A 288,358-nucleotide genomic window follows, 5' to 3' on the forward strand; every position below is an offset into this window, starting at 1 on the left:
CTGGTTGCAAAGAATTGCCTCCATGTTGTCGCGTACCAAGCTGTTATTCCGGTCTGTCTGCCTGTGTAACGAACTCTGCTTGTCCCCTAGACCTTGTTTCCTGCCTGATCCCTGGATACTTCCCGGACTCTGCCCTCGCCTCTCGACCCTGGACCATTCTGACTACCACTTCTACGCTACAGCCCTGCACCTGCCCGACACTACTGTGCGCACTGTGTGGCTCGCTGTACAGAGTTGTTTCAATAAAAATCGCTCTATTCCGCATCAGGATCTCTCTCAGCGTGTTCCGTTCGTTACAGGAAGATACTGGTGTGTCTTCCATCGATGTTAAAAGGAGATAAAAGCTAGGTCTGAAATGCAAGCTAAGAAGTAATAATAATAATGAGACTATGTTCAAATGTCTTTATGTTCAAACATTAGTCCTGATAGCACACTGTAGAATTGTATAGTTAGGGGGTAGGGGTGGGCGATATGTGAAAAAAATAGTATCACAATTTTTTTCATAAAATCACGATTTCGATTTTTTATCACGATCTTCCATCCAAAAAACACACACAAAAAAATGGGGCTACAAAGCTTTCTTTTTAAGCAGATTTAAATGAATGATATTGCAATTTTCCATGTGCAAACATTGTAAACAAAAAATGTAAACAACACACGTGACACTGTCACGTAGGGCTACGCCCCCCTCTCCTAGCTGTCACTCCGGTTTCCCTGTTCCTCGTGTCTGTTGTTCCCTGCTGCTTGAACCCGCCTTGTTGTGTGTTTCTATGGTTTCCCCACGTCTGCCACGCCCATGTCGTTATTGTCTTCACCTGTTTCCATAGTTGCCAGGTTTGTGGTTTTCACGCCAAATTGGGCTTGTTTGAAAATCCTGCCGCGGGTTAAAATTCTGGGGTCGCGGGGTGCGGTTGGGACACCACGGGGGTTACAAGTCAAGACAAAGAATCGATCGCGATATAACACTTAATTTGTCTCCATTTTAAACACTTTGGGCTAGTTTATGCTGCTGAAGGGCGGGTTTTACACTGACTTTGTGCGGGATATTTTTGTAGGACCTGGCAACCCTGCCTGTTTCTAGTCTAGTTCAATGTATTTATAGTCCCCGTGTCTCCCATGTCGGTATCGGTTATTTTGTGCTACTTACCTGTTTATTCTATTGCCTCGTTCGTGCTCTAGTGGATTTAATCTGTTTCGTCTTCATCGTAAGTACGTTCAGCCTAGTCTTTGTTTCCCCTGCCTTTTGTTTTTTGTGCCACCATGCCCGTTTTTATTTCATGTTCGTGCCTTGTTTTGTTCTTTGTGCCACCATGCCCGTTTATATTTCATGTTCGGACTGCCTACCCGTTATGACCCCTGCCCGGTATTACGACACTACCTTTGGAGTTCCATTCAATAAATCTCACTCTCCTCAGCGTTTGTGTCCGCCTCCCTGCTCTGTGTCACGCAGTTCCTTACACTGTTAAAGTGCACTATTGCACTAAATATTTCCCAGAACTTTAAACTTAAAAGTTAAATATTTATACATATAGTCGAAATGATTTGATATAATTCGCTTTTTTATTCACATTATTTAATGGTGGTTTATTTTCAAAACGCCCAATCTTAACGTCTTCACGTTCTCTCATGTTTTGTCCTGGAATTACAAGAGGCTTGTATTTGTTAACGTAAAGAGAACTGATCAGTCAGACAGATATTTGTTGTGAAACGAAGTAGTTACAATTTCAAGCATTTTCAAGTAGGCTACTTAGCCTAAATTCCAGCACTTTTCAAACCTGAAACACAAAGCAACATTAAAATTCCTCAAGTAAATGTTCCTTCCCGTTTTTGAGGGGTGTTTCTTTATACTACCACATATCGTTCGCGCGAGGTGTGGCGGAGGTCACTTGTGAGACGGCTGCCCGCATTGTTTCACTTTCGGCATATTACTTGGGATGTCTACGTCTCAAGTGATTGAATAAATTTGTTGTACTGGCATCGGACGTTTTCACGTGTTCTTTGCACACTTTACATATCGCTGTAGTTTGGTCTTGGTCAGTGGAAGAAATCAATTTCAGATCATAGAGGTGGATTTCCTCTTCTTTACCAGCTCCTCGGTTTGGCTTTCAGCCATCGTTGTCCACTTTTAGTTTTTACAAACACAACATGGAGGGGTGGAAGACGCACAGTTAGCTGTGATTGGTAAGTCCTACGTATGACGCATCGGTGGTAACCAGCATAAAAAAGTAATTGCGCTGATTGGCAAAGGCGATCTATACAATTTCTCTAATATGGTAGATCGCCTGCGATTCTCCACTCATTATCGCCATTCACGATTTTATATCGTCATATCGTGCACCCCTATTAGGGGGCATTGTCCATGATCAGATAATCCTGTATTCCTTAGCTATAATTGATCATTTTCTTTATTAGAATAATTCCAAGTTTGATGTCTTTGCAATGGTCTTGAAGAGCTGCTTCCTCCAACAGGGTGTAACGTCTATTCCACCCCAACTCATGTGAGGTCTTGATGTTTTCCTTTTTTTTTTGTGGCCCACCTCATCCTCCCCCCCACCTCTCATCTTTGGAGGACAACTTTGTTTTTCTGTACAGATCAAATGATAATAATTCTGTATAATACAGTGCAATAGTGATAACAATGATTGGGGTTAGGTGGACCATAAGAAGATAGAATATAGAAAAAAGGGGAAAGGAAAAGAGGGGGAGAGAAAATAAAAAGGAAAAAATACAGAAGGGCAAGAAAATTGGCGTACGGACAAATCCAGAAAACGTTTTTTTTGTGTAAGCAAAAAAAAATCCGGATGTATCAAAATGTGCGTACGCCGGAATCCACGCACTCTTTTGTACATCCCAATCAAGAGAGTGGCTGACTCCTCCTGTGACATGCCCCCCTATAAATATGCAAATTCATTTAAATTTGCCCTGCACCAGAGGAGTTTCCTCTCTGATCTATCATAAATCATGTCTAAACAGGGAAAGAAGAGGAACTTCACCAAATGGGAAGTGGAGAGGTAGAGGCGCAGAAAAATGTTTGTTTGGCATGTTGTGGCATTACGGAAAAGCGCAAAAGGTCTGAGTGGGACAGCATGTGTGAAGCTTTAAATGTTGTGGGGTCAGAACAATGCACACTGGCAGAATTATATAATGCACCAAAAAAATATGTGATGTGCCAAATATGTGATGCAGTGATGCGCTCACTAGCATCAGCAAATCAATAAAATAATTGGTTAAAATTTGAATGCTGTCTCTTACCTTTTTATATTGTAGCTATGATTTGTTTCCTTGCTTGTATGGCACCTGGGTTACGCTGCGCATTCATTTGTCCACTGGTTGCTCCACCACCTCTAACATTGGCATGGCATATCTGTGCGCAACATTGTACAGGACCCCACATGTCCTCACAATACGACTCACCTTCTCTGGCCGATACAGGAGCATTCCCCCGGTCCTGTCCAGCCAGCGCCACCGGCTTTTCAGCTGCCCATTTGCCCTTTCCACGGGTGCGAGAATGGAGAGAATTATATCTCCGCTCCCGGTCAGTCTGTGGATTACAAAGTGTCATCAGCCACGTCTTGATCACGTAGCCGCTGCTTCCTAAGTAATTTAACAATTACCCATGTTTTAAATTAATTATTCTAAGCTGGAAATGTCAATTGCTTTTATTTAAATGCTTTAAATTTGTTGCTTACCAAGAAGCCACCCATCACACACACTGCTAGCTTGTAATCTTATCCCAACCATGCTGTTTGTAAGGATGTACGAATCATGGGTTGATCCAGCAAATTGCGCTTTATATACCTAGCTGACATGCAGATGATCCCATCCAAAACAGCTGGTGTGGCCCGTAGTAATACAGCAAACCCGACTACGCCAACTGGGGAATTTCACCCCAGGACATCTATTAATCTAAGCCAATAAAGGCACCTAGGCACACAGGTAAACCTGAATAAATGTCCAGAGATGTGGATTGAGGTAATCAAAGGTTTATTCACAACCCATCCATAAAATCACTTCATTTATTAATATTACTTAAAAGCAAAATTAACAAAACAATGCAGAAAAAAATAGTAAAGAAATATACAGGAGCTCCAACGAACTGGCCTACTGTCCATGGGTGTCCAAGTACTAGCGGTCTAGCCCTGTCTATATTCTAAAGTCTCCAATACACACACACACATGCGCAAAAGTGCAATGCACATGAACTCACACCACAGCAAGTAAGGTGCCAAACCACGAGTGAACGGACATCTTGATGTCCTACAAAAAGAAGAGACACAATTAGGATATACAATTGCTCTAACCACTAGACCCATGGAACAAGCCACAGTCAATATTTTTTTCTAGAAAACAATTAAATAAAAATGCTTTAAAAACAATCCCACTCTAAACCAATAACTGCTGCCAAAGTAAATAAAACAATAAATCAGTTAAACATAAAAAAACATCAAACCACCAGTTAATAATCAAATGAAAAATATTAATCACGTCAACTAGAACAAAACAACTAAGAAACGAATGACACAAAATAGATAAAAATAAGTAAAGTAGAAAACAAAAATAGGAAAACAGGAAACCTAACTAATGCCGTATCCAACGCAGCAAAACAACCAAGAAACGAATTACACAAAATGTATGAAAATGAGTAAATTACAAAACCAAATGGAAATGCAAGAAACCCAACCAACGGCGTATCAAACACAGCAAAACAAAACAGCAGCGACTACAATTTCACTATGTAGGTATTAAAATATTTCTCTTTAAAACACGAATTGACGAATAGCTGCTTCCAGACACGCCCATTCCAATCGCAACCCGGACCTCACACAGGACCTTTGGCCGCTGCTATACACAACTCACACCCTGTTAGCTGTTGCACCGATCCACGTTACACCTACAATAAACAGGCATTAGCTGCATGAACCACCAATAACCACTAAACTGCGAAATACCGCATACCTACCTCCGGATAGGTGCTGCTCCAGCACAACCGGGTTAAAGTAATAAGCTGCAGTGAAGCCACAACAAACGGCTACAATGAATAAGCAGTTTTAGAGAGCTTTGCGCTAACGCACCGTCAACACAGGGTGGAGGAGAGAAGCTTGCATAGGCCAGCACACCTGCACAGGGACATTACCTATTAATGTAAAACCCAACCCCAAAGTAACGCCACCTTTAGAAGCAACCTACCCATTCAATGACCAGTCACAACAGACCACAACAGAGTGAGGATATGCCTAACCCCAGCACAACCGTATGTATATATATGCTAAAGCGAATGCCCACTCTTAATTGTATCCACCTGGCGCTTACGTAAAGGGAAGGGGGAAGGGAAACATTACATTGACCACGGTTGCTGTCAAGACTCGCAACCCACTCGTAGTCAGTCACGGGCTTCACCTGTTACACTGGCATGGCACGGCTCAAAGATGACTGGAATATCCCCGAAACGATATCTCTTTGAAACGAGCCAGTCGCCAGGAAGCCGAGCGTTGTCAGCACCTGTAAAGAAACTGACAATGCGAGACTCCTCGCGTTTCTCTCTCCAAAACTGGACCCAACTCAGCACAAGAGAACAGTTCTTGGAAATCTGAAATGGCTTATAAGCCACTCATCATCATGGGACAAAAAATCATAATGGTCGTGGAAAACGCGCTCTTGGTGAATTCGGCCATTAGCAAACTCCAGCGCAACATTTAATGCATGTTTATATAATCTAGGCTAAGTGGAAACACATGGAATGATTATTTCAGTAAGACAATGAAATTGTCTGATTAATTTACTTTATTTTACTCAATAAGGGCTTACTACAATATGTGCGAAAGTTACATTTTAATCTCAATGCATCATCTCTAATTGACGAAAACACATTGGGAACATGCGTACGCCTGAAATGAAAGTGTCGTGAGGGTACGCACTTTCTCACATTCAAATCACATTTAGTACATCTGACCGTGAAACATAGCGTATGCAATATTTTTGTACGTACATGAGGCCCCAGGTGACTCTGATAAGAAGGTGATAAGAAAACCTTTCATAGCATTTTTTCACTTAATGCTGCAGGAACCTTAAAGAACCAGAGATGGTTAGTTTCAAACTTTATGAAGGGATGCGCTTATTGTGATTCTGACAGTAGACCCTCAGAGCAAGAGAATGAAAGATCTTCTGCTTTCTCATGCTACACTCTAGTTTCTCCGCAAACATATCAGCAAAATTGCAGACATCAGCAACTACTGGACTTAGGATTTCTTTGCATTATTACAGGTCCGTCTTGTGACCGGAGGGTCGTGGGTTCGATCCCCAGGCCTGATGCCATGACTGAGGTGCCCCTGAGCAAGGCCCTTAACCCTCAATTGCTCACTTGTATAAAAAAATGAGATAAAAATGTAAGTCGCTCTGGATAAGGGCGTCTGCCAAATGCCATAAATGTAAATGTAAATGTCCATTGTTCTGGCCAGTCCAGTAAAGTGCTTAAAGGGCCATGAAGTGCTTTCATCTAAAAGCAGAGAGGAGGAGCATGTGGATCTGTGCATGGACAGCCAATGCAATCCGCACTTACTGCTTGTTCACGAGGCATTCCCTGTGAGTATTAGTATTGATATATGATTTAAGACCTTATGTTAATGTGACACATTTGTTTTTGCTTGTGGTTGTAGTTTTACGAAGGATTTTGATCACCACATCATGGTTTCGAGAATCATTGAGTGAGGGTGTTTAGCTAGCTGGATAGTTGGATGTGACATTCAGCAAGGCCAACATATAATCCAGGACTGTTAGGCTGTTAGGGGACTGTCTTTCTTATTTCGTTGTGTGAGTGTACAAGTGCAATGTGTAATGACAATAAAGCATTCATTTATGAGCCAGGAGCAGGCGTCTGGGCCACAGTGGGGCCCTCAGGCCAGCAGTGGGGCCCCCAAGCCAGCTCCAGCTCCACGCTGGGGTGGCATTCATGCTGCTGTCCGTCTGTTCTGTGTGTGGCTGTTTAGGCCACTGCGTTCCGGTATGCTGGGTGTGTTGGTCGCTCCATATCTGATACTTTTAATGTGTACAAATGTAAGAAAGACACAAATAGCTGGAGAAAAAATGGGAAAAGACTGAAGAATTAAAATGAAATAACCATGATGATGATGATGATGATTTTTGGGTTTTTGTATCGCTGATCTTGTATTGCTCTTGCAATGCTATTTTTGTTATTTATTGTCTCCTCTGCCAATAAATGCTTCTATCACAGTGTTTAGGTGACAATATTGAATTTACCTTCTTCTGCAGTGATATCCATTATCTAAGTCCCATAAGCTGCCTGTTAAAGTATGCCCATTTTTTTCTGGTCATCATTCACAAGCTTGTCAGATAAACGAACACGCCCTGCATGGTGAGCCGGAGCAGATCAATTATGAAGCTCATCAGAGAGCTGCAGCGTGAAGCTTTATGAGAGAAATCATTTATGAATAGAATAGAATAGAATAGAATAGTCTTTTATTGTCGCTGAGGAAACAAAGTTAGGAACAGTGTTGCAGCAGTGAAATTGGGTTGGCATCCTCTTTCCAAGGCAGCAGTTTACAAAAACTTACAAAATACAAATAAGTTAGCAAGTAAACACTAAAATAGATAAAATATACATATGTACATTTACATTTTGAATTATTTATAAAGTGATATGTGCTCTTGGGGGGGGGGGGGTGCATCTTTGGTCAACAGTGAATGAGTCTTTGTTTATTGCAGGGGACTGATGGCTTTAACAGCCTGGGGGTAGAAACTGTGTCTCAGTCTGTTTGTTTTTGTTTTTAATTGTCTAAACCTTTTCTTGGAGGGGAGGACGGAGAACAAGGAATGTCCGGGGTGACTGGAGTCTTTTGAGATGCAGATGGCTTTTTTCTGCAGACGGCACCTATAAAGGTCACTGAGGGGGTTGAGTGAGGTGCCCAAGATCTTTTCTGCCTCTTTGACCACTCGCTGCATGTCTTTCTTGTCCTGTGATGTGCAGCTGGTGAACCAAACTGTGCAGCAGTATGTCAGAAGGCTTTCAATGGTGGCCTTGTAGAAATTGATCCGCAGCTGTAAAGGGAGGTGCGCTTGTTGAAGCTTCCTGAGAAAGTAAAGTCTCTGTTGTGCTTTTCCCACTAGGTGTCTGGTGTTGGTAGCCCAGGTGAGGTCTGCAGAGATGTGCACCCCCAGAAACTTAAAGCTCTCCACTCTCTCCACCTCTACTCCGTTGAGGTAGAGAGGTGTTGTCTCGATGCGTGTGGATCTTCTGAAATCTATGACCATCTCCTTGGTCTTTGTTGGATTCAGGTCCAGATTATTTTTGTTGCACCATGCTGTCAGATGCTGGACCTCCTCTCTGTAGGCTGACTCATTGTTATCCAAGATCAGTCCTACTATGGTGGTGTCATCAGCAAACTTTATGATGGAGTTGGAGGAGTGAATGGGGGAGCAGTCATGGGTGAAAAGAGAATAGAGGAGGGGGCTGAGAACGCATCCCTGTGGTGTGCCTGTGTTCAGGATGATGGTTGAGGATGTGTGTTCTTCCATCCTGACAGTTTGGGGTCTGTTGCTCAGGAAGTCCAGTATCCATGAACACAGCGAAGCACTCAGGCCCAGACTTTTCAGTTTTTTTGCAAGTTTATAGGGGATAACCGTATTAAAGGCGGAGCTGAAGTTTACAAACAACAGCCTTACATATGAGTTTTTGTTTTCTAGGTGTGTGAGGGCTGTATGGATAGCTGTGATCACAGCATCCTCTGTTGACCTGTTTGGCCTATATGCGAACTGATGTTGGTCAAGGTTGGCTGGGATAGCAGATCTGATGTGAGGGATGAGAAGTCGCTCAAAGCATTTGGAGATGATAGGAGTTAAAGCGACTGGGCGGAAGTCATTTAAGCAGCTCACTGTGTTTTTCTTTGCCACTGGAATGATAGTGGCTGATTTGAGGCAGGTGGGAACTATGGATTGTTGCAGTGATAAGTTGAAGATTGTGGTGAACACTTCTGCCAGCTGATCTGCGCAGGTCTTAAGAACGCGTCCAGCAACACCGTCTGGGCCAGTAGCTTTCCTGGTGTTTATCTTCCGTAAAGCAGACCGTACCTGGTTTGGGTGTAGCTGGATGGTGATGTCCTTGTCTGTCTTCTTAGACTGGGTGGAGGAGGTGTCCTGGTTTATGTTTGTGAGGTCAAAACGGGCAAAGAACTGATTTAGTGTGTCTGGATGGGTATCGGCTGTGGCAGTTGTGGGCGAGTCTCTGTATCCTGTGAGAGATTTGATACCTCTCCACACACTTCTGGTATCGTTCTGGTTGAAGTGCTCCTGAATGCGCAGTTGGTGTTTGCGCTTGGCCATTACGATGCCTCTATTCAGGTTGGACCTTGCTTCCTTGTAGGCCAGTTGATCCCCCTGTCTAAACGCAGAGTTTTTGGCTTTGAGCAGCATCCTCAGTTCTCCGTTGAACCATGGTTTCTGGTTTGGAAACACTTTGAATGTGATGGTCTTTGTCACATTCTCAGCACAGAAATTAACATAGTCCAGTACAGATGATGTGTGGTCATTTAAGTCCGACCCAGCAGAAAAAACTTCCCAGTCTGTGACCTCAAAGCAGTCCTGCAGGGCTGAAGTGGCTTCTTCAGTCCATACTTTAACTGTCTTTATGGTTGGTTTTTGTCTGCAGATTAGTGGTTTGTATGCTGGTGTTAGGGACAGGGACACATGATCCGAGAGGCCAAGATGTGGCCGGGGTCTGGCTCTGTAGGCATGAGGAATATTACAGTAGACCTGGTCTAAGATGTTCCTCTCTCGTGTGGGAAAATTGATATATTTGTGGAATTTTGGCAGGACAGACTTAAGGTTGGCATGATTAAAGTCCCCTGCCACGATGATAATGCTGTCTGGTTGAGCTGCTAGCTGTATGCTAATGGAGGAGTGTAGTTGTTCCATGGCAAATTTAGCATTAGCTTGTGGTGGTACATAGACTGCAATAATTGTTACAGATGTGAACTCTCTGCATAAATAAAATGGTCTACACTGTAGTGTCAGAAATTCGATGTCCGGAGAGCAGTAAGAAGCTTTAATGGTAGTATTGGAACACCAGCGATTAGCAATATAGATGCAAAGTCCCCCTCCTTTGCCCTTACCGGAGTCCGCTGTTCTGTCCACTCTAAACACGGCACGTCCAGCTAGCGTGATGCAAGCATCAGGTGTGTTTTTATCCAGCCAAGACTCCGTGAATATGAGTGCACAGTAATCCAATTTCGAGAGAAAGCTACACTGTTCTCACATCAGCAGGTGTAGTTTATTTCCAGTAATTCTGCTTGTTGTGTATGACTGCACTTGTACTGGTCTGTCTGCATTCCTGTCCATACATAAAACATAAAACAGCCTTACCTGTGACTCACTCTGTTCTTGTTGTTTTATTAATGTCTGTAAAAATATGAAGATAAACTTGAATCTGAGTCTCCACCTCCAACAGAATCATAAGAGAAACTGAACAGGACAGATTCAGATCAGAGTGAGAGAGACTGAGCAGGATCATCATTTTAGGAGAGACACACAAATATATTTCAGAGGAACATAGTGAGTATGTCAGTCTGTACTGTAGATACAGAATGATCAGAATTTAGACAAATTTCAGTAGATGGTGTTAATGAAAGACATCAAAAATAGATCTCTTTACTATACTTTCACTTTCTGTCTTGTTAACCAGATCATTTAACCTCAGTTGTTGTTATAGTTCATTCATGTTGTGTTGTTTTTGTGGTTTGTGTTGAAGATCAACATGGACTGTAAGGTCATTATAGTTATCTGCTTATAACACTTTAAATGGAAAAGGGCTGATTTCAGGGTCTGTAGTTTGATGTTCTTGGCTGTGAATAAACTAGGGTTCAACTTAGGAGTAACTTAGTCTCACCAGTTAGCCTACAATGCTAACATAATAGCTTAAATTCATAGGCTGGTAAGCACTCAAGATCATGACAGGGTTGTAGACCTCATTCTCCCTCACTGACATGAAAATATCTGCTTGTGTTTTGACACATGCAGCTCTCTCCGCATCATAGAATTCATTGGTAATGTATTTATTCAATTTAAATCCACAAGATGTCAAATGGTGAACCCATGTTGTCATGTCTAGTCATGCCGCCCTCCTGTCAATCATGTCTGTTGATTCCTTATTCCATTTGTTGTGTTTATCTGTAACCACGCCCCTTATTATTGCTGTCACCTGTTTCTAGGCTAGTCCCATTTTAATCGCTGCTGTAAGCCCTGTGTGTTTGGTGATCTTTGTGCATAACGTCCTTAAAATATCCACTGTGCAGCAAGGCTATAATAGTTTTGGATTTTTCATTATAGTTTTGTTTTTATTTAAATTATTGAATTTTTCTAATATGTTTAGTTTTAATTCGGTTTTAGTTTTTATTAGTTTTAGTTTTTTTAAAAAGCTTAGTTTTAGTTTAGTTTTCATTAGTTCTAGAATTAGTTTTAGTTTTTTCATACTTTGGATTATTTGTCAGATGCAGGATTCAAAAAGAGTAAATATTGTGTAATAAAAACTCATCCAAAGATACCATAAAAAATGCATTCAATTACTGTTGAACTGTAATGATTGTGAATCAGGAGACGGACACAATTGCTGGAGAGAGGCTGATTTATTGACGGAACTAGCTCGCAGTTTAACTGCGCCAATGCGAACGGTGCGAGACCGGCGAGGCATAACGACTCACATTACTTTTAACACACAAAGATGATATAATGAATACAACAACTCGTAGCGTTTGCACTGAAGTAATAACTCGTAGCGTTTGCACTGAAGTAAAAACTCGTAGCGTTTGCACTGAAGTAACAACTCGTAGCGTTAACATACAGCAATCATACGCAGAATGGAAGCCGTGAAAGGCTATTTTACATAACCTGTCAATACAATGAAAATTAAATAAACATCACACACACTCTTTGAATATTCAAATACCCAGACACAAAATATTGACAAAACATTAAAAACACGAGCAACCAATCCCAGAGAACACTCGACTAAAGAAACACCAAATGTGGAAAAGAATCAACAAACGAGAACTACACACTACAATCGACGATGACACACACTAAACTAGAAGGACACAAATCACGCTAACCAAGGAACAACTAACTGTTCCGACACATACGCCGAGGAGATTAAATCAGTTAGAGACCGGGACATAAACAAACGATACCGCTGATATCCATACTTAAATTACCAAACTCTGACCATGTAGATACTCAGTTAACATGACTAGGAAAAACAGATACTTAATCAGACGCGGAGAACTCCGACCTAACAGGGTTACGTGGCGTGAAACAAGAGCCTGATGGTTACACAAACAACGACCTCCAACGAAGGAATGAGAACACAGGGAATAAAACCCCAACTCATTACACAAACAAACCCGAAACAGCTGATGAGACTAACACTGGGCGGGGGAAACAAAACAGGGCGTAACCACGGATGATTAAACAAAACAAAATAACTAACAGCACGATCTAGGAGGAGGGTCGAGTCAGACATTACATGAACAACCAACTGTCCACAACTACTGTAACAGGCCACAAGATAGCAGTACAAAATGTGAAATATTGCTGCTGAAAATTGCCAGACTAAGGACCTTTGGTTCAAGTGAAAAGCTAAACTTTTTGAAGGCAATTGAGTTGCACAGTTGTGTTGACATCCAATCTTAAAACATTAACCAGTTCATCCTCCCGCTTGCGGTTTTCCTGCATATTAACTAACGAGCAGCTATTTGATCACTGATGAAAACGGTCCATTATGGTTGTCTCCAGGGGTGGAAAGTAACTAATTACATTTACTCAAATTACTGTAATTGAGTACTTTTTATGAGTAATTTGTAACTTTCTGAGTAGTTTTTGAAATATGTAATTTTTACTTTTACAAAATTTTGACCCAAGTAGTTTTACTTCACTACATTTGAACACCCTCACATTACTGAGTAAAAAAATATTGATGGTGAAAAATTAAACGCGGGCAGAAATGTAAACGTCCGAGTCTCAGAACTGAAGGCCAATTGTGTGGCCTTGCCTTGTGCACGCCCTGTCCATTGTCTCATAATCAGGTCGTAATCTGGTGCACTTTTTTCCAAAAGAATGAGACTGTTCTATCTTTAAATCTTCTATCTATCAGGTTCTGTGGGATCCTGTGGATATTTTATTGGGAAAAGTGGAATCCTATGGGCACTGTATTTTGAATAGTTGGATCCTGTGAGCGTTTTAAATAGTGGAATCCTGTGCGCATTTTGTTTTATTTTGAGATGTGGGATACTGTGGTCATTTTATATTTTATTTTGAGTTGTGGCAACTTGTGGGCATTTTATTGTGAATAGTGGGATCCGGTGGGCACTGTATTTTGAATAGTTGGATCCTGTGAGCACTTACTTTTAAATTGTGGGATCCTATGAGCATTTTTAAATTTTTGATGTGGGATCCTGTGGGCATTTTATTGTGAGTAGTGGAATCCTGTTGCATTTTAGTTTGATTTGTGGCATCTTGTGGGTACTTAATTTTGTGTGCATTTTGTTTTTTGGATAATTTGTAATTTAAATTTCTTTATTCTTATCATAGTGTTGTCCGTTGGACAATAGGACTGAAAATTGTTTGCACTTTATGGTACAGGTTGTGACTGTCCTTGTGCTGTGAGGAAGTATGTTCCTGAGCCCAGCTGATCTTTTTGCTGTGGATGTGCACTAAAAACAACTTGTGCTGAATTTGGTTCATGATTCATCCATGCATTAAATAACTGAAAGTAACTAAGTAACTTTTACTCAAATTACATTTTAAATGAAGTAATTTAGTACTTTTACTCGAGTAAATTTTGAGATGGGTAATTTTACTTTTACTCTGAGTAGATTTTAGGCAAAGTAATGATACTTTTACTCAATTACAATTTTTCAGTACTCTTTCCACCTCTGGTTGTCTCCTTCCCGGTGCTATCTAGCCGGGATGTTGCTTCTCTTTCAGCAGAGCTACTCAGAGGCTAGCTTGTCAAGGTACTAGCAGTTAGCCCTATTGTGTGAGCTTCATGGGGTTTTTCCTCTTGAGACCTACTGCATATATTTTATCACCTGTTTCCACTACAACACATGTCGTCTTTCTCGTAGTCATATTTAAAAAAGAATCCCATACAGGACTCTGCCGTTTTTTGCCAAATTTGTCGTAATTTTGCAGGTCAGCATGGCGAGCAGGAGCTGTAAACAATAAATGACGTGACGGACCATGAGGTGCCATACGGTTCTGCAAGCTAATGTAAAACCTCTAGTGAAAAAAATCGATTTCATGTCAGTCCACAAGACTTATAAATAAATTGTTAAACACGAAAATGAAGGGTATCCTATCTATAATTTATATAAGTTTTAGTTAGTTTTCTAAACTTGTAATACAGTTACAGTTAGTTATTGTTTTTTCTTTTCTTTTAATTACCGTTATTATTTATTTCAGTTAACAAAAATGTTTTTTCAATATTAGCTTTTGTTTTTTGTTTGTTTTCGTTAACGATTATAACCTTGTTGTGCAGGTCAAAACTGTATATTTCTATTTTAATGAAATCCCCAGTGTGTTATTGTCTGACTTGCCACCATAGCAACAGAAAAAAGCAACAAGCTCTGCTATTCATTCTGCGCTGTTCAGTTGAGGCATGAATCCCATGTGACATTTTTCTGTATGACTGTGATAAGGGTTTTTGTGGCAGTAAATTTGTTAGGGCCTATCGTTGAAATTTGAACCTTAGTAGTGAGCAAGAACAGTCAGAGGCATGGGTAAGATATGAAAGTAAAATAAAGTTAAGGACATCTGGTTCTGAGTGGTATGGCGTAGGTTGCAGAGCACGCGGGCTCCAGAGAGCAAACTCAAAATTATTATTTAACTCATGTCAAAATCGACTAGTTTCATATGAAACGCTGTACTAAATATAATTTCATCTTTTGTGACGTTTGTTTTTGCCGATATGCCGCCGAAACTAAATAAAACGGCAACTTCTTCACAACCGCTCATCGGCTCGGCGTTGGGCGTGGCCTCCTTGGCCTCACCTGATACAGCTGCACCGCACAGCGGTTCAACAACTCTTGATATTTCTAAAGAACTCGCTGCCCTAAAAACAGAACTCATCAAGGAGTTTCACACAATTTCGAAAGAATATCATTCCAAGATTCAAGTGGAACTCCAGGAGATGAGAACGGAGCTGCTCCGAGACAACGCTAAGCTGAATGCCAAGATTGGTTCAGTTCGGAGCACCGTTTCTGAGGTGGAGACTTCGCTGTCGGGACTTTCGGATAAAGTGGGGGATCTCTGAGCCATCTCACGGGAGGTCTTATAAAAATGGAGGCGAGATGTGAGGACCTGGAGGCTCGCTCACGCCGACAAAATATTAGACTTATTGGAGTTTCGGAAAATGACTCGCGATTCATTTTATCCAATTCCAGCATGTCTGAACTGTTAAAAGAGGCATTTTCTCTGGATAAGGCTCCACATGTGGATCGGGCACATCGTACATTAGCACCCCGTCCAAAACCGAATGAGCCACCACGTCCTATAATAGTAAAACTACACTATTATGAAGACTATGCTCGGATTCTCAAGGAAGCTCGCAGTCGCCAGCGAGTCTCCGCTTCGGGGATGCGGTTCTTTGTTTTTCCGGATTTTACACCTAAAGTGGCCAGAGCAAGAGCTGCTTTCACTGAAGTCCGCAAAAGATTACGTGCAATAAACGGGGTGAAGTATGGCATTTTTTATCCTGCTAAACTCAAAATAACTTTTGAAGGACAGTGGCACGAGTTTACTTCGGCGGAAGAAGCGGAACGTTTCGTTAATACAATGTCCGGGTGAATTTCATTTGTTTTATTTTATACTTTAAATGTTTACTAGACATTGATAAGCTTTAGCCGATTGTTTATTTGTTTACATGTGTCGCACTATTAAGTTTCAGTTATTAGTTTCATTTATATACTCGATGGCAGTAAAAATTCAGTTCTCATTCAGTTCAGAGAATGATTCTCTTGTGCACGTTTACGTGTAATTATTGTATAACAGTTGTTAAATAGCAAAAATATTTGTTTAATTTAGTTAAGTATGTTTATATCATATGCATATATGTGAGTTCGGATGTTTCTTTTGTGAATTTTTGCTCATGTGGAGCTCAGACATTTAGTCTCACACTGCTCTATCGGAGGTGGTTCTCGAGTGCTTTTGACTCCATTTGGAGTTCATTACTTTGTTATGCGGTGTCTGTGTCTAAGTTGTTATTATGTGTCTATGTGTGTTTAAATGTGTTTGTGTGTGCGTACAAGCACTGGTCTATGTTTACAAGTGTACATACATGTGAAAGCTTGATTTCGTTGTTCTTTGTTTATCTCTCTCTTTCTTTATTTCTTTATTATTTTAATTTTACTTTATTTTATGCTTTTTAAATTTATTTACTTTTTAATTCCCTATCAACTATCACCGGTTTGGTCTTACATTTGCAATATCCAATTAAATGGCAAACTCTAATTTAAGTACATTGGTTGGTGGGTACCCAATTCGTTTTTTGACTTGGAATGTTAGAGGACTAAATAATCCGATTAAACGTTTGAAAGTTTCTAATCATCTGATACATTTTAACACAGATGTGGCCTTTCTGCAGGAGACACACCTTACCAATGCAGATCATCATAAACTGAACTTTCCCTGGGTTGGTGAGTCTTTTCATTCCAAGCTAAATTCTAAAGTTACAGGAGTCGCAATCTTGATTTAAAAAGGAATCCAGTTTTATTTGGGTAACATTTTTGCAGACACAGATGGCAGATATTTAATCGTGCAGGGCAGTTTTTTTAACATTCCAGTGTTACTTGTAAGTGCCTACGCCCCCAACTCTGACAATCCTAACTTTATGCATAAATTGTTCAAAACAATACCTTCATTAAACAATCATCTATTATTTTTGGGTGGAGATTTCAACTGTGTAGTCAACCCAACTTTGGACCATTCGTCCCTTCACACTAGACCCTGTTCAGCAATGTCTCAGGCTCTTTCAGACTTTTTAAGGGCTAACTCTATGGTAGACCCTTGGAGACTTAACAATCCAGGTGCCAAGGTGTTCTCTTTTTACTCAAACCCCCATAAAAGTTACTCTCGACTTGATTACATTTTTATGGACAGCTCACTTGCCCAAAAGGTTACTTCCTCTAATTATCATTCGATTGTTATCTCAGACCATGCTCCTCTAACAGTTGATGTGAAATTGCCCGATTGTTTTCGTGTTTTGCCACAATGGAGATTTGACCCGCTATTGTTATCAGATTCTACTTTTAATTCATTTATTCAATCATCTATAGATGATTTTGTTATAAACAACAAAAATGACTCTACCTCGGCTTCTCTTTTATGGGAATCCATCAAGGCGTTCTTACGAGGACAAATAATTTCTTTCACCACTTACTGTAATAAAAGACAAAAACTCGAAATTGAGAATCTTTAAACTTGATAAACTTTACGTTATAAACCCGACCCCAGGTCTACAGAAACGCCATATAGATCTTCAGATTAAATTTGATTTGATCTCGGCGTCTAATGCGGAGCGGCTTCTTTTACACTCACACAGTAACTATTATGATGCTTTTTTTGCTATTATGTCAATTGCTTTAAAAACTCTTGCATCCTTTAGGGGTGTCATCCGCACTGGAGTCGAATTAAAATTGTCATTATACGCTGATGACTTACTGCTATATGTAACTGATCCAATGACTTCTCTAAAATCTATACTGTCCGTTTTGAATGAATTCAGTTCCATCTCAGGCTACAAGGTGAATTTGCAGAAGAGTGAATGTTATCCAGTCAATAAATTGGCATTGTCACTGGATCATTCTAATATACCCTTCAAATTTGTCCCAGCAGGTTTTGAGTATTTGGGAATACAAATCTCATGTACATTACCCTCCCTCTTCCACAGTAATTTCATTCCATTACTGAATAAGGTTAAATTGGATTTGCAGAGGTGGAAATCTCTTCCTTTGTCATTATTAGGCTGAATTAATACCTTAAAAATGAATGTACTGCCTAAATTTTTGTTTTTGTTTCAATCAATTCCACTCTACTTACCCAAATCATATTTTAAAGAATTAGATCAGCGCTTTAGCACATTTATTTGGGATGGTAGGTGTCCAAGGATAAGTAAATCGGCTTTACAAATGTTTAGAACTGATGGTGGTTTGTCTTTGCCCAATTTCCTATTTTACTATTGGTCAGCCCATATACAAAAAATATTACATTGGCTTCAGCCTTCAAAACTCTTGTGGTGCAAATTAGAAGCAGAATCTCTACTTCTCTCCTCCCCACTTGCAGTACTCACTTCACCTCTTCCACTTAGACCCTCAAAATGATCCAAAAACCCATTAGTAGTATCTACTATTCGTATCTGGTCTCAGTTCAGACAGCATTTTAAATTTACTGCTCCCTCTATGTTGATGCCCATTTTGAACAATCACATATTTATTTCATCATCACGAGATGCCGCATTTTTTATTTGGCATGAGAGGGGTATCAAATCCTTTAATGATCTTTTTAAAGATGGCATTTTCAGAACTTTTGCGGATATATCTGCAGTGTTTCATCTACCCTCTTCACATCTGTTTAGATACTTTCAGATCAGGCACTGCGCTCGTTCCCTCTTCCCAGATGTTTTAAATCCTCCATCGACCCAAACATGGGAGGCTCTGTTGTCTCTCAATCCTTCCTTGAAATCCTTTATATCCAAGATATATTTACACCCGATGGACTGGGAAGGTTCACATGATAATAAATCGAAAACAGCCTGGGAGGGTGAATTAGGTCTTTCTGTCTCGGATCTATGGTGGGACAGGGCATGCCGTATGGGGCGTACTTGTACACCCTGTGCAAGATTTCAATTAATCCAAATCAAGGTATTACACAGACTTCACAGATCAAAATCCCAGCTGTCAAAATTTTACCCCAATACAGTCCACGATCAATGTAACATGTTTTTTCACTGTCCCTCGTTGCAGAGGTTTTGGTCGAACTATTTTGATATCATATCAAATGCTCTGCGTGTGATGTTGGATGTTTGTCCTCTGCTGGCCATTTTGGGCCTTCCGGCCCAATCATCCACCTACACCAGAAGTCAGTTAGAGATTCTAGCTTTTACATCCTTAATGGCTAGACGTCGTATTTTACTTTTGTGGAAATCTTCTAAACCACCTTCGACTTTATCATGGGTCCAAGATGTTATGTCTTCTCTCAAATTGGAAAAAATTGCTTGTACTCTAAAAGGTAATACTAACTCCTTTTTCTCCAAGTGGAATTTGTTTATGGCGTATGTGGATTCTCTACCAACACTACCCACCAACTAAATATGAATGCAATCCCCCTTTTTTTTATCGTTACAACGTTACATTTTATTCTGTGATTAGCGCAACCCATTGTTGCCTTTTGTCCTCCAGGTGCCAGTGTGTGTTTCTGTGATGTTCCCAGTCCTGCTGTTTGTCCCGTCTTTGTGTCTCCATGTTCTCAGGGAGGTTGTCGTAGATCGCTCCATTGGCGAACCCTCCTTTGGAGGGGGCCAAATCCCAGGGTCTCCTGGTTCCAGCAGTGCTCTGGTCCCATCTTTCATGATGGGTCTGGGACCAAACTACTGGGGCTGGGTGCTCCAGAAGGAGCTGCCCTTGGTGGGGGGATCTGTCACAGTACAGACCTGGACTCCTCCCTTGGGGATGTTCTTGGGAGCATGTTATTTTGTTTATGTAAGCCCTTGTAAGTGTGTGTGCCTTGTGTTGCGAATGTCTAGACGTTCATCTCTGTAAGTCATCTCACCTGTTCCTTTTTCCTTGCCTCAGGCCTGTTATGTGTTATAATTTCTGTAATAAAGTGTACGTTCATTGTCAGTTGTTGAGTCTTTGTAGTAAGTGTTATTAGTTTTAACGCTAAGCACTATTATATGTTTAAAATAAAGAATGTTATATGAACACTATGAGCACTTTTGCATTTATTGCATGTACACTCACCGGCCACTTTATTAGGTTCACCTAGTACCAGGTTTGATCCCCTTTGCCTTTAGAACTGCCTTAATCCTTCGTGGAATACAAACCGGATTCCAAAAAAGTTGGGACACTAAACAAATTGTGAATAAAAACTGAATGCAATGATGTGGAGATGGCAAATGTCAATATTTTATTCATAATAGAACATAGATGACAGATCAAAAGTTTAATCTGAGTAAATGTAACATTTAAAAAATATGTTGATAAAAAATTTCACAGTGTCAACAAATCCCAAAAAAGTAGGACAAGGCCATTTTTACCACTGTGTGGCATTCCCCCTTGTTGTTGCCATGTGTGGCTGATTCAACATTTGTGTTAATGGGCAGTTGGACAGGTGTAGCTAATAAAGTGACCGGTGAGTGTAAATGCAGTTGTTCTATTTCAAATCCAACATGCTGGAGTACAGAGCCAATTCCACTAAAACTGTGTAACTGTAAATGTACTTACAGATGGCCCTGAACTACATGTTAAAACTGTATAAGAGGATCTGCTGGAATTGAATACTGTAGGGGATGTGAACACTCAGATTGGGTAATATCAGATTGTGTGGGGAGGGACATAAAGGGACATATTGTCTGAGCTGCAGTGTATTCATGAATATTCATATTATATAACAATGTTTTTTAACTGAATTTGACCTAAACGAATGGACTTTCTAATCATGTGACTCCTATTTTGTAAGCATGCTCCTTGAAATTTCTTTCAGCTATTCCTTGTTGAGTTTTCGTACTGAGTGTATTTAGTCTCTTTGTTTTGAGCAGGTCGGTGTGGGTCAAAGTTTGTATCTTTTCAAATGTGTCTGATGGTGTTTCAATGTGTTAATGTGAATGTGTTAATATGCGATCTTATATATAAGATATGCATATGACCATGAACACACACACACACACATATATATATATATATATATATATATATATATATATATATATATATATATATATATTATATATTAGGGGTGGGACGCGATCAAAAATATTAATCGAATTAATCGGAAGCTATGTAATTAATTAATCGAAATTAATCGCATTTTAATCGCATTTCAGTATTTAACATGAGAAATATTAATTTAAGGTTGAATGATGAATGAATCAATGAACATAATCATAAACTTCGACATCTTGTTTATTTTTCCACCAGTCTACTACACAGACCAATAGATGAGTGCAGAAAACAGTTCAGTTCAACACTGGAAATTCTGACCAAAAATGTTTAATTTCGCGAGTTTTGCTCAGGATATTGGAAGAATTGAAGTAAATCAGAAGATGTTTTTTAATACCATTTTAGATGGTATATTTTTCTTTAATTTCCCAGGCCTCTGCCACAGAGATCTCCATAGTGCCTAGAAGTGGTCTTCTGCATGCTCAAAGCAAATGACTGGATCTTCATCATCTATAGATTCATCATCTATAATATGAGCTGTCACACCAAGATAATTCTTGTTGCTAACAGAGGTCCAGTGATCCCCAGTCAGAGCCACATTTGTGGCGCTCTTCACAATAACCTGTTTTACTTCCCTTTCCTCATCATACAGCTGCTGTATTTTCTTCGACATTGTCTTTCTGGACGGTAGTTCATAACTTGCATCAGTTGACGCAATGTGCAGCGCTTCTTGTAAGCCTTTATCCTCGACCACAGAGAGCGGACAACACTGCAAATAATGTGACGCGTCATGTATAAACGCGTGCGGAGTCGCGCGCTACGGTCACTCGCGAAAGTTTAATCCAGTCTTAATGGTTCAATGAAGGTCATTTAAAATCCAGGGTGAGTTTCCCAAAACGTTCTTAGCAGATAAGTTATTATTACTGACCTGCGCGTTAGCCCCAACATGTTTTGCGTTGAGGTGGTAACGAAGGGTGAAAGTGCTCCTGTGATAAGCGAACTCCTTCCTACATAAAGTGCAAATAACACTATTTTTGTTTGTACTTCCATCTGGAAGTTTCTTATATTTAAATTTCCCATCCACCAGCGTAGCCTTTTCAGTCATCTCCATCATGCTCATTTTATTGTGCGTCCATATAATATATAATCTGTACGTCTAGAACTCGTGCACTGAGAAACATTCCACGGTGTAAAAGTGTCTCATGCGTTAAAATGCGTTAATATTTTTAGTGCGTAAATTTTCCTGTAATTAATTAATCGAAATTAACGCGTTAAAGTCCCACCACTAATATATATATATATATATATATATATATATATATATATATATATATATATATATATATATATATATATATATATACACAAACAAAGGACAGAGGAGTTTGGCATGCAAAGGTGAGCAACCATCAACACTTTTGATGGTTGTCACATCAGGGGTTGATTGCATATTGTCAGACAGCAGACGAAGAATCTCTATATAGAGACAAAGGGGTGAGATCTGAAAGAAGCATCTTTTCTCTCAGCCCTCATTATCCCTCCCTCCTCTCTGGACCTGTGTGTGTGTGTGTGTGTATGTATGTGTGTGTTTCATCCAATCATGGGGACATGATGCTATAAATGCTAAAAATGCTATAAAAGATGGCAAAGCGATTCTCAGTTCAGACTGCCTTACAGCTGATATTGGAAGAGACAGAGGATTTTGATGGTGATTCAGAAGAAGAAATCTTTCAGGATCACATTTCTGAAATATCAGAGTCTGATACTGATAATGAAAAGGAGGATGAGCAGCTAGCCATAGGACCAGCCTGTCAGCCAGCATGATTTATGATTCATTTCCTTATTGTGTTACATTTTAATAAAAAAGTAACTAATAAATAAATGAGAGCAAACTAATTTAACATATGTATTGTTTATTTTACTTGCAATTGGGCTAAATCTGCTGATTATTTTAACAAAAAATGCAATGGGTCCACCACACCCAGCTGGACCCCAAGAATGTAGACCACGCCCGGATCTCATCAGGGATATATATATATATATATATATATATATATATATATATATATATATATATATATATATATATATATATATATATATATATATAAAATGAAACATATACAGTATATTATATATGAAATAAGTATTGATCATGTAGTCCATGTTTCTGATGTTTAGTTGCCTTCCCAAATTGTAACTGATACTGTGTCCTGCATAATGTGTCTACTGTACATGTGTATGTTTGCAGGTTTATAGCTGTAACCTGTAGGAGACGTGACCTCCAGAATGAGTGGGGAAGAACACACACAGAAAGGAGAGAGGTGAAAATAACACACACACACACACACACAGAAAGGAGAGAGGTTAAAATAACACACACACACACACACACACACACACAGAAAGGAGAGAGGTGAAAATAACACACACACACACACACACAGAAAGGAGAGAGGTTAAAATAACACACACACACACAGAAAGGAGAGAGGTGAAAATAACACACACACACAAACAGAAAGGAGAGAGGTGAGAATAACACACACACACACACACAGAAAGGAGAGAGGTTAGAATAACACACACACACACACAGAAAGGAGAGAGGTTAGAATAACACACACACACAGAAAGGAGAGAGGTGAAAATAACACACACACACACACAAACAGAAAGGAGAGAGGTGAAAATAACACACACACACACACACAGAAAGGAGAGAGGTGAAAATAACACACATACACACACAGAAAGGAGAGAGGTTAAAATAACACACACACACACAGAAAGGAGAGAGGTGAAAATAACACACACACACACACACAGAAAGGAGAGAGGTTAGAATAACACACACACACAGAAAGGAGAGAGGTGAAAATAACACACACACACACACAAACAGAAAGGAGAGAGGTGAAAATAACACACACACACACACACAGAAAGGAGAGAGGTTAGAATAACACACACACACACACACAGAAAGGAGAGAGGTTAGAATAACACACCCACACACAGAAAGGGAAGAGGTGAAAATAACACACACACACACACACAAACAGAAAGGAGAGAGGTGAAAATAACACACACACAATCACACACACACAGAAAGGAGAGAGGTGAGAATAACACACACACACACACACACACACACACACACACAGAAAGGAGAGAGGTGAAAGAACAGTGGGACTGTGTGTAAATCATGAATGCTGTTGTGTGTAAGTGGGTGTTTCTGTGGAGCTGCAGATGTCAGGATGGAACCATCAGTGAAGGAAACTGGTGAAGATGCATTACAGTTTCATCAAGTACACTAATCTGAAACATTAAGATGTGATTTTGTTGTAGTCTGATTCAGGGTAAGAGATCAGACTCACCAGAACCCAGCTGTGTGTCCATGAAGAATGACCAGTCACTGGGACCTCAAGAACACTTCAGAGAGGGAGACAGTTCTACTGAGTTCTGGTAAGGATGATGTAGGGACTTTGATTATCTATAAAACTATAATTTAGGGTATGATGTAGGGTATGTGAGAGTTCTGTGACTATTGAAAACAAGAAAAAGTAACATTCTCATTCTAAGCTTTACAAAAGAGGAAGAAGTAAGGAGAAGAGGGATACATGAGTTTAAGGGAACACACAGATGGAGATAGTAGAGTTAAAGAAGACACGAGTGCACAAGTGTAAGAGAGAACAAAGAGATGGAGGTTTTAATAACATCTTTCCTCAAATGTTTTTAGTCTGATTCAGAGAAAGAAATCAGACTCACCAGAACCCAGCTGTGTGTCCATGAAGAGTGACTTCTCAATGGACATTCCTTATGAATTCAAAGAAGGAGGGTGTGGTGGTGAGGAGAGGTAAGGATGACCACCTGGTTTAGGACAGTGGTCTTCACTCCCAGTTCATCCAGCACTGGGGTGAGGAACACTGATTTAGGGGATTAAATCAGTTCATCCAGCACTGGGGTGAGGAACACTGATTTAGGGGATTAAATCAGTTCATCCAGCACTGGGGTGAGGAACACTGATTTAGGGGATTAAATCAGTTCATCCAGCACTGGGGTGAGGAACACTGATTTAGGGGATTAAATCAGTTCATCCAGCCTGCACTGTACACTATCTGTTGCTGTCTTTAATGGGTTGTGTTGTTGGTGATTGAATGTGCTACATGTTTGCCATTAAAACATAATGTTCTGTTTGTTCACAGTGTACAAAAGGAGTCAGCGCTCTCCTACAGAAGCCATGTGGAATCCATATTCAAGGTACACCTGTGTGTGCATGTGTTGCCAATTATTTGCTAAGTGTTATAAATTATATAATAAAACCATAATACAATCTCAGTCTGTAAGATTGTGTTTTTTTCTGATTGTCTGTTGGTATTTATTCATTACCAGGAGTTGGAGCACAAAGTCATCTCTCTGGTGAAGAAGGAGCTGAAAAGGTTTAAGAAGATATTGAGTCCAGATTACCCAGCATGCTCTGGGGGAGAGGTGGAGGATGAGGAGGATCACAGCAGTGTCAAAGAGGGGGCGCTGAAGATCACACTGCACGTCCTGAGGAACATGAACCAGACAGACCTCGCTAACACATTACAGAACAGTAAGAGATCTGGGTCATGAACCAGACAGACCTTGCTAACACACTACAGACCAGTAAGAGCTCTGGGTCATGAACCAGACAGACCTCACTAACACACTACAGACCAGTAAGAGATCGGAGTCATGGTCTAATGACTCAAAGTAGACAAACACAGATTGACAAACACAGAGCAGAACATGAGCAACTTTGTATGCAGGCTATGAGGTCAGTTTGCATTGAACGAAAGTGACTACTGCCTTAAGCCTGGTTTATACTTTCGCGAATGACCGTAGCGCGTGACTCCGCCCACCTTGCCCACCCTGCGCGAACGGTGGAAGCGTTTATACTTTCCGCGTGCAGTGTTCTCCGAAACGATATGTGGTAGTATAAAGAAACACCCCTCAAAAACAGATGAAGGAACATTTATGACGAATTTTAATGTTGCTTTGTGTTTCAGTTTTGAAAGTGCTGGAATTTAGGCTAAAGTACTTTAAAATGCTTGAAATTGTAACTACTTCATTTCACAACAAATATCTGTCTGACTGAACAGTTCTCTTGTATTACGTTAACAAATACGAGCCTCTTGTAATTCCAGGACGAAACATGAGAGAACGTGAAGAAGTTAAGATTGGGTGAAAATAAACCACCATTAAATAATGTGATTAAAAGCAAATTATTTCGAATAATTTCGAGTATATGTATAAATATTTAACTTAATTAAGTTTAACGTGCTGGGAAATATTGAACTGGACCTTGAAGGTGACGTACAAGTGCTTTAATTCCAACTTTTAAAGGTGTATGAACCCTGCAAACATGACTTTGTTCATTGCACTGAGGCGTGGCACGTGTGAAGTTACAAAATTCGAGAGGTGCACAACCTCGCGAATCGACAGCGCGCGAGGCCCTCGCGCACGTGCGGAGCCACAGCGATTACGTCATTTTCGCCGCACGGACCCTCGCACCGCTCACGACGCGTCAAGTATAAACCAGGCTTCAAACAGAAGGACTACTCGTGTGATAAGACAAAGGTGAACAAGTAGTTGGTGACAGGGAGCTGGTGACATCAAGAGACAGGGACCTCTGGTGGAGATGTGGAGAAGTGGACATACTGATATATGGCTTTATGACAGCACTTGCAACCTACATTTCATCCTCTTGTTCAGGCAGCGTATTTTAAAATATTGACTGATATCAAAGATAATAACTAAAGTTTTATTAACTAAAGTAAAGACTAATTATTCTGTTTATTCCACATTCTGATTTTAGAGGTCATCTCTGTAAATCAGCAAAAGTTAAAAAACAAGCTGATGAAGAAATTTAAAATTGTTGATGAAGGAATCTCACATCATAGAAGCTCAGTCCTTCTGAATGAGATCTACACAGAGCTCTACATCACAGAAGGAGGGAGTGGAGAGGTCAATAATGAACATGAGGTGAGACAGATTGAGACAGCATGCAGGAGACCAGCAACACAGGACACACCCATCAACTGTAATGACCTCTTTAAAGACAAACACATCAGAACAGTGCTGACTAAAGGAGTTGCTGGAATTGGGAAAACAGTCTCTGTGCAGAAGTTCGTTCTGGACTGGGCTGAAGGAAGATCCAATCAGGGTGTCCTCCTTATATTTCCACTTGCTTTTAGGGAGCTGAATTTAATAAAGGAGAAAAAGTTCAGTCTGATGGATCTGATTCATCACTTTTTCCCAGAAACAAAACAATTACAGATAATAGACTGTGATGCTTCCAAAGTCATTTTCATCTTTGATGGTTTGGATGAGTGTCGACTTCCTCTTGATTTTCACAACAATGGGAGTTTGTGGGATGTAAAAGAGTCGACCTCAGTGGATGTGCTGCTGACAAACCTCATCAAGGGGAATCTGCTTCCCTCTGCTCTCCTCTGGATAACCTCTCGACCAGCAGCAGCCAATCAGATCCCTCCTGAGTGTGTTCAGCTGGTAACAGAGGTACGAGGATTTGATAACTCTCAGAAAGAGGAGTACTTCAGGAAGAGAATCAGTGACCAGCGTCTGGCTAATGAAATCATCTCACACCTGAAGTCATCGAGAAGCCTCTACATCATGTGCCACATTCCAGTCTTTTGTTGGATTGCAGCCACTGTTCTAGAGAGACAGTTGGGTGAAACAGAGAGTGGAGAGATCCCCAAGACTCTGACTCAGATGTTCACACACTTCCTGATCTATCAGATCAAACACAAGGGCAAAAAGTACCATGGTAAATCTGACCCTGATCCTGACCAGACTAGAAAGACAATTCTGGCACTGGGAAAACTGGCTTTCCAACAGTTGGAAAAGGGCAACCTGATCTTCTATGAGGAAGACCTGAGAGAGTGTGGCATTGATGACAAAGAAGTGTCGGTGTACTCAGGAGTGTGTACCCAGATCTTCACAGAGGAGTCTGTGCTGCACTTAGGGAAGGTGTTCAGCTTTGTGCATCTGAGTGTTCAGGAATTTCTGGCTGCTTTATATGCATTTATCTCCTTCATCTGCAACAACACAGATGTCCTAGGACCTCAATCATCTAGATTCTTTGGATTTTTCACGAGAAGTTCAACCAGGTCTGACTTCCTTAAGAATGCAGTGGACAAGGCCTTACAGAGTAAGAATGGACACCTGGACCTTTTCCTCCGCTTTCTTCTGGGTCTCTCACTGAAGTCCAATCAGACTCTTTTACGAGGTCTACTGACACAGACAGGAAGCAGCTCTCTCAGCAAAGAGGAAACAGTCAAGTACATCAAGGACAAGATCAATGAGAATCTCTCTCCAGAGAAATCCATCAATCTGTTCCACTGTCTGAATGAACTGAACGATCATTCTCTAGTGCAGGAAGTTCAAACATACCTGAGAAGAGGAGTTAACAGTTGTCTTCATGGAGCCAGTCTCTCTCCTGTTCATTGGTCAGCTCTGGTGTTTGTGTTGCTGGACTCAGAAGATGAGCTGGATGAGTTTGATCTGAGTAAATATGACCCATCAGAGAAATGTCTACTGAGACTGCTGCCAGTGATCACAGAATCCAGAAAAGCTGTGTGAGTATTTTTATCCATAAACATTTTACTGCACTGGGGGAGCTTCCCAAAATAATTATCACTATAATCATATATATTGTATTTAGTTTAGTTTTATCTGAGCAACAAAGCATAAACAATGAATTATTTAACAGAGAATTTGAAATTTTCAGCCAGGTACAACTGTGAGTAATGACCAGAAGCATTTGTGTCTAAGTCAATTTGTGTAAAACACATTTTGTTTTGAAGCATACGTGAAGTGTTTTGAGAGAGGGACCTTTTGCTGATGATCCATGATGTTGTGCTGCATTATCCAGGTCATTTTGCCAAATGTACATATAGTTTGCAAAACATACAATCTGTTTCAAGAAATATGTAAAAGTTTTTCTAAAAAAAAATTGTAATGTTTTTCTTTTAAAAAAGATAAGTGGGTTCAAAATGACAGTTCTGAAAAAATAACCAAATTGTGTTGATCCACCTCAAAAAAAGACTAAGCTGCTCCTGAGTGTGTCTGCTCATCCCCCAGCTGCACTCACATACCCAGTCCCAGTCATCCACCCAGTCTGCTACTCCCTCATTTGAGGAGAAAGCTAAAGTATTGTGGCTGTTCCCCACTTTAGTGACCCCATTTTGTTTCTCTTTCACTCAGACAATAAAATATTCAAATAGAGGACATGCATCTAAGATGAAAATTTCAGACCCCTCCATGATTTCTAAGTGGGAGAACAAAAATAAAGAGAAACAAAATCGGGTCACTAAATTGGGCAATAGCCGCAATAGTGTAGTTTTCTCCCCAAATGAGGGGGTGGCATCTAGAGTGGATGTATGTGAGTGCTCTGGTGAGAACATTTCAATTTTATTGTATATATTTCTAAACTTACATCATGTCCTCTGTAGCTGCTGCTCTCAGCCAGGCCCTCTGACTGCCTCTCTCACCTTATACATGTCCCCTGCACAACAATGCAGCTGGGGGATGGGCAGACACACTCAGGACCAGCTTACACTTTTTTGCTTACACTCAGCCCTTTCAATTCATTTCAAAAATGCATAATGAAATGCATGTTCCAGTGGGTTCAGCCTTCTGTATATGACCCATAATGGCCCATAAGGTCAAACCTCCTAGTGACAAGTTAAATATAACTAGTTATTATAATTAAAGTAGTTATATTCATCTTGGTCCATACACGTTCAATTATGTCTTTAACTCATCATGCTTTCTGAATCTGAATTTGAATGAAGCTGCATGATTAACAGGTCAATTTCCCAGTTGTTGAAATGCAGTGTTTGTTCCTGTGAACAACTAGTGAGTCAGTTGGCAGTGTTCCAAGTTTTTTCAGAGCCGTTGATCAAAATAAATTCCTTTTACAAACGGCAATAGCACCATATCTTGGTGCATGCAGTGTTAGTCAGTTACATGGGTGTGGAATTATGGGTAATAAGACTGCATAATGTGAAGTGGCACCATAGAGTAGACAGTCGGTTATAGCAGTTATTTATTTCTTATTTGAGGTTTTTCTGCAGTTAATTTTCTTGTTGTTAATATTTTCTTTCAATATTAATTTTATCTTCCTTGAGTGAGAATTAAAATTTATTTGATATATTTCAAGCAGTATGTAGATGTTACGTCCAGCTCCGCCCTCCTCCCTGGTCCCGCCTAGTTCCCCGGTTCTGTGCTGTCTGTTCCGCCCCCGTCTTTAGTGCCCACACCTGAACCTCGTTTCACTCCCCTGTTCAGTGTATATCTTCCCTTCTGTTTCAGTCCTCCGTGTCGGTCATTGTTAGTAAGTGCATCCCTCTGTCTTCCTTGCCCTCACTCTGATTTACCTCACCGTATGTGTTTTCTGTGTCCGTTAAATGTCTCAGTTGTACTCTGTGTCTGTTTTCAGCTTCCCGTTTGGTCTCGTTGTATTTGATAGTTTTCCTCTCTGTGTTGTTGTTCAGTTTTTTGCCGTCTTGTTGTTTGATGTTTCTGTTAAGCTAATGTTAGTGTACCTGATAGTTTTGTCTGTCTAGTCTGTTTCTTGTTTCTTTATTAAACTAGTCCAATCTTGCACTTGCGTCACTCCTGCTATCTCCCCGCCCCGTGAATCGTTACAGTAGAACAATGGAGAAAGTGGGTCATCTCACCTATAAACACATACAGCTTCTGCATTTACATAAATCTGCAGGTTTGCTTTGAGACAACTAACTGGGGATTGTTAGGTGAATCAGCTGGTGAGGACGTAATCAAAATGACAATGTCAGGGCCCCAGGGCGGGTCCTTCTGTAGCCACTAGGAGGAGCCCACGAGCCAGACCTCAGGCCAATCAGCGGTGAGGGCCTGCACCCTTGTCCTGGGTTTATTAGTGAGACAGATGCAGTGTCTCACCGCTGAGATGTCTGCCTTCTTTGTTGCCAATCTCCAGCCCTGCTCTCTCTGTTGTCACGACAAGGTGTCTCGCCACCTTGCCTCATTCTTGTATGAGGTTTTTTGTTTTTGTTATACTGTCTCTTTGAGTACTTACCTCCTGCGCCGCTCCCTGTCCTCTCTCAAGTTTTCCTCCCACTGTAATTTTTCCCTTCCCAAAATGGTTTTGGTTTTTGGGAAGGGTTTTTTGTTCTTTGTGGCATTTGCCAGCCAGCCATTTCCTTCCCCTGGCGTCCTTTGTTTCTCTTTGGTTTTGTTTGGTTTTCGCGTTAATTTCATTCTGCGAATATTTCTGTTCTCCTGTGTTTTCCGCATTGATTATTTCTGTGATTGCTTTCTGTTCTCCCCTGTTATATGCGCTGATTATTTCCGCGATTGCTTTCTGTTCTCCCTGTTAACCGTGCTGAATATTCTCCGCGAGTAGTTTGGTTTTCTCACACTTGTAGTGTTGCTTATTGCACGGACAAGGCTTTTGGGTCCACTAACATAAATCCGCAGGGTTTCCTAAATCCCCCGTTCTGACAGACAAACTGCATTACTGACTAAGTAAATTCAGATTAAGATTCTTTATTTGTCACATGTATAAATTGTTGCGATACAAGATACAAAGTGAAATTAATATGTGACTGTTCCTAGACTATTCATCAGTAAAAATAAAATAAAATGTAATAAAATATTACAGTATTTATAAGATACTAAATATAAACTATAGAAGTGAAAAGAGAATAAATAAATCTACCATGTACATATAAATGAATCTATAAGTGACTGTGTGACTGATAAGGTGGTTGTGTGTCTGATGAAGAACAGAATAGAATGGAATGGAGTATGTGTGTTATGTGTATCTGGTGTGTTTAGTGTCCGAATGATCTGAGGGTAAAGGCTCCTCCTCAGCCTCTCAGTTCTGGCCCTGATGGAGCGTAGACGTTTCCCTGAGGGTAACCATTCAAACAGACTATGGTTTGGGTGGTGAATGTCCTTACTGATGCGTTTGCCAGATACTCTGCACCGCCTGGAGTAAATGTCCTGAGGTTTTGGTACAGTCCTGGTGATGCGCTCAGAGCAGCGCATCACTCTTTGGAGGTCTTTCTTGTCCTGGGCGTTGCAGTTACCAAACCAGGTAGTGATGTTACCAAAAAGAACAGACCCAATGGTGGCAGAAAAGAAGAGTTTTAGCAGTGCTGTGGAGATCTTGAATTTCTTTAGCCTCCTGAGATGGTACAAGCGTTGCCTCGTCTTCTTTATCTGGGTGGAGATGTGTGTGGACCATGTCAGGTCCTCAGAGATGTGGACTCTGAGGTACTTGTAGCTACTCACTTTCTCAACTGGAGTGTCATTGATCTGGAGAGGTGTGTATGAAGTCCTCCTCTTCTCCCTTCTAAAGTCAACTACCATCTCCTTGGTCTTGGATACATTCATCTCCAGGTTGTTGACTCCACACCATGATGACAGTTTTTCCACCTCACACAGGTAGGCCTTCTCATCATTGTTGGAGATTAGCACCACTGTATCATCTGCAAATTGTACATCCTTCCCCTTGGACACATATTGCATCGCTATAATCTGGACTTTCATTTTTATGCAGATGACACCCAGATTTACCTCAGTACCAAGTCACTTCAAAATCCACCCATTATATTCTTAGGATCACACCATTTGTTGTTGGTCATGAAACACACACCTCCAGACCTTTAGATTTTCCAGAATCCGCTGTTCTGTCCATGCAAAACAAGGATAAATTTTCAGCAGGTAGTATATCATGGTCTGGAATGGTAGGAGTGAGCCATGTCTCCGTGAAACAAAGAATGTTAGTCGTGTATGTCCCTTTAGAAGCTGACTCGAGCCCTGATGTCGTCCAGCTTGTTATCCAACGATTGTACATTGGCGAGCAGAATACTGGGCAGAGGAGGATGATGTGCACTCTCTCGTAGTCTGTTTCGAACACCGGCGTGTCTCCCTCTGTGTTTCTTCCTGCGCTTTCTATGAGGCGGTTCGTCTTCGTCTCCATTGTTGTTCGAGTCCTCACTCCGGAGGATATCTTTTGGATGTCTTAGAGTCCTGTCTCTCTGAAATCAAGAACTGGATGAAACATAACTTTCTTATGCTCAACAGTGATAAAACTGAACTCATTCTTATTGGATCCAAATCAACCCTCAATAAAACTCCTCCTTTCACCCTCCACATTGATGATGTTTCTATCTCCCCGTCCCCTCTGATCTGAAATCTGGGTGTCATCTTTGACTCCACCCTATCTTTCACTGCTCACATTAACTCTGTCGTTAGAATTTCATTTTTTCACCTCCGTAATATTGCTAAAATCAGATCATCTCTTTCTCAGTTTGCTGCTGAGGCTCTTATTCACGCTTTCATTTCCAGTCGTCTTGACTACTGTAATTCACTCCTAGCCGGTATCAGTTCTTCCTCCATCCATAAACTCCAGATAGTTCAGAACTCTGCTCCTCACCCACACTTGTGCACGTCACCACATCACCCCCGTCCTTCAAAGTCTCCACTGGCTCTCTGTCAAATACCGTATTCAGTTCAAAGTCCTTCTTCTGACCTACAAAGCCCTAAACCATCTTGCACCTTCTTACTTATCTGATCTTCTTATTCCCTACGAACCATCTCGCTCTCTCAGGTCTTCCTCTGCTGGACTACTAACAACCCCTACATTCCACCTCCAAGGTTTTGGTCACCGAGCTTTCTCTCGAATGGCACCTTGACTCTGGAACTCCCTCCCTTCTCCAGTTAAACATTTTGCTTCTCTTTCCACTTTCAAAACAAACTTAAAAACATATCTCTTTGCACTGGCCTATAACACTCCCCTTACCTTCAATACCTGACTCTAAACCCCTACACTACCGTCGACTCCACATATACTGGTCTACTTTACTTTACTCTATCATCAGCTCCAAATATGTTACCATACTTCATGACCTCTTCCCATTTTCAGCTTTATTCTCATTGTCTGTTGCTTGTGCTTTTTTTGTTTCCATTTGTCTGTTCTGCTACTCTTAAATGTAAGCGTCTTTGGGTTCCTGAAAAGTGCTATACAAAAATAAAGAATTATTATTATTATTATTAGTCTTCGTTTATATTCCAGCATGAGGAAAATGGCAGCCTGGTCTGATTTTCCAAAAGCCGAGTGAGAGATGGCTTTATAGGCATTCTTGAATGGGGTGTAACAGTGGTCCAGTGTACTTGATCCTCTCGTTGCACAAGCTACATGCTGATGCAAGTTGGGCATAACTCTCTTAAGGTTTGCTTTGTTAAAATCACCAGCTACAATGAGCGCAGTGTCCGGGTGTTTAGCGTAGTGGGCACTTACGACATCATGTAGTGAGGCTAGAGCAATGTCCGTGTCCGCCTGTGGTGGAGTATAAACGGCTATAGTGATGAATGAGGTAAACTCGCGAGGCAGGTAGAAAGGGCGACTGAGAATAGCCAAGTGCTCCATATTTGGTGAGCAGGAGCATGACAAAACCGATATATTCTTAGGATCACACCATTTGTTGTTGGTCATGAAACACACACCTCCAGACCTTTAGATTTTCCAGAATCCGCTGTTCTGTCCATGCAAAACAAGGATAAATTTTCAGCAGGTAGTATATCATGGTCTGGAATGGTAGGAGTGAGCCATGTCTCCGTGAAACAAAGAATGTTAGTCGTGTATGTCCCTTTGGAAGCTGACTCGAGCCCTGATGTCGTCCAGCTTGTTATCCAACGATTGTACATTGGCGAGCAGAATACTGGGCAGAGGAGGATGATGTGCACTCTCTCGTAGTCTGTTTCGAACACCGGCGTGTCTCCCTCTGTGTTTCTTCCTGCGCTTTCTATGAGGCGGTTCGTCTTCGTCTCCATTGTTGTTCGAGTCCTCACTCCGGAGGATATCTTTTGGCCAAGTCGAGCTATCGCGCAAGTCCTCAGAGAAAAGGTAAATTGACCTGGTTTTTATTTCCAAAAGTGTACTGAAGTCGTATGTGATCAGTGCCAGTGACGGAGTGGTAAAATTACTAAGAAAAACTAAATAAACAGCTATTATAAAGCATAGTCTGAGCGGAGCAGTCACGACGGCGTCTGGTCTCACCTGTGCCATACAATGTCTATACCAGGAGTGGCCAACTTTGCCTGGTTTCATGCAGCTCCCCAGCCGGTCCGCGCGCTCACCTGCACAAACTGTCTGTGCTGTGGCCCGGTTACATCTTCGTGGTGTGCTGTTTGTTTACAGGCCTAGCGAGCTGCTAATACTTTTAAAACCGGCGTAGTGGAAAACACGCATTTGACTGTCTTCACACGAATTACTAATTCGCCATCTACTGGCGATCGATCGTTCGCGATATAATACTTATTCCCCCCCCCCCCCCCCCCCCACAATTATTGTTCCTGTCAGGGAGGTTTATTGTTTTCCAACAACAAACCATGAAATCACCAAAGACCCAGTGGAACTATTAAACAAGAAAATATAACTTTTCATAATGAAGAACATAGAGCTTCTGAGGAGTATCCAGAAGGAGGCGAGACTGAATGTGAAGGTGAGAATGAAGACAAACATCCAGTAGAAGGAGACTTCAAGATGGAAGAAGAAGGAGAACAATGCAAAGAAGGTGTGAGCTTGCATGAAGCAGATCACCGACCTCAAGACAAAACAGCAAACAAATGGGTTTGGACAGAGCCAGTGAGCTGAAATGAGCTCCATCTCTCCATCTCTCAACAAAGTCATCTCCCCTGCTGTCTCACCATCTCCATTACTCAAACTCTTCCACACACACCCCTCACCTCAACTCACATCATCCAGGAACTCACACCAATCACCTAGATCAGGCGTACTCAACTAAATTTGTCCGCGGTCCAATTTTGGCAGATACCTGTGACCTGAGGTCCGGTGCGGCGGGGGTGGGCGAACGCAAGTTGTTGAGCGGGGGGGGGGGTGAACGTAAGTTGTTGAGCAGGGGTGGCAAATGTAACACACATGATGGAGTGTTTTTTCAATAGCCCTGAAATAAATGCTCTGGGTTTTTTTTGGTCCGTATCCTGTTAATCAGGAATGAGATTGGGTCCGGACAGGACTGCGTTCCGCCAGTTGAGTACCCCTGACCTAGATGTAACTACATGATAGAGCTCATTATGTCTGACTCAACTGACTCAAACACTGAGCATCAGCTTGTGTTTCCCATTAACATTTTGTAGTGCCACCAAAGAATTATATGATACCGTTTACAATACACAGCCACTATAGCTCACTGTTTAGCTTGCAAGCCTGCAAGTACTAAATGCTTATTCTCAGCTAACCGCCTCATTCCCACGCAGTCATTCAGTAGGTTCCTCTATAAACCTGAACACATCTTTACACAACCAGCTGTATCGGTTATGCAACTTAATGCAGTAATGTCTTATTTCTGATCCTATTGTTTTTTATAACTATACTTGCACAATATCTATGCAAATTACTAAAAGGTGGCATTTTGTTAAATTATTATTTAATGTACTTATTGTCATTGCACTATTATTTTTATTGCAGTTGATTTTGCCACAGCTAAAACCCTTGTAACATGTAGTCTGTTTATGTAACCCTTGTACTTACATATTCTGTCTTTCTCTACTGTTTCACTGTTTAAATGGAATTGCTGATTTTCATGATATTCATATTTAATCACCAGCACCTGTATATTGATCATCTGAATAAGCCATGATGCAATTGTTCTTTAACTAAAGCGTGTCAATAATCTGCCTTATGAGGATGGATGTCGGTTAAAGTGCCGTCTACTTAAACAGTTGCCTACATTAACAGTGGCTATTTAGACAGTTCACTAGGTTATTGGAAATACCCGCTGTGTGTGCACATGTACTGTATGTGTGCTGAGCTGCAAGTGTGAGGAGTTTTTCTTTCTCTCTACAGTCTGTCTGACTGCAATATTACAGAGGAAGGCTGTGCGGCTCTGGCTTCAGCTCTAAGGTCAAACCCCTCATCACACCTGAGAGATCTCTATCTGAACAAAAATAAACCAGGAGACTCAGGAGTGAAGCAGCTCTCTGCTCTACTGGAGGATACACACTGTACACTGGAGAAACTACAGTGAGTTACTGACTTACTAGCTCTTCATACACATACATTTATTGCATACAGACATACACAATTTGATTATCACAATTTCTAGTTACATCCTCATCTATATATCTATCACTCACATTACCACTATATTCTCTCTCTGTCTCTCTCTCTCGCTCACTCTCTCTCTCTCTCTCTCACACACACACACACACACACACACACACACACTCCTCTTTTTTCTCTTAAGTGTGTCTGTACATTCATGTGTGTTTGTATTGAGCCGTCAGTGTGAGTTTTTCTCCTTCACTCTGCAGGCTGTCTGACTGCAGTATTAGAGAGGAAGGCTGTGCTGCTCTGTGTTCAGCTCTGAGGTCAAACTCCTCATCACACCTGAGAGAGCTCAATCTGAATTACAGTAATCCAGGAGACTCAGGAGTGAAGCAGCTCTCTGCTCTACTGGAGGATCCACACTGTACACTGGAGATACTATAGTGAGTTGCTGATTAATCAGCCTTGGTGGCAGTCATGGCCTGGCGGTTAGGGAACTTGTCTTGTGACCGGAAGGTCGTGGGTTAGATTCTCAGACCTAAGGCCATGACTGAGGTGCCCTTGAGCAAGGCACCTAACCCCAACTGCTCCCCGGGCGCCGGGCTAGGGCTGCCCACCGCTCTGGGCACGTGTGATCCACAGCCCCCTAGTAATTACTAGTGTGTGTGTGTGTGTGTTCTGACTGCACAGATGGGTTAAAAGCAGAGGACAAATTTCGATTGGGGTATAAAAATCACAATTGACAAAATATGTCACATTCATTGATTCTCTTACTCTTCCAGGCGAGACAACCCTCCGATTCACACAGAGAACAAGAAACAGTTCTGGCATAAAAGTAACGTCGATAAATATATATAGATAAATATTAATACATTACTATTACTGTTGCTCACGAGGCCATAGCCACACCAGAGTGAGGAAATGAAGTAATGTCGTCTCCTTACTCAGCCCAGCCTACACTCTTTACCTGTGGTGGCACTATATCACACCATGAAATGTTTCTTAAAATACAAAGTAGAATCACTCACTACAAGCTTACAAATCCCTTCACTCAATCATTCTACGCAATGATTCACTCCACAAAACACCCCCATTCAAAGACATGCAGCCTGTAAAGTTTCAACTGGGTAGGCGTGACACAAATGCAGGTGGCGATTGCAGGTTGTCTGAAAGAGGCAGACAACGGACGAAACAAAAGAAAACAACCAAGTAATCTGAAGAGGGTTTTCCATCCACGAGTTTTTGCGCATTTTGAAAATGCGCATGAAAAAAGCTGGATGGAAAAAGACCAAAATTCGAAAAAAGCCCCAAATATCACAAAAAGATTTTTACGCTAGGAGGAGGCGGAAAAGTTAGACTATCGCATCGCCAAAATTCGGAAAAACTGAATGGAAAAGGGTTTTTCGCATAAACGATGACGTATCATGCCTCAAGTCATGTGGTTCTGTACAGAATCGCGATGTAAAGATGGCAAATGCATACAAAAACAGTTCTGGAGAGAGCAAAAATTGAATTTAACTACTAAAGAAAAAAATGTTTCAAAACCTCAAAGTGCAAAAATGCGTAACTGCCAGATGGACGTAAAACCACTATTGTTTGGCGTCCTCTCACGTGATCTAACGTTTATTTGCATAACTGTAATTAATGGAAACAAGGCTTAATTCGCATTTTTTTCTGCTGAAACTTGGAAATTCCGCATTATTTTTTCGAAAGGTTTGGATGGAAACCCGGCTTGAGATACGAGTTAGAGGGAACATACAAGCGACAGCAAGACTAACAGAATAAATAAGCTAGAGAAACTAAGCATAACCATTACAAAGACAAAACTCTACTAACAAGAATAACACCAAAAAAATATACAGTACTCAAACTAGACAAAGAATTAAATGGACGCAATGAACATAAACACTCAGAGACATCAGACGGGGGGCTAGGCAAGAAACGAAGACTTAAACTAAACAGGAACACTTTAACCAGAAACACTAAACCGAAATATGGGAAGCACACAATGGAAAACGACAGGAGTAACCAAGATAACTGATAAATAACTAGGGATGCACCGAAAATTCGGCCACCGAAAATTTTCGGCCGAAATGGCTTAAATTTGCATTTTCGGTTTTCGGCCGAAATACTTTCATCACCGAAACAACACGGCCGAAACAATGTGCTGTGATGACGCAAACAAAAATCGCCACCTGCATGCGCTTATTTGGATAAAGCTAGCAAAAAAGTTTTCCAGTGATGGCGCCGAGGCAAAAGACATGACACCAAAAATTATGGAACTCGTTGCCTTAGACGATCAGCCGTTCTCTGTCGTAGAGGATGTGGGATTTCGTAGGCTAATAGAGCACATGGAGCCCCGTTATGTTTTGCCGAGCAGACGACATTTCTCAGAAGCGTGTTTACCTGAGCTGTTTAATGTTGTTGCAACTCACATCACGTTTTTATGAGAGAATTTATATTTATCTTTCAGGCCAGTCAGTTATAACTAAATTTAACTCGTATAAAATACATATATTTATCCTCTCAGATAAAAACGGTCTGCAAGCGAGTTTAATTTAATTAGTGGTCGGCCGTTGTCAGCGGTATCGCCGTTAACGGCCCACCACTAATTTTATTTTATAATATGCATTACTGTAATGTCAGTGCTAAATAAATATTTACAAATCAAATTTTGTAGTTGATTTATTCTTTGAATAGCAATGCCTTGATTTTAGTGAGGTTAGCCATAAATCCAATGCTACTAATAATTGGCATAATGTAGGCTATTTCGGTGTTTCGGTTTTCGGCTTTTGGCCTTGGTTTCCTCATTTTCGGTTTTCGGTTTCGGCTAAGAATTTTCATTTCGGTGCATCCCTATAAATAACACTAAGGAGCTGAACAGGCACAGAGGGGGGTAGAAAGGAATGCACGGGGAGATGAACGAACCAGACCGGGGCGCAAGGGAAACGGGAAGAGAATGATACACACACACAGAGAGTATAGAACAAGGCACAGACACGTAGCACACACGATAAACTAGACTAAGACTGGGAGTCAACAAGGCAGGGCAAAGGAGTACTCACGAACACAATGACTAACAACGAGGGATAGAACAGAGGGGATTAAATACACTGAAACAGGGAAGTGAAACAAGATGCAGGTGGAAACAATGAGGACAGGGGCGTGACAGACAGAAGGGAAACCAGGAAACGGGGAAACAAGGCGGGGCTAGGGCAGACAACACGGGACTGGGAAGGAGGGCGGAGCTGGACGTTACATAGCCCTCTCTCTATACACTCTTAAAACTCCACCCCTCTGCAGCAACCCAGAGACAACAAACAAAAACAAAAGAAAGCATAGAACAGGGGTGTCAAACTCAAGGCTCGAGGGCCAAATGTGGCCCGAAACGTCATTTTATGTGGCCCGAGAAAGCTTTAAAAGCCTAATTGTCTGAAAAAAGAAGTCAAATATATGCAGTGACCAAAAACTATGTTTCCCACAATTATGTTACCCATGAAGTGACGGTATCTAGTCACTGCAGTGTTTCAACATCAATGCAATTTTCCCAATAGGCTAAGTGTAATTGATAATAATGATAATAATGATCCCAAAATTCCAGGAAGACAAATATCGATGCAGATGGAAGGGTGTTTCAAGAAAGATGGGAAAGCGAATACATGTTTATGCTTCAAGGAGTAAAACTGGTGTTATGAAGCGGTGGCGGTTGTCAAAGAGTACAATCTATGTCTGCATTTTGAGTCTAAACACGGAGCTAAGTATGCCAAAATTAGCTATCAAGAAAAACAACAAATTGCCAAAGAACTGCTATCGCAACAGAATGTGTTCAAATTCAAATTAAAATGTATTTATATAACGCTTTTCACAACACATGTTGTCACAAAGCAGGTTTACAATTGTATGGGTTCAGATCCCTAATGAGCAAGCCAAAGGCGACAGTGGCGAGGAAAAACTCCCTATAGGGTGGGGATTAGGAAGAAACCTCGGGAGGACCAAGCCTCAAAAGGGAACCCATCCTCCATTGGGCGGCCCGTTAGCACAAGTCTGTGGTGCGCTGGGTGGTTCTACAGTTATAGTTAAGGTTCTTGTTCCCCGGCCAAGTAGTCACAGTCCCTTCGGTGCAGATGGTGAGCTTCAGGTAGGAGCTAGCATCAGCATGGCCTCTTGTGGCAATGTCACATCCAACCCTGGCATCAGTAAATCCACCAGCAAGCCAGACCATCTCCCAAGTGCTTGTATCCAATCGTCTTGGGTAGAAGCATGCAAAAAGATAAACAATACAGACATCAATGTGTGGACATCAATTTAAACCACCATTGATTTAAACATACATAGCTACCACGCCAGTGATTTAGCATGTGGCTCCCGCAGGCTAATCTATAGCAGCATAACTAAAGCAAGGAGTTCAGAGGTGACCACAGTCATGAGGGCTCACCGAAACATTGCTTCCCAATAAAGTCATTGTCACAACTAGTGATGCAATGACACAGCTGGATGACAGCATCAACATCTCAGATTACCAGAAATCTCAATGTCAGGGGCCCCCGAGCCCCAAACCTTACAAGGCGAATATTAACTGAAGGCTTGATTAAATGGGTGAGTCTTAAGTCTAGATTTACGCAAAAGCCACAACCACATGCGACAAAAAAAGCTAGCTTTGTTGAGGCTGAATAAATCGTCCACGCTTCAAAGTCTTTTTCAGAGGGAGCGTTTGTGAAGCACAATTGCAATTCAGTTATTTGATATTTCAAGTTTTGAACAAAGTAAATGTGATATATGTGATGTTATTTTTCTTTATTCACTTGGACAGTTTGCTCATTGATTGATGATGTAATATGGGTTTCATAAACAAATTAAAAGGATTTATGTTATAATAACAGGGCAACAAGCAAACATTTTTTTTACATCTACATTACATGCAAATTACATTTTTACATTACATGCAAATATATGGAATATTTGTAACTTTAAGTAATACATTCAGAATTATTTACCATTAAGGAGTAGTTACATATGGCCCTCTGTGGACAACGATTATGCTGATGTGGCCCACGGTGAAAATGGAGTTGGACACTTCTGGCATATTAGAATGGAGACAGTCTGCACTGGCAGGCTTCCCTTCTTAATCTGCTGACCAATGATTAAAACACTCACACATGGTACCGTATACAACCATTCCAATTTAAACACTGTCTATGTGAAACAGATCCAGTAGGTCACAACAATGTCATCTTTTAAACTCTGGAAGAACTGCCTCAATCCCATGTATTCGCACACATCGTTGTGCTTGTACTCTGCAAATAAATGTCAATTGTAAATGTAAAATATAAATGTTCCATATTTGTTAACTGTGATTTTCACCCCAATCGAAGTGTGTCTTTTGCATTTACCCATTTGTGCAGTTAGAACACACACACACTAGTGATTACTAGGGGACTGTGTTGCACATGTGCCCAGAGTGGTTGTCACTATGCCACTATGCATTGGCATAGATAAAAAATAGAGATATTTCATCAATCAATCAATCAATCAAATTTTGTTTATATAGCGCTTTTTACAACAGTTGTTGTCACAAAGCAGCTTTACAAGTGCCGAGTCCTAGCCCCCAGTGATCAAGCCAAGGGTGACAGTGGCAAGGAAAAACTCCCTAGTTTTTTTGCATGAGGAAGAAACCTTGAGAGGAACCAAGACTCAGGGGGGGAACCCATCCTCCTCTGGCCGACACCGGTCACCATGACAACAACAACAATTTAGACAAAGAAATAAAGAAATGTGTCTGTATGCTGTATGTTGTATGTGTGCTGAGCTGTAAGTGTGAGGAGTTTTTTATCTTCTCTCTACAGTCTGTCTTGCTGCAGTATTCCAGAGGAAGGCTGTGCTGCTCTGTGTTCAGCTCTAAGGTCAAACCCCTCATCACACCTGAAAGATCTGAATCTGAACTACAATAAACTAGGAGACTCGGGTGTGAAGCAGCTCTCTGCTCTACTGGAGGATCCACACTGTAAACTGGAGAAACTACAGTGAGTTACTGACTTATTGCTTCTTTACACATACAGTTGTGTTCAAAATAATAGCAGTGTGTTTAAAAATCTTTATAGTAGTTTTTATTTCTATGCACTGGGAATATTGCATACTATTTTCCAAATTAAAACATGAAGAGAGATGTATATAATTTTAAACTACTTTACAGAAAATAACAAAAAATGAACACTGGGCTGTTCAAAAAATAGCAGTGTCTGCATTTGTCTTTACAAACTCAAAATATGTAACTCCCTTTTCATGAGTTAGCATTCCTGTGAATCACTAACCTAAAATATCGATGACTAACCACAGTTTTTTAGAACTGCTTCACATTTGTGTTGCATAGAGTCAACCAACTTCTGGCACCTGCCAACTGGTATTTCAGCCCAGGATGCTTTGACAATTTCCCACAATTCATTTGCATTTCTTGGTTTTGCCTCAGAAACGGCATCTTTGATGTCACTCCACAAGTTTTCTATGGGATTAAGGTCCGGGGATTGGGCTGGCCACTCCATAACCTCAATTTTGTTGGTTTAGAACCAAGACTTTACTCATTTACTGGTGTGTTTAGGGGCGTGGTCTTGTTGAAACATCTTTTTCAAGGGAATTTCCTCTTCAGCATAAGGCAACATGACCTGTTCAAGTATTCTGATATATGCTGACTGGTCCATTATCCCTGGTATGTGGTAAATAGGCCCAACACCATAGTAAAAGAAACATGCCCATATCATAATGCTTGTTCCACCATGCTTCACTGTCTTCAGAGTGTACTGTGGTTTGAATTCAGAGTTTGGGGGTCCTCTGACAAACTCTCTACGGCCCTTGGACCCAAAAAGAACAATTTTACTTTCATCAGTCCACAATATGTTCCTCCATTTCTCTTTAGGCCAGTTAGGCAAATTGTATCTGCTTTAGTACGTGTCTTTTTTTTTTTAACAGTGGGACTTTGCGGGGACTTCTTGCTAATAGATTAGCTTCACACAGGCATCTTCTAACTGTCACAGTACTCACAGGTAACTGGAGACTGTCTTTGATCCTCCTGGAGCTGAGCTGATCATTGGTTGAGTCTATTCTATGATCCATTTGAATGGTAGTGTTGCATTTTCTTCCACGTCTTTCTGGTTTTGCTCTCCATTTTAAAGCATTGGAGATCATTTTGGCTGAACTGCCTATTATTGTCTGCACTTCTTTTTACCCTCTCCAATCAACTTTTTAATCAAAGTTCGCTGCTCTTCTGAACAATATATTAGGCTTTCAAGGAGAAATGCAAGTACAGCATGTGCTGGCTTCACCCTTAAATAAGGGCCACCTGATTCACACGTTTCCTCACAGAATGATTGTCCTCATTAATTGAAGTCCATGCTGCTATTATTTTGAACACACCCCTTTCAAATAATTATTCAAATACACAGACTCAATATCATGTATATCATGAATGCTGAGTCTGTTGGCTTTCTAAGAATCTATTGCACCCAACTGGTAAATTGTTTGTCATGCGGTAATATAATTTATACCAAAATAAATGTGATTAATCTGGTTAGTCATATTGGACTGCTATTATTTTGAACACTACTATATACTCACAAACAGAACAAATCCATCTCTCTCCCTCTCTCTCAAACACACACACACACACACAGTCAACTGATTTCTCTCACACAGACAAAATATCACTGCCTTAATCAAATAAATATACACAGTTGCTTCTCCCTCACTTCACTCGCTCTCTCATACACACCCCAAAACTGCAGCTCTCTCTCACACACGTCCTGCATCTGTCTCACAAAAACATTATCACTGTATCTCTCTTTCACACACACACATACACAAAGTAATTTTCATTATCTTGTAAATTTTAAGCATGAGAGAATTAAATATAACTCACACACATAGAGTTGTAACGGGGCTCGCGCCCCGGAGCGAGGAGACGGACACAATCGCTGAGAAGAGCGAGATTTATTGAAGGGAATACCAGAATCGTCGTCGCTTAGCCAGTCCGGGTTCATAACAGGAGGGCAGTCCGTAAAACAGGCGTAGACAGGTATAACAAAACAGAAACACGAGCAACAGGCAAAGGAGCAAAAGAACAGGAATACACTACGGTTAATCGAAACAATGAAACATCCAAAACAACCGACAAGGGACAAGGGACACTCAGGGATTATATATACAGAACACCAAACATGGATCAGGTGCAAACAATGATGACAGGGGCGTGGTAACAAACGAGGAATCAGAGACAACGAGCTGGGCGGGATAAACAGGCAGGGAATAACAAAACCACGAGGAACAGAGACGTTGGAGTGACAGCGGGGAGAGGGGGGCATAGCCATACGTGACAAGAGTACACTCTTTCTATTTCTCTCTGTCTCTCACCTACAGTGTCACAATATTACATCTGTAATACTTTTTCCTAATCAACCACATTGAAAATGTTGTTTGAGGAATGCGTGTGTCTGTACATGTGTGTTGCTGTTATTGTGTGTGCCTGACTGTATAACAGACGTTTTTTGTGTATGTCTGCACATGTGTAGCGATTATGAATTGATTATATATAATTATAAGGGGCACCACCCTGAAATTTCAGGGAAATATGTATTTGATAACTGGAATAGATTAAATATCAGTCTCATTTCCAAAAGTGAAGCCCAGCGTCTGTGCAGTGACCCAATACCACTGGTTGAAATATATTTGCCACAGTATTTGGTTTACTGAATAAGTGCAAATTTTATTGATCAATAGATATCAACAATTTAACGTTATATGCTTACGTTACGTTACGTTCAATAAGGTTGAAAACTTGATGTAACGTAGCTCGCGCTGCATAGCGAGGGGACGGACACAAATGCTGAGAAGAGCGAGATTTATTACAGGACATTCCATAATCGTTGTCGAAGTCACAGGCAGGAGTCATAACCGGAGAGCCATCCAAGTGAGACAAGTACAGTGGCATAGTCAAGACAGACACGAAACAAAACCAGGCAGGGTAACACAGAACAGAGCATAAACCAACAGAGAGTATTAACACCGGGAACAGGGCACATGAATCACAAAAGCACAAGAGAAAGAATAACCGACAAGGGGCTAGGGAAACACAGGGACTATAAGTACATGGAACTAACAAGACACAGCTGAGGACGATTACGACACGGGCGTGGCAGACAGACAGAAACCAGGCAGACAGACAAGCAGGGCGGGGCTAACGGGCAAGGGACAACAGAACCAAGGGAACCCAGAGTGACAGCTAGGAGAGGGGGCGTAGCCATACGTGACACTTGATTTAGGTTCAGAGAGTTAATCAAGTTATTAACTGAATCAGAGGAAGGACAAACCAACTAAAGTTAAACTAGCTATGAAATGGAAAACTCCACATACCATTTAAACCAATGTTAACCAACCCAAAAGGTACGATGATTCAAGTAAATAAAAATGGAGGGAAATGCCTTATAGATGAAACTATTATGTGGAAGATAATGGCATGTTTTATATCTGTGCTAAAATTAGATGAAAGCTAGGTCTGAATTGTAAGCTAAGAACTGGCTAAATGTATGTATCACGCTACCTTGGTCAGAGATGTTAGTCCTATAGTGAGTATAAATGATAATAGCAGCAAACCAGACTGGCATCAAAGCGGCATGAGGAATCAGTGTTGCCAACTTAGCGACTTTGTCGCTATATTTAGCGACTTTTCAGACCCTCTAGCGACTTTTTGTGGTGTTATTGGATACTTTTGGAGACTCTGGCCACACACGCTCTTCAGTTGCTGTCCTCTGGGGCGGGTGCTGCCATGAGCCCCGGTGGGTGCTGCCGTGAGCCCCGGCCCACAACACTCAGTGCAGTCTCACACTCTGAGCAGACCCTCACCGCTCCACGTCCACACTGCAAATGAACTGTGCATGCCCAAAGCTGCCTCCCCACCCCGTATTTACAGAGCAGGATGTAAATATAAATGCCTTCAGTGAGACATGAAAAGAAATCACACAGTCTCAGTCATTCCTGCTAACTGCTACTCTTATACTAAAATTTAACAACACAGCAAAAAAAACTATGTAATTAAAATGATTTATACAAAGCATTAAAGTCATGTAGTTCTTTTGAGAAGTGACTGCCTATTTCAAAGGCAGCAGATGTTGTTAATTTGTAATTCTAACATATTTATTTATTTGTTTTTTACTCACTTTTTTCTCTCCCAATGTTATTCATTTACAGCTTCAAAAACGTATTATGCAAATTAGGTGATGACGTCATTTAGCTATTCTAGCGACATTTAGGACAACCAATAGTGACTTTCCTTACTGAGGAGCTGTCAACAATGTGAGGAATGAAGGAGCCTTACTCATGGCGAGAGTCTCCCAGGCTTGGATGGCTGTCTACTGGTGCAGGAATACACAGTATTTTGAGGTCCAAAATAAACCCACGTGTACTTTCAGAGGTTGTATCAAGCACTCACAGTGACTCAGCTGTTTGGTGAAGTTGAGCGGGTCTGATCCCGACCACTGTACACTTGGTTGAGTCCTTCATGGACTTGGACAGGTGTGCTTGCTCGACAGTCTTTATGAGCTACTGTAGAATTTGTATTAATTTCTTTCGAAGACTGAACTAATCCCATCTCTACAAATGAACACAGGAGGCCAGATAACTTTGCTACATGTGAGTTTAAACAAACTCATAGGCTAAACATATACTTAGTTCTTGGATCCCCTTGAGTTTGAAGTTTTCATGGAAATCCAGGCACATTTCTTGTAGCGATGTTTTGACTTCTTTCCAATTCCTAATTCTGACTCCCACTTCAACTAAGCTTTCTTACTAGGTTATGGAGTTTTAGTATTGATCAAAGGGTGTTTTGAGAAGGGAGAGACTAGCTGTCATGCCTATGTATATTCAAAATTAAGCCATTTCCCTCCAGTTGGAAACAAAAGCAATGAAACAACTAAGATACAGAACCATGGCAAAGATAGAAAAAGTTAAATTACATATCAGAGACATGGAAAAGTGTATACGTTTCCTACAGGTACATCACTTAGGAATAAAGAAGAAGCCATTTATGACTTAACAGGCTTCCTTAACTCACCATACTGGAGCTGAGGATGTAATCAACTTAGTAGTAACAATAACCAGAATAATACATTATACTAATAAGAATAAAAGAGATGCGATATTAGACTCATAAGTGAATAAAATGGTAAACAGGGGAAGTATGATCAATAATATACAGTGATGTGAAAAAGTGTTAGCCCCGGTAATCGTGAACTCCTGGCAGTAAAACTCACCCTAGAGCAGTGGAGACACTGGTTAGAAGGGGCTGAACATCCCTTTATTTTGTACATGGAACATAAGAATTTAGAGTACCTAAAGGAAGTCAGGTGACTTAATCCTCGCCAGGCCAAGTGAGCGTTATTCTTCTCCCTTTTCCGCTTTTCAGTCTCCTATAGGCCGGGTTTGAAGAACATAAAAGCTGATTCCCTCTCTTGCTTTCATGATAAAGACCCCGCAGACAAGAAACCAGATATTGCCACGCACCTGTTTCCTCGCCGCTGTTCATTGGAACCTACAAGGCGAAATAGATGAAGCACTATGCACTGACCCGAGTCCTGACGACTGTCCGGCAGGGAAACAGTACATCCCAGTGTCGTTGAGAGGACGTCTCTTACAACTAGCTCACGATACTGCAGGTACAGGTCACCCAGGGATTACATGCACGGTACATCTACTATCACGGCTTTATTGGTGGGCATCTCTGAAGGAAGACATTCGGGATTACATATTAGCTTGTAGCGTTGCACCCCTAAAACTCTCCCTGTGGGGAAACTCCTACAGCTCTCTATTCCTCGCCGGCCCTGGACACACATCACAATGGACTTCATCACTGACCTGCCGAGGTCCGAAGGTAATACTGTTATCTTAGTGGTAGTCGATAGGTTTTCTAAGATGTGTTGCTTGATCCTTTTCCCAAAATTACCTACTGCCATGGAAACTGCCCAAGCCATTTTTTCTTTCGTTTTTGTTTCCGGGTCTTCAGGTTGCCTGAGGATATTGTGTCAGATCAAGGTGTCCAATTCACTTCACAGCTGTGAAAACAATTCTGCAAATTGCTTGGAGTCGCAGTTAGTGCTACCTCTGGCTACCACCCTCAGTCGAACGGTGAGGTGGAACGGGTCAATCAGGAAATAGGGAGGTTACTGAGACAATATTGTGTTTCTCAGGCTGACTGGAGTAAATACTTACTCTGAGCGGAATATGCCCGAAATTCACTAATGCATTCCTCCACCAAAATGACCCCCTTCCAATGCATATATGGGTATTAACTGGCCTTCTTTCCCTGGGACAATAGTTCATCGGACATTCCGCTGCTGGACGACTGCGGTGTGCACTACACACTCGGAGACTTCACTCTGATAGTCGTCAGTTACCCACTTTAGTCTACCACCTAGGTCAGAGAGTGTGGTTGTCAACGCGTGACTAAAAACTGCAAGAAGCTTAGCCCTAAATATGTCAGGCCCTTCAAGGTCTTGCGTCGGATAAACGCCGTCTCGTATGAATTGCAGCTGCCCCCTCAGTATCACATTCATCCTGTCTTTCATGTCTCTCTGCTTAAGCCAGTGTTTTACAGCCCCATGACCGCTACCCCGTCGCTTGCCAAGTCACCTGAACCATTGGAGCTCGACAGGCGCCCCACATACCTCATCCAAGACATCCTAGAGTCCCGTCGGCACCGAGGTGGGCTTCAGTACCTCATAGAGTGGGAGGGTTATGGACCGGAAGAGAGCGCTTGGGTCCCCGCGCGGGACGTATTGGATCCCACGCTTATCGCGAACTTCCATGCTACCCATCCAAACTTCCCTGCTCCCCGTTGCTGTGGCCGCCCCCTGTCTTATTGTTTGGTTGTGGCTGGTGCCGCTCGTCGGAGGGGGGTTACTGTTAGGAACAGCACGTGACCTCCCGGAAAAATTCTGTACACCAGCTGCTCGTTACCTCACCTACTTCACAACTACTTAAGCTTCCCCCTCTCACTTCTGGGTTGCGAAGTATTGTTGCCATGCCACATACCAAATGTTCTATCTCTGTGATTGCCCTCCTGTGTACTGACCTGTGCTCTCCTTCCAGACCTCGTTCCCTGCCTAGTCTCAGTGTACTTTCTGCCTTCTGTGTACCCGGCGTGACCCTGGACCGTCCTGACCTTGACTACAACACCCATACACCACACACGCTCAGTGGAGTTATTCGCCCATTCGAGTGCTCTGTATTCACATCTCAAATAAAAACAACTATATTCCGCATTTGGATCCTTGTCTGCCTGGTTGGTTCGTTACAACAAGCTCTAATGTTCTTTTTACTCAGCAGTAGGGGTGGGTATCGCCTCTGATTTCCCATTTCGATTCGATTTCGATTCACAAGGTCCCGATTCAATTCGATTTTCGATTCGATTCGATTCAATATCGATTCTTGTAGGGACATTTCAGTTACAATAAAAAGTGTAGTTTGAATGTGAAATGTTGTAATGATACAAGGAACACTCAAACTTTATTAAAATGTATTAAGATATTAGTGTTTATACTGTGAACAACAGTTACATTCTTTGTTTAATATCAATTAATGCACACTCTTCCACATAGCTCCTTTACCAGAAAAGGCATTGAAAGCGGTTTTGAACAGCCTTTTAAAGTGCAAATTAAGTTTACATGTAACAAAAACATTTATGAACATACTTCTGAATATTGTAAACATTAAGGTCCAAAAACTAATATTTATTCATGACTGCTTTCTGACATCTTGGAGATTGTCAAATTTTTCTGCAAGAAAAGCAGCTGATCAACATGTTGAGGAGTGAGACAGCTCCTTTGTGCAGTAACAATATTGATCAACATGTTGAGGAGTGAGACAGCTCCTTTGTGCAGTAACAATATTGATCAAAATGTTGGAGTGAGACAGCTCCTTTTTGCAGTAACAATATTGATCAACATGTTGAGGAGTGAGACAGCTCCTTTTGTGCAGTAACAATATTGATCAACATGTTGGAGTGAGACAGCTCCTTTGTGCAGTAACAATATTGATCAACATGTTGAGGAGTGAGACAGCTCCTTTGTGCAGTAACAATATTGCCAACTGTTGAGGAGTGAGACAGCTCCATTTTGCAGTAACAATATTGCCAACTGTTGAGAAAACTTTACAGCTTTATACTAATCTTGACGCGTCGCGACCGGCGTGAGGGTCCGCGCGCCGAAAACGACGTAATCGCGTGCACCTCTCGAATTCTGTAACTCCGCGCGAGCCGCGCTTCAGCGCAATGAACAAAGACATGTTTGCAGGGTTCATACACCTTTAAAAGGTGGAATTCAAGCACTTCGGTTATTTTTTTTTGGCACGGGGAGAACTTGTAGATAGTTTAATTGCAAATGCCTTCTGTAGTGGAGTTTGTTTGGGTTCTGGCGTTTTTTGAATATCAGGATGGTGTCGCGTTAAATGATTTCTCAGATTTGTGGTATTCCCACAGTATTTCACCTCCATGTTGCACAGTTTACACACGGCTGTGCTTTTATCCAACTCTTCCCTACCATCATGGTTTCTGAATCCAAAATGTAACCATACATCTACAGGGTTGCCAACTTTTCAAGATCGCTTGGAGTGAGATTTGAACCTGGAGGGGGTGGCAGTGTAAAATGGACACAAATTAAGTATTATATCGCGATCGATCGCTCGCCAGTGGTTGGCGCCACAGCGAACTAGTAGCTCATTGAATCATAGATGTGGATCAGACCTACATTTTTTTACTTTTGCTGCAGCCATGCTTAACTGATCACCCCAGCCAAGTGGCGGTGCTCGAGAAAAAAAGGATGATCTCGCGAGATAAAACGCGAGACGTTAAAACGGTACGCATATGCGGGGAAAATTGGCTAATTCTAAACATCGATCTGAGGTTTCATAAATCGATATCGAATCATTCAAATGAAGATCGATTTGAATCGAAAGATTGATTTTTTAAACACACCCCTACTCAGCAGTGGTTTTCATCTAGGAACGCTGCCATGTAGGCTATTTTTGCCCAGTCTCTTTCTGATGGTGGAGACATGAACACTGACCTTATCTGAGGCAAGTGATGCCTGCAGTCCTTTGGATGTTGTTGTGGGGTCTTTTGTGACCTCTTGGATGAGTTGTCGCTGCACTCTTGTGGTAATTTTGGGCGGCTGGCCACTCCTGGGAAGGTTCACCACTGTTCCATGTCTTCGCCATTTGTGAACAATGGCTCTCACTGTGGTTCACTGGATTCCCAAAGCTTTGGAAATGGTTTTATAACCCTTTCCAGACTGATAGATCTCAATTACCTTCTTTCTCAATTGTTCCTGAATTTCTTTGGATCTCGGCATGATGTGTAGCTTTTAAGAATCTTTTGGTGGACTTCACTTTGTCAGGCAGGTCCGATTTAATTTGAGAACAGATGTGGCAATAATCAGACCTGGGTGTGGCTAGAGACAGTGTACTCAGGTGTCAAAAACCACAGTGATGGTATGTTTTAACAAAGGGGCAAACACTTTTTCACACAGGGCCATGTCGGTTTGTATTTTTTTCTCCCTTAATAATAAACACCTTCATTTAACACTAGAGGTCCTGAGATTTCAGGATTCTCAGGACATCACCCCTCCTTCTTCTCCTTCTTGCCAGCAATTAGCAAAGCCAAACATCACCCTTTATTATGTTAATTCACAGAGCAAGACTGAGGCAGCAGCCTCACCCAGAAAGTCTCTGCACCCAGAAAGTCAAACAAGCAGATCACAAACAAGCAGAAACACAAATGCTTCTATCAAATGCTTCTAACACAAATATAGATAGATAGATAGATAGATAGATAGATAGATAGATAGATAGATAGATGTACAAAGAGCAAGATTCAAGTGCTTCGATGCTCCTACATGAGAAAGTAAGGTGTCCTTGATGTTTTAGAAAGCAAATTAGCAAAGGCATCATAATGCTAATTTCCGCTAGCAAGTCAATGGGATTTCCCATACAACATTAGCATCAAGCTAATCGTGCCATATAATTTCTTAGCTAATTACACGGAGACAGAAAGTGTTCGATTACTACAAATATTATATAGTATAATATAGTAAAGGAAATATACAAAGAGCAAGATTCAAACTATTTTATTTATTTATTTTTATTGTTTGGCGGGACTCATTAGAGAAACAGTCGTCTCTACGTCTGCTGCTACGTGCGCTTGAATTGTAACTTTTGAAACACGAGTCTACAAATTTTCTGCTGTTTGTTGTAGGATCGGTAACATATACAGTCTGCTTGTAACTTTGAGTTTACCGTGAGGTTGTGTCGCATGGGGGTTGAGCCGCTTCCGCTGCATTCCAGATCATTACCAAAACAATGGGCGTTAATCCCTTCTCAGCAGGGGAGTGGGCTACATGGACTTTACTAAGCCTTGCGAAATTTTCCGCAGCTGTCGGGGAACTAGTGTTTAAAATAGCATTTTGTGTTTACCTGTGTTGTCTTTGACTAATATCTAAATTGGTTTGATGTTCCGAAACATTTAAGTGTGACAAACATGGAAAAAATCAGGAAATCAAGAAGGGGGCAAACACTTTTTCACACCACTGTATATGCGTTAATATGGAATACACAGTTCACATAATCATTTCAATAATAATGAGACAGGATTTAATCTTTATGTTCAAATATCAGTCCTGATAGCAAAGTGTAGAATTGTCTAGTACTGAAAGTGTAGAATACTGCTAGCTCATTGATCATCAGTAATCCTATATTCTTTAGCTACCGTTTATCATTTTTCTTTATTTGAATAATTCCAAGTTTTGTGTCTTTGTAATGGTCTTGAAGAGCTGCTTCCTCTAACAGGGGTTAGAATCCAGTACCTATCCCAGAATATAGAATTATAAAAATCATGGTCAATTCTGGCATTCTTGGGTATAGGTCTGTTTGCAAATTCCAAAGGTGATGCTTTCTGGTTAGGGATGCATTAAGTAAACACCAAAGCCATAAATGGTCTCCTCGGTCTTGGTGGAAGCCATAATTCCTGTAACGAATCAAGGGTTGCGGGTGTGACGCAAACACAAGTATCAATATACCTTATTAAATCAAACAGGGAAGAGAAACGAGACGCAGGTGGAAACATTGAGGACAGGGGCATGACAGACAGAAGGGAAACCAGGAAATGGGGAAACAAGGCGGGACCGACGACTGGGAAGGAGGGTGGAGCTGGATGTGACAATTCCTCAGACTAGGTCTTCATGAATCTGACAAGAAGGGTTTCCTCAGTCCTGGGGTCATGAACTTTGGGTCCCCAGCAGAGGGGCAGAAAGAAAGCCTTTCTTAGCAATTCTCACTTCATGCTGCACGAACATTAAATGACCCAAAAAGGTTATTTTCAAACTTTATGAAGGGATGCGCTTCCTGTGATTGTGACGGTAGACCCTCCGACCAAGAGAATGAAAAATCTTCTGTGTTCTTCACGCTACACATGTGTGAGTGTGTGTTGAACTGTAAAGGTAAGAGTTTTTCTCCTCTCTACAGGCTGTCTGATGGCAGTATTACAGAGGAAGGCTGTGCTGCTCTGGCTTCAGCTCTGAGGTCAAACCCCTCATCACACCTGAAAGAGCTGAATCTGAACCAGAATAAACCAGGAGACTCAGGAGTGAAGCAGCTCTCTGCTCTACTGGAGGATCCAAACTGTAAACTGGAGAAACTACAGTGAGTTACTGACTCTTTAGACAGTAAATATCCCCCCTTTATCAAACACACACACACACACACTTGTTATTTCATTCTAACTGCATCTCTCACTAACACGCACTATATTACATATGTTTGGGGTGTTTAGTGAAGAGTGCAGCTTAATTTCTGTCTGTATGTGTATGGGAATGCTTGTATATGTGTGTACTTACTGTAGCTGTAAATGTGTTTTTTCTCCATCTCTCTACAGTCTGTCTGACTGCAGTATTGGAGAGGAAGGCTGTGCTGCTCTGTGTTCAGCTCTGAGGTCAAACCCCTCATCACACCTGAGAGAGCTGAACCTGAATTACAATAAACCAGGAGACTCGGGAGTGAAGCAGCTCTCTGCTCTACTGGAGGATCCACACTGTACACTGGAGAAACTAGAGTGAGTTACTCTAGTTAGTGCGCGCGCACAAACACACACACACACACACACACACACACACACACACACACACACACAAGGAATGAAAGAATTACATATTGAAGAATTACATTCTTCAGATTTCTCCGAAATGTTATAGCATTATTGAACTTTTGCACTTTTCTGTGTGCAAGTACATTTAAAATGCCTCTCTATTGCAGTCTGTCTAACTGCAGTATTACAGAAGAAGGCTGTGCTGCTCTGTGTTCAGTTCTGAGGTCAAACCCCTCATCACACCTGAGAGAGCTGATTTTGGAACGCAGTAAACCAGGAAATTCTGGTGTGGAGCTTGGACGATCTTCTGGAAGATCCACACTGTAAACTGAAAATACAAGAGTGAAATACTGACTTGTGTCAACAACAGCTCAATGTGAGTGAGTGAGTGAGTGAGTGAGTGAGTGAGTGAGTGAGTGAGAGGGAGAGAGAAGAAACTAGTAGTTACTGTTGTAGACTATAAGCCCTTTTCACAAAAAATGGAAATGCACCAACGCTGGGTGAATTAGGTTCCTGTACTCCTGGAAGACTGGAGTTGTGCTAAATTCAGCATCCCCCACCGTGAGATGCATCTCCTTCTTGGGATAGAAATAGCAGAACATACTTAATTATAGCATTTTACCCACATGTCTCATATCAAAATGTTCAGAACAATCTCAGCTCTCTTCCTAATGAGGTTACATTGACTTAGAGTATTGCATAACACTGGGAAGGCCAACGCTACGAAAAAAGTCGCAAGGAAAATCAGCCGCCGAGTAGCCCACTTCCCCGCTGTGAAGAGATTAGTGCCCTTTGTCTTGCTAAAGATATGTGCGTGTTTGAAGCGCCGACCCCCGCTCCCCTTTGCAAGGAAATTCAGCCCGGCCAGTGCATCTGTATATCACAGCTCCAAGAAGCAATTCAAAAGTTACAATCTATCTTTCTTTATAGCGCGAAGATAATTATTCATATGCTGAATAGGAATGAATCCTTTGGTTTGAATTGCGCTAAACATTCTAAGTGAAATAAATCCTCGCGTTGTTTTTGTATTAGGCGTACGTGCTGTGCAATTTTCTCAAGGCAAACCAGACACAGACTAGCCAGTTTTATATGTTTCATTCGCATTTTATGCTTACTTCATCGCACTAAAGAATAAACTACAATAATGTGCTCGTTGTAGGCATACGTGTTGTGCGATTTTCACAAGGCAAACCAGACAATGACTAGCCCATTTTATGAGTGTCAAGCGCCGACCACCGCTCTCCTTTCCAAGGAAATTCAGCCTGGGCAGTTCATCTGTATATCACAGCTTCAAGAAGCAATTCAAACGTTACAATCTATATTTCTTTATAGCGCGAAGATAATTATTCATATGCTGAATAGGAATGAATCCTTTGGTTTGAATCGCGCTAAACATTCTAAGTGAAATAAATCCTCGCGTTGTTTTTGTATTAGGCATACGTGCTGTGCAATTTTCTCAAAGCACACCAGACACAGACTAGCCAGTTTTATATGTTTCATTCGCATTTTATGCTTACTTCATCGCACTAAAGAATAAACTACAATAATGTGCATGTAGTAGGCATACGTGTTGTGCGATTTTCACAAGGCAAACCAGACACTGACTAGCCCATTTTATGAGTTTCAAGCGCCGACCACCGCTCCATTTCCAAGGAAATTCAGCCTGGCCAGTTCATCTGTATATCACAGCTTCAAGAAGAATAAACAATCCATTTGTAGTAAGCATACGTGTTATGTGATTTTGTATGTGTTTCATATGTTTTTTATGCTTACACTAAAGAATAAACAATGCGTTGGCGGTACGTGTAGTGTGATGGCAAATTCACAGAATCGTGCTGCAGAGTAAACATATATACATTTTGAATACACTACAAACTTGTAAGATACCAGTCAATCTGTGTACCTATATTTTTTGTAATGTAACATACTTGCACATTGTGTTAGAGTTTGAGTATATACGCGATTTACAGAAATAATGCCGGTAATAGAACCGTTGTAAAAGTTTTATACACACACACACACACACACACCCCACCCAGTAATAACAACAATAAAGATATTCTTGCCTTAGCAATGACAGGGTAAAACAAATGTGTGATGCAGAACAACAATATTTTTATTAGAAAAATAGAAATCTCATTTGAAATACAGCCAAGTGCGCTTTGAGCATCCCGCAAGCTAACAGTTGCTACATATCCATGGCCCATCCTTTCTACATTTTCGACAGGTGTACTTGGCGCACACAGCACACCGCTCCGAGCTGTGATTCCTGTTGCAGTGTATCTGCACCTGGCACTGCGTCGTCTTTCCAGGAGCAGGTGGAGGTCGTTGCTTTTTCGCCATTGTCTTTTCCTGTAAGAATCGACGCCGAAGTTCCTCAGCAAGAGCATGTAAAAAGTCTCTTCTGCTCTCCGTGGACCTCTTGCATGTCGTATACAAAACATGTGCATTCATCGCTGCCAAGTCCAGCATGTTGTAGAACACTGCAACAGGCCACCTGCGTGTTCCTGCGCGGACCGTATACCCACGCACCTTCTGGTCCATGATATCCACACCGCACTGCAAAGAAGAAACATAAAAAGGTTATGTTACATTACAAACATTATAATCATTTTGTCTGACATATATGACATAAAAATTCAATAATGTGACATTATTTATCATCATATACGCATACCTTCATGCTGTTGTAGTCCGTGATCGTGTTTGGTTTCCTTTTGCGGCCTTCGGAGATCGTGACTTGTTTGTGCATTGTGCTGAGAATGCAGACTTTCCCAAATATGGAAGAGCATTGCACATATACTTGGTCTTCAAATCAGCAGCAATCCAAAACTTTATGCCAAACTTGTCAGGTTTTGTAGCGATGTATTGCAGGAAAGGACAGCGGACCTTGGTTGGAAAGAGCTGCTCATCAACGGTGATGTGTTGTCCTGGCGTGTAACACAGAGTGCAGTTACGTACAAAACATTGCCAGATGTCCGAGATTGCAGCAAATCTGTCGCTCTTTACACGTTCCGCACGGGTGTCCTTGTCATCGAAGCGCAAGTACCGCATGATTTCTTTGTAGCGGTCACGCGACATCGTGTCCTTGATTGCAGGCACAGCGTATTTCTTAGACCAACAATCGGCCACCGCTCCAACCGGGCAGAGTATTGCCCGCAGAAAAAGCACTGCGATGAAAGCCATCAACTCGCTGACAGACAGGTTCCAGCTCTGATCCGCTCTGTGGGCTTCATGGACCGTGCAGTGTGTGATTGTCCTCAGCATCTCTATGTCGATCAAACACAGAAAGCTCTGCAACCTGCTTGTGATTCTGCGCTGTAGAAGTAAAATAAAAATCATATCACTTGTATGTAAAAAAAATAGGAAATATAAAATAATTTTTTTTTCATCTTTACATCTACAAAAGAGGTAATATAGTTGGCCATCCGTGATAACATTACTTATATGTAAAAAAAAGAAGAGGAAATATAATATAAATATATTTATAAAATATAACAAAGAGGAAATATAGCTGGCCAAATTCAGTTCAATGCTTTTTCCTATGTACATCCGTGATAACATTACTTATATGTAAAAAAAAGAGGAAATATAATATAAATATATTTATAAAATATAACAAAGAGGAAATACAGCTGGCCAAATTCAATTCAATGTTTTTTCCTATGCACTACACTACAACATGCACTACAGTTTCATCTATACAAAAGAGGAAATATAGCTGGCAAAATTCACCTCTGTACTTTTCTTGTATACATCTACGAAAAGAGTTTTTTACATTACCTTGGCATGCTCTGTAGGTCCTGCTGTCTCACTGAACGTAAAAGTGGTGCTGCCGTGTCCAAGACTTCTTACAACATCAGTCTTTTCCCAAGCGGTTCCATCTTTTGCGTTTATGTTCGTTGCAGGCTTACTGACATCCTTAGCAACAGAACGCTTCTTTCGTGGAGGGCTACGGTTTTCGTCATCCGATTGTCCACTCGTATCTGCGCCAGTTGCAAGAAGCTGCAAGATTAGCATTGGGCTGTGATTTCAGGACCAATGTTGATCAGATGCATCAGGAACTGTGTTGGATGAAGGTTAGAGATAGGGCTGCATACTGTCTATTGCTTTTTTTACATAAAATTAAAACGCTACAAAAACCTTTTTACATTTATTCACAGCTGCTACCCACTTCAAACAGACATACTTTTAATACAAGACGAGCTTCTGTTGTTTCTTTCATATTACCTCTGCCACGAACAAATGCATTAAAAAATACTGTTTTATATAGAGCTGTTTCTTGTTGGAATATGTTGCCATCAGGATTAACAGATTTGGAAATGTACAATAGATTCAAAGTTATTCTTAGGAAATCTATCATTTACAATCAAATATTACTTGGGTAAAAATTTCTTGTTTTCTTAATTCAGTGACCTTGATTTAACTGTGAATTTTCTTGTTTTGTTTTGTTTATAACTAGAAGGTGTTTTCAGCCAGGTGGTCTTGTTTAGATTACTGGGTGTTGGCCTCTTTGTTATGTAGGTTAGCGCTGGCTATTTTTATTTTTATTTTATTTTTATTTATTTTTATTTTTTGTTGATTGTGTTGTTTAATATGTTTTTGTGGGCCTCAGGAAGAGTAGCTTCTGCTGAGGCAGAAGCTAATGGGGACCCGTTTAATAAAAGAAAGAAAGAAAGTTGAAAGTGCCAGATCGGAGTCTTCAGCACTAAAACAAAGTTCCTCTCCTCCGTCGGAATCATAGTCATCCATTGCGTTCAGAAGAGCCAAAGCTTGCAAAGGAGTGTAAATCCTCTTGTGTGCCATCGTAGTGTCCGTGTCTTCCTCGCAGAACAAGAAAAATATATGAAATGACTCACCTGTGTTTGTGTGTCCGTTTTTATCCCAGCTTGGAGAAGACCACACCCCACCCATCTTCAACAAGTGTAAATTGTGAACCTTCACGGCGGCTGATGCAAAGGCGCTAATGACATGCGTATCGATACCCGCTAATCACTAACCGATACTTGCGCATTTCCATTTCTTTATATCTGATGGATGAATAGATGTATAGATGAATGGATAATCAGTCAGTCTCTGGGTTAAAATTTAATTTAATTGTTCTGTAATTATCTGGAATTAGGTGGAAAAACAAAATTGATATGGCTAGAATTTTTATATAAGTAGTGCTGTTTCATAAAAGCAGAACAACAAATAACATGTAGGCTACAATGCCTATATTTGACTTTCTCTAAATATCTATATACAGATAGAATATATATAATTTTTATGATATTTCAGAGATTATTTTGTGGCATTTCCTGTCTATGTAGCAGTGCAAATTATATATATTCTCTACCTGTAAATTAGTGCTGTTTCGTAACGGACGAATTGCAGAAATAACATGCATACAATGTTTGATTCTGTCTAAATATCTAGATACGGATAGAATATATATAATTTGTACTGATTGATTTCAATTTTTACTTAATTTTAGATAATACTTGGATAGTATAAAACAAATAACTTCTAGCACATACGCCTACTACAAGTACAACGTTTATTCTTTAGCGCGAAGATTTATTTCAGTTAGAATGTTCAGCGCGGGGTCGGCGCTTCAAAGGAAGCGTAAAATACGTATGAAACACATATAAAATGGGCTAGTCATTGTCTGGTTTGCCTTGTGAAAATCACACAACACGTATGCCTACTACAAATACAACGTTTATTCTTTAGTGCGAAGAAGTAAGCATGAAATGTTTTTGAAACACATAAAATGGGCTAGTCAGTGTCTGGTTTGCCTTGTGAAAATCGCACAACACGTATGCCTACAACGAGCACATTATTGTAGTTTATTCTTTAGTGCGATGAAGTAAGCATACAATGCGTATGAAACACATAAAATTGGCTAGTCAGTGTCTGGTTTGCCTTGTGAAAATCGCACAGCACGTACGCCTACTACAAATACAATGTTTATTCTTTATCGCGAAGATTTATTTCAGTTAGAATGTTTAGCGAGATTCAAACCAAAAGATTAATTCCTATTCATCATAGGAATAATTACCTTCGCGCTATAAAAAAAAGATAGTTTCACGGGTTGTAACTTTCGAATTGCTTCTTGAAGCTGTCATATACAGATGAGCTGGTTTTCTGTGGAAAGAAGAGCGGGGGTCTGCGCGGTTTGCCTGCGAAACTCCTCGTACTTTTAGCCATATTAGTGTTTGACCTGCTGCCTCAGTGCTCCGCATTTGCATAATAAAAGGATGGCTAATTGCTGGCAAGAAGGAGGGGTGATGTCCTGGAGATCCTGAAATTTCAGTCTTGCTAGTGTTAAATAAATAATATGGTCCTAAACCTGGAAATATGAGGCATATTTTTAAAAATTCTTTCATATTTTATATGAAATTACACATTTACTGAAAGAGATCAATAATATTGCTTGAAATATGTTTGCTCAAGTGTTTGCTTCACAAAAATAGTGAAACGTAATATATATAGTAGTATACAAGTATAAAGTAGTCTACAGAAATGTGTACACCAAACTACAGAAAACTCCCGAACTACAGACTAAATCAGCTTAGCCAAAACCATATCCACTCATCTAGATTATTATATACTATACTTTCACATCTACAAAGCAAACATCTAGGCAAAAGACAAAAACGAAATAATAAAAAATAAGTAAAAATAATTTTATAAAGAATAAATTACGAATTTTGCACAGAAGCAGTTTCTAGATAGCCAGCCAGCTAGCTAGCCAGGAGGCTAGCTAGACAGCTAGTAACACATCGCGAGCCGATCTGGGATCGTCCGCTATTATAGTGAGCAATATTGCAAAATAACATTCATTTAGCCTTTGATCTGTTATACTTTTCATAAAACCCTTCAGGAAATCAACATAGGTTCATAACCGCTATGTAGTAGTAGTAAGGGCTAGTAGTAGTAGTAGTAAACTACTGAGCAAAACCGGTTTGTTTACCTCAGGCGTCAGAAAGCGTCCAAAGCTTCCGCAAAGGGCGATATGTTTCCTGAGGTCGTAGGTCGTCGGGTCACGAGTCTCTCCTCAGGCCTACAATATGGGGGTCATCAGTAGACACTAGCTAGCTAGATGCTACATAGAACTACAAACAGGACTACAGTACACCATCACGAAATTCGCGAGCCTATCTGTGATCGCCCGCTATTATAGTGATCGATATTGCATTCATTTAGTCATCGATCGTTTATATTTTTCATAAACCCCTCAGGAAATCAACATAGGTTCATCAGTAGATGCTAGCTAGCCAGATGCTAGCTAGCTGCTAGCTAGCGAACTAACTACACGGGACCATCACGAAATTCGCGAGCCTATCTGTGATCGCCCGCTATTATAGTGATCAATATTGCAAAATAACATTCATTTAGCGTCTACTTATCTACATGGCGATGATGCTAGCGGCTAGCTAGCGGCAGTCAAAGTTTGTATTTCTGCCGTTTGTCTGAGGTAAACAGATCTAAAGCAGTCTAAAGCCCTCCTACATCCGTGAAGGGGATATATACGGGCATGCTTCAACTCGGTCATGTATTGCCATCTTGTGGCCAGTCTGCTCAAGCTTGAATTAACATTTAAAGGGACAGCTTCCAGTTTCCAAAAACGTATGAACCGTGTGTCTGTGATGTATCGCTGAGATATTAATAACATTAATAGATACACTCGCACGGCGGCCATCTTTGATAGCAACGTTATCCGACATTTTTTCCACTTCACGGTGGTTCTGCTTACTGGTGTAATCTGGAATTTACTGCATATTTTTATATTTTCTCTGTCCGATGAACAACGTGTAACGTTATTTTTCTCTTCTAACAAGGCACCATATAATTTACACAGGAAAGGAACATTTGAATGGCTAGCTGGCTATTGCTGCGGTTAGCTGATTTTTTTATATACACAAGATGCGGCTCGTGCACGTATTACAAAATACTATGGAGATATTATTTTTAACATTGTAAAGCGACCTTGAATTTGTGAAAGATATATAAATAAACTTATTATTATTGCAAGTTACTTATTTGTATGGTAATTAGCTCAGAAAAAAAAGTATTTGTGAGTGATTTTTGTTTTTTAGGAGACTGTTGTCTTGGCTGCTTAACCTATATCCTTTTGTGTTTGTTACAAACATGGGTGGGCTAACTGTGAGTAGTAGCCATTTTTTATTTTATTTTATTTTATTTAACCCTTGTTTAACCAGGAAAAAAATCCCATTGAGCCACAATGGCTCTTCTTCCAGGGAGTCCTGGCCAAGAGTGGCAGGCAGCAAGTTAAACATTTAAAATAAAATACAAAGACACAGGACAGAACTGCAAGAGGACTGAAGACAAAAATCAAACTACAAAATCAAATAAAGAAATAAAATATGAATGAAACTAAAACATGCAACATACACTAAGGAAAAAGAAAACTACAACAAGACAATTCTCATAAACACAACTGACAATACATTTAGAGAAATAGACTCATGGACATCATATTTAAAAGCAATGGCAATGCTCTGTAAGAGTAGATTTTAAGAGGTTTTTAAAAATATTGACAGGAGGAAGTGTCTCTAAATGCAATGTGTTCTGGAGTTCATTCCAGGCATATGCCGCATAGTATGAGAAGGATGTCTTGCCCAAATCAGTCCTTATTGAGGGTACAATTAATAATAACTTATTTGTTGACCGTAAACTGTATGTACTAGTGTGTAAAGAAAGCAATGTTGAGATATATTGTGGCAGGTTACCCAATAATGCTTTCAAAGTAAAAGTCAGAAAGTGAAACTTTCTTCTAAAAGAGAGAGAGGACCATTGCACCATATCATATAGCAAGCAGTGATGAGTCCTATTTGCTGTTCCTGTAATAAAACGCAGAGCAGAGTGATATAAAACATCCAGCTTTTTCAATAGCAATTGTGAAGAATGCATATAAATTATATCACCATAGTCTAAAACTGTTAAGAATGTGCTCTCTACTAACCTTTTTCTTGCTTTGTATGGGAAGCATTTTCTTTGTCTAAAATAAAATCCTAGTTTAGGTCTAAGTTTTTTTAAGAGGCATTCAATATGTGTATTAAAAGAAAATTTTCCATCAAGCCATACTCCTAGATATTTATAAGAGGAAACCCTTTCTAACTGTGTTCCATTAGTGGTAAAAATAGACCCATTACATTGTTTGTGTGAACGTGTAAAGACCATGAATTTAGTCTTTTTTGTATTTAGAACCAGCTTAAGCCCTACAAGGGAATTTTGTACCAGATTAAAAGCAGACTGTAAGCAAATCACAGCCTCTTCTACTGATGATGCAATGGTGTATAAAATTGTGTCATCAGCATAAAGATGTACTTTTGTGGGACTTAAACCTACACCTAAGTTATTTATATAAATAGAAAACAGAATAGGGCCTAGAATTGATCCTTGGGGCACACCCATTTTAACTTCTAAAGAGGATGAGGTGCAGTTATCAATGGTTACACATTGAGATCTACCACTCAAATAATTAGAAAACCAGTTAACGACAGGGGGGCTAAAACCTACACTTTTCAATCTTTGCAATAAAAGATCGTGACAGACTGTATCGAATGCTTTAGACAAATCAATAAAAAGAGCAGCACATGAGTTTTTGTTGTCTAAAGCAGAAATAATATCATTCGTCACTGATGTTATCGCAGTAATCGTACTGTGTTCTTGCCTAAAACCAGACTGCATAGGACTTAAAATGCTATGGCTAGCCAAGAAATGTTTTATTTGTTCATTAATAAGTGATTCAAATAATTTAGCCATAACCGATAGTCTGGAGATAGGACGATAATTGTCCAAATTAGTAGGGTCACCACCCTTTAACAGTGGGAGGACAAGGGCAGATTTCCAGGAATTTGGAATAGAGCCGCTGATCAAACTAAGATTTAAAATAGCAGAAATGGGGTCAGCTATCAATCTTGCAGCTAGTTTAAGAAAATATGGCTCAATATGATCTGACCCAGCAGACTTTTTACAGTTTAAGTTTAAAAGCGCCTTTTGTACCTCATAAGCAGATATGTATGAAAAATTAAAAGCATCCAAAAGGTTAGTAGAGACAGTTGAGGATTCACTGCCCACATTAGAGGTTGAGAGGGTCGCCTGTGTCACCATTCCTGCCATAATAAAATGCCTATTAAAAACCTCTACTAAATTTTGTTTACCCCTCACTTCTCCTTGTTCTGTTTTAACAGCTTCAGGTATGGTGTGGGGTGGCATATCCCCGGAGGTAGATTTAACTAATTTCCAAAATGTTTTAGGGTCATTTAGATTTTCTTGTATTAGGTTTAAATAATGCTCACTTTTTGTATTTTTTATTAATCTTGTACATTTATTTCTTAAAGCCCTGTAGATTAACCAGTGTTTATCATCATTAAACCGTTTAGCTTTAACCCAAGCCTCATTTCTTTCTCTAATGGCTCCTGCAAGTGTTTCGTTAAACCATGGGTTATCCCTACCCTTCACCCTATATCTTCGTAGAGGTGCATGCTTGTCAATTATAGATAGAAATGTGTTTCTGAAATAATCCCATGCCAGATCTACATCATCCATATAACACACTCTATTTAAATCACTTTGATGGATGTCATGCAGAAAAGCCTGTTCATTAAAACATTTATAATTTCTTTTCAAAATAATTCGTGGTTTCACTTTAAATGCTTTACATTAAGCTACATCATCTCTGAACTATGATAAAATTGAGAAATTGATAAAATATTCCTCACTTATCATCTTGATCATTTAATTTACTATATAACTTGGTGAAAGATAGCATGATATCTGCTGCCAGCTATCTTTGCACCATTTTCTTCACCAACTGATGAATGTTAAACAGTAACTAGAATAATTATTTCAAAAAAATATATTAATAAAATGCCATTGTGATTGTTTTTTCCTGTAGGTCAGTTCAGGTCAGATACTGTGAATACATCCAACCTACAGTATGTTAGAAGTATCCCACAGTCTTTGAAACAAAATGCACAGGTTATTAAGTTAGCTCTACTAAATATCAGATATATTACAAATAAGTCTTATTTAATTAACGATTTAACTACATCTTATGGGCTTGATTTCATGCTTTTAACAGAGACATGGTTAAATTCATATAGTGCTGATATTGTGCTAACTGAGTCGGCTCCACCAAACTAACTTTTTAAATGTTTCTCGCAATGGCAAGAAAGGTGGAGGTGTAGCAATGTTGTTTAATGACACTTTCCAATGCAAGCAGTTGTCACTTGGTGATTTCACATATTTTGAATATTTGAGTGCAATTTTAAAAGGGGTACAAAGAATATTACTAGTCACTGTCTACATGCCTCCTAGGTACAATGCTAATTTTATTGATGATTTCACAGATATGTTATCTTTTATTTCTACTGGATTTGATCATTTTGTCATTGCTGGTGATTTTAACATTCATATTGATAATCCCAATGATAGTTATGCCAAAGAATTCTATGATGTACTTGAATCTTTTGAACTTTCTCAGCATGTGACTGGAAGCACGCACTGCCATGGTCACACTTTGGATGTGGTTATCTCAAAGGGTCTTAACATTTCAGCCTGTGTTAAGGATGTTGCATTGTCTGATCACTACTGTGTATTTTTTGAAATGTGGATTTCAATCCAATAGCAATGCCAGGCAGGTTAGGTTAAAGAAAAGACAGATAAATGACAGAACTGCTGCACTTTTTGTTACCAAAGTGTGCTCTGCACCTTGCCAACTATCAGGCTCTGTTGATACTCTGCTGGATAGTTTCAACTCAAAAACTGCCAGTATCTTGGATCAGATTGCACCAGTTAGAGTTAAAACCATGCAATGTAAGCAGAAAGCTCCATGGAGAAATGATCCTTCAGTTCAGCACCAAAAAAGGGAATGCAGAAAGGCTGAGCGCAGATGGCGTAAAACTAACCTTCACGTACATAAAGAGATTTTCAAAGATAGGCTGCGTGATTACAATATAATAATGTGTAAAGCTAGACAATCCTTCTTCTCTAGCATTATTAACAATAATGTTAACAATAGCAAAGTGCTTTTCACTATGGTTGACAGACTAACAAACCCACCTACATATATGGCCCCTGAGCTAGTTTCAATTGAGAGATGTCATGAGTTTCAAAATTTTTTAATACTAAAATCCACAATATCAGACAAGCCATCTGTACGCCTTTGTCCACCAACGAGCCGATTTTCTCTCCAAAACCACGCAAAATGTTCAACATGTCCCAATTCAGTACTATTAATGAAGAAGGTTTAATTGATACAGTGAGTCATCTCAAATCATTGTCAGGAATGCCACCTGATCCTCCTTAATCAGTCTCACCTGCCCCTCATTACCACGCTCCTTTCAGCCTTACTTAAACACTTCACCAGCACGTCTCCATCGCGAAGTATTGCCGACTCATGCCGCGTACCAAGCCTTTCTATATCCTGTCTGCTCTCCTGTGTTCTGACCCTCGATTACGTCCCCGACCTTGTCTCCTGCCTGCTCCCTCTGTACCTCCTGACTTCTGATCCCCCGGTATGAACCTGGACCGTCCTGACCACGCCAAGAAAACGCTGTTACTACTGATCCTAGTACTCGTGATTCACCTGCCTGTGTTTGTACCAGCGTCTCATTTCAATAAAAGCGGTGTTCTTCCGCATTTGGATCCCTCTCTGCCTGTTCAATACGTTACAATCATCCACTTGCAGCCTTGATACATTACCAACCAAGTTTTTAAAGAATGTCTTTCCTGCGATATCTGTGAACATTCTTCAAATAGTAAATTCCTCACTCATGTCAGGTGTATTTCCGAGTGCATTAAAAACTGCAGTTGTGAAGCCTCTCTTGAAAAAGAAAACCCTAGATACAAGCTAGATGAATAATTATAGACCAATTTCTAATCTACCGTTCATTGGAAAAATAATAGAAAAAATTGACTTCAAGCAAATTATGCACTTTCTGTCAACAAATAGCTGTCTAGACCAATTTCAGTCTGGCTTCAGACCTAATCATAGTACTGAGACTACACTCATTAGGGTTATCAATGACATTCGGCTAAATACAGACTCAGGAAACATGTCTGTTCTTCTACTGCTCGATCTCAGCGCTGCCTTTGACACCATTGACCACAAAATTCTCATAAATAGACTTGAAAACTGGGTTGGACTCTCAGGAACTGTCCTAAAATGGTTCAGTTCATACCTTAAAGGAAGGAACTTCTTTGTGGAAATGGAGGGTAATGTTTCTGAGACTGTGCCGGTGACCTGTGGTGTACCCCAGGATTCAATTCTTGGGCCACTCTTATTTAATTTATATATGATTCCTTTGGGTGAAATCATGCATACTTATGGGATATCTTACCACAGCTATGCAGATGACACTCAGATCTACATGGCTCTCTGCCCAAACGACTACGGTCCCCTAGACTCACTGTGTAAATGCCTTGAGCACATAAACAAGTGGATGAAACACAACTTTCTGCAGTTAAATAAAGATAAAACGGAGATTATTTTGTTTGGGAACAGCAATGAAAGACACAGACTAGCTGCCTATCTAGATTTGAGAGGCCTAAAATCTAAAGAACTAGTACGTAACCTTGGTGTACTAACGGACTCTGATCTCACCTTTAGCAGTCATGTCAAAGCTGTCACCAAATCAGCTTTCTATCAGCTCAAAAACATCAACAAAATCAGAGATTGTATGGCTAAAGCAGACCTGGAGAAACTCATCCACGCCTTTGTTTCTAGTAGGATTGATTACTGTAATGGGCTCCTAACTGGACTCCCAAAAAAGACAATTAAACAGCGTCAGCTGATTCAAAATGCAGCTGCCAGAGTTCTCACTAGGAGTAAAAGAAGGGAGCACATCACTCCCATCCTTAAATCCTTACACTGGATACCCGTATGTTACAGGATAGACTTTAAGGTACTATTACTGGTTTATAAATGTCTTAATGGTGCAGGACCAGTATATTTATTGGATGTGCTCCAACAATATGAGCCGAGCAGAACTCTCAGATCATTAGGAACTGGTCAGTTAGTGCAGCCTAAGGTAAAAACTAAACATGGAGAGGCGGCGTTTAGCTACTACGCTGCTCAGAAATGGAACCGGTTGTCAGAGAGCATTACTGGAGACCTGCAGTTTTAGACCTGCAGTAGTTTTAGACATGCGCCACCTAGTGGCTCGGAATGTAGCTAATGACAGCCAACCGCAGTTCTAGACCAGCAGTTCCAAAGCGTGCCGTAGGCTCAGCGGCTTGTATATTGTAATAATCCATTGTATAAAGAGCTTATTTGTTAAATATGCCCATTGATTCTCACTTGTTTTCGCCAAATCTATAAACTTTGACAAGTTTTAAAGAATAATGTACACCACATTTTGTATTTAAATAGAAGTTGTATGGATTTCTACTACTGAATTTCAGGTATATTTTGTATTAAAATCAGCAAAAATGGCTTAATGTTTCCAGAGTGTTACGAGTGATTTATTTTACTCGTATATCTTTATTTGCATGCAGATATGATACTTGGGGTTTATCGCCACAGTAATTTGAACTGGAAGAGAACTTCACCCGTTTTAATTGATCCCCCAAACCCTCCATTATTTATTTAATCATAGTGAATCTGTAATTTTGTACTATTAGTACACAGGTAATTAGGACTAACCAGTCTGTACATGTTGACTATTTTATCTAGTATAACAATAGTATAGATTTACCTTGTTTAAACAGGCATTGCCACTGTAATGACACTGACATACTAGTAATATACAATGAGACCAATGACAAATCCAAGTGTTCAACCTGAAGCTGACATCCATTTATACTACTTTCCCAAAAGCACTGGCAGAATAATTGTCATGTTCCCTAGATTTATATTTGCATTTTAGAATATTAATTGTCCATGCAATATAAGAATATTATGCAAACAAAACATTATTAGATATTTCAACTGGCTTGAATGGAACAATAATTAATAAACCATTTGCATACCTATGTACACTATAATTATCTTCAATTTAAAGAAAAAAAAAGTGTGGCTTTGAATAAGTAGTACAAAAAAGCATGTGATTACATTTTCATTTATTTTATTCTTTAAGTTTGCATTTCACACATTCATCAATAAACATTTCCATGTCATCTTGAAATTCAAAAATGAACAGAAATGACTCTTTTCCTAGCACTAGCATTTCTGTGTCATTGGCTTCTGTCAAAGCCCTAAGGTAGGGTGACCATATTTTTGTTTGGGAAAACCAGGACGCTGGGTGGGGGGTGGGGGGTGGGGGGTGGGGGGTGGGGGGGTGGGGGGGGGGGGTGGGGGGGCGAACGTAAGTTGTTGGTTCTCCGCCAGTTGAGTATGATGAGGCTCAACTGATGAGGCTCAGGGATTCCGTGTCATACAGCGACGTGCTCAGGGTCCTAGTGCCTGTAGAATTAATGGCCCGATTTACGGAATTTAAAAACCAGGACCATTTCCACAGTTTTATAAAATATCCCGGGACGCCCAGGACGGGACGTGAAATACGGACATGTCCCGGGAAATACGGACGTTTGGTCACCCTACCTAAGGGCCTTCTGAGGGTCGGCGAGCTCATAATGAAGGACATCTGGCTCCTGGACACTTCCCTTGAGAAGGTGTCTGTTGTCCTGAATCCACTATACTGCTTTCTGAGCATCCATCAGGAGTTGATGCTGCATAAGATAAGATGCAATAAATACTACAGTAAATGTTTGCATTGTGTAGTAATAAGAGCTTGTTACCCACCTGCATCTCCTGAACTTGTAAACCCTCTGGGGTGGTTACTTCATCAATCCTGATTTAAAAAATAAAAATGCTCACACCAATGAACTTATGTCAAACTCAATTGCATTTTAGACATCAACCACCATAACAAATATTTTATAAGAAGGCATTACCTTTTTACTGCAAAATGTTGAATAAGAATGAGACACCACCACTTTCGGATTGTTGGCATGTCATTCTAAAAATGTAAAATACCCAAACAGTTTGTATATACTGTAATGCTACAAATAATGGCAACAATGGAAAAAAATAGAATGCTAAATGATTCCTTACAGCCGTGAAGTCGAATGTTTTTCCCATGACCACATAAAGTGCATACTGAAAAAAAATTTATTTCTTAAGAATAGAAAATATTTTATCATATTCATTTTAACTTCATAGTATCAATGCACATGCAAGTTCCTAATCCCACTGAATTCCTCAATAAACCATTTTTAGATATTCATGAATAAATCACGGAAAACAGCACAATTAATTTTCTGTTCCTTACCATTAACATGAAGATTCCACAGTCCACTGAGCCTTTCAACTGTTGGGGAACATTCTTAAACAAACAAAACAAACAAACAAAGAAGGATATAATGAACAAAACAGCATACTGTAATGTGTTTTTAAGAATACAGAAAAAAAGATGTTTATTAAAACCTTGTTTTTCACCAGCACCCACGTTCCTGGACACAGTCTTGCTGTGAGCTTGCTGTAACAGAGATTTACATATGTATATTGACTGTCCATTACTCATTTAAAATAAGAACTGTCTTGATCCATACCATATGACCAACTGTACTGCAATTGTATTGTACTGCAGTTTTAAATTTTAAAAGACGTAGAAATAATACCAGTGGGAAAAAAAATATTTATATAAATATAAAATTAAGCGCTGCTGAACTCCTCCCCATGCCAATCTCACTGCATGGTTCCTTTTACCAAATTAAGTGATTAACACTTTATCTGACAAAAAACACAAATGTAAAGAATAGTACAGTTGCTCATACATACAGGATTCAAGAATCAAAGCGAAAACTCAAGTATCACTTTCCTGAAATAACCATCCCAAATATACAACTATGCCCTGCCCCATAAGTTTAATAGCATTAACATTCATTTTAGCTTTTCAGCCCTTATTCTAGTTGCATTACAAGTGTAAAAAAGGGCTTTCAGGATAGTGTTACGAAGAGCATTTATTTGACAGCATATATTGGTATAGGGTGTCATCCATCAAAGTGACAGGTTGACCTCTAGTTGACTCCGCCCCCCTCACCCCCCACCCCACCCCACCCCACCGTGTGACGTCATCACATCAATCAATGTCAAGATGATCAAAGTGTAACGCATTGCTTTGATATTTTGTTTTTTGATAAGGTTAATTAAAACTTTATTTTGATCTTCTTTGATGTTGACTCTCCGGAGCTGTATAACCCTAGCCACCTGCGACACACAAACACGCGCACATACATACATGCACACACAGAACAGCTAAAGACAGGGATCTCAGACACGCACACATACTGATGCGCTCGCACGTGACCTTGACTGGCTCTGTAGGGAAACCGTTATCTGCACACACACACACACACCCTAGTCACACACACACACCTCTGTTCACGCAGAACAGCGCACACACACACACCCCTAGTCTCACACACACACACACACACACCCCTAGTCCCACAGAACAGCGCGCACACACACAAAACTGTAGTCACAGCGCATGCGCACACAAATATGCTTATTCGGAATAACTTCAAAGTGGCGCCTACTTCAAAACAATTAATAAACTCTGATGAACCAATGAGGAGGCATTCTCAACAGGCCAATCCGGGGCGAGTCTAGCGCGCGAGCATTTAAAGAGAGAGAGGGGAAACGTTTTCTTGAAGAGTCACCATGCAGTCTAAGGCGGTAAGCGATTGTCCGTGCGCTCCCTTTCCTGAGAGAGGCATCAACGTCTCAGACACACACACACACACACACACACACACACTGAATTAAAGCTCTAAAATGTGTCGAATCTCTAAAACTCATTTCCTGAGGGTCCTCTGCGTCTCAGGCACACAATCTCTGTATGGCCTTGGCATCTTTCTCCACTCAGGCATGAAAATCTGTCACCTTTCGGCGAAATTCGCCGTTTTGAAGTTGAAAAGGGTGACCTACGTGAGTTTTTTTTTGTTTTTTTTTTGGGGGGGGGTCGGGAGATTATATGTATATATTTTAATTATCATATTGACTTAATAAGCAAACAGAGCACTTCCGAAATCGGCAATTTCAATGACAGTGGCCAGCAGTTTCCGCCCAGAACCATCATAGAGGCCAAGAAGCGTTTCAATCATACGAACGTTCTTCATTCATGTTATTCATTTACTGCTAAGCGGGACGAGAAGCAGGACAGAAGAGCGTACATTTACCACTACCTTTACCAGATCGTACATTTACCACTACATTTACCAGATCGTACATTTCCCAGTGGATTTAATTGGGTTATTAATGGTTTCAATCGTTTTCATATTTTGAGGTAAAACAAAGTTCCTGCCGTTCGCTACAGCGTTGAATACTGTCAGAGCCACAAGCTCTTGTGATAAATAGGTAGATAGATAGACCTATTAAGTTCGCGTCAACCCCGTGTAGTTAACGGTGACATAAAATAAGAAACAAGATGATTTCTAGTGTGTCTGTAGTTGTAACTGGTGAATCCAGGCACGTGTGATAACATTCGCGCCAGGGCTGAAAAGGTTGAAGATGAAGTTGTAAACGCTTGTTGTTTGAGTCTACCCTGTGCTTTAGCCCATGTTAGAAAATAAAAACACGTGAACCCTGGTATTTTTTACACTCATTTTCGCCGCTGTTGTATTTATTGGTTCATTAAGACGTAATGGTTTTGACTGAGACATCTGGAATGGCGAAAGCGGCTTCTCGCGTTTAAGGATCTGGCTTCATACATTGAATCCATTGACAAGACAGTCAAAAAAAATTTTTTTATGGATTTTACTATATTTTATGGAGCCCGTAAGGTGACATCATGTAAAAAAATAATAATGCGTGGCCACGACTTATTAACGCGTGGGAACGAGATACTAATGTCGCCTTTCACACGCGGCAACAAAGTTTATTTTTTCACAGCAAAGCAAGCAGATCCCAGGGATGTTCGCGAACTGACTGCCCAAGGAAGGTAAACCTGGCTTTATATAAAGTAATACTTAATTATCTTGTTCGCATGTGTTAATTATCTCGTTCGCATGCGTTAGTAAGTCGTGGCCACGCGTTATTATATTTTTTACATGATGTCACCTTACGGACTCCGTAATATTTGGCATCACCTGTGCTATATCCCCGTACACCAGCAGCCACAACCCCCCCCGTCGCCGTATACCCATGACGTCACATGTCAACGCCCCGTCACCGTATCCCCATGACGTCACATGCCCCGCCCCCCGGTCTTCTCACCTTTTTAACCCCTGACCCATTTTCATGCCTGTCCACTGAATTAACTCCTTTCACTGATTACAGAGCATATCCCCGGTCTCCCATACACCTGCATACATACACACACACACACACACACACACACAATAATATAACAAAATACATCTGCCCCACGCCCAAGAAATGTACAAAAAGAGGCTAGAAGTTAGGTGTTTCACTCCATGACCAGGAATCCATCCGAGCAAGCCGACATTTACAAGATATGAACGCGTCTCAAGCAGGAGGTAAGACTTTAGAGTCTTATTATGAAAGTATTAAATTATTATGAAAGTAATAAAACATTGCTAAACCTTAAATGTAATCATTTTAGTATTTAAACATTTATACTCTTTCACAACTGATGTATAATAAGTTAACAGCGTTATAAACTGTCAAAAATTGCATATTGAATGAATGAACCGCTTGACCGAGTGAATGTTACAATTAAAACTATTCCATTCATTATAAAAGGTCAAACATTGCATATTGAATGAACGTTACATTTAAAACTGTCTTCCATTAGTTATCCTATACTGCCATCTAGCGGACATATTTGTAATGATTTCATAATAAGATTTCTGAGAATGGGGTTTCATAGAAAAACTTCTATCATTCTTCCATTAGTTATCCTGTACTGCCATCTAGCGGGCATTTAGTGTAGTGATTTCATAAAAAAGATTTCAGAGAATGGTTTTTTCAGATAATTTCCTACCGAATTAATATGTCTATTGTTCATAATATATAGATGATGGCAGGGGTGATGCATGATGATGATGATGAAGATGATTTTGAATACCAAGAGATTTCATTATATACTGATCTAGACGTCAACCATATTGCGGTTGTACGCCCTTTTCGTGCGTCTCCTGGTATGTTTTATTTTATTATTATTATTATTATTATTATTATTATTATTATATTGAATCATTATTATTCTCATTTGACTAAATTATTCTCATTTGACTAAATTTTTCAAAGATGACGACATCATTAATCAAGCGATGAATGACTGGGAGCCCACTCCAGCGTTAGAAACTCCAACAGTAATTACTGAACAGGGTCCGAGCGCTTGGGAAACACTGTCTGAAGCTAGTTCGTTGCGTTTCAACAGTTGGGAACAAGCTTCACCGCCCAGAGCACCTCCTCCGTCACATAAGTTTTCCCAAACATGTAATTTTACCAAACATGTAATGAAATGATGCGACTTCAAATCAGGAAGACGGAGCGGGTCAACTTCAGGAACATGAACCGAATCGATAAGTGCAGGAGGAGGAGGAGGAGGACCTCATGACTGCTGATCTCATTCGAAGGGCAAGAGACGCGGTTGTAACCGCAGAACGTCTGAAAGACGCTCGTATCCACAGTACGCAGAGCCAAGTGATTTCGGCCTCGTACGCAGTGTTAAGCTCCGCTAATTTGCTTATGAACGAAGCTGTTATTAGTGTCAGAGAGGCCCTTTCATGAACCATAACAACATGATATATAACCAACGTGTCTAATAAAGCATTTATGATTTACACAAGTTCACTCATGAACCATAATGATATGATATATAACAAACGTGTCTAATAAAGCATTTATGATTTACACGAGTTCACTCATGAACCATAACGACATTATATATAACCAATGTGTCTAATAAAGCATTTATGATTTACACGAGTTCACTCATGAAACATAACGACATGATATATAACCAACGTGCCTAATAAAGCATTTATGATTTACACGAGTTCATACATTGTCTTACAGAAATAAATGAGAACCTGCATGAAGACACGATGAACCCTCACGTGCATTCTCTGAATGAAAGTTTGGCATTACTTACCGAATACATTGCTCACAGCCCCAAAGTAAACGTATTTACACAACCAGAACAACAACAACAACACCGTTTCCACGAACTAGAGCAATATCTTAGAGAAATAAATGATATGCTACATACAGTGAATCCTCACGTTTTACAAACCGTACAAACTCTGAATGAAAGTTTAGCAATACCTATCGATTACAATGCTCAGAGCCCCGAAGCCAGACCCGAGATTACACAACCAGAACAACAACACGATTGTTTCCAAGAACTAGAGCAATATCTTAGAGAAATAAATGATAGGTTACATACAGTGAACCCTCACATTTTACAAACCGTACAAACTCTGAATGAAAGTTTAGCAATACCTATCGATTACAATGCTCAGAGCCCCGAAAAAAAAGGATATTCATTTTTTCAAACCTCTGAAATCCCCAATGATCGGACATTTTTTTACATGACAACCATTACTATGGCATAAAGAACATAAAAGGACTTCTAGGAGCGTCTTACTTCTGCAATTACTGCTACGCTACTTACAAGGACCCTAGGAATCATAATTGTAAACACGCGTGCGGCGTCTGTAACGATTCCGAATGTCACAAACATAAACAGAAGAAACCTACGCAATGCCCCGAATGTCTAAGACTGTGCAGATCTCAGTACTGTTATGACAAACACAAGGAGCTGAAAAAGAATAACGAAAACATTACGTACACATTATGCAAAAGAGCATTCTATTGCGCGCAATGTAACACTGTGGTTAAAACATCATTTTAGGAGCAGAAGCAGCATAAATGCGCCGTTCCAAGCTGTCGTCTCTGAGGGGAAAAGTTGGATAAACTGTTTAATCACCTGTGTTTTATCGAACCTCTAGAGAAAGAAAAGCGGAGCGACAAACTCATCTTCTACGATCTAGAATGCCATCAAGCGACGGGTGTGCACGTTGCAAATTTTTTATGCTGCATGGGGTTTGAAGGGAAAACGTGGACATGGTCCGGGGAAGACTGCATTAAAAAATTCTTTGCAAAATTCCGCAACCCCGCATAAAGCAACTATATTTTCATAGCGCACAACGCTAGAGGATACGATTCCTATCTCATGCTTAACTACCTGGTGAAAGAAGGTGTAGCTCCTGACATTGTAGCCCAAGGTAGCAAGATTCTGTGTTTTACCGACCCGAGTTTAACCAGAGATTTATCGACAGCCTCTGTTTCATGCCTATGAAGCTCTCCGCAATGCCTAAAGCTATGGGGTTCGAGTCAGACGCTAAAGGCTACTTTCCTCACTATTGGAACATCCCGGAACATCAGGACTGTGTGGGGCCTTACCCAGCTCCCAAATTCTACGGCGTAGACAGCATGATGCAGAAAGAACGCGAGGAGTTCTTCCGATGGTACGACGAGGTCAAAGGAGAAATCTTCCTATTCAAGGAGGAGATGGCCAAGTACTGTAAGAACGACGTGAAGATTTTGCGGCGAGCCTGTCTGATATTCAGGGAAGAGATCCTGGAAAGCACGAAAGTCGACCCCTTCAGCTGCATCACCATAGCCAGCGTGTGCATGAAAATCTTTAGAACAAAGTTTCTTTCCCCACACACGTTGGCCATTCCTCCGTTGGATCATTACGTCAGCGGGCAGAAATCTTTTTCGTCTTCTTTTATCCAATGGTTGGAGTATGTGGCGCAAAAGCGGGAGATAAACATTCAACACACTCTGAACGGCGGGGAGGTAAAATTCGGCAAATACTCCGTGGACGGATACAGCAAACACAAAGGAGTGCGGGTAGCGTACGAGTTTTTAGGGTGTTTTTATCACGGATGCGATAAATGCTTCGCTTCGCACGAGAATCACCCTCTGACCCGAGGCGCGACGTACGGGAGTCTACTCGAGATAATTTTTTATTTTATTTTTTTTATTTAACCTTTATTTAACCAGAAAAACCTCATTGAGATTAAAAATCTCTTTTTCAAGAGTGTCCTGGCCAAGACAGGCAGCAGTACATTCACAATTTACAATAAAAACAATCATACATAAAAACAATAACAAGTTTTCAATACATCAGAACATAGAATCAAGACAATAAGTCAGATCAATTAATCAGTCAAAACATTTGTAACTAGAAGCATCCACCTCCAAGTTGCTCAACATCCTCTTAAAAGAGCCCAAAGAAACCAGATCTTTAAGTTTCAAGTCTTTTTGTAGCTCATTCCAAGTAAATGGAGCTGCAAACCTAAATGCTTTTTTTCCCAGTTCAGTTCTAACTTTAGGAACAGACAATAAAAAAAGATTCTGGGAGCGTAGATTGTAAGAATCAATACTCCTATGACTGATATAGGTCAGAAGGTAGGATGGGAGTAGACCTAAAATAGACTTATAAACTAAAATAGACCAATGATATTTTCTACGAGCATACAACGAAGACCATCCAACACGCGCATACAGCATACAATGATGTGTAAGAGATTTAAAATTGGTGATGAACCTCAGAGCTCCGTGATAGACAGTATCCAGAGACTGTAAGCTTTGAGAAGAGGCGTGCATATACAAAACATCACCGTAATCTAATACAGATATAAATGTAGCAGAAACCAGTCTCTTTCTAGATTCAAAAGAGAGACATGATTTTATTCGAAAGAAAAAACCTAACTTCAGTTTTAATTTTTTAACAAGTTGCTGAATCTGAGCAGTAAAAGAAAGAGAACTATCAATTAAAATGCCTAGATATTTATACGTAGGAACAAGTTCTATCTGAGTTCCTTGAGCAGTAATAATTGAAGGCAGGTTTGAAAGTTTAGATTTTGAATTAGAAAACATCATAACTTTTGTTTTATCAGCATTTAAAACCAGCTTTAAATCATAAAAATGAAGAAGAATGAAGACGAGAATTCAATACTTAAAGCATACGTACAATCTGCGCATGACCGTGATATGGGAACACGAGTGGATTGAGATGAAAAAGACCGACGAAGATGTGAAAAGCTTTCTGAAAACTTTTGACTTTCCAGAAAGGCTAAACCCCCGCGACGCATTGTTTGGGGGTAGGACCAACGCGTTAAATCTGCACTACACGGCTCAACCCGGGGAGAGGATCGATTACTACGACTTCACATCTCTCTACCCGTTCGTCAACAAAACAAAGACCTACCCTCTCGGACACCCCGTCATCGTATTCAAGGACTTCCTGCCGAAAGAACAATATTTCGGTATAGTCAGAGTCAAAGTTCTGCCCCCCAGAGGCTTGTGGGTGCCTGTTCTGCCCTACAGAGTAAACGGCAAGCTCACCTTCCCTCTCTGTAGAACCTGCGTGCTACATCGACTGTCAGAGTGCGAGCATAGCGACGACGAAAGAGCCCTGACGGGTACTTGGTGCAGTCGAGAAGTGATCAAAGCCGTCGAAAAAGGCTACGTGGTGCAGAAAATTTTTGAAGTCTGGCATTTCCACAACGCTCCGACACCCTGTTTTCAGATTACATTAAAATGTTTTTGAAAACTAAACAGGAGAGCAGCGGGTACCCCTCCTGGGTAAAATGTGCGGCGGACGAGAAGGAATATGTGAGAGGGTACGAGGAACGCGAAGGAATTAGTCTGGACGTGGGGAAAATAACGCATAACCCCGCCAAGAGATCTGTGGCTAAACTAGCTCTAAATTCTCTCTGGAGAAAAATGTGTCAGAGGCCCGACAGACTGAACACGTCTCTGATCACGCAACCTGAAATGTTTTTACAGTTTATGTTTTCAGCGAGCATCAAAGTCAGGGACTTGTCGTTCTTGAACGACGATGTAGCGCTTGTGCAGTGGCGACAGGCCGACGTCAGATGCATGGATCCCGGCGTCTCAAACGTTTTCGTAGCGATTATTTGGGGGGGCTCACCAGCGAACTCTCGGAAGGAGACGGCATTGTAGAGTTTGTCAGCGGAGGGCCAAAAACGTACGTTTCTGTACATTAAAGGGCGAGAACGTCATGAAGGTTAAGGGGCTCACGTTAAATTATACCAACGAGTCAACCTGAAATCTTTGACGGAACTGGTCGATGAGCACGTTAAAAACCCCTCCCGCTCTAGAGAGATAATGACGTCCCGCAACATGATCATCAGGGATAAAATAGGCTTCCTCCTAAAAAACAAAACACAACAGAAAAGGTTCAGGATCGTGTACGATAAGCGCGTTTTGCTGCCCGATTTCTGGACTCTGCCCTACGGTTATTAACACTAGAAGTCCCTGAAATTTCAACCACCCCCCTGAAGTCCCTAAAGAGGGTCCAAAGAACCTTAGTCCAAACTGACACCTCTGGTGGCTCCAATTAACATCCATTCATTTGCAAAAGTGTCCACTGCCTAAGGAATCAGCAGGGGGGAGAAGAGCTGAACTTGCCTCCAGTGTTATGTAAATGAGGCGTGTGTCAGGTATGGGTGGTTGCTGCTGAAAGCTTGCACCTCCTTGGCTGCCATATGAGACTGTGCAAGATCTCTTGCAAGAAGTCTCCTCATCTACAGAACCATATGTTTGAGATTTGATTTGTGAAAGGTTGAAATAATGTGAAATTGACACAAACATAATATTTGAATTATAATGGCATATAAGTGGCATATTGATTAGTCAAAATGGCTCTGATATTTTTAACCTTATTTTAAGTAGTTTTGTCTTTTGAAAAACTGCTAATAGGTATAAATGTTTTTACATAAATGTATACAAAAAACCCTCAGCTACTTAAAATAGAATAATATTATTGAGCAATTTTAACTTATCAAGATCAAGATTTTGCAGTGTGTCTCTTCCAAATACAGCCATAACCAGCAAACAAAAATAGGAAATTTAGGAAATCTTACCAAAAGAGATTTCACTACTACAGATTTTCACTACTCTCTGAAAACTAACAATGTGTTGTGTGTGACGTTTGTGACCCTAGGCTTGAAAATTGCTTCATATGGGCTTTTCAAACTTTTTTTTTTGGCCCACCTCCAACCTTTCACCTTTGGAGGACAACTTTGTTTTCATGTAAGGATCAAAAGAAAACAATTCTGTATAATACAGTACAATAGTGATAAAAACAATTGGGGTTAGGTGAACCATACAGGACAGGAGAGAAAACAGGAGGAGAGAAAACAAGGGGAGAGAAAGTAAAAAGGGAAAAGACAGAAGAGCAGAAAAAACAGCTCAAATGACCACTGCAATGATTCACCAACTGCTGCTACTAAATGAAGAGCAGAAAGTAAGACATACAGCACAAATGACTGATGTATGTGTGTGTGAGTGTGTGTGTTTATGTAAGTGCAACATAGGATAAATGTACATAATGTACTTATTAGCAAGGCCCCAGAGGCCAGAGGCAGGCAGAGAAAGACCAGGGAACCCCACCCGCCCACGGCCCCTCCAGGATCATGTCCAAAGCCTGCTGTGTACCTTTACTATCCTTGCTTCTCAGTCAACAGAGTAAGTGAAATGTGTGGTGACATGGATTTTCATCCACATGTAGGTGGCTACAGTCATCTTTCTCTTTATTATAAAACTGACAGACATTATTTGAACTATAATTCCAAAACATATCAAGTCTACCTCCTTTGTACTAATTTTGGATTTTTTTCTCACTGCAAAAGGTGACATGATTATTGGTCAAAATAGCTAAAGTTCAGATTTCTCTGAAAGGGTCTTTTCTTCTCCGTCTGAGTCAATGGATCAACATAGCTCACACTATCACCCATCCCCCCGTCTACCTAGAAATGGCTGCATGACAAAGGATGGCCTCATGGCCTCATGGGATGCAAAATACATCAGCACTGGCTTTGGCAGGCTCAGGTAGAAATGTAGTAATGTTAGTAATGTTTTTCTTCTAAAAAAGATAAGTGGGTTCAAAATAACAATTTTTGAAAAAAATGACCAAATTAATTGTGATGATCCACCTCAAAAAAGGTCATGCAAAAGTCTGTAAGCTGGTCCTGAGTGTGTCTGCCCATCCCCCAGCTGCATTGTTGTGCAGGGGACATGCATAAGGTGAGAGAGGCAGTCAGAGGGCCTGGCTGAGAGCAGCAGCTACAGAGGACATGAAGTAAGTTTAGAAATATATACAATAAAGTTGAAATGTTCTCAACAGAGCACTCACATACAATTATCCACTCAGTCCGCCACTCCCTCATTTGGGGAGAAAGCTACACTATTGTGGCTATTCCCCACTTTAGACAATTTAGACAATTTTTAATCATGGAGGGGTCTGAAATTTTCGTCTTAGGTGCATGTCCTCACTGTATTGGAATATTTTATTGTCTGAGTGAAAGAGAAACAAAATGGGGTCACTAAAGTGGGAATAGCCACAATACTGTAGCTTTCTCCCCAAATGAGGGACTGGCAGACTGGGTAGATAGTTGTATGTGAATGCTCTGATGAGAACACTCATGAACAATTGTGCAAATGTGAGATGTGTCGACTGCTACAGATACACGTGTGGCAAATGTACCAGGGAGATACCCTGGCAGTGCCAGGCATGTTCTGACAGACTGCTGAGTGACTGCTGAAGTGCTAGTCACACAAGAAGGACATGCCACTCACACACACACACACACACACACACACAGAGCCCTGCACTGCAGCCTATTGTAAATATGTGTGGAATTGTTTTATTCCTTGTATTTTTTGTATAATTTTATGGCAATAATAAAAAGCATGGAACATAAAAAAGCATGGAAACATAACAGTTGTTCTTTTGTATGTTTCTCATGCTGAAATTTCTGTCCTCCTGACTTAGACACAAATGCTTCTGGTCATTGCTCACATGTACCTGGCTATAAAATTTCTAATTTTCTATTTAAAATATAAAAAAATAATTTATTGTTTGTGCTTTGTTGCTCAGATAAAACTAAACTAAATACAATATATAATCTTTATATTATAAAATACAATAAACTAAATAGAACTAACTAGAAACTAAATGGCTAAACTCAATGGAAAACAACAATTAGTTGTGAGCTGAAGCATGCCCCCTCCTGTGGTGCGCCAGTAATGGCCTTATTTACAGAACAAAAGTGCCTGCTTACAGCTGATAATAGGGTGTTAGATAAAATCCTTCAGTTCTCTCGACCCTTCTCTGGGTTCCGATGGTAGAAGTGTTGAAAGACCCTTCTCTGGGACTTCTAGTGTTAAGCTTTAACATTTTTGTAATTGATTGTAAATAGGACTCTTTTGTTACTTTTTTAAAAATGTCTGTGGTGCATTTTGATGCTAGGTTTCAGCTACCATTTTCATGTATAGTGTGCGGACCCAGTAACTGTGGAAAATCTTTTTTTATTAAAAAGTTGTTGGAAAAATGTAATGAAACGAAGTCTAAAGTCCCCAATAATATCGTGTGGTGTTATACATGTTGGCAACCTCTGTACAATGATTTGATGAACAAAATAAATGTTCGCTTTGTTCAAGAAATACCTGAGTCTATGTGCGACGACCAACTGTTTCCTATAGATAGGACTAACCATCTCGTTTTGGACGATCTTATGCAGGATGCCAGCAAAAACGATGAGATTGAAAAAGCATTTAGAAAATACACGCATCACAGAAACCTGAGTGTTTTGTATTTGGTGCAAAATCTTTTCTTTCAAGGTAAGACTAGTAGAACCATCAACCTGAACGCAAACTACATGGTTTTATTTAGCGTACTGATCACAGATCAGCGTACTGGCGCGCCAAATGTACCCCGGAAACTCAAAATACTTTATAGAGTGCTTTCAAGACGCCACCTCTAAACCTTACGGTTATTTATTAGTAGACTTGAAAGCTCAAACGCCAAAAGAGCTCCGTCTTAGGTCAAGCACGTTTTTCTGGGAGAACCCCGTCGTGTACGTTCCCAAGAAGAAAAAATTCAAATAACGCCAGGAAAAGAAAATGTCGGCTCGACTAAAGACGAACCTACCCGCGTTGAAAACCTTATATAAGTCACAACCCCTACGTATGAAGGTTATATTACACGAAGCTTCGCTGGAACTCATACTTTCTATATGCGAATTGGCTTTTAATCTGCTCTGCGGGAACATTCCTCTGACCGCTAAACAGTACAGTGTTTTGAAAAGACAGAAAAAGTGGATAAAACTTTTTGCGAATAAAAGAGCTGTAGCTACAAAGAGAAAAGCTATTAACCAGCACGGAGGTTTCCTTCTCCCTCTGCTCAGCATAGCGGTGCCCTTTATAAGCAACCTGCTATCGGGCAAAGGATAATGGAGACTGCGGAGAAGATGTATTTGGTTCCTCAACATCAAATAGATATGCTTAAAAACGTGGCGACGGGTAAAGAAAATATAAGACGGACCGTGGAAAACGATTTAGACGCGGTTATGCGTCACATTTTATCTAGAGCGGACATGAATTCCTACGACAAGGCTAAACTTTACTCCGCGGCTTTGCAAAGATTTTTAAACGTTGTTAAAATAGACGAAAAAGAAACGTCGCGATTAACCCTAACCCTCCCCGAGGAACCGATCATCCAGATACCAGATCAACCGGTAGATCTACGCGCGACCGAGGACTGGGTGATAAAAGAGGTTATCGAAAACGTTCCGGGGAGAGCCAGAAAAAACGCCTCCTACATTCTGGACAAAATAGCTAAATCGGGTAACACGGCATCGTGGAACGACGAGGGAGAGTTTATTTTCCGAGGAAAAACGATTAAAGGTTCGCACATGTTGGACTTGATTAAAAACCTCACGGCTACCCACAAGATATCTGACGACAGATGCCCCCCAGGCTGGAATGAAATACTACACACGGTAGCTAAACTAAATACCGTATTCGACCATTCCTAACGACGCCGTTCGTCAAAACGTGTCGGCCATTAAAAGCTCGAGTTTCGCCCCCGTGAGTTCCGATTCAGCGAGTGCTGATTCTACTTTTAGCCCTTCGGCTTGGGTGAAGTTTGATTAACACTAGAAGGCCCAGAGAAGGGTCTTTCAACACTTCTACCATTGGAACCCAGAGAAGGGTCGAGTGAGCTGAAGGATTTTAGCTAACACCCTATTATCAGCAGCAAACAGGCACTTTTGTTCTGTAAATAAGGCCATTTTTGGTGCACCACAGGAGGGGGCATGCTTAAACTCACAACTAATTGTTGTTTTCCATTGAGTTTGGCCATTTAGTTTCTAGTTAGTTCTATTCATTTTATTGTATTTTATAATATAAAGGTTATATATATTGTATTTAGTTTAGTTTTATCTGAGCAACAAAGCACAGACAATAAATTATTTTTTAATATTTTAAATAGAGAATTAGAAATGTTACAGCCAGGTATAACTGTGAGTAATGACCAGAAGCATTTGTGTCTAAGTCAGGAGGACTGAAATTTCAGCATGAGAAACATACAAAAGAACAACTGTTATGTTTCCATGCTTTATGTTCCATGCTTTTTATTATTGCCTTAAAAATTATACAAAAAATACAAGGAATAAAACCATGGACGTAATTTTGATTTCAAAAGTGGGGGGGACATGGATTCGTCGCTATTTAAATATTTGGTTTTAACAGTAAAAACTGGGGGGGACCAAAGCCGGCTTTTGAAAATGTCCCCCCCCCCCCCCAAAATTACATCCGTGAATAAAACAATTCCATACATATTTACAATAGGCTGCAGTGCAGGGGTGTGTGTGTGTGTGTGTGTGTGTGTGTGTGTGTGTGTGTGTGTGAGTGGCATGTCCTTCTTGTGTGACTAGCATTTCAGCAGTCACTAAGCAGTCTGTCAGAACATGCCTGGCACTGCCAGGGTATCTCCCTGGTACATTTGCCACACGTGTATCTGTAGCAATCGACACATCTCACATTTGCACAATTGTTCCTGAGTGGTCTCATCAGAGCATTCACATACAACTATCTACCCAGTCTGCCAGTCCCTCATTTGGGGAGAAAGATACAGTATTGTGGCTATTCCCACTTTAGTGACCCCATTTTGTTTCTCTTTCACTCAGACAATAAAATATTCCAATACAGTGAGGACATGCACCTAAGATGACAATTTCAGACCCCTCCTTGATTAAAAATTGTCTAAATTGTCTAATAAAATTGTCTAAAGTGGGGAATAGCCACAATAGTGTAGCTTTCTCCCCAAATGAGGGAGTGGCAGACTGAGTGGATAATTGTATGTGAGTGCTCTGTTGAGAACATTTCAACTTTATTGTATATATTTCTAAACTTACTTCATGTCCTCTGTAGCTGCTGCTCTCAGCCAGGCCCTCTGACTGCCTCTCTCACCTTATGCATGTCCCCTGCACAACAATGCAGCTGGGGGATGGGCAGACACACTCAGGACCAGCTTACAGACTTTTGCATGACCTTGTTTGAGGTGTATCAACACAATTAATTTGGTAATTTTTTTCAAAAATTGTTATTTTGAACCCACTTATCTTTTTTTAGAAGAAAAACATTACTAACATTACTGCATTTCTACCTGAGCCTGCCAAAAGCCAGTGCTGAGGTATTTTGTATCCCATGAGGCCATCCTTTGTCATGCAGCCATTTCTAGGTAGACGGGGGGATGGGTGATAGTGTGAGCTATGTTGATCCATTGACTCAGATGGAGAAGAAAAGACCCTTTCAGAGAAATCTGAACTTTAGCTATTTTGACCAATAATCATGTCACCTTTTGCAGTGAGAAAAAATCCAAAATTAGTACAAAGGAGGCAGACTTGAGATGTTTTGGAATTATAGTTCAAATAATGTCTGTGTCAGTTTTATAATAAAGAGAAAGATGACTGTAGCCACCTACATGTGGATGAAAATCCATGTCACCACACATTTCACTTACTCTGTTGACTGAGAAGCAAGGATAGCAAAGGTTTCCAGTACACAGCAGGCTTTGGACATGATCCTGGAGGGGCCGTGGGTGGGGGAGGGGCCGTGGGTGGGTGGGGTTCCCTGGTCTTTCTCTGCCTGCCTCTGGCTTCTGGGGCCTTGCTAATAAGTACATTCCGTACATTTATCCTATGTTGCACTTACATAAACACACACACTCACACACACATACATCACAGTCATTTGTGTTGTATGTCTTACTTTCTGCTCTTCATTTAGTAGCAGCAGTTGGTGAATCATTGCAGTGGTCATTTGAGCTGTTTTTCTGCTCTTCTGTCTTTTCCCTTTTTACTTTCTCTCCCCCTCTTTTCTCTCCTGTCCTGTATGGTTCACCTAACCCCAATTGTTTTTATCACTATTGTACTGTATTATACAGAATTATTTTCTTTTTGATCCTTACATGAAAACAAAGTTGTCCTCCAAAGGTGAAAGGTTGGAGGTGGGCCAAAAAAAAGTTTGAAAAGCCCATATGAAGCAATTTTCAAGCGTAAGGTCACAAACGTCACACACAACACATTGTTAGTTTTCAGAGAGTAGTGACTCTGAAATCTCTTTTGGTAAGATTTCCTAAATTTTCTATTTTTGTTTGCTGGTTATGGCTGTATTTGGAAGACACACGGCAAAATCTTGATCTTGAATATTATTCTATTTCAAGTAGCTGAGGGTTTTTTGTATACATTTATGTAAAAACATTTTTACCTATTAGCAATTATGCAGAAGCGCCCCCGGGCCCAGCTCCTTTACGGCGATATAAAACATATTAAACATTAATGAATCTCCAAACAAAAGCGCTTAAATCAAAATTTCCTATCCCATCTACATGCCTACCGAGTTTCAGCCGTCTATGTGCAGCCGATCGCGAGATATCCGGCTTTGAATTTGACCACAAAAGTGCACCCCGCGAGGGGGTCTCCCGACATATCCGTTTACAAAACATATTTATGTTGTGAAATGTCTTAATGTTTTGTCACCTAAAAATCGTTTACTAATAAGGCTTTAATTTAAGACCTTAACAGCGTTGTGGTTAAGTACCTTAAAAAGCTTGCTCACCTCACTACAAAATTTTCCGAAATCCGCTTCCTGAATGAGACACTCCGACAAATCTGCCCCCTAAGCGTCACAGAAGCATTCTTAACGCTGATTTGACCCCTCATTACAAAGCTGCAGCGGTTCTGCTTTGATTTGAATGGTTTTTATTGGTCTAAAGTGGGGTAGTGACTTTGAATGACAGGTTTTACAACCTCTCCCACGGCGAGGTGCGAAGGGGAGGGGGGGAGGGTGAACCAATAAGCCCACAGAGACAAGCTGGAGCCTCAGAAGTGATTGAAAGCTGTTCTAACCAATAGTTTACTTCCTTCGAAGCTAACCAGCCCTCATATGACATGATTGGTCAAGTATATTTTTAAATTGAGCCCTCGGAAACTGGTGCTTCATTTCCAATTTCGGCCGCTAGCATAGCAACATAAGCTAACCCTTTGCTAACCTAAGCTAAGCTCCCCAGAACACACTGTTTGGCGAAACTGAAGCAGCCATGGATTATTTTGTTCGTTTTTATGCGGATTGTGGATACTTTTGAACATAAACGGATTACTCTTGGACATGACATAAACGGATTACTTTGTGTGGAATATATGGGCAATTTTCGGAATTTTCGCCAACCCGGAAGTGAGACGGTACACCGGCTACGACGCGATTCTACGTACTGTGAGTAAAAATGGATAATTTTTCATAAGCGATATTGTACAAAATATATATCCTAATACTAAACATTAACTAAGCATTAGGTTATAAACAGTTTTGGAGCTTTTGAGTGCTGGAGTACTCTGTATCGTGTCGGATGCTACCGGAGTTGGCTACGGTAACCTAGCTTATGCTGTCAGACTATATTGGACATAAATATGATATCATAACGTTCATATTTGGACATGAAATGTTTGTCGTAACTCCTCGGTTTCGTGTAAGGAATTTGTTAGCATGTTAGTTTAGTTGGCTAATGGTGTGTGTCGGGTGTGGCATATTTAGACATGGGTGTGGTGCACTTGACATACCTTGGATAAAGCTGAATAACTTTTCAATGCTTGCATGGATTTGCTCCATTTTTTCTGTGTTGTTAGAAAAGACCCTAGCGAAATTTATTGTAATTTCTGATACCACATTTGAATAACTATGTGAATATACATTCCAGTCATGTTCAAGTCAGCATTTTTGACATTCCTGGCATATTAGCATCTGCAATAGAGGCTCTAAAATAAACCAAATTATGTGAATATGATACTGAAGTGTATTAATATGTTCCCCCAACTGCCTACTTCAGTTTGAGCAATGAATGATAATTTTCCTATATGTACAACTTGAGATATCTAGTTTTAAATTGAACTATGTAAAAAATGTTAAAAATGGCCACCGGGCATGCGAATCTGCAGCATATGTTTAGCAGTTTTTCAAAAGACAAAACTACTTAAAATAAGGTTAAAAATATCAGAGCCATTTTGACTAATCAATATGCCACTTATATGCCATTATAATTCAAATATTATGTTTGTGTCAATTTCACATTATTTCAACCTTTCACAAATCAAATCTCAAACATATGGTTCTGTAGATGAGGAGACTTCTTGCAAGAGATCTTGCACAGTCTCATATGGCAGCCAAGGAGGTGCAAGCTTTCAGCAGCAACCACCCATACCTGACACACGCCTCATTTACATAACACTGGAGGCAAGTTCAGCTCTTCTCCCCCCTGCTGATTCCTCAGGCAAGGGACACTTTTGCAAATGAATGGATGTTAATTGGAGCCACCAGAGGTGTCAGTTTGGACTAAGGTTCTTTGGACCCTCTTTATGGACTTCAGGGGGGAGGTTGAAATTTCAGGGACTTCTAGTGTTAAGGACATAAAAACAATATGCGGTTGTATCATTTTTTATTCAATGTAATTACAATTTAATAATAAAAAATACAAAAAGACAAAATGGCGTACGTCTAACCTTTTACAGAGCATTTAAACTTTTCGCCGGAACACGCTCGCTGATTACAAGTAACGGAACATCTCTTATTCAGTCTAGTGTACATTTTTTTGACAAAAGTTACAACCATTTTATCATTGATTTTTACATCGTTCTTATAATTCGATATAACTTGATTAAACGATCTTCCTTTAGCCCTTTGACATAAAAAGAAAACGCAGTGAGGGCCGCAGCAAATGGAATCAAAGCTCTGAGCTTGTGTAGAGTTATGTCTTATTTCTTTGCAGTTCTTTTTCATAAATGAATAAATAGATTTAGGAAAGATTTCGTAGTCTGGAGGGTTACCGTAAGAATAAAAAAATTCTCCGGACCTTTCGTCGTTCAGACACAGACTGACTGATGAGGCGGTCTCCTAGCATAACGTCCACTTGTGAAAAAAGGGAGGCTATCGGGTAGTTCACGACGCCGACCTTAGCGTCGGCGGCTATGTCGTCAGGGTTTGTGATTTTACATCTTAGGTATAAAAAAGTGTTGTTGAGATCCAGGTAATCGTCGCTATTACCCGCTACGTAAAAAATCTATCGGCGCCCCTCCGTCAGCAATGGATGAAAGCGGCGGTATTTCCACGTATGCGTACTTTTCAATACTCGTTTGAGTATAAGGCAGAGTGAAGATATCCAGTTCCGTTTTGGCGCATTCAGCCGACATACTATGCAGAAATGCCATAGCGGTTCTAGAAGATGTTCAGCTTTCTTTTGTTATCGGAGGAAGAACGTTTACCGCTTCTTCGCTTGGTTTTTTTCTTCACTTTGACCTTGCTCGCGACGACGTTGCATTTTTATACGATGACGTGAGGCATCTTCCGGGAGGACACCTAGCGTTCCTGTGGGCAATGGCGGCGAGTCCCGATCCCTCTTGCTTCTTGGCCACAAAGTCCAAATAGATCTGAGAATCTCCGTAACTCGTTCGATGCATTTTCTTCAAATGCAGAATGAATGTTTTACAGGTCTAAAGTGAAGTTTAGCTATAACTTTCCCGTATTGAAAAGGTACTTCGATATTTTGGTCAGATTTGATTTCGATGGTTATATCGTTTATGAGAGCTTTGGTAACACGTACATAGTGTGACTTATCATACGATACTGTGAGGAAATCGTGCTTATTCCCCCCTATAAGTACGCATCTCAGCAGCGGCACAAAGCTGTCCCCCAGTCTCTGATATTGTATAATATCGCTATACATGAACAATGTGTAAATCCCTCCGCAAAGGTCCGTAGGGTAGGGTGCCTCCGGCTTTTCCTGCGTGAGGCATTTGGGTCCCAGCCCGAGAATAAGCGAAAGGTTACCTTTAACCTCTAAACAATAGGGTTTGGAGGAGACCGAAAGTCGGATTTTGTTTTTCAGCGGACGATATTCTAACTTTAGTTCGGGATCCAAAGTTTTAGCTTCTTATTCATTTCCTTTACGATGAGGTATATATCGTCATAATACCCTTGCGGTATAAAACACTTTGTGCTCACACCGTCTACCCTTCTAACTACAAAGGTAGGTTCCTTCCCATTCTTCTCGTGCAGATTGAACCACGTGTTAGGATATTGCACTTCTGTGAGAACTACCTCCCACTCGCCAGACAACTCTATAGGTTTTAAGAAATGTCCTGTAGCACGAAATTCTGTTATCGGGGTATATGTCTTTCGAAGCGTTGCTCGGGAGAGTAACGAAGAATCCGCTTTCCTCCATGATTACGGAGTTATAATTTTATGCAAAAGTACAACGCCTCCTTTTATCCTTTCACGATGTCGCGAACTTCCTCGGCAGGAATCCATGAGTTAATAAATCTCGCTCTTCTCAGCATTTGTGTCCGTCCCCTCACTCCGCAGTGCGAGCTGCGTTACACACATTTCCATCTTTATCCTTTATCATCCTAACCTGCTGCATATCTTGCCCATTACGGATTCTCTGTCTGGCCAATCTTTACAGATCCTTTTCCCCTTAGTGTCCAACTTCTCATACAGCTTGCTATATGCATTCTCTTTAGCTTCTACCATTGCTCTCTTTGCCTTGCGACACATCTCCTTGTACCTCTGTCTACTTTCTTCATCTCGCTGAAAATCCCAATTCTTTTTAGCCATCCGCTTTCCTTTCAAACTTTCCTGAACTCCCTCATTCCACCGCCACGACTCCTTGTCTATCTTCCTCTGTCCTGAGGTCACACCAAGTACCTTCCTAGCCACATCCCTCACTGCATTTGAAGTCTCATCCCAGGTATCCAGAACACCACAACCATTACCCAGTACCTGCCTCACCTCATCCCTGAATTTTACACCACATTCCTCATCCTTTAACTTCCACCACCTGATCTTAGGTTCCTCTCTCACTCTTTTCCTCTTCTTCACCTCCAAAACCATCCTATGCTGTTTAGCTACACTCTCCCCTGGTAACACCTTGCAATCACTAACCTCTTTCAGGTTTCGTCTCCTACAGAGGATATAGTCGACCTGTGTGCATCTTCCCCCACTCTTATATGTTACCTTGTGCTCTTCCTTTTTCTTAACACTAGAGCTCCTGAGAATTCAGGATTCTGAGGACATCACCCCTCCTTCTTCTCCTTCTTGCCAGCAATTAGCAAAGCCAAACATCACCCTTTATTATGTTAATTCACAAAGCAAGACTGAGGCAGCAGCCTCACCCAGAAAGTCTCTGATCACAGAGATCACAGATCACAAACAAGCAGAAACACAAATGCTTCTACCAAATGCTTCTAACACAAATATAGATAGATAGATAGATAGATAGATAGATAGATAGATAGATAGATAGATAGATAGATAGATAGATGTAGTATAAGAAATGTACAAAGAGCAAGATTCAAGCCTGCTGTTTAGATCACAAACAAGCAGAAACACAAATGCTTCTATCAAATGCTTCTAACACAAATATAGATAGATAGATAGATAGATAGATAGATAGATAGATAGATAGATAGATAGATAGATAGATAGATAGAGGTAGTATAAGAAATGTACAAAGAGCAAGATTCAAGCCTGCTGTTTAGATCACAAACAAGCAGAAACACAAATGCTTCTATCAAATGCTTCTAACACAAATATAGATAGATAGATAGATAGATAGATAGATAGATAGTATGAGAAATGTACAAAGAGCAAGATTCAAGCCTGCTGTTTAGATCACAAACAAGCAGAAACACAAATGCTTCTATCAAATGCTTCTAACACAAATATATATAGATAGATAGATAGATAGATAGATAGATAGATAGATAGATAGAGAGCACATGAATTTGTTTTCCTGTCTTTTCCTCTCCTTTTCCAGCCTGCTGTTTAGATCACAACATTTATCAGTGATGCAGTGATGCAACGCGACCATGCTAATTTTCGCTAGCAATGATATGGGATTTCCTATATAACATTAGCATCAAGCTAATTGCGCCATATAATTTCTTAGCTTTTCAAACGCGAATTCAAACGCGAAAACAGAAAGTTTTTGATTACAACAAATATTATATAGTATAGTATATGAAATATACAAAGAGCAAGATTCAAACATTTTTATTTATTTTTATTGTTTGACGGGACTCATTAGAGAAACTGTCGTCTCTACGTGCGATTGAATTGTAACTTGAAACACGAGTCTACAAATTTTCTGCCGTTTGTTGTAGTATCGGTAACATACAGTCTGTTTGTAACTTCAACTTTTTCGTGAAGTATCACGTTTGGTGTTTTGGTCATATGAGCTTGGGGGTGAGCCAGCTTGTGCTTTGGCAGGCGTATGAGCTGGGGGTGAGCCGCTTCCACCGCATTACCAAGACAATGGGCGTTAATCCCTTCACAGCAGGGGAGTGGGCTACATGGACCCTACCAAGCCCTGTGAAATTTTTCGCTTCTCTAGGAGCTCTAGTGTTAATGTAAGTGTTAACTACAGCCATAATTATCCTCTTAGCAAAATCTACCACCATTTGTCCTTCTGTATTCTTTTCTTTAACACCATATCTACCCAACACCTCATCACCACTGTTCCCTCCACCAACATGTCCATTTAAATCTGCTCCAATAACCACTCCCTCTTCTTTAGGAACCTGCAAAATAACTTCATCTAACTCTCTCCAGAATTCTTCTTTCTCCTCCACATTACAACCTACCTGAGGAGCATAAGCACTGATGACATTCATCATCACCCCATCAATCTCTAACTTTACACAGATCACCCTGTCACTTACTTGCTTTACCTCCACTAAACTCTTACTAAACTCATCCTTCAGGATTAACCCTAATCCATTTCTCTTCCTGTCTACACCATGATAAAATAGTTTGAAGCCACCACCAATGTTCCGGGCCTTGCTCCCCTTCCACTTGGTCTCCTGTACACACAGTATATCTACTTTCCTCCTCTCCATCGCATCAGCTAGCTCTCTCCCTTTACCTGTCATAAAGCCCACATTCAACGTAGCAACTCTAACCTCCACCTTCCTGCTCTGCCTCCTCTCCTTCAGCTTCAGAACCCTCTTCCCCCCTCTCCTCCTCCACCTTGTCCCAACAGTAGTCCAATTTCTGCTAATGCCCTGTTGGACAACAGCACCAGTTGCGGTCGTTGTTAACCTGGGCCTCGACCGATCCAGTAGGGAATTTATATTTTTGATCCGCATCATCAGCAGTTTTTACACCGGATGCCCTTCCTGACGCAACCCTCCCTATTTATCCGGGCTTGGGACCGGCACTAAAATACACTGGTGTGTGCACCCTAGTGACTAGGTTAGTTAGCTACTTTCAATTATTGATGTAAAACTGTGAGAGCAGTGTAGGAGTGATTAGATGTGTTCCTGTGGGGGATGCAAGATCTGGTGCTCCTCCGTCAAACCATGGGGGGCAACAAATGGTGGGTTACCTCAAGAGGTTCCCATAGCAATGGGATAAAACTGACCATTTGTATTTTAGTTATATCAGTGTGTTTGTGTGGCATGTTTAGTCTCATTTTGCAGCTTGTTGTGTACTGGGAAAGGTTATGCTAACAGGGTAAGAGTTCCATCACTCCCTGAGAAGGGTTGTAGACTTCACCCCAAAGGTGGCAGTCCTGTATGGAATGTACTCTGTATGCAAATGTACTCTGTTGTTTTTACCAGCAACCTGATTCCCATTGGTTAACCTGGTTTTTGTGACTGCTGTCCCTTTGAGATGCTGGGGGGATATAAAAGGAGAGGTTTGTGGGTACAGTGGTCTCTTGTCTCTCTTGCTCTTCTCTCTTGGCTTCCTCTGGGGTCTTGCTCTATCTCTTTCATCCTCTTCTGGGTTCTTCTCCGTGAGGCAGCCTGCTCGGGTTGCTATCTGTTTCCATTAGGTATAATTTTTACTTTAATCTAGCATGGTTATGTTATTGTTTTATATTTTGTTGGTTATTGAATAAATCTGGTTAATTGTGTAGCCACAGTCTTCCTTGATTATAGCTATACTGGGCCAGATGAGCTCATTATTAGTATCAGTTAAAAGGTAAATCAATGCTAATACCAATTCCCTCTAAAGTATCCCATCTGCTATGCATATTTATGATAAACCTCTGACAAAGCAGGCTATTGTTTATAGCAAGGTACTTTATAAAGTTGGTTAGGTATATTCTATAACCTGCACTGATCTATTTGAGAATTGAGTTCTTTTAGATTCTTATCAGGAAAATCAGAATCCTTCCCTCATTCGTTAACAAGAACCCGATACTTAAACTCACAACCATGTGGACTCAATCACAACCATATACCATGGTCTCAGTTTTAGAGGTGCTGATTCCCATCTGGGCTGTTTCACAATCATCTGTAAACTGAGCTAGTGAGAACTGATCTGAAGTTTTAAGTATTTTAAAATAATAGATGTATACACACAAGACAATTCAGATATTGTCTCCAGTATTTATGGTTTTAAGTAGAGATTGTTGTGATTAAAAACATATTACCTTTATGTACAAAACGTTTTAATATTCTTAAAATATTTGTTTTTTGTCTGATTGCCCCTGACGCCTATAGATAAATATATCTATCTATAACTATTATTGTGTTTATCTATGTGTAAACACAAGACAATACACACATGGTCTCCAGTATATATTGTTTTAACATTTTCCCTAATGATGTATATTAGTCTGATACAGAAAGCGAGATCAGACACACCTGAACCCGGCTGTGCTTCCACGGAGAGTGTCGGATCAATAACCCCTCCACCTAACTTCAGTGAGGAAGGGTATGGTAGTGAGAAGAGGTAAGGATGGGGTCCTGGTTGTAGTGATGAGGTAAGGATTAAGGGATTAAATCCGTTAATCCAGCACTGGGAGTGAGGAATACTGGTTTAGGGAATTAAATCAGTTCATTCTTCAATGGGAGTTTCAATACTGGTTTAGGTGGTTTAATCAGTTCATCCAGTCTGTACTGTACAATATCTGTTAAAGTGTCTAATGGTGTGTGATGTACAAGTATGAATGTGCTACATATTCTCCAGGTTTAAGAATCAACTGAGTCCAGATGACCCAACATGCTCTGGGGGAGAGACAGAGGATGAGGAGGATCAGAGCCAGAAAGACCACGCTAACACACTAAAGACCAGTAAGAGCTCTGGGTCATGGCTCTATGATGGGAGTATCTTTGGACAAAGAGTTTTAGCTTTTTAAGACTGACTTTTAAAAAATGTGATCTTGTTCTTCTGTATTTTAGAGCTGGTCTCTATATAACAGCAAAAGCTCAAACACAAACTACTAGATAAATGTAAAAGAATTAACAAAGGAATCTCAGCTCACGGAAGCTCAACTCTTCAGAATGAGATCTACACAGAGCTCTACATCACAGAGGGAGGGAGTGGAGAGGTCAATAATGAACATGAGGTGAGACAGATTGAGACAGCATCCAGGAGACCAGCAACACAGGAGACACCCATCAAATGTAATGACCTCTTTAAAGACAAACCCATTAGAACAGTGCTGACTAAAGGAGTTGCTGGAATTGGGAAAACAGTCTCTGTGCAGAAGTTCATTCTGGACTGGGCTGAAGGAAGAGCCAATCAGGATGTCCTCTTCATATTTCCACTTCCTTTTAGGGAGCTGAATTTAATAAAGGAGAAAAAGATCAGTCTGATGGATCTGGTTCATCACTTTTTTGCAGATACAAACAATTAGAATTATTAGACTGTGATGCTTACAAAGTCATTTTTATCTTTGATGGTCTGGACGAGTGTCGACTTCCTCTAGATTTCCAGAACAATGAGAGTTTGTGGGATGTAACAGAGTTGACCTCAGTGGATGTGCTGCTGACAAACCTCATCAAAGGGAATCTGCTTCCCTCTGCTCTCCTCTGGATAACCTCTCGACCAGCAGCAGCCAATTAGATCCCTCCTGAATATGTTGACCAGGTAACAGAGGTACGAGGGTTCAGTGACCCTCAGAAAGAGGAATACTTCAGGAAGAAAATCAGTGATCAGATCTTGGCCAATAGAATCATCTCACACATGAAGTCATCAAGAAGCCTCTACATCATGTGCCACATTCCAGTCTTCTGTTGGATTGCAGCCACTGTTTTAGAGACAATGTTGGGTGAAGCAGATAGTGGAGAGATCCCCAAGACTCTGACTCAGATGTTCACACACTTCCTGATCTTTCACATCAAACACAAGGACAGCAAGTACCATAGCAAAACTGACACTGATCCTCACCATACTAAAAAGACAATTCTGGCACTGGGAAAACTGGCTTTCCAACAGTTAGAAAAGAGCAACCTGATCTTTTATGAGCAAGACCTGATATTGTGTGGCGTTGATATCAAAGAAATCTCAGTGTACTCAGGAGTTTGTACCCAAATCTTCAGAGAGGAGTTTGGGCTGTACCTGGGGAAGGTGTTTAGCTTTGTACATCTGAGTGTTCAGGAGTTTCTGGCTGCTTTATATGCATTTCCCTCCTTCAACTCCAACAATACAAACATGCTGGAACAGGAAACCACTGCAGTCCCACATGACTCCAAAAGGTCAACAATATCTGACTTCCTTAAGAACACAGTGGACAAGGCATAACAGAGTGAGAATGGACACCTGGACCTTCTCCTCCACTTCTTTCTGGGTCTCTCACTGGACTCAGACACTATTAGGAGGTCTACTGACACATACAGGAAGCTCTCACAGTAAAGGGGAAATAGTCAAATACATCAAGGAGAAGATCAGGGAGAATCCCTCTCCAGAGAAATCCATAAATCTGTTCCACTGTCTGAATGAACTGAATGATCATTCTCTAGTGCAGGAAGTCCAAACATACCTGAGCAGAGGAAGTTACCCCTGTCTCAATAGCAGTGTTGAGAATAACGCAGTTAAAAATAACGGCGTTAAGTAACGGCGTCATATTGTCAGTAACGGGATAATATAATTAATTACTTTTCGTGTCGTTACAACGCTGTTGACGTTACTGGTCATTAAAAGCGGTGCGTTACTATATATTGATATACTAACAGTAATCCGAGCGGACCGCTGTCCAGGCTAGTGAGGAGTAACAGATCTCGATAGGTCACAGTTCTCGGTATAACAAATGTTTAACTTAAGAAGTCAGTAAGCGAATCAGAGCCAGTGTTTTTACACGCGTGCCGAAGCACGCCAGTGAGACGGAGAGACACGCGACACAAATGGAGAAGATGCTGAAATGGCGAGTCAGGAGCAAGCCAAATAAAAATTTGCATTTTCAAGGTGGCGATATAAACATTATTTAAGAAAATACTTGAAGTTCCTGAATGTCTACCAGACTGGGTATTTGATTTATTTAATTAAGGATAGAGGTTTTATTGATAAGTTTACTTCTGTTGTGAACAAACCAGTTGTCTCAGGTTGAGAGAATTTAATTTAATTTGATAGATGTAAATGCACTTTATATAGTGTAACTGTTTACTTTTGCTTTTTTTTTTTTTTACAAAGATTTGGGATTTTAAAGGATTTTATCCTGCACTGGTCTGTGGATGTGCAATAAATATCAAAAGTTAAACACCTTTCTGATCTACTCATTTCAACTGACTGTGAAAACTGCTTTAAAAAAAAAAATCCTTATTTATCGGCATAAAACTTTTTTTTTAACTGTAACGCAAATAGTTACTTTCCCTGGTAACGAGTTACTTTTATTATAGAGTAATTTAGTTACTAACTCAGTTACTTTTTTGAACAAGTAGTGAGTAACTATAACTAATTACTTTTTTAAAGTAACGTTCCCAACACTGCTCAATAGATGTCTTGTATTTGTTAACCTTGTAAATATGTTAAGCGCTTTGTGACAACATGTGTTGTGAAAAGCGCTATACAAATATATTTGATTTTTTTTTTTTTCGAGCCAGACTCCCTCCTACTCAGTGGTCAGCTCTGGTGTTTGTGTTGTTGAACTCAGAAAAGGAGCTGGATGAGTTTGACCTGAGTAAATTTGACCCATCAGAGGAATGTCTACTGAGACTGCTGCCAGTGGTCACAGCATCCAGAAAAGCTGAGTGAGTATTTTCATTCATAAACACATCACTGCACTGGGAGGGGTTTCCCAAAAGTATAATTGTCATAGTACAGACTCCCTGGGCTTGTCTGTGTGTGTGGTTATGTACTTCTGTGTATATTTTGTGTGTGTGTTATTTGTATCGCCTTAAGGACTGGTCATGTGTTATGAAGTCATACTATTTACGGACACAGATTACACAAAATAAGATATTTGGCTGTATCAGTAAAGCCGGTCTGAGCACATAAATTCTACACTCCTAGGGAAAACTTGCTCCTGTCTAGAACGTCTTCTGTCTGGAACATGTCCTCAGTCTGGAACATGTCTCCTGTCTGAAACATGTCTCCATTCCCGTCTACCTCCTCATCTCATCTAGTCCCTTGACCCAGAGAGTGACCTCAAGCTTTGTCTTCAGTCACACTATGTTCAAAAATACTATCTTATCAGAAACTAACAATTTGGTATTTTCCACCACAACTTATCTCGTTTTCCTATGCACACAAAAATGTTTGTGTCTCTCACTCAAAGGCCCATCTCTGGTGTGTGTGTGTGTGTGTGTGTGTGTGTGTGTGTGTGTGTGTGTGTGTGTGTGTGTGTGTGTGTGTGTGTGTGCTGAACTGTAAGGTTGACGGGTTTTTATCTTTCCCTCTACAGTCTGTTTAACTGCATCATTACAGAGGAAGGCTGTGCTGCTCTGTGTTCAGCTCTGAGGTCAAACCCCTCATCACACCTAAGAGAGCTGAATCTGGACTCCAATAATCCAGGAGACTCAGGAGTGAAGCAGCTCTATGCTCTACTGGAGGATCCACAATGTACACTGTAGAAGCTACAGTGAGTTACTTAGTTCTTCACACACACACACACACACACACACACACACACACACACACACACACACACACACACACACACACACACACACACACACACACACAGTGCTATTTGTCTGCTTCTCTATTTCACAACCACATACACTCATTACTTTAATGTGGTCCTTCCAGTGTGTTTAATTTGTTTCCCCCATTCTTTACATGTTGCATCCTTTGGTTATGTCCAAGGATTTAAATCTCCCTATAACAAATGTATGGTACTCCAGCCAAAGCCATGCCACCCTTATTATTGATGCTTCTCTCCGATTCCTGCTGATTTCCTAGCTTCATTCCTGAATGTGTGCGCAACTGTGTGTGTGTGTGTGTGTATGTGTGTGTGTGTGTGTACACGTGTATGTAAGTTGAGCTATATATGTGAGGATTTTTTTTATCCTTCTCTCTACAGTCTGTCTGACTGCAGTATTACAGAGGAAGGCTGTGCTGCTCTGTGTTCAGCTCTGAGGTCAAACCCCTCATCACACCTGAGAGAGCTGAATCTGAACTGCAATAAACCAGGAGACTCAGGAGTGAAGCAGCTCTCTGCTCTACTGGAGGATCCACACTGTACACTGGAGAAGCTACAGTGAGTTACTGACTGGCTCTTTATATATGTTGCATGCACACACAGTCAGTGAACACAGTCACATGTTTACGTTTCTTTTCCATCTCATTCACTACCTTAGTAGGAGATGAAGGGGAAGGAAGCAGGAGACCGAGTCAGAAGCGTTGAGTAACTTTAGCTTTATTGGGACAGATAACAACAAGAACACACGGCAGGACCTTGACTTACACAAAGACGAACAATGAACACAACATCAACACACACTAGATAGTCTCACATTAACAAGACACAAGTATAACACAACAATGAGACAAGAGATAAGTGAGACGAATGACAAAGATGAACACAGACAAGCAACACCCACAAATGCATAAGTACAGAGACACAGACAAACCCGAGGGAGCAGACAGGGACGAAACGTGATACTCATCCTCTTCGTCTTACCGTCCACTGGACACTCTCACCCCCACACACACATTGTGATGGCTGTGCACTTCCAAACATGCACATACACCTTTTCTCTATATAAACTTTTCTTCACTAACACAGACAGCCAAACTGTGTGTATGTGAGAGATGTGTGTGTACAGATGTACTCTGTGTGTGTGTGTGTGTGTGTGTGTGTGTGTGTGTGTGTGTGTGTGTGTGTGTGTGTGTGATGAGGAGAGAGGTTGGGGGAAACATCTGTGCGTGTACATGTGTTTTAGAGACATTTTGGGTGCTGTGTGTTGATTTGTAAGTGTAAAAATGTTTTTCATGCTTCTCTTTGCAGTTTGTTTGACTGCGGTATTTCAGAGGAAGGCTGTGCTGCTCTGGCTTCAGCATTGAGGTCAAACCCCTCATCACACCTGAGAGATCTGAATCTGGAATATAATAAACCAGGAGACTCAGGAGTGAAGCAGCTCTCTGCTCTATTGAAGCATCCACACTGTAAACTGGAGAAACTGGAGTGAGTTACTGACTTATCTTTATACACACAGTCACGCTCACAGTCACAGTCATAACTTAACAATCACAATTGCTGAGATTAATTTGAGCACCAACCATTAGCTCAGGTTACCAGAGATCCCAGTCATCCGAATATTAGAGACCACTGTGGTAATCACATCAGTCCTCAGCTTGTCTATTTAAGGCCTTGTGTTCCATCATTCATTGGGCAGTATTGCCGACGTATGGAGCCATTTGCATCTTCCTGTGTTTTGTTTCCTGTGTATTTTTCTGCTGGTTTCCTGTTTCTTACAGCACATCAGCCTGTTCTGGTTTGTTTACCTGGTGTTAGATGGCTGTTTCTGTGTTGCCTTTTGCTCTTTCTGTTACTAAACTCTCTTATATCTGCACATGGATTTTCACCTTCATTCTGAGTCAAGATCATTACAATCATTAAATATTGTGTTAATTCCTTCCCAACTCATGAAAGTTGCCAGTTTGACAACACAATAATTTTTTCCTCTACCTGAGATTAGAATACCACTCTTGAATCACAAGCATTGCAGCTAAGGATTGTGAAGGAAATATTGATTATATTCATGTGTGATTCATGTTAATCATGTCCATGCAGACATTATAGCACGGTCTGTGTTGAAAGTACTGCTTAGTAGTTAACTGTAACCATATTGAAGATGTTTTTCTGTAAGACTGAAGTTTTCTGTGCAGCAGCAGAGTTAGTGATAATATTGCTTATCCGTTTCTAAGCACCCAAGGTTGAATCCCAGGGAAACTGATAACTGCTCCTGGGAAGCAGGCATCCTTAGTTTTTTCTACACACACACTTTGACTATAAGAATCTGGACTGAGAGAGACAGTTCAGAGTTACTGCATGAAGCGTACGCTTCACATCATACTTTTATACTTTTATATTTTGTAACTCTCTTGCTATCAAATAAATACTGCTTAATATATTATAAGACCTTGAATTCTGTGCCATCAATTCCACCACAGGATACACTCGATTAATCAGAAATAAAGGATGAATGCATAGTAAGTAATATTAGGAATACTTGATCAGGACGTCCTGATCCACTGGACTTGATTCCTGAAGCTGCTCAGTCTGTATATCTTAGTGTATTGTTCCCTTTAGCCCCTCCTCTGTCTCTCTTTCGCGGCCTTGTTTTGGTTTCCCATGTGCTTGTTTATAGTTCAGCCTGTCACCCCCTTTCCCCCTCCGCCTCATTGTCTTCATAACACACAGACATCACTGCTAGTTCTCTCATTCTTCCTCAATCGCACCATATGTGTGTGTGTGTGTGTGTGGGTGTGTAAATTAAACTGTGTAAAGTGAGTTCCTTCTTTCTACAGTCTGTCTAACTGCAGTATTTCAGAGGAAGGCTGTGCTGCTCTGTGTTCAGCTCTGAGGTCAAACCCCTCATCATCACCTGTATCTGAACCACAATAAACCAGGAGACTCCATAGTGAAGCAGCTCTCTGCTCTACTGGAGGATCCACACTGTACACTGGAGAACCTAGAGTGAGTTACTGACTTACTTTGAGTGACTTTACACACACACACACACACACACACACACACACAACAATATGAACATCTTAAACACTTGGCAATCAAGATAAATTAAAATATTCTACCACACACTACCACAATCTCTGTCACATGCTCTCTCTCACCCTTTCACCCACACACCACCATATTTGTCTCTTTCCTTCACACAGATATTTCTGAGTTACTCATATGTACACACTGTCTCTCACATGCAGACAACATATTTAATTAAATTTGTTTGGAATGTATGCTATTAGTTCAGGTAGTGTATGGTCATCTGTGTGTGTTTTATTTGTGAATACCTGAGGTTTGTAGTTTTAATCTGTAGTGTGTGTGTGTGTGTGTGTATACACTCCATTAACTTGTGTGTGTACAGTCTGATGACCGACAGTGTGTTCATGTCTGATCACTTTGTCGTATTCCTACAGTATCTGACCTGACACCACACTGCTGAGCCTCACACAGAAGAGGACAACCAAAGGCACACACACACACACACACACACACACACGATTCTACATGGTAATGTGTGCTGGTGTAAATATTTACATTTACGGAATTTTGGCAGACGCCTCTCAGTCATGGCCTCAGGTCTGGGGATCAAACCCGGGACCCTCCGGTCACAAGACCAGTTCCCTAATCACCAGGCTATGACTGCCCTATGTGTGAACATATGCTGTAGCAGAGGGGTGTGTGTCCTTTTCATGTCTTCCAGCAAGTGGAGACACACACACACACACACCTGACATGGAGGTCACACACCTGACCTGAAACTCTACTGTCTAGGGATCATTACTATGAAGTTTTCTGAAATCATTAAATCTATACCTACATATATATAACTAATTTATTAAAAAAATATATAGTTTCATAGATCTTTGATAAGTTGAATTGCTGTCCTCCTTATAGGTTTATTATTGACTTCACTTTGATTAACGCACAATGACCTTTGACCCTGCCTTTTGTTTACTTTTGGTGTTTGTAATGGCAAATTATTGGTTTGACAGGTTAACACAGGTGTTACATTTTCTTAGATTGTAACACTACAACAGGTAAATAGCTGGAAGTTTTTCATAGTATACAGGATCAAGACACAAGCTCATTGCGTCATTTGCATTTTATAGCACTGAACACAATACTATGAGCCACAATACTATGAACCTATTATTCAGGAAACAACTGGGAATATTTATTTTCATACTAATGGATTTCTTATTTCACTTTAAACTGTGTAAATTGTGTGCATGTTGTACACTAATTGAGTTTTCTTTAAATAATGTATTCTTTTTTAATGTTACTTAAAGGCTTTGAACTTCCAGTAGCCTATGTTAAGAAGGTCTGTGATGTGGGGCCATTTGATCCCATAGATACACTTAGCACAACTCTGCAGCTTTGAACAGGATTCACTCAGTGGATCTAATACTTCAAATTACTTTTGGTAAATCTCACATATGGGGTGTGGTGCTAGGAGGTGGACACACGCACAATAGAGAGCAATATCTACCAAGAACTGGGCTGATTTACCCAATTTAAAGTTACCTTGCCCACACGAAGGTACTTGACCGACACGGCATCTTAACTAACCATAAATTAGATCACAGAACACTAGAGAGAGATCAAGATAATCAAACAAGACACAGCCACAAAGGAAAATACCAATAAATCATAACGTATACTTACACAAAACAGAATACATAGTACACGAGCTTAGTACAGAAGTAGTACTTAGTACAAAAACCAACCAAAAAGTACCCAGGCAACCCAGAATGACTTTAAACATTGACCCTCACCCTACACACAATGCAAGAGCAATATATACTACTATCAATGACCAGACAAACTAGAGACAGGTGTTTACAATAATAAAGGGGGAGGAGTAACTAATGACAGGAGCGTAGCAGGATGTGACGTTCAGTGCGGCGGCAAGGACGAGACAGGAATCCTGCTTGCGGCATACGTCACTGACAGTTTATTTAATACAAATATCGCTTTCTAGCGCACGGGCAACACTGACTGAAGCACACACAACGTGTAGACTTAGACAACGACGAGCACAGGACACTGCGCGAACGCACATTAAATAGACAAACCACATTAGCCCCACGTGATTACGGGACGAGTCACAGGTGAGACGAGTTATCACTAGACATAACCATCACCACGTAGTTCCACAGACGCAGATGATTAACGTGGACAATATAAACACACGCCCAAAAGGGAGGGGCCGGAGTCCTCAACGTGACACAGGAGAACACATGGGAAGACACAATTAAGACAATTGACAGGATGGGGCGGAGCTAGATGTGACACTTTATCATATTTTCATTGAATCTTTTCTGAATATTTACCATTTTATTATTATAACTTTTATGTAATGAAATGAGTTTTAATGTATTTATATTTATTTATTATTAGTTAAATATTATATATATATATATTAGTGCAGGTATATTAATAAATTGCTATATGTATTTTTCCTCTACTTTGCTGAGGTGACAGATTTGTTTTATTTTTGTATTAATCGCTTTGAATTTCCACAGTGTATGAAATGTGTTGAACAAATAAAGATGAATATGTGTCATATTTGTCAATTGTGATTTTTCACCGCAATCAAAATTTGTCCTCCACATTTACCCATCTGTGCAATTAGAACAAACACACACTAGTTGATTACTAGGCCCCAGTACACACATGCCCAGAGCGGTGGGCAGCCCTAGCCCGGCGCCTGGGGAGCAGTTGGGGTTAGGTGCCTTGCTCAAGGCCTGGGAATTGAACCCAAGACCAGTTCTCTACCACATGACCGCCCCTTGCATGCTGTTACCTTGCCTGACTGATCAGATCTGACTGTTGTTTGATGTGAATTATCAAAGTAAAAATCAGTCTTGTCTTGACTGACAGAAATATATATATTTTATTTGATTTTATTTGAATAGCAAAGAATGCAGTCTTACATGCCTCCCAGAGTTCATCAAAATTCTTTGGTTTTGTCTTCCAAGCTTCCTCTTTCATCCTACCCCAAACATGCTCAATGATGTTCATGTCTGGTGACTGGGCTGGCCAGTCCTGGAGCACCTTGATCTTCTTCACCTTGAGGAACTTTGATGTAGAGATGGATGTATGAGATAGAGCACCATCCTGCTGCAAAATTTGACCCCTTTTATGATTGGGAATGTAAGATGTAGCTAATACTTCTTGATATTTTAGGCTATTGATATTGCTTTCCACCTTGCAAATATTTCGCACACCCCCATACTGAATGTAACCCCAGACCATGATCTTTCCACCACCAAGCTTGACTGTTTTCTGGGTCAAGTTTAGCAGGCTGTGGGCCTTGGCAAATGCCACACGGTTTTTTACCTGCCTTCTGGGCACTGATTTGACCATGAAGGCCATTTCGAGACAGAATCCTACAAACTGTTGTAGTTGTCACAGGGACTTGAGGTGACCAGGCCTGGTGGAGCTCTGCTGCAGTGGAAGAGGCACTGGCTTTGGATTTTCTAACCAGCAAACATTCCTTCCGAGCAGTTGTCTTGTGGGGTCTGCCCGACCTGGGCTTGTCAAAAACATCTCCAGTCTCTTCAAATCTTTTTTTAATTCTTTGTACTTGACGCTGAGACACATTAAAGGTGCCAGCCACCTCTGCAGTGGACTTGGTCTTCATCGTCTTGATAATCAAGGCTTTCATCGCAGGATGGATATTTGGTATGTTGTCAGAGGTCAAGTTGCAGTGAGAGTGAAGGTCTGGGGTGCTGGAGTTCTTTTTTTACACACCCACTAATTAACCAATCAATTAGTGAGCCCAGGTGAGGCTGTAAACTAGGATTGGGTGCATTATATGACAAGGCGACAAAACTTTTGTCTTGCCAAAATCTGACCTTTCTGTGTTCATTAAATGATCAATATTTCTGCAGTGAAGCAAATTTATTTTCGTAAATTAAATCTAATTTGGGAGGGTTTCAGCTTTCATAGGACTCATTTCTAAAACCAATTGATGAATTTAAAGTCAAGTTATAAGCTTTTGTTTCCACAACATGGATAAGCGACAGAATTTGTCAGGGACTGTAGTATTTAATGATTGTTGATATATGATTTAAGATCTTATGTTAATGTGATACACTTGATTTTGCTTGTGGTTGTAGTTTTACACCTTTCCTTCAATAAAGGATTTTGAACACCACATCATGGTTTGTAGAATCTTTGAGTGAGGGTGTTTAGCTAGCTGGATAGCTGGATGTGACATTCAACAAGACCAACATATCCATAATCCTGGAGCATTACAGAATTGCAGAAATCTGGCTGTAGCTGTTGTATGAGTAGATAATTGTCCCTAGTTAGCTACCATACAAATTATGTGATGACGCCTTGACCGTATGTACGGACGTGGGTGAATGTAATGTTTGTTCGTGGTTGGCTCGAGGTTAAGAGGAATAAAAACGGACCGCGTTATGGTGGTTCCAACCTGTCTGTGATTCTTTTCCCCATCACGTAACACTACATGGTGACAGAAGTGGACATCTCCTTACAATTACGGAGGAAAACTGTGAGAGAGACATTTAATCTGTGCAGACATGCAGCAAGCATTTACTCAGCTGTTGCCCCTGTCCTTTACTGAAAATTTGGCGGAAAACTGGAGGAAGTGGGAACAAAGATTCCAAGTTTACATCGAAGCATCAAAGCTCACAAACAAATCTGAGGCAAGACATATTGCTGTATTTTTGCACTTTGTTGGAGAGGATGGATTAGAGCTCTATAACATGCTCAAAATCACCTATGCTGACCCCGAAAATAAAGAACTATCAGACGTACTCGCTGCATTTAAAAAGTACTGCGAGCCGAGGAAAAACACTGTTTATGAGCAGCATCAGTTTTGGAAGCATAAGTACAATGACGACGTGGGAATTGATAAGTTTGTGACTGAACTTAAATCCAGAGCCCGCAAGTGCGAATTTGGGGATTCTGATGATCTCATGATAAGGGAAAAAATAGCGTGACTGACACTTCCCTTTGGGAGAAACTGCTAGCAATCCCAGACTTGGCTCTGACCAAAGCCATAGACATATGTCGTGCAAAGGAAGTGGTTTGTGCACAGGCCAAAGCCATGTCCCCTGTTAGTGTCACTAATGCATGTGGAAAGAAAAATCATTTCTCTGCAGTGTGCAAATCAAGTAAAGTAGTTGCACCACTTAAGGTAAGTGTATAAGGCTATAACTAAGCTATGCTAATACGATACGTGAATCCGCGTTTGCGTGCGAGCGTGCTGTCGTGCGCCGGTGAAACAGGAAACAGGTTAAACAAAGGTGGTAAATGGGGTAAGGAATCTGGGAGGGACCAAATGGGAGACCGATTTTACCAAGTCATTTGATTAAATCAGTGTTAACTGAGGCACACGGGGTAGCAAAAATGAAGGAAAATGTGTTACTGGTAGCACCTACTTAACTGACTTAATAGCAGACTGGACTGAAACATGTGACATCTGTAATGCACATAACAGATCTCGTGTTTTAAAACCAGGTCCAGGCAAGTTTCCTGGGCCACAGGAGCCAGGAGAGGAGATCCAGATTGACTACACTGACATGTTGATACCAGTACGGGCCGAAGGTATTTGTTAGTGGTCATCGACAAATTCTCAGGTTGGGCAGAAGCATTTCCCACCAGGGCAGAGGACTAAGTCTGTCTGCAAAATGTTGATAAAGCACTGGATACCGCACCATGGGGCACAAGGGGCACTTCAAGGGCAGTCTACCCCACCTCCAACGAGGGCAGAAGAATAGATGACACTGACAGCTGATGAAGTAAAAGTTCTGTGATGTATTTGGATTTTTACTTTCTAATTTTGTTTTATAGGCCTGGTTTAACATTTGTTTATTTGACTTTATTTCTGCATTATTATTAAAACTAGCAGCAGTGTGATTATTATTATTTAACAGCATGTGGGGCCATACATTTTTGGTCATCAGGACCTTCCATGGGACCACCCCCTGTGTATGTGTGTGTTACGACCCTAAGGTCGTCAGGATAATTTATATATAGTTCACTAGAGTTGTCTTAAGGTGCGCTATGTGTGAGCACCGGACGTTGTGTGTGTGAGTTGTGTTTCCCCAGGCAACGCGTCCAATCGTGCTCCGCAACGACGATGTCGGCGTCCGTTGGCTGTCTGTCGTCACATCACTTCCTTCTGACGATCCTGTTGGCTGTCCCTGCTGTCATGTCCCCCATTTAAACCGGCCCAGGAATGAAGACATGAGGGCAGGCAGGAAGGAATTGAGGGTTGTTCGTTGAGATTTTGATCAAGTAGTTACTGCATAGTTTGTTCGTGATGTTTCTGAGTGTTTGAAGTGTTTTTTGTATGTATTTTGGATTTTGTGCCGGTTATGACCTTATGCTTCTCCTTTGACTATGATTACGGTTTTCCCCTTTACATCAGTCTGGTCGCCTATTGTATATAGCAGGCGTACTCAACTAAATTTGTCCGCGGTCCAATTTTGGCAGATGCCTGTGACCGGTGTGGCGAACGTAAGTTGTTGAGCGGGGGCGGTGAACATAACACTTGTGACGGAGTGTTTATTCAATAGCCCTGAAATAAATGCTACGGTTTTGTTTTGGTCCGTATCCAGTTAATCATGAATGAAAGAGGGTCCGGACAGGACTGTGTTCGGGGCCGGATCCGGACCGCCAGTTTAGTACCCCTGGTATATAGCCTTTTGTATATAGCACACTTTGTACATAACCTGTATATTCACCTCATTGGTTTTGCAGACCAGTGGTTGGGACGTAGGGAGTTGAGGCTATTTCTGTTCCATTTTTGTCCTCTGTTTACGGCTAGGAAGTTAGGGTAGGTTTTTGTATATTTTCTTTCTGATAAATAGGAAGTTAGCCATTCTGTTTGTGTTTCGAAGCTGTTATTTTTCTTTGGCCATATCAACTCCTGAAGCCTGTATTGTCCCGCCACAAATAAACATTTTCCTTATTAATATTATTTCTCCGTCCTTTCCTGTTTCGATCTGGTAGCCTAGGCCGGGTCGTAACAGTGTCCATGGAGGGTCAAGGCCATTACTTGTTTTAATACTAACTGTAATATTGAGTATGCTTTGCGAGTTTTGCATAAAGCTTCAGGGGTTGATAATCTTATTAATGGCCAGCTGTAGTGGCCATTTGGGAAGTATAAGGTTCTTATGTCAGCATTAATACCTATTGCTGTATTTTTTGAGTATTGTGATTGCACGTGGATGTTGTATTCCATGTGTAAGGAGCTTAGTGGAACACTTTATCAGCACTGTGAAAAAAAAAAGGAACCACAAGGGCGATCTGGTATGATGTCACTGTTGTATCACGGGGAGTCAGAAGACGAGAGGGTAACATTGGAAGCTATGTGGTGATCTCTTAGCAGAGATTAAAAGGGGGTTTGTTGAAAAAATGAATTTTTTGCTTAGCAATAACATTAGCAACAGTATATTTTGCTCATCAGTAAAATTGATATTAAAAATAGATATAATTGCTGCCTTAAATGCTTTAAGCTATAAAACTTTATTTATAATCTTAGAAGGGCCTTACAAGGGCCAAACAGCATATTGTTGCAACAGAAAACAGTTTGGTCTACAGGAAGTGTCAGACTATTGTGAAGTATGTTCTATACTGATAAGCTCCACAGAAGGTCACTTGCAACAACTGCCTGTAAGGACACCCTATCAGGTTGAGACACCGTGAACATGAAATAACAAAGTCATGCATGTATGTACGAGAACTCCATATATGCGATGGAAGATGACTGTAGGGGTGGAGCAGTAGCATATAAAACCTGCATGTTACCAGTAACTTGCAGATCTCTCTGATGTACATGTTTTGTATGTATGAGATCCGCGGAGATATCTCTGTTCAAATAAAGGCTTTTTTGGTATTGCATTAATTTCGGTCTGTTGTTCCTGCTATCTCCTTTTGCATCGAGTCTGTCTGCATTTACATAACAGTCATACCTGTCACCCACTCTGTTCCTGTTATCCTGTTAATATCTGTAAAAATATGAAGATAAACTTGAATCTGGAGTCTTCAACAGTCATATGACAAACTGAACTGGACAAACAGATTCAGATCAGAGTGAGAGAGACTGAGCAGGATCATCATTTTATGAGAGACACACAAATCTATTTCAGAGGAAAACAGTGAGTATGTGACTCTATACTGCAGATTCAGAATGATCAGAATTTAGACAAACCGAGTGTTAATGAAGTGTTAGATGGTGTTAATGAAAGACATCACAAATAGATCTCGTTACTATACTTTCACTTCTTGTCTTGTTAACCAGATCAGGTAACCTCAACTGTTGTTATAGTTCATTCATGTTGTGTTGTTTTTGTGGTTAGTGTTAAAGATCAACATGGACTGTAAGGTCATTATGGTTATCTGCTTATAACACTTATGTGAATGTTCATCACAAACTGTTATACAGCACAATAATTTCCTTTGTCTTTGGTTCAGGTTTATTTGTTCAAACACATCACATGTGGGTGTGGCAGCAGCTCATTTGTTTTACAAGGCAGGTTTTAATGGAAAAGGGCTGATTTCAGGGTCTGTGGTTTGATGTTCATGGCTGTGAATAAACTAGGGTTCTACTTATAACTGATCCACTATTCATTTCCAATCTGCAGATGAACGAGACAAATGTTACATTTCACAGCATATATGAAACACTTAACAAGTAAGGAGTAACTTAGTCTCATCAGGCTAGCCTACAATGCTAACACAATAGCTTACATTCATAGGCTGGTAAGCACTCAATATCAAGACATGGTTTTAGACTTCATTCTCTCACTGAAATGAAAATATCTGCTTGTGTTTTGAGACATGCAGCTCTCTCCATTTCATAGAATTAATTGGTAATGTATTTATTTAATTTAAATCCACAAGATGTCAAATGGTGAACTCATGTCACGTCTATCCATGCCACCCACCTGTCAATCATTGCATGTGCGTGTCTGTAACCACGCCCCTTATTATTGTTGTCACCTGTTTCTAGGTTAGTCCCCTTGTTATCGCTGCCGTTTAAGCCCGGTGTGTTTGATGTTTAGGTAATCATTGTGCATATTATCCTTAAACATTCTTTGATTATATGAACATAATTACTATGCAGCAAGGTTATAATAGATTTTTCATTATATTTTAGTTTTTATTTAATTGTGACTTTTTTTTCTAATTCTAATTTAGATTTCATTCGGTTTTAGAGGTAGTTTTTATTAGTTTTAGTTTTTTTTTTAAGTTTAGTTTTATTTTAGGTTTAATTTGTTCTAGCATTATGTAACGTTTAATGGGAGAGGTGTGACGCAAACGCAAGATGTTAAGCTTCTTATTAAAGGAAAGAAGACACGAACTAAACATACGATGCCAAAGCACACTAGAATACACGTAGCGGAAAACATACAAACGACCAGACGGCAAACAGAACTACTAAATAACAGAACTAAACATGAGCTAAGATGAAGACCACACAACACCAAACTGAAACAGAGAAAGCCTACACGAATAATAAGATACCAAAACAAAACTCTGAACCGGGAAGGCAAGACAACTAGAGAAAACGCATACACAATGCACTATGAAAATGGGAGTAATGGAGAGGGAAACAGCGACTAATGGCAGGAGAGGGAGATGAGTTACCGAGCACAGCTACAGACAGAGAAACCAGAACTAAACCAGACTACAGAAACATAACTACGGATATGCGTAGAGGAAGGGAAACCGACAAACAATACAACTTTAAACTGGGATAGATACGCGGAGCGGGGAGGCTGGGCAACGAGAAAACATATCTATATAAAAATCAGTGGAGACAAGAACATGAGCAGGAAACGAATAGCAGAGAAAAGGAGCGAGCAGGGAAACCACGGAGGGACTCACATACAAACAATGACCAACACAGGAGAGAAACACCACGGGGATTATATATACTGAAACAGGGGAGTGTAACGAGACTCAGGTGCGGGCACTAAAGACAGGGGCATGACAGACAGAGGGAGAAACCATGGCAACGAGGAAACTAGCCAGGACCAGGGAGGAGGGAGGGGCTGGACGTAGTTTTAGTTTTTTCATATATATGAAAAAGTCATATATTTTTCATACAAATACTTTGGGTTATTTGTCAGGTGCAGGATTCAAAAATAGTAAATAATGTGTAATAAAAACTCATCAAAAGATACCAATTATGCATTCAATTACTTTAAAACAACTACTGTCCACAACTACTGTAACAGTCCACAATATAGCAGCCTAAAGTGCAAAATGTGTAATACTGCTGCTGAAAATTTCAAGACTAAGGACAGACATGAACATAGGAACTTAACCCTATTTTGGTTCGAGTGAAAAGCTAAACTTATTTAACACTAGAAGCGCCGCGCCTCATTTACATACTTATACCTAGAAGCGCGGAGGGCCGGTCATCTGACCGATTTCACCACCTCCTACTAGCGCCGTGTTGTTTTCACCTACTTAAAGCGCGCCTCGGGCGGTCAAAAGACCGCTGAGTCTTTACACAGGGGAGCTGGTACTGACACATAATTAACGCTAGATGGCGTTTTGCACAAAAGGAAGAATGAGCCGCCCAAACAAAATATTCGTAATGGTGACATTTGCACGTAACGTCAATATGTTAACAAATTAATGTGACTAAACCTTTTAGAATCAGTGCCTTGTGACCTTGTTCTCAGTAGCTTTCCCATTGTCAGTTTTGTTTAGTTTCATATTGCATTTCCTGGTTTGTGCGAAAACGTAAATGCAAAATATAGTTTCAGTTTTGTTTCTTGGTTAGTGTAATAGTTTGCTTGGTTAGTGTAATAGTTTGCTTATTTGTCTGTGTGTTATTCTGTTGGCATATATGTCACTATATTATCATGTACGTTCGCCACACCACTAACCCACTGGCCCGCACCCCCACTGTGAAGCGTTCACGTCTTTTGTCTTGCTAATGCTACAGACTGCGCTGCAGCCTTCCACCCCCACATCCACAAAAAGCTTGTTCGATACTCAGAGTAGCAAAGTGAAGCCCGTAGACCGAGCTAAAGCAAGTTTGTTTGTATACTCAATGTTACGCCATTTCAAGTTTTAATGTCTAAAAGTTGTGTATGTTAGTGAATTGTAGGCTATGGTGAACATAACAAATCTACAAATAAATGTCTATAATGTTTTGTGTTAGACAAAGAACAAAAAGCATAAATAGGCAAAATAATTACAAAAATATCATTATAAAAGGTAGGCTATGTACCTTTGCGTAACAAAACGCAAAATTATTAAAATGATACGGATGGCTTCACGAATATAGTTGCCTCTGTCCTCTCTAATGTTCACTTTTTTATCTTGCCGTATTGTGTTGCCGTTTCAAATGAGGTGTTTGATCGGTGAATAGCCGATGTGTGATCCCACGTCCTAACGACCGTGTTATCACCGAGCGTTATCACCATTCGGTGATTTACATGTATCGTATATTGCATAAGTTTCGTTCCCCACCTCAAATTAAGTTCCATTTATGTAGTGAATTGTGAACTTGAGAATAAACCTCCGCCGCTGTGGTTAATGTTCATGCACTGTTTGAACAATATTTATTAATTACAGCCAGGTTTTGGAGGTTGTAGAACACAGCTACAGGCCAACAACGGGTGCATCCCGTCTCTCTTTAGCGTATATTGCATAAGTTTCGTTCACCACCTCAAATTAAGTTCCATTTATGTAGTGAATTGTGAACTTGAGAATAAACCTCCGCCGCTGTGGTTAATGTTCATGCACTGTTTGAACAATATTTATTAATTACAGCCAGGTTTTGGAGGTTGTAGAACACAGCTACAGGCCAACAACGGGTGCATCCCGTCTCTCTTTAGCGTATATTGCATAAGTTTCGTTCACCACCTCAAATTAAGTTCCATTTATGTAGTGAATTGTGAACTTGAGAATAAACCTCCACCGCTGTGGTTAATGTTCATGCACTGTTTGAACAATATTTATTAATTACAGCCAGGTTTTGGAGGTTGTAGAACACAGCTACAGGCCAACAACGGGTGCATCCCGTCTCTCTTTAGCGTATATTGCATAAGTTTCGTTCCCCACCTCAAATTAAGTTACATTTATGTAGTGAATTGTGAACTTGAGAATAAACCTCCACCGCTGTGGTTAATGTTCATGCACTGTTTGAACAATATTTATTAATTACAGCCAGGTTTTGGAGGTTGTAGAACACAGCTACAGGCCAACAACGGGTGCATCCCGTCTCTCTTTAGCGTATATTGCATAAGTTTCGTTCACCACCTCAAATTAAGTTCCCTTTGTTTTGATTTGTGTGTCAGCTTCACACAACTCAACATTCAAAACACAGCTTAGGTGCAGTCTTTGCACATTTGCCACAGACCAGTCGCTTACATGTCTGGCAGATGTCATACGTTTTGTTCCCTGAACATCTGCCGACTTGGCATTGTTTTCTTTTTGAGGGCGGGCAAGGAGCTTCAGGTAAAATTCGCTTTTGTGCCACTGCCCTAGCCGCTTTCGCCATTTTCTGCTGTGCACACAGCTCCTTTACCAACTCGAGAATAAACCTTCGTCTGCTCAGGTTAACGTTCATGCACTGTTTGAACAATATATGTGCATTTATTGCAGCCAGGTCTAGGAGGTTGTAGAAAACCGCGACAGGCCAACGACGGGTGCCTCCCTTCACCGAATACAGTCGTGCCATTTGATCCATAACATCAACGCCACATTTAGTCGTGTTGTAATATGAAACAGTTTCAGGCAGTTTCTTTGCGCCATTATCAATTGAAACTGTCTGATGCATTGAGCTCAGGATGCATACATTTTTTTTAGGTTTTGCCTGGTAAATCGTTAGAGTTATTTTTCCAGCCCGCAACACCTTGGTGGAAAATCTTTCAGACTGTGCCTGTGTACATGGGGGCATCTCACGTCTCATTTTATTCATCGTACCAACAATAGTGGTTTTGTTCGCCAAAAGGGTGTTTGCAAGTGCCAATGAAGTGAAGAAATTGTCAGTCGTTACATTTCTTCCTTTACCCATGAAAGGCTCCATCAAACGCAACACAATATTTTCAGACAACCGTTGACCAGCCGGCCTGCTTTCATCTTTCCCTAGATAGGGAATGGCGTTCAACATATATTTTGTTTCAACATCAGCGGCCACCCAGAACTTAATCCCAAATTTATCGGGTTTATTGGCCATGTACTGAGTGAAACGACAGCGAGCTTTAGTTGGGAACAGTTGCTCATCAACAGTTATGTTCTCACCGGGCGTGTAAGAAGCAATGCTGTTTTTCACAAATTTATCAAATATCTCCGAGATCATAGCAAATTTATCAGTCGCAAGGCGGGCAGCCCTTGTGCTCTTGTCATCAAAGCGCAGATAGCGCATGATATCTCTGAATGTCTGTCTAGACATTGTCTCTTTGAAAATGGGATTTCCTAAGTCAGCAGACCAGTATTCATCAAGTTTCATGCTTTTACCGGCTGTTATACCTCTCAAATAAACGAGACCCACAAATGCTTTCAGTTCGTCAGCTGTTAGTTTGAACTGAGCATTATTTCGTTCAGCCTCTGCCTCTGTGTATTTCAGAATTGCGCCCCACATTTCTGTGTCAATCAAACACAGTAAGCTGGTCAGTGGACTTTTAATTTTGTCCTTGGCATAACACGTAGGCCCTGGGGTTTCTCTCACAATATTGCACTCTTGTGCTCTACCCCGAGGTTTGCCAGCAGTTTCAAACCACACCGTACCGTCTTTGGCCTGAAATGAGTCACCACCACACTCAGTTTCAGAGTCCGATTCTGAATCAGATTCAAGATTCAGATCCATTTCACTTTCGCCCTCTCCATCCGACACCTCACATTGTTCGCCCTCCGATTCCATCTCATCAATATTGCACAGCATGTCCAGCACTTGCTTTGGGGTGTACATGATTCTCTGTGCCATTTTTATAATGCACTATGCAACCTTTCAAACGCCCAAACCGAGGAGTCACGCAAACTGTGTTGCTGTTCGATCACCCAAACCGAGCTTTCAAGCAAACTGTGTTGCTGTTCAATCACCCAAACCGAGCTTTCAAGCAAACTGTGTTGCTGTTCAAACGCCCAAACCGAGGAGTCACGCAAACTATGTTGCTGTTCAAACGCCAAAACCGAGCTTTCAAGCAAACTGTGTTGCTGTTCGATCGCCCAAACCGAGCTTTCAAGCAAACTGTGTTGCTGTTCAAACGCCCAAACCGAGGAGTCACGCAAACTATGTTGCTGTTCAAACGCCAAAACCGAGCTTTCAAGCAAACTGTGTTGCTGTTCGATCGCCCAAGCAGAGTTTTCACTCAAACTGTGTAGCCGCGTCCCGACGAATTTATAGCTCACGTTGCCTCATGAATGCTATTGTGAATAAAGTGTTCATAACAGCACCGCCCATGCCATCATCTCAGTTTCGCTCGCAAAGGTATGCATTTACATACGTAACTTGCATTCTGCTTAATTCTTTTGTAATGCCAGTGTGTCAAAAGCAGCCATACATAATGTATGTATCTAACAGCTAGCCCTGGCGAAGAGGGATTATACCCGAGAGATCATTTCTTTGAGATATTGACTTGATAAGTAGGCTAATTACCATTCGCAGAATTCCTGCAAACTACTAAAGCATTTATTAGGCAAAGCAAGACGCTCTCACGGTTTGAAAACCATTGATGTAAACTTATATATAGTATATATTAAATAATATTAATAAATAAAGTATATATTTTAAGACTTTGGAAAGTGAAACACTTTCACTTTCGTTCAACGGACGAATTCCGTTTTGTCTTTACACAATAATCAGTTTGAACTTTGAATAATTTAGTTTTGAAAACTATTGATCTTTATTTAGTTATACTAAATATTAAATGACATACGAATCTTTGCGACACCCGCTGGCAGAAAAGAGAATCACAGTCTTGAAGTGTAGGCGACGACGACAATATTACAGAGATACGAGCGAAATCGATTGAAACTAGCATGTGCAGGGTTTCTTTTAACAATGTAAAAATACTAGTTTATTAAAAGGACAATTCTGGGAAAAGTCATGAAAGGAGGGTTCTGAAATTGGATCCAGTGCAAAGATATTATTATTTTTTGTGCTACTGCGGTCAAGTGACCGGTGCTCGGCGCTTCTAGGTATAATTAGGTCGACCAGAGGCGGCGCTTCTAGTAGACGTCACAGCGGTCAAATGACCGGAGCTTTGGCGCTTCTAGTGTTAAGGCAATCGAGTCACACAGTCGTGTTGACATCCAGTCTCAACACATTAACCAGTGCATCCTCCCACTTGTGGTTTTCCTGCATATTAACTAACCAGCAGCTATTTGATCACTGATGAAAACGGTCCATTATGGTTCTCCTTCCCGGTGCCACCTAGCCGGGATGGTGCTTCTCTTTCGGCAGAGCTACTCAGAGGCTACCTTGTCAAGGTACTGGCAGTTAGCCCTATTGTGTGAGCTTTGAGATTCATGGGTTTTTTCCTTTTGAGAACTACTCCATATATTTTAATCACCTATTTCCACTACAAGACATGTAGTCTTTCTCGTAGTCATATAAAAAAAAAGAACTCGCCATTTTCTCCCAAATTTTGTTGTAATTTTGCAGGTCAGCATGGCGAGCAGGAGCTGTAAACACTAAACGAGGTTACGGACCATGTGATGCCGTATGGTTCTGTCAGCTAAAGTAAAACCTCTAGTGAAAAAAATTGATTTCATATCAGTCCACAAGACTTATAAATAAATTGACAATCATGAAAAGGAAGGGTATCCTATCTATAATTTCAGAACGTTTTAGTTCGTTTTTCTAAACTTGTAATACAGTTACAGTTATCTTTTTTCTTTTAATTAAATAAATAAATTATATTATAAATTATAAATAAATAATTTATTTCAGTTAACAAAAATGTTGTTTCAATATCAGTTTTTGTTTTTCGTTCGTTTTCATTAACGATTATAACCAGTGGTGGCTGGTGCAAAAAAAATTGAGGGGGGCGTAAACAAAATATAAACAAATAAAGCAGTCTTGTAAGAGCTGTTGCTCCAGCATGCTGATATTCAACGTGAACCGAGTTACGTTGGAGGTTCGCGGGGTCATGCGCTATGGTCACTCACGAAAGTACCGCAGCTGACTGAAAATCTGAAACCGACCAATTAAACTGCAGCCTCAGATCACGTGCTTGGCAAAAGTTTATGCCTCTCCATTCACTCTCATTAGACCAGCGCCCCGCACACAGGAAGTGTGCACAATATAAGCAATTAAATACAATTATGTATTTACTCTTTTAATAAATTAAAACATGGCTATTAGACACACAGTGTCACTAAATAATTTCCTCACTATCGTAGTTTATAATGAACTTATTTTAATATCGGAACAATATTAAGGGGGCGGTGCCCCAGCGCCCCATATTGACCAGCCGCCACTGATTATAACCTTGTTGTGCAGGTCAAAACTGTATATTTTTATTTTAATGAAATCCCCAGTATGTTATTCTTGTTTGACTTGTCACCATAGCAACAGAAAAAAAGCATCAAACTCTGCTATTCATTTTGCTCTGTTCAGTTGAGGCATGAATCTGATGTTGAATTTTTCTGTATTTCACTGAAAACCAGATATTTCACTGGCTGTGAAAAGGGTTTTCACTGAACCTTAGTAGTGAGCAAGTACAGTCAGAGGCATGAGTAAGATATGAAAGTAAAATAAAGTTAAATAAATAATGGTTAAATAATATTGTAACAACAGGAGTGAGGCAATTGCAATGATATGAATATTTATTAAAAAGAAAACAACAAAACACTAAACTACAACATAGAAGGCAGAAAGGGACTATGCTAATCACAGAGAGGATAATACAGTCAGACAGGAATGCAAGACAACTGGTTAAAGACAACAATTAGCGATTAGGGAAACTATCAACATGACACAAACGGTAAAAGAGCCAGACAATGCGGAGCGGGGCAGAAGGGCGAAGAGGAGAGAACACACCAAAACCGAAAGCAGAAACAAGGCTAGGAAAACTGAACTTGAATGATAAAATGATAAACACGGAACTAAGAGAGAGCAGGAAATACGAGGAAGGATTCACGCACAATGACTGGCGCGGGTAGACAGGGCAGGGGAAACTAAATAAGCAGAAACAGGGAAGAAAAATGACACTGGTGGAAACGCTGAGGGCAGGGGCATGACAGACAGAAGAAAACTATGGAAACAGGGAAACAAGGCAGGACACGGGAGGAGGGCGGAGTTGGGCATGACATTGTGGATTAATAATGGATCATTCTGAAACATGCACTCAAAAGCATCTGCAAGGGAGACCTAATCTCTCTCTCTAATCATGAATTGTTAATCATGAACCCCTCTGTGTAATCATGAATACTACTTACTGCTGGTTACATAAGTACTCAGATTGGGTAATATCAGATTGTGTGGAGAGCAGTGTTGGGGAGTAACGAATTACATGTAACGACGTTACGTAATTTAATTACAAAAAAAGTGTAACTGTCATTACAGTTACAATGAGAAAATATGTAATTCAGTTACAGTTACTTCTGGAAAAATTAAGAATTACAATTTTAGTTACATTTTAAAAATATAAACAAAAACCTTTGCAAAATATTTAATGATATTTTTATTGCTTTGCGCCCTTAATCGCCGTTTCCCGCTTGTTTCTGTGCTGGAGCAGCAAGCGAGGTTCAGTTTCAGCTCAAGCAGCAATAATGACAGACGCCTTGAAGCACTGGACATTTAAGGAGCATTTGTTTTCGCTACGTGTTGTAAATAAATGTGAACCATGTGCCACCATCGGCAACTATTCTTGATTATGCCAAGCCTTTGTGTAAATTTCGGAGTTTGGAGGTTTATTTCCGATCAGAAGGCAACCACTATTGAGGTTGTAAGCGAGCTAACAGCAAGGTATGCTGACCGTCAAACTGGTTTCCATAGTTCGCTACCTGCTGGGCTAGCTACTACCATTCACTCGAATGTGTTTGTCCTTTAACATGCTAGCTTGATTTACAGGCTAACTAAATTTGCTGTTTAAAGTCCCAAACAGGTATTTGTTGGAATCATACTTGACTATTATAGACAATGACAGACGGTATCAAATGAATATTTATGACTGTTTGGTGTTGGAAAACCGTTTGTCGATGTCTATGACACAACCTAGCCTACCCAATTGGTATCATTGGACCTATTGTAGACCTACTGTTCAACAAGCAATACATTTAAATTAAATTTGTATGAAGTAGTGAAATGCAGTTTGGTATCTAATCAAGTGCAATACGTGCAGATTGTATAGAATGCAGTATTTAGAGATACAATGCAGTTAGTTACAGCTAGTGTAAGTAAAGATGGTTAATATATATGCAGAGTAGATAAATTACCTAGGGAAATGCATGTGTGTGTAATGTATGGCAGTACAATGCACAGGGCAAAGAAAAATATATGGTATAAATAAATGTGATAAATACAGATGGAATCATACAGATAATATACAGATTATTCTATACCACTGTAGATAGGGCTATACAGATGTGAATTGAAGAGGAACACTACAGATTTTGTGTGGATGGTAAGGTATGGATAGAGGGGAAGGAAAGAATGGTCTTTGGGAAGAGTTCAATAAGGTGACCGCTAGGGCTGCACGATTAATCGTATTTTTATCGTTATCGCGATGTGAAGTTTCACGATAAACACATCGAAAGAGCCACGATAACTCCTTGAATAACAGCAAACTCAAATTGCATTATCCTCGTCCAGCAATAGAGGGAGCTATTCGCAGTGCAGACTATGATCACGTGACATAAGTAGGCAAGAGGCAGAGTGAGGCAGAGTTGCCAGGTTTGCGGTTTTCACGCCAAATTGGGCTTGTTTGAAAATCCAGCTGCGGGTAAAAATTCTGGGGCCGCAGGGTGCGGTTTTTTGGGCTACTTTTGAGTTGGGCTACTGCGGAAGTTACAAGTCAACACAAGAATTGTAACACAAGAAGTTACAAGAATTGATTGCGATATAATACATAATTTGTCTCCATTTCACACTCGCCACCCCCCATCCCCCCCCCCCGCCGCCGACATCTTACACTTGCAGATTTTGTGCGGAAAATTTTTGTAGGACCTGGCAACCCTGGAGTGAGGTGAACACGCTCATCAGACACGCGATTTGGTTTAAGCCTGGTTTACACTTGATGCGGCGCGATTGTCCGGGAGGCGAAAATAACGTAATCGCGGTGGCTTCGCCCGTGTGCAATGGCCTCGCGCGCTGTCGATTCACGAGGTCGTGCACCTCTCGAATTTTGTAAGTTCGTGCGCGCCGCATCTCAGCGCAATGAGAACAGTCATGTTTGCAGGGTTCATACACCTATACAAGGTGGAATTCAAGCACTTGTACGTCACTTTCAAGGTCCATTTCAATAATTCCCAGCACGTTAAACTTAATTGAATTAAATATTTATACATATACTCGAAATGATTCGAAATAATTTGCTTTTTTATCACATTATTTAATGGATATTTATTTTCAAAACGCCCAATCTTAACGTCTTCACGTTCTCTCATGTTTCGTCCTGGAATTACAAGAGGCTCGTATTTGTTAATGTAATACAATAGAATTGTTCAGTCAGACAGATATTTTTTGTGAAACGAAGTAGTTACAATTTCAAGCATTTTCAAGTACTTTAGCCTAAATTCCAGCACTTTTCAAACCTGAAACACAAAGCAACATTAAAATTGGTCAGGTAAAAGTTCATTCCCCTGTATTTGAGGGGTGTTTTTTTATACTACTAGGCCTACATATCGTTTCGGACAACACTGCAAAGAATGTGACACGGCAAGATTAAACGCTTCCGCCGTTCGCGGAGGTTAACGAGGTGTGCGGAGTAGCTCACTCGTGAAAGTATAAACCTAGATTGAATCTATTGTTGAATAAACCTGCAAAATATTTGGAATTATTCTGGATTCATTACACAGTAAAAAACAAAACAAATTAACGTGCTGCTGTTCAGAGAGACACTACATTTCTGTATTTTAATCTTAATTTATCGTGGTTCACATCGATATCGGGATATCCAACAATGTTATTGCACATCGCAATTCTAGTCCATATCGTGCACACCTAGTTACCGCTGTGGGAAAGAAGTGGTTTCTGAACCTGCTTGTGTTAGTCTGCAAACTGTGAAAATGGTAGAGGCTGGGGGAGGAGCAGAAAAGAGTATGGCCCGATGACAGGAGTCTGAGAATCTTACATGCCTGGTGCAGGCATCTCTTCTTGTGGACCTCCTGTGATTGCCTGTCAGCAATTCCCTCTCAGCTTAGTACTCTTTTAACGTTCACACTGTCAGTTCTCAAAAATTTAATGTTGATCATGAGTCAATACGCATTTAAACCTTAAAGTAATCCAAAAGTAAATAGTTACATTACTTTTCAAAAGTAATCAGAAAAGTTACACTACAGTTACATATTAAACAAGGTAACTTGTAACTGTAACAAATTACTTTTTTAAAGTAACTTACCCAACACTGGTGGAGAGGGACATAAAGGGACACAATGTCAGAGCTGCAGTGTATTCATGAGTATTCATATTATATAACAATGTTTTTTAACTGAATTTGACCTAAACGAATGGACTTTCTAATCATGTGACTCCTATTCTATAAGCCTGCTCCTTGAAATTACTTTCAGCTTTTTTTTTGTTGAGTTTTTGTACTGAGTGTATTTAGTCTCTTTGTTTTGAGCAGGTCGGTGTGAGTCAAAGGTTGTATCTTTTCGAATGTGTCTGATGGTGTTTCAAGGTGTTAATGTGAATGTGTTAATGTGCGATCTTATATATAAAATGTATATGAACACACACTGTATATATTGTATATGTTCATATAAATAAATATACACACACACACACACATATATATATATATATATATATTATGGCAAGCCGTTCAGGAAAAAACTATATATATAGCAGTGGGGAAACGTCAGGGCCCTCTACGCCCTCTCAGAGGGCCTAAAATATTCTTAAAACATTATATATATAATTATCCAATTTTATTTTATCTACTTACAGTTTTACAATCGACATCTAAACAATTACAAAAATATAAGCAAATAAAATATTAAACCGTGTCTATTCAATCTGTGTTGGAAGGTGAGGGGTTAAGTGGAAGCCTGTGAGCCTGTGTCTCCCCCTATGAGGACTGTGATGCCCGCTGTTCGTTTACAGAGGGCCTGGCAGTTATAATTCAGTGCAATACCAGTTTCAAATGACAGCAAAATTGACCAATCATATCTTCTCTCTTAGTGGGCGGGCTTAACTGTATGATAATTTCCGCCCGCTGTGGCGACGCTAGCTGTCGTTAGCCTACGGCCGCTAGCTAGTTTCGATTAAGTCCTTTGACGTCCTCATTTACATATTCCGCTTGCGAGAACCACGGAGCTGTGAAACCTTATTTTGTTTGGAAACTTATTTTGCTTGACAAGTTATCTAGTACAAATGTTATTTGAATGTACTACATGCGTTTCTAAAGCTATACTGTCGTCTTGTCGTTTTTCTTTATTCTTTGGTGCAGTTTATTAGGAGAGGAAAAAAAAAATTCGGTGGGGGGGGGGGGGGGGGTGTAGCGGGCCCAGGCTTAATGGTCACGGTTCGCTACTGATATATAGAATGACTGCTAAGTCTGAATATATGGAATGAAACCTGAGAATATGGAATGAAGTCTGAATATATGGAATGAAAGTTTTAATATATGGAATGAAACCTGAGAATATAGAATGAAGTCTGAATATATGGAATGAAACCTGAGAATATTGAATAAAAGTCTGAATATATGGAATGAAACCTGAGAATATGGAACGAAAGTCTGAATATATGGAATGAAAGTCTGAATATATGGAATGAAAACCTGAATATATGAAATGAAACCTGACGTCTTCGACGCAGTCGCGCCGTTTTATGCTTTCAGTTTGTGGTACCAGTATAGGAAATTGTAACTACTTCGTTTCACAACAAATAGCCATCTGACTGAACAGTTTTCTTGTATTACATTAACAAATATGAGCCTCTTGTATTTCCAGGACGAAACATGAGAGAACGTGAAGACGTTAAGATTGGGCGTTTTGAAAATAAACAACCATTAAATAATGTGATAAAAGCGAATTATTTCGAGTATATGTATAAATATTTAACGTGCTGGGAAATATTGAAATGGACCTTTAAAGTGACGTACAAGTGCTTTAATTCCACCTTATAAAGGTGTATGAACCCTGCAAACATAACTTTGTTCATTGCGCTGATGCGCGGCGAGCGCGAAGTTACAAAATTCGAGAGGTGCACAACCTCGCGAATCGACAACGCGCGAGACCCTTGCGCACGGGCGGAGCCACTGCAATTACGTCATTTTTGCCGCGCGGACCCTCGCGCACGGGCAGAGCCAGTGCGATTACGTAATTTTCGCCGCGCGGACCCTCGCGCCGCGTCAAGTATAAACCAGGCCTAAATCGATCGATCACCAGTGCGAACAGAACTACTAGTAACTCATTGAATCATAGATGTAGATCAGAGATAAATAAACAAAATTTTTTCAGCGTAAGAAATCAGATGTGTGGCGTGTGTAGCAACCCTGCAAACCGCGTCGATGACATCAGGTTTCGTTCCATATATTCAGACTTTCATTCCATATATTCAGACTTTCGTTCCATATTCTCAGGTTTCATTCCATATATTCAGACTTTCATTCAATATTCTCAGGTTTCATTCCATATATTCAGACTTCATTCCATATATTCAGACTTAGCAGTCATTCTATATATATTTTTTTTTCCTGAACGGCTTGCCATACAGGAAAAAACTATATATATATAGAATGACTGCTAAGTCTGAATATATGGAATGAAACCTGAGTTTCATCCATGAAGTTAAATATTTATACATATACTCGAAATGATTAGAAATAATTCGAATACACTTAAAGAGCTGTGGATGGGTTAGTCTCTTGCCTTCCAAGGTGAAAGTAATCCACTTTGTGATTTTGCAATGTCTTTGGCTGTCTCCGCTACAAGAGCATCATCCGCATGTTTACTTCAAATGCCACATCTTCCCTAGTTACACCTTGAAGACGCATAGATGCACAGGGCAGTCATGGCCTGGCGGTTAGGGAACTGGTCTTGTGACCGGAAGATCGTGGGTTTGATTCCCAGACTCAAGGCCATGACTGAGGTGCCCTTGAGCAAGGCACCTAACCCCAACTGCTCCCCAGGCACCGGGCTAGGGCTGTCCACCGCTCTGGGCACGTGTGATCCACAGCCCCCTAGGAATCACTAGTGTGTGTGTTCTGACTGCACAGATGGGTAAAAAGCGGAGGACAAATTTCGATTGGGGTGTAAAAATCACAATTGACAAAATATGGCACATTTACATTTACAGTTTTGCGGTATCCATCTCTTTCACACAGATTGCACTCTAAAATCAAACTGCTGCAAAACCCGTGGTTTGATATTAATTTTAAGCCCTGTACCTACATAATTAGGACAAATTAATCCACTAATTAGTTCAAACGCGCTTCGCTGTGTGGCGCATTGGTCTGCCCCGCTATCTAAAGTCTACTTATTTCCGAAGGACAGCTTACGCATCGATGCGCTGTGTGTAAGCATTTCATTATCTAATTGATTTTGCAAGATTTCCTTTGCATCTTCTCGCAAATGACAGTTGTTGTCTTTTCTGTGATGCTGTTAAAAGTACTACTTTCGGCATTTTTATATTATAAAGATACTGAAAAGCTAAACCAGGAAGTGTAAGCGCATGTAACCACGTGACGCATCTGAACGAATCACGTTCTTAGAAATCGACACCAGCCAATAAGATGTCAAGCTTGCGTTTAAATCACCCTCTTTTCTTTCACAATTGTTTGCTGATAGATAGGAAATGACCATATTTGGATCAGATATACTCGTGCAGGAGAAATAGAGCTTTACAAGGATACCTATGATGGTATAGAACAGGGGTACTCAACTGGCGGACCGCGGTCCGGATCCGGACCCGAACGCAGTCCTGTCCGGACCCAATCTCATTCCTGATTAACCGGATACGGACCAAAACAAAACCGGAGCATTTATTTTAGGGCTATTAAAAAAAACACTCCGTCACGAGTGTTACGTTCGCCACCCCTGCCTGCCTGCGAGGGTCCGCGCGGCGAAAATGACGTAATCGCTGTGGCTCCGCGTGCGCGAGTGCCTCGCGCGCTGTCGGTTCGCGAGGTCGCGCACCTCTCGAATTTTGTAACTTCGCGCGCGAACTATACAGTCAGACAGATATTTGTTGTGAAACCAAGTAGTTACAATTTCAAGCATTTTAAAGTACTTTAACCTAAATTCCAGCACTTTTCAAACCTGAAGCACATAGCAACATTAAAATTGGTCAGGTAAATGTTCATTCCCCTGTTTTGAGGGGTGTTTCTACCACATATCGTTTCGGAGAACACTGCAGTGACGCTCGCGAAAGTATAAACGCCTCCACTACACCGTTCGCGCAGGGTCGCGCGAGGTGTGTGGAGTCACGCGCTACAGTCACTCGCGAAAGTACCAGGCTTTACGTTCGACACCCCCCCCCCCCCCCGCTCAACAACTTACGTTCGCCACCCCCGCCGCACCGGACCTCAGGTCACAGGTATCTGCCAAAATTGGACCGCGGACAAATTTAGTTGAGTACGCCTGGTATAGAAGGTATAGATAACGGGAGCGGCGGTTCATGCTCCGTAAGAACGCTAACTTTTCGTGAACTTACAACTAACTTTTCTTTACAACAGTTTGAAAGAATACATGTTACAGAATCAAAATAGCCTAAAACCTCAAAATTGACCAATGCATGATAAAATGATGTGTTTGCCTTGTGTTAAAGTTAATTATCCAAGTAACTGTGCGTTACTATTTTTTATGTCCTTAGTAAAACTATATATTTTTGCTTTCTTCTTGGCTCAGTTAAACTTTTGCGTCTGACCGTAGTGCTCGACTCCACATGCTGCATGTGAACCTGTGAGAGCGCGAGCGCATTCACGTCTTTTTGTGCCGTGTTCTCCAGAACAATATGTGGTAGTGTAAATAAATACCCCTCAAAAACAGGGGAAGGAACATTTACTTGACCAATGTTAATGTATATATATATACACATTTATATGAACATCCTTGGAGGGCAAGAAACTACAAACATGGACATAACTGCACGCATAACTGCACGCAGAAGACATAACGGCACACCCACAAGGAGGGGTCCGGAGCTGTGACCGTGACACTATATATGAAATAAGTATTGATCCTGTAGTCCGTGTTTCTGATGTTTAGTTGCCTTCCCAAATTGTAACTGAAACTGTGTCCTGCATAATGTGTCTACTGTACATATGTATGTTTGCAGGTTTATAGCTGTAACCTGTAGAAGACGTGACCTCCAGAATGAGTGGGGAACAAAACACACAGAAAGGAGAGAGGTGAGAATAACACACACAGAATGGAGAGAGGTGAGAATAACACACACACAGAAAGGAGAGAGGTGAAAATAATACACACACACACACACAGAAAGGAGAGAGGTGAGAGAACAGTGGGACTGTGTGTAAATCATGAATGCTGTTGTGTGTAAGTGGGTGTTTCTCTGGAGCTGCAGATGTCAGGATGGAACCATCAGTGAAGGAAACTGGTGAAGATGCATTACAGTTTCATCAAGTACACTAATCTGAAACATTGAGATGTGATTGTGTTGTAGTCTGATTCAGGGTAAGAGATCAGACTCACCTGAACCCAGCTGTGTGTCCATGAAGAATGACCAGTCACTGGGACCTCAAGAACACTTCAGAGAGGGAGACAGTTCTACTGAGTTCTGGTAAGGATGATGTAGGGACTTTGATTATCTATAAAACTATAATTTAGGGTATGATGTAGGGTATGTGAGAGTTCTGTGACCATTGAAAACAAGAAAAAGTAACATTCTCATACTAAGCTTTACAAAAGAGGAAGAAGTAAGGAGAAGAGGGATACATGAGTTTAAGGGAACACACAGATGGAGACAGTAGAGTTAAAGAAGACACGAGTGCACGAGTGTAAGAGAGAACACAGAGATGGAGGTTTTAATAACAACTTTCCTCAAATGTTTTTTAGTCTGATTCAGAGAGAGAAATCAGACTCACCAGAACCCAGCTGTGTGTCCATGAAGAGTGACTTCTCAATGGACATTCCTTATGAATTCAGAGAGGGAGGATGTGGTGGTGAGGAGAGGTAAGGATGGCCACCTGGTTTAGGACAGTGGTCCTCACCCACTGGTTCTTCAACACTGGGTGAAGAACACTGATTTAGGGGATTAAATCAGTTCATCCAGCCTGCACTGTACACTATCTGTTGCTGTCTTTAATGGTTTGTGTTGTTGGTGATTGAATGTGCTACATGATTGCCATTAAAACACAATGTTCTGTTTGTCCACAGTGTACAAAAGGAGTCAGTGCTCTCCTACAGAAGCCATGTGGAATCCATATTCAAGGTACACCTGTGTGTGCATGTGTTGCCAATTATTTGCTAAGTGTTATAAATTATATAATAAAACCATAATACAATCTCAGTCTGTAAGATTGTGTTTTTTTCTGATTGTCTGTTGGTATTTATTCATTACCAGGAGTTGGAGCACAAAGTCATCTCTCTGGTGAAGAAGGAGCTGAAAAGGTTTAAGAAGATATTGAGTCCAGATTACCCAGCATGCTCTGGGGGAGAGGTGGAGGATAAGGAGGATCACAGCAGTGTCAAAGAGGGGGCGCTGAAGATCACACTGCACGTTCTGAGGAACATGAACCAGACAGACCTCGCTAACAAACTACAAACCAGTAAGAGCTCTGGGTCATGAACCAGACAGACCTTGCTAACACACTACAGACCAGTAAAAGATCTGGGTCATGAACCAGACAGACCTCACTAACACACTACAGACCAGTAAGAGATCTGGGTCATGAACCAGACAGACCTCACTAACACACTACAGACCAGTAAGAGATCGGAGTTATGGTCTAATGACTCAAAGTAGACAAACACAGAATGACAAACACAGAGCAGAACATGAGCAACTTTGTATGCAGGCTATGAGGTCAGTTTGCAATGAACGTAAGTGACTGCTGCCTTAAGCCTGGTTTATACTTTCGCGAATGACCGTAGCGCGTGACTCTGCCCACCTTGCCCACCCTGCGCGAACGGTGGAAGCGTTTATACTTTCCGTGTGCAGTGTTCTCCGAAACGATATGTGGTAGTATAAAGAAACACCCCTCAAAAACAGATGAAGGAACATTTATGACGAATTTTAATGTTGCTTTGTGTTTCAGTTTTGAAAGTGCTGGAATTTAGGCTAAAGTACTTTAAAATGCTTGAAATTGTAACTACTTCATTTCACAACAAATAGCTGTCTGACTGAACAGTTCTCTTGTATTACGTTAACAAATACGAGCCTCTTGTAATTCCAGGACGAAACGAGAGAATGTGAAGAAGTTAAGATTGGGTGAAAATAAACCACCATTAAATAATGTGATTAAAAGCAAATTATTTCGAATAATTTCGAGTATATGTATAAATATTTAACTTAATTAAGTTTAACGTGCTGGGAAATATTGAACTGGACCTTGAAGGTGACGTACAAGTGCTTTAATTCCAACTTTTAAAGGTGTATGAACCCTGCAAACATGACTTTGTTAATTGCACTGAGGCGTGGCGCGTGTGAAGTTACAAAATTCGAGAGGTGCACAACCTCGCGAATCGACAGCGCGCGAGGCCCTCGCGCACGGGCGGAGCCACAGCGATTACGTCATTTTCGCCGCACGGACCCTCGCACCGCTCACGACGCGTCAAGTATAAACCAGGCTTCAAACAGAAGGACTACTCGTGTGATAAGACAAAGGTGAACAAGTAGTTGGTGACAGGGAGCTGGTGACATCAAGAGACAGGGACCTCTGGTGGAGATGTGGAGAAGTGGACATACTGATATATGGCTTTATGACAGCACTTGCAACCTACATTTCATCCTCTTGTTCAGGCAGTGTATTTTAAAATATTGACTGATATCAAAGATAATAACTAAAGTTTTAATAACTAAAGTAAAGACTAATTATTCTGTTTATTCCACATTCTGATTTTAGAGGTCATCTCTGTAAATCAGCAAAAGTTAAAAAACAAGCTGATGAAGAAATTTAAAATTGTTAATGAAGGCATCTCACATCATAGAAGCTCAATCCTTCTGAATGAGATCTACACAGAGCTCTACATCACAGAGGGAGGGAGTGGAGATGTCAATAATGAACATGAGGTGAGACAGATTGAGACAGCATCCAGGAGACCAGCAACACAGGACACACCCATCAAATGTAATGACCTCTTCAAAGACAAACAAATCAGAACAGTGCTGACTAAAGGAGTTGCTGGAATTGGGAAAACAGTCTCTGTGCAGAAGTTCATTCTGGACTGGGCTGAAGGAAGAGCCAATCAGGACGTCCTCTTCATATTTCCACTTCCTTTTAGGGAGCTGAATTTGATGAAGAAGAAAAGGTTCAGTCTGATGGATCTGCTTAATCACTTTTTCCCAGAAACAAAACAATTACAGATAATAGACTGGGATGCTTCCAAAGTCATTTTCATTTTTGATGGTCTGGATGAATGTCGACTTCCTCTTGATTTCCAGAACAATGAAAGTTTGTGGGATGTAACAGAGTCGACCTCAGTGGATGTGCTGCTGACAAACCTCATCAGGGGGAATTTGCTTCCCTCTGCTCTTCTCTGGATAACCTCTAGACCAGCAGCAGCCAATCAGATCCCTCCTGAGTGTGTTGACCAGGTAACAGAAGTACAAGGATTTGGTAACTCTCAGAAAGACAAGTACTTCAGGAAGAGAATCAGTAATGAGGGCCTGGCCAATAGAATCATCTCACACATGAAGTCATCAAGAAGCCTCTACATCATGTGTCACATTCCAGTCTTCTGTTGGATTACAGTCACTGTTCTAGAGAGGATGTTGGGTGAAGCAGAGAGTGGAGAGATCCCCAAGACTCTGACTCAGATGTTCACACACTTCCTGATATTTCAGATCAAACACAAGGACAGAAAGTATCAAAGAAAAACTGACACTGATCCTGACCAAACTAAAAAGAGTGTTCTGGCACTGGGAAAACTGGCTTTCCAACAGTTGGAAAAGGGCAACCTGATCTTCTATGAGGAAGACCTGACAGAGTGTGGCATTGATGTCAAAGAAGTGTCAGTGTACTCAGGGGTGTGTACCCAGATATTCAGAGAGGAATCAGTGCTGCACCTGGGGAAGGTGTTCAGCTTTGTGCATCTGAGTGTTCAGGAGTTTCTGGCTGCTTTATATGCATTTCTCTCCTTCATCTCCAACAACACAAATGTCCTAGGACCTCAATCATCTGGGTTCTTTGAATATCTCATGAGAAGTTCAACAATGTCTGACTTCCTTATGTCTGCAGTGGACAAGGCCTTACAGAGTGAGAATGGACACCTGGACCTTTTCCTTCGCTTTCTTCTCGGTCTCTCACTGGAGTCCAATCAGACGCTTTTACAAGACCTACTGACACAGACAGGAAGCAGCTCTCACAGCAAAGATGAAACAGTCAAGTTAATCAAGGACAAGATCAAAGAGAATCTCTCTCCAGAGAAGTCCATCAATCTGTTCCACTGTCTAAATGAACTGAACGATCATTCTCTAGTGCAGGAAGTTCAAACATACCTGAGAAGAGAAGTTAACCGTCGTCTTCGTGGAGCCAGTCTCTCTCCTGCTCAGTGGTCAGCTCTGGTGTTTGTGTTGCTGAACTCAGAAGTGGAGCTGCATGAGTTTGTCCTGAGTAAATATGATCCATCAGAGGAATGTCTACTGAGACTGCTGCCAGTGGTCACAGCATCCAGAAAAGCTGTGTGAGTATTTTTTTCCATAAACATTTTACTGCACTAGGGGGAGTTTCCCAAAATCATTATCACCATAATCACTCTCTAATGTTCCAGCTGACCCACTCATTAATCCTAATGTGATTCTTAAATGTCTTTGTGCTGCTTTTTCTCTGACTACAGGCCGTGCTCAAACACCACAATAAACTAACATCCTACATTTGATATAACTCTTTAAAGCCCTTTCAATTCGCTTCAAAAATGCATAATGAATGTGTGTTCCAGTGGGTTCAGCCTTCTGTATATGACCCACAATGGCCCATAAAGTCAAACCTCCTAGTGAGAAGTTATACTGTATATAACTAGTTATTATAATTAAAGTAGTTATATTCATCTTGGTCCATACACATTCAATTATATCTTTAACTTTTCATGCTTTCTGAACCTGAATTTGAATGAAGCTGCATGATTTACAAGTCAATTTCCCAGTTGTTGAAATGCAGCGTTTGCTCCTGTGAACATGTTTATATGAATCAGTGGTGAGTCAATTGGCAGTCTTCCAAGGTTTTCCAGAGCCATTGATCAAAATAAATTCCTTTTACAAATGGCAATAGCACCATATCTTGGTGCATGCAGTGTTAGTCAGTTACCTGAGTGTGGAATTATGGGTAATAAGCGGTTATTTCTTTATTGTTAATATTGTCTTTCAATATTAATTTTATCTTCCTTGGGTGAGAATTTATATTTTATTTGGTATATTTCAAGTAATATGTAGAACAATTGAGAAAGTGCACTTTAAAAAACAGAACTTAAAATTGCTCGCCTTACTATAATTTTTAGTTTAGCTGAGCCAAAAATAATTAATTGCACCATAAACTATAACAAAGTAATTGGATCAGCTTACTTTATTGAGTTTCTTGCTAAAAGTTGATCTGACCTTACAACCTGCATTGTCAAAATATACAAATTGTAGTTGAACCCTAGTTAAGGCCAGGCCAACTCCTCTGCGCATGCTCAATTTGACTCCTTAGTTGAGAACGGGGTGAGGTTTGCTGTGACGTGCGGAGGAGCAGACACGAAGACCACGAAATCGGTGCAAACACAGACTTTTACTAACACAAAACACGCAGCTTCAATGCGGAAGTGCAAGCACAGAACAACAACACTCGCACTGGCATAAAACCTTAGACAAAGACGAGCACAAGACACTGCGCGAACGCACATTAAATAGGTGAGTAACACATACCCTCGTGATCTCGAGACAAGGCACAGGTGCGACTACGAACACGCTCACTGACGACCCACACCCACGGAACTACATACATGGACATAACGGCATGCAGACAATGTAGCGGCACGCCCACAGGGAAGGGTCCGGAGCCGTGACCGTGACATTTGCGATATTTCTGCCTGAATTTGACTCCGGACATCTTGAAATGGATTTCACCTGAGGCAAGCAGCGACTTACGCTACTCTGAACTGAATAATAACGTCCAAATGTGAGTATTTTGATTGAAATACTACCTTTGTTGTAGTTACATGCTTAAATGTGTACAATATATTCTTTTTTGGATATACTACACAGCGTTAAACCAGCCAAACAGCCAGTTAAGCTAACCTATCTACCTAGCTAGCTACATAACCGCTTGTTAAGCAGTAAACTTCAGCACTTTTCTAACATTTATTTATTGAATTTAGACTGGTAAGCGGTTATACCGATGATCTATTGTTCCAAGGACCGCATTCTGGTCATCAGTAGGCTAATGCCTACATTAATGCTCACTTACATTAATGTACACATATCTAATGGTGATGAATTATTTTTTAACACGGTGTGCACAGGGACACAGACCCTTTTTTTTAGCGCTTGTTGTGCTAATCAACATATTTTCCAAATCGATAACATCAAATGCGTAGACAAGTCTCCCCTGCCTATGAACCCCACCACACTTTCCCACCCTAACATTCTTTCTCTCAAACTTATTTTTTGGGCGATTGTTGTACAGCAGTGTTTTTGATTTTCTACAGGTAACTGATTCAGAGGATGAGTGAACCAGAGGTGTCCAGATGGGTGTCCAGATGGGTGTCCTCACTGTTCTCCAAGATGATGATGCACCTGCCTTGGGCATATATTGTACTTTTTAGCCTCTGTACAGCACTTTGGTTGACTCAGTCATATAAAATGTGCTTTATAAATAAACTTACTTACTTACTTACTGCCTTGCTGTCCACAGTCACATATATTGCCATTGTTTTAAAAAATATATAATGCTGTTCTACATTAACAGAGGTTCCAGATGTTGTTTGTTTTGGGATGATTAGGGGCTGTACCTCAAATAGTTTGGATTGAAAGTAATATGTCCACTGATCACCCACTTAAGGTTATGGCAGGCACGAGTGGGCTTACAGAGTGCACAGAAAACTGGACCCATTTTCTGAAAACTAGCATAACTTAGAAAGTGAATCCAAATCTGGATATTATTTGTTTATGCTATACTGCAGCACTTTATTTCTTGCATTGTTACTGTCATGGTGACAGCTCCGGACCCCTCCTTGTGGGTGTGTCGCTAAGTTGTCTACGTGCTGTTATGTCCATGTTTGTAGTTCCGTGGGTGTGGGTTGTTAGTGAGCGTGTTCGTAGTCTCACCTGTGCCTTGTCTCGTGATCACGAGGGTATGTGTTCATCACCTATTTAATGTGCGTTCACGCAATGTCTTGTGCTCGTCTTTGTCTTGAGTTCGTGCCTGCGTGAGTGTCCGTGTCTGTGTGCTCACGTTTCCGTGCTGTGTGAACTGCACAAGTGTCAAATAAAGGTTCTATGTTTCACTGCAACGTCGATCGTCGTGCCTCCTCCTTCGATCGTCACAGTTACTCAAGTCAGAGTTGTTATTTTTGAATCAGCCTGCTTGGTGGTCTTATTCTTGCCACATGCCATTACTTGATGCAGAAAGGTATAATAAACATGTAAATTTAACTGTTTTGTCATTTGTCTTATATGACCCAACTTCAGTTAGCTATTCTTAGTATTGAATTTAGAGATTTATGTACATGTTAAATATACATTATCTGAACAAGATATAATAAGTTGGCACAACTTTAAAAAATCTGGAACTCTTGGTATGTAAAACTTACATTTTGAGGTTCATATACATGGGCAAGATAAATTATCTGAACAACATATAATAAGTTAGCATAACTTGAATCATTTGGAATTATTTGTAGGCAAGACTTAAAATCTGAAGTTTATATATGTGACGGGCAGGGTGAGCAACTTAAAAAGGAAGCGATCACGCCAAGTCTCAGTGAAATAGTATGGTTTAATAGAAAGTGCGCAAACCAAAAACCCATGCATTGTTCCGAATAAAGGAAATAATAACCAGCAGTCAACTGGTACAAAGACAAGACATATATAGACGAACAAACGACCCTCAGGTGAGACGGATCACGGGTCCCGCCCACCTGAGGGACGAACATCACGTGACCAAAAACAGGACCGCTGCCGCTGTAACCGGGGGCGACCGGTAGGGGGCCCCCCCACAACGTGACAGACCCCCCCACCAAAGCCGCACTCCCCTCCGGATGTGCGGCTTACAGCGGCAGCACACAAAACACAACAAAGGGGCGGGAGGGCGGGGACAAGACAGGGACCCGTTCCCTGCCGTCCTGAGCTGAAACACAAAATACATAAGCTCCTCGTCACAGGACGCAGACAAGGCAGGGACCCGTTCCCTGCAGTCCTGGAGCTGAAAACATAAAACACATACAGGTTAGCTCGCCTCCTGGGCGGAACCCTGGACCGACTGGGCCGTCAACAAGACGATAACCACGCCCCGGTCGGTCACAGGGCCCTCGCGCCCTAACCGGCCTTAGGCCGCTTAAGCCCCACCGCTGTGCGCGGACCGGGAGCACATGGCCCAACAAACGTCACAGGTGTGGATGTGTGCAGGCCACCACACTGGGATGCGGCCACGGCTTCTACTGACTACCTCCCGAACCTACCTCCTCGCTCGGAGCTGACCCCTGCCCTTTTCGCTAGGGGTCACCCCAGACTCCTGGGGAGTGAACCCCTCCCCGGGGCCCCTCATCTCAAGGTGGACTCCTCCACCCAACCCAGGAGCACCAGAGACCAGAGCCCTGGCAATCCGCAACAGGGACACGCTGGTCACCCCGAGCTCGAAGGAGAGGGTCTCCTCCTGGAGACCCCACTAGGTCCGGGAGTACCGCAATCCACCACCAGGAGCGACCTGCAACACATCACACACACACGCACACAGATAACACAAAACACGCACTGCTCCGACCACTGACCCCCCTTTTACACAGGGGGGAAGGGACCCCTTCTTGGCATGAGGAGACACCCTGTCCTTACACCCCAGGCATCCTCTGCCTACAAAGGGGTACAGGGGCTCCTCTTTGCTCAGGGGTCCCTCGCAACCGGTCAGGTCTCCTGATGGAGCAGTGCCTTCTGAGCCACATGCTGTGGCTCAGGAACCCCATAGCTCCCCCTCAAAAACATATTTAGGGGGGGCCCTCTGGGGAATAACAAAACAAAAAACACAAACACAACATATAACATATACGCACCTGAGATGCCCTGGGACCTCTAATGGGCCCCTCCCCACACACAGTGAAGAGGGGTGCAAGAGAGGAATTACATAAAACAAAGCACGCTACACTCTAGGACAAAACGAACACGCAAAGACAGAACACAAACAAACGGACAGGACCCACCGATGCGCGCGCTCTGTGGAGCGCGACGCGCCCACTCCAGCTCTCTCTCTCTCACCGTTTTCACCACGGGATCCGTAGATCTTTGGAGAGAGAGAGAGCTATGCGCGAGTGGCTTGCGCGCCACGCCCACAGCGACGCGTCTCTTGGGCTCGCAGTCGCTCACCCCCGTCACCGTGGGATATCGGGTGAGCGAGGCGAAAGGAGCAGAGAGACGCGTCTCACGCGTTCTAGCGCGCAGCACGCATCGGTGGACCCGTCTACATACACACACACAAACACCACCAGCGAAACACACACACCACGGCACACTCACACACTCGCTCACGTCCGCGTCATTATTAAAACAAAACACAACGTACATACACACACACATACACACACACACACACACACACACACACACATACATACAGACGATAACGAACAACGGACGTGCGCAATGTGAGGCACCGGTAGTTTCGCTGGGCGAGAGCGGAGTCTACCGGTCCCCAGCTCTAGTCACCGCCGTGTGATTTACGGGTTTAAACACAAACAACATTTAAACACGGCGGGACGAGTGGGGACAGACTCAACACTCTCTCAGACAATACACGACAAACACACAGCACGTAGACAAACACTTACCACGAGACATGACCACGAACGAAGGAGAAAGCAAAGGAGACTGGCGGCTTCCGAAGGTGGCTGGTTATTCTGTGACGGGCAGGGTGAGCAACTTAAAAAGGAAGCGATCACGCCAAGTCTCAGGGAAATAGTATGGTTTATTAGAAAGTGTGCAAACCAAAAACCCGATCCGAATGAAGGAAATAATAACCAGCAGTCAACTGGTACAAAGACAAGACATATATAGACGAACAAACGACCCTCAGGTGAGACGGATCACGGGTCCCGCCCACCTGAGGGACGAACATCACGTGACCAAAAACAGGACCGCTGCCGCTGTAACCGGGGGCGACCGGTAGGGGGCCCCCCCACAACGTGACAATATACCTTTGAAAAATAAATAATTGGAACAAGAAATAAGTTGGCTCAACTGTGAGTGAATTTCTTAAAAACTTGGGATCAAAACTAAAAAATCAAGTGCAGTAAGTTGCCTTGAAATTTTGAGTTTTCTCAACTTTTTTGTTTTTACAGTGTGGGTCATCTCACCTATAAACACATACAGCTGCTGCATTTACATAGATCTGCAGACAACTGATTGGGTTAGGTGAATCAGCTGGTGAGGACATAAACAAAATGACAAACTGCATTACTGACTAAGTAAATGTCTGTACAGACAATATTGTTCCTGTTAGGGAGGTTCATTGTTTTCCAACAACAAACCATGTATCACCAAGACCCAGTGGAACTATTAAACAAGATATAACTTTTCACAATGAAGAACATAGATCTTCTGAAGAGTGTCCAGAGGGAGGCGAGACTGAATGTGAAGGTGAGAATGAAGACAAACATCCAGGAGAAGGAAACTTCAAGAAGTAAAAAGAAGGAGAACAATGCAAAGAAGGTGTGAGCTTGAATGAAGCAGATCACCAGCCTCAAGACAAAACAGCAAACAAATAGGTTTGGACAGATCCAGTGAGCTGAAGTGAGCTCCATCTCTCTTCTTTAATTAACAGACACCAACAAAGAAATAAAATGAAATGTGCCATATTTGTCAATTGTGATTTTTTTCACCGCAATCGAAAGTCATCTCCCCTGCTGTCTCACCACCTCCATTACTCAAACTCTTCCACACACACCCCTCACCTCAACTCACATCATCCAGAAACTCACCTAGATGTAACAGCCAACTACATGATTGAGTCAGTTGAGTCAGACATAATGAGCTCTAACACTGAGTATCAGCTTGTGTTTCCCATTACCATTTTGTAGTGCCACCACAGAATGATATGATACGGTTTACAATACACAGCCACTATAGCTCACTGTTTAGCTTACAAGCCTGCAAGTACTAAATGCTTATTCTCAGCTAACCGCCTCATTCCCACGCAGTCAATCAGTAGGTTCCTTTATAAACCTGAACACATCTTTACACAACCAGCTGTATCGGTTATGCAACTTAATGCAGTAATGTCTTATTTCTGATCCTATTGTTTGATTGTTTTTTATAACTATAGCTGCATAATTAATATGCAAATTACTAAAGGTGGCATTTTGTTAAACTTATGCTTAATGTACTTATTGTCATTGCACTATTATTTTTATTGCAGTTGATTTTGCCACAGCTAAAACCCTTGTAACCTGTAGCGTGTTTATGTAACCCTTGTACTTACATATTCTGTCTTTCTCTACTGTGTAACAACTGAGTAATATACAAGTTTCACTGTTTAAATGGAATTTCTGATTTTCATGATATTCACCTGTATATTGATCATCTGAATAAGCTGTGATGCAGTTGTTCTATAACTAAAGCAGGTCAATAATCTGCCTTATGAGGATGGATGTTGGTTAAAGTGATGTCTACTAAAACAGCTGCCTACATTAACACTGGTTACTTAGACAGATCACTAGGTTTTGGGAAAGAGCCTTTGTGTGTGCATGTATTGTATGTGTGCTGAGCTGTAAGTGAGAGGAGTTTTTCTCTTTCTCTCTTTAGTCTGTCTGAGTGCAGTATTACAGATGAAGGCTGTGCGGCTCTGGCTTCAGCTCTGAGGTCAAACCCCTCATCACACCTGAGAGAGCTGAATCTGAACAAAAATAAACCTGGAGACTCAGGAGTGAAGCAGCTCTCTGCTCTACTGGAGGATCCACACTGTATACTGGAGAAACTACAGTGAGTTACTGACTATTCACATCCTCATTATCTATATATCTATCTCTCACATTGCCACTGTATTCTGTCTCTCTCTTGCTCACACACACAAACACACACACCTCTTTTTTCTCTTAAGTGTATCTGTACATTCATGTGTGTTTGTATTGAGCTGTAATTGTGAGTTTTTCTCCTTCTCTCTGCAGGCTGTGTGACTGCAATATTAGAGAGGAAGGCTGTGCTGCTCTGTGTTCAGCTCTGAGGTCAAACACCTCATCACAACTGAGAGAGCTGAATCTGAATTACAATAATCCAGGAGACTCAGGAGTGAAGCAGCTCTCTGCTCTACTGAAGGATCCACACTGTAAACTGGAGAAACTATCGTGAGTAACTGACTAATCAGCCTTGATTCTCTTACTCTTCCAGGCGAGACAACCCTCCGATTCACACAGAACAAGAAACAGTTCTGGCATAAAAGTAACTTTGACAAATATATATCGATAAATATTTATACATTACTATTACTGTTGCTCACAAAGTCATAGCCACACTAGAGCGAGGAAATGAAGTCATGTCCTCTCTTTACTCAGCCCAGCCTACACTCTTTACCTGTGGTGGCACTATTTCACACCGTGAAAATACAAATAGAATCAAAATTCTTAAAATACAAAGTAGAATCACTCACTACAAGCTTACAAATCCCTTCACTCAATCTGTCTATGCAATGATTCACTCCACAAAACATTGTATCCTGATAACATGGTTGAGTGAATGTGGAAATAACATTCTGTGTGCATGTGTTTGTGCAAATGTGAATGTGTGTTGTCCTGTGTGTGAATAAGGGGAGAGATATTTAATGTATCTGTATGCAGTTGTATGTGTGCTGAGCTGTAAGTGTGAGGAGTTTTTCTCCTTCTCTCTACAGTCTGTCTAACTCCAGTATTTCAGAGGAAGACTGTGCTGCTCTAGCTTCAGCTCTGAGGTCAAATCCCTCATCACACCTGAGAGAGCTGTATCTGAACTACAATAAACCAGGAGACTCAGGAGTGAAGCAGCTATCTGCTCTACTGGAGGATCCACACTGTAAACTTGAAAAACTAGAGTGAGTTACTGACTTACTGCTTCTTTACACATACAGTTGTGTTCAAAATAATAGCAGTGTGTTTAAAAATCATTAGAGATTTTTAAAATTGCATACTATTTTCCAAATCAAAACATGAAGAGAAATGTATATAATTTTAAACTGCTTTACAGAAAATAACAAAAAATGAACATTACGCTGTTAAAAAAAATAGCAGTGTCTGCATTTGTCTTTACAAACTCAAAATATGTACTCCTTTTTAATGATTTAGCATTCCTGTGAATCACTAACCTAATATTTAGTTGAATAACCACTGTTTTTTACAACTGCTTCACATCTGTGTGGCATAGAGTCAACCAACTTCTGGCACCTGTCAACTGGTTTTTCAGCCCAGGATGCTTTGATTATTCATTTGCATTTCTTGGTTTTGCCTCAGAAACAACTGAGGGGGTGGTTGTTGCGCCTAAAGCCATCGATCACCAGTGGATCGCCAGACTGATAACATTAAAACAACATTTAACATTAGGTCATCAACATTCAAAACAGCGTTTTAGCTGCTTTGCAAGCCAACAAAGTTTGTTCACAAACTCTCTCTCAAACACACACACACACACACACACACACACACACACACACACACAGTCAACTGATTTCTCTCACACAATAACACAACAAAATATCACTGTCTTAATCAGATAAATATACACTCACTACACTTCTCTCTCACTTCCCTCACTCTCTCATACACACCCCAAAACTGCAGCTCTCTCTCACACACGTCCTGTATCTGTCTCACACATTATCACTGTATCTCTTTCTCACACACACACACATACACAAAGTAATTTTCATTGTCTTGTCAATTTCAAGCTGAGAGAATTAAATATAACTCACACACATACAGTACACTCCTTCTATTTCTCTCTGTCTCTCACCCACACAGTCTCACAATATTACATCTGTAATACTTTTTCCTAATCAACCACATTGAAATGTTGTTTGAGGAATGACTGATGAAATATCAGTCTCATTAGTGAAGGTGAAGCTCATAGTCTGCGCAGTGACCCAATACCACTGGTTGAAATACATTAGCCACAGTATTTGGTTTACTGAATAAATGCTAATTTTATTGATCAATAGATATCAACAATTTAACGTTAAAATGCTTACGACGCATACGTTTGAAAACTTGGTTTAGGTTCAGAGAGTTAATCAAGTTATTAAAACACTGTTTAAAAAAATTTAGTTTTCAATTAATTCATCAAAGGTTGCACTATAGCACTAAGTTATGCTCAGAAACACTGTTTAGGGCACTTATACGGCCAGGAAACAGCTTGTTAACACAGTAAAACACTGTTTTCTAACAAAATATGAGTTTTCAATTCATTCTTCAAAAGTTGCACTATAGCACTAAGTTATGCTCAGAAACAGTGTTTAGGGAGCTTACAACGCCAGCAAACACTGTTTTGAACGCCTAAATGCAAGATTTACTACTTGCTTGGAAATGCATGTGTAACATTGCAAACATGATAAATCAGCTTGTTAACACATTAACTGAATCAGAGGAAGGACAAACCAACTGAAGTTAAACTAGCTATGAAATGGAAAACTCCACAGATGGGGGGGTTGGCGGACGCAAATTGTTGACCGGGGCGGGGGGGATTAAGATGGATTTAAAGTGTGCAGAAACAGTCTAAATAGTCGTTTGAACTAACCTAATGAAAACCGGGACATTAAATGAAATTATTATTTTTTTGCCGGGAACGAATATTAAAAAGAAGGAAAACCGGGACAAACCGGGACAGCCCGGGAAAACCGGGACAGGCACGTGAAAACCAGGACAGTCCCGGGAAAACTGGGACAGGTGGCAACCCTATCTACAGGTGCCGTCAGGAATACACGGTATTTTGAGGTCTAAAATAAACCCACGCGTACTTTGCGAAGTTGTATCAAGCACTGACAGTGATACAGCTGTTTGGTGAAGTTGAGCGGGTCCGATCCCGACCGCTGTGCACTTGGTTGAGTAATCCAGGCCTTCTTGAACTTGGACAGGTGTGTCACTCAAAAGTCTTTATGGGCTACTGTAGAATTTGTATTAATTTCTTCCGAAGACTGAAGTAATCCTATCTCTACAAATGAACACAGGAGGCAAGATAACTTTGCGACACGTGTTACAGCAAATTACGTGAGTTTAAACAAACTCATAGGCTAAACAGATGTTAGGCTTTACTTAATATACTACTTATGGTAAACATGGGAAATATGACAAATAATATATATGCTTTGATATGGAATACACAGTTCACATAATTTCAATAATAATGAGACAGGATTTAATCTTTATGTTCAAACATCAGTCCTGATAGCAAAGTGTAAAATTGTCTAGTTAGGTTCCAGAAACTGAATACTGCTAGCTCATTGATCATCAGTAATCCTATGTTCTTTTGCTACTGTTTATCATTTTTCTTTATTAGAATAATTCCAAGTTTTGTGTCTTTGTAATGGTCTTAAAGAGCTGCTTCCCCTAAAAGGGGCTTAGAATCCAAAACCTATCCCAGAATATAGTGTTATAAGAATCATGGTCAATTCTGGCATTCTTGGGTATAGGTCTGTTTGCAAATTCAAAAGGTGATGCTTTCTGGTTAGGAATGCATTAAATAAACACCAAAGCCATAAATGGTCTCCTCGGTCTTGGTGGAAGCCATAATTCCTGTAATGAATCAAGGGTTGCGGATGTGACGCAAACGCAAGTATCAATAAAATTTATTAAATGAAACAGGAAGGAGAAATGAGACGCAGGTGGAAACACTGAGGACGGGGGCATGACAGACGGAAGGGAAACCAAGGAGACGGGAAACAGGGCGGGGCTAGGGCAGACGACAAGAGACTGGGAAGGAGGGTGGAGCTAGATGTGACAATTCCTCAGACTAGGTCTTCATGAATCTGACAAGAAGGATTTCCTCAGTCCTGGGGTCATGAACTTTGGGTCCCCAGCAGAGGGGCAGAAAGAAAGCCTTTCTTAGCAATTCTCACTTCATGCTGCAGGAACCTTAAAGGACCAGAAAAGGTTAGTTTCAAACTTTACGAAGGGATGCGCTACCTGTGATTGTGACGGTAGACCCTCCGACCAAGAGAATGAAAAAAGCGTTCTTTTACGCTACACATGTGTGTGTTGAGCTGTAAAGGCAAGAGTTTTTCTCCTCTCTACAGGCTGTCTGATGGCAGTATTACAGAGGAAGGCTGTGCTGCTCTGTGTTCAGCTCTGAGGTCAAACCCCTCATCACAACTGAGAGAGCTGAAACTGAACCAGAATAAACCAGGAGATTCAGGAGTGAAGCAGCTCTTTGCTCTACTGAAGGATCCACACTGTAAACTGAAGAAACTAGAGTGAGTTACTGACTTACTATCTCTTTACACAGTCAATATCCCCCCTTTATCAAACACACACACTTGCTATTTCCTTCTAACTGCATCTCTCACTAACACACACCATATTACATATGTTTGGGGTGTTTAGTGAAGAGTGCAGCTTACTTTCTGTCTGTATGTTTGTGGGAATGCTTGTGTATGTGTGTACTTACTGTAGCTGTGTTTTTTTTCATCTCTCTACAGTCTGTCTGACTGCAGTATTAGAGAGGAAGGCTGTGCTGCTCTGGCTTCAGCTCTGAGGTCAAACACCTCATCACACCTGAGAGAGCTGAATCTGAACTGGAATAAACCAGGCGACTCAGGAGTGAAGCAGCTCTCTGTTCTACTGGAGGATCCACACTGTACACTGGAGATACTAGAGTAAGTTACTCTAATTGGCACGCGCACACACACGCACGCACAGAGAGAGAGAGAGAGAGAGAAAGACATATACACATATATAACATACACTCTCACATTCTCTTTCATGTACAGTACATAATTTATCTCACAAAATTATCACTTTCTATAGCTCTCTCTCATTCTTTTTCTGTCTCTCACACACACATATTCACACTTTAATCAGATACACATACACACACTCACCACTCTTTCCCTCCCAGTTGTTTACTTGCTCTCCCTCTCTCATACACAAAGGTGTCTGTACCTTGAGATTTTCTAATTCTCTTTGCAGTCTGTCTGACTGCAGTATTACAGAGGAAGGCTGTGCTGCTCTGAGGTCAGCTCTGAGGTCAAACCCCTCATCACACCTGAGAGAACTGATTTTGGAACGCAGTAAACCAGGAAATTCAGGTGTGAAGCTTGGACGATGTTCTGGAAGATCCACACTTTAAACTGAAAATACAAGAGTGAAATACTGACTTGTGTCAACAACAGCTCAATAAGTGTGTGTGAGTGAGTGAGTGGGTGGGTGAGTGAGTGAGTGAGTGAGTGAGTGAGTGAGTGAGTGAGTGAGTGAGTGAGTGAGTGAGTGAGTGAGAGAGAGAGAGAGAGAAGAAACTAGTAGTTACTGTAGTAGACTTTCACAAAAAAAGGAAATGCATGAACGCTGGGTGAATTAGGTTCCTGTACTCCTGGAAGACTGATGTTCTAAATTCTGTGCTAAAATCATCATAAAATACTCAAGTTATTAGGAAAAAAAGTTTGAAATATCAAGGTCAAGCCACAATAATGCATGCAAAATTTGGTTTCAATTTGAAATGTCCTGTGGTGTAACCGGGTTACACCATTGCACCATTTATGAAACAAATTGGATCAATTTATGGACAAATTCTACTTTTGTAATTTTTTTGTTGTCTATTTTTTATGTATTATTATTAATAATGTGATTATTTCAAGTATTGTTGTTATTATTAAAATGAAATATACCATAATATGCAGCTTGAAAAGTATAAAAATAATTATATAATCTCTAAATGAAATCTGTTTTTAATTTCACATTCACATAGATGCCTCTTACAAGTAAAAAAAAGTGTCTCACCACAGTGCGTGTTAATGTGGATCCTGCTGCAAGGGCAAATTATCTTGTTAAAGCAAAGATACACTACATACACCCTCACCTAAACATGCTAGTGTTTCATGAGCAAGTAAACAAATGAAAATGCTTCCTCTCTCAAATTTTATGTTGTGCAAGGCAAGCATTTTATTGCTCAAAAATGACTTTATTGCTTAAAATTACTGATTTAAAGAATCATGTCGCATTATATGTGTTATCAGTGGGAAGAATCTTTTAATTGATTTAAACATTCACTTGATATTTTGTATGAAGCACACTGTTTTGATTTTGACTGAAAACAGTAATGGTTTAAAATGTTATTTGATGCCAAATGATAATAAACAAGTTCATATCTATGAAACCAGTGTTGCCAGTGAAGTTCATTTACATTAATTATAACAATAAGTATTAATAATAAAAACTCATTGTCACGTTGAGGACCCCGGCCCCTCCCTTTTGGGCGTGTGTTTACGTAGTCTACGTGCATCGTCTGCGTCTGTGGATATTTCGTGGTGATAGCTATGTCATGTGATAATCCGTCTCACCTGTGAATCGTCTCGTAATCACCTGGGGTTAATGTGGTTTGTCTATTTAATGTGCGCTCGCGCAGTGTCCTGTGCTCGTCGTTGTCTAAAGTCTACCCGTTGAGTGTTTGTGTATGTTTCTCGTGCGCTATTGCGCAACTTCAGTGGAGATTAAAAGTGACGTCTGTCATAAAAACCGAGGATTCTGTGTCTCGTCCTTGGCTGCGCCCAAACGTCACACTCATAAGTAAAAGTATTTAAAAACTTGATATATTAATTGTAAGTAGTTCTTACTTAATAGTTTGTTATTTGTAATTGTATAGAGTTAAATAACCTTAAGTAAAAGCAACTTTGAGTTGAGTAATTTTAAATTGAGTAAATTGAGTAATTTCAACTTTTGATTAGTTCACTCTATTTATATTATATAAGTATACATATATCATGTATTGTATCCATACAACTTAATTATATTGGTTTTGACAGAAGCCATTACAAGCCATACATTTTTTTGAGGCAACGAGTTACTGTGACGGGCAGGGGTGAGCAACTAAAAGGAAGCGATCACGCCAAGTCTCAGGGAAAAAGGATGGTTTAATAGAAAGTGTGCAAACCAAAACCCGTGCAAAAGATCCAGATTAAGGATATAATGACCAGTGGTCAACTGGTACAAAGACAAGACATATATAGGCAAACAAACGACCCTCAGGTGAGACGGATCACGGGCTCCGCCCACCTGAGGGACGCACATGACATCACAAAACAACAACAACAACAGCCGCTGCGGAAGGAGGCGACCGGTAGGGGGCCGCCTCACCGTGACAGACCCCCCACCAAGCCGCACTCCCCTCCACTGGGTGTGTGGCACACAGCGGCTGCACACAAAACACGAAGGGGCAGGAAGGCAGGGACAGGCAGGAACACACCTCCTGCAGTCCGGGAGCTGGAACACAAAAACACACATTATTCAGCTCGCCTCCCCGGGCGGGACCCTGGACCAACCGGGCCGTTTACAACACAAAACCACGCCCCGGTCGGTCACAGGGCCCTCACGCCCTAACCGGCCTTCAGCCGGTGAGCCCCACCGGTGTAAGGACGAGGAGCTACGGCTCCTTTCTCGTCCCTCGTGTATGTGTGGGGTGCAGGCTACCTCTCCAAGGCGTGGCTACTTCACCTCCTGGACCTACCTCCTCCCAGAGCTGACCCCTGCCTTCTGCTAGGGGTCACCCCAGCCTCCTAGGGAGCCAACCCCTTCCGGGGCCCCTCATCGCAAGGTGGACTCCTCCACCCAACCCAGGAGCGCCAGAGACCGAGGCCCAGAGCACCCCCGACGCGGGCTAGGGAGCAGCCCCAAGGGCCTCCTGGTCACCCCGAGCAGGAGGGAGGATCTCCATCCCCAGCAGGAGCTTTTCAGACCGGAGCCCCATGGTCCCCAAACATCCGGGGGCCCCAGCCCTCTAGCGCAGAATAACTACATAACGGGTAATGATGGCAACAAGAGGCTACAACATGAAGCAACACAATTAGCAACGGGGAGAAATACCACCGCCAGCGGGAGAAGATGGCTCCCAAGAAACCCCCAATCACCCAAAGTGTGCACACGAACAGCAGAGAAGAAGAATGCGAGCCGTCCTCAGCTCACAGGCCTGTTAAAAATACAACAGAGATCGCTCACCTGCGACAGCTACTACAAGACTTCATTGACATCCAGCAGCAAAAAGATGAAGAGCTGCATAATGAAGCGAAAAGGCAGGATCAGCGGTGGTGCTCATTATAACACCAGTTCGGCCTTCTGCAGGAAGAAGTCTGGAGAGGCCAAAGAGGAGCGCAACAGGACGTCGAGGCTCAGCAGGCACCAGCAGCGCACGTCAGGATATACAGACCCGTGGCACCAGCAGAGATGGTACACGTGACGGAGGGAGAGCATGTAAGGCCAACGCTGCCAGCATGGCCATGACTCCCACAACTGAAAGACTCGGATGACGTTGAACACTACTTTATAATGTTTGAGCGTCTTGCGACATCAGCCTATGCGCACAGTAGAAATCAACGACTTTAATGCTGTGAAAGAGGCTATTCTCAAGAAATTTGAGAACCGTTCGTAGTGCTAAGTACTTCGTAACCTCGTATGAAACGTACAAGGTTAAGAAGTACTTAGCGCTAAGAACGTCTTGGGAAACTCACCCCAGTTCAACATGTCTGCAACGGTATGTGTTTAAATCAGATAGGGTAGATGTACAAATGCCTTTTCTTTGTTTTCCTGTGTCGTTGAAATATTGAACCCTAATGGTGAGCAGTCAGTCAAAAGCATTAGGATAAGTTATCAAAGTAAAGTACAAAAGACAGACAGATGGATCGATCCAGAGATCTCCGTTACACACACTGAAAAGCGTGAGAGAGCTGCCCCCCCCCTCCCCTCTCACAGACCATAGTTCTTGTACTCTTTTGCTACATGATTACATCATCATTCAGTGACATGAGTTATGGATGTTTGGCCTCATTGGTGGCCCGATGAGGTGATGAACCATTCCTCCCCTCCAGGGTCATCAAGTTAAGGTCTTCTTTTTCCTTGTTCCTCCGGTCCACCAGATCGGCTATCACTATTGACGCAGTAGTCCTAAGCTGTCACTTCTGATGCAGGCATCCTAATCTACAGATAGGCTTCACAGAAGAATGTCTGTCTTCTACTTGCTAAGGGTGTTCACATACATCATTACTACAGAGAGAGAGATATACAATGATCACATGTAATAGGCCTAACATATGTTCAATCTACTTGTTAAGGGTGTTCACATACATCATTACTACAGAAAGAGAGAGAGAGACTATAAGCAAGTAAAGTATACAATGATCACATGTAATAGGACTAACATCTGTTCAATATACCTTAATAAAGTGATTTCCATTCTACTCAATACATACTGTATATGTGTACTGATGAATATGATTATAGAGAGACAAAATATGAATATTTGCCACACTTGTTTTTGTTTATAAAATAAAATCAGTCATAATAACTGTTGAACTATTGATGTTAAAACTTTTTGTATTTTAAATTAAGTGAGTTAAAAAGTGCTGTCACTCATCACAGTGCAGCAAAAGCACATAAAACAAGACTGACCAAACAGACACATTCAGTAACACACACACACACACACACACACACACACACACACACACACACACACACACACACACACACACACACACACACACACACACACCCATGTAGGGGTTTTAGTTATGAGATTATGAGATTTAACTAACCTACCTGTTTGCCTACAACCAAGGACGGAAATAGGTGCAGAAGGAGGATTGACGTGCATAAAACTTAAATATCTGACTCCAAATTATAGTTGGTAAGAATCTAAAAGAACTCACTTCTTGAATAGATCAGTACAGGTTATAGAATATACCTAACCAACTTTATAAAGTACCTTGCTATAAACAATAGCCTGCTTTTGTCAGAGGTTTATCATAAACATGCGTAGCAGATGGGATACTTTAGATCAGGGATCAGGGTAACTTCCATGATAAAGAAGGCCAAATTTTTTCAGCACTATTATTGGAGGGCCACATGACCATGCACTTCAAATAAATGGATATGAAAGACACTACTGTGACGATCGGGGTGGAGCGAAGGATGAGACACAGAATCCCTGGCTGCGACAGACGTCACTTTTATTTTACACAAGTATTGCGCAAGAACATTGAAACTGACACAGCAACATGTAGACTTTAGACAACAACGAGCACAGGACACTGCACGAGTGCACATTAAATAGACAAACCACATTAGCCCTGCGTGATTACGAGACGAGTCACAGGTGAGACGGATTATCACAAGACACAACCACAACCACGAAGATCCACAGACGCAGACAGTTACGCCTGGACAATGTGAACACACGCCCAAAAGGGAGGGGCCGGGGTCCTCAACGTGACAACTACAAATTATTCTCAATAAGAACACATTTTAAATGAATTCAGATCTGTATGTTTATTGCACCAACGTACACCTATTTTCTGCATATAAATGCATTAACATGTACTTAATAAGCAACAAAGACAAAACATTTGCTTATGACACCGGACACCGGAGTGACAGCGAGTAGAGGGGGGCGTAGCCCTACGTGACAAGAACAAAAAAGTCCTGCTCTATCGGGTTTTTTTCTTTTAATTATTAAATTATTACTGATCTATTTGTGGGCCGCACTGAGTGAGGACGACATAACAGTGAGGGCCGCCAGTTGCCCATCCCTGCTTTAGAGGGTATTGGTATTAGCATTGATTTACCTTTTAACTGATACTAACATCTGGCCCAGTATAGCTATAATCAAGGAAGATTGTTGCTACACAAATAACCAGATTTATTCAATATCCAACAAAATATATAACAATAACATAACCATACTAGATTAAATTAACAATAATACCTAATGGAAACAGAGATACCAACCGGTGCAGGCTGCCTTACAGAGAAGAACCCAGAAGAGCCCCGAAGAGGTTGGAACAAAATCAAGAGCAAGAGGAAGAAGAAGAGACCCCTGCACCTACAAACCTCTGCTTGTATACTCCCCCAGCATATCAAAGGGACAGCAGTCACAAAAACCAGGTTAACCAATGGGAATCAGGTTGCTGGGAAAGACAACAGAGTACATTTGCATACAGAGAGCATTCCATACAGGACTGTCCCCTTTGGGGTGAAGTCTACAAACCTTCTCAGGGAGTGATGGAACTCTTACCCTGTTAGCATCACCTTTCCCAGCACACAACAAGCTGCAAAATGAGACTAAACATGCCACACAAACACACTGATATAACTAAAATACAAATGGTCAGTTTTATCACATTGCTATGTTGCCCCCCATGGTTTTATGGAGGAACACCAGATCCTGCATCACCCACAGGAACACATCCCACCACTCCTACACCTTCACCATCTCCATCCCCCACAGGAACACATCTGATCACTCCTACACCTTCACCATCTCCATCCCCCACAGGAACACATCTGATCACTCCTACACCTTCACCATCTCCATCCCCCACAGGAACACTTTCACTGCTTTCACTGTCTTAATTTAAGCCTAAACATTTTATTATAGACATACAATTAATGGAACTACAGCCATATTTATAAATATGAAAATGTCTAAAGGATCTGATGTAGCAAGACATTTCATTACCTTGGCACAGATAGAATCACAACCTAGACCGCCCATACTTTGGACTGAAGGAGGAAACCATTCTGAAATTAGTTTCCCCAGACACAGTCAACAGGTTGCCCATTGAGACTTGATGCCACCAACCAGAACTGTGGCATGTGTGTGGTTAATTATGATGGGGTTAATTATTGACTGCTAAAATGAAATGCATGCACCTCGATGTTTCTAGCAAATACCTTTGGCCAAGTTCACGAAAACGACATTCATGGCTGAACCAACATCCAAATATATTTGAATTCTGCACCTGTGTCTGTTATTAAACAACCCAGAACTACCCGAGCCTTGTTCATGCACCTGTGTCTGTTATTAAACAACCCAGAACTACCCGAGCCTTGTTCCTGCACCTGTGTCTGTTATTAAACAACCCAGAACTACCCGAGCCTTGTTCCTGCACCTGTGTCTGTTATTAAACAACCCAGAACTACCCGAGCCTTGTTCATGCACCTGTGTCTGTTATTAAACAACCCAGAATTACCCGAGCCTTGTTCATGCACCTGTGTCTGTTATTAAACAACCCAGAATTACCCGAGCCTTGTTCCTGCACCTGTGTCTGTTATTAAACAACCCAGAACTACCCGAGCCTTGTTCATGCACCTGTGTCTGTTATTAAACAACCCAGAACTACCCGAGCCTTGTTCATGCACCTGTGTCTGATGTCCACAGCTGTAATGTGGAAATAGCACGGGGTAGATACATTCTCTGAGACGAGTGAGATTTAGCAAACCCATAATTATTCATTAGTATGGTCCACGATCCGTTTACCCACACAAATTACACCAGAAGACATGACATTCAAAATTCAAAGAACAACCAAAGACAAGCATCTTCAAGAGACAGTTGTATGACTTAACACAGCCTGTGTTTCAGCAGTCTCACCTGTACTGTCCTCATGTAAAGAATGTGTGGATGTGGTGAAATCCTCTGATCCAAACATAAGTAGCTCTAGTGTGAACAGCAAGAATACAGTCCAGTGTTGAGTCCTGATTCAGAGCACTGCTCACTGACTAACTGGGTTTGACTAGAAGTTTTGAACAATGTCTGTGTCTCATCAGTACACAGTTAAACAGCACTGACACAGGCCTCAAACAACAGTATGAACATCCCCCTCTGTTTGGACTGATATCTGATCAGTTCATCAGTACACAGTTAAACAGCACTGACACAGGCCTCAACCAGCACTGAACATCCCCCTCTGTTTGGACTGATATCTGATCAGTTCATCAGTACACAGTTAAACAGCACTGACACAGGCCTCAACCAGCACTGAACATCCCAGTTTGGACTGATCTCTGATCAGTTCATCAGTACACAGTTAAACAGCACTGACACAGGCCTCAACCAGCAGTATGAACAACCCTGTTTGGACTGATCTCTGATCAGTTCATCAATGAACAGACTAAAACACTCTTACCTGTGACCCTCATGGGACAGATCTACTTTAAGAGCAAGAGAGGCCTCTGATCTGGGAGCAGCATGTTGTAAGCTGATATACATTTTCTCTTTTTTTACTGAAGATGAACGTAAATGCAGCAGCTCACAGCTCTCCACTCTTGGTTCTTTTTGTATTTTATTTGTTGCTATAGATGTTTAAATGTAGTACAGTTTGTGGGAAAAGCAAACATACAGTCATCAGGATCTACTGGATTCTTCGCATTATTACAACTTTCACAATATACTGAGAGACTCACTAGCACTGCTAAAGAGGCAATCGTTTAAACCTCTGCTTCTGAGCATTTTTCTATCAAATGCTAGATCCATAATACACAAAATTGACAAACCGAAACTGCAGCTTGCTGCCAAGAATGGTCTTCATAACTGTAGTATTGTGATGAATACAGAAACCTGGCTGCAGCCAACCAGACCAGACTTGGCTCTTGAGTTAGCTGCACGACTCGTTATGACCGAAGCAGCAACTCTGGTAAGAATAGAGGTGGGGGGTTATGTATCTACACAAATAACAGCTGGTGCAAAGATACAATTACTGTAGACAGATATTTCTTGGATTTGGAATATTTGACTGTCAAATGTAGACCCATCTATCTACCTCATGAGTTTATCATTATGGCCATATACATACCACCTGATACTGTTAAACAAGCCCTGGGGGAGCTACATAATGCAATCAACATTACGCAGAACACACATCAATATGCAGTGCTCATAACACTGAACAGAGTCTACAGTAATGTTAGGAAAGGCCTTAGGCCAAAAGCCTTACCACATCTGGGCCTGTCAGACCATCTCTCCATGCTGCTGTATGAAGAGATTTCCACCAGTAACATGAACTGTAAAAACATGGCCAGAGGGCACACATCATCACCTGCAGGACTGTTAGGGTGCAGATTGGAATATATTTGAACACCAGGCTCAGGAGACACACACCAGAGCTGTGTTCTCCTACATCAATTTATAGTGTTGATAATGTCACAGAGGACAAACATCTTCAGGTGTATTCCAACCAACATGAAGAGCCGAGCTAAAGAATGAGATCAAGAAGGCCAAATTGGAGAATAAGAAGAAAACCAAAAATCATTTGAGGACCAACAACACGAGGCAAGTATGGCAGGGAGCTCAGCCCCTCACCCACTACAAGTCCAACAACACTAGGGGCTGAGGGTGACCCTGCACTTGTGGGAGACCTGAATCACTTCTTCTCTGCAGAAGAAGTGCAGGAACATCGTGCAGCGTGCAGGAACATCGTACCTCCTGAGGGCGCTAAACAGTATGAAGGTTGCAGGACCAGACCAGACAGACCAGGAAGGTGCTCAAAGAGTGGGCAGACCAGCTGACAGGGATCTTTTACAAGATCTGTAATGCTACACTGACCCAGTCTTGCATCCCACCATGTCTGAAGTTGGCCATGATCATATCACTGCCCAAAAAGACCAACACCAGTACGTTCAATTACTACCATCCAGTTGTGCTGATGCTGGTTGTCATGAAATGCTTTGAGAAACTGGTGAGAAGTCACATCATGTGCTGCTCCCCACCTACACTTGACCCATGTCAGTTTGCATACAGAGCTAATAGATCAACAGAATGTGGCATAGTAACAGCACTCCACACCATCTTCCACCTGCCGTTAATACCATTCTCCCAGGAAAAAAAAAAAAAAACTGACTTTGACATTAATGGACATTGGGCTTCCATTTTGTATCTGCAACAGGATTAGAGCCTTCTTTTCAAACCATGTTCAGAGAGTCAGTTAGTCCACATTTCTCCACAACCCTCAGTCATAACACTGGATCTCCACAGACCTGTGTGTTGAGCCCACTGCTCTACACACCCTGTACCCATACGACTGTATCAGTAGACACTTGGCCTATGTCATAATCAAGTTTGAATAGTCATAATCAAGCACACAGACCACACAGTGGGTCATCAACACCACCCAGAAGATCTGCATCTGAAAATCAGTCATCCTTTCCCAGACCTCTGCAGATGTGAAGAAAACCCAGCAGTGTCTCCACTTCCTCAGGATCCTCAGGAAGCTTAACCTGAATAAGGAACTGCTGACTGTATTTTACCATTGCTCTGTGAAGATTTGGCTCATGTATTGTATCTCTGTGTGGTTCTGCAGCAGCACCACAGCACACAAACAGACCACACAGGGGGTCATCAACACCACCCAGAAGATCTGCATCTGAAAATCAGTCACCCTTTCCCCTCCTGGAGGAAAGTTACAGACACCCAGGACACCGGATGTTTGAACTGCTGCCCTCTGGCAGGTGTTACAGACAGATTAAAATAAAGACAAACAAACTGAGAGACTGAGTTTTAGTGACTCTTTACAGCAGGGCTATAGCTCTGTTTAAAAAAAAAAAAACATGGAACAAAACCCACTCATTATTTCAGTGGGGCAAGTGTAATTCTGTTTATTCAGTGGGTAAATGTGCAACACATATTTTAAGTTTAGCTGCTTTATTTACCTGCTTATTTTTTTATTTACTATTTATTTATACAGAGGTGACTGTGTTTTATTTTGTTGTGCATGTGTACAAGTACAACATACAATGACAATAAAGCATTAATTATTGAAAGAAAGCTACACTGTTCTCAGGTCCGCATGTTGTAGGTTATTTCCAGTAGTTCTGCATGTTGTGTATGATGCACATATGAATGTATGAGAATAACTGGTCAGTCTGCATTCTTTAACAATCTCACCTGTGACCCACTCTGTTTTATCTCCAGTAGTTCTGCATGTTGTGTATGATGCACATATGAATGTATGAAAATAACCGGTCTGTCTGCATTCTTTAACAATCTCACCTGTGACCAACTCTGTTCATGTTATTCAGCACTGAGACCAATAGGATCTGTTAAAAAAGATAAACTTGAATCTGGAGTCTCCACCTCCAACAGAGTCATATGAGAAACTGAACAGGACAGAATCAGATCAGAGTGAGAGAGACTGAGCAGGATGAACATTATGAGAGAATCATGAATTTGTTTCAGAGGAAAAAGGCGAGTAGGTGAGTGTATGCTGTAGGTTCAGAGTGATCAGAACTTGTACTGAAACTCCAGTAGATGGTGTTAATGAAAGGCATCAAAACATTTTATTTAGTCTTTCTTCTGTACTTCCACTTTCTGTCTTGTTAACCACATCAGCTAACCTTAGTTGTTATAGTTCTTTCATTTTGTCTTTTGTTTGTGTTGAAGACACATATGGACAGTATGGTGATTATATTATTGAATGTTTATAAAGAACATCTGTTTTTGCAGCAAACTCATTTTCTGTTTCGTTTGGGTTTATTTTGCAAACATGTCACATGGGTGTGGCACCAGCTTGTTTATTTAAGGCTCGGTTTGTGGGGCTGATTTCAGGGTCTGTGGAGATGTGTTACTGTTCGATAAAGGGATGACTAATGGACTGTATTAGACAATTTTTAGGAGGTTCTTTAGATCATTTTGTCCCCCTTCGGAAATGTCCATCAGAACACGAGGGCAGGTGCATAGTGTTATTCATATATTTTAATAATGTTCTCAGCACAGCACATCAGGCCCACAGGCTTAAGTACATTTGTCCCAGAAACGATAGCCTTCACAGCACTAATTACGGAACTTAAGTTTGTGGCAGTCAATCTTCTATAGTGTTCCAGCGCATATAAGAACACGGGTGAAATATCTACACATAAGTTTACAACCATAACAACTCATGTCTACTCAAGGATGCATACTTCACACACACACACCTGGTACGTGTGTAAGTATGGCAATATAAATATGGCAAGTAGCGGCACTCTATGCTGCAGTATAGGCGGGGTGAGAAGTGGTCTTTCCGACAGTTAGACTTCTCTCCACGTAGAATTCATTGTTAAGAAGTCCCATGCTGATGTTAATTTAGCATGATACTTGTATCTCACCAACTTCCAAAACAAAAGTTAGTTTAAATCCAGAGAATTTCTCAAAACTGCATATTACTATTTTTTTTAATCCCCTGGATTTTCACGGCTGTAGATTTGTTAGGTCTCTACATGTCACATATTTTTAATTTGTTGATAAAGGAGTGTGCGATTCCCAGCTCCAGTCCAGTGGGATATGTAGGCAATTTTCTCTGGGACTATTGTTGTCTTCCCTTTATTACCGCACCTTTATATACAGAAACATTTTGATAACCCAGAAGGTGAAGCAGTTTAACCCTATAAGACCTGACACATGAAATAATCATACATTTAATTTTAACCTTTAACTAAAAATCACAATTTTTTAATTTTTTTATTTCTGGATAACATCCTTATGTATCACATATCCTTAATGTATCACATATGATAAACTAGGGATTTGCGTTTATGTATGGAATCTATTTAAACATTCTATAAAACAATGTCTGCCATTTCTCTTTCATTTATTCTCTTTTATGTATTATATCAGTTAAAACTTTGTGTACACATCCTGTACACTGAATATTTTGGACATCTAAAGGAAAAAAATATAATTTCTGTAATATAAATAATAGTTAGAAGCCTTGCCTAATGTGTATTACTTTTTCTCTAACGTATTATTTGAATTGGCATAATATTTATGTATTTATTTATTAACATTCGACAAATAACTAATTGCAATAATACCTGGAGAATCTAATTTGATAGGCATGTTCTCAAACTCAAATTAGCATAATTTGCGCTTTTTTTTAAACATCAAAAAGTTATTTTGGTGCACTAAATGCTCTTAATCAAATATGTAATAGGTTTATTCGTATCATACCTTAGACTGCCTACATTTATCACAATTCGCTTGAAACTTTCCCACAACTCCTCACGATGCTAACTGCTAAAAGTCTCTAGTATAAAAAACCACATTCAAACACTTGTACTTCACTCATTGTCCAATGGGGGCTCAAAAACAGGTATTGGAAAAGATTTACGTTTCTATTGGTAAGTTTTATGTAATAGCTTTTGAAAGAGGTGGGTCCAAATATCACTTTATATATGAAATGGAAGGCTTTACAGGGTTAAAGTATACAATGAGGTCATTCAAATACAGTTGGGTCAGACCTTTTAGAGCTGTATAATAATAATATAAATAGTTCTCAAAATGATTATTTTTATAAAGAAACCTGGAAGCCCATTGCACTGCAAAGGAAAAACGCGATGCAAATACGCAAAGCAAACTCATCAAAATGGCAACGTGTGCGCTGCAAATTCAGAAGCACTGCAAATCCAGCCACAACACAACAAAAGTGGCCCTCAACACAACAGAAGTGTTTCTGGATTAATTATTTTACGCAGGGACTCTAGGTTTCTAGCCATAAACAATTGTTTTTTTTTTTTAATACAGTTTCTCATTACATTGAATGGGATAAAAAGGTAGCTACATTTAAATAACTTTATTAATTAAGCTTTATTAGTTAAGTTCCCTAGCTTAAAAAGTCTCCTTTATTAATTTATTAAGTCCCCTAGCTAGTTATTTACATATTCAATTTTCAATTCTTTATTTACCTCAGACACAAGGTACATGGTCCATATCAAGAAAGAAAAACAAAACAAAACGATAAAGTAAGAAAATAAAAATAATAAACAAGACAGGTACACACCCCTCAGACATATAGACACTCTCTCCAGTGTCACCTAAGCTTAGATGAGAACCTCACCGAACTCTTAAATGGATTAACTAAAGATTCAATTATGTTATTTTGTGAGAAATCCAGTCTACACATGAATTTGTAAATGACATTTCTCAGGACTGCATCACATCCAGGCACATTGGAGTGTGCAAAGAGGTAACTGGCACTAAACCACCTAGGTAGCTTCATCAACAGTCTCATAGTGTCATTATATGCTACTGTCAGCTTCTGGTAGCTGCTTTTCTTATACCTACACCATAAATGGGCAATATACATGGGTGAACAGAAGGCTTTAAACAGAAAGCATTTGACATTAACAGAGCACATGCTGAACTTACGAAGTAGCATGTTAGCCTGGGCATATAATTTAGAAATTATATGCCCAGAAAACTAGAAACTAAGAAACTAAGCTGTGTTAAATTAGATTTTTTTTATCATGCTCTAAATACATAGTCTAAATACATAGCTAGCTAGCTACAACTAAGGCTTAAAAACTTTCAGGCTTAATTACCTAGTTAGCTACATTTAAAGAGATTTTCTAATTCAATCCCATTCGACGTAATGAAATACTGTCTAATACAACTCTTGTTTCTAGTTTAAAACTAGAGTGTTATTCCCTTCTTCTCTTACCAGGTTATGTTTAGTCTATTTTGATTAATTGTTTTGAGACATATTGAGACAAATCCCTCTCCATCTCCTCATTCTGTTAAACATATGCTCTGATTTTTGTTGGGTTACACTCGGAAACACAGTACATGCTTGAGAAAATGAAGAATTTGAACTACTTACTGCTAGTAACCATAATCAAAATGAAGATCCAAATTTGCCTGTAGAGGGTCTCTGTTCACAATAAGCCATCTCATGATGTTTGAAGTTTGTCACATCATTCGAAGAATTATCATTAGTAGTAGTAGTAGTAGTAGTAGTAGTAGTAGTAGTACTGGCTTGTTTCAAAGTAGAAATCTGATTAATGGTTGGACTCATGTAAACCCACAATTTTCACAATTTTATCTGAAATACCCATGTAAATTATGCATGTAATAATGAATAATGCATGTAAATTAATTGATCAGATTAGTGACAAAATCTGATCTTGTGCATTTATTGGATTATTTTACATTTATTGCATGTAAATGCAGTTGTACAACCCCAAAACCAGAAAAGTTGGCACGTTGTGTAAATCGAAAATAAAAACAGAATACAATGACTTGCAAATCTTTTTCAACCCATATTCAGCTGAATAGAATGCAAAGACAATATATTTAATGTTCGAACGGAGAAACTTTATTTTGTTTTGCAAATAACCATTAACTTAGGATTCAATGGCAGCAACACATTGCAAAAAAGTTGGCACAGGGACATTTTTACCACTGTGTTACATCGCCTTTCCTTTTAACAACACTCAGTAAACGTTTGGGAACTGAGGAGACCAATTTTTTAAGCTTTTCAGGTGGAATTGTTCACCATTCTTGCTTGATGTACACCTTAAGTTGTTCAACAGTCCGGGGTCTCCGTTGTCGTATTTTACGCTTCATAATGCGCCACACATTTTCAATGGGGGACAGGTCTGGACTGCAGGCAGGCCAGGGGAGGACCCGCACTCTTTTGCTACGAAGCCACGCTGTTGTAACACGTGCAGAATGTGGCTTGGCATTGTCTTGCTGAAAAAAGCAGGGGCGTCCATGAAAAAGACGTCGCTTGGATGGCAGCATATGTTGCTCCAAAACCTGTATGTACCTTTCAGCATTAATGGTGCCTTCACAGATGTGTAAGTTACCCATGCCTTGGGCACTAATGCACCCCCATACCATCACAGATGCTGGCTTTTGAACTTTGCGCCTATAACAGTCCGGATGGTTCTTTTCCTCTTTGGTCCGTAAGACACGACGTCCACAGTTTCCAAAGACAATTTGAAATGTGGACTCATCAGACCACAGAACACTTTTCCACTTTGCATCAGTCCATCTCAGATGAGCTCGGGCCCAGCAAAGCCGGCGGCGTTTCTGGATCTTGTTGATAAATGGCTTTTGCTTTGCATAGTAGAGCTTTAACTTGCACTTACAGATGTAGCGACGAACTGTAGTTACTGACAGTGGTTTTCTGAAGTATTCCTGAGCCCATGTGGTGATATCCTTTACACACTGATGTTGGTTTTTGATGCAGTACCGCCTGAGGGATCGAAGGTCACGGGCATTCAATGTTGGTTTTCGGCCTTGCCCCTTACGTGTAGTGATTTCTACAGATCCTCGGAACCTTTTGATGATATTACGGACCGTAGATGGTGAAATTCCTAAATTCCTTGCAATAGCTCGTTGAGAAAAGTTGTTCTTGAACTGTTCGACAATTTGCCCACGCATTTGTTCACAAAGTGGTGACCCTCGCCCCATCCTTCTATGTGAATGACTGAGCATGTCAAGGAAGCTGCTTTTATACCCAATCATGGCACCCACCTGTTCCCAATTGGCATGTTCACCTGTGGGATATTCCAAATAAGTGTTTGACGAGCATTCCTCAAATTTCTCTGTCTTCTTTGTCACTTGTGCCAGCTTTTTTGAAACATGTTGCAGGCATCAAATTCCAAATGAGCTAATAATTGCAAAAAATAACAAAGTTTACCTGTTCGAACGTTAAGTATGTGGTCTTTGCAGTGTGTTCAATTGCATATAGGTTGAAAATGATTTGCAAGTTATTGTATTCTGTTTTTATTTACGATTTACACAACGTGCCAACTTTTCTGGTTTTGGGTTTTGTATTTCAACTCCAATTTGCTGGATTACAGAATCAAAACAGCTAAAAATGTAATTTCAGACTCCACTGAACTTCACAATCAGGACTGGGACTCTGGGTAACACCAGATTATGAAGAAAGGGACATAAGGGACAAAGGGACATAAAGTACCTTGTAGTGGAGATATTCACTGAGTATTTTTATCTCAGCTGCAGTGTATTCATATGATTCGGTCCTGGTAAGCAGTTTTAACTGATTTTAACATAAACAAATTGACTTTCTAATAATTTGAAGGTTTTCCTGTAATATTATATTCAACAGTTGAATATAAAACTCTCATTTCAAAATACTGTAATTATTTAATGTAGTAAATATTGTAAGTAAATTGTACTTTACAGAATGTAATTGCATATATCCTGCATTATGTATCTATGTATGTGTGCAGGTTTACAGCTGTAATCTGTAAGACGATATATGACCTCCAAAATGAGTGTCTCTGGAGAACAGCTCACACAGAAAGGAGAGAGGTCAGTGGGACTCTGTAAAAGCGTTAAAGCACTAAAGAGAACAGACTCACAAATTTATGAAAATCGATATGAAACCGAAACCGGGGTGCACGAGCAATGAAGCATAGATTAAGATCACAGGGGTGCAAGGCATAGGGATAAGCAACTTACAGAGAACGCACAGAGAACGACCGACAAAGGGGACCAGGGAAGACGTGGGACATTTAACCGGTTACAGGGGATTTAAACAAGGCAAGGCTGTGAGCGATAACAAGAGACAGAGGCAGCAAACCGAAGAAACAAGGAGGGCCTAGGATGAACGACACAGGGCTGGGGCGGAGGGCAGAGCCAGACGTAACATCTTGAAGAGCTGCTTCCTCTTGGAGGGAATAGAATCTAGTACCTGTCTAGTTATAGTTATAAGAATCATGATCAATTTTAGCATTCTTGGATATAGAACCTTGGAATGCACTAAGATAAGCAACAAATACCATAAACAGGGGCCCTCTGCCCTGGGGAAAGCCATAATTGCTCACACGTCCCTGGTGAGTCTGATAAGAATGGTTTCCTTAATCCTGTGGCCCAGTGTGTGGGTTTTGGGGGTGACCCCAGGTCATCTAAGTAAGGTGTTGTTAGGGTCAGTCAAAGGTGAAGCTGCAAGATGGAGTGTGAATATTCTTTCTCCACTACACATCAGTGAAGGAAATACTGTTGAAGATGCATGACAGTTTCATCACATACACTAATCCAACACAATGATTGTGTTGTAGTCTGATTCAGGGTAAGAGATCAGACTCACCAGAACCCAGTTGTGTGTCCATGAAGAGTGACTGGTCAATGAAGAATCCTTTCGAATTCAGAGAGGGAGGGTGTGGTGGTGAGGAGAGGTAAGGATGACCACCTGGTTTAGGACAGTGGTCTTCACTCCCAGTTCATCCAGCACTGGGGTGAGGAACACTGATTTAGGGGATTAAATCAGTTCATCCAGCACTGGGGTGAGGAACACTGATTTAGGGGATTAAATCAGTTCATACAGCCTGCACTGTACACTATCTGTGATGATTTGTGATGGTTTGAGAATGTGCTACATGTTTGCCATTAAACATAATGTTCTGTTTGTCCACAGTGTACAAAAGAAGGAGTTTGTGCTCACCTACAGAAACCATGTGGAATCCATATTCAAGGTACACCTGTGTGTGCAAGTGTTGCCAGTAATTTGTTACGTGTTCTAAAATAAATAATAGAAACATATAACCATCTCTAACATTGTGATGTTTTACTGATTGTCTGTTGGTATTTATTCATTACCAGGAGCTGGAGCACAAAGTCATCTCTCTGTTGAAGAAGGAGCTGAAGAGGTTTAAGAAGATACTGAGTCCAGATTACCCAGCATGCTCTGGGGGAGAGGTAGAGGATGAGGAGGATCAGAGCAGTGTCAAAGAGGGGGTGTTGAAGATCACACTGCACGTCCTGAGGAACATGAACCAGACAGACCTGGCTAACACACTACAGACCAGTAAGAGCTCTGGGTCATGAACCACACAGACCTCACTAACACACTACAGACCAGTAAGAGCTCTGGGTCATGAACCAGGGAGACCTCACCAACACACTACAAACCAGTAAGAGCTCTGGGTCATGAACCAGACAGACCTCACCAACACACTACAGACCAGTAAGAGTTCTGGGTCATGAACCGAACCAGAGAGACCTCACCAACACACTACAGACCAGTAAGAGCTCTGGGTCATGAACCAGACAGACCTCACCAACACACTACAGACCAGTAAGAGCTCTGGGACATGGTGTAATGAATTTGAATCCTGGACATGAGATGGATTCATGTGCAGTTAAGAACTTTAATACACACAGATGAAAGGAATTCAAACAGATTAGAGAGAAACAAACAGGGAATGCAGGCCACAGCACAAAAACACAAAACTCAAAGGAGACAAACACAGAGCAGAATAGCCACAACTTGGTATGCAGGCTATGAGGTCACTGCAATGAGCATAAGTGATAGATGAACTACTCGTGTGATTAGACATAGGTGAAGAGGTAGCTGCTGACATCAGGAGATAGGGACCTCTAATGGCAATAAGGCGAGATACTGATACATGGCGTCATGATGCCACAAGAAAGAAATGTAATAACATTTCATCCTCTGTATTTGGGAAGTGCCTTTTTAAATATTGACTTTGATATCAAAGATAATACCTAAAGCACACTAATTCTGTTTATTCCACATTCTGTTTTTAGAGCTGGGCTCTGAATATCAGCAAAAGCTGAAACACAAACTACTGGAGAGATGTAAAAGAATAAATGAAGGAATTTCAGATCAAGGAAGCTCAACCCTTCTGAATGAGATCTACACAGAGCTCTACATCACAGAGGGACGGAGTGGAGACGTCAATAATGAACATGAGGTGAGACAGATTGAGACAGCATCCAGGAGACCAGCAATACAGGAAACACCCATCAAATGTAATGACCTCTTTAAAGACAAACCCATCAGAACAGTGCTGACTAAAGGAGTTGCTGGAATTGGGAAAACAGTCTCAGTACAGAAGTTCATTCTGGACTGGGCTGAAGGAAGAGCCAATCAGGATGTCATCTTCATATTTCCACTTCCTTTTAGGGAGCTGAATTTAATAAAGAAGAAAAAGTTCAGTCTAATGGATCTGCTTCATCACTTTTTTCCAGATACAAAACAATTAGAACTAATAGACTGTGATGCTTACAAAGTCATTTTTATCTTTGATGGTCTGGATGAGTGTCGACTTCCTCTAGATTTCCAGAACAATGAGAGTTTGTGGGATGTAACAGAGTCGACCTCAGTGGATGTGCTGCTGACAAACCTCATCAAGGGGAATTTGCTTCCCTCTGCTCTCCTCTGGATAACCTCTCGACCAGCAGCAACCAATCAGATCCCTCCAGAGTGTGTTGACCAGGTAACAGAAGTACAAGGATTTCATGACTCTCAGAAAGAGGAGTACTTCAGGAAGAGAATCAGTGATCAGATCCTGGCCAATAGAATCATCTCACACATGAAGTCATCAAGAAGCCTCTACATCATGTGCCACATTCCAGTCTTCTGTTGGATTGCAGCCACTGTTCTAGAGACAATGTTGGGTGAAGCAGAGAGTGGAGAGATCCCCAAGACTCTGACTCAGATGTTCATGCACTTCCTGATCTTTCAGATCAAACACAAGGACAGAAAGTACCATGGCAACACTGACTGTGATCCTCACCAAACTAAAAAGAGTGTTCTGGCACTGGGAAAACTGGCTTTCCAACAGCTGGAAAAGGGCAACCTGATCTTCTATGAAGAAGACCTGAGAGAGTGTCGCATTAAAATAAAAGAAGTGTCAGTGTACTCAGGAGTGTGTACCCAGATCTTCACAGAGGAGTCTGGACTGCACCTGGGGAAGGTGTTCAGCTTTGTACATCTGAGTGTTCAGGAGTTTCTGGGTGCTTTATATGCATTTATCTCCTTCATCTCCAATAGTACAAATGTGCTGGAACAACAAACCACCGCAGTCCTACATGACTTCAAAAAACCAACAATGTCTGACTTCCTTATGAACACAGTGGACAAGGCCTTACAGAGTGAGAATGGACACCTGGACCTTTTCCTCCGCTTCCTTCTGGGTCTCTCACTGGAGTCCAATCAGACTCTCTTACGAGGCCTTCTGAGACAGACAGGAAGCAGCTCTCACAGCAAAGAGGAAATGGTTGAATACATTAAGGAGAAGATCAGGGAGAATCCCTCTCCAGAGAAATCCATCAATCTGTTCCACTGTCTGAATGAACTGAATGATCATTCTCTAGTGCAGGAAGTCCAAACATACCTGAGCAGTGGAAGTTACCTTTGTCTCCGTGGAGCCAGTCTCTCTCCTGCTCAGTGGTCAGCTCTGGTGTTTGTGTTGCTGAACTCAGAAGGGGATCTGGAGGAGTTTGACCTGAGCAAATATGACCCATCAGAGGAATGTCTACTGAAACTGCTGCCAGTGGTCACAGCATCCAAAAAAGCTGAGTGAGTATTTTCATTCATAAACACATTACATCATACATGTACACCTCTCTGGTTATTTTCTCTACAAGAGGGAAAAACTCAGACTCTCTACTGAGTATCACACATGTGAACAGAGAGAACATGCATGTATGTGTGATATCTCACCAACCTGAACTTTGGATAGAAAGACTAGTTTAACTTGGGTATTAGAGATGAGTATTCCCACTACATATCAGGTATCTCCGCAAGAGATAGTGGAGCTCAGTATATATTATTTTTGTCTCTCACTCGAGGGCCCATGTCAATATTCTCTCTCTCTCACACACACACACACAGTCAAAATCCTCTCTCTCTCTCTCTCTCTCACACACACACACACACACACACACACACACACACACACACACTCTACTCTCTCTCTCTCTCACACACACACATCACTGCATGTCTGTCCCGAATATACACACAGTGTCTGTGTTTGTGTTGACGTGTGTGTTGATCTGAAAGTTTGAGGAGTTTTTCTCCTTCTCTCTGCAGTCTGTCTAACTGCAATATTACAAAGGAAGGTTGTGCTGCTCTGTGTTCAGCTCTGAGTTCAAACCCCTCATCACACCTGAGAGAACTGAATCTGGATTACAATAAACCAGGAGACTCAGGAGTGAAGCAGCTCTCTGCTCTACTGGAGGATCCACACTGTAAACTGGAGATACTACAGTGAGTTACTGACTTACTGACTCTTTACACACACACACACACTAAGACACACACACACACACACACACACACACACACACACACACTCTCTCTCTCTCAGACACACACAGTGGTTTGTCTGCTTCTCTATATCACAATGACATACACTCATTAATTTCTCCATCACCCTCAAACAGTCAACATAATTGGGTGTTTAATAGAGTGTTGCAGTTAAATTTGAGTCTGTATGGTTCGTGTATTTTTGTCTGTATGTCTGTGTAGGAGAGATACTGTGCACATGTCTGTGTGTGTGTGTGTGTGTGTGTGTGTGTGTGTGTGTGTGTGTGTGTGTGTGTGTGTGTGTGTGTGGGCCTTTGTCAAAGATGTTCAAAAGGACCAAAAGACAAGTCTAAGTCTAAGCCAAATCAGGAGTCTTTAGACTGGAGTCCGAGTCAAGTCACAAGTCATTTAGCTGAAGTCCAAGTCAAGTCTCAAGTCAATTCAAGGATATGCTTAGCCACAGGAGATGGAAAATAATGATTTTATATATTAGCTGTCCTTCGGTTATGACTTTAAACTCCCTATAGCCAAAGGCTCCACATACAGTACTCCAGCCAAAGCCATGGAAACTGCTAAATTTCCTTTGGGATCAATAAAGTATTTACCTACCTACCTACCTACCTATAGGACCCACATTTGTTTACATTTGACACTTCTCCCCGATTTCTCACTCGCGAAAAGTCTGAAATATTCTTCTAGGCGACTTATGCGCAACTTTGACTCATGTCTCCCATCTCTGGCGTGAGTATGTTGATATGTCTGTATAAGGGTTTTGTAAGTGTGAGGAGTTTTTCTCCTTTTCTCTACAGTCTGTATAACTGCAGTATTTCAGAGGAAGGCTGTGCTGCTCTGGCTTCAGCTCTGAGATCAAACCCCTCATCACACATGAGAGAACTGAAATTGAATGACAATAAACCAGGAGACTCAGGAGTGAAGCAGCTTTCTGCTCTACTAGAGAATCCACAATGTTCACTGGAGAAACTACTGTGAGTTTCTGACTTACTGACCCTTTTCACACTGAGTCAGTTTTATTTTTCGTCACATTTTCTCACATTTTTTCTTTCACATGAACATCATCGTCTTTACTTGCACACGGTCAGTGCATCTCTCACTATAACAACACATTTCATATGCAGGGGTCTATAATGAAGAGTGTTGCAATGTGTGTGACTGTGTATGTGTGTGTAGGAGTATGTGCGAGTTTAGCTATACATGTGAGGGATTTTTCTATTTCACTCTACAGTCTGTCTGACTGCAGTATTACAGAGGAAGGCTGTGCTGCTCTGTGTTCAGCTCTGAAGTCAAACCCCTCATCACACCTCAGAGAGCTGAAACTCAACCGCAATAAACCAGGAGACTCAGGAGTGAAGCAGCTCTCTGCTCTACTGGAGGATCCATACTGTAAACTGGAGATACTACAGTGAGTTACTGACTTACTGTCACTTTATATATACTGCATAGTCACACTGTCAGTGAACACAGTTGACTGACACAGATGAACATGTATACCCAGAAATGTAGAATCCTAAGGACGAATCAGGGGTGGATTGTGACCAAGAGACATTTACTCTTGGAGCACCTGACTCCAGCAGACCGACCCTATATAATCTGTTCCTCACTAACACACACACCCAAACTGAGAGTACAGATGTACAAATGTGTGTGTGTGTGTGTGTGTGTGTGTGTGTGTGTGTGTGTGTGTGTGTGTGTGTGTGTGTGTGTGTGTGTGTGTGTGTGTGTGTGTGTGTGTGTGTGATGAGGAGAGAGGTTGGGGGAACCATCTGTGCGTGTACATGTGTTTGAGAGACATTTTGGGTGCTGTGTGTTATTTTTAAGTGTAAAACAATATTCATGCTTCTCTTTGCAGTTTGTTTGACTGTGATATTTCAGAAGAAGGTTGTGCTGCTCTGGCTTCAGCATTGAGGTCAAACCCCTCATCACACCTGAGAGAACTGAATCTGGATTACAATAAACCAGGAGACTCAGGAGTGAAGCAGCTCTCTGCTCTACTGGAAGATCCAAAATGTAAACTGGAGAAACTGGAGTGAGTTACTGTCTTACTGCCTCTTTATACACATATGCACATAGTCTCACTCCCCCCCCCTCTCTCTCTCTCACACACACACACACACACACACATACACACACAGTGACATGAACATATTAATAACTTAATAATCAATATTGCTAAGATTAATTTGGGTAATCAACCATTAGCTCAGGTTACCCGAGGTCCCATCATAATATTAGATATCACTGTGGTAATCTCAATTATCCTCAGCTGTTCATTGTTAGATAATTATCTTGCCAGTTTAATGCCTTGTGTGCGTGTGTGTAAATTAAACTGTGATTTCCTTCTCTCCACAGTCTGTCTAACTGCAATATTACAGAGGAGGGCTGTGCTGCTCTGTGTTCGGCTCTGAGGTCAAACCCCTCATCACATCTGAGAGAACTGAATCTGATCTACAATAAACCAGGAGACTCAGGAGTGAAGCAGCTCTCTGCTCTACTGGAAGATCCACACTGTACACTGGAGAAACTAGAGTGAGTTACTGATTGACTTTGTGTGTGTGTGTGTGTGTGTGTATGTGTTACTTTAGGTGAGGGCTTGTGACAAAATGAAGGGGTCAAAAGTCATTTGACATGAACATCTTAATTACTTGACAATCAAATTAAATAAATTCTAGCACAGTCTCTCACAATCTGTCACATGTGCTCTCTCTCTCTCTCTCTCTCTCTCTCCCTCCCTCCCTCTTCCTCTCCCCAACACATACACACACTGTATTTGTCACTTTCTTTCACACACACATTTCTCAATGTTATTCACATGTACACACTGTCTCACATGCAAATAGCATATTTAATTTTAATTCAGTTTAATTTGTTTGGAATTTTTGCTATTTGTTCAGGTAGTGTATGATCATCTGCGTGTGAGTGAGAGTTTTATTTGTGAATACCTGAGGTTTGTAGTTTTAATCTGTAGTATGTATGTGTGTGTGTACACGTCTTTATTGTGTGTACAGTCTGATGACCGACAGTGTGTTAATGTCTGATCACTTTATCGTATTCCTACAGTATCTGACCTGACACCACACTGCTGAGTCTCACACAGAAGAGGACAACCAAAGACACACACCCACACACACACACACATGATTCTACATATGATTCTCCACAAACTTGACTTGAAATTCTGTCTTCCTTATCTCCAGGGCTCATTACTATGAATTGTTCTGTGATCATTAAATCTACACCTACATATGAATGTAAAACAAAGGTTTAATAAAGGGTTAAATATACAGTTTCATAGTTTCCCTAAATTAGCTGATATAAAGCTCAAAATGTGATATTGTTATTGGGGGACCATCTTTGATACGTTGAGTTGTTTTCATTCTGTGACTAAGAAATTGTGCTTTCAGTTGTTGTTAGGTTCAATATTGACTTCACTTCGATCAATGTACAATGACCTTTGACCCTGTTATTATTGACGTTTGTAATGACAAAGTTCTGGTTTGACAAGTTGTCTCAGATGGTACATTAAAACAAGTCAATTGGCAGTGTACAGGATGAACCCTAACCCTAACCCAATCTTTCATTAACATTTTTTTTTTTTTACACTGAATTACTATTATTCAGGAAACAACTGGGAATGTTTACTTTCATACTAATGGATTTATTGTTTTACTGTAAACAAATGTGTAAACTGTGTGCATGTTGTACACTAATTGAGTTTTCTTTAAATAATGTGTTCTTTGTTAATGTTATAAAGGCTTTGAACTTCCAGTATGTTAAGAAGGTCTGGGATGTGAGGCCATTCGATCCCACAGCTTTGAACAGCAGAATCAGTGGATCTAATACTTCAGATTACTTACTGGCAATCTCAAATACACCTATATCATAATTTCATTTAATATATTCATTGTTTAATGCATTTTATTATTTAAATATGTATTTTTATGTATTAAATGTATTTTAATGCATTGGTACATTGGTACAACTTTCCTGAGGTTATAGATTTATTTTATGTTTTATTTTTATATAAAGCACTATGAATTTCCACTGTGTATGAAATGAAACAAATAAAGATGTTGTCTTGCCTAAGCTGTAGTCTGTGGCCCACTGTGTATCTGTGTGTGTGACACCAGGGGATGGGGGGTGTTGATGTAATTTAATATTCAAGTGAATTGATTTAATATTTGTGTCCATTTATTTAATGTTTTTTAGAATTTTAAATACAATGAAGGTGTGGCATGGTGGTTAGCACGGTCACCTCACAGTGAGGCAGTCTGGGTTTGATTCTCGCTCTGTTACATGTTCTCCCTGTGCCTGTGTGGGTTTTATGCAGGTACTCCAGTTTCCTCCCATAGTCCAAACACGTGTCTTAGGTTGGTTCATCACTCTAGATTGTGTGTGTGTGTTGGCCATGTGGTGGACTAGCAACCTGCTCACACACCCTGCCTTCACCTGATGATGCTGGGATTGGCTCCAGCCCCCTGTGACACTGACTAGTGAGATTAAGTGGTAAAGGATGGAAATACAATGAAGTCATTTTCAAAAAGTACTTCCACCAGCACTGCTGCCACCAACCACTAGAGGGCAGAGGATCACTGCTTAAAACCCCCCTGATTTAGACCATAAGAATTTTCCTATGATAAAATGTTGAGGTTTGTAGTTTTGATGTGTGCGTCTCCATCCAATTGGCTTGCTGAGGATTCCTGCATGTCATATAAACCAGGGTTTTCTGGCTGGACTCCTACAGGACTTGAGTGCAGTCTTTAGACACAGCACACCAGAGCCACCAAGATAACACAACACATCAAGAGTCATCAAGAGAACACAGCACACCAGAGTAAGGGTAGATTTATCAAAATATTTCAACATTCACTGTGCCAGTTAGCTAACTATGTGAAAGTGAATTGCTTTGAATGTATAACAGCAGAATAAAGACAACAGTATAATTTTAACTAGCTAATTAACATATCACTGGTGGTGTGTAGTGGTAGGACCACTACACAGGTAAGAGAAATAAAGAGAACAATGAAACTTTATTTGTATTTTGTGGCTGTTTTTCCCAGCACAGCATCAAACATCATGACAGGAAGTGGCAGGCTTCTGAAGAACTCCAGTGAAGTTCTATAAACAGAATGGAAGCACCCACCATTATCCAGACATTGTGCTCAAGTGCCCCAGAGGAAGAGGAAGGAACTTCAAGTCCCTCAGCAATTGAGAAAGTCTGGAATGTGGCACAAAACAAAGGCAACACAGGGAGTTGCTGGGAAAACAAACATCGCTGGGAAACGCAGTGTTAATCCAGCATGTAGTCTGCTTGATGACAGCCAACGCTGGAGCCAGACTTCTCCGGTCGTAGGCAGGAAGAGTAGAGTGTCAAGGGTGCAGCAATGTCAGGGCAGGTCTCCCTGGCCTCCATACAACACTGCACTCTCCAAACCCTAAACATGACATAACCCACCAGAGGGTAGTGTCAGGGTAGGTGGAGGACAAGGCCAGTGACCTGACCTAAGAATTCCTGCTCATTATGAGGGCACACCTGTACAAGGCAGAGAGCAGACCTACGTGCTCAACTCTGCCCCACCCTTCCCAAGTGCCACAGCTCAGTCAGCCCTGTGCGCCCCTGGGGCCTCATTTATAAAGGGTGTGTACGCACAAAAAGGGGCCTGAAATGTGCATACGCATCATCTCACGTAAGATCTGTGATTTATAAAAAAATACTTGGCGTGAAAACGAGCGTATATTTAAGCAAAGTTTGAGGCATCTGTATCCCTTCAAAAGATTGCGGAGAGAGCGGGAATTAGTGACATCCATGTGGTAAGGTAGGGAATTGCAAGTAAATGCACAAGCCTTCATTCCTTCCGCTTATTAGTTCATAGTGCATAAATCAAGAGTAAGGACGGAAGATTAAGGAAAATTAAGCATCACTTGTTCAATTATGTTTTTGGTCTGCATGTATAGTTTCTGTATGTATCTTATTCTGCATTATATGTATATGTATTATCTGTTTTGTCTCACAGTTTTAAAATCTATTATTATTATTATTATTATTATTGCAACAAATTATACTGTATAATAAAGAGAGAGGAAAGATGTTAAGGGCTGGTAATAGTTGCATATAATTACGAGCATAAACAGCTGTACGTAATGGCATAAAATAGCAGCTCTATAAATAGGCAGAAAAGAGTGAAGCACTGTCTGTCATAATGGCGTTTTTGACATTACTTGAAGACCTAGCCAACCGACAAATACGGCGACAACGTGTTTTCAGAGATCAAGAAGATTTTTTTGCGAATGATGATGACTGGTTAATGAGCTGATTTAGGTTTCTAAGAGCCATTCTCATGGAACTGTGTGTTGAGTTGGGGACAGATTTACAGAGACCCACGTTACGGAATCGGGCTGTACATGTCCACTTACAGGTGCTAACAACCCTTGGATTCCTGGCGACAGGTAGTTTTCAGAGAGAATTAGCGGACAGGTCAGGAATCTCTCAACCATCTTTAAGCTTCATAATGCCAGCTGTATTAGTTGGCATAATCAGATTGACATGTCGGTAACCTACATCAGATTTCCTTACACTGCAAATGAATAGGCTCAAATCAAAGCGCAATTTGCAGCAGTGGCCGGTTTCCCCAATGTAATCGGAGCAATTGACTGCACTCATGTTGCTATAAGAGCGCCGAGCCAGAATGAAGCTGCTTTCATCAACCGAAAGCAGTTTCATTCTATAAACGTACAGGTTATTTGTGATGCGACCATGGTTTTAACCAATGTGGTTGCTCGATGACCTGGAACAACACATCCTTCCTTGCCTCTACCTCCGAAACAAGGGCCTCTACTTCATATTCTTCGAAATTCCGCTTCTTTGGCTTGCGTTCCTCCATTATCCCACTCAGAATGAATGGGGAATCCCACATTTAAATATTCATTGTGTGATGAATATTTAAGGGTAAATGTGGGCGGTGCGGAGGCGGAACGCGAGGCTGGGTCACCTGCGCACACTTACAAGCTGGTTGTGATTTATAAAGAGGAAACAGCGTTCAAGTGTGCGTACACGCTTTTTTAAATCTGAATTTTTTTGTGCGTGCGCACACTTTCACTCCAGAAGCTATGCAGAGTTTTATAAATGAGGCTCCTGGTCTTCCAGTCTGAGGGAAAGCCCCAAAGGCAGGACAAGTGCCAGACTACAGCCAAAGGAACATGGAGCATATGGTTTGTCATTCTGGATGGGCCCTGTTCCTGTTCAGTCTTCAGCGTTCAAGGCATGTAGGGAGAGGGCCCACTCAGCTTTAGGGTCTCCAAGCCCCCAAGGGAGCCTAGACCACTGGAATCTCTGCTCTGCTGTTATACAAAGCAGGGAAACACCTTCTGTCTGAAAAGAGATGGGCTGTGCATGGTCCAGAGCCCAAAAGTTCATATCTGTCTGTTGTTGGCTGGATGGGAACTGTGTACCTGTCCAGGTGGGATGACAGACAGGTAAGCACAGAGGACCTCACATCAGTGGGTTTGATAAAATAATTTACTATGATAAATTATTTATTTGAGCATTCCATCAGCTAAACTAGAAAATATGTTAAATGATGGCACCTCCTAGGAAATTTGAGAGTGAAATCTGCAGTGAAAACTGCAATAAGAGAGATTAATTGACTACAAATTGATGATGGGTGTAACGTATTGACCAGGCAGAGAGGGATCCAAATGCGGAAGAACACCGCTTTTATTGAAATGAGACGCTGGTACAAACACAGGCAGGTGTATCACAAGCACTATGACTAATAACAACTGCGTTGTCTTGGCGTGGTCAGGACAGTCCAGGGTCATACCGGGGGAGCCGAAGTCGGGAGGTACAGAGGGACTAGGCAGGAGACGAGGTCGGGGACATAAGCGAGGGTCGGAACACAGGAAAGCAGACAGGTAATAGAAAGGCTTGGTACGCGGCATGAGTCGGCAATACTTCGCGACTAGGAAGTGGAATGTGGGCGTTTAAGTAGAGATACAGGGGGTGTGGTGATGAGCGTCAGGTGAGGCTGGTTAGGTGGAGATCAGGTGGCATTCCTTACAATGGGGTCTGGATAGGATGCGGCACTAACAGATAATGTGATGTGTGTCATGCCTGACCCCCGCCTGTTTTATCATGTCTACGGCTGAATCCGAAATGCCGTACTTAAGTAGTATAGGCACTAGATTTCTATGTAGTACGTTCTCCTCAACCGTTAAAGTAGTGTTTTCTTTCAGTAGGCAACTGGGCGCATTTCATAACCTCGGACACACTACCTGTTATCTCGTACTGCTTTGGTGTACTGAATAGGAGGGAAGTACGGCATTTCGGTTTCAGCCTATGTCTGTCTGTCCTTATGTGTTTCGTAGCCACACCCCCAACCATTACCATCCCAGCTGTTCTGAGTTAGTTCGTGTTCGTGAGTTGTTAGTGTTGTAGCAATATTGATTAATTATGGGGGACACCACCTTGAAATTTAAAGGTAATATGTATTATTATAACTGGAATAGATAAAATAATGATACATCAGTCTCATTACCAAAGGTGAATTTCAATCTTCGCAGTGACCCAATACCACTGGTTCAAATATATTTGCCATAGTAATTGGTTTGATGAATAAATGCAAATTTTATTGATTAATAGATATCAACAAGTTAACGTTGTAATACTTATGACGCATAAGGTCGAATCGGCATGATGAATGAAGGCGCCTGACTCGGGGCTAGAGTCTTCCAGGCTCGGATGGCTGTCCACTGGTGCCAGCAGGAATACTTGGATTTTTGAGGTCCAAAATAAACCCACGCGTTCCAAAGTTAAGTGAGAATTACGTGAGTTTAAACGACACCATTAATGATCATTAATGACAATCATTAAAGATCAGTTTTAAGTAGAGTACTGATGTCACCATGTCAATCACCTGTGTCTTATTATCCCTGCACTATTATTATGAGCCCACAGGTCCTGCCTGTCAGCGCTGCGTATTAGAGAAAGAGAGAGGTAGAGGTAGAGACTGTGTTCATGCTGCCGGAGTGCATGACTCATCTCATTCATCTTCTCCTCCTAGTGGGTTCATGTTATCTTGTGTGTTTGTTTTGCACTTTTGAACTTCGAGAGTGTTGAGATGAACAATAAAGACACACCACAGTCTTTTATAATGCATTGAGAATAACTTGGCTGAGGCACCCACATCCTGTCCTAATGGTGATGTACGCATGTGTATTAACACATGATTGGACCACTGTGATAAGAGAAATAAACAGAACACTGGGGCTTTATGAGGGAAAACAAGATATGTACAACTTATAAGTTATAGAGCAAAAAACTACTGACACAGAGTAGCCATACTTAATATGTGATGTCAATGTCAGCGAATGACATCAATGAAATTCCAGACATAGTGCACAAACATTGAAAAGTACAAAAGATAATATCTAACTGTTCTAATCCACATTTATTCATAGGTTTTGTCATATATTAGATAGACTGGATAATTGTCATACCAGGCTCCTCCCCCACTTGTCATTCCTACGTCTGTTTCCTTGCAGTTCCACCTTTGTTTTCGTTTCTATGGTTTCTGTTCTCTTCCCTTATTGGTTTCAGCTGTCACTTGTTTCCTTGTTTTCCCAGTATCCTGTTTAGGTCAATGTATGATTCAAGGTTTTGCAACAGTTTCTATGTTATGTTTCATGAGTGTGTTTGAATTTTCTTCTTGGTTATGCTTTGTCTTTCCCTGGTATGGTCAGTTTTCTGTTTGTTGGTTTACTTAGTCCTCAATTGGAATACTTACCACTGGTTTGGTCTTCATAATATGTTTGTCAGGTAATGTTATGGTATTGTTGGGTTGTTTTGTTAACCAACTCTGTGTTTATAATATGCTCTACACCAGGAGTGGCCAACCTGCGGCTTTTTGCCTGGTTTCATGCGGCTCCCCAGCTGGTCCGCACTCTCACCTGCACTAACGGTGTGTGTCGTGGCGTGGTTACCTCTGTGACTACCCGATCCGTACACCCTGCCCGATCCGTACCGAGCATGCGCGAGAAAATGTGCGCATGCGCGTTGCGATTGGCCCAGGCACGTATCGGGCAGATATTTTGCGCATGCGTTAACACTTTACGACACTACTAGATGCGAAGTAGTGAACAGAGTGTGATCGTACGAGAAGCGTTGTAATAAAATGTGGCATGGTCGTAAGTGTACCTTCAGTGCAATATCATCACGCCCACTGTAGGTGAGGCTTGGCGCCAAAGGGGGGCAATAAAAGGGAGCACACAGTGGTTTATTCACTTCCTGTCTGGGTACACGAAGGCCTTGCACGTTGTCTGGTTTGTGAACGCCATGCCTGGAAGAACTGAGACTGTATTGGTGGCCATCCAATTGAGAAGCAGAGAGTTATATACAGCGGATTCAACCGGTAGGTCGCTGGATTGTCTTACGGAGACGTGCTGGTGAGTGGCTATTGGGAAGCATGGTTGATTAGCTTCTGTGCTAACTGGCTGCACCTTTGCTCGCATAGATTGCGAAGCGTTGACGTCAACAGTGACCTAACAGGTGTGGATTTGAGCTTTGCCTGCGTATCTACTGGGTATGTACCTTTTAAGCACTATGTGTTTTGACCATTTATTCGTGGATGGCTACCATGCATGTGTTCGTGGGTTTCGTAGCGTGTGCTTAAATGCTGTTGTGTTCGTGTTACAGCTACGGAGCCAGTAAGCCTCTAAGGGCAGAGTGAACAATTTCATCTTGAACGGAGTGGAGCTGCAGTTGGGGTGCTTGCAGGCCACTGTTTTTCCCTACCCAATATTTTTAATTATTTGCTGCATTTTAAGAGATTGAGGTTCACGACAAGGTGCTAATGTATGCAGCGCTACGAGTATGTCTGCTGCCAAACCAGCTATTTTATAGTCGTTTTTGGGAGTAAGCCTGTGCTAATGTATGCAGCGCTATGAGTATATCTGCTGCCAAACCAGCTATTTTATAGTCTTTTGGGGGTTAAGCTTGTGCTAACTTGTGTAGCGCTACGAGTATATCTGCTGCCATACCGGCTACTGTATAGTCTTTTGGGGGTTAAGCTTGTAGCATAACAATAACAGTTGTGATAGTCCTGCACAGATCTCTTATGTCCAGTATCTGGTTATTTTTATTTGTTTGTTTGTGGTCAAGGCGTGGGCCACTCCAGTGTCCAGGTTGTGCCCTTTGTGGGGGTGTTGTGTCCAGGTTGTGCCCTTTGTGGGGGTGTTGTGTCCAGGTTGTGCCCTATGTGGGGTGTTTGCTGTGGCAGTGTGGCTTTCTTGGTGAGCACAGTTGGTGCAGCCGCTTAATGTGGTTACACAGATTTGGTGTAGTAGAATTAGCGTTTGTGGTCATTTGGGAATAAACACTGTGGGTGGTACATAGCCTTGGCCACGGGGTTTTTAGTCTGTGCAGTACTACTTAGTCTTTGTAATAGTTTAACTAGCTTATCCCCCAATAGAGTGTCTATTTTTATAACAAAGTTTGTATATTTTTATATTTGAAATAAAAGATATTGTGATCCAATTAGATACCTGTTGTGTTATTGGCTGGTTCTTTTCACTTATTTGCTTAAGTGGCCTAGCACGGGGTCCCCTTCCCCATCTTATAGGGGTGGCGTAGTCAAAGGTTATCTGCATTGTGGGAGTGCATAAGTGGGTGCGTCAGTATTGAGTATACTCCGAGTCCATTAAAGTTAAACAGCACACCATTACAAAAAAATGAAGGATTTCAGATTTTATGGCGAGTTAACACTAGAAGTCCCTGAAATTTCCACCACCCCCCTGAAGTCCCTAAAGAGGGTCCAAAGAACCTTAGTCCAAACTGACACCTCTGGTGGCTCCAATTAACATCCATTCATTTGCAAAAGTGTCCACTGCCTGAGGAATCAGCAGGGGGGAGAAGAGCTGAACTTGCCTCCAGTGTTATGTAAATGAGGCGTGTGTCAGGTATGGGTGGTTGCTGCTGAAAGCTTGCACCTCCTTGGCTGCCATATGAGACTGTGTAAGATCTCTTGCAAGAAGTCTCCTCATCTACAGAACCATATGTTTGAGATTTGATTTGTGAAAGGTTGAAATAATGTGAAATTGACACAAACATAATATTTGAATTATAATGGCATATAAGTGGCATATTGATTAGTGAAAATGGCTCTGATATTTTTTACCTCATTTTAAGTAGTTTTGTCTTTTGAAAAACTGCTAATAGGTAAAAATGTTTTTACATAAATGTATACAAAAAACCCTCAGCTACTTGAAATAGAATAATATTATTGAGCAATTTTAACTTATCAAGATCAAGATTTTGCAGTGTGTCTCTTCCAAATACAGCCATAACCAGCAAACAAAAATAGGAAATTTAGGAAATCTTACCAAAAGAGATTTCACTACTACAGATTTTCACTACTCTCTGAAAACTAACAATGTGTTGTGTGTGACGTTTGTGACCCTAGGCTTGAAAATTGCTTCATATGGGCTTTTCAAACTTTTTTTTGGCCCACCTCCACCCTTTCACCTTTGAAGGACAACTTTGTTTTCATGTAAGGATCAAAAGAAAACAATTCTGTATAATACAGTACAATAGTGATAAAAACAATTGGGGTGAACCATACAGGACAGGAGAGAAAAGAGGGGGAGAGAAAGTAAAAAGGGAAAAGACAGAAGAGCAGAAAAAACAGCTCAAATGATTCACCAACTGCTGCTACTAAATGAAGAGCAGAAAGTAAGACATACAGCACAAATGACTGATGTATGTATGTGTGAGTGTGTGTGTTTATGTAAGTGCAATATAGGATAAATGTACGGAATGTACTTATTAGCAAGGCCCCAGAGGCCAGAGGCAGGCAGAGAAAGACCAGGGAACCCCACCCGCCCACGGCCCCTCCAGGATCATGTCCAGAGCCTGCTGTGTACTGGAAACCTTTGCTATCCTTGCTTCTCAGTCAACAGAGTAAGTGAAATGTGTGGTGACATGAATTTTCATCCACATGTAGGTGGCTACAGTCATCTTTCTCTTTATTATAAAACTGACAGACATTATTTGAACTATAATTCCAAAACATATCAAGTCTGCCTCCTTTGTACTAATTTTGGATTTTTTTCTCACTGCAAAAGGTGACATGATTATTGGTCAAAATAGCTAAAGTTCAGATTTCTCTGAAAGGGTCTTTTCTTCTCCGTCTGAGTCAATGGATCAACATAGCTCACACTATCACCCATCCCCCCGTCTACCTAGAAGTGGCTGCATGACAAAGGATGGCCTCATGGCCTCATGATCCAAAATACCTCAGCACTGGCTTTTGGCAGGCTCAGGTAGAAATGTAGTAATGTTAGTAATGTTTTTCTTCTAAAAAAGATAAGTGGGTTCAAAATAACAATTTTTGAAAAAAATTACCAAATTAATTGTGTTGATCCACCTCAAAAAAGGTCATGCAAAAGTCTGTAAGCTGGTCCTGAGTGTGTCTGCCCATCCCCCAGCTGCATTGTTGTGCAGGGGACATGCATAAGGTGAGAGAGGCAGTCAGAGGGCCTGGCTGTGAGCAGAAGCTACAGAGGACATGATGTAAGTTTAGAAATATATACAATAAAGTTGAAATGTTCTCAACAGAGCACTCACATACAATTATCCACTCAGTCTGCCACTCCCTCATTTGGGGAGAAAGCTACACTATTGTGGCTATTCCCCACTTTAGACAATTTAGACAATTTTTAATCATGGAGGGGTCTGAAATTTTCGTCTTAGGTGCATGTCCTCACTGTATTGGAATATTTTATTGTCTGAGTGAAAGAGAAACAAAATGGGGTCACTAAAGTGGGAATAGCCACAATACTGTAGCTTTCTCCGCAAATGAGGGACTGGCAGACTGGGTAGATAGTTGTATGTGAATGCTCTGATGAGAACACTCATGAACAATTGTGCAAATGTGAGATGTGTCGACTGCTACAGATACACGTGTGGCAAATGTACCAGGGAGATACACTGGCAGTGCCAGGCATGTTCTGACAAACTGCTTAGTGACTGCTGAAGTGCTAGTCACACAAGAAGGACATGCCACTCACATACACGCACACAAGCGCACACACACACACACACACACACACACACACACACACACACACACACACACACACACACACACACAGCCCTGCACTGCAGCCTATTGTAAATATGTGTGGAATTGTTTTATTCCTTGTATTTTTTGTATAATTTTATGGCAATAATAAAAAGCATGGAACATAAAAAAGCATGGAAACATAACAGTTGTTCTTTTGTATGTTTCTCATGCTGAAATTTCAGTCCTCCTGACTTAGACACAAATGCTTCTGGTCATTACTCACATGTACCTGGCTATAAAATTTCTAATTTTCTATTTAAAATATAAAAAAAAAATTATTGTTTGTGCTTTGTTGCTCAGATAAAACTAAACTAAATACAATATATATAACCTTTATATTATAAAATACAATAAACTGAATAGAACTAACTAGAAACTAAATGGCTAAACTCAATGAAAAACAACAATTAGTTGTGAGCTGAAGCATGCCCCCTCCTGTGGTGCGCCAGTAATGGCCTTATTTACAGAACAAAAGTGCCTGCTTACAGCTGATAATAGGGTGTTAGCTAAAATCCTTCAGTTCTCTCGACCCTTCTCTGGGTTCCGATGGTAGAAGTGTTGAAAGACCCTTCTCTGGGACTTCTAGTGTTAAAGGAGTAGATCTCCCACGGTTTATTCAAACCGACTTGTGACAAAAATATGCGATGCGAAATTCGTCGTGTATCTGAAAACTTTATAGTTGAAGGTAAGTTGAATTCAAACCATGTTCCTAAGGTAACAGTCGGTCCTGTCGTGGAGTATAAAGTTCTTATAAATATGTTTATAAATAACAATGGTGGAACGTTTTCTTTTTATGTTAATGTAACCCTATAATGTGAATTGACTTATTCCAGTCTCTTTTCTGAGGTGTGGGAAGGAAAAATAGTCGGGTTACAAATAAAGGAATTTCTCTTTATTTCCAGCCGAACAGCTCAGTACTGGGAAAAACTCGTGGCGCAACTACGCACACACTCTCATGCGAGCACAATGTCAGCCCCTCAGGTGTCCCTTAATTAGTCCCCCCACTGGGAAGTCAGCCCATCGGAACTAAAATGAACCAAACTGCAGTACAGTGCTACGGAACTTGTATAATATAACGTATAACATATTGCATCACCACATTTTACCCATACATTTTAACTATTAATTTTAACCATGAAATTAACTCTGAATAATAAACATATATATCCATCCCCCTCACATTAAGATAACCGAATGTTTTACATCGGACCAAACAAAAATTATATGCGTTTGGTTATGTTGACTGAAGAGGAAAAGAGGTCTGCTCTGATCGAGTGTCATAATAACCCTGGCACCGGTAACCATCATGGTGTACGAGGCACTAGAGACAGGGTTATTGCCGGTTACTTTTGGCCTACCTTTTGTTTGGTCCGATGTAAAACATTCGGTTATCTAAACATAAAAAGAAAACGTTCCACCATAGTTATTAACTTTATATTCCACGACAGGACCGACTGTTCTCAGGAACATGGTTTGAATTTAACTTACCTTTAACTATAAAGTTTTCAGATACACGACGAATTTCGCGTCGCATATTTTTGTCACAAGTCGGTTTGAATAAACCGTGGGAGATCTACTCCTTTAACTCGCCATAAAATCTGAAATCCTTCATTATTTTATTACACTTCTTGCACCCCAAACGAATGTTCTCCCCAATGTAACCAATGTATAAATCTATCTCTCATATAAATACATATTATAATATATGTGTATGTATATATCCGCAGTTACAATTATAATAAATATAATTTATTATTATTTTATTACTATTATTATTTAATTATTATTACTACTATTATTATTTTTAACTGTTTACAAAGGTGTCGTAAAATGTAACTGTAGTGTCGTAAAGTGTTAACGCATGCGCAAAATATCTGCCCGATACGTGCCTGGGCCAATCGCAACGCGCATGCGCACATTTTCTCGCGCATGCTCGGTACGGATCGGGCAGGGTGTACGGATCGGGTACTCACAACCTCATCAGCTCTGAGGGCGACACACTGCTACATGTTCGTGGTGCGCGGTTTGTTTACAAGCCTAGCGAGCCGCTAATACTTTAAAAACCGGCATAGTTGAAAACACACATTTGACTGTCTTGACACGCTCACACAAGTTACTAATTCGCCAACTACTGGCGATCGATCGATCGTGATATAATACTTATTATTATATCCCCCCGTCAACAATTTACGCTCTCCACCAACCCTGTGATAATGTGATAATGTCCACTTTCTTTTGCATGTGTCCGCCTTCTAAGCTCCTAGAGAGCACAGTGTTACAATAATTAGCAGAGTTGTGAAGCAGTTCTGCAGGTTGGGTTAGAGTAAACTAACCATAGTTCTACAAAAATATGAAAAGAATGAACACCTGGTGTGTACACCTCTAATACAATATAGAATAGAATAGAATAGAATATACACCTGTAATATACAAAAAAAAGAAGGCAGACTACAGTATCATTTTTAAAGAATAATGGGTCCAAAATGTACATTAAAACATGTACACTAAAACATTAAGACAAGTTAGTCATGTCTTTCAAACGATGCTCAAAATTCCATAATCTGCCTGTCTGCCTCGTTACATACTGTCATGTCACACGACCTCAGGGGCTCCAACACCCAGAATCCCCAGCGACGTCTGCCCAGATCCTCCTCTCCTCACTATTAATGTGCACCTGCCAGTAATTAAACTCTCCCTATATTAGTGAGACAGATCTCTAGCTCAATGCGAAGTATTGCCTACATGTATTTGGTCAGCATACCGAGCGTTATTCCTGCAGTGATATTCATGGTACGACCTGGTTTCTGTATGTTTACTCGTTTGGATGAACCCATTTGTACCTCTGCTACCGCTGACTGATACTCCTGGTGTGCTGATTTCGATTGTTCTCGACCTCGATTTTAGATTCCACCTGTGTACTTCTGCTGCAAACAAACGGCGTATCACCGTTAAAACAACATCCTGCCTGAACATTAAACTTTGCTCAGTTAATGTCTACGAGCATTTGTGTACACAATATGAAACACACGTTTTGCATTACAATGTTAACAAATACATACTTTTTCTTGATATGAAACCTACTGGAAATCCACTCTCAGCTGTTTTAGGAAGTGTTGTGAACACCACTCCACCTCTTTCAAAAGCTTACCTGTAGTAATTAAACCAGATTAAACCAGTTTGATATGAAATCAACCTTCTTGGCAACTCTGTTTTGTGAAGAGGAACATAAATCACCTTATGAGAGAAAAGCAGTAATATAGTAATAGTATCTGAAACTATTATGTCAGAAAGTATCTGAAATTTTCTGACCTTCTATATATATTATTGAATGTGGAGGGAAAGATTTTCTTCTCAGTAGTGGCGAAGAGAGTGACCAGCTATCTCCTAGAAAACAACTACATTGACACCAGCTGCCAAAAGGCCAGCATTCCAGGATTCCCAGGCTGTGTGGAGCATTCAACCATAATTTGGAAACAGATTCAGTCAGCCAAGCGTGAGAAGTCAGAGCTGCATGTTGTCTGGCTGGATCTGGAAAATGCGTATGGTTCGGTCCCCCATCAGCTCATCACTTTTGCCTTGGAGTTTTTCTACATCCCAATCTGCATCCAGAAACTGGTATCCAACTATTTTAAGAGCTTAGAAGTTTGCTACGCCACACAGGCTAATACCACCAGCTGGCAACAGCTTGAAAAAGGCATCGCAATGGGTTGTGCAATCTCTCCCATCATCTTTACGATCGCCTTCGAGGTGATTCTGATTGGCAGTAGGACAATGGGGCGAGGAATAAGGTTTAGGTGGCGGCATGATCTGGTTCTTCGGAAGCTGGCAGAAGTCCTTGACTTGCGGCGAATAGAAGTAGCCAAAGACCCGCCTTCCAAGAACCGGATGTTTATCAGCTTTGTTGGACAAGGGGCCGGAGCTCAGAGGAGCAACCAGAGAGAAAGAGCCTTGGTAACACCTGGATACGACTGGAATTTAAGAGTGGATCTTGATCGTCAGCTCAGGTTCCCTCCAGAGATTACCGCCACCTCTCTGAGGCCAGACGTCATCCTGTGGTCCTCCGCAGTTAAAATAGCAGGTAGACCTTACCTGTGCTTTCAACTCTATATATATATATACTGGATATATGAAGAGTTTGGTTCCAAAACGCGATAAATGCTGTTTAAAAAAAAATGAGTTAGAGCCAGAATCAGAATGGTATGTGACCACTCTTGAAAAGCCAATATTCAATTCTTATCAAAACGCCACATCCGCCGTGTAATACTGCCCTACTTTCTCTCTTTCCTTCCAAAATGCAATAAACGCCAATCCTGATTTCCCACAGTACACCACATCTCCACTCATCCAGTCACAGTGCACCACCAGATATGTAAACATTATAGCACGCGACCTGTTGAGCCGCCCGGCATTTTTGTAGTATACTTTAAAATATATATCGTTTTTCAATCTCAAAGTCTGCGAAAATGAACGGTTTTGATGGTATAGAGCAGTGTTTTTCAAACTTTTTTTCAGGCGACCCACATTTTGTCTATGATTTTTCACGCGACCCAGACAAGTTCCTGACGGGGGTTGGCATTGAGCGTAAGTTGTTGACGGGGTGGGGGTGTGTGGCGAGTTTAAGTATTATATTGCAATCGATCACCATGTATTAACTCCTCCGCCGTTCGCGCTGTCGCGCGCTACGGTCACTCGCGAAAGTATAATTCATTAATATAATAATTTATTAAATATATTAACATTTATTTTTTAGCGACCCTTTTTTTTGGCTCGCGACCCATCCAAGGGTCGCGACCCATAGTTTGAAAAACCCTGGTATAGAGGAGCCTGTTCGTATAGCAGTTATACTATTTATGTTAATAGTTATACTATTTTACTGTTCATGTCTCAAGGCGAATTTAGCTAGGGGGCCCATCAACATTAATATGCGTGAAATAAGTTAGGCCAGTAGGTAATGGCTAGTGCATGGAATGCTATTTGAAATGTATTATATACATACTGTTACGTCCAGCTCCGCCCTCCTCCCTGGTCCCGCCTAGTTTCTCGGGTTCTGTGCTTTCCCTTGTGTCTGTTCTGCCCCCGTCGTTAGTGCTCACACCTGAATCACATTTCACTCCCCTGTTCAGAGTATATCTTCCCCTCTGTTTCAGTCTTCCGTGTCGGTCATTGTTTGTAAGTGCATCCCTCTATGTTTTCCTTGCCCTCGCTCTGCTTCGCCTACCCTTATGTGTTTTTCTGTGTCCGTTAAGCGTCCTTGTGATACTCTGTGTCTGTTATCAGCTTCTTGTTCGGTCTGCTGGTATTCTGTGGTTTTCCCCTCTGTGTCGTTGTATAGTTTTCATTCGGTTGTGTCTTCCATGTTGTTACTGTCTGCAGCCCTACACTTTGTTTATGTTTGTAGCTGTTCCTGTACGAGTAACCCTGAGCCTTATGTTTGTTTAGTCCTCCGTGATTTCTAGTTCTGTCTTAAAGTTGTGTGTGTGTATTTTGGATTCAGTCAAGAGTAGTTCTGTCGTTCTGTGGTTCAGTTTTGCTGTTGTAACGTTTCAGCCAGGAAGACACGGATCCAAATGCGGATTACTGATGTTTTTATTTCTTGAGTGAATACAGAGTACTCGCACAGGTGAATAACTCCGTGTGGTGTGTGCAGTGTGTGAGTGCGGTTGTCGTGGTCAGGACGGTCCGAGTTCACGCCGGGTAGACAGATGGCTGGAGGTACAAAGGGGCTAGGCTGGAGACGAGGTCTGGAACGAGAGCAGAGGTCAAAACACAGGAGAGCAATCAGGAGATAACGCTTGGTAGATGGCATGCCAACAATACTTCGCAACCCGGAAGATAGAGGAGGAAGCTTAAATAGCGTGAAAGGGGAGGGGCGATGAGCGGCAGGTGAAACGCATCTCACGGCGATCATGTGCCGTTCCTGACAGTACCCCCCCCTCCGACGAGCGGCTCCAGCCGCAACAGACCGGTTAGAAGGGGGCCGGCCACGACGCCTGGGAGCAGGGAAGTGAGGATGAGCAGCGTGGAATTCGGCGAGAAGAGGGGGGTCCAACACATCCCGCGCGGGGATCCATGCACGTTCCTCGGGACCGTAGCCCTCCCACTCGATCAGATACTGAAGCCCACCCCGATGCCGACGGGACTCCAGAATGGCGTGGATAAGGTAAGCGGGGCGCCCGTCGAGCTCCAGTGGTTCAGGTGGCTTGGCAAGAGACGGCGCCGCAGACATAGGACTGTAGAACACCGGTTTAAGCAGAGAAACGTGGAACACCGGACGGACGCGATACTGAGGGGGCAGTTGAAGTTCATACGAGATGGCGTTGACTCGCCGCAGGACCTTGAATGAACCGACGTATTTAGGGCTGAGTTTCTTGCATCGTTGCCGCAGGTTCAAGTCTCGCGTGGACAGCCACACCCTCTGCCCCGGGTGGTAGACCAGTGTAGGCAACCGGCGACGGTCTGCGTGGAGTCTCCGGGTGTGAAGAGCGCGTCGCAGGTGCACGTGGGCCCGTGCGCGCACTGTTCTCGAACCAGTTGTCCAGCGCCGGAATGTTTGACGGACTTTCGTCCCAGGGGAAGAAGGCCGGTTGATGCCCGTACACACATTGAAAGGGGGTCATTTTGGTGGAGGAATGCATTAGCGAGTTCTGGGCATATTCCGCCCAAGGTAGGTATTTACTCCAGCTCGCCTGGGAAACGCAATATTGCCTCAAAAACCTCCCTATCTCCTGGTTTACCCGTTCTACCTCCCCGTTAGCCTGAGGATGGTAGCCGGAGGTGAGACTAACCGTGACCCCGAACAGTTTGCAGAATTGTTTCCACAATTGTGACGTGAATTGGACACCCCTATCAGAAACAATATCCTCGGGCAACCCGAAGACTCGGAAAACGAAAGTGAAAACGGCCAGGGCGGTCTCCATGGCAGTGGGTAACTTGGGAAAAGGGATTAAGCGACACATCTTGGAGAACCTATCGACTACAACTAGAATGACAGTGTTGCCTTCGGACTTCGGTAAATCTGTGATGAAATCCATCGCGATATGTGACCAGGGTCGGCAAGGAATAGCGAGTGGAAGCAACTTTCCTACAGGGAGAGTTCGGGGAGTGCGACTCGTCGCGCAGATGCTGCAAGCTAATATATAATCGCGAACGTCGTCTTTCAAAGATGCCCACCAATAGAGCCGTGATATGAGATGTATGGTGCGTGTAATCCCCGGGTGACCTGTACCCGCCGTATCGTGAGCTAGTTGTAAGAGTCGTCCTCTCATAGACACGGGGACGTACTGTTTTCCTGCCGGGCAATCATCTGGACGGGGATCTGTGCGTAGTGCTTCCTCCATCTCGCTTTGCAAATTCCACCGAACGGCAGCTACGAAACAGGTGCGTGGCAATATGTACTCCGGTTCCTTTTCTACGGGGTCTTTATCGTGGATGCGTGAGAGGGCATCGGCTTTTGTGTTCTTTGAGCCGGGTCTATAGGAGACAGAAAAACGGAACCGGGAGAAGAACAACGCCCACCTGGCTTGGCGAGGGTTAAGTCGCCTGGCTTCTTTTAAGTACTCCAAATTTTTGTGGTCGGTGTAAACAATAAAAGGGTGTTCCGCCCCCTCTAACCAGTGTCTCCACTGTTCTAAGGCGAGTTTAACTGCCAGGAGTTCACGGTTGCCGACATCATAATTTTGTTCTGCTGGTTGCAACTTCCTCGAGTAAAACGCACAAAGGACCAATTTAGGGGGGTTTCCTTGACGCTGGGAGAGAACCGCTCCCACTCCCACCTCAGAGGCGTCGACTTTGACCACGAAGGGGACATGGGGGTCAGGGAGGTGAAGAATGGGTGCGGAGGAGAACGCTCTCTTGAGCAACGAAAACGCCCGGTCAGCCTCAGCCGTCCAGTCAAGGCGCAGACGCTGCCCGCCCCGTAGGAGATTCGTCAGCGGAGCGGCCACGGAGCCAAAGCCTCTGATAAAGCGACGGTAAAAGTTCGCGAATCCCAGGAATCGCTGGAGTTCCTTCCTCGTTTGAGGCACTGGCCATTGCGCGACTGCAGACGCCTTGTCCATATTCATAGAGATTCCCCCCGGAGACAGAGTACATCCCAGGAATTCCACGGAAGTCCGGTGAAACTCGCATTTCTCAGCTTTTGCATAGAGGTGATGCTGCCGTAGGCGGGTTAGTACAGCGGAGACGTGCCGGACGTGGTCGGCCTCTGACGAGGAATATATAAGAATGTCATCTATGTAAACAATGACGTACTGTCCTATCATATCTCGGAATATCTCATCCATAAACGCCTGGAAGACTGAGGGGCTGTTAGCTAATCCATACGGCATGACTAGATACTCATAATGACCTCGAGCAGTGACAAAAGCAGTTTTCCACTCGTCCCCCTCTCGAATGCGAATGAGATTGTAAGCATTTCGCAAGTCCAACTTCGTAAAGATTCATGCTCCTCTAAGACGCTCCTGTGAAGCGGAGATGAACGGAAGGGGATAAACGAATTTGGACGTGACGGCGTTGAGTGCACGATAGTCAATACACGGACGCAGTCCTCCCCCTTTCTTCTCTACAAAGAAGAACCCTGCCGCTACGGGTGATGTGGACGGATGAATGAAACCTTTCTGGAGGGCCTCGTCGACGTACTGTTCCATAGCTGCATCCTCAGGACGGGACAAAGGGTAAGGCTTAGTACGACGCGGAAGCGGCGACCCGGGCAGCAGCTCAATCACACAATCCCATGGTCTATGTGGTGGCAGATGACTGGCATTGTCCTTACTGAAGACGTCGGCATACTCCTGATATTGCATGGGATAGGCGGTTTCGAAAGGAGACTCGGGACTTTCTACAGACGTGGATCGGAGAGGTAAGTGCATACAACCCCCGAGACAGTGAGAACCCCATTTCGTGATTTCTCTAGCTTTCCAGGAAACAGTGGGGTCGTGTAATGACAGCCAAGGAAACCCGAGGACTACCGGATCGCGGGGTGACGGCAGGAGAAAGAACTGGATATGTTCGGTATGGAACAGCCCCACCTGGAGTACAACAGGTACAGTACACTGAGTAATAAGCCCTTCACCAATAGGTTGGCCGTTCAGGGCATTAACACGCAACGGAGGACTGACAGATGTCGTGGGGATGTGCAACCGGTGCGCCAGGTCAACATCAATGATGTTACCTGCAGCCCCCGAGTCTAACAGTGCAGAAAGGTGAGTGGATATGCCTCCCCACGTGACTTGTACAGGCAAGTTAAGCTGGTTCTTACGGTTCAAACAAAACACTGGGTTGCTTACTCGTTTGTTCGTGCTGTCTTCCTCCACCCCCTGACGACGATGTCGGCCCAGCTGCTCCGCCCCCTGACGACGATGTCGGCCCGGCTGCTCCGCCCCCTGACGATGACGTCGGCCCGGCTGCTCCGCCCTCTGACGACGACGACGGCGCCTCGTCTCCGGCTCCTGCAGTCGACGCCGTCTCTGCGTCTCCGGCTCCTGCAGACAACGCTGGCCCTGCGTTCCTGCCTGCTCCAGGTGAGACCTGCCCGGCGTCTCCTACTCCAGGTGACGCCTGCCCGGCGTCCCCGGCCCCAGGCAGTGCCTGCCCGGCGTCCCCGGCAGCCTCTTCGTCTGATGACGTCCGCCCGGCTGCCTCGGGCCCTGATGACATCCCTATCCCCGGGTCCTTCTTGGCTCCCATGCTCCCCGGGGCCTCCTCGGCGCCTCTGCTTCCTGTGCCCGCAACTCGGAGGAGGTCACTGCCTGTTCCCGCTGCCCGCCAGCGAACCCCGCCTGTTCCCGCTACCCACCAGCAGACCCCGCCTGTTCCCACTACCCGCCAGCAGACCCCGCCTGTTCCCGCTACCCGCCAGCGGACCCCGCCGGTTCCCACTGCCGGCCAACAGACCCGGCCGGTCCCTGCGGCTCGTCGGCCCGTCCCTGCGGCCCCTCCGCCGGCCTCCCCGGTCTCTGCTGTCCCTCGACCGGACCTGCCAGTACCCCTGGACACTCCTCCAGCTCTGCCGGCGCCCGTGGACGCTCCTCTGTCGGCACGTTCCCCCGCAGAGACTACCTTGCCCGCCTGTGAGTCTGGGGTTGAATCCTTACTGAACTGTTCGGACGCTGGCACCCTTATTGATCATGTATTGCGCCTACCTGTGTTCCCTTTGTTGCCCTGTCCCCTCCCTGGCTTCCTGTTGGTCCCTGTTCCAGTGTGCGTTTCTGTCCGTGTCCATGTGCCTGTCCCGGTGTCCGTCCTTGGTGGTGTCCTCCTTGTCCCTGTGCCTGTCTCTGTTCCCCAGGTAGTCACCCACTTTGTTCCCGTCCCTGTCTCCGTCATCCTCCGTATGTTTGCCTCTGCGTCCCAGTCCTCCCTGGTGACCGGTCCTGGGCCCTTGACCCCTTCTTGTCCCGCCCCCTTGGTCCCGCCTCCTGTGCCGGCTCCCCGTCTTGTCCCATCTGGCCCCTTTCCCTTGTCGCCACCCGTTCCTTGTCCCGGTTCTCCCGTGTGTCAGGTGTCCGGTCCGTTGTGTCTTTCCTTCCCCGTCTCTGTTGTCCCTGCCCCGGCCTCGTCTGCTCGTCTCCCTCTGCGTCGTGATGTTCCTGTTCCCGGTGGCTGTTCCTCCCTCCCTGTTTGGCGTGCCCCGGTGTTGCACGCCTTGAGGAGGGGTTCTGTTATGTCCAGCTCCGCCCTCCTCCCTGGTCCCGCCTAGTTTCTCAGGTTCTGTGCTTTCCCTTGTGTCTGTTCCGCCCCCGTCGTTAGTGCTCACACCTGAATCACATTTCACTTCCCTGTTCAGAGTATATCTTCCCCTCTGTTTCAGTCCTCCGTGTCGGTCATTGTTTGTAAGTGCATCCCTCTATGTTTTCCTTGCCCTCGCTCTGCTTCGCCTCCTTGTGATACTCTGTGTCTGTTATCAGCTTCTCGTTCGGTCTGCTGGTATTCTGTGGTTTTCCCCTCGGTGTTGTTGTATAGTTTTCATTCGGTTGTGTCTTCCATGTTGTTACTGTCTGCAGCCCTACACTTTGTTTATGTTTGTAGCTGTTCCTGTACGAGTACCCCTGAGCCTTATGTTCATTTAGTCCTCCGTGATTTCTAGTTCTGTCTTAAAGTTATGTGTGTGTGTTTTGGATTCAGTCAAGAGTAGTTCTGTCGTTCTGTTTTGCTGTCTTATTGTTTCATTGTTTCTGTTACGTGGATTCTCGTGTGCCTGGTAGTTTTGTCTGTCTAGTCTGCTTCTTGTATTGTTTAATAAAGTAGTTAAAATCTTGCACTTGCGTCACGCCTGTCCGTTAAAATCTTGCACTTGCGTCACGCCTGTCCCCCCTGAAACGTTACACATACAGCCAGAGGTGGGACCAAGTCAGTGTTTTGCAAGTCTCAAGTAAGTCCAAGTCTTTATCCTCAAGTCCCGAGTCAAGTCTCAAGCAAAGACAGTCAACTCAAGTCAAGTCTCGAGTCAAGACAGGCAACCGTCAAGTGAAGTCCCAAGTCTGAAACTTGGAATTTCAAGTCCTTTCGAGTCTTTTTTTTTTACAGGCACCAACGCTTTCCGAATGCTACGCTGATGCCAAAAAGATGACAGATCATTTACATTTTATCTTCTCTTAATTACATAAATGTACTTAAACAAGAATGTTTCGTTTTCATTTTACAAGAAAATAGCAAGCTTATTCGTAAGCAAGATGCTGTCATTACGAATGGTTATTCTAAACATTTGGATAAAATGTTTAAATATAGACTAATAAAAGGTTAGGGTTATTTTTTTCATTGTTTTCTGTTATTGTGGGGTCACGGTGTACTATTGTTACCTGGAGATTCAGTGGGGTCACATATTCTGATGGCTGCTGTCAGAATTGGTCATATATTGGCTCGTGGATACCAACAAAACGAGTAAAGAAAGTGCATCAGCGTAGTTTACGTAGCATTCGTAAAGCGTTTGTGCCTATGAACAGAAACTGTGAAATAGCGCCCCCTGTGGTCACAAAACTCGACGGTCACAGAATCTGGTGTAACGCCGGTCTGCGTCAGAAGGACGGAAATGAAATGAATGGGGCGCACTTTATAAATATTAATATGCGTTTTAGATTTGGGGTAAAAAAAAATCAAGTCTTTGCAAGTAAACAGGTTCAAGTCCAATTCAAGTCCCAAGTTATTGGTGTAAAAGTCCAAGTCAAGTCTAAGTGTCTGAATATTTTTTCAAGTCAAGTCAAAAGTCTTAATATTAATGACTCGAGTCTGACTCGAGTCCAAGTCATGTGACTCGAGTCCCCACCTCTGCATACAGCATATGTATATAATATCGATGGCTGGTGATATACCTTAATATCTTACACACTGTCAGGGTAGCAGATAGTAAACAGATTAAAATGAAGGAAGTTTAATTTTAAGTGATTTATGTTCATCTTGTACATCTTGAAGCATTATAATTTATCATAATCGTCTTTTCTATTTATTTTGTGTTGTAGGACATGAACATTTGTGTCATGTACTGCTCCTCCCTCCGCCCCTGTCTTGTGTCATTCACTCTAATCCCTTGTTTATCCAGTTCCATAGTTTCCCTTCTGTCTGTCATACCCCTGTCCTCAGTATTCCCACTTGTGTCTCATTTCATTTCCCTGTTTCTGTGTATTTAGTTTCCCCTGTCCTGTCTATTGGCGTCGGTCATTGTACGCAAGTCGTTACTTATTCTCCCTGCTCTCGTGTGTTTCCCTGCTTCTGGTTTTGCAAATTCATGTTTCCTTGTTTTGTTTCGCATTTTGTATTCGTTGTTTTATTGTATGCTCTTCCCTTCGCCTTAATTCCCCCATTCCGTGTTTTCTGGCTCATTTTATGTTTCGTCATGGTCGGTAGTTTCCTTGTTGCTGTTGTTTGATTCGTCTTTACCTAGTATGTTTCACTAGTTTGTTCTATGTTCCCCATTTCAACTTCCCTGCTCTGATAGCTGTCCGGCTTTACTCCTCTTTGCCGTTTGTTGTGTGCATTTATCTTGTAATGATCCCATATGAGTTGTCCTTAGCTAGTTGTCTGACATTCCCATTAAGGGCGTACTCACACAAGGGTCTGTGATCCGGGCACGGTTCCCTGCCGAAGCACGGTTCGTTTGACTAGTGTGATCGCTTCGAACCGTGCCCGGGCCCGCTTGGTGCCTCGTGTGATTGGTTCATTTTGCCGTTACTCAAACATGACGTGAGTGATGCAACGCTCACGTTAAACAGTCATGGCGGCAAATGACAAATGATAGATAAATCTGTGCTTGCATCGTGTTTCTGCACTCCCAAAACGACTCCAAAAATACAATAAAAAGAGAATTGGGAACTCCATAATGTTGTGCGAATGCGCTTTTTTTCCAAATAAAGTGGCGTTGTGATGACATAAGCGTGTTCGGGCCGGGTTGCTGAAGCCAGTGTGAGTGCAGGCCAGAGGGGGAGTGGGAAGGGGGGATAACCGGGCCCCAGCACGGAACGAGCAAACTGTGCCTAGTGTGAGTACGTCCTTAAATGTATTATCCCTGCTTCTGGTTATGGCGGCTTAGAGAACAGACATGCCTCGATCGGCTCTGCAATACTTTTTTATTAAATCCTGTTAACAACACAGCAGTTCATCAAACTTGGTTTTAAAAGGAGCTAAAACACTTCTGGTGTTATTGTTCCCATCTGAAATTTGAAAATGCCAGCGACAAAGAAAGGCAGGTTTATCGGATGAACCGAATTTGGCTAACGAGGCGAGCGGCTCACCACCGCCATGGTTCCTCTCTGAAATGGAGAAGGGGTTTTCAAAAATTGGTGGATAACCGTCTTGGCAAGCTCAGTGACATCATTGCAAAAATTCACACGGATCAAGCTGCCATTAACCTCAAACTGCAAGAACTTTCAGCAATGCAAACAGAGTATGAAACCGCTATAGTGGACTTTCGTATAGAGCTGGCTAATGCTAATAAAATCCGAGACGAGCATATCAGGGAGCTGAGGGAAAAAATGGATGACATGGAAAACAGGGCGAGATGCAAGAATTTATGCCTTGTGGGATTTCCTGAAGATGTCGAGGGTAAAGACGGCAGAGATGCTCACAAGTCATTTTTTGCAAGTCCAAGTCAAGTCTCAAGTCTTTGATCTCAAGTCCAAGTCAAGTCTCAAGTCTTTGACCTCAAGTCCAAGTCAAGTCTCAAGTCTTTGTTCTCAAGTCCAAGTCAAGTCCCAAATATTTGAGTGACACTGTAGTCGCAAATCACTGTATAGTTGTAATGGTCTTTTATGACACTTCCGATGTATAATAGCTTAAACTAGTTAATGAAGAAATACAATTTTTAAAAGTGCGCACGCAAACACAAATGTTTTCCAGATAAATTTTGTATCCGTATTTTTCTCCAAAAAGTATTTTTCTTACAAAACTGACATTTTTCTGGATACAATATTCTCTTCTTTCAGTAGAACATCTGCTATATTTTGTTCTAAAAGATAAAGGAGGGCTGTGAAATTAAAAAATCACATTTTAACTATATATATATGAAAGGTCTGCATATAAAGAAAATAGCAACCAAATTAGTGATTATAAAATAAAAATTAAAAACAGAATTCAAATTTTACAATAATAATGATTCTGACATAAAAAGCCCTGCAGCAACAACTATTTGTCTCCTAATGAACTGGATCAAACACAATCTATTTGAACTTCAAGGTGTCTTTCAGTTTCCAATACAAGGAAACTGTTTATGCAACTAACGCATTACATTTTTAAAAGATCAGGATTGACAGGGTACTTGCACTTAGCCTGGCTTGGTGAGGGTGCATTATGAGGCCTCCATGACTGAACACCCTCTCTACTGCCACCACTGGTGGCAAGTCAATACCAATATTGCAATATTGCTAATAACCTTTCAGGCAGTGACTAACCTTTCCGGGTGGGTTTTCATGTGGCGAATAAAATTAGATGTGGTGGAACCAGCGTCCTGTATTTTTATGCCACACACACTGCAGTTTGCTGCTCTTCTATTTGCTACTTGTACTTGTTTTGTACCCAAAACTTATTATGAATGGTGGAACAGAAGCGAGCGTCCTCACCAGCGCCGCCATGATCGCGATGTTTTGCGCCAGGTTTGAGGTGTGCGCAGTCGCGCGCAATGGTCACTTGCGAAATACTTGACGCGTCGCAACCGTCGAAAAAAATGAGCATGTTATATGGGAGTTTATTAGGTCTAAAGTTTGTTCGGGGGAATGTAGACCCAGAGGGTGGAGGGGCAAGATCCTTTTTCTAATTTGGTTATACTCCATTATGGTCGTGTTCTAAACGAAAGTCTAGTTTTATTTTCACTTATTTGTATCTGTGGGAAGGCACTGCTAATATGTAACGATGAGTAATTGCTCATTTCTGTGTCATTTATTTTTCTGCTAGTAGCTGTAGTAACAGGTTCTAACAAACTTTGTGGTAAAGAAAAAGATGGTAGGAACACCCTCAATATATAGATTTTTATCATGGAATGTCAATGGCCAGACGTGGGTAGGAACGCCTTACATTTACTCCGTTACATTTACTCAAGTAGCTTTTTGGACAAAAATGTACTTGTAAGAGTAGTTTTAATATGAAAGACTTCTACTTTTACTTGAATAAATATGTGGTGAGAAAAACGCGACTTTTACTTCGTTAGAATCGGATTTGTGCCACGCTACCACTACTTTAGTTTTGTAAATAATTCGTATTTTCAGTGAGAAGACTGACCAACGTCTCGTAATCTGAGTATGAGTGACCAATCAAATGAAGCCAATCAGTCACGTGATCGCATACGCAAACTTTCTCCACCGGTAGCAAGAAAGTATGACAGAAAAACCTCCCGAGCATCCCTGACCTCCCATACAGCCAATGTTTTCATTACAAACGTGTAAAAAGGACAGTTATATAATGCGCTGTCAGTCGTGTCTGCCAAACGTGTGGACATTTCAGCCTACAAGAACTCAACATCAAATCTGAGGAAACACGATGCGATAAGTTTGCCATATGTATAATTTTGTGTAATGCTATACCTCTGAGGCATAACATTTGTATGATGTAATTATTAAATGTAACGCAATACTAAAAACCCGTTCACACTCTCCTGAGGGATCTCCTCCCAGACCTGGACTAAAGCATCCGCCAACTCCTGGACAGTCTGTGGTGCAACGTGACGTTGGTGGATGGAGCGAGACATGATGTCCCAGATGTGCTCAATCGGATTCAGGTTTGGGGAACGGGCGGGCCAATCCATAGCTTCAATGCCTTCATCTTGCAGGAACTGCTGACACACTCCAGCCACATGAGGTCTAGCATTGTCCTGCATTAGGAGGAACTCAGGGCCAACCGCACCAGCATATGGTCTCACAAGGGGTCTGAGGATCTCATCTCGGTACCTAATGGCAGTCAGGCTACCTCTGGTGAGCACATGGAGGGCTGTGCGGCCCTCCAAAGAAATGCCACCCCACACCATTACTGACCCACTGCCAAACCGGTCATGCTGAAGGATGTTGCAGGCAGCAGATCGCTCTCCATTGCATCACCAGACTCTGTCACGTCTGTCACGTGCTCAGTGTGAACCTGCTTTCATCTGTGAAGAACACAAGGCGTCAGTGGCGAATTTGCCAATCCTGGTGTTCTCTGGCAAATGCCAAGCATCCTGCACGGTGTTGGGCTGTGAGCACAACCCCCATCTGTGGACGTCGGGCCCTCATACCATCCTCATGGAGTCGGTTTCTAACCGTTTGTGCAGACACATGCACATTTGTGGCCTGCTGGAGGTCATTTTGCAGGACATTTGCACAACATTTGGCAGTGCTCCTCCTGTTCCTTCTTGCCTCTCATTTCTACCTGTTGTCTATTCCATTTGCACAACAGCAGGTGAAATTGATTCACAATCAGTGTTGCTTCCTAACTGAACAGGTTGGTTTCACAGAAGTGTGGTTGACTTGGAGTTATATTGTGTTGTTTAAGTGTTCCCTTTATTTTTTTGAGCAGTGTATAGTTATTTACAGGAAAAATGAAATAATGAAACATAACGGTGAATTTGACTGTAATGTATATTAAAAGGTTACAGGGTGGATGGTGGGGTGGGTGGTGGTGCATTATTTAATGTGAAAGCAGTGATTGCAGATGGAGTCTCTGACAACTCCACCATCTCTGTTGTCACCTACATGCATGTAAGGTTCCTCATCTGTGGGCATGTCAGAGATGATAGGCTGTCGCTCTTCCTGGATAGTTGCAATGTTGTGTAATACCACATATGCCATTATTATGTGACACGCCCTCTCGGGGGTAACTCTGAGCCCCTTCAGGCACTGGAACCTGGCCTCGATGATTCCTAGGGTCATTTAAATTCTTGCCCTGGTTTTGCTGTGGGCCTGATTGTAGCGGGACTGTGGTCCAGGTACAGGATCTGAATAGGGAGTCATAAGGTAGGCCTATATGACAGGCAGGGATACCCTCTGTCTCCATGAAGGAGGCTGTCATAGTGTCCTATAATCACACTAGGGTTTGCAATGATTTAACTATTACACTGCATGTGAATAACTAGCATAACTTCCACAGGCCTACTCTGTTCAGATTTGTTGTACAGTGTGGAATCATACACGGATCCTAGCCATCTGGCTTCAACATTTGTGATGAGGTGGGAAACATTACATATGATCTTGATGGGGAGAACGGTCAGTTATAATAGCTACGTTATTTTTGTTACCATTAAAGATAAGTACATTATTCATTAAGGATTATAAAGGTTAGTACCTGTACATTAATGCTATGGATGGATTTTCTGTTTATGTAATCGCCTTTATGTTCTAATGGTGCTGTAATAGGTAGCATATGTGGTTTCCCCACTCTAGGAAATCCTAGACTTCGTTATATATTGCTTCTCCTTTGCTTAATTTCTTTATTGTCCGTGTGAATTAAAGACAAACCAACAATGCTGTGGAATTCCTCTTTGATGTCCATAACTGGCTTATGAACCAGGAAACACCACAAAACTGGGCACTAGTCATTTTAATGCCAGGCATACTTTTCGGACAGACCGATATACAGTAGCTTTGCTGACAGTTTCCGCATCTCCCACACTATAAAGAAAACTTCCACTAGCAAAAAACGAAGAGTGATGTATAAAAATCTGGAGAGAATTTAGGGCTGATCCGCGATGTGTAATATTTGAAATGTGACGCTTAATAATGTTATTGATGTAAGTAATGGATTGTGTGGAAAAACGATAATGTTCATTAAAAAAGAATCTGAAAATGATAGTAGGCCTATGTCTATTCGGGGTTTTATAAGGCGTTCCCGACGAAGAGCTGGGCAAATAAACTGAGCTTCAATATCCACATGATCCTCGAGGAAAGGACCCGTCATGATGACGTGTTTGTAACTTGGGTTCAGGTCCAAGTTAACCTGCCATCGAGCAGGGCCATCACACCCTATCCAGCATTCCGCCACTGAACCCACAAGAGTGTGCGGACGACGAGCTATGGCTCCCCACTAGTCCATGGTATCCGTGGGTGCAAGTTACCTTCCTGGGGCGCGGCTACATCGCCTCCCAGACTTACCTCCTCCCGGAGCTGACCCCTGCCTTCTGCTAGGGGTCACCCCAGCCTCCTGGGCAGTCAGCCCCTCCCGGGGCCTCTCATAGTAAGGTGGACTCCTCCACCCAACCCTGGAGCGCCAGAGAACAAGGCACAGGGCACCCTAATCGCGGGCTGGGCAACAGCCCCAAGGGCCTCCTGGTCACCCCGAGCAGGAGGGAGGATCTCCATTTTCACCAGGAGCTCTTCAGACCGGAGCCCCATGGTCCCCAAACATCCATAGGGGCCAGGCCTAGAGGCAGAGGCTCTTTCAGACCTGGCTCTGGTTACCCCACAACATAAGAGGGCTCCTGCCAGGTTGAGACTTCCAAAAGGTCCAGGAAAACCACGATTCACCACCAGGGGCAACCTGCACAGAACTCATGCACACACACACACGCGCACTTACCCTGATCCCCCTACCATGAGGGAGAGGTCACCCTCAGGAGCTGCGCCTTCTGTGCCACATTTTGTGCATGGGACCTCCACCCACCCCCCCCCCCCCCCCCCAAACACACATTTAAGGGGAGGAGCATGCGTGGAATTGCATACAACAAATCACGCAACACACTAGGACAAAATAAGCACGCAAAGACAAGACAAACAAAAATGACGAACACATGGAACCCACACATGCACGCTCTTAACACACAGCCGTGATGCACCACTCCAGTTCGCAGTAGCTCCGGACACATAACACATGACAATCGGGGAGCGAGTCGACAGTGACAAGCGGTACTCGCGTCACACACATAACATTTAACATTAACACACGCGAGCAGCACACACTGATCCACACGCCCATTCACACGTACATGATTTTAACGATCATACAACCATTTAACATGAAGAGCTTCCTCAGGGTCGACTGCCCTAGTCACTGCCACAAACAACAACATTTAGGCACGGTGGGACGAACAAAAAATGACCCAGCTCTTCAGACAACAAACAACAACCAAATACCACACAGACAAACACTTACCACGAGACATGAACACGAACAAAGGAGAAAGTAAAGGAGACTGGCGGCTTCCGAAGGGTGGCTGGTCATTCTGTGACGGGCAGGGACTGCTAAATAAAATGGAAGCGATCACGCCAAGAATTTAATGTAGAAAGTGCGCAAACCAAAAACCCGTGACAAGTTCCAAATCAAGGATATAATATCCAGCAGTCAACTAGTACAAAGATAAGACATATAGTTGTGATCAAATTTATTCAACCCCCAATGCTGCGAAGGGTTTTATGGAATTCAGTGCACATTTGTAATTGTGTTCATAATGAAATCTTACAAGGACTTGTTAAAGAACTAAATGCAACTAAGATAGCATCAATTTTTTTTGTCATAAAGTATTAAATGGCCTTTTTGTGATTTCTTCATTGACACAATTATTCAACCCCTTTACGACTACCACTCCTAAGAACAGAGGTTCATTCCAGTGTTTTCCATCAGGTATTGAAAACATCTGTGGATGTCAACGAGCAGCAATCAAGCATGATAAGCACCAATTAGGCAGATTTAAAAGGACTGTGATACTCAGCTCCTTCTAGACATCTACTGGTGTGTTTCCAAGCATGGTGAAGGCAAGAGAATGGTCCCAGAAGACAAGAGAAGAGGTTATTGCTCTTCACAAGAATGGCAATGGATATAAAAAGATTGCGAAGTTGTTAAATATTCCAAGAGACACTATCGGAAGTATCATTCGCAAGTTCAAGTTAAAGGGCACAGTGGAAACGTTACCTGGTCGTGGCAGAAAGAAGATCCTGACCGCGACTGCTGTGCGCTACCTGAAGCGTAATGTGGAGAAAAATCCCCGCGTGACTGCTAAGGAACTGAAAAAAGACCTGTCAGATGTGGGCACTGAAGTTTCAGCTCAGACAATAAGGCGCGCACTGCATAACGAAGACCTCCATGCCAGAACGCCCAGACGCACCCCCTTGCTGACTCCAAAGAACAAGAAAAGTCGACTGCAGTATGCCAAAAGTCATGTGGACAAGCCACAAAGGTTTTGGGACAGTGTACTGTGGTCAGATGAAACTAAATTAGAACTGTTTGGGACAATGGACCAGCGCTATGTTTGGAGAAGGAAGAACCAGGCTTATGAACAAAAGAACACCTTGCCTACTGTGAAGCATGGCGGGGGGTCAATTATGCTTTGGGGCTGTTTTGCTTCTAATGGTACAGGAAAGCTTCAACGTGTGCAGGGTACCATGAATTCCCTTCAGTACCAGGAGATTTTGGAGGAAAATGTGATGGAGTCAGTCACAAACCTGCGGCTTGGGAGACGTTGGACCTTCCAACAGGACAATGATCCGAAGCACACATCCAAGTCCACTAGAGCATGGTTGAACATGAAAGGCTGGAACATTCTAGAGTGGCCATCGCAATCACCAGACTTAAATCCAATTGAGAACCTCTGGTGGGACCTAAAGAAGGCAGTTGCAGTGCGCAAGCCTAAGAATGTGACTGAACTGGAGGCTTTTGCCCATGAAGAATGGGCTAAGATACCCATAGGTCGCTGCAAGACACTTGTGTCAAGCTATGCTTCACGCTTGAAAGCTGTCATAACTGGAAAAGGATGTTGTACTAAGTACTAAAAAATAATGTCACTAGGGGGTTGAATAAAACTGATAATGATGTGAGCACAGTAAAGACATTTGTGGTTATTCCATCATAAATATTATGTTATGTTTGTCTCATTTATAAGTGCCTCTTTGATATAATTGTAAATAAGATGACTGAAATGATCAAAATCAATGTCAAACTGGCCAAAACACTTTATTTCAGTGGGGGTTGAATAAATTTGATCACAACTGTATATAGACAAACAAACGACCCTCAGGTGAGGCGGATCATATGCCCGCCCACCTGAGGGACGAACACAATGCAACAACAACAAGACAACTGCTGCTGTGGATGGGGGCAACCAGCAGGAGGTCTGCCATACCGTGACAGTATTGGACTCCATTGACGTGCAAAAGAAACGCATGGTTTTCAGTTATGAATATTGTGTCTTATGTAAAGAACTGTTTAATGCTTTGCAAAAAGTGTGTTTTAGAATTTCTAAATAAGTGTAAGGCACAAAATGTGCCTGGTTTAGTGCACCAGGTCAATAGATTGTAATATAAAGACCACTTTTTGGGTCTTAGCAATTGCAAAAAACTGTAATAATCCTGATGATCCTGATAGAAGGAGACACTCCAGTACAGTCAGTTTTTTGTCATGTAACACATTACATTACATGTGGATGCCTCAGATGATCACATCATATTCAGACAACAGATCAGTCTTGATGATAATCAAGATCACATAAAGACTCTTTCTTTGTTATTACATGTAGTAAGTCTGTGTGGATGTGGTGAAAACCTCTGATCCAAACCAAAGTAGCTCTAGTGAACAGTAGGAATCCTGTTGCTGACACTGGAAATAAAGCATTGCTGTGGCAATTGCAGAATTTGGGGGATTGTCATATTTGATTTCTGGGGTTGACTAGAAGCTTTGAACAGTTTCTGTGTCTCATCAGTACGCAGTTAAACCACACAGACACGGCAGCGTTCAAAACAACCTCCTATGTTTGGACTGATCTCTGATCAGTTCATCAGTAAACATGCTGTACAACACTCTTATCTGTGACTTTCTCTGGATAGGTATGTTCCTCTATTATAATTTAGAGTAGAGGGGGACTCTGATCTGGGACCTGCATATTCTGTCTATCTTCTATTGTGTGAAGTAAAGCTATGCTGTTCTTAGGTCAGTTGTTGTAGGTGATTTCCAGTAATTCTGCATGTTGTGTCTTTACATGACTGTACATGTACCAGTCTGGCTGCATTCCTTAACACAGTCTTACCTGTTACCCACTCTGGACCTGTTCCTGATATTCAGCATGGAGATGTCTAAAAGTACAAAGCAAAAATTTAATTTGCTGTCTCTGCTTCCAACAGAGTCATAAAAGAAACTGAACAGGACAAACAGATTCAGACCAGAGTGTGAGAGACTGAGCAGGATCATCATTTTATGAGAGACGCATGAATCTGTCAACAACACGGTGAGTATTTGAGTCTGTTTGCTGAAACTACAAGCATTTGAGCACTGCTATAAATCAGTCATGTTATTTTCTTGAAAAACCTCCAAGATGTCATGCTTCTCAAGAAAAGCCTTTAATTGAAGTATAGACAATCTTTTCTAGAATCTTAGAAAGAAAAGGCAGTCTTGAGATTGGTCTAAAATTGTCCAGCACAGACGGATCAAGGGTTTCTTAATTAAGGGTTGCACTACTGAATGTTTAAAATCACCAACAGAAAAAAACAGTTCACTAAGAATATAGAAGAATTTTTTTTCTACTTCAGATGATGTTTATTCCAGCACTTTTTCTTTGTGTGGCTTCTTAAACAAATGGTCTTTGACTGAATTCCACCTTCTGGGGCATCTTTTTCCAACTGTTACACATGATGTACAAACACTGACACTGATGCAGCAATCTGACCAATGAACTACTGATACACCACTACTCTACTACTGAAATGCTGAATCTAACCAATGATCATAATAATTCAGTGATGTGCATCCTGTCAGCCAGAGTGAGGGATTCTATGGACTGTGGTTCTGTTGGTCCGAGGCTTGACGCTGACTGACAGCAGACATGGCTGCTGCGCTCACACCATCGCCTGCTGTGATTCACCACACAGTCCAGGCATCATTTAATATACATAATTTAATAGAATAATCTCTGCCCTTGTACTCATATGTACTCTTAACTGTTTGAAAATATGAACATATTCATTAAAAATGTAAATACATAAATACACAAACAAATAGTAATTAATACATAAATACACAAATATAGGATATATAAAACTAAGAATATTAGTCTATGTTGGGTTCACATTGTCATACAGATGTCACATGAAGTAGGTGTGTTCTATATTTCTATATGAACTGTATTTTAAATACTACCCCACTTATGGCCCATTTCCACTAGGGCCTGCTTGGCGCGGTACGGTTCGATTCGCGACGGTTTGTGAGTGTTTCCATTAGTAACAGGTCCCAGTCTGCCGGTCCCTTCGGGTACTTTTTTTGTACCTACTCGCTCGAGGTTCTAACCGTTCCAAAGCGGTACAGTTCTGTGACGTGGAGGAACAGCATGACACTGATTGGCCAGGGAGTGTCGTCACAGGTTGCGTCAGGAGAGCAACTCCTCCGCTATTTTTAAAACCCAAGGAGCGAAGTCTGTTCCCTGGTCAAACGCCGAGGTACAAACCTTTCTGTTAATAATCAGCGATCAAAAAATCCAGGGCGAACTGGAAGGGGCCACTAGAAATGTAAAGGTTTTTAGCGAGGTTTCCGCGCTAATGGCCACTCATGGCTACCAGCGGTCCGTTCAGCAGTGCCGGTCCAAGCTAAAAAAGCTTAAAAGCGATTACCGGGCGGTGAAGGACCATAACGGACGCAGCGGAGCAAACCGCTAAGACTGGAAATGGTTCCAGCAAATGGATGCCATATACGGTCACCGGCCAGCCAGTAACGGAAGAGAAAACGTGCTGGACACGGCAATGTCGGTGCTGGAGGCCACGGAGAATGGTGAGTGTATTGTGATTTCAGTTTTACTAGGCTCGTAAAAGATGTAATATGAACGTAATATGAACGCATCTATTGTAAACGCAGGAATTTAGAGCTGTGTTTGTAGTTAATGTTACCACCACAGTCACTACTGTACAATAACTAGCTCTTAGCCTTGCTAGTTGCTAGTTAGCTGTAGCCATAAACAAAGCATGAGCAGCGATGACGTGCTACACATTTTGTGCAGTTACGCTATATTGTTGTTGCTTTCACGGGAATGCTTGTGTTTAATATTTGTTATTTTTTACGTTCAAGATCCCCCTTCCACTGACGAGGCGAGCGGAGCTGGCGGAAAATGTTTCCTTCAACCGGGCTTTCCTCTGGGTGCTTGGCGAACTTGTGAACACCATGCGAGACAGACGCCAGTAAAAGCACACAAAATGTTGCTTGTAGTACTATAAATATTTATTTCATATAAAGCTATACGTTATTTTTAGGTAATTTGCTTTTTGCACTTTTTTTAACTATATATTATTTACATATGTTGTACTTTAAATATATATATTTCATAATAAAATTTGATTTCATTTGATTGTATTACTGATGCTTTTTATGCAGGGTGTGTTCAGCCTGTTTGAGTAATACCAAATTATTATCAATAATTAGAGCAACCACATACAATAATGAAGATAAAGATAAATAAGATACAATAATGGTATGTGTTAAGGGGCATCAACCGGTGTTGTGGTCGCATACAAATGATGTCACGACACTACAACCCGCGCGCCAACAGCGACTCCACCCACATTGTGGTGGTCCACCACTGTAATGGAAACACAACGCGACCGTACCGTACCGTTGTGAATCGAACCGTACCGCGCCAAGCAGGCCCTAGTGGAAATGCGCCATAATATAATAAATTACCAAATGAAATTGTTTATTAGGATTCTTTGAGATATGGAAAATAATCTACAAGCACTGACATCATACTTTGGTGTTTAGTGGTGTTGGTGAAGAACCACCTGACTAGAAGATGGAGGCTTCTCCTCCTATCCAGACCAACATCACAGCTCAGACCAACATCACAGATCAGACTAACATCACAGCTCAGACAGGATCTGATATCAATGCAGTTCAGTTCCATGGGAATCAGATTATTGGATCAGTGACACTGAACTTCATAGATGGAGGTAAGAGATGAATGTTTGTTCAAATAAGCATCTTTCAGCAGAGTGGGCAGTTAATATTTATTTATTAATAATTGCTTAATATATACTGTACATACTGTATGTGGTTTATATATAATGGTCCTCACAGTTGTAAATCCTCCTTTTTTAAGTCTGGGGTTCATTTAAACTTTGTATGTAGATAATTATACTAAGTATAATGAACATAATGATAAAGTTCTGATTCCCAAATGTTCTCTTGTACAGTTCAGAACAAGTCCAGTTCCATCCAGACTGGAAACTCCTCAGAGACTCCTGCTCTCAATGAAGGTCTGTTTACACATCACTTTACAGGAGAAAACAGCTGAATATATAAATAACTAATTATTTACAGAAGACAGCTGAACATACACATCACTTATTTACAGAAGTTACACATGACAATGACAGGCAGACATGACAGGCAGCAGGATCTACTGTAAATAGGCCAGTCCGGGCCTGGTGGTGGTGTACAAGATGCAGTCACAGTAGTGGTAATGATTGTGGCAGTCCCAGATGATGGAAACATTTGAAGAAAGGAATATGAGTAGTAGAAACATCAGGGAGTGATGGAAGTAATAGGATGTGGAGGGTAAACCCCAAGGTTGTTCCTGTGGTGATACAGGACTTATGGTGGTGACCCCTAAGCTGGGAGAGTGATTCTAACAGATCTCACAGAAACTGAGAGAGACAGCTGCAGAAGGATCTAGTGCAGGAACTAAGACAGCAGGTCCAGTGAGACGTTCACGCCCACTGGACATGGGGAATGATAACAGGAGCCTCCCAAAAGAGGAAACATGCACCCATGGAGGAGATTAGACCACCACCCCAGGGTGACCAAGTCAATCGACTTCCAGCACAGAGAACTTTGACATCTAAAGTCATCAAGGGCTGACACACCTAAAACAATATTCCGAACCAGGAAAGGATAGAGATAACTAAAAAATGAAAGGTACATCTAAGGATTATGTAGAGAATGAAGATAGAAGACCCAGCTGAAGGTTCTACATAGATTACTAACGCTTAAAGACCAGATTTAACAGGGAGTCTGTGAGCTGTTCCTAAATAGGCTGGTTAAAAGGTATGACTGATTGCCTCTGATCACTGTGAGGTGGATCTATGCCTCCCTCTGCTGGTCAAACTTTGCATAGACTGTGTTGTGCTCTTACACATTTCCACCTAGTTCAGACATCCTGAATTAACGCTTCAGTTAATCTGTTCAAGATTATCTGATATACAAAACACTGCTCCTAATTTAACTTACCAATGTGATTGCATTTTTAACATGATTATAACCATTAGAATACTGTATATTGATTAACATCACAGCAATAAAAAAAATAAGAGTTTTTTTTTTTCTCAGAACAAAAAGTTTAATTAGACAGAAAAACAATGTAGAATGTAATGGCTATCAAATTAATTATCTTGATGTCAAATAAAAATATTTTATAATAGCAGCTGAAATAGTAAGTGTAACAAAATGTTTGTTTCACCAGTTATGAAAAGAAAAAAACAAACAGAGATAAACCTAAATATTCATACACATGTCCAAGGGCGGGAACCATGAGTGACAGAAAGTTCACTGAAGAAGCAAAACATACTGTAACATTACCAGATTGTACTAGATTGTACTGGTAGGTGTACTGCTGATGTTTTTTTTTTTTTTTTTTTAAGACTAAGAATTACAGGTATTGCAATTAAAGTGCTGTGTTGTTTTCTGTGTATTTTATCAGGAATTTTGTATGAAAAATCCAAACTCCACAAATTAAGACTTCAGAAGAAATATAATAAAATTACTGAAGGAATCTCACAGCATGGAACCTCAAACTTTCTGAATGAGATCTACACAGAGCTCTACATCACAGAGGGAGGGAGTGGAGATGTCAATAATGAACATGAGGTGAGACAGATTGAGACAGCATCCAGGAGACCAGCAACTCAGGAGACACCCATCAAATGTAATGACCTCTTTAAAGATAAATCCATCAGAACAGTGCTGACTAAAGGAGTTGCTGGAATTGGGAAAACAGTCTCTGTGCAGAAGTTCATTCTGGACTGGGCTGAAGGAAGAGCCAATCAGGATGTCCTCTTCATATTTCCACTTCCTTTTAGGGAGCTGAATTTGATGAAGGAGAAAAAGTTCAGTCTGATTGATCTATTTCATGTGTTTTTCCCAGAAATGAAAAAAATTATACATTTAATAGACTATGATAAATTCAAAGTCATTTTCATCTTTGATGGTCTCGACGAGTGTCGACTTCCTCTTGATTTCCAGGAAAATGATAGCTTGTGGGAAGTAACAGAGTTAAGCTCAGTTGATGTGCTACTTACAAACCTCATCAAGGGGATTCTGCTTCCAAATGCTCAATTCTGGATAACCTCTCGACCTGCAGCTGCCAATCAAATTCCTCCTGAGTGTGTTGACCAGGTAACAGAGGTACGAGGGTTCAGTGACCCTCAGAAAGAGGAATACTTCAGGAAGAGAATCAGTGATCAGATCCTGGCCAATAGAATCATCTCACACATAAAGTCATCAAGAAGTCTCTACATCATGTGCCACATTCCAGTCTTCTGTTGGGTTGCAGCCACTGTTCTAGGGAGAATGTTGGGCAAAGTACAGAGTGGAGAGATCCCCAAGACTCTGACTCAGATGTTCACACACTTCCTGATCTTTCAAATCAAACACAAGGGCAGAAAGTACCATGGAAAAATGGACCCTGATCCTCACCAGACCAGAAAGAGTGTTCTGGCACTAGGAAAACTGGCTTTTCAACAACTGGAAAAGGGCAACCTGATCTTCTATGAGGAAGACCTGAGAGAGTGTGGCATTGATGTCAAAGAAGTGTCAGTGTATTCAGGAGTGTGTACCCAGATCTTCAGAGAAGAGTTTGGGCTACACCTGGAGAAGGTTTTCAGCTTTGTACATCTGAGTGTTCAGGAGTTTCTGGCTGCTTTATATGCATTTCACTCCTTCATCTCCAACAATCCAAATCAGCAAACCACTGCAGCCCTAAATGACATGTTCTTCAAAAGGACAACAATGTCTGACTTCCTTAAGAACACAGTGGACAAGGCCTTACAGAGTGAGAATGGACACCTGGACCTTTTCCTCCGCTTCCTTTTGGGTCTCTCACTGGAGTCCAATCAGACTCTCTTACGAGGACTACTGACACAGACAGTAAGCAGCTCTCACAGCAAAGAGGAAACAGTCAAGCACATCAAGGAGAAGATCAGGGAGAATCCTTCTCCAGAGAAATCCATCAATCTGTTCCACTGTCTGAATGAACTGAACGATAATTCTTTAGTGCAGGAAGTCCAGACATTCCTGAGCAGACGAAGTTATTATCATCACTTTGGACCCAGTCGTTGTCTCCGTGGAGTCAGTCTCTCCCCCACTCAGTGGTCAGCTCTGGTGTTTGTGTTGCTGAACTCAGAAGTGGAGCTGGATGAGTTTGTCCTGAGTAAATATGACAGATCAGAGAAATGTCTACTGAGACTCCTGCCAGTGGTCACAGCATCCAGAAAAGCTGAGTGAGTATTTTCATTCATACATTTTTTTTAAATGCCAAGTGTTTCTTTAACACCTTTGTAACTAGTATATCATGTACCATAATCAGTTTTTGAAACTAGCTGACCCACCTGTTAACTGTCACGGTACGGCGGGCCCCCTACTGGTCGCCTCTGTCCACAGCAGCATTTGTCCTGTTGTTGTTGTGTTGTGTTCGTCCCTCTGGTGGGCGGGGCCCACAAACCGTCTCACCTGAGGGTAGTTTGTTTGTCTATATATGTATTGTCTTTTTACCAGTTGACTGCTGGATATTATATCCTTAATTTGGATCATGTCACAGGTTTTTGGTTTGCGCACTTTCTCAATTAAACCATTCTTTTTCCCTGAGACTTGGCGTGATTGCTTCCATTTTATTTTGCACTCCCTGCCCGTCACATTCCCTTTCTTAAAAGTGCTCTGACTACAGGCAGTACCCACCAAACACCACACATTAAAAATGAGATCCACACAGATATAAACTACCACCACAGACTTATGATGAGACCCCCCACAATAAAAAAACCACAACCTCATGAACACACCCACTGCCATCCCCACACACACACACACACATACACACACACACACACACACACACACAAACAGACCGTAACAACCACTCTCCCAATTTCCTGATTACCTGAGATACCTATTGTAACGTGGCTTGCGCCACGGAGCGAGGAGACGGACACAATCGCTGAGAAGAGCGAGATTTATTGAAGGGAATACCATAATCGTCGTCGCTTAGCCAGGCAGGGTCAATCACAGGAGGGCAGTCCGTAAAACAGGCAAAGACTGGCATCACAAGACAGGGAGCACGGGAAACAGGAGAAACACGAAAACGGTCAGGCACAGAGAACAGCGATGGGACAGACACGATCACAATTAAATTCAAAATACCGGACGAAGGACAAGGGAGACTCAGGGGCTTATATGCACAGACATTAAACAAGGGGCAGGTGATGACAATGACACAGGGGTGTGGTAACAAACGAGGAATCAAAACCAACGAGCAGGGCGGGACAAACAGGCAGGGAACACGGACATAAGGGAACCCAGAGTGACAGCTACGAGAGGGGGCGTTGCCCTACGTGACACCTATACACTAATGTTATTCAGTTCACATAAAATCACTTTTTTTAACACAAAGACAAATAAAGTTACATTGGCATGAAACATACCATTTCACAAGTTTTTCTTGTGAAATAGTTGGATGTGTCACATGTGTACCTTTCCATACAGAAACTGATGTTCAATCCAAGTGTAACACTCTGGGCGTTGAGCCTGAATGAGGCAGACAAATTTACTGAGGGAAGCAAGATTTATTACAGCCAAAACCAATATCAGACTCATACAGGCGATCAGGAGTTATAACCGAAGGACAGTCCGAAACAGAAACAAGGACTAAACAAGAGAAGTACAAAGAAAACTAATGATGAAATGAAACACTGAGATAAAGAAGAACAATAACCATAACTTGAATAGACAAACAACAACAATAACCATAACTAGAATAGCCCAAACAAGAGGAAAAGTGGGAACCATAATCAACAATCATAACAGGGACATTAACAATACCCAGCAACTTACTGAGTCAAACACAGGATCTATAAGCACAGAGGATATCGAGCAGACAAACCGGGAACAGGTGACGGTAATACAAGAGGCGGGGTTACAAATGAGCAGGAGGGAACAAACTGACATGACAACACAAACACATGGGAAAAGACAACAATAAGGCATGATTGACAGGTCCGGGCTGGGCTATACATGACACCAAGATGGCGGCATACAAAAAGACTGCTGTCATGGTCCTCCCACGACTCCTCCCTCAGAGTGTTCTATGTGTAGTATGAAAGTACATTTGCCTGTGTGTTAGTTGGTGTGCGCATGTCACTCATTTGTTTGTGTATTAAATAGTTATGAATACTGTTTGTGTGTTTATGTATATGATTGTATATTTTTTCACAATGTATGATTGTTTTCCAAAAGGCCAAAGCTTGTGGTTGTTATTGTGTGTATGCGGTGGGGGGTGCTGTCTGTGTGTGTGTGTGTTGGAGATTTGAGCTGTAATTGTGAGGAGTGTTTCTCCTTCTCTTTACAGTCTATCTTGGTGCAGTATTACAGAGGAAGGCTGTGCTGCTCTGGCTTCAGCTCTGAGGTCAAACCCCTTATCACACCTGAGAGAGCTGAATATGAACCACAATAAACTAGGAGACTCAGGAGTGAAGCAGCTCTCTGCTCTACTGGAGTATCGACACAATAAACTTGAGATACTAGAGTGAGTTACTGAATTACTGTCTCCATATAAACAGACATACAGTAAATATCTCCTCTTTCTTTCTATCTTTCTCTCTGTCTCTCTTTACACACATACACACACAATCCCTCAATCTCTCCCTCACACACAAACATACACACACACTTCCATACACAATCAGTAATGTATGCAATATATCAGTAATTAAATATGATCACTATATTAATTAGATAGATATAAACAAATCCTATGTCACTCACTCTTAAACCTAACACCCACACACACACACATACACACAATCACTGCAACTTTTATGAATACACACGTGTTTGTTGTGCTGTATGAGGAGTTTTTTTATCCTTCTCTCTGCAGTTTGTCTAACTGCAATGTTACAGAAGAAGGCTGTGCTACTCTGGCTTCAGCTCTGAGGTCAAATCACTCATCACACCTGAAAGAGCTGAATCTTAATCGCAATAAACCAGGAGACTCAGGAGTGGAGCAGCTCTCTGCTCTACTGAAGAATCGACACTGTAAACTAGAGATATTGGAGTAAGTTACTGACTTTCTGACTTTATACACTCACAATAGCCCCCCCCCCCCCCAACAACAACATACACACTATCATTGTATTATTTAAACACACACTATAACTGTATTAATTATCTCTCGGATATAGTCAGAATTTGTGTTTTTATTAATGCAAATACATCAGAGCAACATGGTTCAAAACATTTCCTGAATCTGTTGTCTGCCCTTTAAATTTTGTCCATAGTAGGAGTTATGAACCAATGAAGTGGTTTATGCCTACATTTGATTTGTATGTTTGTGTGTCACTAAAAGTTGTACCTGCCACTCCCCTCATGTGATTGGGAGATTCATGTGTCATTTATTAGAACATGACCAATACATAATCATGACATTATTCAGTATCCGCCCCTTGGATGGCTCATGGAAGTATGTAGAAACATTTCTTTCTTCGTTTGAAATCTGTCTGGCCAGCTAGATTAATTGTTTTGCAAAACATGTTTTTCAAACAGCTGCTGGAGCACACAGAGATGAGCACTCAAGTGAGCAATTCGAGTCGAAGTCGCACTTAAGTCACCTACAAAAAGACTTCAGACTTGACTTGAACTCGTCCCTAATGACACGATTCGGACTTGTTAACTCATGAACAATAAGAGTCAGTCCGTTATCTATATGCTGTATGTGAGTTATAGAAAAATACTGTGTGTTTATTTTGTGTGTTTAGTTTATTTTTGTGAGTTGGGACGCAACACCTTTTCTCATGATGTATCACAACATAATTTATCGCATGCAGAAAATCCGAGAGATGCATTAAATGTAATCAAATGAGGTTGCCATGGCTTCAGCTGGAGTACCGCACATGGATCTTTGGCTATAAGGAGTTTAAAATCCTTGGACAAAACCAAAGAATGTAGGAAACAAATTAAAGACACTGAATCAACCACATCAAACTTCATAAGGCACACATCTGGATAGTTTTGATTAGTTTACATTAGCCACTTATTCGTCATTACAGCTAAACACACTCGGATAGGTTCATTTAGTTTACATTAGACACTTAGCGGTCATTACAGTTAATATGTAAAACACACCCAATCAGTGGCGGAGCTAGACTTTTTTTCAAGGGGTGACCAAGGCTTTATCGGAGGGGTCCATATACAAATGATGTCGACCGGGGGGGTGGCGAGCGTAAGTTGTCAATGGGGGTTTGTGAGTGTAAAATGGACACAAATCACAAATTATGTATTATATCGTGATCAACCGATCGCTAGTGGTTCGCAAGTGGGGTGGCACTAGGGGTGGCACAGTCTCTGTTGGGGGGGGGGGGGGGGGGCATTGCCCCCCCGGCCCCCCCTTTGGCTCCGCCACTGCACCCAATAGGTTTGTTTAGTTTAAGTTAGACACTTAGCCATCATTACAGCTAGCGTAGTAGCCCAATTAGCATAATGGCCACTGTCGTCAACATTTTAAGTTTAACTCTAAAATTTTTTACTTGCCACAATTATTGTTTTATAGGAGTGATTTGTGTGTACCCAAGACTTATTTGACTTGAGAAAACTTATTTTGTATTATTTTTGTTTACTGTAACAAATACCTAAAGAAAATATGAATGTCCTCCAATATCGGCCTCCACGTTAAGATCGTTTTACACCAAGACAAATAACCGTCACGGTTATTTGCCCCCCCGGCCCCCCCTTTGGCTCCGCCACTGCACCCAATAGGTTTGTTTAGTTTAAGTTAGACACTTAGCCATCATTACAGCTAGCGTAGTAGCCCAATTAGCATAATGGCCACTGTCGTCAACATTTTAAGTTTAACTCTAAAATTTTTTACTTGCCACAATTATTGTTTTATAGGAGTGATTTGTGTGTACCCAAGACTTATTTGACTTGAGAAAACTTATTTTGTATTATTTTTGTTTACTGTAACAAATACCTAAAGAAAATATGAATGTCCTCCAATATCGGCCTCCACGTTAAGATCGTTTTACACCAAGACAAATAACCGTCACGGTAGCAAAATGAGCGATGTGCTCTATATGGTTTTTAACATGCAAAATTACACCGTCGTAATGATATTGTAGGGGTTTTAGTTACGATATTTAAACACTTACTATCACTGTATTAATTAAGCATACACTATCACTGTATTAATTAAACACTCACTAACACTGTAATACACTGTAATACACACTATTACTATTAATTAAATGCTTTCACTGTATTAATTTTAGCAGATAATGGGGCACCATTCCTGATTGCTCAGGAAAATATGTTTGAAAACTGGAATGGGTGAAATTATATTATTACCAAAGGGTTACGTTCTGAATACGTGTATTGACCATTGAATGGTTAATATTGTAACTGTCACGGTACAGCCCCTGACCCCTCCCCTTTGGGCGTGTGTTTATGTCGTCTATGTCTAGACGTCTCCGTCTGTGGATCTTCATGGGTGTGGTTGTGTCCAAGTGTGTTCATCAGTCTCACCTGTGGCTCGTCTCGTGATCACTCTGGGCTTATGTAGTTTGTGTCAGGGTTGGACCCAGGCGCGTTCCTCCGGCCGCCACAAGGAGGAGCCCGCGAGCTAGACCTGGGGGCAATCGGACGCAATAGGCATCAGGTGTTTGTTGCCTATTTAAAGCGAGCAACTTCAGCAGCTCATTGCTGAAGTTGTTTGTTGTTGTTACTCTCACAGCCCAAGCCGTTTGTTCTTTCTGCGTCTCATTCGCATTCGCACTCTGGTTCTTTCTCGCTGAGTGTTCTCAGTCCCTCTCTCTTTGTCTGTCTTCTTCTCTGCTGTTTCGTTTTTTCTTTTGTTTCAATGTTGGTTTGTCTGCCAGTGTTCTGGTTGACAGACCGACAGATAATCCAGGTAGGAGCTCCAAGTCTTGCACGTTCCCTCCCTTGCCTCTTATATTACTCCTGACACGTTGAGCTGTTCTCCGTGTATTTATGGTTTCAGCGACGCATTGATTATTATTCCGCGTGTTTTTTGTTTGTTATTTACTTACCTGGTTTGTCGCACGTCGAGACTTCTCCGTGTCGTTCTGCTGTTATCCCTTCGGGGTTTTTGTTTTCGTTTTCCCGCAATCGCGGAGGTTTCTGTTGGCTGTTTTTGGCATTCAGTTTTAGGGGTTTGCACTTGAGTCCACATCACGTTAAAACCAGCTTACAGTTTGTAAATTTAATGTGCGTTTGCATAGTGTCCCGTGCTCGTCTTTGTTTGAGTTAGTCACATTTACATGTGTAAGTGTTATACATTGTCTGCGCTATTTTGTGTATTAATAAACTGACGTTAGCGTGTGTAAGGTCAGACTGGTGCCTCGTCCTTCTCTCAGCGCCCATCGTTACAGTAACATTCGTTAAATACTACTCCCGGTCAGTTTGCTGTTGTCTTCTCTTCTGTTCTCTTTTTGCATTTTTAACATTAATACAAGTGAACTCACTCACAATAGCTGCATGCCTTTTCATTTTCTCTCTCTCTCTCTCTCGCTCACTTCCGTGTTTTCCACTCACAAACAACAACTTAAATAAACAGTAACCCAATAATCCCTTAAGGATCATTACACTGCCCCCCCAACACAATCTCTGAGGTGGGGATGTAGCTTATGTTGCCTCTTTGGCCTACCGGTGCTCTGTGGTGTTCTCAGACCTGTAGGGCTTAGAGAACAGAACACTGCAGGGCCCCAGCCAGCTACTGTCCAGTTTAGGACACCATCCTTTTCTCCTCTTTGGGCTAAAGACCCACACCAACTCTCCAGTCATGAAGTGCCTCCCTCTAGAGGTGACATCATAATTCCCCTTTTGGTGCAGTCCCTCTTTGCTAGCTGATTCTGGGCGTAGGAGTGTGCCGACTTCAACCGGTCCTGCAGTTTTGTCACATAATCTGGGCCTGGTAGTGCCTGCAGGCCATCAGGTGGCTTCTCGAAAGCCAGTTTGGCAGGGGTCCTCAACTCTCTTCCCAATATGAGCAGGGTAGGTGTGCACTGTGTGGAGTCTTGAACTGCTGACCTGTAGGCCATGAGGATGAGGTGGAGATGGGTGTCCCAGTCCTGCTGGTGTTCTGAGGTGAGGATAGCTAACTGCTGGACCAGTGTCCTGTTAAACCTTTCCACCAGGTCATCACTCTGTGGGTGGAGTGGGGTAGTATGAGTCTTCTGGATCCCAAGACATTCGGACATTGCAGCGAACACCCTGGATTCAAAGTTCCAACATGGTACAGGAAAGCTTCAACGTGTGCAGGGTACCATGAATTCCCTTCAGTACCAGGAGATCTTGGAGGAAAATGTGATGGAGTCAGTCACAAACCTGCGGCTTGGGAGACGTTGGACCTTCCAACAGGACAATGATCCGAAGCACACATCCAAGTCCACTAGAGCATGGTTGAACATGAAAGGCTGGAACATTCTAGAGTGGCCATCGCAATCACCAGACTTAAATCCAATTGAGAACCTCTGGTGGGACCTAAAGAAGGCAGTTGCAGTGCGCAAGCCTAAGAATGTGACTGAACTGGAGGCTTTTGCCCATGAAGAATGGGCTAAGATACCCATAGGTCGCTGCAAGACACTTGTCAAGCTATGCTTCACGCTTGAAAGCTGTCATAACTGGAAAAGGATGTTGTACTAAGTACTAAAAAATAATGTCACTAGGGGGTTGAATAAAACTGATAATGATGTGAGCACAGTAAAGACATTTGTGGTTATTCCATCATAAATATTATGTTATGTTTGTCTAATTTATAAGTGCCTCTTAGATATAATTGTAAATAAGATGACTGAAATGATCAAAATCAATGTCAAACTGGCCAAAACACTTTATTTCAGTGGGGGTTGAATAAATTTGATCACAACTGTATGGCAGAAGTCCTCTACATCCCTCCACTGCTGACCCCAATAGTAGCCTTGGTGGAGGCGGCACAGGGTCTTGGAGATACCGAAGTGGCCAGAGCCTGCGCCTCCATGGCAGCCTTCTAGCACTGCCGACCTCAGTGACCTCGAACGGACATCCCAGCAACCTCATCCCCATGGGGTCCCTGCTTACCCTCAAGCCGTTGCAGAACCCACGTCAGGTCGGTGTCCTGCTCCTACTGTGTCCTCCACTCTGCAGCGTGTATCACATGGAGCACCCTGCATGAGAGTTGTACCCCATCATCTGATGCTGTGAGCTCTCTCTCCCTCTCCTCTCTCCTCTCACAGTAGCAGCAACCAGCTGCAGCACACAGGTGGTGAGACAGGGTTGGAATGGCGTGTCCTTGCTCTGTGCTACACAGTGAAATTAAAGGCCTGGAGCTCCTCCAGTCAGCGAGCCACCTGCCCCTCCAGCCACTGGAGGGAAGCATGGTCGGTCCTGATAACGAACGAACGGTGTGCCACACAGATAGTACTTAAAGTGTCTCACCGCCATCACCACAGCCAGGAGCTCCCGCCTCGTAACACAATAGCACTGCTCACTCCTATGCAGGACCCGGCTGAAATATGCCACCATTCTCTCTCCATTGGGCCTGATGTCCTACATTACTGGCATCTGTGTCCAGGACAAATGGCAGATTGGGGTCTGGTGGGGCAAGGACCGGGGACTCTGTAAGGGCCCTGCAGGGGATATTGAATGCCTGCTGGCAGTCCTGGGTCCAGCTGAATTCACAGTCCTTCTGCAGCACGCAGAACAGTGGCACAGCGATGGAGGAGAAGTCCTTCACAAATTTCTTATAATAAGAGGCCACCCCAAGGAAGCTTTTAAGCTGAACCAGGTCTGTCGGAGTGGGCCAGACCTTAATGGTGTGGATTTTTTCCTCCAAAGTGCTAATGCCCTTGTGACCCAGCTTGTGGCATAGAAACTCCACCTCACGCCTCATGAAATGACACTTGCTCGGGTGCAGTTTCAGGCCTGCAGCAGTCACTCTCCCTAGCACCTGTCTCAGGGAGCCCAAAGCAGAGTTAAAGGAGCTCCCATGCACCATGAGTTTGTCCAGGTAAACCAGGCATAGCTGGCATGGGACACCAGTCAGCATGCTGTCCATAAGCCTCTCGAAGGTGGCAGGGGCATTGCAAAGGCAGAAACTTAGGACTCTGAACTGCCACAGTCCCCTGTTGGTGCAGAAGGCTGTCTTTGGTCTGGACTCTGGGGTAAGCGGTACCTGCCAGTATTCACTTCGCAGGTCCAGGGTGGAGAACCAGGAGGACCCTGCTACCAAGTCCAGAAACTCATTGATCCTGGGGAAGGGGTAATGATTGGGTATGAAATGAGCTTCTCAGAGTGTCAGTGTCTCTCTGAAGCCAAGCCAATTCCACCATTGTTGCGCAGAAAGATGTGCAGCAATACCAGAATGGTTTTACCCAACGTAAAATAGCAAAGACTTTTAAGTTATCATCATCAACCATGCATAACATCATCAAAAGATTCAGAGAATCTGGAACAATCGCTGTGTGTAAGGGTCAAGGCCATAAAGCTCTTATGGATGCTTGTGATCTCTGAGCCCTTAAACATCACTGCACCTCAAACAGGAATGCCACTGTCAAGGAAATAAGCATGGTCAGTGAACACAATCCACTGTGCCATCCGCCGTTGCCAGCTGAAACTCTACAATGCAAAGAGGAAGCCATTTCTAAGAAAGCTCCACAAGCTGGAGTGTGGCAAAATGGAAGACTGCTCTGTGGTCAGATGAGTCATGATTTGAAGTTCTTTATGGAACACTGGGAGGCCATGTCATGCGGACCAGAGGGGACAAGGATAACCCAAGCTAACCCAAATCCTGAACTCTCCGTTCAGAAGCCTGCATCACTGATGGTATGGGGTTGCATGAGTGTGTGTGGCATGGGCAGCTTGCAGTCCAGATCTTTCACCTATAGAGAACATTTGCCGCATCATAAAGAGGAAGATGCAACAAAGAGGGCCCAAGACGATTGAACAGTTAGAGGCCTTATTAGACATGAATGGGCATTCCTATTTCTAAACTTGCAAAACTGGTCTCCTCTGTCCCCAGATGTCTGTTGAGTGTTGCAAGAAGAAGGGGAGATGCCACACAGTAGTAAAAATGGCCTTGTCCCAACTATTTGTTGACGCCATCAAATTTTGACACAACACATTTTTCCCTTAAAATGATACATTCTCTCAGTTTAAACTATTGATATGTGATTTGTGTTCTATTCTGAATAAAATATTAGATGTTGGCACCTCCACATCATTGCATTCAGTTTTTATTTACAATTAGTTTAGTGTCCCAACTTTTTGGAATCCGGTTTGTATGAATGGATTATATAGCTAACAAACTTCTCTAACTAAAGTAGGACCAAGGAGGAAAGGAGGGTCTCAGAAGGAAATTAAGAAGAGCGTAGGACCCCAACAGTTGGCACTTACATGACCTGGATCACTTCCTCGAGAGCAGTTGTAAGACGTTTGCTGAGCTTGCCTCTTTCAGGCTGCTCCCAATTGTAACGTGGCTCGCGCCAAGGAGCGAGAGGACGAACACAAGTGCTGAGAAGAGCGAGATTTATTCAAGGGAATACCGTAATTATCGTCCGAAAGCCAGGCAGGGTCGATAGCAGGAGGGCAGTCCGTGAAACAAGCAAAGACAGGCATTACAAAGACAGGGAGCACGGGTAACAGGGGAAACACGAATACGGTCAGGTACAGAGAACAGCGAAGAAACAGACACGATCACAAATCAAAAATACCGGACCAAGGACAAGGGAGACTCAGGGGCTTGTATACACAGACATTAAACAAGGGGCAGGTGACGGTAATAACAAGGGGCGTGGGAACAAACGAGGTAATCACAGAGACAAACGAGCGGGGCGGGGTAAACAGGTACGGAACACAGACACGAGGGGTTCGGAGTGACAGCTAACGGAGGGGGACACGGTCATACCTTTGGTAGTGAGGTCTTCGCAGGATATCACCGCTGGTGTTGGTTATCTTGCCGAGGACTAGCTTAAAGCTAAATTAAAATCAATGACTATCGGCTGAACAGGATTAACTTTAATTTGAAAAAAAAAAAAAAAATTTATTCAAGAGACTAGTTGAATGAGAGCAAGTTTTGACTAAGACAACATAAACTAGTTTACTAGTTTAAACTAGTTTGAACTAGTTTAAATACTTAACTTTTCTGGAGAAATAAACGAAGATCTTTCTTTGAGGCTGGAATTATGTCTAAAATAGTGCAGCACAGGAATACATGGATATGCTTGCTCTATGAAACTAACGCACAAGAATACATGGACATGTGTATCTACCTTAGTGGGACACACAGGAATACATAGATATGTGTCAATGTGGTGTGACCTACCAACTAGCTTGGTTGGAAGTGTTGCCTCTCTGAGACTCAGTTCGGTGGGTACCTGAGGTAAAGAGTACAGAGCACACACGTTGAGCTGATACAAACTTCCCAAGAGGATTTATTCTTCCCCTTTGGCATGATTTCACACTCTCAATGCCTAGTGATCATCTAAATTACCATTCTGACTAGATGGCCTCAGGTCAGTCCAGTAACATCATGGCCACAGCACCTATAAGCTATAAGAGTCATTATAACCACAATACCCAAAATAAAATGAATTACTTTTCTAATCATGTGTTGAATTGCCCATGTAACATACTGTTTTAGCTGGATTTTAACTTTCTTAACATAAAATCAATTACTTATATATACTTATACAATTATACTTATTTATTTATAACATTTAGCTTAGCATATAAAATATTTACATTTTCTACACCATCAAGTAGTTTCTAAATGGCACCTTTTACAAAATGATCAAGTTAGCTGCCATGTAACATATTTAATATAGCCTACAGCATAACCATAACATTTTCTAGCGATTGGAAAGAACCCAAAGATATGTCCGTTTTGTGATGAACAACCAGCGAATTGTTATGTTGAATAAAAACACTTCACATATTTGTTGTTTTAATACTCAAAAGGTCCCTAATCCATTAACTGGTGTAGACTAACTTATTTCAGGTGGTATTCCTGTACATTGCCACTAGCATTAACAGATTTGCTTAAAGGCTTTTTTTTCTAAATACCTGAATTCTCTTACAACATCCAATTCACTACATAATCAGTAACATCTTATAGTTGGACCAACTGTAATGTACACTAGATTATTATGTTTTTACTAACCTGAGATAAAGAGTAATGGGCTCACATGTTGAGCAGTTAGACAAACTTCCCAACGAGAGGATTTATTCTTCCTAGTGGTGTGCAGTGCTACTATCATTTGCATATTGTACAGCCACTTTGGCAGACATAGGTAATAGCCTTTACTCATTTTGAGTTAAATGAAACCAATTGAGATGTTACAGTGAAAAGAAAGTTGCAATGAAAAAGTTGCCGGATGTCAGTTTTTACTTATTTCCAGGCCTCTAGAGAAGGTTGCCAAGTTTGGTGTCTTTAGAGTGCATTCGCCGAGTTACTCCCTCTAGGCTAAATGTTGATCCATTGTCTGTTGATCTGTCTTGGATGTAAAGTTATAAGGACCTATGAAACATTTGCATCCTTAGGTATAAGTAGGAATGTCCAACCGATGGTAAATTGGGGCTGAAATGTTTGGGAGTCAATTGAGGAAGGATTCTAGAATTTATGAGTGAAGGTCATTCCTGGGTCCTGGGTCCACTACCTCTTCCCAGTACTTTAGGGGACCAGATAAGGTTAGGATTCTAAACTTTAGGAGAGGATGTCATCATTGTGGTTGTGATCTTATGAGTTCCTCAGAACAGAGGTGATGGGCAGAAAACCTTCTTGCATTCCTTGTTGCCTTTGCCAAGCACTTTAAGGGACTAGACAAGGTCAGCTTTTTACATTTTGTGAAGAGAGGTCATCTCTGTGTCATGATTGGTGAAGTAGTAGAAAAGGTTTTGCTGTCTCCACTACATAATTATTCCTTCCCTCTTTATACACACCCATTATCACTGCATCTCTCTCTTGAACACACACACACACAACACAACAGAGCTACAAGTGTTGAGCTACAAGTGTGAGATTTTCTCCTTTCTGCAGGCTGTCTGGCTGCTGTATTCCAGAAGAAGGCTGTGTTGCTTTGGTTTCAGCATTGAGGTCAAACCCCTCATCACACCTGAGAGAGCTGAATCTGGACATCAATAAACCAGGAGACTCAGGAGTGAAGCAGCTCTCTGCATTACTGAAGAATTCGCACTGTAAACTGGAGAAACTAGAGTGAGTTACAATGATGGTAAATAGGTCCCAAAACTTGAGCTTGAAGGTCCTTATCTGAGAACTTGTAAAACAGTATGAAACTTCTTCTGCTAGGGTTAATTAGTGTAATCAACATATTATATGAAAATAATTCATGTCAGTTATTTGCAACCACCCCCTGCATGTTTATATCACATACAGTAGATACTGTTCGGGTAAATTTGACCCTTTAAAAAATTTTTGACCCTTTTTAAAAAATTTTTATTTTTATTGTTTTAATTTGTGTGTGTGTGTGTGTGTATGTGTGTGTGTACAATTGTGTGTGTGTGTGTTTGAGTGTGTGTTTGAGTGTGTGTGTGTGTGTTTGAGTGTGTGTGTGTGTGTTTGAGTGTGTGTTTGTGTGTGTGTTTGAGTGTGTGTGTTTGTGTGTGTATGAGAGTGTGTGTTTGTGTATGTGTTTGTGTTTGTGTGTATGTGTGTGTGTGTGTGTGTATGTGTGTGTATGTCTGTATGAGAGTGTGTGTGTGTTTGCGTGTATGTGTGTTTGTGTGTATGTGTATGTGTGTGTTTGTGTGTGTATGTGTGGCTGTGTGTATGTGTGTCTGTGTATGTGTGTGTGTGTGTGTGTATGAGAGTGTGTGTGTGTGTGTATGTGTGTGTATGTGTGTGAGTGTGTGTGTATAAGTGTATGAGAGTGTTGTGTGTGTTTGGTATCATAGTTTGAACATGGGAATGTTCACATTTTTATGAAAAACGATCCTAATTGAACCATTACCTGTTACAAGTAAGCAGCCCCGTCGACAGGGGGGGACAACCGGGTCTGTTGTCCCGGGCCCTAGGGCCAGGGGGGCCCATCAAAGAGCCCAGCAATTTATTTTTTATTTAAAGTCTATAATTTTTTATAATCTTGAAATCTTTCATTAATATAAAATTATGTACTCATAATAAGCTCAATGTCTAAAATATATATGTTTTTTACCTATCTGCATATTTTACATTAAGTGCATACACCCCCGCCTCCCTCTGAAAAATGGTTTGATCCAGCACCGACCGTAACCGGCTGGTACCCGCCCAACAGCGGGAAATACAGTGGTGGATAGTTAAAGTAAACAGGAATCTGTAGTGCAGAAAAGAAAGGAAAAACATTTACCTGACGAATTTTAAAGTTGCATTGTGTTCCAGGTTTGAAAAGTGCTGGAATTTAGGCTAAAGTACTTGAAAATGCTTGAAATTGTAACTACTTCGTTTCACAACAAATAGCTGTCTGACTGAACAGTTCTCGTGAAGATGTTAAGATTGGCCGTTTTGAAAATAAACAACCATTAAATAATGTGATAAAAAGCGAATTATTTCGAATCATTTCGAGTATATGTATAAATATTTAACTTAATTAAGTTTAACGTGCTGGGAAATATTGAACTGGACCTTGAAAGCAGTCCCGTCGACAGGGGGGGACAACCGGGTCTGTTGTCCCGGGCCCCAGGGCCAGGGGGGCCCATCAAAGAGCCCAGCAATTTATTTTTTATTTAAAGTCTATAATTTTTAAATAATCTTGAAATCTTTCATTAATATAAAATTCTGTACTCAAAATAAACTCAATGGCTAAAATATATATGTTTTTTTTTACCTATCTGCACATTTTCCATTAAGTGCATACACCCCCGCATCCCACTGGAAAATGGTTTGATCCAGCACCGACCGTAACCGGCTGGTACCCGCGCAACAGCGGGAAATACAGTGGTGGATAGTTAAAGTAAATACAGAAATCTGGAGCGCAGAAAAGAAAGGAAAACATTTACCTGACGAATTTTAATGTTGCATTGTGTTCCAGGTTTGAAAAGTGCTGGAATTTAGGCTAAAGTACTTGAAAATGCTTGAAATTGTAACTACTTCGTTTCACAACAAATAGCTGTCTTGACTGAACAGTTCTCGTGAAGACGTTAAGATTGGGCGTTTTGAAAATAAACAACCATTAAATAATGTGATAAAAAGCGAATTATTTCGAGTATATGTATAAATATTTAACTTAAGTTTAACGTGCTGGAAAATATTGAAATGGACCTTTAAAGTGAAGTACAAGTGCTTTAATTCCACATTATAAAGGTGTATGAACCCTGCAAACATGACTTTGTTCATTGCGCTGAAGCGCGTCGCGCGCGAAGTCAAGAGGTGCACGACCTCGCGAATGGACAGCGCGCGAGGCCCTTGCACACGGGCGGTGCCACTGCGATTACGCGAACCCTCGCGCCGCTCTCGACGCGTCAAGTATAAACCAGTCAGCTGTCAGAAACAGCTTTGATGTGTGGCTATATTATATACTATATGACCTAACAGAAGGATTGTCAAATGATGAATTTCGAATGACGTGCGCCGGAGGGAGGGGGGGGCACATTAAACTTTCTTGTCCCGGGCCCTAGCAAGACTGTCAACGGGCCTGCTTGAAAGTGACGTACAAGTGCTTTAATTCCACCTTATAAAGGTGTATGAACCCTGCAAACACGACTTTGTTCCTTGCGCTGAAGCGCGGCGCGCGAAGTTACAAAATTCGAGAGGTGCACGACCTCGCGAATCGACAGCGCGTGAGGTCCTCGCACACGGGCGGTGCCACTGTGATTACGTCATTTTCGCGCGAACCTTTGCGCCGCTCGCATGTCAAGTATAAACCAGTCAGCTGTCAGAAACAGCTTTGATCTGTGGCTATATTATATACTATATGACCTAACCATTGACTGTATATATACAGTGCGGGGGGGGGGGGGGGGGCACATGCAACTTTCTTGTCCCGGGCCCCAGCAAGACTGTCAACGGGCCTGCAAGTAAGGAACACCATTGCACTAAATATTGATAGAATAATTAGTAATGTAGTTAGTAATTAAATATTCACACTGTTTGTTAGGATTTTTTTGGTTTCAGAAAAATGGTTTCATCTTTGAACAATTAAACATGCACCAGGGTCAGTTACCCTAAACATCACGGCTGTTTTGCAAGGCTGCACATAATAGCACTTGCAGAACATTTTTACACTTGTCACAAAGAAAGCATTCTGAATATTATGATAATACAAAAATATTTACTTGTACACAAATGAATGCTGTTACTTTAGATTTTAAGGTAGATTGTGTCTGTGTCTGTGTGCTTGTTAAACTTTGCAGCAATAGCTAACTAACAATCAGTGATGGCTTAGTTGCCTTGAAAATGTAATCCGATTACTCCTTTTAAAATTAACTTATTTACGTTACTGATTACTTGATTTTAAAAGTAACTACATTAGATTACAAGTTACTTTAGTAGTTACATTCAGCAGCAAACTTAATTTTTCCAATACTCACTTTATTGGAAGTACATTTTTAACAGTAACAATGTATTGAAGCAGGTTCGGTAACCGAGGCAGAAACTGCTTAAACCTGGAACACAATACAACATTTTCGTCAGGTAAATGTTCCTTCCACTGTTTTTGAGGGGTGTTTCTTTACGTGTTTCTATGTGTTCCTTCCTATTTTTTTTGAGGGGTGTTTCTTTACAGAAAGGGGTGTTTCTTTACAGAAAAACCCCTCAAAAACAGTGGAAGGAACACATATCGTTATGGGAGAACACTGCATAGAATGACTTGTAAAGTGCATTCGAGTCGAGCGCTACGGTCAGACGCAAAAGTAGAACTGAGCCAAGAAGAAAGCAAAAATATATATTTTTACTAGGGAAAATAAAAATAGTAATGCACAGTTACTTGGATAAATAACCATAATCTAATTACTGGACTGGAAATAGTAACGCGTTATATTACTCGTTACCGAAAAAAATGGTAAGATTAGAGTAACGCGTTACTAAGTAACACGTTACTGACATTACTGCTAACAATAATGATGGTTTTCACATTTTGCATTAGGTGTCTCCTACAACAAGTCTAGTGTTTGTATGTTTCTTGAATAGCCAGTGACATGTTTATTGTGTTAGCCCCCAACACATTTTTGCGTTCAAAACTGGATACAATTTAATGCTAGCTAGCTAGAAAAGCTTCCTAATAATGCCTCCTAAAACATGCCTATATGATAAAATACAGATTTGTGTATACCATGGCCAAACAGTTTGCCTAATCACTGTGAGGTTACATAAAAAATAAAGAGTACTTATGCTTTTATTTACTTATGCTAATGTATTTACTTATGCTAACGAGGCACCCAAGACCATAAAATCCATTTGAACAATTGCATGGTCGGCACCAAAATCTGAAATTAAACATCTGAGTATGTTGTTCCATTAGCCAATACCACTTAACATCAAATCCAAAGTAACACTGTAGGAAAAATAACATTATATCTTTATATTATTATCTCTGTTAGAAAAATTAAACCATAAGTAAATGTTAATCATGTTTATATATACTGTCTGAATTTGTTGCTTCATTATGCAACAACAACCTGCCCATGGTGTACCCTGCCTTCGCCCGGAGATGCTGGGATTGGCTCCAGCCCCCCTGTGACCCCGACTAGCGGGATTAAGCAGTTCAGATAATGGATAGATGGATTATGCAACAACATCTGCACTGACCTTCCTAGTTGTGATACAGTACAAGTGTACAAATCAAAAGTGCACAAGTGCAACAAGTCTACGAGTCAAAGCGGGTAGATTTGGTGTTGTGCTGTCATGTTTAATAGGTTGTGAGCTATTAAAGCTCAAATTTGTGGTAACACAACAAAACATGTACAAATAAATATATTTGCATTTATCTTAAAATTCAAACATTTTCTTCAAGTTTAAAAATACAGTTGTGGGAACATTATAAGCAGGTGAAAGTATTAACATTCACATTCAGATTTGTATTCTAAAAGTTTAAGTCAACAAATTCTCATGTTAAGATACAAGTACATATTTCGTTTACAAGATCAAACATCAAACCCTTCAAGCTCTAATGTTTAGCAACATAGTTTACTATCTCTTTATACACTTTATATACTATAACTGTACTAATGAATGATGGGCCAGTCCATATTTGTTCAGTTCTGATCTGGTACACAACTGCCGTTACTGATTCTGATACAAGAGCTCATTAACTTAATGTCATCATTGTTATTGTTGGTGAAGCTGAAATAGACCACATTATTTCTTATACGTTTTCAAAGGAATTTGTGTTGCACTTCACATACAGTCAGGTTGCAGCAACAGCTGTAACACTTTCATTCGAAATAAATATTTTAAATATTTTAAATGTGTTCAGCTGTAATGAGCAGATATTTCTCACTGCAGGCTGTGTGACTGCAGTATTACAGAGGAAGGTTGTACTGCTCTGTCTTCAGCTCTGATGTCAAACCCCTCATCACACATCAGAGAGCTGAATCTGACCCTCAATAAACCAGGAGACTCAGGAGTGAAGCAGCTCTCTGCTCTACTGAAGGATCCACACTGTACACTGGAGAAACTAGAGTGAGTTACTAACTTACTGTCTGTTTATACACACACAGGCAATATCCTCTCTTTCTCTCAACTACAAACACACACACACACACACACACACACACACACACACACACACACACACACATGGTCAATACCCCCTGACACACTTTCTCTGTATTACTTACATATACACACACACACACTCTCACTCATTCACTCACTAACTCATTCTCTCACTCACTGTATATATGCACTTTATTACAGCATCTCTCATGAATACACACATACTGCATTTCTATGTATGCATGTGTATGTGTTTGCATGAGTGAGCTGATACTGTGAGGATTTTTCTCCTTCTCTCTGTAGTGTTGAGTTCACGTGTGTGTGTGTGTGTGTGTGTGTGTGTTGAGCTGTAAGTGTGAATATTTTTTTCTCCTTTTCTCTAAAGTCTGTCTGACTGCAGTATTAGAGAGGAAGGCTGTGCTGCTCTGTGTTCAGCTCTGAGGTCAAACCCCTCATCACACCTGAGTGAGCTGAATCTGACCCTCAATAAACCAGGAGACTCAGGAGTAAAGCAGCTCTCTGCTCTACTGGAGGATCCACACTGTACACTGGAGATACTATGGTGAGTTACTGACATACTGTTTCTTTACAACACACACACACACATACTGTATTAATTAGATGCACATACTTACGCTCTCTTGTTCTCTCTCTCATTCCATCTTTATACACACATCATCACTTCATCTCTCTCATTAACACACATATAAAACATTTTGTGTGCACATGCATGTGGGTGGTAATGTGAGATCTAAGTGTTAGGAATTTTTTCCCTTATATGAAGGCTGGTTAACTGCAGTATTACAGAGGAAGGCTGTGCTGCTCTGTGTTCAGCTCTGAGGTCAAACCCCTCATCACACCTGAGAGAGCTATATCTGGACTACAATGAACCAGGAGACTCAGGAGTGAAGCAGCTTTCTGCTTTGCTGGAGGATCCACAATGTGCACTGGAGAAAGTTGTGTAAGTTACTGACTTATTTGGTCTTTAGACTTATTTCTCACAAATATTCAATCTATCTCTAACCTTTTTAGAATAAATCTCTCTCTTAAACACACACACACACAAACACACACACACACACACAAGTATTGTGTTTTGAATTAATTAAAGAATCAAATCAAATTTATTTGTATAGCTCTTTTCACAACACATGTTGTCACAAAGCAGCTTTACAGGATTTACAAGGTTAACAATCGTATGGGTCCAAATCCCTAATGAGCAAGCCAAAGGCGACAGTGGTGAGGAAAAACTCCCTATGATGGTGGGGAATAGGAAGAAACCTCGGGAGGACCAAGACTCAACAGGGAACCCATCCTCCATTGGGAGGCCTGTTAACACACAAATTACACAAAATCAAATTATACAGACAAATACACAAGTCACACAAAAACCAAACAATCAGACTAAGTATAAGGTAACTAGAATGAAAATTCTGGGTGTTGATATTGTCAATGTAAATGTCTTGTGATGAACGCCAGGTTTTCTTTTTGTGTCTGAGCAGTGATACTGGTATTGTAGGCTCAGACTGCAGTGTTACTCCCCAGCTGAACCTCGGAGAAGAAAGATATGTGATGTGGTAAATATGTAACAGATTAATCAAAGGCCAAAGTAAACAGATAATTCTTTAGTCAAGATTTCAACATTGAGACTGTGTCTGAGTCCCGAATAGAGGCAGGAAGATTATCCGACAGTTGTGGAGCTTTAAAAGAAAAGGCTCTTCCAACAGCTGTGATCTTTTTGATCCTAGGAATAGTTAATAACCCTGCGTCCTGTGAACGAAGTGAACGTGATGGGTTGTAATATTCAATAAGTTCACTAAGATACTCTGGAGCTAAGCCATGCAGTGTTTTATATGTTAATAAAAGTATTTTATAATCAATATGGAATCTAATTTGCAGCCAGTGTAATGACAATAGTACGGGACTAATGTGATCAAACTTTTTAGTTTTCAACTTCAACTTCAACTTTATTTATAGAGCACTTTAAAACAACCATAGCTGACACAAAGTGCTGTACAATGCATAAAAACGGCAATCACACCAATATAAAAAAATGAGTAAAAATATATATATATCTATTATAGAAAAGGAAATTATAAAATTATAAAACAAACAGATAAGTACAATAGGTACAGTAGATAAATAAATATTGGATAGAATAAAAAAAATAGATAAATAAATATTAAAACAATAAAACAAGAGGAGCAGAAGCTCACGTATTTTCGAACGCCAATGAATAAAAATACGTCTTCAATCTGGTTTTAAAAGTGGACAGTGAAGAGGCCTGTCTGATGTCAAGTGGTAGGCTATTCCACAATTTAGGAGCCGCGATTGAAAAGGCTCTATCTCCTCTAAGCTTACGCTTTGACCTTGGCACCTCCAGGAGCAGCTGATCAGCTGACCTAAGACACCGAGTGGTGGTGTGAGGGTGAAGTAGCTCGGTGAGGTATGGAGGCGCCTGTCCATTTAAAGATTTAAAAACAAATAAAAGAATCTTAAAATGAACTCTAAAATGTACAGGCAGCCAGTGGAGGGAGGCCAGGATTGGAGTAATGTGCTCCCTCTTGCGTGAACCTGTTAAAAGACGGGCAGCAGCATTTTGCACCAACTGAAGGTGCTTGAGGGAGGACTGGCTGACTCCAAAATATAGAGCATTACAGTAATCCAGCCGAGCCGTAATGAAGGCATGGATTACTGTTTCGAAATGCTTACGTGATAAAAAAGACTTTATTTTTGCCAGCTGCCTCAGGTGGAAGAAGCTGGATTTGACTACAGCACCATTCTGGCAATCCAATTTAAAATCACCGTCCATCTTAAAACCCAGATTTGAAATTATTGGTTTCAAATATGGTGCCAAGGGGCCCAAATCAACAGAGGGGACATCACAAGAGCCACTAGGACCAAACACCATGACTTCTGTTTTCTGTTCATTAAAATTAAAAAAGTTTAAGGCCATCCATTCTTTAATTTCTTTAAGGCATAACAGAAGTGGTTGGATGGAGTAGGCATCTTTCTTTTTCAGAGGGACATAAATCTGACTATCATCAGCATAACAGTGAAATGAGATGCCATGTTTTCTCAGAATTGAGCCCAGTGGGAGCAGATAGAGCGAGAAGAGGAGGGGTCCTAGAATTGAGCCCTGGGGGACCCCACATGACAATGAAGCTGTGGAAGATTCTGATCCGGCAAAACTAACACACCAGGGGCCTCATTTATAAAACTTTGCGTGGTATCTAGATTGAAAATGTACGTGCGCTCAAAACCAGGAAATTGCGTGCGCACAAAAAAAAATTGATTTATAAAACCCTGCGTACGCACACCTGCACGTTGTTTCCTCTTTATAAATCACAACCATCTTCAAACTGAGCACAGCTGAATCAGCCGCACGTTCCGCCTCCGCCCCGCCCACTTTTACCCATAAATGGTCAATGCAAATCACTCATAAATATTTAAATGGCAGCTTGCCCCATTCTTTTTGAAGCGGAATAATGGATGAGAAAAAGACGAAAAAACGAAAATTTGGAGAATGTGAAGTGGAAGTCCTTGTTTCAGAGGTCGAGGCAAGGAAAAATGTGTTGTTTGGGAGCCTTAGTAGTGGAGTGACAAACAAACGCAAGTTTGTTGAGTGGCAACATGTGGCTGCAGCTGTTAACAATGTAAGCTCTACAAGCCGCACTGTTGCAGAAGTAAAAAAGAAATGGTCGGACTTGAAAGTAGATGCAAAGAAACGGATTTCTTTGCACAGGAAACGTGCAAGTGCTACTGGTGGGGGAAAGGCCACACTTTCTCCGTCTCCTTTTCATGAGAGGATGGCATGTTTAATTGGGGAACCCCTATTAAGTGGCGTGGTGACTGAAAAGGAGGGCGATACAGACTTGGCTGATGAACCCATCACTGGTGAACCAGGTAAAAACAAATTATCCATAATCGTACATAGTTTTAATAAAGACGCAATAATCAGACTTTTTTTCCTAGAATGGTTTATTAAATTATTTAACCATCACTGTTTTTTAGAGAGGACTGTGGGAGTGGACAGCAGTCATTCAGCTGAAGACGGTGTCTCCGGTTCCCCGGATGCCTCCAGCAGTGCACCACGTGCTTTAAGCAGAGGTCGTGTTCTGACTGAGGCTGTTTTACAAACACAAATAAACACAATTACAGCAATTGACAATTTAACAAATGAGCCTAAAGAGATTAAGGGGATACTGTCTGAAATGTCAAGTACATTAAAAGAATTTGTTAAAAAATACCTTTGCGTTTCTCTCCAATTATTTATAATCGACGCATCACGTCCTCGCGCAGTCTGACTGCTTGAATATTACGTGCGTCAGGTGGGTAAACATGTGGGTCTGGTTCAGGGTCATTTGCTTGTTGGTTGGTCATTATCAGGGGGAGACCATTCTGCTGTGCCATGTTGTGTAGGTGTTTTCTAAGCTTCCAAGGCATTGGTTGCGTCTTTGAATCGAGCCAAAAAAGCCACAATGTCCAGCAAAGTCTCCTTGCTTACAGCGGTCAAGCGGTCGTCCTCGCCTCGCTCCTCTAGGAGAACATGGATGGCCTCGTATTGGCTGCTGATGGAGTCCAGCATTGTGTGAAACGAGTTCCACCACGTCTCCACCAACGCTTTCAGTGTTTTCTCCAGACGGCTCTGGAGGTGTGTTTGTTTAAAATAAGTCACTAGCGATTTGGCAGACTCAATAAGCCCACTCATCTCTTCACCAAACACTTTTTCTTCTGTGTGTTTCCCCAGCGTGGTATGCAGCACTGTGTTCAGAACATGTGCTGAGCAGTTCAATCTTGTTACTGTACGGAGAGCAGTGACGATGTTTGAGCCCTGGTCCGTAACATACACGAGTTTGGAGAAGAAGTCTTCCAGTCCAAACTTAGAGTGCTTGTATCAAAGCTGGCTTTATATTGTCAGCTGTTTTCCGCAGCGAGCTGTCCCATTCGGCAGTGCAAAGCACTCTCTCCTTCAACTCCCACTCCTGGTTGATGTAGTGCATGGTCACACAGAGATAGCCCACTTTTCGGAAGTCATCAGTCCAAAAATCGAGCGTGACAGCACCGTTGCAGCCAGTCATCTGTGACCTTATCTCAGGAGCAATTTTCTGCCTCGTTTCCTCCGTGAACTTCTTAAGTCTGCGAGAGACAGTGGTAGGATCGGGCAAAAGTTGATGTGCATCTACTGCACCTGCCCGAGCTCCGACATTGATCAAGCCCTGGGCTAATTCCAAAAAACCAACACCACTAACGGTTTCAAAAGACCTGATGTCTCGACTGACAAAATTCACAGCCAGCTGTGCAATACTCTCCTTGTCCTCACGCCTTGGCGGTTTGAAGCTTTGGGGAAAAAACCTTGCAATTGATGAGGCGGCAGCTGTTGCTGTCGTCCTGGTGCAGGTCACTGAGTGTTTCCTCAGTGAAGACGTTCCCAGTTTCTGACTGCCGTATGTGAGTATTTTGTGACATGCTTTGCATGCCGCATAGCCAGTTACTGTGTGGTTATCCTCGTCTGCTATTACACCAAATTTCATCCAGATATCAGACTTTGCCCTGGAAGAGGCATTGTTGACTATTTTATATAAACCTTTGGCCAATCTTGCTTTGATCTGCTCCGAGTCCGACATGATGACTAATGCAGTGGCAGCTAACTAACGTCAGTTTGCTAGGCCTATATGTAGGCCCTATGTACATTAGCCTATTGTTGGGAAAGTAAGGGGTTAATTATGCAATAATACACGAGAGGGAGTGCTATAACGTGTAATATTGGCACTGCTGTGCTGCGGTCGTAGGCCGAGTGCCGTAGATCAGTGTATTGCGATTATACCACAGTTTCATTATCGCTGATTATTGAAAGATTTTGAGTTAAAGAGGACGAGAAAATAAGACCTGTTTGGTTAAAAATATTCCGCCAGTCAAAATAGTAATTCATTTTGATAATGTTGCTGCTTGTTTGTAGTTGCGCTGTTTGGCTTGTAAACGCTGCTTCGTTGCTAGGTTACCTGTATGTGGCGGAGTAATACATGGAGAGCTTCGGTTACAGTGCTATAACGTAATATTGGCACTCCTAGATCGCCTCTCAGCCAATCACATTGTAGGGTCGAAACTAGCAATGCATTGTATTCTGGGAGTGACAGTGAGTGGTAGTAGTTGCCAATCTGCTGTGGCGGGAGCAGCGCGCTAAGTTCTCTCTTGTCATTTTTCTTTGTTCTAGCATGGCCTCCCATTTAGCTTTGTAACCACCAAGAAAGCTACGATAAATCACGCACAAGGTAACACTATGTTAATTACGTAGCAAATAAAAACCTACTAAAAATGACCACTTATTTAACTTACCCCGCGTACCCACCCGTAAAATTGCGGTATGTGTAAAACCCACCCATTTCAGCATTTATTTGCCCGTATCCGCGGGTACCCACGGGTACCCGACCCGGAGCAGGACTCTACTCTAGAGTTTGCTTAAAACTACGCAAGTTTTTACGCCACATACTTTTTTATAAATCACAGTTTTTGCGCAAGATGTTGCGTGCGCACATTTCAGACCCGTTTTTGTGCGTACGCACGCTTTATAAATGAGGCCCCAGGTTCTGTCTGATAGATATGATCTAAACCATTTCAAAGCACTACCACAAATGCCCACCAGGTGCTGTAGCTGAGAGACTAAAATGTTGTGGTCAACTGTATCAAATGCAGCAGGTAAATCCAACAGGATAAGGACTGCGTGGTCACCCGAATCATTGGTCAAGAGAATATTGTTAAAAACCCTGATCAGTGCTGTTTCTGTGCTATGTAGTGTTTTAAAACCAGATTGAAAAAACTCCAGAATATTATGCTCATCTAGAAAAGATTTTAACTGAGCGTACACAACTTTCTCCAAAATTTTAGAAATAAAAGGCAGCTTGGAGATAGGTCTATAATTTGCCAATACTGTGTGAACCAGACCAGGTCTTTTGAGCAGAAGTTGAACTACAGCATGTTTAAAATTTGCTGGGACAACTCCAGAGGTCAGACTGCTGTTAATAATAGCTAGAACCTAGAAGCCCCAACTTACAACTTATACAATACAAAGTCCTTCATAGAACACACTATACAGGACAAAGGATGTTCCAAATGGGCCAAGCACAATCAAACATATGCACCCACTGTACAGGCAATATAATTGATAACTATATGCATGCCATATGGGATTGTAGGCCTGTTAAGGAATTCTGGCAGAAGGTATGTGTAGAATTGTCCACGGGGCTTAAAAGCTGCATCCCAACTTCCCCCAGACTGTGCATCTTAGGAGACGTCAGTGAATTAGATACAGAGGCAGACATATCACACATAGTTCTCACTGCCCTATGCATCGCCAAGAAAACCATTCTTATCAATTGGAAAACGAAAAAGGACCTGCATATTACTCATTACAAAAATGTATTACTTGATCACATCTGTCTGGAGAGAATGTCTGCTTCCTCTAAAGACCAGTTGGAGGAATTCAATTCTCTTTGGTTCCCACTGATCAGTTCCATTAGCTAGTCGGGGTGGTTGGCAGGGGCCTCAGCTCCCGGAGGGCCGGTTGGTGGCTGGGGGTCGACCCCGGGGAGACTGCTCGTGCCGGCCACTTTCTGGGCGGGGGGGCCGGGGCTGCCGACCTGGGATGGCATGTGCTTGCCCTGGCGGGCGGTGGTGGGGGGGGCTTGGGTGGTGCTCCCTCTGGGCTCTGGGGTGTGGGGCCGGGGCGTGGGGGGAGCAGATGCTGGGCCTCGGCGGGGTGGCTGGTGCCCCCCGACCCCGAGCTGGGGCCCTGCCTGTGCGGGGGGACCTGCGCCGCTGCAGTGCGCCGCTGGGTGGGGTGGGTCGGTCGGCCTGGGTCGGGGCGTTGGGTCTGGGCCTTGGGGCTCCAAGGCGCCTGGGTGGTGGGAGTGGGGTATTGGATGATGGGGATGTCTGGGGTGGGCCGGGAGGTAGGGTCCCGGACTCCGACCAGCATGTCCTCAATACTGTTGATGTCTGTCATCGTTTGATCACTGTGCGATTGGTATGGTTGTGGGTGCATACACAGGGGTGTGGTGTATATGGGACAAGCGTGTGTGGGTGTATATGTATGTGTAGATATATATGTATGTATGTGTATGTATATATTTATATATATGGATGGATGTATGTATATATGTATATATTTATGGGTTAAATGTGTGTGAGTGCATACGTGTATGAAGGAAATGTGTGTCTAGGTGTATGTGGATGTGCGGACCGGCTGCTCTCTGTGGTGGGGGTGGTGTGGATCCGGGCTTGGATGTGGTGGTGGGGAGGGTTGCCACCCTGGTCTCCCCAGGTCGACCGCTCCCTGCCTTGAGCTGGGGGGGCAGTGAAGTTCGGTGCTCAATGAGGACCCTTTCCTCTGGACCTAAGCATTCCCACCCCCCCCCACACACACACACACATCCTTGCTCATTTAGGATTCTGGGGACAGGCATGTACCCAGAGGTTGACGAGGTGGGCCTGCTGTCAGAAAATCAGTTTTTTTTCTGATCTCCGCTGCATACCGTCAGCCCGCATCAACTGGCCCAGTCCGCGACCCGGTCCAACTCGTTCATGTGTTTACAGGCCCAGTCCGCGGCCGCGCAGGTTAGTCTGACTGGAGCGGGGGAGGTAATAACACCGTTAAACAGCAGCGTGACTACGGGCCGGGGCCGCAGTGCGCGGCAGTGGCTCCTCCACGGGCTGAGTTAGACCACCGGCGGCCCACTAACCCATCGGCCCACCGGGGAAATCCCCGGTAGCAATGTATGCCAGTCCGCCCCTGACACAGGGTCTGGTTCTAGACAAACGGGCTGATGAGCCTTAAAAACAAAATCTATGGTTTTGAATAGCACACGTGGATTTTGAGGATTTTCCATAATAATATTTGATAGGTGCTCTTTTTTGGCTTTTTTGACAGTGTTCTGGTAAGAACGCCAGCAATTTCTTAAAATTTGAAGTGAGACCTGCAGCTTGTCTTTTTTCCATCTACGCTCTGCTCTGCGACACTCCCGTCTCGCCTCGCGTGCTCGATCATTTAACCAGGGCTCAGGTTTAACTTTAAGCCGTCTGGTTTTTAACGGAGCCACTGAGTCCAGCATAGTTCTGCAGGACTGGCTAAACCATGAACTGAGCTCTGCTGTATCAACAGAGACAGAGTCAGGTGGGGAGCAGAGCTGATCGAAGGCAGTAGTAAACTGTCCTGCAGTAGAGGGCATAAAACTCCGGCAGAGCCGAGTGGGAGCGCAAAACTTAACCGCAGCATTAGATAAAACCACATCAAATAAAACAGGCATGTGATCGGAAAACCCACTATCACAGATCTCCATGTTTGACACAGACAAACCATGAGACAGAACAAGATACAAAGTATGTCCGCGTTCGTGTGTGATACCCGACTCACACTGAACTAAATTAAAAGAGTCAACAATGTTTAAAAAGTCCTTCACCAACGGTTTATCAGGACAGCAGACATGAATATTAAAATCCCCGACAATAAGGACACGATTGTAGTTTGGCATAAGTCCAGCGAGGAAATCAGAAAATTCATTCACAAAGTCCTTATTGTATTTGGGGGAGCGGTAAATAACAGCGCACAGCACCGGATCACAACGACCCACCTCAAATAGCGTGACTTCAAAGCTGGAAGATGAAGCTGATACCGAGCGTTGTTTACGTTTAAAGTCATTTTTAAACACTGTTGCCGTTCCTCCACCACGACCTGACGCCCGTGGGGAATTAAAATAAGTACAGTCAGCCAGAAGGAGCTCGTTTAGAGCGCTGTACTCACTGGCACTAATCCAGGTCTCTGTCACACAGAGGAAGTCCAGACAGCGGGAGTAAAAAAAAGTCCTTCAGGATGAAAGTTTTATTTGCCAGCGATCTAGCGTTCACCAAGCCGATTCTAGCAGGTGCTGGTACCTTGGGTTCGTTGAGTCTTGAAACCCACGCAGGGAGTTTTCGTTAAAACTCGTGCTGCTGTGTTCTGAACCAGCTAGAGTTTGTTTATCGATTTACCAGAACATCCAGCTAGAAGACTGTTGCAATAATCTGTTTCTAATTTTAGCAATGTTGCGTAAGTGAAAGAACGCTACCCTAGTTATATTATTAATGTGTGTATCGAACGAGAGATCTGGGTCTATTGTGACGCCCAAGTTCTTTACCTCTCCGCTGGGGGTTATAGTAAAAGAATGTAGATTCAATGCTACATTATGTATCTTGTCTCTCGCTGCCCTAGACCCAACTATTACTAGCTCTGTTTTATCCGGATTTAATGCTAGAAAGTTACACGCCATCCAATGTTTTATCACTTCTACACACTTCTCGATTTTACTGTATATCAGTAAAATAAATCATCAGGTAAATCATCAGGTTTTGCCGATAAATATAGTTGAGTGTCGTCTGCATAGGAGTGGAAACTGATGTTTGGGAATTTGGGAAGCAGCGTGTGGACGAACACAGCTACCAAAAGACCCGCGGCTCTGCTCACTTCAGTCCCGATGCATTTGAGTCAATCAGTAGACCCCAACTGGTGAGAGAGTTGACGGATGCTGTTGGTTTTAAACGGAGACTAAAACACAGTGCAGTGCCCACAGTTTTCCCACACAGAAAGTCCAAAAGCCCCAGAATGTGGAGCGAGAACCGCACAAAGAAATGTGAACATAAACATGCGCTGGATTCTCTCCTGGCATCCCGGCAACAACGTTTACTGCTTCTCCCTCGTTTGCGGATCCTGAACTTGAAGGTACAGCATTAGCGGTCATTGATAAATCTGCCGATCTGCTAGATACGATTCTGGCTCAAACTGAAAAGGCTGAACAGTAGCCATGTCTAGCTAGCTGTGCTCAAGCGTGACGGACAGTCACTGCAACCATTTGACGTCACTACCTGCTGCGCCCGTCAGCAGTTATAAAAATGGCGACCTACGTGCAGCGGGATTTTACAGAAAATCTAATAAATCTGCTACTTTTTGTGATTTTTTACAACGTGTCTTAATAATTTAGAGTAATTACACAATATTAAGGCTTACATATGTTATCAGCCGGGGTTCCCTTTAAAACTGCAGAGGACCAAAATCGGCTTTAGAAAAAGTCCTCCCCAAATTACGTCCGTGAGATTAAATGTACTAAATGTTGGCTTACATTTCAAATATCATGTTTAGCTGAATAAACATGTTATCAACCCTGTTTAATGTACAGTATGTAGGCTTAAAAATTCATGTTTAACTGAATAAACCGTTGAACACGAGTTGCCTACATTTTATTGAGCATGTTTTTTTTCTTCAAGTATCAAAGTAGAACAGCTTCCTCAAGCAGTCATTGATGCATTTTGGAAACAGGAGATGAGCCCCTGGTCTAATGCACCCTCTGTATTAAGAAACCCTATCTCAAAAAACTGACTTTTAGTCATTACTTGGGTAGCACGCATATGAGCCATTTTAATATAGATTAATCTAGATTAATTTCAAGCTTTCAGTGAGATTAATCTAGATTAAAAAAATTAACCTATGCTCACCCCTAAAAAAAACAGAAACAAGATAAAATAATTAGATGTCAGTAAATGTATTACACTGATTTAGAGTTTTGGTGTTAAGGTAACTGTATTAGGCTATAGCTAAGCTAGGCTAATACGATACGTGAGTCTGCGTTTGCGTGCGAGTGTGCTGCCGTGTGCTGGTGAAAGAAGAAAACAGCAAACAGGAAGCAAATCTAAGTTTCACACACCCCTTTCCTCTCTGAAAGCCATCAAAGTTTGATTATCAATTGTTTTTATATATCACTTACAAATCAAAGCTGTCAAAAACCACAAATACAAGTGTTCTGTATGTACAAACAAGTAGCTTAAAAAAGTGGGCTTAACACTTTGTACACAAAAAACAGATAACCTATGTCCCGCTACGTCGTAGGTTTGACGCATAAGTACAAGTTCGCCTTAATTTAGCTGAGAAAACGAGGTGTATTTTAGATGTAAAATCTGTCCGTCGGATTCTAAGGGTGAGCCTACTGCCCTGCGTTTACCCTCAATAAATGCTCTTACCCTATAAAAACACTACACCATAAAAAAGGGCACATGATTAGTCAGCATGAAAAGAGACACGGCTTACTGTTACTAAAAACACAACTCAGTGTGAACACCTTTATGATTGCCAACTAATGTTAAGTGAACACTGCAGCACGTCATGAACAAAATTAGGTTAGTTAGCTAAGATATCTAACCTAACTAGCGCTACTGACAGCTCAAGCTGGTGTGTCTTCTGTGCATTATATTTATAACTTGCATTGATGTGTTTCTTCAAGTTTGAAGGTGAATTTTTGAAGGCCAATATTTCACCCTCTTTAGGGAGGCAGAGATGGCACTTTATCCTATAGGAATTTAGTTTCACTCCAGCAAACACAAACACTGTCTCTAGGTAGGGCCAGGGTGGTCTCCTTCCTCACCCTCACTGCCACGATCACTTGATGTTGAAGGTGTGGAAGGTGCCAATATATGTACATTAAAACACCAACAAGCTTGTTATGCAGCACTTATTCTGCTCTTCTGTTGTTAACAAATACGATACCATCACTTTTAATAGGATAAAAAGCTAATTATTTGGAATAATTTCAAGTAGGCTATACGGTCATGCCCGAAAGTATTCATACCCCTGGCAAATTTTGACTTAAATGTACTTTTATTTAACCAGAAATAATTTTTTTGACTGGAAATGACACAGGCATCTCCCAGGAGATAATACAATGATGTACAAGAGGCATCATTGTGGGAAAAAATATTTCTCAGCTTTTCTTCACATTTGAAAAAAAAAGGCATTTCCAAAATTATTCATACCCTTTGAAAAGAGTATATGGGAAAATCCAAAGTTCTATACCATTCCAAATAGTCCAAGCTGTTTTAAAGCATCCTAATTACCCTGATTCATTGGGTACAGCTGTTTTAATCAACTCAACTGGAGAAAAAACAGCAGCTCTCTGCAGTTGGTTTGTGGACAGTCATGGCTAAGACAAAGGAGCTCACTAAGGACCTGCGGCTGTGCATTGTGGCCGCTCACAAGTCAGGAAAGGGCTATAAAGCCATATCAAAATGTTTTCAAGTTCCAATGGCTACAGTGCATTATTATTAAAAAATAATATTAAAAAATACAAGAAGTTCTGCACTGTGGAAAATCTCAGATGATGTGGTCAGAAGCCAAAAGTGACACCTGTGCTGACCAGGAGAATAGTGAGAGAGGTGAAGAAAAATCCAAGGATTATTCTGTTTCCCACCCAAACTGTTTTGGCGATTACCTTCTCCTCTACCTTCTCAGTTACAGTCCAACTCAGCAGTTGGGTCCTATCTACCCAAAACCCCATAGTGACTCACACGTTTCACCCGTGGCTAGCCAGACTGTTACATAGTCGAGTTCGTGTATGTTTCCTTTTTGTGGTTTATGGGTTAGTTGAGTTTAGCCACTTCAGTTGTAATGTCTATATGTTTGTTTATTCTGTTTTTTATGTTTAGTTTCATATGTTTAATAAATAATCTCCTGCACTTGTGTCACAACTCTCCATCCATGGTAAATGTTACAATCGAGACTATTACTACATCTCTCATGAACTGCCTGTGTACACACATGCATGTGTTTTTTGTACTGAGCTGTAGGTGTTGGGAAAATTTCTCAATCTGTCTGCAGGCTGTGGGGCTGCAATATTACAGAGGAAGGTTGTGCTGCTCTGGCTTCAGCTCTGAGGTCAAACCCCTCATCACACCTGAGAGAGCTGAATCTGAACAACAATAAACCAGGAGACTTAGGAGTGAAGCAGCTCTCTGATCTACTGGAGGATCCACACTGTACACTGGAGAAACTAGAGTGAGATACTGACTTTGTTTATTTACGAACACACAAACATCATCTACATCTACCCACCCTAGTAATGCATACAATGTCTCTCCCTCTCTCTCTCTCTCTCTCTCTTTCTCTCTCTCTCACACACACAGTTAACATCCTCTCTCTCATGCCCACATGGACATAATTTTCCCTGATACAAACACAATATTAAGTGAAACGCCATCATTAAATTCTCAAGTTACACACAAACACAAACTCTATTGCTCATTCTCGCTTCATAACAGTGATGCACACAATATTACCACATAATTGTCAAGTATAAACAAATACAGATATTATGTTTGTGTGAGTAGGTGTGTGTTAAGCATTAAGTGTGAGGAGTTTTTCTCCTTCTCTCTGCAGGCTATGGGACTGCAGTATTAGAGAGGAAGGCTGTGCTGCTCTGTGTTCAGCTCTGAGGTCAAACCCCTCATCACACCTGAGAGAGCTGAATCTGAACCTCAATGAACCAGGAGACTCAGGAGTGAAGCAGCTCTCTGCTATACTGGAGGATCCACACTGTAAACTGGAGAAACTAGAGTGAGTTATTGTGGTTCATTATCAGAGGTGGAAAGAGTACTGAAAAATTGTAATTGAGTAAAAGTATCATTACTTTGCCTAAAATCTACTCAGAGTAAAAGTAAAATTACCCATCTCAAAATTTACTCGAGTAAAAGTACAAAATTGCTTCATTTAAAATGTAATTTGAGTAAAAGTTACTTAGTTACTTTCAGTTCTTTAATGCATGGATGAATCATGAACCAAATTCAGCACAAGTTGTTTTAATCCAGTGGTTCCCAAAGTGGGGGGCGCGGAGCTATTGCAGGGGGGGCGCGGAGCTTGAAAGTAAAACGTGCACATGTGTCAATATTAGGGATGCACCGATTCCGATATTAATATCTGAAAAAATTCTAGATCGGGTATCGGTGACAATGTGACCGATCCATAAAAACAGATCTATTCAGTCTAGTTCTATGCTTATATTGCTTGCTTTTCGGAGTTAGTTCAACCTTAATACTCGTGCTGGTGGTATTCCACTTAGTCCGTTTATTTGCTGGTTGACCAAAATAAACCTGGGCTCCAGCAATACTTCACTGTTCATACATGAACTGGTGAGTTGTCCAAATCTCATTTAATGCGTTACTTACAGAAATGAAATAAAGAGCAGTGGTCTGACTCGGCAGAAAGCTAAAAAAACAACAATATTCCATACGCGCACGCAACTCGCTCCCTTAAAGAGACAGTACACATATTTCTGGCCGTTACATGCTTTGTGCTCTGCGTGATGTCTGCGCTTGCAAACTAGCCGCATATGTATTGCTGTTTCTCTTATTTCATCTCCTTATTTATTTTAAATTATATTTAGAATTCTTGAACCATTTAAAAGGTTTCTTGCAGTTTATTTTTTTCATGTTTGACCAAAGTTGTGAACCTATTGTTTTTGTAAGTTTTCAACACATCCCTAGTCAATGGGGGGGGGGGGGGGTGTAGGGGGGGCGCAAAAATATTCTCATCTACTAAAGGGGGGCACGGCAGAAAAAGTTTGGGAACCACTGTTTTAATCAATCCCACAATTTAAAAGTAAGTGCTCACAGGATCCAACTATTCAAAATACAGTGCCTACCGGATCCCACTATTCACAATAAAATGCCCACAGGTTGCCACAACTCAAAATAAAATATAAAATGACCACAGGATCCCACATCTCAAAATAAAACATAATGCGCACAGGATTCCACTATTTAAAATGCTCACAGGATCCAACTATTCAAAATACAGTGCCCACAGGATTCCACTTTTCACAATAAAATGTCCACAGGATCCCACAGATCCTGATAGATCATATATGATGATTATCTATGGCCCCCTGGATGATATTTAATTACTATTAGAACCGGCCCGCAGGCCACAGCCGCCCGCTGGTGTTTTGCATGCACAAACACTACATTCCCCACAATGCAACGGTAGCCCGCGAAGTCACTGCAACGCACACAAGCGGCGAGTGTCTGCTCGGCGAAAGTGAGGTAATCGCAGTCGTAATCGCGGTGGTTTGCTTGTTGAAAAATGTTTTCACTTGAAATTACTAACAGATTCATAAGAAAATATTGCTTTATTCATTTAAGCATTAAATAATATACACTGTGTTTGGTCTTGGTTCAATAGGTTATGTGCAATCATTTCAATATGTTTTAATAAACATTGAACCAGTCCAGCCCTCAGCTTGTAGCAAATTTGGTTTTTTGGCCCTCGGTGTATTTGACTTTGACATCCCTGTGATAGATAGAAGATTTTAAAATAGAACAGTCTCATCCTTTTGGAAAAAAGTGCACCAGATTATGACCTGATTATGAGACAATGGAAAGGGCGCGCACAAGGCAAGGCCACGCAATTGGCCTTCAGTTCTGGGACTCAGAAGTTTAAATTTCTGCCCGCATTTAATTTTTTACCATCAATATTTTTTTACTCAGTAATATGAGGACGTTCAAATGTAGTGAAGTAAAACTACTTGGGTCAAAACTTACTCAAGTAAAAGTAAAAATTACATATTTCAAAAACTACTCAGAAAATTACAAATTACTCATAAAAAGTACTCAATTACAGAAATGTGACTAAATGTAATTAGTTACTTTCCACCCCTGCTCATTATACACACACACACACACACACACACACACACACACACACACACACACACACACACAAATACACAGTCAATATCCACTCTTTCTCTCTCATGGAGATAATTTTCTATTAGCCTTTTCCTTTCTCCTCCTCACACACTTTCACTTTATGAAGTAAATACACATACACAAACTCACTCATTTGCTCATTCTCTCTTTACACTCATATTATCACACACAACACACACCATATTGCGTGAGTGTGTGTACTGAGCTGTACATATAATGAGTTTTTCTTCCTTCTCTCTGCAGAATGTCTAACTGCAGTATTACAGAGGAAGGCTATGCTGCTCTGTGTTCAGCTCTAAGGTTAAACCCCTCATCACACCTGAGAGAGCTGAATCTGACTCTCAATAAACCAGGAGACTCAGGAGTGAAGCAGCTCTCTGCTCTACTGGAGGATCCACACTGTAAACTGGAGAAACTACTGTGAGTTTCTGAGTTACTGCCTCTTTATACACACATACAGAATCAATATGTCCCATCTCTCTTTCTAACACACCCACATGCATGCACACATGCGCACACTTACACGCACACATCCACATCTAATTAAAACACCATTGATTTAGCCTATCTATTGACCTGGTGTACTAAAGCACATTCCCTGTCTTGCACTCATATACAAATTCTTAAACACACTTTTTGCAAAACACTAAACACAGTTCTATACACAAGACACAACATTCAAACCTGAAAACCATGTGTTTCTTTGGGAAAACTTTGCCATGCAACTGCTAGACACACCTACCAAATTCCTCACAGGTTACAACACTTCTAGCAATTTTTACAAATCTTTAGATATCAAAGTCTAATCCCTATAAAGAGGCCACAAGTTTTAAATCTTGGTTTGTACATCAATGGAGTCCAATACTGCCTAGAGATGACAATGAAGAGGACCAGAATGAGGAAGAGGATGAGCAACCATAACGAATGAGATCTGAGCTACTCTGGTTGACCATTTGGTCAACCATGCATTGGGTTTTCTGGAGGCCCAGCCTAATCAAAAGGGCCCACAATGTGAGCAACCATGTGCCAATATCATCATTATGTTGTAGGGATTCATCACTTCATCACTTTCATCATCACTGTTGTAGTTGTCAAACATGCTATTATTATTGTTATTATGCTCTGACCGTATTGACAATGATCTCTGTCTGTTCTGAGGTGGCTAGCCATCTTTCTCCATCTTCATCAACATCTCTATGCACATTGGACTCCACTGATGTGTAAACCAAGATTTGCATATTCCACTTTATAGGGATCAGGCTCTGATGTCTAAAGATTTGGGAAAATTAGCTAGAAGTGTTTTAACCTGTGAGGACTGGGTTTGGATTTTGATAAGTGAGTGTAGCAGTTGCATGGCAGTGTTTTCCAAAAAAAACACACGGTTTACAGTTTTGAATGTTGTCTTATGTAAAAAAAAAAAAAAAGTTAGCAAAAAGTGTGTTTTAGAATTGATAAATGAGTGTAAGTCAGAGAATGCGCTTAAGTGCACCAGGTCAATAGATAGGCTACATGGGTTAGTGGTTTCCAAAATTCTGCTGTAAGTACCACTTTTTGGGACTTAGCAGCTGCAAAAAACTGTAGTACACCTTTAATACTTCTCTTAATACATTTATTTTTACCTTAAATACTCCACTTTAATATTTTAATACGTTAATACTCCACTATCATCCTCACACACTGTATGGACGGGTTTACGTAACGTGTGGTGAGGTTTTATAGTTTGTTGGGAGAAACAGACAGAATGACTATACAACTCTTAAGTATGTTTTCATATCTGATAATTTTGTCTGTCTTAATCTTACAGTATGTGACCTGGACATCAACTTGTTGATATCTGAATCTCATATTCAGAGAAAAGGATGACCAAGTCATGCACTCAATTCTACAGTTCTGTTATTCTCCATGGTTGTGTGTTAGTGTGATGCAGCAAAGTGCTGTACGTCCTCCCAGCATCTGGACAACACACACACCTGACCTGGACACACCACACACCTGACCTGGACACACCACACACCTGACCTGGACACACCACACACACCTGACCTGGACACACCACACACACCTGACCTGGACACACCACACACACCTGACCTGGACACAACACACACACCTGACCTGGACACAACACACACACCTGACCTGGACACAACACACACACCTGACCTGGACACACCACACACACCTGACCTGGACACACCACACACCTGACCTGGACACGCCACACACACACCTGACCTGGACACACCACACACCCCTGACCTGGACACACCACACACCCGTGACCTGGACACCATACCTGACTTGATGTGATGACGATATGTGGATGATGATGCTGATGATTATATTTGTGTGATGGAGTGATGTTGATTTGCTTCCACTTTGTACTTCAGCATGTAAATACAGATGAACAGATAACCTGAATTGAAAATGCTGTCCTTTCTTATGAAAGGTGTTTGATGTAATGTTTAATTTCTCCAGTGTAACAATTAAAACAAACAAATGTGCACTTTTGATCCTAAATGTTACTGTACTATATACACAGCAGTGAACACATGCCAGAAGGGCCAGAACTGTACCTTTAATTCTGAGTGTACTGCACCTTTAATTATTTGTGCTTGTGATTGTGTGACTTTCCTCTGTGTCTGTTCAGTAGAAACACTTGGAGGCTCAGGAAATAATTTTTTTTTTTACAAAATATAAATATCAATAATTTTTACTGGGGTTCCATTTGTAGTTCTATATTATGGTAAATAATCTGTCTCAATTAAAATTAAAATGTAATACGCAAAATGGCAATGTGATTCTAAATTTGCATTTACATGTTTCACTCACTCAGCTTTGAGCTCAAAATTCAAATTCAAATGCAATAATTCTATTTACATTTGTAATGTGGTATACGTCTATTCATATTTCATTTACATTTTGAATCTTTATTTGTGCCTTTAATTAAATGAAAATGTATTTCCCAATTTTAATTATCAACTTTCATGTGATCATGCAAAGGTTGTATCAAAATTATAATTAAAATTTTTATTCACTTAATAAGCATTTCCATTCTGTGATAATGCTTTTCAAATGTAATTTTCATCCTCTTCCTCATTGCACATTTCCCACTGCTCCCTGCTCACCAGAGGGCGCTCTTCCCACACCCTACTCACCAGAGGTCACTCATTGCCAGGGTGCAGTCTCCACTGTCCCCTTTATGTCAGACGGCGGTGGTCCTGAGCATAGACATAATATACACAGATGCCTCATTACAGGCTGGAGCGCAGCGTTGCTGCCATATTGGATGGGTCTCCTCACTGAAGGCTCACCAGACCTAACGCACAGAGAGCAATTATGCCGGAATTTTGTGCAGCCTACGGTTGCTATAATCGGTGCAGTATCGAAATCAGATTGCGTGGGATTACCTTTCACAAGTAAGATTGAACAATAATTTTGGTTATTTTACCATTTATAATATTCTGCCATCGTAACTAAGGTTATTTGGCTACCAACAAAATGCTAATAGCAGGAACAGGTAGTCTCTCTCATTATCTTGTGTGTTTTTTTTTTTTGTTCATATTTTTAAGGTTTCCCAGTAACATTGACTTGAGGAGGCAATGGGAAGTTGCAGTAAGAAGGCAGGGTTTTGTTCCTACCGAGTCATCCAAGATCTGTAGCGAGCACTTCAAGCCAGATGATTTTGACAGGGCGGGTCAGACTGTCAGGCTTAGAGATGGTGCGACACCATCTGTCTGTAACTTCCCGTATCATCTCCAAAGAGTAGGTGTATTTGAAATGTATATATATATATATATATATATATATATATATATATATATATATATATATATATATATTAGGGGTGGGACGCGATTAAAAAAATTAATCGAATTAATCAGAAGCTTTGTAATTAATTAATCGAAATTAATTGCATTTTAATCGCATATTTAAGTTTGAATCAATGAACATAATCATAAACTTCAACATCTTGTTTTTTTTTTCCACCAGTCTACTACACAGGGGTGAGTTTCCCAAAATGTTCTTAGCGCTAAGTACTTTGTAACCTCGTTCTTACGTACGAGGTTAAGAAGTACTTAGCGCTAAGAACGTTTTGGGAAACTCACCCCAGACCAATAGATGAGTGCAGAAAACAGTTCAGAACACTGGAAATTCTGACCAAAATTGTTGTTTAATTTTGGGAGTTTTGCTCAGGATATTGGAAGAATTGAAGTAAATCAGAAGATGTTCTTACGTACGAGGTTAAGAAGTACTTAGCGCTAAGAACGTTCTGGGAAATTCACCCCTGGACGGTAGTTCGTAACTTGCATCAGTTGACGCAATTTGCAGCACTTCTTGTAAGCCTTTATCTTCGACCACAGAGAGCGAACAACACAAATAATGTGATGCGTCATGTATAAACGCGTGCGGAGTCGCGCGCTACGGTCACAGTCTTAACGGTCCAATGAAGGTCATTTAAAAACCAGGACATTTCCTCACTTAAAAAAACCCCGGGACGCCCGGGACAGGATGTGAAATACGGACATGTCCCGGGAAATACGGACGTTTGGTCACCCTATCATACTAGGAATACATTTAGCAGCTAAGTTATCATTACTGACCTGCGCGTTAGCCCCAACATGTTTTGCGTTGAGGTGGTAATGAAGGGTGGAAGTGCTCCTGTGATAAGCGAATTCCTTCCTGTATAAAGTGTAAATAATACTATTTGTGTTTGTACTTCCATCTGGAAGTTTCTTATATTTAAATTTCCCATCCACCAGCGTAGCCTCTTCAGTCATTTCCATCATGATCTTATTGTGCGTCCATATAATCTGTATGTCTGGAACTCGTGCACTGAGAAACATTCCACGGTGCAAAAGTGTCTCATGCATTAAAATGCGTTAATATTTTCTGTAATTAATTAATCGGAATTAACGCGTTAAAGTCCCACCCCTATATATATATATATATATATTAGGCACCCCTATTCAATGAACATATAGGATATATATATATAAGGGTGGGACGTGATTAAAAAGATTTATCTGTCACGGTGAGGCGGCCCTCTACCGGTTGCCTCTGTCCACAGTGGCTGTTGTTGTTGTTTTGTGACATCGTGTGCGTCCCTCAGGTGGGCGGAGCCCGAGATCCGTCTCACCTGAGGGTCGTTTGTTTGCCTATATACGTCTTGTCTTTGTACCAGTTGACCGCTGGTCATTATATCCTTAATTTGGAGATATTGCACAGGTTTTTGGTTTGCACACTTTCTATTAATCCATAATTTTTCCCTGAGACTTGGCGTGATCGCTTCCTTTTTGTTCGCACTCCCTGCCCGTCACAGAATGACCAGCCACCCTTCGGAAGCCGTCAGTCTCTTTTTCTTTCTCCTTCGTTCGTGGTCATGTCTCGTGGTAAGTGTTTGTCTGCGTGGTGTTTTGTGTGAAGAGCTCCGCCGTGCTTTTGTGTTTTGTGTGTGTAGCACGGCGAGGACCAGGGCAGTCTGCCTGGGAAAACTCTCTTGTGGTGTCTTGTGAGTGTGTACGGGTGAACGAGCGGAGGATCAGTGTGCGTGCTCGCCTGTTATATGTTCAGTGCGACTCTGAGCGGTGCGTCACCATTATGTATATGTTAGGGTGACCATATTTTTGTTTGGGAAAACCAGGACACGGGGGGGGGGGGGGGGGGGGGGGGGGTGTGGGCGCGGGCGCGAGGGGGAGGTGGCGAACGTAAATTGTTGGCTCTCCGCCAGTTCAGTATGAGGCTCAACTGATGAGGCTCAGGGATTCCGTGTCATACAGCACCGTGCTCAGGGTCCTAGTGCTTGTAGAATTAATGGCCCGATTAACGTAATTTAAAAACCAGGACATTTCCACAGTTTAAAAAAATATCCCGGGACAGGACGTGAAATACGGACATGTCCCGGGAAATACGGACGTTTGGTCACCCTAGTATATGTCGAGCACGCGCGTGTCTGTCCCGTTCGTTTACTGTCTGAGCACTATTTTTTGTTTGTCTACTCTTTGCGGGTTCGTTGTGTCCTAGCGTGTTCGTGAAATGTCGTTGTTGTGTGTAATTCCACGCTTGCTCCTCCCCTTAAATGTGTGTTGGGGGGGGACCGGTTGTGGTCCCGTGGCACGGGGTATGTCACGGAGGGCGTCGGTGAGGCGCGTTTGTGTTTTATGTTGGTGTGTGTTTGGGTGTCTGTGTGTGTGTGTGAGTGTGTGTTTTCTGTGCAGGTGCTTCTCCCTGGCGGTGTTCCTGGACCTTGTGGGGGTCTCCACCTGGCAGGAGCCCCCTTGTGTTGTGGGGTGACCGGAGCCCGGTCATGAAGAGCCCCTCCCTAGAGGGCTGGGGCCCCCGGATGTTTGGGGACCATGGGGCTTCGGTCTGAGAAGCTCCTGCTGGAGATGGAGGTCCTCCCTCCTGCCCGGGGTGACCAGGAGGCCCTTGGGGCTGCTCCCCAGCCCGCGACGGGGGGTGCTCTGGGCCTCGGTCTCTGGCGCTCCTGGGTTGAGTGGAGGAGTCCACCTTGCGATGAGGGGCCCCGGGAGGGGTTGGCTCCCCAGGAGGCTGGGGTGACCCCTAGCAGAAGGCAGGGGTCAGCTCTGGGAGGAGGTAGGTCCAGGTGGTGAAGTAACCACGCCTTGGAGAGGTAACCTGCACACACACATACACTAAGGACAATAAAGGAGCCATAGCTCCTCGTCCTCACACCTGTGGGGCTCACTGGCTGAGGGCCGGTTAGGGCACGAGGGCCCTGTGACCGACCGGGGCGGGGTTATGTGTTGTTGACGGCCCAGTCGGTTCAGGGTCCCGCCCAGGGAGGTGAGCTGTTTAATGTTGTGTGTTTTATGTTTCAGCTCCTGGACTGTAGAGGGTGTGTTCCTGCCTGTCCCTGCCTTCCTGCCCCTTCGTGTTTTGTGTGCAGCCGCTGTGTGCCAGTGCACCCAGTGGAGGGGAGTGCGGCTTGGTGGGGGGTCTTTCACGGTGAGGCGGCCCCCTACCGGTCGCCTCCGTCCACAGCGTTTAAAGCAGTCAGGGAAGCGTTTGGCAGCCTCCTCTGTGTATGACTTGGTCAACATAGTGAAGATGAGCAATCCAGATAGTTACTCCAACATTCACAAAGTCATTCTGTTGTCCCTTACACTGCCCTTGAGCAGTGAGTCATGTGAGGGGATTTTCACATCTCCATATGATAAAAAATAAGTACAGATCCCGCCTATCAGACTTGCTACTCATCACTGATGCACATCCTCTTGTCTAGGATCACAGCAGAGACATTTGACCCAAAGGCAGCTGTTGATTTATGGATGCACACAGATCATTGTAGGCTAAATCAGGGAGAAAGAAGTCAGCCCTCATCATCATCCACCATGTTCGAAAGGGAGGAAGAGGGTGATGAGAGCAGTCAGGAGGGTAGTGATGATGAATGCTTGTAGTATTTCCTGAATTGTAAAAAGGTGAGCATCAAGCAACACCTTTAGGTGCTCATTTGAGAACTAGACCAAAAATGTTACGTGCACCCCTGTATATATATATAGTGATAAAAATGCAGAAACTGCTTTCCCAGAGAAGTATTTTTAAAACATAGCATGCGACTGAATGAGGAAGTTTGAGGTCATTCTTTAGGTTAAGGAGACTAGACAGAGAGAAGGCGGGAGTGAAGACATGTGCCAGGCAGGTGACATGTTCCATGTTCCAGACAGACAGAAGGCCAGTGCTTGATGAACATGTTCCCCTGAGAGTGCAGAATTTATTCTTACATTCCTATATCCGGTACACATATATTTAATCCTGACATTTAATGACAAATACATCATCTGACTGTAATTGTGCTGACAATGTTTCACATGACCGACCAGCCCTTACTGTATATAAAGGGTTGGAGGTATGAACAATAAACTAGAGTGATTTGGTAAAGTAACCATCCTGTGTGTGTGTGTGTTGTTTTTGCTAACTATCACTCTCTGAGCGCTCGTATCTTTTCTTACAGAGAGACCCAGGTTGGTGTGACGGAGAATTTCCACGACAATTTTGGCGACCCAGATGGGACCTCCTGAGTGAGGATCTGACTCATCAGAGAAGGTAATTCACCAGCGAGGTTTACGAATTATTAAGGCAAGTGTGAATTGTTTTTTTAAACGCGTGTTGTGCTGCAGGTCACCCAGACGCCATAATGTATATCCACAGTTGGTGGATCAAACTAGGGAAGAGAGCAGGGCGGCCGATACTATGACAGGATAGTCTAGTATCTAAAATCTCAGTTGCAGCGAGGCTGGCTGAGGCGCTTATGGTGACGACCATAAATAGCGTAAGGGAATAACTAGACATTATTATTCGTTATTCGCCTAGGGAAAAATCGTACCGGTACGTGGAGAAGTAGGCGCCCAGCGTAGGAGTTCGTGGCGGGTGCAGCACAAAAACAGGCCTAAATTTAATCCCAAACTTATAATAAGGTCTCTTGGTAAGAACTGGGAAAAAATAAAAAAATAAAAATAAATGGGGAAAAGAAACACCGAACAAAGTACTATATATACTGCTCAAAAAGCGCTTTACAGGATTTACAAGGTTAACAATACTATGGGTCCAAATCCCTAATGGGCAAGCCAAAGGCGACAGTGGCAAGGAAAAACTCCCTATGATAGTGGGGAATAGGAAGAAACCTTGGGAGGACCAAGACTCAAAAGGGAACCCATCCTCCATTGGGCGGCCCGTTAACACACTGTCACGTATGGCCTCGCCCCCTCCCTTAGCTGTCGCTCCGGGTTCCCTTGTGTCTGTGTTCCTTGCCTGTTTATCCCGCCCTGCTCGTTTGTCTCCGTGATTCCTCGTTTGTTACCACGTCCCAGTGTCATTGCCCTCACCTGTTCCCTGTTTGGAGTTCTGAGTATATATAGTCCCTGAGTGTCCCTTGTCCCTCGTCGGTTGTTTTGATTGTTTGGATGTTTCATTGTTTCATTGTTCAATTGCCCATAGTCTGTTTCCTGTTTTTTTTTATTCTTTGCTTATTACTCGTGTTTCTGTTTTGTTATGCCTGTGTACGCTTGTTTTTCGGACTGCCATCCCATTATGAACCCGGACTGGCTTAGCGACGATGAGTATGGTATTCCCTTGAATAAATCTCGCTCTTCTCAGCAATTGTGTCCGTCCTCTCGCTCCGCAGCGCGAGCTGCGTTACATAACAACCGACCAACCAAGGACACAGCGAGAGAGCGAAACTAGTGAGTTCGAACACTGTAATGAGATGTTGGCTGGTTTAATCCGGTTCGACTCTCCGGTATTTCAGTACGAACAAACCAGAGACAGGAATGCCCCAGGCGCTGTGGGGACAAGGAAGTCTCCTATTGAGCGCTGTGAGTCTGCCCAGCTCGGCGAACACCACAGGGAGGAGCAACCTGTGGTGCAAGCAGCGGGCAGACGGAACGAGCGCACAGATGAGCGTTGGCTTAAAATAATTTTTTCAGTATGAAACTTCTTCTGCTAGGGTTAATTTGTGTAATCAACATATTATATGAAAATAATTCATGTCAGTTATTTGCAACCACCCCCTGCATGTTTATATCACATAGATACTGTTCGGGTAAATTTGACCCTTTTTTAAATTTTTGACCCTTTTTAAAAAAATTTTATTTTTATTTTTTTTATTTGTGTGTGTGTATGTGTGTGTGTGTGTGTGTGTTTGTGTGTGTGTGTGTGTGTTTGTGTGTGTGTATGTGTGTGTGTGTATGAGAGTGTGTGTGTGTCTGTGTATGTGTGTGTGTGTGTGTCTGTGTGTCTGTGTATGTGTGTTTGTGTGTATGTGTGTCTGTGTATGTGTGTTTGTGTGTATGTGTGTCTGTGTATGTGTGTTTGTGTGTATGTGTGTCTGTGTATGTGTGTGTGTATGAGAGTGTGTTTGTGTGTATGTGTGTTTGTGTGTGTGTGTGTATGTATGTGTGTGTGTGTGTGTGTTTTTGTGTGTGTGTATTTGTGTGAGTGTGTGTGTATAAGTGTATGAGAGTGTTGTGTGTGTTTGGTATCATAGTTTGAACATGGGAATTTTCACATTTTTATGAAAAACGATTGTAACGAATAGAACACGCTGAGAGGGATCCTGATGCGGAATAACACGATCTTTATTTTGACAACTCTGTACAGCGTGCCACACGATAAGCACAGTGGTGTATGGCAGGTGCAGAGCAGTAGCGTGGGAGCGGTGGTCAGTGCGGTCCAGGGTCGAGAGGCGAGGGCAGAGTCCGGGAGGTATCCAGTGGTCAGACAGGAGACGTGGTCTAGGGGACAAGCAGAGTTCGGCACACAGAGAGACAATCAGGAATAACGGCTTGGTATGCAACGACATGAGGCAATACTTCGCAACCAGGAAGTGAAGTCCTGGTGCTTAAGTACGCCAGGAATGTGGGCGTGGTGGTGCGACAGGTGAACATAATTATGTCATCGGCTATTCCTGACAGTACCCCCCCGCAACGGAGCGTCTCCAGACGCTCCACGCCGCGAAGGCGGCCGGCCACGGCCCCGGGGGGCGGGGAAATGTGGGTGTGCAGCGTGAAAGTCGGCGATGAGCGACGGGCAGAGGACATCGCGAGCGGCTACCCAGGCTCGTTCCTCGGGACCATAGCCCTCCCAGTCGACGAGATACTGGAGACCCCCACGCCGTCGACGTGATTCCAGCAGCTCCCGCACTATGTACGCAGGTCGACCGTCAATGTCCAGGGGCTCGGGGGGGGGCAGTCCAGAACCGGGGCTACGGACATGGGGCTGTAGTGAACAGGCTTTAGGAGGGATACGTGGAAGACGGGATGGACGCGGTATTGAGGGGGCAGCAGCAGTTCGTAGGAAACAGCATTTATCCTGCGAGTAATCTTGAATGGCCCGATGTATCTAGACTTGAGCTTGTGGCAAGGCTGGCGGAGGTTCAGGTTGCGAGTGGAGAGCCATACTCGCTGACCGGGGTGATATATGAGTGCGGGGAGACGACGGCGGTCAGCGTTCATACGACGGGTGTGGAGTGCGCGCCGCAGCTGAACGTGTGCGAGCTCCCAGGTGCGGGCACTGTTTTTTAACCAGTCATCCAGAGCAGGGATGTCAGAGGGGGTCTTATCCCAGGGGAAGAATGGTGGCTGGTAGCCGTACACACACTGGATAGGAGTCAGTTTGGTGGATGAATGTATGATGGAATTGCGTGCGTATTCAGCCCAGGGAACGTACTTGTGCCAGTCCTTCTGGGAAGAGCAGTATTGGCGGAAAAAGCGACCTAGCTCTTGATTATAGCGCTCCACTTCTCCGTTGGATTGGGGGTGGTATCCGGAGGTTAGACTGGTGGCTATTCCGAGTAACTTGCAGAACTGGGTCCAGACACGGGAGGTGAATTGCATGCCTCTATCCGACACTATATCCTCGGGTAACCCATATATTCGGAAGACGTAGTGGAACACGTCAGAGGCCGTCTCCATAGCAGTGGGCAGTTTCGAGCGTGGGATCAGACGACACATCTTAGAGAACCTATCCACCATCACGATTATCACCGTGTTACCGCCCGAGACAGGCAGATACGTAACGAAGTCGATGGCCAGATGAGACCACGGACGGCGGGGTATCGGCAAGGGGAGGAGCTGACCAGTGGGCAGTGCTCGGGGTGTGCGTGATTGTGCGCATACAACACAGGCGAGTACGTAGTCGCGAATGTCCTCCTCCCATGACGGCCACCAGTATTTCTGGGCGATCAGGTGTTTGGTGCGGGTTATACCGGGATGACCAGTGCCCGGCGTGTCGTGTGCGAGTTGGAGGAGGCGTCCCCGGAGCGGGACCGGGACGTATTGTTTGCCATCGGGACCATCTGCAGGGCCTGGGTCGGCGCGGAGGGCTTACTCCAGTTCGTCCTGAATATCCCACCGGATGAGGTCAACAAAACAGGATTCTCCGAGAATATGGTCAGGTGTCTTGTCGCTCGGCGCCTTCTCGTGAATCCGGGATAATGCATCAGCCTTGGTGTTCTTGGATCCTGGTCGGTAGTGTACTGTGAATCTGAAGCGGGTAAAAAACAGCGCCCATCTGGCCTGCCGGGGATTGAGTCGCCTAGCGGACTTGAGGTACTCTAGGTTCTTATGGTCTGTGTACACCTGGAAGGGGTGCTCCGCTCCCTCTAACCAGTGCCGCCAGTGCTCGAGAGCAAGTTTCATGGCCAGGAGTTCGCGGTCACCCACGCCATAATTCACCTCGGCCGGTTGTAATCTTTTGGAGAGATAGGCACACGGGAACAATTTGGGCGGATTGCCTTGTCTCTGTGAAAGCCCCCACGCCAACGTCGGATGCATCGACCTCGACTATGAAAGGTAACGTGGGGTCCGGGAGATGCAATATGGGAGCGCTGGTGAACGCGGTTTTCAGCGCTTTAAATGCCTGTTACGCTTTGGGTGTCCATATGAAGTGGCGCTTCTTTCCCCCTTTCAGGAGATCGGTAAGGGGGGCCGCCACCGAACCGAAACCCCTGATGAACCGACGACAGAAGTTGGCGAATCCGAGGAAGCGCTGGAGATCCTTAACGGAACGGGGCACAGGCCAGTTGGCGACTGCGTCTACCTTGCTGTCGCCCATGCTGATGCAACCTGGCGACAGGGTTCAGCCAAGGAAGGAGATGACAGGTGCATGAAACTCGCATTTCTCCGCCTTCACGTACAAGCCATTCTCTCGCAGACGCTGGAGGACCGAAGAGACGTGTATTATGTGTTCCTGGATAGAGGGGGAATAGATCAAGATATCGTCTATGTAAACAAATACATATTTATCAATCATGTCTCGGAATATGTCGTCCATAAAAGCCTGGAACACTGACGGGCTATTTGACAGCCCGTATGGCATTACTAGATACTCATAGTGCCCCCTGGCGGTGACGAAGGCTGTCTTCCACTCGTCACCAGCACGAATTCTAATCAGGTAGTAGGCACTCCTGAGATCAAGCTTCGTGAACACTGCAGCCCCCATTAGTCATTCTTGTGAGGCAGAGATGAAGGGTAGAGGGTAAGCATATTTAGACGTGACAGCGTTCAGGGCTCGATAATCAATACAGGGACGTAACCCCCCGTCCTTCTTCTCTACGAAGAAAAACCCCACCGCGACGGGAGATGTCGACGGGCGAATAAACCCCTTCTGTAGGGCCTCACTGACATAAGATTCCATAGCAGCATCTTCTGGGCGGGAGAGCGGGTACGGCTTTGTTCTCCTGGGTAAGGTCACCCCGGGAAGGAGGTCAATGGCACAGTCGCAGGTTTTGTGTGGAGGGAGCAAACTGGCACGCTCTTTACTGAACACGTCAGTGAATTCTCTGTACTGCTCAGGGACCGCATCGGAGAGGGGCGTCTGAGGACTCTCGACCGTCGAGGAGCGAAGGGGTAATTGCATACAATCCTGCTGGCAATGCGCAGCTCCACGCAACTAATTCGCATCTTTGCCACGAAATGATAGGGTCATGTTCTCTTAACCAGGGGAAACTGAGGATGACAGAATCTCGAGGGGCGGAGACCAGGAAGAATTGCCTCATCTCGGTATGGAACAGCCCGACCCGGAGGAGCAAGGGCTTGGTACGTCGGTCAACTATTCCGCGTTCAGAGCATCCCAGAGATTACTTTAATCGCTTGAAACAAACATTTTTCCAGGGAAGAAATGGACCCGGTCTCACAGAAGACCGAACCTTCAAATCCCTATTTTTGCACAATCTCCACCCTTGTGTGAGAACCCATGTCTCACTTTTAGCACGCCAAGGTGACCTGTCGATGCGTGAGATCAGAAAGACCACGCAGACAGTTTGGGAGACTGTTGTGCAGCCCAGTATGCCTGGAGGAGACTCCAAAGAGCTCCAAAGTCCTCCCTATGCTTTCCCTGTAAATTCAGACACTGTTCTTTCTGCAGGACCCTCTCACTACTCTTGTCACAGGGACAGAGCCAAGAGGTGGAAAGAGAGGCAGAACCAGTGGAAGGGGGGACAGCCATAAATAAGGGTCAGTTAGTGGACCTCCAGCCTGAGCCAGAGGGGAAGCAGAACTGACATTATATGAAGTTGCATGTAAACATTCAGCCTGTAAGCATGTAGCTATTTTTTTAGATCTCTGATCTTTTAAAGCGAGATGTTCCTGGCATCATCTCCGCCCACATCTCTGCATTTTCAATGCAGTAGGTTCTTTACTAAGGGGGGTGTACCCGGCGTTACCTCCTAACTTCTATTCTACATTTACCCCTCACAAAGATCTTATTCTCTCCTCTACCAGTATAGCAAGTGCCTGATACTTAAATACTTTTCTATCACAGGATAGGATGAGGCATTACACCTCAGTTAAACCCCCATTTACATTTTACTAGATCTCACAAGAAGCCATACTCTAACTGGACAGTAACCCAAATGTTTTAGTCCAGCAAGATCTTTCCTTTAAAACATTGTTAGGTTTGTTCCAGCCAACAGACTAACACCAACATGTGCTAACTCCACACCTTTCTCCATGCCTGATGTATTTCCTCTTTTCCATCAAAGGCATTTAACCCTGCACGTGACCTTGTTTTCTTATTGTAAAGCCAAGAGAAATCTAAGCCCTGCATTAGTATCCTTTCATTGTTTTTCTTCATTTGGTTAACCTTACTTACTGTTCAAGAACTGCCCAGTAGTGAACTTGTTGCCCAGATGTGTCTCCACAGCATCTCCCAGCCATCTCATGGATCATGCTATGAGCGGGATGGACAACTTGACTCATGGAATTGATCACCTCCCAGTGGATGCTACAGGGAACATGGACTGCGTGGATAACCTTTTGTGCTCTTCAGGACTGTGACATCAGCCCCAGTCTGAAGACCAAGGGGGGAATGTAGGTACCATGCTAAACCAGCAGGTGGCAGTACCACTGGCAACACATTGAACAAGCTTGCTTTGATGGAAGTAAGGGTGTGTCTACAATTCAGGTGTTTAAATACCCTGAACAGCCATTCATCACTCTCTCTCTGGTTTGACTGACACCGAGGTTAGACCTATTAAAGAGAGGCTCCGTCATTTCTCTCTCTCCGGTTTTTCTTTGAGAACACGCGAACTTTGCAACGACTAACAGCAAACAGCTGAAAGTTGTACTACTTAATTAACGAGCCCGAGTTATGGTGTAATCTAACCAGCAACCGATCAACGTTACCACGGAAACAGATTCACCAAACTACTTCAATCAAGCTTGCTAACGCGGCCACACGGACTGAAACAAAGGCGATCAACTCCCTGTCGTTAAACCGTGAACGAGACTCGCATTCCTGGACGTTTCCCAGCACACCTGGACGACATCGCTTTATCAACGAGGAGCCTGTGGTGGAAATTCCCTCCTAATTCAGGGAGGACGACGACACTACCCAAATCCTCAACACGTGAGACTCTAACCGCTGGGCATAGTTTATAAAAGGGCAAGTTATTTGAACTGTAGAGTTAACCAAGCTTTCTGTTAATACATTCTGAATGTGTTTAACTTTATTTTCATAATCTTCATCAAGATTTGTATATACAAAGCTCTCTTTGCTGTGCATGCCACCATCTTTTATTTATCTGATTAATGGACAACTTGTAGTCCTCCCCATTCTCAGACACACATTAATTTTTATTTATTAAGCCAGCTCCATTACTCTTTGTTCTGACCACGTTTGAATAAACCAGCTGAGCTCATTAACACAGTCGCGCTGCTCTACGGTTTAAAGTCGGCGCCATTTTAGTTGCTTTGTTCTCTATAGGAGAACTGAGATTACAGCTCCGCCTCCTCACACGCGCACAAGCGCGTGCACACATTACACTCCTCCCCTTTTTACACACACACACACACACACACTAAGTACCCAGTCTTCACTGTTAATATACTGATACCTGTTGATGCTGTTTGTGATTTAGAATAGTTGGTTTTGAATAAATGTATCATTTATTTTCACCACATTGTCTGTGTTGATGTCATTCAAAAGTGGTTGATGCCAAAACCTCCAAAGAATTCATAGTTAAATCCTTCAGATACCAAACCATTAATTACCTTTAGTTGATAACTAAACTTGTGGGTCTGGTATAATTAGAATATGAGACTGATTCTAAATTAATGAGACTGATTAATTATTAAGGTAAAACAAATTATATCTACTTTAAAGGATTAGTAGGTGAAACCCCTAAAAAGTGTTTCATGGAATATTACGATTTGTTTCTGTGTTCGGTACGTCTTTGCATGTTGGTCGTGTTTCATGCATGGACTTGCATACGGATTTGACCCCTGCCTGTTTATACAACCCAGACTTTGGAATAACTTTAATAATCTCACTCTTCTCAATGTTTGTATCTGTCTTATCGCTCCTTGACGCCAATGTTACAGTTATAGGTTAGTTTTACATGTTCAACTAAGATTCTGTGGCTTTACTGTTGCAATAAAGAGCAAATTAACCTTTGGCATTACCTGGATTTCTACAATGACTACTAATATTATTAATATTAATAATAATGTGGTGCAGTCATCATATAAGTCACAACAATAGACAAACACAGTCTAACTAAAGCATGTACAGTGTAGGCCAGATAAAGTACATGAACCTCTGTGGTAATGACGTCTCCTGATTGTCAAAACGTGCTTCAGATAAGGAGATGAGATTGGATGAGTGAGCTTTCTCAAGGAAGACTGATGAGTTTAATCAATGCCTCAATGACAAGAACTTTCAGAAGCCCTCAAAAGACGTGTTAACAGGGTTGCCAACTCTCACGCATTGAGCGTGAGACACACGCATTTGACCGTCTTCACACGCTCTCACGCCACACTTCCGATATCTCACGCCGAAAAAAAAATCTAGTTTATTTACCTCTGATCCATATCTACGTTTGCACATACATAACACATACAAGCATTGATAACACAGACAGTAAGCAGTGAGAGGCGTGATTTATTTAGAGAGAGAGGGGGAGCTAGAAGAGTTTTTGTGTAAAAGTTTATGGTGGAAGGCAAGAGCTATCTCTGACAGTCTTTGTGTGAGGGTAGCAGCAGGTAACCAAGACGACGACCTTCTGGGAGAAGTTTGTTTGGGCGCCAATGCAAATAATAATGAATGAAGAATTTAGCAATGAGCTCGTCCTTGAGCGCTTGAGCACACAAACTCCCCTTAAGTCAGCGGTCTCCCAACTGATCCAACTTCACGCGTAGAGCATTGATTCCATCCACGATCGACTCCAAGCTTTTACCAACAGTCACAGTCTGTGTTCCAACAGCTCTCCCCACCGCATCAATCATGTTGGGCACTTGGCATGGGTGTTCGATAACTGACCCCACTCTTTTAATTTTCTGATACACCAGGGCAATGCCTAATCCAATCAGCAGAGCCACAGCGATCAAAGATCCAAATAATAGATGTCCTCAACATCTTCCACAAACTACGCCAGGTCCCCCATGAGTCAAACACATATCCAGATGAGAACGTACCGTCCGGGCATGTGGGTTCTCCCACACTGCCTCCTCGTGGAAAACATAGTGTCAATTGCGTTGAGAGACCACCTGATCAAATCAATTTTCTTGTTAAAATTCGAAGAGCAACGCCAGGTTACTAAGACAAGACAGAGAATCTAAGCTGAGCAGGGCAGAAGGGAGGGAGTGCAGGAGCAGAGATAAAGTGCGACCGCTTCTCTTGAAAGCCAGAAGTAAATATTATATTTATAATGTTCATTATTACATGTATGATTAATTCAAGGCAACATTAACCTGTTCCACTGTTACTGATATCCTTGCTGGTAAGATCCTCATAGGAGAGGAACTGCATGTAGAGAATAAAGGGAAAACTGTGTCAGTAAAAGTGTGTGTTATAGTGTGCAGGTGTGAACTGGTTAGAAGATCAGTGAATGTCACTTTTCCCCTGTCCCAGTCCAGCTGAACTCTGACCCTCTGTACTTTCTCTGTAGATGTGAAGTAGTTACGTGTCTGTCCTGGTCTGCATGTCCAGTATTTACCAGCCTTTTTACTGTAGCCCAGACGCCACACTGACTTCCAGACCCTCCCTCCTTTTCTACATTCAGACTCTCTAATTACACCCAGTGCCCAGACTTCACTCTTTCCAACATCAACATTCCAGCAGTGTGTCCCTGAGTTAAAGCCTTCAGAGCCCAGGACACACACAGACATATCAAATCTCTCTGGATGATCAGGAAGCAGTGATTTCTGTGGTCTCTGTTCTACAGTAGTGAGATCATCAGACAGGTGGAGGTGTGGATGGGCAGTGTTGGGGTCCAGAGTAACAGGGTCTGAGGAGAGAACAGAATGAATCATCATGTTCTTCATGTGTTTATGTGATGAGGTCACATCTACAGACTGCAGGCCCTTTACTCTGAGTGAAATGCTGCAGTAGGTTGATAAGAGGGAAGTGATGGTGATGTTGTGTGTTCACCACACACCCCTGCAGTACTTGTGTGCTTGTTGTTTTGAAGCTTGAAATTGTGTCTGTTTTATTCATTATAATATATTTCTACATATCTTGGATTCATTGAGTATCACATGTGACACTTAACTAGTGCAGTGCTACTGTTACACTGAGTGTCACACTGCATGTGTGTATTATTAGTGTCTGTGTACTGAAGTGTGTGTGTGTCCTCATTAGTGGGTGGATACCGTTACAGTTCTCCCACTAAAGGGCGCTACTCCCAGAGAGACTAAAGCCTGGTTTATACTTTCGCGAGTGACCGTAGCGCGTGACTCCGCCCACCTTGCGTGACCCTGCGCGCACGGTGGAGGCGTTTATACATTCGCGAGCTTCACTGCAGTGTTCCCCGAAACTATAGGTGGCGATAGGTGGCAGTGGAGAATAAAAAACCCCTGCAAAACCGGTGAAAAGAACATTTTTACCTGACGCTACACCAGGCATCAAAATAAATAAATATATACACACACTATATATTGCGTGAACGGTGGAGGCGTTTAAACTTAGACGCGTCACATTCTTTGTAGTTTTGTCCGAAACGATATTTGGTAGTGTCACGTTGCAGAGGGCCCCTTGCTGGTTGCCCCCGTCCACAGCGGCAGCTGTCCTGTTGTGGTCATGTGGTATTCGTCGCTCAGGTGGGCGGCGCCCGCGATCCGTCTTACCTGAGGGTCGTTTGTTCGTCTCTATGTCTTGTCGTTGTACCAGTTGACCGCTGGTTATTATATCCTTAATTCAGATCGACTCACGGGTTTTTGGTTTGTGCACTTTCTTCATTAAACCATCCTTTTCCTCTGAGACTTTCATTTTATTTCGCTCACCCTGCCCGTCACAGGTAGTTTAAAGAAACACCTCTCAAAAACGGGAAGAAACATTTACCTGATGAATTTTAATGTTGCTTTGTGTTTCAGGTTTAGAAAGTGCTGGAATTTAGGCTAAAGTACTTGAAAATGCTTGAAATTGTAACTACTTTGTTTCACAACAAATAGCTGTCTGAATGAACAGTTCTCTTGTATTACGTTGTGAAGACGTTAAGATTGGACATTTTGAAAATAAACAACCATTAAATAATGTGATAAAATCGAATTATTTTGAATCATTTCGAGTAAATGTATAAATATTTAACTTAATTAAGTTTAAGTTTCACCCACAGAGGTGAAGAGTGGGTGGTGTGTAGAGGTGGAGAGTGGGTGGTGTAGAGGTGGAGAGTGGGTGGTGTGTAGAGGTGGAGAGTGGGTGGTGTAGAGGTGGAGAGCGGGTGGTGTGTAGAGGTGGAGAGCGGGTGGTGTGTAGAGGGGAGAGTGGGTGGTGTGTAGAGGGGAGAGTGGGTGGTGGTGTAGAGGTGAAGTGTGGGTGGTGTGTAGAGGTGGAGAGTGGGTGGTGTAGAGGTGGAGAGTGGGTGGTGTGTAGAGGTGGAGAGCGGGTGGTGTGTAGAGGTAAAGTGTGGGTGGTGTGTAGAGGTGGAGAGTGGGTGGTGGAGAGTGGGTGATGTGTAGAGGGGGAGAGTGGGTGGTGTGTAGAGGGGGAGAGTGGCTGGTGTGTAGAGGGGGAGAGTGGGTGGTGTGTAGAGGGGGAGAGTGGGTGGTGTGTAGAGGGGAGAGTGGGTGGTGTGTAGAGGGAGAGAGTGGGTGGTGTGTAGAGGGGGAGAGTGGGTGGTGTGTAGAGGTGGAGAGTGGGTGGTGTGTAGAGGGGGAGAGTGGGTGGTGTGTAGAGGTGGAGAGTGGGTGGTGTGTAGAGGTGGAGAGTGGGTGGTATGTAGAGGTGGAGAGTGGGTGGTGTGTAGAGGTGGAGAGTGGGTGGTGTGTAGAGGGGAGAGTGGGTGGTGTAGAGGTGGAGAGCGGGTGGTGCGTAGAGGTGGAGAGCGGGTGGTGTGTAGAGGTGGAGAGTGGGTGGTGTGTAGAGGTGGAGAGCGGGTGGTGTGTAGAGGTGGAGAGTGGGTGGTGTAGAGGTGGAGAGTGGGTGGTGTGTAGAGGTGGAGAGCGGGTGGTGTGTAGAGGTGAAGAGTGGGTGGTGTAGAGGTGGAGAGTGGGTGGTGTGTAGAGGTGGAGAGTGGGTGGTGTAGATCTCCTCATGGACTGACTGTCTCTCCTCAGACCAGCAGCCAACTGGTCGTCCCCCTCACTGTTTATACCATTGACTGTATATATAAGTTGACTGGACGACGCGAGTGAAAAGTGAAGCCTCCGTGAGTCAGCTGCCCTCTAGTGGCTGGCTGCAGTACAACTTTTAACCCCGCCCATTCCCATGTAAGTGAACGGGCCGGACGAGAAACTTTGAATTTTTATTACACGTAAAATAAGTTTTTTGAGCAATTATATTTTGTCAATTCTATAAGACCCCATTGCGTTAGTATCTCTCCCAGTGTTTTTCTCTATGATAAACAGATTTTATAGAAGTTATTAAATGTTATTTAAAGGGGTGTGGCGATAAGGTGATTGACAGTTAATAGCTGCGTTGGTTGACATCTAATACCAGACGCTCAAACGTGAACGCGCTCAACATCAAAGCTCTCGACAGCAAAACTCTCGACAGCAGTATTAAAACCTTTTACGTTTGTTTATTTTGTAAAACGTCAAAAGTTTCTATACTGGTGGGCGTATCCTAACGGATGTCGGGGCGGAGATACGGTCTCTGGCGGAGATACTGTCCTGCCTACCGGTTCTAATGCGCATGCTCTGGCTCCAATTTTCAAGATGGCAGCGTCCGTGCGGCCGTCTTGGTGGCTTCAAAAACTCACAATGGGAGTCAACGGTGACGTACCGTCCATTATATATACAGTCAATGGTTTATACTAATACAGCCTTTAATACTGGAATAGTTCATTTACCAAACACACAATGTTAATGTTTCTCTCTCTATAGAGTTGTAATTGTGAGGAGAACAGAATTACTCTAATTAATCAAAGAACACCAAAACTCACAGTACTGGAGAATCTTCTGCATTCTCTCCCAGACTCTGAACTTCAGGTTGGAAAGATGTTTTGCTACATTGATCAGAGCTCCTGACACCTTCTCATGTTCCTTTGGGGTGTGATGAACTCTGGGAATGTAGAAAGTTATTATATTATTAAAATAATAGATAAATACTTTGAATAAGATAAATAATTAACATTAAAGTAATGTGAAATCTTTCATTAAATCCATCAGTATGTAATTAAAATATCTGCACATGGTGAGTGTCACGGTAGGCGGGGTCAGACCCACAGGGGAGCCACATTCCACACATTCCTCTACACAGCCCCTCCCCCTTTCTAATTCACCCACATACTCCATCATCACTGACACCTGTCTGTCATCACCTCACTTCCTACTTCAGCCCACAGGTTCTGCCAGTCGTCTCTGTTAATTCCTTGAGCGTAGGGGAGTGAACCTGTGTGTGTTTTCTTCTGTTGCTGCCCTTTGACTGCCAAGTCAGGGACTTTACACCTTAAGTGTTTATTTTCCTCTGACTATCGCTGTGTGTGTGTGTGGCTGTGTTTTATTACACTGTGTGTGTGGCTGTGTTTTATTTCGCTGTGTGTGTGTGGCTGTGTTTTATTATACTGTGTGTGTGTGGCTGTGTTTTATTTCACTGTGTGTGATTGTCATTGCTGTACTATGGACATTAAGGATTTCATGGCACCATAATCCACGTCTGCTGCTTCTGTCACCCCATTACAGTCAATATCAATATATATTTATTCCTAAATACCTTCTTCATATGTCATACTTCTGAAATAACAGAGACCACATACTGAAGATCTGAATGTATCAGAACAATCACAATGTGTAAAAATATGGAGATCAAATACAAATAATCACTTACTGTTTCAATGTGGACGACACGTTCTGAGAAGGAAACAGAGGGACAATTGTACACAGAAATTGAAATACAATTTTTTGTACATGCATGTTTTGTACATGCAGGATATCTGCACATTTTAAAATCTCAAATTCAATGACTTTTAAGACCTTTTTAATACTTCTCACAAGAAAAAATAATACTATTACCGGAGATGCAGGTGTGTTCCACATCGTTGACGGGGGGGGTGGCGAACGAGAATTGTTGACGGGGGGGGGGTGGCGAACGAAAATTGTTGACGTTGTTGAGGCCGTATACTCTAACGCTAGGAATCTAGCACTAGGACCCTGGAGCGGTTATTTTCTGCATTAGCGCTAGATTCGGCAAAGTTCACATCGCGCCAGAACAACTGAACAACACACACTTATAATAATTTAATGCCTCCCCTCATAAAATTCCAGACATTTTAAGACATTTTTAGGCCTTGAATATGGAAAACTAAATTTAAGACATTTTAAGACTTTTTAAGGACCCGCGGGTACCCTGACATGAGTTTAAGTGAGAGACAGACAGACTGAGTGATTCTTACTAGTAAGAACGGGATGTCCTCAGCTTCCATCTCCTTCTCTGTGTTTCTGATTTGATCTGAAAGAGTTGCTATTTCTCCACTCATCTCCTCAATCTTCCTCCTCATCATGTGACTCGTCTGCTCCTCTTCCTCCTTCAGTGCAGCTATTCTTGCTGCTTCTTCATCTCTTAGAAACTGGTGGATCTTCTCAAACTCCTCCTTTATCTGCCTCTCTGTGTGCTGGGCCTGATACTGGAATGGGAGATGATGAGGAAATATAAACTGTCCAAATGGGTGTGTTTCATTATGGTGTACGTGGACAGTGATCACAGCACCGATTCAGAACTCAGTGTGACCTTTCACCTTAATGTGTGCTGCTGTTTTCTCACAGACTTGTTTATCTTCCTCTAAGACCTTCAGATGCTGCTGTAGAGACTCCAGTGAGGTCTTGAGTTTGTTCTGTAAAAATGGCAGATGACAGTGCGAGTCTTACAGGATTTAATCTCAGTGTCTGTATCTGTACTGGAGATTACAAAGATTACAAAATAATGTCAAGAATGAAAAGAATGCCAGGTTCACTCTTTGACCAAGTTTCGTTTACTCTAAAATAGTAATACTATATATTTACAGTATGTGTTTAAAATGTTATTTATATTTTAATTTTGAATAAATAAACTTTGAATATAATAACTGTGAAGGTTTGATTTAACTCTCTCAAATTTCATCCCCTGACAGGTTTAATCTAGCCTATTTAACATTCATTTCAAGATAATCTAAATCATGGAGGAAAACAGATATTACAGTTAAATATATATAGTATGTTTCATACCTTAAAGTCACACACAGCTTCCTCTACTGGACAGCAGTCGTGAGTTTTATGTGCCTTTGAAATCTGACACACCACACACACAGGCTGTTGGTCCTCCAGACAGAAGAGTTTGAGTTTCTCATTGTGTAGACTGCAGAGCACCTCAGACCCTGCTGAAGATCTCTGACTCCTGCTCTCTAGAAAAGACTCACACAGGTTCTTTAGTGCACGATTAAGAGGAGGGTTGGAATTAAAGAATCTTCTTCTACAAACTGGACATTCTTGAGATCCCCTGGCTTCCCAGAACTGCTGCAGACAGATTTTACACACACTGTGGGTACATGACAGTAGAACAGGATCCCTGAAGATGTCACAGCACACAGGACATGAAAACTCTTCTTCTGACAGAGGGTTTGTAGCAGCCATTTCCTCCAACAGCTGCTGTGCTGTTTCTCTGTAATGTCTCCTTCCGTACAAAATTCACTTTCACTTTTAGATCTTCTGTAATAAACACAGTAGCACAGGAGAGAATCAGTTACTGTAGTCCTTTATCCAGCTGAGGGAGTTTAGACTCCTTTCAGAAATAAGGCAGAAAGAAGTAAATAACAGAGTTAAGAAGTTCTCAACTCACTTGAACACAAAAGACCAATGTGTCATTCCTAGATTTACTTCCTCAAACACGCAGGTGTGTACAGGGAGGAGGAGCTTTGGTATAAGAGTTAATAATCTGAAAAATTATTTCTGATGATTTCTCCACTAGTTGGCGACAGTTCATTAATACTAAGTGAATCAGGCGACCCTCAGTTGTCTCTGTCTTGGCAGTGTAGAGTACTGCAGCTGTAGAACAGATGACTGTTAGGATGTGTTCAATGGTCATACAAGAATGACTAAACTCAGCAAGTCAAAATATTAATCAGATCTCATTTCAACATATTTTTAATATTAAAATATTAAATTAAATTAAACACATGTCATAAAAAGCTAAACTCCTGACACTGGACCAGCACTGGAGTGCTAGAATCATCACACTGTGTTAAAAGGGCAGAAACCAGGAGGAGTAGAGAGTGGAGGAACAGCTCCAACAGCCCCATACAGAGAGAGATGGAGATGGAGAGAGAGCTGGAGATGAAAAAGAGACCAGAAGAGAGACAGAGTGGAGACAGGAGGACATTATGTCTGAGACTCAGAGACAGGTGACAGAGAGACTCCTGCAGCTGGAGGAGCAGAGAGGAAAAACAGATCAAACATGGAGCACCTGAAGATAATGAGAAATGTGAGTCACATGATCAGATCCCTCTACTCTATTATTATGATTGGTGGATAAAGTTCAGAGAGGCCTAGGTCACCAGATCACTGAGAGTTATCATGTCAAAGTTTTTGTATACTGACATTAATTCAATATGTGTTCTTTGGCTCTCACCCTCTGTGTTTATAGGTGATGATGATGAGAACAGAGGAAGAGAGAAATGTGGACCTGACCTAGCAGACCTAGGAACTGGTCTTGTGACCGGAGGGTCGTGGGTTCGATTCCCAGGCCTGATGCCATGACTGAGGTGCCCTTGAGCAAGGCACCTAACCCCAACTGCTCCCCGGGAGCCGGGCTAGGGCTGCCCACCGCTCTGGGCACGTGTGATCCACAACCCCCTAGTAATCACTAGTGTGTGTGTGTGTTGTGACTGCACAGATGGGTTAAAAACGGAGGACAAATTTCAATTGCGGTGTAAAAAATCACAATTGACAAAATATGGCACATTTAAAAATGTTTAATAAGTACACGGGACTAAACTAGACACAGGTGGAGACACTGATGACACAGGTGTGGCAGACGGGGGGGGGGGGGGGGGGGGAGGGGGACAGACAAGCAAGGAACAACAGACACGAGGAGCAGAATCCCGAAGTGACAGTTAGAGAGGAATGAGAAAGAAAGAAAGAAAGCAAGAGAGGGAGAACGGGAAAAGAAATAGGGTGAGGATGACCTGCTCCTTGTATCTCATAACAGAGAGAGGGGGAGAAGGAGACAGAGAGGAGAGAGAAGGAGAGCGTGAGAGAACACGTGAATGTTCTTTTGGAGACTGACCTTCTTTACACCTAAAAATATCAACAGAGGAGTGTTGGAGACATCAGATTGAGTCCAGTAGGAGAGTTGTAACCAAGAACAGACCAAACCCCAGCGGCAGCAGAAATTCAAAGGACAGAAGAAACCCCTGGGGCAGTAGAAACCCCAGAGCTCTAGTTTCCCAAGTTAGAGAACCCCTCATTGTTAGTGTTGCACCCATCCACCAAGTTCAGAGGAGCAGCCTGATGTGCCCCCACCCTCTGTAGCTGCTCCATCACAGAGTACAGGGTGGGGAGTCAGAGCACTGCAGTGCCTGAGGAACCTCTTGCTAAGCCTCAGACCTCCAGTGAGCCAGAGGGGCAGAGCACAGAGGCTCCGCCCACAGCTGAGAAAGGAGATGGACCTAAATACAAGAGCAGGAGGAGGAGGCTGATTGGTTGGCTCAACCAGGTGTGGGAGGATCAATGGAGAAAGAGGGTGGAAAAAGGGGTAGAGAAGAAGGAGAAGACAGAGTGTATCAGAACAAATGAGGAGAGCAGTGGGCCTCCAGACCTGCAAGAAAGGGTCAGAGAAGCAACAGCCCCTCACTGTTGGAAAAAGTGGGAGGGGCCAAACTCCTCTAGTTCTGGTGGGAGGTGGGAGGAGCCAAACTCCTCTAGTACAGGTTGAAGATGAGAGGAGCCAAACTCCTCTAATACTGGAGGAAATTGGGAGGAGCCAACATGCTTAGTTCAATACTGCGCATAAATATACATTTTAAAATTGAATTATTGTTTTCATGAAACAAACTATTGAAATTGGTTAAAATACAACATAGTATTTATTAATATGTTTTCCAGTGGAACAGTTGTAGAATTCAAATAATATATTGTTCCCCAAGCAATGGTTACAAATTGGCCTACATTGCTTTTTAACTCTTAACTAGTGCTGTCAATTCCAGGTGCCGCGATTAAAAGTCCTCACCAGGATTTTGCTCAAGCTTGCTAGATTTTCTAATTAGCAATCCAGGTAAAATTAGTGGAATTAACACAATCCAGGAAGCCTGAGCAAAATCCTGGTGAGGACTTTTAATCGCGGCACCTGGAATTGACAGCACTAATATATTAATAAGTTATACACACTCACTCTTGCTCACTCACCCGTTTTCTTTATACACATATATGTGCATCATTACATCTCTCTCAAGAACACACACACACACACCATACTGAGCTTATGCACATGTGTATGTTTGGTATGTTTGTGTGTTGGGGGGTTTTTCCCCTTCTCTCTACAGTCTGTCTTACTGCAGTATTCCAGAGGAATGTTGTGCTGCTCTGTGTTCAGCTCTCAGGTCAAACCCCTCATCACACCTGAGAGAGCTGAATCTGAACCACAATAAACCAGGAGACTCAGGAGTGAAGCAGCTCTCTGCTCTACTGGAGGATCCTCACTGTACACTGGAGAAACTACAGTGAGTTATTGACTTACTAACTCTTTACACAGTCAATATCCCCCTTTATCAAACACACACACACACACACACACACACACACACACACTTGCTATTTCCTTCTAACTGCATCTCTCTCACTAACACACTATCCCAGATAGCAGATTGATGTGGGCCACTCCCGGCTGAGATATGGCACTGGTGGCTCACTGTCGGGACTCGCAAACCGTATGTGAGCCAGAGGTCTCTGATCTGGGCCGTAATACATTATAAAAACTCCAAAAACTAAAAAAAAAAAGTTTGTTAAAACTTGTAAATCCTGTAAAGCACTTTGTGACAACATGTCTTTTGAAAAGCGCTATACAAATATATTTGATTTGATTTGATTTAAAAAGACTATAGTAATTAAAGGTACCACATATGCTTTGTCAAGCCAACTTAATTAAATTTAATGTAGTTTGTTCACAGACTTTACCTTTTAGTTTTATTTGCTGTACTCGTGACAAAACATTAAGGCAGCACATGCTGAAGGTGAGAGTCGATTGGCTGAAGTTCGCACTGAATGTCTAGAGGACAATCACCCAACACTCTACCTGCACTTCCGACCACATGGAAAATGGCGACACACACGTTTTACGCACGCACAAGGTAAGACTTAAGTTTCTCTCCATGCCCAAAAGAACATTGACAAGGAGGCTTGCTAAGTTTTACAATTGGTTAACTGTACTTTAAAATAGTGCTACTTTCGCTAAATTTGTCTGTATGCATTTTCTATGCGTCATTATTTTTATGTTCTCTAGCGTAGACTAGCTTGCTAATGGCTAGCTAGCTAGCTAACTTTCTCTTCCTGCGCCGTGAGATAGCCTACTCCAGTAGCCTTTGTGTACTGTTTTTAGCCCCTTTTCTTTACTTTTTCTCTCTTTGTTTGTTTTTATCGCTGGTTTAGTGATAACTTAGCGTGTCCTATGGACATGGAGTCTGTTATCGTGGCCACTTTAAGGACAAGTTTTATTTACAAGAGGGAAGAGCTGCTGGGGGTGAGAACAAAAGGACACACAAAGGGGTTTAGCTAGCTAATGTAGCTAATTCATATAATGAATATAAATCTTGATCTAGCTAAGCTATATTATTATGCCAGCAAGCTTATTCTGCTATTACTAAACACAGTGTTATCTCTTTTAATTTGATATTTGATTTTAAATAGGTGTTACCATAGTTTTCTTTCAATTTATGACCAGTTGCTTAAATGTTAAAATAAAATACTAGTCTGCAAATGTGTGTTGAGCTATCATCAACATTATGTTCCCTGTTCTCCTTTCCCTGGTCAAATGTGTGTTGAGCCATCATCAACATTATGTTCCCTGTTCTCCTTTCCCTGGTCAAATGTGTGTTGAGCTATCATCAACATTATGTTCCCTGTTCTCCTTTCCCTGGTCAAATGTGTGTTGAGCTATCATCAACATTATGTTCCCTGTTCTCCTTTCCCTGGTCAAATGTGTGTTGAGCTATCATCAACATTATGTTCCCTGTTCTCCTTTCCCTGGTCAAATGTGTGTTGAGCTATCATCAACATTATGTTCCCTGTTCTCCTTTCCCTGGTCAAATGTGTGTTGAGTTATCATCAACATTATGTTCCCTGTTCTCCTTTCCCTGGTCAAATGTGTGTTGAGCTATCATCAACATTATGTTCCCTGTTCTCCTTTCCCTGGTCAAATGTGTGTTGAGTTATCATCAACATTATGTTCCCTGTTCTCCTTTCCCTGGTCAAATGTGTGTTGAGCTATCATCAACATTATGTTCCCTGTTCTCCTTTCCCTGGTCAAATCCTTGATGAGGAACTACTTCTATTGATGGACCTCAACTCTGCAGTTTCTTGAAGAAATAACATGGTAGGCAAACACAAATTATTCTCTATGTAGTAATTCTCATAATTTTTGGTTTATATTTAACATTTTTAAGGTTTTTGTTATTGTTTTCTATCCTGATGCTTAATGTCATGACTTCACAAAGCCAAAATGTTGAAAAGCCTTGTGTAATGATTCCTTTATTTTTGCCAGCAGTTGTTGACATGTCATTTACTTGTGCTTGATTTTCTTCTTCTTATTTATCTAACTCTGTTTTTATTTATAGATCACTACATTAGGACTTCAGGAAGGTTTGGATGTGAAAGACACTGTCTGTCTGGAGAGTCACAAGATGTACATTGATCAACTCTGGCTGGAGGGGCATAAACGGAAAGATGGGGCTTCATAACGCACATCTAATGTAGTAATTGGTATGCTTTCTGCTTTTTAATGTGAGCATTTGTTTGAAAATGCAACTTTGCCATAACGTTTATCTAAGCCATCACACCAGTAATATTTTAAAACACTTAGAATTTCATTTAAAATGGTTATTGACTTGCATTCTATAATTTCGTTTCTCACATTAAATGTTTGTGTCAGCTGTAATAAAGGAAGTGGAAGTGTGTAACTTCAGCATGAGTGTGAATAAGTTAATCTTGCATGGTTAGCATTTTTCATTTTAAAAAGGATAAAAGGCAACAGCTAATTTAAATAAGTAGATTTAAATATACATTTTGAGCTCAGTAGTGCATTTTTGAGTATCATGTTTCCAATTTGATTAGAAATGGTGATAAGCTTCTATAACACTTGCTTTACTAAACAATCTCCTTTTTTGTATATAATGAACAGAACAAGCAGGAGAGAAGTTTTGAATGCTGTCAAATACTGCTATGTGAATCGATCCAATGTTTTTGTACTGGACAGTGAAATGGAAGGAGGAGGAGGTTGTTTTGAGTGTTAAATAAATTAAATTCTTTTGCACTAATTCCAGTGTTTGCATTCATTTTGTGCTTCCAGAATAGTTTTATTGTCTGAAATGAGTCTGGTGCAGATCTGTTCCAGATATGGCCCACACCTTGTAGTCAGCTTGTGGCCCACATCTGGCCCAAATGCGTGCTTGTGGCTGACATGTGGCCCTAATCTGGCCCTTATGTGGCCCAAATCTGGCAACCGGGAGCGGTCCGCCTAAGGGCCTTCCATCAGTGCGGCAAGTGGGCCAGATGAAAATGGGCAATGTGGGCCAGATCTGGGCCAGAATAATTTTGCTATCTGGATTACATATGTTTGGGGTGTTTAGTGAAGAGTGCAGTTTCATTTCTGTGTGTACTTGTGTATGGAAATGATTGTGTTTACTTAGCTGTAAATGTGTTTTTCTCCAATAGTCTACAGTCTGTCTGACTGCGATATTACAGAGGAAGGCTGTGCTGCTCTGTGTTCAGCTCTGAGGTCAAACCCCTCATCACAGCTGATTCAGCTGAATCGGAATCGCAATGAACCAGGAGACTCAGGAGTAGGGATGCAAATTATCGATTAATTCATTAATCGTTAGTTGACTGATCTTATCGATCGACTTTCGATTAATCGATAAGCGGCGATTTTCACCTGAATTTCAGTGTTTCAATAGGGCTTTTAAAAATATCAGCTAAATATACTGCTCAAAAAAAATTAAGGGGAACACTAAAATAACACATCCTAGATCTCAATTAATAAAAATCTTTGAAATCAGTTGAAAATCTCTCATTTCTACCTGTTGTCTGTTCCATTTGCACAAGAGCAGTTGAAATTGATTCACAATCAGTGTTGCTTCCTATCTGAACACGAAGTGTGGATGACTTGGAGTTACATTGTGTTGTTTAAGTGTTCCCTTTATTTTTTTGAGCAGTGTAGTTAAAACACTTTGTTCAAAAAGTATATATTATATTATGATAATTATATTGTATTATATTATATATTGCTCAAGTAATTATGCATGAGGAAATTTTTATGGTATAACAAAATACATTCTTTCATTTTAAAAAAGGAATAAATTAAGGACTGGCTCAGTTCAATTTGAAACATTAGACATTAAAAAAAATATTAAAAAAAAAGAAGAAATTAAATAGAGAGCCAAACAGAATATTATTGAGCCCATGTTTGGACAATGTTTCTAGCTTTGTAGTGAACACATGCTGTAACGCGACCGGAGAGTGCCCAAGTTTCCACAACATCATTGAGCTTGTCAGTTAAACTGTCAGCGGTGTGTCTATCCGACATGTTCGTCGTAATCAGCACTGCAGATTTTAGCTGCCAGTTCTCGTCAGTGTAGTGACACGTCACAGTAATGTAACTTTCTGTTGTTAGAGCCATCCAACAATCTGTTGTAAGGGCTACAGTAGTAGCAGTAGATAGCTTTGTTTTTAGCTCACTCGTATTTTTTTGTAGCGAGCTTCGAAAACGCTCGCCTTCCCAGTGTAGCTGTGATTTTAGGTTGACCAGGTGCACTGGTGATATGCAGGACAGCTGCATGCATGGTGTTCAAATGATAATTGAGTGAGCTAGTGGAACTGTTGTACTTCAATACCGCATTACACACAGAACATTTGACTTCTTTGCCTAAATTAACAATGTTGAAATTGTAGCGACTACTACTCCTCGCAGCGAGTTCCCTAACAGACAGGCACTTGGCCCTTTAAGTGACACTGGGAGAGCGGCGCCTGCGCGCGCCAGGGGAGGGGAAGAGAACAGTGCTATTGTTTGAGTTGCGTGGAAAATAAAGTTTCCCTCCTTGGAATTTTCTGGATTACGCAGTTTCTGCCTCGTTTCCCGAACACGCTTCAAAATGGTCCCACACCGCACGTCTTTTCGCCCGCTTCATTTTGTTTTCCACTCTGGTCTTTCGCGACACGTGTTCACCTCTCGTTCTTACGCTCTGTTCAAGTTAATACAGGAGCGCTCTCTGATTAATCGTGATTAATACATTTTGATCGAGTAACGTCTTAATCGACAATTAATCGAAAGTCGATTAATCATTTGCATCCCTACTCAGGAGTGAATCAGCTCTCTGCTCTACTGGAAGATCCACACTGTAAACTGGAGATACTAGAGTAAGTTACTGACTTTGTTTCTTTATGCATACACAGACCATCAATATTTCCCTCCTTAATAAATACAGTGTGTGTATGTGTTTGTTGGTTCTAAGTTTGAGGAGTTTTTCTCCGTCTCTCTACAGTCTGTCTAGGTGCAGTATTACAGAGGAAGGCTGTGCTGCTCTGTCTTCAGCTATGAGGTCAATCCCTCTTGACCAGGGGTGCCCAATATGTCGATCGCAATCTACTGGTCGATCGCGAAGGAAGTGAGGGTAGATCACATGACATTAAAATGTAAGGGACGAATGACTATCATCCATCTGCACTGACCGTTGTCTTTTCATTGACAAACAGGGTAGCAAATCTGACGTCTGAACTTCTGACCCCATACACAAGTACCTTCACTCCATAAATGAACATAAAGTTCTTTCATATAATCATTTCCTTCATATAACCCATGCAGCATCAATTTACATGAGCCTTGACTATGGAAAAATAGACAATGGACTAGTGATACAAACCCAGCTTGATAGGATATGAATAATAGTGAATGATATAATTTTATAAGTGAGTAATATAATCAATAACATGGTGAAGGGAAACAACCAACAATGTGCAATTAGAGTTATAAGTGTAGTATCTCCAGTGTGCCTTATCAAGATACATTATTTCAAAATATATTACGGTGTAATATTTTAAAATATATTACATTAAATTATCCAGATATCAAAGTATTCTGCCAATTGTTTTATAAGTTGTTTTTTTTATTTATTTAAACCTCAAATGTCATGTTAATACACTGGAACAGTTGTATTTTTTTAAGCCCCTCGTCCACTAAATACACAAAGCACTTTGAGGTTTTGGCCACCAGATGCCGCCAATGTCCACTGTGTTATGAAGCACAGAGCAATGAATCTTTTTTCGATACAGTTAGGAAAAAGGCTTCAGTGCTTCAGAAAGCCTCGGTTTTCCATCACTACAAAAATGGTTAAACCAGAATCAACAATGAATTATACAAAAACCACTTGGTGTGCTTTCCAGAGGTTGGCAATACTTTACAATGGGTAAATAGAATTAAGATGCATGTATAGTGAAAGACTAACAGGTGTACCAGTAATCGGGTTGAGGAACGATGATGTCAGAGCACAGGATTCTGGGTGTTGGAGTCCATCAGGCTGAGTGTGTGTGTTTTTAGACATGAATAACCAAGAGGATGAGCAAAGACACATACATTTAATTGTACATGTGATTCTCCATGGTAACATGTGTCAGTGTGAATGTGTGTGAACATGACTGCAGCACAAGCCTGTGTGTTCTTTTTATGTCTTCGAGCATCGAACCATATAACTAGATCCACAGTGTGTCATTTAATCTAATTTTTCCATGTTAATTTTTTTGTCTATTTTATCTATCCTTCAATGAACAAATGAGGTGAATAGATTTAGGTAGTAAATGGGGTTAGGGTTAGTATAATAGAACAGTATAGCAGTATAGATAATACATTCATATAAGGTTAGTATAATATATTAGTATAGGACAAGTAGCATATATAGTAGTAAATCCATATAGGGAGTAGAGTTGGTTGCTATTTATGTTGTTTTGTTTTGTTGGTTTTTCTCACTGTTATTGTAAATATTGTTACTGCAAATTGTGGAACTTGCACACAAGTTTTTTACTCACCGGTGTACCTGTACACTGGTGATGTGACAATAAATCTGATTTGATTTGATTTGGTTCTGGCCGGATAGTGTACCAGTGTACTTTTTACACTTTTTAAATGCTTTTTAGCATACGTTTTTACTATTCTCGTGTAGTTTCTTGCTTTTTTGTACTTTTTGTTGTCTTCTTTTGTTTCTCTTTTTCTTTTTTGTCATTGTTTTCCCTTGGAAAAAATGGAAGCAAACATTACCTACAGTCGGCTTGATCTCCTAAAAGTAGGAGCTCAGTGCAAATCAAGTTTAACAGCAGAGTTTTTATACTCGCGCAACATACCTGCAGACATAGCAAGGAGTCCAGGAGCACCGTGGATTACTATCCCCTTGGGTAGAAGTCGGCGACGGCGAAGTGAGAGAAAACAAAAGCGAGGCTGCCGGGCTGGAGCGTTAGCGAAGCTGCGTAAACAACCGCACAAACCACCGCTTCCAAGCATTTTTCTCACCAATGCAAGATCGCTAGCCAACAAGATGGATGAACTGCAACTCCATATGGCAACAGATAACATCACCAGGGATAGCTGCATTCTACTCAACACCGAAACCTGGCTACATCCAGCTATTCCGGACTCCGCTATTGAGTTAACGGACCATACAGTACAGCGTCAGGATAGAAACAGCGCCTCCGGTAAGTCTAAAGGAGGGGGAGACTGCGTGTACATTCACAACAAATGGTGTACAAACACAGTTACTGTTGTCAGTCATTGTTCCCCAGATGTGGAATTTCTGACTGTTAAATGCAGACCCTTTTACTTGCCGAGGGAGGTTACGGTGGTTTTACTAACTGCTGTTTATATCCCACCGGATGCCAATGCAAACTCAGCACTGGCATGCCTGCATGACAGCATTAATCTACAACAAAATCAGTATCCTGACGCAGTACATATCATTGCTGGGGACTTTAATCACGTGGATTTAAAAACAGTGCTTCCTAAACTCTATCAGCATGTAAAGTGTGCTACCAGAGGAGCAAATACATTGGACAAGGTGTATACAAATATCAAAATGGGTTATAGGGCTACACCTCTTCCACACCTGGGTCAGTCTGACCATCTGTCCTTGTTTTTAATTCCATCCTACACCCCCCTCAAGAAAAAGGCTCATATAACTACCAGGACTATTAAAACCTGGCCGGAAGGAGCTTCACAACAACTGCAGGACTGTTTCAACACCACAAACTGGGATGTTTTTGAAGATCAGGATCTGGACATGTTCACAGATAGTGTCTTATGCTATATAAATAACTGCACTGACTCAGTGACAGTGGACAAACACATCCGAGTATATCCCAACCAGAAGACCTGGATGACCAAAGAGGTCCAACTGCTACTCAAAGAAAGGAACATTGCTTTCAAATCTGGTAACAGGGCCCTATACTGTTCAGCGCATTCAAACCTGCCACGAGGAATCAGGAAGGCAAAAGCTGACTACAAAATAATGATTGACAACCATCTAGAAAGTAATAATACAAAGCAAGTGTGGCAAGCAGTACAGCACCTCACAAACTTTAAGAACAGTCGTGGGATCACTGAGGGCGACTCTACACTGGCGGAGGAACTTAATGTCTTCTTTGCACGTTTTGAGGAGCCACTGGATTGCGTCTCACTGCACTCAACGGGTAGTAGTAACATTGTTTCTACTAGGGTTGTCCCGATCCGATATTTGGATCGGATCAGCCGCCGATATTAGCAAAAAATGCGGATCGGTATCGAATCGGCAGGCACGAGAAAATGCCGATCCAGACTCCCGATCCAGTTTTTTTTAAGTCCGATCCGGGTTTTCCAGCGCACCCATTTAGATAATCCATTCCAGTTTTTGCTGTGGTTTTGCCAGTGAGAGTAAAATCCGGTCCGCATTTTCCAGCACACCTTCAGCACACGAGTATAGCGTCTCTCCAATTTAGCTCCGCGGCATCTCCTAACCGTTAGGACCGCCGTGTAAATTTGAAGTTATCGGTAAAAATGTCAGTTGTGTGGGATTATTTTACCTTAAAGGATGACAAAGACGAAGAGGTAGAGTGCAACATATGCCACAGTAAAGTTAAGCGTGGTGGTAAAGCTGTAAGAACTTTTAATACAACCAATCTAATCAAGCATTTAGCGAAATACCACCATAAACAACATGACGAGTTTCTAAAGAAAACCGAAGACAAAAAGAAAGGTCCTACACAACTAACACTGGCAGAAACGTTTGAATTGAAGGGAGTGTATAGATGGGGATGGAGCAGCAAAGTGTGGAGTAGAAGGCATTTTGCTTTTATTTAGTTTACGATATGTGCACGGATTTTTTTTAAGCTTTGGTTTACACTTGTTCAAGAGCACTGATGGATGTTAATGTTAATAGACTATTGTGACGCTGGGGGCGTCGGGACAGAGGCAGCCGGAGACGTGGGTTGGACAGAAGGTGGTTTATTATCCATGGCAACCAGTAACACTCGTAGCGCATACACAGCACGTAATGCACGGTAAAGCTCGTAGCGCTTACACTGTAGATGCAAGGTAAAGCTCGTAGCGCATACACTGTAGATGCAAGGTAAAGCTCGTAGCGCATACACTGTAGATGCAAGGTAAAGCTCGTAGCGCATACACTGTGGATGCAAGCTGAAGCTCGTGCACACACGGTAGGGACGTGCTGTCAACCAGAGACGCTCGTGTAGCGGCAATGTGCAGCACTGGACCAGACGACCTGCGGGCTTAAGAAGTGCAAAGTAAACAAGAAACAGGTGCTCAGTATGATGGTGATTGCGACTGTGGGAGTGGCTGCGTGCGCGGGGGTGTGTGCTGGGATCGGCTGCTGGCCGGGTTGCGCGCCCTCTGGTGGCGACCCGGCCCCCTCACCGTGACAGAGCCCTCCCCCAAGGACCCCTCCCGTCGACTCCCACGCGGTCTTCCCCGTCGCCGCGGAGCTGGCCGGTCTGGATGTTCCCTGTGGAAGTCGGCGATAAGGGAGGGGCCTACCACTTGAGAGGCCGGTATCCAGGAGCGCTCCTCCGGTCCGTATCCCACACCCACACCCGCTCGCTCCTCTTGCACCACTCCTCGACGATGGGCTGGTCTGAGGACGCGGCGTTCCAAGGATAGAGCGGCGGCTGGCGACCGAGCACGCACTCGAACGGTGTCATCCCCGTGCTGGAATGTGTGAGGGAGTTCTGTGCGTACTCGGCCCAGGGCAGAAGAGCGCACCATGTGTCCGCGTGCTCGCTGCAGTACGCGCGCAGGAACTTTCCCACCTCCTGGTTCGCTCGCTCCACCTGTCCGTTAGCCTGCGGATGGTAACCAGAGGTTAGGCTAACCGTGATGTTGAGCTTGGATAGGAACTCCCGCCACACACGCGAGGTGAACTGCGGTCCCCTGTCCGACACGATATCCTCAGGCAGACCGAACTGCCGGAATATGTGCCGAAACAAGAGATCCGCAGTCTCCCAAGCGGTGGGCAGGCCCCGCAGGGGAAGGAAGCGAACCATCTTCGAGAACCGGTCTATTTCCACCATGATGACCGTGTTCTCCTCGGACGGGGGGAGGTCCGTGACGAAGTCCAAAGCGATGTGCGTCCATGGTTGCTTGGGTGCCGGGAGAGGGAGGAGCTTACCCGCAGGAGGAGTGTGTGGCACCTTGCACCGCGCACACACCGCGCAGGACGCCACCTGCTGCAGTACGCCACCTGCTGCAGTACGCCACCTGCTGCAGTACGTCCCGGTGCAGCCCCAGCCACCAGTAGCGGGCCCCCAACAACTGAGCCGTTTTTGACACCCCTGGGTGCCCCGTCCCCACTGACTACGGTGCGTGGGGGGAACGTACTTACGGTGCGGCGGGCAACCTGGATGCGGGTTCGCTGCCTCGATCTCCCGATCGATCTGCCACTCCAAAGCTCCCACGACGCACTCAGGCGTAAGCACCGGCTCCTTGCTTGTCGACTCCGTACTGCCAGGAAAGGACCTAGATAGCGCATCCGCACACTGGTTCTTCTCTCCTGGCCGGTATGTCACCTGGAACTTGAAACGAGAGAAATACAGAGACCACCTGGCTTGACGGGTGTTCATCCGTTTCGTGGTCCTGATATATTCCAGGTTTTTGTGGTCAGTAAGCACGGTGAATGGATGCTTAGCTCCCTCCAGCCAGTGTCTCCACTCACCGAATGCCTTGCGCATGGCCAACAACTCACGGTCTCCCACCCCGTAGTTACGCTCGGCGGCGGTGAGCTTCCTCGAGTAGAAGGCTATGGGACGGAGAGAGCTATGCTTCTTCGGTCGCTGTGGCAGCACCGCGCCTACTCCCACGTTCGACGCGTCTACCTCCACTATAAAGGGACGGTTAGGATCCGGTTGGTGCAGAACCGGCGCGTCGACAAACGCTTGCTTCAGCTGGTTGAACGCTCTCGTAGATCTCTCTGTCCAGCGAAGCTTAACTCCTCCCCCTCTCAGCATGTCAGTAAGGGGCTCTGCGATCTGGCTATATGCGCGAATGAACCGCCTGTAGAAATTCGCGAAGCCCAGAAATCTCTGCAGCTCGCGCCGTGTGTGAGGCTGCGTCCATTTCACGACCGCCTCCACCTTCCTATGCTGCATGTGCACGGAGCCTGGCCTAATGGTGTAGCCTAGGAAGTTCATCTCGCTGAGATGGAACTCGCACTTCTCGAGCTTGCAATACAACCGATTGCGCAAGAGCGTGCCCAGAACTGCCCGTACATCACGCACATGTTGGTCGTGGGAGGGAGAATAGATCAGGATGTCATCGATATAAGCGACAACGCATCTATTCAAATACTCCCTTAAGACCTCATTAATGAACGCCTGGAAGAACGACGGAGCAGACGCCAAGCCATAAGGCAAGACGCGATACTCGTAGTGCCCCGTAGAGGTACTAAATGCCGTCTTCCATTCATCACCCTCGCGTACGCGAATAAGGTTGTAGGCGCTGCACAGATCTAGTTTAGTGAAAACTTTAGCCTTCCTTAACTGCTCCAGCACCGACGGCACTAGAGGCAGCGGGTAGGCAAAATTCACTAAGAGGGAATTGAGCCCTCGGTAATCTACGCATGGCCTCAGCCCACCGTCTTTCTTCTTTACGAAGAAGATGCTGGCTGAGGCGGGAGAGGTGGAGGGAGTAATATAGCCCTGAGCGAGAGCCTCCTTAACATACTGAGCCATGACCCGCTCCTCTTCCTGAGAAAGTAGATAGACTCGGCCGCGCGGTGGCGTAGTACCTGCCTTGAGGGTGATGTGACAGTCCCAGGGTCGGTGAGGTCGTAACTGGGTTGCCTTGGCAGCGCTGAACACCTCCGCTAGATCACGGTACTGAGCGGGAACGACTGGGGCGGAGCTGATGTTAGGGCTCTCAATGCTGGTGGATTGCGCGAACACACGGGAGGGAGACCGGGTGCCCTTTAGAGGCGCTACCCACTTCAGCAGCTTACCCGTGGACCAGTCGATAACGGGGTTGTGGAGTTTAAACCAAGGGAGACCTAATGTGATGGAATAGCGTGTGGAAGGGAGTACAAAAAAACTGATCTGTTCCCTTCGGCCCTGAACGTGCATGGTGACTGGTGCAGTGCGGTGAGAAATAAAACCCCCGCCCACAGGTCGCCCGTCCAGTGCGTGCACGCGTCTCGGCTCCTCAAGTTGGATCAGGGGCACCCTCAGCTGCTCGGCGACGCTCCTCCGCATCAGGTTCCCCGAGGCTCCCGTATCCACTAATGCAAACACAGATAAGGACATCGCCCCGTAAGACACTGACGCTTCCCACGTTAAGAGATTTCCCATCAGAGCGATACTCACCCTAGCCCGCCCCCTCCTCGGACCAGCGGTACGAGTGAGGGGGGGGCGGCAGCACCCATCTCCGTGTGTGCACGGGAGCCTGCGGGGTAGGAGGAAGCGCCGCTCCTCTGCCTCGCTCCTGCAGCAACCTGTCCATGGTTATGGCCAGGTGCACCATCTGATTCAGGTCCTGTCCCTCGGGCCGACAGCTCAACTCCGCCCTCAGGTCGGGCTTCAACCCCGCCAGGAAGACGTCTGTTTGAGCCGCTTCTCCCCAACCAGTCCTGGCGGCCAGGGTCCAGAACTCCAGAGCGTAGTCTGCTGCGCTTCGGCTTCCCTGCCGTAGCTGTAACAGGCTCTGGCCGCAGACCCTCCCGCGGCTGGGGTGGTTGAAGACCGCCCGCAGCTCGCGAACGAACTGGTCGTAGATGCGGGTACAGGGCTTCTCCGCGCTGATCTGGGCTGCTCCCCAGTCCAGTGCCTTGCCCTGCAACCTGTTCACCATGAAGCCGACTTTCTCCTTCTCCTCCAGGTGGGGCATGCTGGTAAAATAGAGCTGGCACTGGACCAGGAAGCCCTCACAGCGCTCCGGATCCCCGTTGTAGGGCTCGGGTGGAGGAATCGGCGTTCTTGGCGTCAGAGGGCGCGCAGGTGCCTGTACCGTCAAGATGCAGGTCGTCAGGGTAGTTACCACTGAGCGGAGCTCCTGGAGCTCCTGCTGTTGTCTGCCCAGGATGATGCCTTGATGGGCCAACACCTCTATAGCAGAGGCGCCCTCGCCTCCGGCTGCTCCAGGCTGCACATTCTGTGACGCCGGGGGCATCGGGACAGAGGCAGCCGGAGACGTGGGTTGGACAGAAGGTGGTTTATTATCCATGGCAACCAGTAACACTCGTAGCGCATACACAGCACGTAATGCACGGTAAAGCTCGTAGCGCTTACACTGTAGATGCAAGGTAAAGCTCGTAGCGCATACACTGTAGATGCAAGGTAAAGCTCGTAGCGCATACACTGTAGATGCAAGGTAAAGCTTGTAGCGCATACACTGTAGATGCAAGGTAAAGCTCGTAGCGCATACACTGTGGATGCAAGGTGAAGCTCGTACACACACGGTAGGGACGTGCTGTCAACCAGAGACGCTCGTGTAGCGGCAATGTGCAGCACTGGACCAGACGACCTGCGGGCTTAAGAAGAGCAAAGTAAACAAGAAACAGGTGCTCAGTATGATGGTGATTGCGACTGTGGGAGTGGTTGTGTGCGCGGGGGTGTGTGCTGGGATCGGCTGCTGGCCGGGTTGCGCGCCCTCTGGTGGCGACCCGGCCCCCTCACCGTGACAGCTATTTGTTAATAGACTATTTTCCACTCAGGTTGTGTGTTTTGCTTTTTTAATATAATTTACAATATTATTTGCACTTGTGTCTTTTTAATCCTTGGTTTACTGATGCTATTTCTGTTTGTTATTTAATATTTTGTCTATTTTGAGTTTATTAATTGCTAAATAAACAGGTCAGTTTCTCCTTACCAACCATTGTGTATTATTCAAACAAACCTAATTCAGCTGGCTACTTGTTATCAAGAGTAAAACGCTTTTCAACATGAGTTTGACAACAAAGTAAGTTGGCTAAATAACTTTAAACTTTAATACATGCTCGGATAGGCCGGTATCGGTATCGGCCGATATCGGTATCGGATCGGAAGTGCAAATAAATATCTGTATCGGATCGGAAGTTCAAAAAGCTGGATCGGAACATCCCTAGTTTCTACCCTTGTTGTGAAGGAGGAAGAGGTAAGGCGCTCACTGAAGTCCATAAATCCAAAAAAGGCTGCAGGCCCTGATGGTATCACTGGGCGTGTGCTGAAGGACTGCGCTGATCAACTGGCTGGTATTCTCACAAAGATCTTTAATAGGTCACTTTCACAATCAATCATTCCAACCTGCTTAAAGTCTTCAACCATAGTACCGATACCAAAGACATCTCAAATCACCAGCCTTAATGACTACCAGCCAGTTGCTCTAACCCCGGTGGTTATGAAGTGCTTTGAGAAACGGGTCCTTCCATCCAACTTTGACCCACATCAGTTTGCATACAGGACTGGCAGGTCTACAGAGGACGCAGTAGTTACTGCCCTTCATGCAGTGTTAAACCCCCTGGAACAGCAGGGAACCTACGCCCGGCTCCTTTTTGTGGACTATAGCTCCGCTTTTAACACCATTGTCCCCCACAGACTGATGAGCAAACTGCTGGATCTGGGTCTTCCCTCTCACACCTGTCTGTGGATCAAAGACTTCCTGACGGAGCGCAAACAAAGGGTCAGAGTGGGACCTCACACCTCTTCAGCCATTAGCCTCAGTACAGGTGCCCCCCAAGGCTGTGTGCTCAGTCCCTTGCTCTACACCCTCTATACCCATGACTGCACCACTGTTCACAACAGCAACACCATGGTAAAATTTGCCGATGATACTACCATTCTGGGGCTTATCACCGGAGACGACGAGACAGCATATCGGGATGAGGTAGAACGACTGTCATTGTGGTGCACAGACAACAATCTACGTCTGAATACATCAAAGACAAAGGAGCTCGTCATTGATTTTAGGAAGACAAAAAGAATCATTCAACCCATCACCATCAACGGGGATTGTGTAGAAAGGGTCACAGACTTTCGCTTCCTGGGCATTCACATTCAAGAGGACCTATCCTGGGGTGTGAACACCAAGGAACTTACAAAGAAGGCACAACAGAGACTCTACTTTCTGAGGATCCTCAGGAAGAACAACATTAATCAGAGGCTGTTGGTGTCCTTCTACCGTTCCACCATAGAGAGCATCCTCACTCACGGACTCTGTGTGTGGTTCTCCAGTTGCACTGCAGCATGCAGAAAAGAACTACAGAGGATTGTGAGGTCTGCAGAGAAAATCATTGGGCGCTCCTTACCCACCCTGGAGGATCTACACAGCTCTCGTTGTCTACAAAAAATCCATAAAATCATCAGGGACAATTCTCACCCCGGTCATTATCTCTTAGAGCTGCTACCATCAGGTAGAAGGTACAGAGCAATTAAAACAAGGACAAATGGGCTGAGGAACAGCTTCTACCCCACTGCTATTCACACACTAAATCACTTGTAACTGCTGATCATTCCCATTTGCATCTTGATGCTTGATGCCCATTTGCATCTTGAGGCTTCTTCTTCCGGCTTTCAAGAGAGGCGGTCGCACTTTATCTCTGCTCCTGCACTCCCTCCCTCCTGCCCTGCTCAGCTTAGATTCTCTGTCTTGTCTAAGTAACCAGACGCTGCTCTTCGAATATT

General features: G+C 42.2%; 4 protein-coding genes and 1 long non-coding RNA gene across 19 annotated transcripts; 4 read left to right on the forward strand and 1 right to left on the reverse strand.

Moving 5' to 3' along the window:
* The first annotated feature begins 10,434 nt into the window (after positions 1 to 10,434).
* Positions 10,435 to 102,440, forward strand: LOC143481739 (NACHT, LRR and PYD domains-containing protein 12-like). Of its 5 annotated transcripts, none has more exons than XM_076979858.1 (15): positions 10,435 to 10,560; positions 16,643 to 16,694; positions 23,185 to 23,257; positions 24,285 to 24,401; positions 24,676 to 24,792; positions 25,142 to 25,196; positions 25,329 to 25,533; positions 26,779 to 28,558; positions 36,841 to 37,017; positions 37,308 to 37,484; positions 42,885 to 43,061; positions 54,592 to 54,768; positions 55,001 to 55,177; positions 100,819 to 100,995; positions 101,746 to 102,440. In XM_076979858.1, exons 3-15 carry the CDS (start codon positions 23,223 to 23,225, stop codon positions 101,924 to 101,926), a joined length of 3,552 nt encoding a protein of 1,183 aa, XP_076835973.1. In that variant the 5' UTR covers positions 10,435 to 10,560; positions 16,643 to 16,694; positions 23,185 to 23,222; the 3' UTR covers positions 101,927 to 102,440. The 5 variants fall into 5 exon arrangements, with proteins under 5 accessions (XP_076835973.1, XP_076835977.1, XP_076835975.1 ...); XM_076979862.1 differs by lacking the exons at positions 100,819 to 100,995; positions 101,746 to 102,440 and adding exons at positions 96,546 to 96,649; positions 99,398 to 99,537 and having other exon boundaries at positions 10,436 to 10,560; XM_076979860.1 differs by lacking the exons at positions 100,819 to 100,995; positions 101,746 to 102,440 and adding exons at positions 55,378 to 55,586; positions 96,546 to 96,629 and having other exon boundaries at positions 10,438 to 10,560.
* An 8,979-nt stretch (positions 102,441 to 111,419) lies between these two features.
* Positions 111,420 to 171,742, forward strand: LOC143481741 (NACHT, LRR and PYD domains-containing protein 3-like). Of its 5 annotated transcripts, none has more exons than XM_076979863.1 (13): positions 111,449 to 111,623; positions 128,879 to 128,951; positions 129,227 to 129,343; positions 129,619 to 129,735; positions 164,037 to 164,094; positions 164,222 to 164,426; positions 165,170 to 166,946; positions 167,463 to 167,639; positions 168,488 to 168,664; positions 168,922 to 169,098; positions 169,546 to 169,722; positions 170,046 to 170,222; positions 170,754 to 171,742. In XM_076979863.1, exons 2-13 carry the CDS (start codon positions 128,917 to 128,919, stop codon positions 170,758 to 170,760), a joined length of 3,201 nt encoding a protein of 1,066 aa, XP_076835978.1. In that variant the 5' UTR covers positions 111,449 to 111,623; positions 128,879 to 128,916; the 3' UTR covers positions 170,761 to 171,742. The 5 variants fall into 5 exon arrangements, with proteins under 5 accessions (XP_076835979.1, XP_076835978.1, XP_076835980.1 ...); XM_076979865.1 differs by lacking the exons at positions 111,449 to 111,623; positions 128,879 to 128,951; positions 129,227 to 129,343; positions 129,619 to 129,735 and adding exons at positions 156,948 to 157,086; positions 162,486 to 162,642; positions 162,850 to 162,931; positions 163,681 to 163,797; XM_076979864.1 differs by lacking the exons at positions 164,037 to 164,094; positions 164,222 to 164,426; positions 165,170 to 166,946; ... (4 more) ...; positions 170,046 to 170,222; positions 170,754 to 171,742 and adding exons at positions 129,940 to 129,994; positions 130,127 to 130,331; positions 131,628 to 133,407; ... (3 more) ...; positions 145,152 to 145,328; positions 145,554 to 145,734 and having other exon boundaries at positions 111,420 to 111,623.
* A 5,890-nt stretch (positions 171,743 to 177,632) lies between these two features.
* Positions 177,633 to 179,093, forward strand: LOC143481779 (uncharacterized). The gene is made up of 3 exons (XR_013122073.1): positions 177,633 to 178,270; positions 178,384 to 178,871; positions 178,903 to 179,093. It is a non-coding gene; the product is annotated as an uncharacterized LOC143481779 (long non-coding RNA).
* Positions 179,094 to 204,201: 25,108 nt separating this feature from the next.
* LOC143481738 (NACHT, LRR and PYD domains-containing protein 12-like) lies at positions 204,202 to 248,563 on the forward strand. 3 transcript variants are annotated; one of them, XM_076979857.1, is made up of 14 exons: positions 204,202 to 204,404; positions 206,860 to 207,105; positions 207,349 to 207,411; positions 208,854 to 210,651; positions 212,772 to 212,948; positions 213,300 to 213,476; positions 223,446 to 223,622; positions 228,843 to 229,019; positions 229,441 to 229,617; positions 229,840 to 230,016; positions 242,728 to 242,904; positions 243,286 to 243,462; positions 245,856 to 246,032; positions 247,417 to 248,563. In XM_076979857.1, the coding sequence occupies exons 2-14, from the start codon at positions 206,949 to 206,951 to the stop codon at positions 247,421 to 247,423; spliced, it is 3,618 nt and encodes a 1,205-aa protein (XP_076835972.1). In that variant the 5' UTR covers positions 204,202 to 204,404; positions 206,860 to 206,948; the 3' UTR covers positions 247,424 to 248,563. The 3 variants fall into 3 exon arrangements, 2 of the variants coding, with proteins under 2 accessions (XP_076835972.1, XP_076835971.1); XM_076979856.1 differs by having other exon boundaries at positions 206,918 to 207,105; XR_013122063.1 differs by lacking the exons at positions 243,286 to 243,462; positions 245,856 to 246,032; positions 247,417 to 248,563 and having other exon boundaries at positions 206,918 to 207,105; positions 229,890 to 230,016; positions 242,728 to 242,865.
* Positions 230,161 to 279,385, reverse strand: LOC143481753 (E3 ubiquitin-protein ligase TRIM35-like). 5 transcript variants are annotated; one of them, XM_076979894.1, is made up of 8 exons: positions 279,263 to 279,385; positions 269,817 to 270,022; positions 269,207 to 269,686; positions 268,741 to 268,836; positions 268,399 to 268,629; positions 267,834 to 268,156; positions 266,950 to 267,068; positions 262,492 to 263,856 (listed from the first exon to the last, which is right to left on the reverse strand). In XM_076979894.1, exons 3-8 carry the CDS (start codon positions 269,609 to 269,611, stop codon positions 263,300 to 263,302), a joined length of 1,731 nt encoding a protein of 576 aa, XP_076836009.1. In that variant the 5' UTR covers positions 269,612 to 269,686; positions 269,817 to 270,022; positions 279,263 to 279,385; the 3' UTR covers positions 262,492 to 263,299. The 5 variants fall into 5 exon arrangements, with proteins under 5 accessions (XP_076836013.1, XP_076836009.1, XP_076836011.1 ...); XM_076979896.1 differs by lacking the exon at positions 279,263 to 279,385 and having other exon boundaries at positions 267,834 to 267,856; positions 268,019 to 268,156; positions 269,817 to 270,149; XM_076979898.1 differs by lacking the exons at positions 262,492 to 263,856; positions 279,263 to 279,385 and adding an exon at positions 230,161 to 230,384 and having other exon boundaries at positions 269,817 to 270,160.
* Between the last annotated feature and the right edge of the window lie 8,973 nt (positions 279,386 to 288,358).

Source organism: Brachyhypopomus gauderio, chromosome 18 (assembly GCF_052324685.1).
Source record: "Brachyhypopomus gauderio isolate BG-103 chromosome 18, BGAUD_0.2, whole genome shotgun sequence".
NCBI classification, from domain to species: Eukaryota; Metazoa; Chordata; class Actinopteri; order Gymnotiformes; family Hypopomidae; genus Brachyhypopomus; species Brachyhypopomus gauderio.

Excerpts from the sequence above, each read along its gene's own strand:
- LOC143481739 (XM_076979858.1), top strand. The coding sequence starts at position 23,223 with ATGAGTGGGGAAGAACACACACAGAAAGGAGAGAG. Across the intron at positions 37,018-37,307 it reads TGTACACTGGAGAAACTACA|GCTGTCTGACTGCAGTATTA; the intron begins GTGAGTTACTGA and ends TTCACTCTGCAG. Across the intron at positions 37,485-42,884 it reads TGTACACTGGAGATACTATA|TCTGTCTTGCTGCAGTATTC; the intron begins GTGAGTTGCTGA and ends TTCTCTCTACAG.
- LOC143481741 (XM_076979863.1), top strand. The coding sequence starts at position 128,917 with ATGAGTGGGGAACAAAACACACAGAAAGGAGAGAG. Across the intron at positions 166,947-167,462 it reads ACAGCATCCAAAAAAGCTGA|TCTGTCTAACTGCAATATTA; the intron begins GTGAGTATTTTC and ends TTCTCTCTGCAG. Across the intron at positions 169,099-169,545 it reads TGTAAACTGGAGATACTACA|TTTGTTTGACTGTGATATTT; the intron begins GTGAGTTACTGA and ends TTCTCTTTGCAG.
- LOC143481738 (XM_076979857.1), top strand. The coding sequence starts at position 206,949 with ATGGAGGCTTCTCCTCCTATCCAGACCAACATCACAGCTCAGACCAAC. Across the intron at positions 210,652-212,771 it reads ACAGCATCCAGAAAAGCTGA|TCTATCTTGGTGCAGTATTA; the intron begins GTGAGTATTTTC and ends TTCTCTTTACAG. Across the intron at positions 230,017-242,727 it reads TGTGCACTGGAGAAAGTTGT|GCTGTGGGGCTGCAATATTA; the intron begins GTAAGTTACTGA and ends ATCTGTCTGCAG.
- LOC143481753 (XM_076979894.1), bottom strand. The coding sequence starts at position 269,611 with ATGGCTGCTACAAACCCTCTGTCAGAAGAAGAGTTTTCATGTCCTGTG. Across the intron at positions 268,630-268,740 it reads AAACAGCAGCACACATTAAG|TATCAGGCCCAGCACACAGA; the intron begins GTGAAAGGTCAC and ends CTCCCATTCCAG. Across the intron at positions 263,857-266,949 it reads GCAGAAGATTCTCCAGTACT|ACCCTGTTACTCTGGACCCC; the intron begins GTGAGTTTTGGT and ends TTCTCTCCTCAG.